The sequence below is a fragment of the Puma concolor genome, chromosome D3 (assembly GCF_028749965.1).
Source record: "Puma concolor isolate L17-30 chromosome D3, mPumCon1.1.hap2, whole genome shotgun sequence".
Taxonomy (NCBI): domain Eukaryota; kingdom Metazoa; phylum Chordata; class Mammalia; order Carnivora; family Felidae; genus Puma; species Puma concolor.
This window is the reverse complement of record NC_141678.1, coordinates 9,676,005-9,882,430: the sequence shown is the minus strand read 5'-3', so window position 1 is coordinate 9,882,430 and position 206,426 is coordinate 9,676,005. Positions and strand designations below refer to the sequence as shown.

General features: G+C 40.2%; 6 protein-coding genes and 2 non-coding genes across 27 annotated transcripts; 3 read left to right on the top strand and 5 right to left on the bottom strand.

Moving 5' to 3' along the window:
• Window positions 1-3,525: 3,525 nt before the first annotated feature.
• Window positions 3,526-11,367, bottom strand: ERP29 (endoplasmic reticulum protein 29). Its single transcript, XM_025933248.2, has 3 exons — window positions 11,082-11,367; window positions 6,422-6,560; window positions 3,526-4,350 (listed from the first exon to the last, which is right to left on the bottom strand). Exons 1-3 carry the CDS (start codon window positions 11,223-11,225, stop codon window positions 3,848-3,850), a joined length of 786 nt encoding a protein of 261 aa, XP_025789033.1. The 5' UTR covers window positions 11,226-11,367; the 3' UTR covers window positions 3,526-3,847.
• Window positions 11,368-11,464: 97 nt separating this feature from the next.
• Window positions 11,465-184,962, top strand: TMEM116 (transmembrane protein 116). 16 transcript variants are annotated; one of them, XM_086681715.1, is made up of 12 exons: window positions 11,468-11,718; window positions 29,773-29,819; window positions 30,509-30,572; window positions 38,098-38,229; window positions 85,401-85,505; window positions 90,198-90,247; window positions 91,195-91,278; window positions 91,638-91,773; window positions 93,516-93,660; window positions 94,254-94,327; window positions 130,276-130,399; window positions 134,549-137,144. In XM_086681715.1, the coding sequence occupies exons 2-12, from the start codon at window positions 29,806-29,808 to the stop codon at window positions 134,695-134,697; spliced, it is 1,077 nt and encodes a 358-aa protein (XP_086537841.1). In that variant the 5' UTR covers window positions 11,468-11,718; window positions 29,773-29,805; the 3' UTR covers window positions 134,698-137,144. The 16 variants fall into 16 exon arrangements, 15 of the variants coding, with proteins under 15 accessions (XP_086537847.1, XP_086537845.1, XP_086537841.1 ...); XM_086681712.1 differs by lacking the exon at window positions 11,468-11,718 and adding an exon at window positions 29,110-29,226 and having other exon boundaries at window positions 134,549-137,143; XM_086681716.1 differs by lacking the exons at window positions 11,468-11,718; window positions 130,276-130,399; window positions 134,549-137,144 and adding exons at window positions 29,112-29,226; window positions 150,562-150,649; window positions 184,018-184,962.
• On the top strand, window positions 30,285-30,392 carry LOC112870534 (U6 spliceosomal RNA). Its single transcript, XR_003224489.1, has one exon. It is a non-coding gene; the product is annotated as a U6 spliceosomal RNA (small nuclear RNA).
• Window positions 120,336-123,793, bottom strand: LOC147575294 (disintegrin and metalloproteinase domain-containing protein 1a-like). The gene has a single exon (XM_086681705.1). The coding sequence runs from the start codon at window positions 123,490-123,492 to the stop codon at window positions 120,856-120,858; it is 2,637 nt and encodes an 878-aa protein (XP_086537831.1). The 5' UTR covers window positions 123,493-123,793; the 3' UTR covers window positions 120,336-120,855.
• On the bottom strand, window positions 137,163-140,292 carry LOC112870501 (disintegrin and metalloproteinase domain-containing protein 1a-like). Its single transcript, XM_086681706.1, has one exon. It carries the CDS (start codon window positions 139,975-139,977, stop codon window positions 137,407-137,409), a length of 2,571 nt encoding a protein of 856 aa, XP_086537832.1. The 5' UTR covers window positions 139,978-140,292; the 3' UTR covers window positions 137,163-137,406.
• Window positions 142,605-146,199, bottom strand: LOC112851460 (disintegrin and metalloproteinase domain-containing protein 1-like). The gene is given in 2 exon segments (XM_025914971.2): window positions 142,605-143,235; window positions 143,237-146,199. Coding segments are annotated over 2 exon segments (2,694 nt in total). The 5' UTR covers window positions 145,775-146,199; the 3' UTR covers window positions 142,605-143,079.
• Window positions 149,733-191,991, bottom strand: MAPKAPK5 (MAPK activated protein kinase 5). 5 transcript variants are annotated; one of them, XM_086681707.1, is made up of 14 exons: window positions 191,376-191,990; window positions 179,873-179,946; window positions 179,096-179,171; window positions 178,190-178,287; window positions 176,540-176,652; window positions 174,820-174,905; window positions 173,937-174,032; window positions 159,849-159,929; window positions 157,067-157,254; window positions 154,732-154,852; window positions 151,980-152,110; window positions 151,597-151,718; window positions 150,445-150,549; window positions 149,733-150,112 (listed from the first exon to the last, which is right to left on the bottom strand). In XM_086681707.1, the coding sequence occupies exons 1-14, from the start codon at window positions 191,409-191,411 to the stop codon at window positions 150,018-150,020; spliced, it is 1,422 nt and encodes a 473-aa protein (XP_086537833.1). In that variant the 5' UTR covers window positions 191,412-191,990; the 3' UTR covers window positions 149,733-150,017. The 5 variants fall into 5 exon arrangements, with proteins under 5 accessions (XP_086537833.1, XP_086537834.1, XP_086537835.1 ...); XM_086681708.1 differs by having other exon boundaries at window positions 151,603-151,718; window positions 191,376-191,989; XM_086681709.1 differs by lacking the exon at window positions 179,873-179,946 and having other exon boundaries at window positions 191,376-191,988.
• Window positions 175,692-175,845, top strand: LOC112870544 (small nucleolar RNA SNORA62/SNORA6 family). Its single transcript, XR_003224498.1, has one exon. It is a non-coding gene; the product is annotated as a small nucleolar RNA SNORA62/SNORA6 family (small nucleolar RNA).
• Window positions 191,992-206,426: the final 14,435 nt, after the last annotated feature.

Sequence of the window (206,426 nt, the reverse complement as noted above, 5' to 3'; positions counted from 1 at the left end):
GAGGTTCCTCAAACTAAAAATAGAACTACCCTACCACCCAGCAATTGCACTACTAGGTATTTATCCAAGGGATACAGGTATGCTGTTTCAGAGGGACATATGCACCCCCATGTTTATAGCACCACTACCAACAATAGCCAAGTATGGAAAGAGCCCAAATGTCCGTCAATGGATGAATGGATAAAGAAGATGTGGTATACATATGTACCATGGAGTATTACTCGGCAATCAAAAAGAATGCAATCTTGCCATTTGCAACTATGGGGATGGAACTAGAGGGTGTTATGCTAAGTGAAATTAGTCAGAGAAAGACAAATATCATATGACTTCATTCATATGAGGACTTTAAGAGAAAAAACATGAACATAAGGGAAGGGAAACAAAAATGTAAAAACAGGGAGGGGGACAAAACAGAAGAGACTCATAAATATGGAGAACAAACAGGGTTACTGGAGTGGTTGTGGGAGGGGGATGGACTAAATGGGTAAGGGGCACTAAGGAATCTACTGAAATAATTGTACTCTATGCTAACTGATTTGGATGTAAATTAAAAAATAAATTGAAAAAAATTATTTGTGGGATACTTATAGCAGTTTATGCTGTTGGAGCACAGAGCTTTCCTGCAACTTCCAGCTTCCATATATCCCAGTAAAAGTGGATTTCTCCACAATGTACTATTTCACATATGAGAAAAAAAGTTACCACAGAGAAGGCTACTACCTAAGACTACCTAGCAGGTTAGGGGGTGGGTAAAATTCAAACCCTTTCGTATATGTGCTGAAGTGAGCACAAGATTCAAATTCTTAAGCATTGATGAAATGAGGTGAAATCTAGACCACCCCCGTCCCCAAGTTTGCTCTTCTTAGTCTTGATGGCTAAGTTCAAATTCTCAGATTCTATCTTGGAACAATCAATCTTTCCAGACCAAGTCTGATGCCAACTTTTTTGGTGGCACAAATTACCAAGGACTATTTGAGATAACTTACAAGTTCCTCGGAACCAGGTTCTTATGTTGGATTCAAGGTCTCATTTGCTTAACCAACTTACCTGCAAATTCCCTTGATATTGTTATTTGTTTGATTCTGGGAAGCCATTCCATAGCCTCCATTACAACCTGATTAGCAGCATTTGAGCCACAATATTATTTAATTAAAGAAAAGAGAAGGAATCCATTTGACCCAAGTGTCAGGGAAAATTTAACTTATGTGGCATATGCAAATCACTTCAGACTCAAAACTAGAAAAGGGCCCATCTTTATGTTTTAAAGTTTATTTTGAGAGAGAGTGCAAAAGAGGGAGGGTCAGAGAGAATCCCAAGCAGCTGACAGCATGGAGCCCGATATGGGGCATGAACCCACAACTGCAAGATAATGACCCAAGCCAAAATCAAGAGCTGGACACTCAACCCGAGCCACCCATCTTTAATGAAAAATGTTTGATACAGGCGCCTGGGTGGCTCATTCAGTTGAGTATCTGACTCTTGATTGCAGCTCAGGTCATGATCTCAGGGTTTGTGGGATTGAACCCTGCATCGGGCTCTGTGCTGACAGTGTGGAGTCTGCTTGGGATTCTTTCTCCCTCTCTCTCAAATAAAAAACATTAAAAAAAATATTTGATACAAAAAACCTCTGATAGGATTATCTAGCCCTGCCCAATAGCTCATGTTTCTTCAACTCGAGACCCTAAGCTTGTAATACTCAGTCTGGACCCATCCAATGAAGTACCCATTGATGTGCTGCCACCTTTCCTTTCACAACTGACAAGATGAGATCATATTCAGGGACCATGGATGCATTTAGTTTTAGAGGTCTCTCTCTACCTGCCATTTGTTTTACTGTATTTCCCATAAGACCGTGAATACTTAGTTCTTTGGAAGTGAACCTGTTTTAGATGAGAAACAACTATAACAGCTAAAGCAAGTTTATCAGTGAGAAGCATCCAAAAAGATCTTCCGAAATTTTCAAGTAGAATGAAATAATAAGCAGGAGAAATATTGAAATTATTGGGCCAAATATATACAGTTATATTCATTTGTTGAATGTTGAGAGCACCTGTGCTATAGGCAGTTTAGGTCTGAACATCTTTTCCTTAGTTGGTTTTAGTTGTGAGCATAAGCTACCACAATTGTTTTTGTTAATCTGATTCAACACATGGATTTTCCTGTATTCTTTGTTTCTGATGACTTTCAATACCAACCTGGCTAAAAGGGAAGAACACAAGTTAAGGTTTTATTTGCTAACTCTGTTCAACTTAAATTTCTTTGTGTGGCTTCAATAATATTTTAGGGGCTGCACTTTAACATTTACAAATAGTTAAATATGAAAGTGGAGATGTTATCATGAAGCTTACCATTGCAGATAATTGCTTATCACTCCTGAGAACAGATCTGAGTCAGTTCCATGTGCTCCCACTCTGCTTTTTTAAAGCTGGTACTTACCAAGTAACTGACAGTGACAAAGTAGTTTAGATGGAAAACTGGAAAACACTCCCCTTTTTAAAAAAAAAAAAAAGGGGGCACCTGGGTGGCTCAGTTGGTTAAGCGTCCGACATCGGCTCAGGTCATGATCTCGCGGTTTGTGAGTTCGAGCTCCCATCGGGCTCTGTGCTGACAGCTTGGAGCCTGGAGCCTGCTTCAGATTCTATGTCTCCCTCTCTCTCTGCCCCTCCCCTGCTCACGCTCTGTCTCTCAAAAATAAATAAATGTAAAAAAAAAATTTTTTTTTAAACTTTCAAATTAGAAATTATATCATTTAGCTATCTAAACCAATTCTTAAAAAACCCATACTGGGGTGCCTGGGTGGCTCAGCTGGTTATGTGTCCAATTCTTTTTTTAATGTTTATCATTTTGAGAGCAAGAAAGAGGGAGAATCCCAAGCAGGCTCCACACTGTCAGTGCAGAGCCCAACATGGGGCTTAATCTCACGAACCTTGAGATTGTAACCTGAGCCAAAATCAAGAGTTGAACACTTAACCAGCTGAGGCATCCAGGTACCCCAAGTGTACCACTCTTGATTCCAGCTCAAGTCATCTTATGGTGCAGATTGAGCCCCGAATCAGAGTTGGCACTGAGTATGGAGCCTACTTAAGATTCTCTCCCTCTGTCCCTCCCCTGCTTACACGTGTTCTCTTGCTCTCGCTCCCCCCCAAAAAACACACACACAAAAAAACAAAAAAACCCTACAACATCCAATTATATCAGTAAACCTAAGAATTTACTCTATGTTTTTCATGGAGTATAGAAAATTACTACACTGAACTTCATTAATGTTGCTATTTCCACTTTAAGGACCAGAAAAAGGACAACGCATTTTGCCACCCACAATTGGTGCACCTGAGTTTGAACGCCAGTGGAAAGTAATAAAGGTAGGCCTTGAGCCAGTTTCCACCGGTTTCCAGTGTTACCAGGATAGTCTGTTATCCTGGTCGAGTGGAGTCCATACCAGCTTAGATTAAAAAATAAATTCAAAGGAGAAAGCAGGTCACAGGCCAAAGTATAATTTGTGAAAGAAAACTGAATGGCTTTAGGTCCACTTAACCAAAACACAGAAACTTTAATTGGGTCAGAATTACACCTGTCAAGGACCTGGACCGTACACTCTTCTTTACAGCACCCATTCCTTCTGAGGGGTAATTTAATAAGCCTATCTGCTAAGTGTTCCAGGTGTACACAGACTGGCTGTAGGGATATCCGAAGCATGGTCACATCAGCATCAATGTCCGAGTATGCTCAGATTTCTGGCTTGGTGCCACTTTCCCCACCACTCTCTTATATCCCAGGACAGTCTCATGGCCAGCAAATAACTCCCCTCCCCACCCCCACCAAACCCTGGAAAACCTGGAGTGCCTTTTTACAGCTCCTCCTTTTCGGCCCCCTTCTTCTGGAAAGCAGTCAAGATGTTTAAGCTCTTCTGGAGCTCTTCCTTCTTCCCATCACTCATCTTGTTCTTCTCAATCAGCTTGGTGATCCGGCTCATTTCTGACACTGGAAAGTCCTCACCTTGGTCTAAGACTTTCCCCATGATCTTCAGATACTGCTCGGCCCACTTCTTCTCAGTCTCTTTCACATTTGCGAGATTGTCCTGTCCCTGCTTCAAGAGGGCCTGGCGGGCCTCCACACCTGAGGCCCTGATGAACTCCCCGGCAAGGGCATCATATACAGGCAGGCAACCAGGCATACCTAGGTAGACTCCTTGACCCTTTAGCCAGCGCTGGATAGCTCCAACCTTAACCGCCCCACTATACAGGACTGGGTTCTCAAAGTCCCCATCACGGAAGAGGTAGAAGACTGGGTAGTTCTCTTTGTCCAGCTTGTATTTCTCACTCAGCTCCATATTTAGCTTATCACCATAATCTGTGAACAGAAACCAGATATGAGGAGCAAGACCATGAGGAATACAGGGCAGGAAACTGCTATGAGGCCCATCTGAGTTGACAGCAAGAAGGATCCTGGTTGTGTTTAAATTCCTCCTTGGCTACTTCTAGCCATATGGCATTAATCAAGTCATTTAGCCTCTCTGAATTTCACTTTCCTCACCTGAAATATGGGAATCCTTCTGAATACTTATTCTATGCCCACTACGTGCCATGTCCTGTTCTAAGTGCTACAGATCCGGTTGTGGCTAAGAGTAATAAGCTCTGTGATCGCAAAGAGCTTATGTTCTCTTAAGAGTGAGAAGAGAGATGATAAACATGATCAGGGCCATGATAAAATGGGATGATGTGAAAGTAGGTAAGAAGACCTACTTTGGGTGGTCTTGGAAGGCCTTTCTGTGGACATGATATGAGCTGAAGGACCAAAGTTTCAAGGAGGCAGACACATGATGACCCAGGAAAAACGTCTCAGGTAGGAAGTGCTGCAGCTGCAAAGCTCCGAGGCAGGAATGAGCTGGGTATACTGAAGGATTGCAAAGGCCATTCTGGCTGGACCTTAGTCCAAAAGGGGAACGCGTAGTAGATAACAGACAGAGTCCCCAACACATGAGAGGTTCTGGGAAGACCCAACGAAGGGAAACGTGCACTTAACCTGACAGAGTGTGCAATACGTGGTAGCTGTTAGTATTTGCTATGTCCTTCCTAACAGGCAGTGGCAGTCCCAAAGGCTGATGCCAAAAAGAAATGGTCAAGGCTGCTTATTACTGGGCAGTAGTATAGGAAGTGTAGGGTTCCAGTCCTTGTTCTATCACTTCAAACTCTACAGTCTTGAGCAAGGTACTCAAAGCATGAAGAATAGGAGTCACGGTACTTTTGTCATAGAGTTGTCACAAGATACACATAAAACACTTAGTGGCCTGGCACACAGTAAATGTTTGATAAATGTCAGCTGCTATTCGTCTCTTGGTAAAAGCCCCAAAGGAGTGGAATTGCAGCTGAGTCAGAATTGACACTTGCTGGGATGAGCACTGGGTGTTGTACAGAAACCAATCTGACAGAAAAAAAAAGAAAAAAAAAGAATTGACTGACTGCCCTGGAAAAGTGTGCTAACAATCTCTACCTAGGACCAGACTCTCAAGCTTATTAGGGAACAGAGGCATCCAACCTGGAAGGAAGTGGAGAGAGGGAAGAACCCTCCGCACTTGGGAATAGATACTTAGGTGGAGTTCCTTGAGCTTCAGTTTTCCTCAAGTATAAAAACAGGAAATGTGTCTCATTTTTTAGGCAGGGTTCAAGTGAAGATTAAAAATGCACTGTCTGGGGGTGCTTGGGTGGCTTAGTCGGTTGGGCATCCGACTTCAGCTCAGGTCATGATCTCAAGGTTTGTGGGTTCAAGCCCCGTGTCAGCCTCTGTGCCGACAGCTTAGAGCCTGGAGCCCGCTTCGGATTCTGTGTCTCCTTCTCTTTCTGCCTCTACCCCACTTGCACGCGCTCACTCTCTCAAAAATAAACATTAAAAAAAAATATTTTTTAATGCATTGTCTGTGCACACCTTTACAAACTGTAAACCACTACATGCTGGCAACTATTAGAGTAGTCACTGTGGTTGGAAGCTGTCCTTGATTTAGCGGTAGCTCTGATGGATTTCAGCTAAGGCCAAAACTCAACAGTTCCGATAAAAAAAGAACTGAAAAGAAGATGGAAGAAGTTACTATACAGACCCTAGGAAGACTGGCACCCCCCTGACCACAGTCCCCTGCAAGGAGAACTCCAAGTTCTCAGATGCAATTTAATGTCAGTGTGGGGTGGAGGGTGAAGGATGAGGGATTCTCTAACCTTGGGCACCTGCAAGGATGAACTGAGGTTCTGTGGTATCAGAATCTGTTCAAGCTAAGCCTGCCATGGGTACCAGATTCTTGAGGGCCATGACCCCAATTACACTCATGTGTGGCTCAGACAGAAAAGTGTTAGATATTACACCTACGTGGAGGGAAGTAATTCCCAGCTTCCTCCCCTTCTGCCCTCCACAGTCATGCTGAACTTGTCCATACCTGAGATCCCCACTTCCGCCACCAAGAGATCATCGCTGGAGGCCGAGTTTTCAGCCAGACGCTTGAACTCATCCTGCTTCTCACCATAGGGGTACTGGGTGTCGAACTTCACCAAGACGAACTTGCTTTTGGGAATGACCTGAGGGCATAGAGAGCTGAGCAAGTTCGGGATTCCAGGGACCTTTGGGGCTAATACCCTTTCTCAAGGGACCTCTGTTTAATAAACAAAGTGGAAACCAAGCCTGCAAGGGAGACCAGGACTTGCACACTTATATTCATTCATTCATTCACCCACCCAATTGATTGATTTATTCACCCACCCATTGATTCATTTAGCAATTTACTGGTTTTGGGTACACCACTAGGTACTGGTTCACAGTAATCAAAGACATATACAACCCAGCTCAGAATAAACAAAGCTGTACAGGTGCCTGGGTGGCTCAGTCGGTTAAGTGTCTGACTCTTGATTTCCGTTCAGGTCATGATCTCACAGTCTGTGAGACTGAGCCCCACTTTGGGCTCTGCACTGTGGGATTCTCTCCCTTCCACTCTCTCTGCCCCTCCCCCCTCAAAATAAATAAACATTAAAAAAAAGGAATAAACAAAGCTGTAGATGTATTAAGGCCTTCTCTTCCAGTGGCCTTTTTGGTAAGGTTAAGGAAACCCTTAGAAAACACTATGTGGTTCCCTGTCATGCCCATCATCCCAAACAGCCTTTTTCAGTAAACAATGAACCAGAAATCTGATAAAAACCAACAACCATCTGTAAAGGGCTTGGCACCACAGAGGTGCTTCAGCTAGGGAGCTCTGAGTCTGAACTCTGCAATGTCAGGGCTCACAGGAAGTTGCTGAGAGGCCAGGCTTAGGACAATGTCTCCTCCATAGATCACAGTTCCCTTTGGCTAGATCACCAGGTCCTAAACTGTCAGGGTCAAGATCTTGGCCTTAATAATTGTGGTAAAATTCCCATCACACAAAACTCATCATTTTAAAGTGTACAATTTAGTGGGATTCAGTCCACTAACAGCGTGCTAGTATCTATTCCAGAACATTTTCATCACCTGAAAAGAATCACATACCCACACATTTGAAGCAGTCATTTCCCTAAGACACAGCAACCACTTATCTGCCTTTTTTTCCTCTATGATGTCTACTCTGATGGAATCATACAACATGTAGCCTTGTGTGCCTGGCTTCTTTCACTCAGCATAATGTTTTCAAGGTTCATCCATGTTGTAGCATCGATTGGTATTTCATTCCTTTTGGTGGGCAAATAATATTCCATTGTATGGATGTGCCACATTTTATTTATTCATCAGGTGATGGACATTGGGTTGTTTCCACCTTTTGGCTATTTGTGAATAGTGGTGTTATAAACATTCATGTACAAATGTGTATTGAATGCCTGTTTTCATTTCTTTTGGGTATATACCTAGGAGTGGAAATGATGGTCATATATAGTAATTCTACATTTAAGTTTTAGAGGACTCCTCAAAATCTTTCTTTTGATGGTTTCTCCCAATGCACAGATTTTATCTAACAAACTGCCTTCTCCAACTTTTTTCTAATCAAAGTGATCAGTTCAGGTCTTTTTCATCACAGGCTATTGCTGTCATAATTAAGTCAAGCTGGCATCATTCCAAATTTTATTAGTCTTTATTCCTCTTTGTGTGTTGATATCCATTTGGTTTTAGCTTTTAAAAAATATTTAACACTGCCCAGGGACCCAAGGAAAGGAGGGAGAAGCTATTAGAACAGCTCACCTTTTAAGTGGTCACTGACCCCCAAAATGTGAGTTCTGAGGGCCTAAAAGCAGCGAAGCCTTAAAATATAAATCAGATCACATCCCTCTGGCCCAACTGGCCTTATTTCAGTTCAACACAAGAAACTAATTCCCACTTAGGGCCTTTTTAGGTGCTGTCTCCGCTAGCTGGAATACCCTTTCCCCAATTCCTTCCAGGATGTCTATCATTCAAAGCTCAGTTCAGACGTCCCCCCTAATGGAGAGGCCTCCTCTGCTCATACCATCTAGCACTGCTTCATTTTCCCCATACTACTATATTACCCTGCTCTTTCTTCACTGCATTAATCACCCTCTAAAATTCTTACCTGCATGTTTGTTGTCTGTTCTCTCCACTAGAATGTACATTTATGAGAATAAGGACCTTATCTGACTTGTTCTCTGTTATATCCCTAGTGCCCAAGAGTGCCTGGAATGTGGCAGATGCTCTGAAAATATCTGATAAATGAACACAACTAGAGAAGGCTACGGTAGCAGATGCTACATATGTCCGGGGGAAAAATATTTAAAAAGCATGGCACAGGATCCCTACCTTCAAGGGGCCTACATTTGTATTATGGAATAATATTAATAAGTGTACAGTGGTCTAACACTGAAACATAAGTGAATGGTCTTCATCTTTTACCATTTTTAGCCATAGGCACAATGGTTTTGAATGGCATACATTTGCACAGTGTATTTTTTTCCTTTTCATTAGTCATGCTGTATCTCTTAATTGCTTTAGAAATCTGTGTCCTTTCTTCATCCTTGAAGAACTGACTCCACCATACCCTATATTTAGGCAACTTGGTTCTTTAAGGTACAGAAGAATTCATCATTCATTCATTCATTGAATAAAAACGTACCAAGGGCCTATCGTGTGATAGTGAACACAGCAGTAAAAAAAGCATGGAGGGTTTCTTATCTCTAATGATGGTGAAGGGCAAGAAACAAAAGAAGACACTGGAAACTGCTGAAAGACAAAGCACAGAACAAGGCCCTTGGATGTATTACCAGGAAGCACCTCTTCTGTTCAGTGATGGAAGAGAGATCTAGAAAGGGACTGGAGAACACATTTGTTCATTCATTCAACAATTATCTTCCATGTGACAGGTAACCTGCTAGGTTGTACAGATGATCCATGAAAAAACAGACAATGCAGTTCTTCATAAACATATAACATTCTGGTGCAGGAGATGACAAAATAGCCGGCGGGGGGGGGGGGGGGGGCGGGAAGTCAATGATGAGAGCTCTACAGAGAAATCAAACTAACGTGACTGGCACTTTGGATGGGGGGAGGGGAACTCAAGGCAGGACTCTGAGAAGGTAATATTTAACCTAAGCCTGAATGATGAGAAGCAACCAACCTTTCAAAGATTGGGCAAAGAATGTTCTAGTCAGAAGAAACTGCCAGGGCAAAGGGCCTACATCAGTAATGGGCTAGGAATATTCAAAGGACAGAAGGCATGTATGGCTGGAAGCAGAGGGGACAAAAAGGAGAATGGTTAGGAGATGAGAGTAGAGGCTAAAGACGGAGACCAGCCAGAAGACTTCTGTAATGACAGCTGAGACCAGGGTGGTAGCAATAAAGACAGGCACCGACTGATTAGGAAATACTGTTAACTTCACAGCGCAAAATTTCCCTCTGAGTCACACTTGGTCTGTGATATTATCCCATTCCCGCATTTGGGGAGTGGGGTATAACTTTGCCAATAAAGAACCCCAAAGCATGAGGTGCTGTGGGGTGTGCCTTACAATCAACCAGCCATACCTACACTTTTAAGTTCTTGAATAAGCCACAGGTGCCAAATCCAGGACAAGGAACGCTTTTGAGAATAGAAAGAGTTCAACCACTTGCGACAGATTTAGAACTCTACAAAAGTAGAAACCAAAAATGGTTTCCCTTCCCAGCAACGGGTACAAATTAAGAAAATAAAATGAATGGCTTCTCTCTCAATGCTTAGCATGCCCGTCTCGTAGGTGAAGTTGAAAGGTGCCAGTGTGTGAAGATGGGTGCAAGAGGGAGTTGGGAATACATTCAGCCTCCAACATCCATTTACCCAGGCTAATCCTTCCACATCTTGACCCTATTTTACTCACTATGTCCCCAGGCCCAAGATATTCCCTAGAGTTCCCTTATTCTTCTTTTTTCTTTAATTTTTAAAAATGTTTTGTTTATCTTGGAGAGACAGATAGAGTACGGGTGGGGAGGCGCAGAGAGGGAGAGAGGGAGACACAGACCCTGAGGCAGGCTCCAGGCTCTGAGCTGGAAGCACGAGTGGGGCTGCAACTGGTGAACCATGGGATCATGACCTGAGCTTAACTGACTGAGCCACCCAGGCGGCCCCAGAGTTCCCTTATTCTTAACGCTTGCGCTCTTCAAGACACAGGACATCCGGACACTGTTTGCATACTACAAAACAGGCTGCACGCCACACCAAGAGAGGAGGGGCACAGAAATGCCAGGTAACACGCGGAGTTTTCAACCACTGCCCCCCCACTCCCTCCTCCGTCAGCCCAGAGCCGGGTGGCGTCCGCCTCGCACCGCCCTCCCGGCCTCCCACTTGGGTCTCGAGGATTGGATCTCGCCCGGCACCGCCCTCTCCCCCTAGGTGAGGGGAAGGGACAGCTTGTTCCCGTGACTGCATCTCCTTAGCTCTTTTGCAAAAGAGGAAGTACAAATACTGCAAAGGCAAGGGTGTGCGGGGACCCTGGACCCCATGGTCGTGATACGGCCCCGGCCCAAAGTCCACCATCCCTTTACGTTGGTGGATCGTCCCTACAGACCACCCTCCGCCAGCCCTGTCTCCTTCCCCACGGAGGTGCGCTCCATTACTAGCTTGAGGCTGCACCTGCGCGCGATTCCTCCGCCCCCGTTACCTTGTAGAAAGTGATTGTATCCAGGGGAAGGGCGCCCTTGGTGTGCAGGCCGCTACCGCCATGCGGGGCGGAGAGGAGCAGGAGGAACAGGAGAAGAGGAAACAGTGGGGAGAGAGAAGCGGCGCGGGGCAGGCCTGCAGCCATAACGCCGAATTCTGGCAGTAGGAGCTGGGAAGGCTGTAGTGGAGAAAACGCAGAGTCGGGAGTCACGTGACTTGCAGGGCCGGCTCGGAAGCGCGCACGTGGACAGCCCGAGAGGCTCCAGCCGGACTAGGGTGAGAGGGAGGGGCCACGTGAGGGGCGGGGAGATGGGGCTGCCGCGCGCGCGCGCACTCGGCGAAGCTCGAGCAGGCCGAGGGCGAGGGGGCGGGGCCGCGTGTGACTGGCCGAGGGGGCCGTGGAGAGCGTGGGTGGTGGAAAAAGAGTCTCCGCGCACGCGTACTCGGCGAGGCTCGCAGCCAGCCAGCCTTTCTCCCGTCGTTCTTGGCGTGAGGAGAGGCACGAAGCGCGTGCTTAGCGTCTTGCTGCTGCTCGTAGTTCTCTCTCTTTACTCTTCTTCGAAGATGAGGAGGCCGGCCATCGTTTCTTCCTGATTGTGGCGCGTTGGGCAGTCAGTTGGGACCCGCCAGTACTTTAGGTTGGTATGTCAGTTTGTGCTACCACCCTCAGGCGGTTGGTCATGCTCTGCCACCCCCCGTCAACCAGGACCCGAGTAGGCCAAGCAGACGAGGCTGTGCGTCAGCATGGCCGTCGGAGCCAGTCCTGAGCCCTGCCCAGGTGCCTACTCTCGTGACCGCCTGCCTCAGCGGCGAGGCCCAGGCTCCTATAAAAAAAGACTTTACTGAAAGTTGAGTACTGCCCAGCTATGCATATCCCAGCCTCCTGAGAATTAAAAACAAACAAAAACAAGTCCTAATGATTCTTTCAATAGATACTTGTTCAGGGCATGGTTTACACCAGCTTCTGGTTTGGGTTGTGGGAATACAAAATAGAGATGAACGAGACAGCTCTGGTCTGAACGAATTCACAGTGTTGGGGAGGAGGAGACCGAGCAATAGTTACATAACCGTTACCTTGTTCACTTAGTCCTGCTCAGGAATGTCGGGGTAAGTTGCAGACAGGAAATGACTTTTGAACTGGATCGTGAAAGAAGAGTAGGCATTTACAAGGCAGACACCAAAGGATATTTCTAGAAAGAGGAAAAACAGGAATCTGTAAAGGTAAACTGGCCAGTGTTGCAAAGGGTCTCATCAAACTAAAGGGTTTGGTGCCACCGCAGGTGTTAACCAGGAGAGTGAAGTCAGATTTGCTGTCATTTAGGAGTGAAGGGAATGGGTGGGAAGGGAGAAGGTTGAAGGCAGAGAGACTAGTAAGGGTCATTTGCAATAGTGGAGGTGGGATAGGTTAAGGTTCAGAAATAGGACAAAATTAGAAGAAAGGTTGGAATTCACAAGACTTGGTGAACAAATGGATGTGAAATGAGACTAAATTACATAACGCGTTGTGAGGGACTTAGCACCATGTTAACCATTGTATATGTTCAATAAATGTATATGTATAAAATGGTCATCAAAAATCATAGGATCCAATCATGGGCAACCAGTTTGCATAGAAATTTTGAAAGAAAGTCGAATGTGTGGGGGGGCGTGTTTGGGGGAGGTTTGGAAAAATTTATTTTGAATTTGCCCTAGTAAGTTAAAATGAGCTACATAGGGGCACCTGGTGTCTCAGTTGGTTAAACGTTCGACTTTTTTTTCTTTAAGTTTATATTGAGAGAGGGAGAAAGTGTGAGTGGGGGAGGGGCAGAGAAAATCCCAAGCAGGCTCCACGCCATCAGGACAGAGCCCAGTGTGGGGCTAGAACTCAGGAACCATGATATTAACACCTAAGCCTAAAATGAGAGTCCATGCTCAACCGACTGAGCCATCCAGGCACCCCAAGTATCTGACTCTTGATTTTGACTCAGGTCATGATCTTATTTATGGTGGTGAGATCGACCCCCATGGAACCTGCTTACGATTCTCTCTCTCCTTCTAACCTCAGTCCCCACCCCGCCTTGCACAAGGACATGTGTGCTTGCTCTCTTTCAAAAAAAAAATGAGCTACATAGACAAATGATTGAAGAGGAGGGGAAAATTATGAGCTGGTTAAAGAAGGCTTCATGTAGGAAGTGGAAACAGTTAAGCCGTGGAAGAAAGAACACTTTTTTTAGAGTTTATTTATTTTGAGAGAAAGAACAAGCGGGGGAGGGGCAGAGAGAGGGAGAGAGAATCCTAGGCAGGCTCCATGCTGAGCATGGAGCTTGATTCTGGGCTCAGTCTCACAATTGTGAGATCGTGACCTGAGCTGAAATCAAGAGTTGGATGCTTAAACTGACTGAGCCACCCAGATACCCTGGGAGAAAGAACATTTTAGGTGGAGAACAAATGAAACAAGTGGGAACAATTCATGACAGTTTGGGGAGACTGAAAACCATCTTGGTTGGAGGGAGTTCTCAAAACACTACTTAGTAAGACAGTTTTAAGCCCCGGTAGGGGAGAGTCTTGCAAATCAAACTTAAGAATTTTCTGTTTTGTCCTGTACAAAATAAGGAGACTTTAAGAGTTTTTTATAACCCTTTATAAGACATTTAGACTTTTTAAATTATTCACTTCTGAATATGTAAAAGCTTTGGGTACACCTAGTTAGTATGATTAATCAGGAATGACTTTATAGTCACAGTTTTGAAGTAGGTTTTGGAAAAAGTGACGGAAGAGGATTGGTTGGAGAGGGAAGTATCAGTCCCTTGCTATGAATTGTAATAATTCCATGCAATGTAATAATTGTCTCAATGCTTCCTTTTAGTAGTGCCCTGGTCCCAATTATTTTAAAATTTGATTATATTCTTAGCTTCAGGACCCTGACAACAAATAACACAAATAAGCCAGGTATAATTGTCCGTATTTGGGAAGTTATAAAATCCCACAGTTGAAACTGATGTTGAAAATCAAGAGGCTCACCCTGGGTATTGTATAGAGGTAGGGAGGAAGAGACAAGTCATGTTAAGTGAGTGTGCCCTCATTAACTCATGTTAAATGAGTGTCATGTGACTCAGTGTAGCACCTGGAGTAAGGAAAAAAGTACCATCTGCTAAAGGCAACTAATAAATATCAATCTTTTTTCTATATCATCAAGCCAGAGTCCCCAGTCTCATTGATTTCTTTGCTATTCCTTATATACACAAGGCATATTCCTGCCTCAGGGCCTTTGTACTAGCTTTCTCCCTCTAAAACACTTTTCTTTAAGATATTCATATGGCTGAGTCCTTAACTTCCCGAAGTCTTGGCTCAAACTTCCTAAGATCTATCCTGACCATCCTTTAAGAAATTGCTCCTTCCTCCTTTCTTTCCTCCTTTCCTCCTTGCTCCATGCTCCTCCTTGCTTTCTATCTCCCTTCTGTCTTTTTTCTCCATAGCACTTTTTAGCTTACTAATATACAGTATAATTTGCTTATTTTTCTTATCTGCTTCCCATGAGGGCTGGATTTGTCTTTATGTTTTTGACTGTTTAGGTTAGCTACTACAGCCCCCTGTCTGGCATAGGTGGGCGCTCAGTAAATAATTGTTCGGTGAATAAATCAATCAATGAGAGAGAAACTATTCCATGGTTATCTCTCAAAATTCCATTGGCCTTTACTACGTTCTTTCCTTAGACCTCATACTGTTCTTCAGAGATATGCCATTCCTTAGAGCTAATTGTTCTGCTCTTGTGAATTTTTGTTGGTGTTAACACTAGTTCCTTTGACATAGATGAACACTATAATTGTCTAGTGAACACAAAGCAGATTTCATCTGTTAAAAATTGTTATTGAAGGAATGATTTTCTTCAATCCCTGTCCTCCTTTAAGAATTCTTTCAATATTGGGGCACCTGGATGGCTCAGTTGGTTAAGCATCCAACTTCAGCTCAGGTCATGATCTCGTGGTCCATGAGTTCGAGCCCTGCATCAGGCTCTATGTGGACAGCTCAGAGCCTGGAGCCTGTTTCAGATTCTGTGTCTCTCTCTCTCTCTCTCTCTCTCTCTCTCTCTGCCCCTCCCCTGCTCACACCCTGTCTCCCTGTCTCTGAGAAATGAATAAACCTTAAAAAAAATTTTTTTTTGATAGAAATGATGGAAGACTTCTTAAGAATGATCAGAAAAATTATGTATTCTGTCCTAGATTTTATCCAAGATATGGAGAAGAGATAATCCACAAAGCAGGTTTGCAGGGGCAATATTAATAATTTTAAAAGTTGGTTCATTAGCATGGATAAGTCCCCTCCCTTTTTACCCAACAGTTACACGTATAATACCCATTTACAGCTAAAGTCTGTAATAGTCTGTTTCTTTCAGGTTGCAAAGAGGAGGTGTGCCGAGATCTCCTTAGCCATTATGGACTTACTCTAACAATACACATGGAATTCAGGAAGATAGTTCATGGAACTATCTGAACAGGCATACAGTCCTTTAGATCACCAACATTAGAATGTAGAACAGCCTCAAGGAACTGAAACCTGGACACTTCCAATTGCTTGAGGCACAATGGTAACTCCTGTTGTCCTAGGCATCTTGTATTACTCTAGAATGGACCATCTTGCTACTCCTCTCTTCTCTGTGGGCATCTTACATTTGATAGGCTCAGCTTGTCACCATTCAATATGGAGCACCCCATTGGGCAGTTTCACACCATTTCCTAGGCACCTGACTGGACTTCCCCTTGCTCAAGGACTAATCATTTGGGGCTAGAGTAGGGAATTCTGTGGCTCAGACATGGCAGATATATGAAGACAGAACTGCTTGTACTCACATCATGAGATGAGGTCTGTGGGCATAGCAGGTATCAAGGTCTGTGGAGTTTTCCACCAAACACCATCTCTCCTTCACCACATTTCCATAAACAATCGTTGGGTGGCAAATCAGTTATTCTTTTTGGTACATTGCTTCTTGTGTTTTTTTTTTATTGTTTTTATTTTTTATTTCTTTTATTTTTTATTTTTTTTAAATATGAAATTTGTTGTCAGATTGGTTTCCATACAACACCCAGTGCTCATCCCAACAGGTGCCCTCCTCAATACCCATCACCCACCCTACCCTCCCTCCCACCCCGCATCAACCCTCAGTTTGTTCTCAGTTTTTAAGAGTCTCTTATGTTTTGGCTCCCTCCCTCTCTAACCTCTTTTTTTTTTTTTCTTCCCCTCCCCCATGGTCTTCTGTTAAGTTTCTCAGGATCCACATAAGAGTGCAAACATATGGTATCTGTCCTTCTCTGTATGACATATTTCACTTAGCATAACCCTTTCCAGTTCCATCCATGTTGCTACAAAAGGCCATATTTCATTCTTTCTCATTGCCACGTAGTATTCCATTGTGTATACAAACCACAATTTCTTTTTTTTTTTTATTTTTATTTTTTTTATTTTTAAAAAAAATTTTTTTTTTCAACGTTTATTTATTTTTGGGACAGAGAGAGACAGAGCATGAACGGGGGAGGGTCAGAGAGAGAGGGAGACACAGAATCGGAAACAGGCTCCAGGCTCTGAGCCATCAGCCCAGAGCCCGACGCGGGGCTCGAACTCACGGAGCGCGAGATCGTGACCTGGCTGAAGTCGGACGCTTAACCGACTGCGCCACCCAGGCGCCCCCAAACCACAATTTCTTTATCCATTCATCAGTAAAAAAAATTTTTTTTAAGAATTCTTTCAATATTTAGGAGCATCCAACTTTGGCTCAGGTCATGATCTCGTGGTTCATGAGTTTGAGCCCCACGTTGGGCTCTGCGCTGGCAGTCGGAGCCTGCTTGGGATTCTCTCTGTCCCTCCCTCTCTGTACTTCCCCCTACTTGCACTGTCTCTCTCAAAATAATACATTTTTTAAAAAATATGTTTAAAAATACTTTTAAAAAGAATTATTTAAATATTAAAAAAAAATTCTTTCAGTATTAAACAACTGTTTACAGCTTTCATGTGCCATACACTCTTTTGAGGATCAGGGTTACACTGGTGAACAAGATAGATGTGCTCCCTGCAGACCTAGTTGGGGAGACCAACATTAAATAATCACACAAATAAATATATAATTACAAATTGTGATAACTCTAGAAAGAAAAGTTGAGGGCCTAAGAGAAAATATGATGGGGGATCAATTGGGATTGGAGTTCGTGGAAAACCTCTACAATCAAGTACATGTGAGCTAAGACCTAAAGGATGGAAAAAAAAAAAGACCTAAAGGATGGATAGGATTCAGCTGTCAAGGAACTTAAACTTGTGTGATAAGAAAGACCTTAAATAATTATGAATAAATATGAAACTGCAGATTGTGTGTTAGGAAACATTTTAGGACAAGAAAACAGCATGTGCAAAGGTTCTAGGGTGAGAAAGAACTTAAAATATTTGAGAACTAAAAGAATTCTACTCTGGAACCTATCCCATAGTAACAAAATCAGCAGAGAAGGAGGTGATACATAAGAGGTTAGGAATGTTTATTGCAGCATTGTTTGCAGAAGCAAAGAAGAAGAAGAAGAGGAGGAGGAGGGGGAGGAGGAGGGGGAGGAGGAGGAGGAGGAAGAGGAGGAAGAAGAAAACAACTCGCATGTCTATGACAGGAAGTGTTGAATAAATGATCTTTTTTAAGTAGGCTCCCTGCCCAACGTGGGGCCTGAACCCAAGACCCCAAGATCCAGAGTCGCATGCTCTGCTGACTGAGTCAGCTAGGAGCCCCTGGGTAAATGATCTTATGTAGAATATTACACAGCCATCAGAATGAGAACTATTTCTTTGAGATACTAGATGAGAAAAGAAATGTATACAGAAATATATCATCCCATTTTTAAAACCCTACAACCATAACAACAGCCCCTATACACACACACACATATATATATGTATATATATGTATATACATATATATACATATATATATATATATATATACACACGTATGTATGTATTTGGGTATGGTTTTGTTTCTTTTGTTTTTGCACAAAGTAATCTTATTTGCAGCAAATAAGGAGATCATGGAAATAGCTTTCAAAGCTGTGACTTCCTAAGGGTAAATGGGTACCTTTTTTCTTTTCCTGATTTAGAAAGTATTTGCAATTTATTTATTTTAATTTTATTTTTTATTTTTTAAAATTTACATCCAAATTAGCATATAGTGAAACAGTCATTTCAGGAGTAGATTCTTTAATGCCCCTTACCCATTTAGCCCATCCCCCCTCCCACAACCCCTCCAATAACCCTCAGTTTGTTCTCCATATTTGAGTCTCTTCTGTTTTGTCCCCCTCCCTGTTTTTATTTTTGTTTCCCCTCCCTCATGTTCATCTGTTTTGTCTCTTTTTTTTTTTTTTTTTTTTAATTTTTTTTTTTCAACGTTTATTTATTTTTGGGACAGAGAGAGACAGAGCATGAACGGGCGAGGGGCAGAGAGAGAGGGAGACACAGAATCGGAAACAGGCTCCAGGCTCTGAGCCATCAGCCCAGAGCCCGATGCGGGGCTCGAACTCACGGACCGCGAGATCGTGACCTGGCTGAAGTCGGACGCTTAACCGACTGCGCCACCCAGGCGCCCCTGTTTTGTCTCTTAAAGTCCTCCTATGAATGAAGTCATATGATTTTTGTCTTTCTCTGACTAATTTCACTTAGCATAATACCCTCCAGTTCCGGTTACATAGTTGCAAATGGCAAGATTTCATTCTTTTGAGAGCCGAGTAACACTCCATTTTGTGTGTGTGTGTCTGTCCCATCTTTATCCATTCATCCATCGATGGACATTTGGGCTCTTTCCATGCTTTGGCTATTGTTGATAGTGCTGCTGTAAACATGGGGGTGCATGCACACCTGTATCTCATGGATAAATGCCTAGTAGTGCAATTGCTGGGTGGTAGGGTAGTTCTAGTTTTAGTTTTTTGAGGAACCTCCATACTGTTTTCCAGAGTGGCTGCACCAGTTTGCATTCCCATAAATGGGTACCTTTTGTTTAGGGTTAGGATGTATGTATGTATATTTTGTTTGTTTGGTTTTTTTGTTTATTTATTTATTTGGTTTTTATTTTTTTTAGTAATCTGTACACTCAACACGGGGCTTGAACTCATGAACCCAAGATCAAGAGTCACATACTCTTCCAACTGAGCCAGCCAGGCACCCCAGGATGAATAAATAGGGAAACCTTATAATTTGTAGAGGTGGGCATAAAATGGTGCATACACCTTAATGAAAAATGCCTGTACATATATTGTATGTTATGTAAATAAGGCTGAGGCACCTTTTTGGGCAGAGATTTTAGTATTATAATGAGGTAAAGGCAAATGTGGGTCACTCCATAGTCCATCAGGTTTAGCTCAAATGATGTGGGTGTTTTGGACTGGTGAGAGGTCTTATCAGGGCAGTTGCTGTCACCTGAGGGGTGGTTTTGGATTTCATTTGCCTTTCCTTGGTGCATGCTTCCAGTGACCCAAAGAGCTGCTGCCTCCCTTTTCCCTGTTTGGATATATTTTAACAAGTATAGAGAAAAATGTAGAGAAATATTTTAGGCTTTTAGCATTTGTTATAATCCCAATGGAATGGAAAGAAAATAAGACAAAAGGAAAAAAATTACTATGGAATAATGTTCAGAAAAACATAGAATATAAAATACTAGCTGTAGAATTACTACTAATATGTAGAAATTGAATATAGGGACAAGAACTTAAAGTAACATCAATAAATAAAACATTGTTATGAGTATATGATGAGATTGTAGGAAACTTTATTTGGGATTTCTATTATTTTAATACTGTTTTTTCAATGAAGTAACATTAAAAAAAATCATAGAGATTTTAACATCCATGGATCACATCATTTCAAAAAAGATGTTTTTGTTCTTTTGTCCCACTTTGAATTCATGTTATTTTGTTTTATGTACTCCTGTAAGCCACCTGAAATGTTCTCTGTGTCAATGTGGGATATAAATAAGTAAATAAAGGTATCCTAGCTCTTGCCAGTTTCTTCCCCTTTTTAATCTTTCCCGCACACTGCCAACATGTTATTACTTAACAATATTAGCATGTAAAATAGGAATGATAATAATACTTCATAGGATTAGGAGTGGATAAAATTAGTACATGTAAAGCATTTACAATGGTACCTGCTATAAGGTATATTTTTACTTAAAGAGTAGCTATTAATCGTTATTATGTCATATTTTTTTTCTTGGAAATTTGCTTGATCATGGAAGTTTATAGTGGCATTTCTGTAGGATTAAATCCAAATCCAAGAGCCTGCAAAATCTAGTTCTAAATCAAAGAGTCTAAATAAAAATGCCATTTATAATATCACATGTAGCTACTAAGCTCTTGAAATGTGGCTACTCTGAATTGAGATGTTGTTTTGAGAGTAAAATACACACTGAATTTCAAAGTACAAAGTTATGAATGTAAACTATCTCAGTGATTTTTTTATATTGCATGTCGAAATGATGAAATTTGGATATTTAAGTAAAATTTATTAAAATTAATTTCATCTTTTGTTTTTTTAATGTGGTCTCTAGAAACTTTTACATCACATATATGACTTAATATTTTTACTAGATAGAACCACTCAAGATTTTTAAAGTAAAATGCTTTGCTACCTTTTCATCCTGATCTTTGTCCAGTTGGTGTTTTAGATGCAAGGACAGTATACTTAAATTTATTTCTATTAACTTTTATTAAATAAAACTCATTATTTTAAAGTATTCAGATCTTATTAGATCTTAAATCTGTCCTCTAGCTCTCACAACTTGAGTACATTCATTTAATAAATACTGAGTGCCTGTTGTAGGCACTCTTTTAGGTATGTGAGATATTGGGGTGAATGAGACAACATCAGTTGCCTGTGCCCAAAGACATAGTCTGCTAGGGCGAAACAGCACAAGTAAACAAGATATTGTGGAGTTTGATAAATACTACATCTCTGAGGTAATGACATTTAAGCCGATACTTGAAGGATGAGAAGGAGCCAGTCATGTGATTATCTAGGGGAAGAACATTTCAGACAGGGGGAATAGCTATTACAAATGATCTGAATTGGAAAAGTACTAGACATATTGGATGGATACATGTGGCAAACGCTAAGATAGACTCCAATAGTCCCTGCCTTTTGGTATTCACACTCTCATCTAATCCTTTCTCTTGACTGTTGGCAAGATATGTGGTCAGTAGACTATAGGAAAGGTGATGGAATGTCACTTCAGTGACTTCATTACAGAAAGTTCTGACTTCCATCTTGCTGGGAGGGCATCTTGCAGAAATCCACATGGCAAAGAACTGAGTGAAGCATTTTGCCAACAACAATTAGTTTGGAATTTAGGCCATTAGACCAACAACTCTCAAGAAACTGAATTAGACCAACTTTGTAAACTTGAAAACAGATCCTTCCCCGTTTGAGCCTTCAGATGAGACCCAGCCCTGGTTGATATCTTGATTACAGCCTTGTGACAGATACTGAAACAGAGGACCCGACTAAGCTATACTTGGACTCCTGACCTACAGAAGGTCCTGACCTACTGTTGTTATGCAACAGTGAATAACACACCCACACAACTTGATAAATATGCCCGCTATATTTCCTTTGAAGTTATTGATGAAAGTGTTTTACAGAACTGTGCCAAGTCAGAATGCTGATTCACTCCACTAGAAGTCTTTTTTTTTTTTTTTTTTTTTTTTTTAGAGAGAGAGAGCATGAATGGGGAAGGAGCAGAGAGGGGGAGGGGAGAGAGAGAATCCCAAGCAGACTCCGTGCTGTCAGCACACAGCCTGATGCAGGGCTCAATCTCTGGAACCTGAGCCAAAATCAAGAGTTGGACACTTAAACCAACTGACCACCCAAGAGCCCCAGAAGTCATTTCTAAGTTGATATTGATCAATTAGTTAACACTCCCTGAGGCTTATTTGTGCAACAAATGCCATTAATTATGCTTCCATTTTATCTATATTTCCTTATTTTTGTATCATGAAATTTTTTCGTCAAAAGCTTTGTCAAAATCCCATATATACTATGGTAATTGTATCCAAAGGGGATAGGGTGAGTCTGGCATGATTTTTTTTATGAATCCATTCTGTTTTAGTGGTTACTTTTTAAAAAAATTGTTTAAAAAGCACACCTTTTGAATAGTTCATTCTAGAATCTTCCTTGGGTTCAGTACTGAGATCTTTTTTTTTTTATTTTTTAAGTTTATTTATTTTGAGAGAGAGAGCAAGCGAGCAGGGGAGGGGCAGAGACAGGGGGAGAGAGAGAATCCCAAACAGGCTCTGTGCTGTTAGAGCCTGATGTGGGGCTCGAGCTCATGAACTGTGAGATCATGACCTGAGCTGAAACCAAGAGTCAGACACTTAACTAACGGAGTCACTCAGGCGCCCCAATGCTGAGGTCTTTGACTTAGGGTTTGCAGATTCCACCATCCTTTCTCCTTGTAAAAATTAAAAATTGAGTTATCACCAGTTTTCTACAATTCCAAGCAATTTCCCCATTTTTACGCAAACTCAGATTTCATTCAGTGGTTTATTGGGTTAACCTGAAAGTTTCTTTGTTCAAGGTTTATTTATTTTTGAGAGAGAGGGAGCACAAGTGGGGAAGGGGCAGAGGTGGAGGGGATAGAGGATCCAAAATAGGTTCTGCACTGACAGCAGCAAGCCTGATGTGGGTCTGGAACTCACAGACTGAAAGATTATGACCTGAGCCGAAGTTGGATGCTCAACCGACTGAGTCACCCAGGCACCCCAGGGTTTTTGTTGTTGTTGTTAATTTAAATTCAAGTTAGCTAGCATATAGTGTAGTATTGGTTTCAAGGGTAGAATTTAGTGATTCATCTTTTACATATAATACCCAGTGCTCATCCCAACAAGTGCCCTCCTTAATGTCCAACACCCATTTAGCCCATCCCCCCCCCCACCTCATCTCTAGCAATCCTGTTTGTTCTCTATATTTAAGAATCTCTTATGGCTTGCCTCTTTCTCTGTTTTTTTATCGTACTTTATTTTTCTTTTCCTTTCTGTATGTGCATCTGTTTTGTTTCTTAAATTCCACATATGAGTGAAATCATATGATGCTTGTGTTTCTCTGACTTATCTCGTTTAGCATAATACACTCTAGTTCCCATCCATGTTGTTGCAAATGGCAAGATTTCATTCTTTTTGATTGCTGAATAATATTCCTTTGTGTTTATATAGCACATCTTCTTTATCCATTGATCAGTGGATGTTTGGGCTCTTTTCCATAATTTGGCTATTGTTGATTGTGCTGCTGTAAACATTAGGATGCATGTACCCCTTCGAATCAGCATTTTTGTATCCTTTGGGTAAATACTTAGTAGTGCAATTGCTGAGTTGTGGGGTAGTTCTATTTTTATTTATTTTTTTGAGGAATCTTCATACTGTTTTCCAGAGTGGCTGTACCAGTTTGCATTCCCATCAACAGTGCAACAGGGCTCCCCTTTCTCCACATCCTCACCAATATCTGTTGTTGCATGAGTTAATTTTAGCTATTCTGACAGGTGTGAGGTGGTATCTCATTGTAGTTTTGATTTGTATTTCCGTGAAGATGAATGACGTTGAGCATCTTTTCATGTGTGTGTTAGCCATCTGGATGTCTTCTTTGGAAACATGTCTATTCATGTCTTCTGCTCATTTCTTCACAGGATTATTTGTTTTTTGGGTGTTGAGTTCGACAAATTCTTTATACATGTTGGATACTAACACTTTATCCAATATGTCATTTGCAAATATCTTCTTTCATTCCATCTGTTGCCTTTTAGTTTTGTTGATTGTTTCCTTCATTGGGCAGAAGCTTTTTATCTTGATGAGGTCCCAGTAGTTCATTTTTGCTTTTGTTTCCCTTGTCTCAAGAGACACATCTAGTAAGAAGTTTCTGTGGCCAGTTCAAAGCAGTTGCTGCCTGTTTTCTCCTCCAGGATTTTGATGGTTTCCTGTCTTATGTTTAGGTCTTTCATCCATTTTGAATTTATTTTTGTGTATGGTGTAAGAAAGTGGTCCAGTTCCATTCTTCTGCATGTCATTGGCCAGTTTTCCCAGCACCATTTGCTGAAGAGACTGCTTTTTTTTTCCATTTAACCAGCAAGTTTTATCAGAGTCCTGGAGTATAATTTGTTCAAACCAGGAGTGGTGGATTCATTTAGAGTAGTCAGGTGCTCTCTTACAATCTTTATCGTCAGTTCCCTCTTACAGTGTTTGTTTTACACTTTTTGTTCTAAATATTTTTCTTTTCAGTAGGAAAGACAGAAACATGTTATCCGTTAATCATTACACAATGAATTTCAGCAATGGGATATTTACTGTGTCCCTCTAAAATTCGCCTATTTACAATTCATCCTTTTAAAGTATACAATTCAGGGGTGTCTGGGTGGCTCAGTCAGTTGAGCGTCCAACTCTTGATTTTGACTCAGGTCTTGATCTCACGGTTTGTGGGTTTGAACCCCATGTCAGGCTCTGCACTGGCAGTGCAGAGCCTGCTTGGGATTCTCTCTCTTCCTCTCTCTCTGCCCCACCCCCACTCATGTGCGCGCCCGCTCTCTCTCTCTCTCTCTCTCTCTCTCTCTCTCAAAATAAATAAACTTTAAAGTGTACAATTCACTGGGTTTTAGCATATTCATAAAGTGTGCAACCATCACCGCTATCTTAATTTTAGAATATTTTTGTCACCCTAAAAAGTCTCTTGCCCATCAGCAGTCGCTTCCCATTTTCTCTCAAATTACCTTCTTAGCCCTAGGCAACTACTGATGTACTTTGTGTCTGTAAATTTGCTTATTTTGGATATTTCATATGAATGGAATCATACAATTTGTGGTCTTTTGTGATGGGCTTCTTTCATTTAGCATAATGTTTTCAAGGTTCATCATGTTGTAGAATGCATCAGTACTTCTTTTAATTGCTGACTAACATTTCATTATATGGATATACTATATTTTATCCATTTACCAGTTGATGGAACATTTGTGTTGTTTCTACCTTTGTCTTTTATGAATAACACTGTTATGAATATTTGTTTCCAAGTTTTTGTGTGGACATATGTTTAATTTCTCTTGGGTGTATACCTAGACGTAGAACTGAGTTTATACCTAGGAGCTGAGTAATATAGTATATGTTTAACCTTTTGAGGAACAGCCAAAGTGGCTGCAGTACTTTACATTCTCTCCAGCAGTGTATAAGGCTTTCTCTTTCTCCACATTTTCATCAACATTTGCTGTTCTCTATCTTTTTTATTATAGCTATTCTGGTAGGTGTGAAATAGCATCTCATTGTGATTTTTTTTTTTTCAAGTAGGCTTCACTCCCTGCGTGGAGCCCAACAAAGACTTGAACTCATGACCCTGAGATCAAGACCTGAGCTGAGATCAGGAGTCAGACGTTTAACCGGCTGAGCCACCCAGGCACCCCAGCATCTTATTGTGATTTTAATTTTTACTTCTTTTTTTTTTAAAGTTCTTTTTAATGTTTATTTATTTTTGAGAGAGAGAGAGACAGAATCTGAAGCAGGTTCCAGGCTCTGAGCTGTCTGATGTGGGGCTCAAACCCATGAACCATGAGATTGTGACCTGAGTCGAAGTCAGATGCTTACTGACTGAGCCACCCAGGTGCCTCTTAATTTGTATTTCCCTGATGGTTTATGGTGTTAATCATCTTTTCATGTGATTTTAGTCATTTTTTTATTTTGGGGGAGAAATGTCTATTTAAAACCTTTGCCCTTTTTTAAATTGGGTTGTATTTTTATTATTGAATTGTAGGAGTTGTTTTTTATATTCTCAGTGTAAGTCCCTTATCAGATACGTGCTTTATAAATATATTTTTTTCCTGTGGATTGTCTTTTCACTTTCTTGATGGTATCCTTTGAAGCACAAACATTTTTTTTTTTTTTTTTTTTAAATTTGATCTGTTAATTTTTTTTTTTTCAACGTTTATTTATTTTGGGGACAGAGAGAGACAGAGCATGAACGGGGGAGGGGCAGAGAGAGAGGGAGACACAGAATCGGAAACAGGCTCCAGGCTCTGAGCCATCAGCCCAGAGCCCAACGCGGGGCTCGAACTCCCAGACCGCGAGATCGTGACCTGGCTGAAGTCAGACGCTTAACCGACTGCGCCACCCAGGCGCCCCGAAGCACAAACATTTTTAAACAATTTTAATAAAGACCAAAAGACCAATGTATTATTTCTTTTGTTCCTTATGCATTTGTAGTCATATCTAAGAAGCAATTGCCTAATAAAAGAGCTTCCTCAATGTCACAATAATTTTTTGAAATTATCTTTTCCTGCCTTCTTATTAACCAGGTCTCCGTTAGAATATTGTATGGGTTATGTGAGAACTATGAAGTCAGAATAACTGAATTTGAATATTGGTATTACCACATGATAACTTTGTAACCATTGGGAAGTGGCTTTTTTTTTTTTTTTTTTTTTTTTAGGAGATAAAAGTTCATTGAATACACTGCAAGGAAGTGGCAGGCAGGATAGCAAAGCACAGACTATTGTCAACCTTTTTTTTTTTTAAGTTTATTTTGTTGGGGGGAGGGGTATAGAAAGAAGGAGAGACTGAATCACAAGCAGGGTCTGCACTGTCAGGGCAGAGCCAAATGTGGGGCTTGATCCCATGAAACTTGAGATGATGACCTAAGCCAAAATCAAGAGTCAGACACACAACTGACTGAGCCACCCAGGCACCCCCAAAGGGAAGTGACTTCTTTAAGCCTCAGTTTCTTCATCTGAAAAATGGGAATATTACTCGGGTGCCTGGCTAGCTCATTTGGTAGAGCTTGTGAGTCTTGATCTTGCTGTTGTAAGTTCAAGCCCCACATTGGGAGTAGAGCCTACTAAAAAAAATTTTTTTCATGGGACTATTACTTACCTCAAAGGTTGTGTTGAGGATTAAAATGCTTAGCATAGAGGGGCGCCTGGGTGGCTCAGTTGGTTGAATGTTCAATTTCAGCTCAAGTCATGATCTTATGGTTCGTGGGTTCAAGGCCCGCATCAGGCTCTCTGCTCTCAGTGCAAAGCCCGCTTTGAATCATCTGTCCTCCTCTCTTTCTGCCCCTCCCTCTCTCTCTCTCTCTAAAAAATAAACATTTGAAAAAAAAATAAAATGCTTAGCATAGAGCCTTACCCATAGAAAGTACTTGATAATTGGTAGCTATTAATACTAGAAATCTTTAAATACAGTTTTTTAAACTATATTTAAAATAAAAAATATTTTACTAGGTAAGTGTTTTTCTTGACTTTGTATCCACAGTAGTAACTTGCTCATGGTAGAGGTTTAATGAATATCTGTTAATTTGATTTATAAAATGTAGCAGCCCATTACATGAAGTGAGCTGTGATGTATTTTTTTTAAAAATGCTTATTTATTTTGAGAGAGAGAGTGCATGAAGGTGTGCACACGTGCAATCAGGGTAGGGGTAGAGAGAGAATCCGAAGCGGGCTCCGACACTGGGCTCAGTCCCATGAACTGTGAGATCATGACCTGAGCCAAAATCAAGAGTTGGAAGCTTAACTGACTGAGCCACCCAGGCTCCCTGAGCTGTGATATATTTGAACTTACTAAGAAACTAAGTAAAAAGAGAAAACTAAAAATAAGTACCACCCACTTCATTTGTGCGTGGATTAGCCCTTGCAGAAAAGGAAGATGGGAAGATTATATTTCCAAAGACATTTCAAGGGGGAACACTGCTTAATATACAAAAAGCAGGGGGCTAATTTAGAGAGAAAAATGGAAAAGTAAATCCCTGAATGGGAATTTGGTCAGTGGCATAAGACATTTTAGAAGAAATGCCAAAAGAGAAAAATTGTTATGTCAAGAGCAGCAGACTGATTTGGCATGGCTGTTTCCCAAACAATTTGAGATTTGTTCTTGATTGAGACAAGAGTCCTTTGTCTAAAAGCATTCTCTTATCAGTTGGTGAGACTGTCATTAGTTCCCTCACCCTTATTAGATAGATGTATGATTAGAGGCCTCAGAACACTCTCTGAGACCTTATGGTAGGGATTTTTGATCCAGAAATTTACTTGTATTTTTTTTATTTGTTTATCTAATAATTTAAGCAAAGTGGTTAGAGCGTACCTCCACTTAACAGTTTCCCATCAGAACCTATTTAATGATATCCCTTCTTCTACTCCACACTAGATTCTTAACCTCACTTGAATAAAAGAATCACGTTTAAATTACTGAACCCATGCAAATGATCCAATTTATGTTATCAGTTAATATTTGTAGAATGTATGAAAGTATGCTTAGATGAAATGTAAATGGTTACATAAATGAAATGGTCTTCCTTCTCTGCTTTCTCTGTACTCTAGTCTTTGTCCAAATTTCACCAGTTCTTCCAAATTGGTTCAAACGACAGTGTATTTTTTTATCAGATAATTTGAGATTTTGGTATAAAGGCCATTTTTCCTACTGTATTATAAGCTCCTGGAAGTCTTGGTCTGTCTCTTGTCTTTATAGCTTCTGTAGCATAATGTTTTGCACAGAGTTGATATGTAAATATAAGTATATTAAATGAATCATGTAACTTAATGTATTTCTGGTGGGAATTTTTGGTATAGAATATTTAAGATGTTACTATTAACTATGAGATATTAACAACAACTGCTCTTCACAGCTTTTCTTGGTATTACTAAAAATTTATTGGTCGCTTCAATATACAGTCTCCCTTTTCTGCCACAGGCTTTTGTCCCTAAACATGGCAAGCTTTAAGCAGATCTCTCTTCTTCCTTATTTTTCTGTCTCTTTGTTCTGTTCCATTTCTCTCTTGCAGCTCTATTTATCTTTTCATTATGACTCATTCTATTTTTTATCATTCCTGCCTCTTGCCCCTTCTTACAATTCCTAATGCTTTTTAGAACTTTGTTTCCTTGTCACCTGCTCTTTCTATTTTTGTTCTTTCTGCTTGGCTTTCTCCTCCACTTGTCGCCACCTTCTCTCCTTGTCCTCAAGATACAGGGCTGGATTGGGTAGGGAGGAGGAGCCCAGCTGGGCTAGGGGTGGAGCCACCAGTTCAGTGTTTAGGGACTCAGAACCTGAGAAGGATCACGCTCGTTAAGCATAGCTGGGGCTGAAGTCCCTATGGCCTTCCGGCTGGAGGCTAGCATTCTGGAGGACAGTTGGGACTTGGTAAGCCTAGAAGTTGTCCCTTTCCTTTTTTTGCTTCCCGTTTCTTCCTCCTTGTTTTGTATTTCTCACTCACAGTATCTCTTGACTATTAACTTTTTTCTTCCCATTTTTTATTGCTTACTATTCTATTTTCTCTCTGTGTAGCTGTCCATCAACTCTATTTAGTATTTGTTTGCTTTTCCTATTACCCATTCTTTTCGCACATCTATCTCTTCTCTCTCAAAATTTAACCTTATCTACCTCTTCTCCATTTTGTTCTTTCCTTTGTAGATTTTCTCATCCAGTTCTCTTTACATTTAGTCATTTTGTATCCACCTCTCTATTCTTTTTATCTTACTGGTTCCCAGAGATGGAGCAATAAGAGAGTAAATAAGGAGCCACCCTGCCTTTCCAGGGGCCTTTCTACTCATTCTCAGACCCGTGGGGTATTTTGATAGGCACTGAAGAGTTTGCTCTGCACAGATATTTAATAAACAGTGAAAATGGAGTGAGGTTGAATCTTAAATGTAAAAGACTTAATTTTATTCTCACTTTGTTTTTATTTAGATTTTTTCTGCAATACAGTGGATACAATTTGTTATGGCTGCTCTGAGGTAGGTTTATTTAATCTCATGTACTATAACTTTATTGTAAGCAAAACTGTAGAATTCTGAAGTTTTCTACTTTTTTCCCCTAGGTATTTGTTTATACTCTTAAGAGAGAAATGCTGTTCTTTACCATGTTGACATTTTTTTAATGTTTTTTGTATTTACTTTTTATGAGAGAGAGCGTGCATATGTGTGCATGCAGGGGAGGGGCAGAGAGAGAGTGGGACAGAGGATCCAAAGCGGGCCTACGCTAACAGCAGAGAGACTGACACTGGGCTTGAACTCACGAACTGTGAGATCACAATCTGAGCCAAAGTTGGATGCTCAACCAACTGAGCCCCACAGGTGCCCCACCATGTTGACATTTTCTGATTCATAACATGTAGCGTCAACAACAACAAAAAAAGCAGATTGAGAGATAACATCTGAAAGTCAAAGGACTTAGGATTGATTTGCAAAGTCAGTCGCAAAGTGCTTGCTTTGGCAGCACATGTACTAAGAATTGGAATGAAACAGAAGAGAGTAGCATGGCCCCTACACAAGGATGACACACAAATTCATGAAGCGTTTCATATTTTAGAAAAATGTGCAGCTTATTTTGCACCTATTATATATCAATAAAGCTGTAAAAAATTATTAGCAAAGATGAAGGTGCCCCAGTAGTCCTGTTTTAATGATCACCTTCTATCTGTCAGTGTTATAGGTTCAAGTTCACTTATTGCCTCTGCTGTATTCCAGAATATACAGAAATCTCCTGAGGTGAGCAGTTTCTTTTTGTGGTGGATTTGAACTTTTAGTGACTTAGCCTTTGATGTTCGTTTGTTTTTTTGAGAGAGAAAGAGAGACAGAGCGTGAGTTGGGGAGGGGCAGAGAAAGAGGCAGACACAGAACCTGAGGCAGGCTCCAGGCTCTGAGCTGTCAGCACAGAGCCTGATGCGGAGCTGGAACTCACAGACCACAAGATCATGACCTGAGCTGAAGTCTGACGCTTAACCGACTGAGCCATCGAGGCACTCTGGGAGTTAAGACTTTGAAATAAATAAGAGAAATGTCACCTGTAAATAATGGAATAATTCTATGAATTACTTGTAAATTTGTCATTATGATACATTGAGATATTTTACTTTTTAAAAAAGTTTTATTTATTTATTTTCAGAGAGAGAGAGAGAGAGCCCCCTGCACGTGCAAGTTGGGGAAGGGCAGACACAGAGGGAGAGAAAGAGAGAATTCCAAGCAGGTTCTGCACTGTCAGCATGAACACAGCCCCCAAATTCACAAACTGTGAGATCATGAACTGAGCCAAAATCAGGAGTTAGACGCTCAACCGCCTGAGCCACCCATTGATATTTTAGGCACAGTCAATAGTTTTCCCTTTTCTTCTAAGTAATTGTTTTTAACTGTAACTGACTGTGGAGAGATTGCCTACTAAATGTGCATTTTTTTTCTTTGCTATGCATTGATTATTAAAGTTAAGGAAACAGAGTGCTGTGTGAAGCCTATATTAACTCTAAGCACAGTAGGGTCCTGTCAAGAGGTGAGTTTTCTGATATTGATATCTTGGTAAAATTGTTAATGGAGCTAGGAAATAGTTCAGAGACTTTGTTGTACAAAAGATACTAGTTTTGCTGTTCAGGCCTTCTAGGAAATTACAATACATCTTATGTAAAATTATTTATACCAAAAAGATCAAGTAAAAAATCTTCCTGTTATTGAGGTACAACTGACAAACAAAAAACCTTCCTGATTGAGAGAGGACTAGGAAGAGTGATGTATTTCCTAGCTACAAAAAGATTTTAACAGGGGCACCTGGGTGGCTCAGTCGGTTGAGCGTCCGACTTCAGCTCAGGTCATGATCTCACGGTTCGTGAATTCGAGCCCCGCGTCGGACTCTGTGCTGACAGCTCAGAGCCTGGAGCCTATTTCAGTTTCTGTCTCCCTCTCTCTCTGACCCTCCCCCATTCATGCTCTGTCTTTCTCTGTCTCAAAAATAAAAATAAACGTTAAAAAAAAAAGATTTTAAGAGAAATGTGAATACTGTTTCTCTACCCAGGCCAAATGGCAGAAAATTAGACAAAATGTAGTTCAGGACATATATGGGAGAGCTTTTGCATGTGGAAAATGTCAGGTTTTATTGGTTCACTTTAATAATCAAAATAGCTTTGTATGTTGAACACTTTCTGAGTTCTAAGCTGGGTGCTTCACAAACTTTATCTTATTGGCCCTCACCACTCTCCCATGAGAATAATGGTAATAGCTCCATTTTACCGATGAAGGAATTGAGGCTCAAAGTTATGAAATAATTTGTTCATGTTTCACAGTAAGTAGCAGAACAGAGATTTCCAAAAGTCCCAACTTTTTTTTTAAATGTTTGTTTATTTTTGAGAGAGCATGAGTGGGGGACGGGCACAGAGAGAGGGGGACAGAGAATCCAAAGCGGGCTGCAAGCCCAATGCAGGGTTTGAACTCGTGAACCATGATATCATGACCTGAGCCAAAGTTGGATGCTCAACTAACTGAGCCACCCAGGTGCCCCTCAGAAGCCCAACTCTTAACTACAGTCCCCTTTCCAAGTAAACATTATGTTTATTATTTATTATATTCTAGACAGATACGCAATTTTAAATACATTTTCCATTCAATCCTTAAAACAACTTTGTGAGGTACATATTACTAATCTGATTTTATAGTGAGGAAATGGAATCCTAGTAAGGTTGAGGGACTTTACTAAGGTCTTATAGCCAGGAAGTTGTTAAAGCCAGAATTTGAGTACAGGATTGCCTTCTTCCAAAGCCTTTCACCATATATACTTTTTAAACCACTGAAGTATGATACCTAATGAAGATAGAGTTTTAAATTTCAGATGTAGAATGTGACTCTGTAAGTAAAACTAGAAAATGGAAGTTTTGATACTATATTGTCATTGTCTGCCAAAGTAATTTTAGGCCACACATCTTCCCATGATTCAGATTTCCCTAATGTTTCTCTCCTTTGCTGAAATTTGAATTGATATGTGTTTAAATCAGTAACGCATTAGTTACATAGTAGAGAGAGCTAAACAGAGATTCTCAGTCTCTGCATTATTGATCTGTTTGGCTGGATGAATATTTTTTATGGGAGGTTGTTCTGCAAATTAGGATGTTTACCAAACTTTACCCACTAGCTAGAAGCTAATCTCCTCCCCCCACCCCTGGGATTGTAAAAACCAAAATATCTTCAAATATTGCCAGATGTCTCCTGGAGGAGGCACAATAGCTCCTGGCTGAGAACCACTGCTCTAAAGGTGACCTCTCACATGATAGTGGGTTGGAGCTTTATAAAGATATGACCTGTAGTTTGGCCTAGGATGTGACCTTTAGTTTCTCTGGCTTTAGTTCTTATACCTTTCACACAACCTGAGCCTAAAGGACTTTAGCAATCACTAGTTCACTGGTTCCCACACATTCTGTTTTCTTGGTGTAGGAAACATTCCAATTTTTCCAGGTTAAGAATGTTAGTCATTTTCCACTGTATTTCTTTATTCTTCACCAAAGAACATTTTTAACAGCATAAAATGAAAGGCTAATATGAAAAAGACAAAAATAGTCTATTAAGTTAAAAACAAATACAGTAAACTGGAAAAATCCATGGGGAATCTTTGAGGGAACTAGCTGATAAAACAGTGACTCAAGAGAGGCAACCTGAAGAGAGAAGAAAGTGGCCCAGGCCAGCCAATGTTAAAAAACACTCAAGGGGCTCCAGGGTGGCTGAGTTGGTTAGGCGTCCACACAGGCCCAGTGAGGAGCCCAATGCAGGCCTCGAATTCGCTAACCATGAGATCATGACCCAAGCCAAAATCTAGAGTCAGACGCTTAACTGACTGAGCCACCCAGGCACCCCTAAGGATCACTTTTGATATTCTGTTGATTTCACTTGAATAGAAATATTGGGAAGCAGTTTTAGAAGAGCGTTAATAAGAACTGTTTTAAGTCTTTGATCTCACCAGGGAAAGCCTTTCATTCAGAGCATTTCCTCCCCTCCTCACCTCTTATCCTGCTCTTGATTTAATTAGGTTCAAATTAGGCATGTTTTCTTAAAAGAGTTTTTGCTTTCATATTTAGGACTGTGTCTTATGCTTTTTTGTGTCTTCTGTATTACCACACATTGTGCTGATTGTACTTTTCCTTAAACCATGGGTTACACCGTACTTTTCTTTATATTACCTTTGACATGAAACACAGGCAGGGTGAAATTTTTCTTGATTTCAACAATGGGTACTCAGTTAATTTTTGTTGTTTGTGACTGATTTTATCTCCTGTTACTAGAACTCATGGTTTTGTAATCATGAGTGAAAATATATAAACCTCTTTTTATCCATTTCCCTGCCAAAGACTTGAGGTATGCTTTAATGGCAAACAGTTCTCTCTATATAAGGCTATTTATTGCATCAATAACCATAAATAAAATTACATTCTTGCTCACAAAAGCCTGTTGGCTGCTTTTCTCTTCCAGAGTTTCTGTTCAGTTTTAATTTTTTACCCATTAACAGTTATAAACTTGTGGGAGGTCATGGGCCAGTAGAATCTATGAATGTGCCATCTGGATACAATTTTAGCAGGCTTACCCAGAGCAAAGGCTATATATGGTTAAAATAATAATCACATCTGATATTTATTAAATATAATTTAAAATGTTATTTCACTTGTTTTTGTTTCTGTTTGCCAAAGCAACTTGACCATTTACCTCTCTTTCCAGCGTATTAGTATCTTAGCTTTCCTCTCGTTTGGAAGAGGGTTATGAGAAAAATTCCCTTTTGTACAGCTGAGATTGGTTTTTATATTGAGTAGTATATGATGATAACTTTAAAAAATTTTTAATTTACTTTTTATTTTGATATATATCAGATGTAAATTAGAATTCATAAAACATGTATGTATTGTTTAAAGAATGATTATAACCACTAAGGAGAAGAAATAGAAATTGCCTATACCCCAAAACAAACCTGTGCACCTTACTGGTTATAATTTTCTTCCTCACCTCTGGAGGTAACCACTATCCAGACTTTTGGGATCTTAATTTCTTTGTTTTTATTTACAGTTTTGTCAGTAATGTATGTATTTCTAAACAATTTAGTTCAGCTTGTTTTTGAACTTCTTATAAATGGATTAATACTGTATATGTTTTTTAATATATATATTGTTTTGTGGTTTGCTGTTTTTTGTCAGTATTATTTGTGAGATTTACCCATGTTATGTATAGTTCTGGTTCATTTCATTTTCATTGGTGTTTAGCATTTTGTATTATGAATTTACCACAATTTATGTATCTAGGTTGCTATAAACAATCTTGTGTATGTCTTCTGGTGCATACATGCACACATTTCTCTAGTGTATTTACCTAATAATGGAATTGTTATAGGAGATGCATGTCTCCTAGATAAACCAAACTTTTTCCAAATGGTTCTGCTAGAAGGGTCTTTACCCGGTTGCTTCATGTTTCCATTAATACTTAATATTGTCAGACCTAAAAGATTTTTGCCATGAATATATAATTTTTTCTTACCATGAATTTAATTTTCATTTCCTTGATTACTAATGAGGTTAGGCATATTTTCATATATTTATGGCCATTTGGACTTCCTGTTAAGCACCTGTCCAAATCTTTTGCCCATTTTTTTCTATGTATATATTTTTTATTGCTTTCTAAGAGGTTTTGTCTTGTTTTGTTTTTGTTTTTCATATTGTTTTGATGCTGGTCCTTTGTCAGTTTTATGTGTTGCAAATATTTTCTCCCATTTTGTGTCATGTCTTTTCACTTTCTTTTTCTTAAGTAGGCTCCACACTAGGCGCCCCTCTTTTTACTTTCTTTATAGTGTCCTTTGATACATTTTTCTTTTTTTTAAATTTTTTTATAACTTTTTTTAACATTTATTTATTTTTGAGACAGAGAGAGAGCATGAACAGCGGAGGGTCAGAGAAAGAGGGAGACACAGAATCTGAAACAGGCTCCAGGCTCTGAGCTGTCAGCACAGAGTCCGATGCGGGGCTTGAACTCACGAACCGTGAGATCATGACCTGAGCCGAAGTTGGACACTCAACCGACTGAGCCACCCAGGCGCCCCGATACATTTTTCTTTTTAGCAGGTTGGATTTTTATCCTTTAGAGCCTTTTTGTTTTGTGTAGGAAAACTTTCTGGCCAGAAATTAAAGACATTCTCCTCTGTTATCTAAAAAAAAATTTTTTATGGTTTTTGCCTTTCATATTTAGGTGTTTAATCCAGTTGGAACTTACTTTTTGAGTATGTGAGATAGAAAGTAGGGGTTTGGGGCACCTGGGTGGCTCAGTCATTTAAGTGTCCAACTCTTGATTTCAGCTTAGGTCATGATCTCATGGTTCATGAGTTCAAGCCCTATGTCGGGCTCTATGCTGTCAGTGTGGAGCCTGCTTGGGATTCTCTCTTTCCTTTTCTCTCTCTGCCCCTCCCCTGCTCACGTGCTCACCTTTCTCTTTCTCAAGAATAAATACATTAAAAAAAAAAAGAAAGTAGGGGTCCAGTTTTATTTTTATCTATATAGATTCCCAGTTGTTCCAACATCATATTTTGAAAACACTATCCTTTCACCATCTCATGGGGTGTATGGCTGGCTCAGTTGGTAGACTTTGTGACTCTTGATCTCAGGGTTATGAGTTCAAGTCTCTACACCACTGGGTGTAGAGATTACTATAATAATAATAATAATAATAATAATAATAATAATAATAATAATATAAAAGTGTTTTAAAAAAGCTATCTCCATCATGTATCAAAAATCTGCATATATGCTTAGATTTGTTTGAGCTCTGTATTCTGTTCCATTTGTCTATTTGTCTATCCTTGTGCTAGTGCCACAGTACCTGCACTCTAGATTTATATTAAATTTTGACGTGTAGGACAAGTCATCTTTCTCCTTTTTCGTCAAGAATGTCATAGTTATCTTGATAGTTTGTATTTCTGTATCAGATGTAGAGCCAACTTGTCAAGTTCCATGAGAAGATATTTTGAGGTACAGCTGAGATTGCATTTAATCTGTATATCAATTTAGGGAGAACCAACATTTTTGTAATTTTCCATCTTAAAATCCATGAGCATGGTATATTTCTTCACTGTTGTAGATCTTCTTTGATGTCTCTCAATGAACATTTTACAATTTTATCTGTAGGAGAACCAAATGTTTTTTTAGAAAAGTGGGAGTAGGGAGGCGAAAAGGGAAAGGATACTAGAAAGTGACAAAGAGGGGCACCTGGGTGGCTTTGTTGGTTAAGCATCCGACTTCAGCTAAGGTCATGATCTCTGGTTTGTGGGTTTGAGCCCCACATCAGGCTCTGCATTGACAGCTCAGAGCCTGTAGCCTGCTTCAGATTCTGTGTCTTCCTCTTTCTCTCTGCCCCTCTCCATGTATGTTCTCTCTCTCTTTCTCAAAAATAAATAGATAAAACATTAAAAAAAAGTGACAAAGACAGACTTCACTGAGGGGGACAGAAATTGAGAGACAGCATACACAATTCATACTGGTATTTTTTTCCACTCTGAGTTTTCATTGATGAAATAAGGTGAATAAGGCCTGAGGATCTAATGTGTAGTGTGGTGACTATCGTTGTTATATAACTGAAATTTGCTAAGAGAATAGAACTTAAATGTTCTCACCAAAAAAAAAAAAAAAAAAAAAAAGGAAATATGTGTGGTGATGGAGATGTTAACTTGGGGAAATGCTTTCACAATGTACACATATATGAACAAAAATCACACTGCATGCTTTAAATATCTTATAATTTTTCAGTAAAGAATAAAACAAATGTAAATTAAACTTAAGATTTAAAAAACCCTGTTTTTATTTTCTTTAAGTCCTCAACAATATCCCTAGACACTCAGCTGATGATCTCATTTCCTACTGTTAGAAGATGTTGGCTATGCAACTAGAACACTTTTAATTTTCTATTTGTGGTGTGTCTCCATTGCAGAATTTTTCATCTGTCCATTCTTTCCTTTCACCCTAAATCTGAGGAAGGAATATGTATTCCTTGTGAGGAAGAAGTTCCCATGCTAATCTATCCATGAGTACTCTGATTCCAGGGCATTTGGGATAGTTGCAATTACAGATTCCTTCCTGCCTGGAGTATTCCTTTACACTCTCCACAGTCAGCCAATGGGCAGAGGCCCCAGATAAATGATGCCCACGTTTCTACTAGAAAGGTGTAACACAAAAATAATTGATTGTTACATGCTCTTGGCTACATCATTTATGAAATGAAGCTCTTGTTGCTTTGACAGATAAGGCCACTCTTTTATATGAGCTTTTCTGACCTCCTCCTGGGGATATGCCGGCTCATTGAGGCACTTCTCTATGGAACTTCAGCAGCCAATAAGGACATTGTTTGCTATAACCTGCAAGCAGTTGGACAGGTGAGTGGTCCTACACTGTGATTGTATCTTGTAAGACAAGAATACTCATACCTAAATAAAAAGCAAAGATAGTCCATCTTGGGAAGTAGGACCCCTCTGTTTATTGTTAGACTTTGAAACAATAGCTCTTATTGTTTTCTGTATTAAAAAAAAAAACACTACTTATCATAGAAAATGCGGAAAATTCAGAGAAGCAAAAAGATAATTAAAATCACCCAGACATAATCACTCTTTAATATTTTAGTATAGATCTTTCCAATCTTTTTCTCTGTAGGTATATGCATTTTAAAACAAAAGAAGACATTAATACTTTCTGTAATTTGCTTTTGTTATCCAACATATCCAACATATTATGAATGTATTTCCATGTAATGAAACATTCTTTAACAGTATCTTTTGAGATTAATGCATGTTTTTTTATTAAAGGAATAGAGTAAACATTGGCTTTGGGAAATATTACAGATCATGATGTTTGGGTTATAGATCTTTAACAGATTTTATCAGTGGATTAACCCACGCAGTACCATCTGTATATATAATGTTTCTTCTGTATTTCTCAGACTTGCTATATGAAAAAGTAGAGGTTAAAAAGTCTGTACTCATTGCTAGGTATTCCCTTTAGGATTTGTAACTAGAGGGAAAATTTCTTTCAATTTAGTAGGAAATAACATGTAATTGGTGGTATGAAATCCAGGTACTAATATATGTTAACTATCTCATATGAATTTCAGTGTCATAGAAACATACTTTATTCAATCCTCCTAATACATCATAAATAGAGTAACATTGTATTGTTTCCTCAGATAAGGAAATGATATAGTTTTGGAAGTAAAAAAAATCTGCATAGAATTCATGACCTGAGCCGAAATCAAGAGTCAGCCATTCAACCAACTGAGCCACCCAGCTGCTTCTGAACAACATATATTTAAAGTGTACAATTTGATCTTTTTTATGTATACCCCTGTCAATTCATTACTGTAATCAAGATAACAAACATTTCTATTTTCCATCATCCCCCAAAATCATTTCAAGTGTATTTTCCTTTACCTCATGGAGCATATGAATAATAATAATAGTTGCTTTTTAAATTACTTGTTGGGTATTTCCAGTATCTGGCTCATTTCTGAGTTGGTGTTTATTGATTGTCTTCTCCCATGATAATGGGTGACAAATTTCTCATATGTCAAGTAATTTAGGATTTCATCTTGGACATTGTGAATGCTATTTAGCATAGGCTCTTGTGGTTCAAATCTTAGTCTAGTTCTGTAAACTTTAACTATGCTGGTTTTGGGCTGTCATGTGCATGCACATTGTAGGGGTTAGGTTGAGACTTATATGGCATCATACACAGAATTAGGACATCTGCTTTTCTGGCTCTGTCACTTTTGGGATTCCCCCCACACTTTCCTGCCTGAAGGGGGACCTTCTCTGGTGGCCTAAAAGATAGGTTTCTATTAGAGTTTTAGGTTCTTCATTGAGAAGCATCATGATTGGGGTGCACACTTGAGGAAAAGCTATAAGAAAGCGAGAGAAAAAAAATTTGGAAAGCTCACTTTTGTGAAGTTTACTTCTGCATGTATGACTCCCATGTTTGATTTTGTTTACTTTTCAGAGTCTTCCAGAAGTTGATTTTTATAATTTTCCCAGAGTTTTTGTTTGTAATCAATGGGAGGGATGGGCTGTAGAGGGCTAAAACACACTAGCTATTGTGATAAAATATGCATAACATAAAACTTACCATTTTGATCATTAATTTTTTAAAAAATTGTGGTAAAAAACACAGCATAAAATTTACCATCCTGAACATTTAAAAATGTACAGTTCAGTGGTACATTCACATTGTTGTGTAATATCACCTCCATCCATCTCCTGAAATTTTCGTCATTCCAAACAGAAACTCTCTTTCTAGTGATTCCACTTCTCTCACCAAGCCCCAACCATTTTACTTTCTCTAGTAATTTGACCATTCTAGTTACCTCATATCAGTGAAATCATACAATATTTGTCCTTTTGTGTCTAGCTTATGTCACTTAGCCTAATGTCTTCAGTGCTCATCCATGTTGTAGCATGTGTCAGAATTCCATTACTTTGTAAGGCTGAATAATATGCTGTTGCATGAATGTACCACATTTTATTTATTTATTCATCCATCAGTGGAACCTTGAGTTGCTTCCATCTTTTGGCTATTCTACGTAATGTTCCTGTGAACATGGGTATACAAATACATGTTTCAGTCTTTGCTCTTCTTTTGAGTATGTGAAGTAGAATTGCTGGATCCAATGGTAATTCTATGTTTAATTTTTTGAAGAACCACTGTATTATGGTGTCATCATTTTATATTTCCACTACATAACTGTCCTAATTTCTCCACATCCACATTAACACTTGTTTTCTGGTCTTTCTTTCTTTCTTTCTTTCTTTCATAGCCATCCTAATGAGAGTAAAGTGGCATATCATTTTGGTTTTGGTGTGTATTTAAAGTGATATTAGTGATATTAATGATGTTAAATATCTTGTCATGTGCTTATTGGCCATTTATATATCTTCTTTGGAGAAATGTCTGTTTAAGTTCTGTGTCCGTTTTTAAAATGGGTTTTTTTTTTTGTTAAATTATAGGAGTTCTTTATATATAATGAGTATTAACTCTTTATCAAATGTATGATTTGCAAATATTTTCTCCCATTCTCTCATAGGTTGCCTTTTCACTCTGTAGATTGTATCTTTTCATGCGCAGAAAAGTTTAATTTTGATGTAATCCAATTTATTATTTCTTTGGTTCCTGTGCTTTTGATGTTTTATTCAAGAAATCATTACCAAGTCCAGCATCAGGAAGCTTTTGCCCTATGTCTTCTTCTGGGAGTTTTATAGTTTTACCTCTTAGGTTTAGGTCTTTGATCTATTTTGAATACATCTTCGTATATGGTAAGATGAGGGTACGTCTTCATTCGTGTGCATGTGGAAATGACTGTCCTTTCCACATTAAATCATCTTGCCACTCTGCTTTAAAATCTTTTGATTTACACGTGACAGTTTATTCCAGGCTCTCTATTCAGATTCATTAATTCTGTATGTCTTTTTTTTTTTTTAAGTTTATTTATTTTGAGAGAGACAGAGCATGAGTTGGGGAGGGATAGAGAGAGGGAGAGAAAGAATCCCAAGCAGGATTCAGTGCTGACACTGTTGGCACAGAGCCCAGTGTGGGGCTTGAACTCACAAAGCCATGAGATCATGAGCTGAGCCAAAACCAAGAGTTGGATGCTTAACTGACTGAGCCACCCAGGCACCCCTATATGTTTGTCTTTAAGCCAGTACCACATTGTTCTGATTACTGTCACTTTATACTAAGTTTTGAAATTAGGAAGTGTCAGTCTACCAACTTTGTTCTTGGGGTTCTTGGGTGACTTAGTTAAGTGTCCGATTCTTTATTTCAGCTCAGGTCATGATCTCATAGTCATGAGGCTGGTCATGGAGGCTGCTCAAAATTCTCTCTCTCCCACTTCCTCTCCCCCACTCACACGCACACATATTCTCTCTCTCTCTCAAAGAAAAAAAAGGGGCGCCTGGGTGGCTCAGTCGGTTGAGCGTCTAACTTCGGCTCAGGTCATGATCTCATGGTCCGTGAGTTCGAGCCCCGCGTCGGGCTCTGTGCTGACAGCTCAGAGCCTGGAGTCTGCTTTAGATTCTGTGTCTCCCTCTCTCTCTCACCCTCCCCCGTTCATGCTCTCTCTCTGTCTTAAAAATAAATAAACATTAAAAAAAATTTTTTTTCAAAGAAAAAAAATGTTAACGATTGTTTTAGCTAAAACAATCTCAGGGCCCCTGGAGTTTACATACGGATTTTAGGATGTATTCTACTGTTCAGTACAATGTTCTATACATGTTGATTATGTCAGGTTGGTTGATAATGTTGTTGAGTCCACTAAATTCTTAGTGATTTTCTTTCTACTTATTGTATTCATTACTGAGTGATAGTGATATTTCTGATAATAATTGTGGGTTTGTCTATTTCTCATTCCAGTTCTGTTAATTTTTGCTTCATGTATTTTGAAGTTCTCTTATAGAGGCATAAAAATTTAAGATTTTTATGGTCTCTTAATTAAATGAACCAGATGTCATGATGAAATGACCTTTATCCTTGGTAATAGTCTTTGCTATGAAATCTACTTTTTTTCTGATATGTATGTAGTCATTTCACTTTTCTTTTCAATTATCATTAGTATGGTGTATCTTCTTCCTTGTAAATTATAATTATTTATGTATTTTTATTTAACATACACTTTTTATAGACAGCATATATTTAGTTCTTACTATTTTATCCAGTTCAACAGTGTCTGCCTTTTATTTGTGTTTTTTAGGCCACTTACATTTAATTTGATTTATACTGTTGTGTTTGAATCTATCATTTTGCTGTTTGTTTTCTGTTCTTTGTTCCCTTTTCTTTCTTTTTCTGCCTTTTTTGGATTAATATACTATATTTTATTATTACCTTTTATCTCCTTTATTGGCCTATTAGCTAAAACTTTTTGTTGTGTTACTTTAGTGGTTATGTTACAGGGTTCATAGTACACATTTTAACTTACCATAGTTTAACTTCAAGTGCTATATCTTCTCACATATTGGGTGAGAATCTTACACTAGAATACTTTCATTTCTCCTCTCCTGGCCTTTATGCTATTGTCTCGTATTTTTTTATATGTATATTATAAAGCCCACAATTATAATTATAATATAAATTATTATATTTGCTCAGTTAATTATCATTAGAGATTTAAGTAGTAAGAAAAAAATCTTTTCTGCTTTTTATTTCCAGTATTCTTCATTCTTTTGTCTAGATTCAGATTTTTGTGTGATACCATTTTTCTTCTGCCTGAAGCAAACTCTTTAACATTTCTTGTGTTGTGAGTCTGCTTTTGTATGTTTGAATGTGTCTGTTTTGCCTTTGTTTCCTTTAAGAAATATGATAATATTATTATCTTTGTTTCTCTGTGCATCTTTTTTTCTCTGGTTGCTTTTAAGATTTTCTATTAAAAATGAACAATTTGATCATTATGGGTCTTGGCATCATTTTCCTCATATTTCTTTTTCCTGAGATTAATTAAGTTTTGAATCTATGAGTTTATGGTCTTTGTCAAATTTGGAAAGCTTTTGTCCATTACCTTCAAGTATGTTTTCTGTTTCCCTTTTGCCCACCACTTCCATTACTTTTCAGGCATCCTATTACCTATGTATTAAGCTGCTTAAAGGTTTCCCACAGTTCATTGATGCTTTTTTTAATTTTTGGATTCTTTTTTTGCTTTTTTTTAATTTTGGGTATTTTCTACTGTTACGCCTTAAAATTCATTAGTCATTTCTTCTGCAGTGTTTAATCTGTATATTTTTAAGTTTCATCCATTATAGTTTTTATCTTTGGCATCTCAAATTAGGTCTTTTAAAAAATATCTTTCATGTTTCTACTTATTAAAAATATGGAATACAGGCACCTGGGTGGCTCAGTTGGTTAAGCGTCTGACTCTTGATTTTGGTTCAGGTCATGATCTCACAGTCATGAGATCGAACCCGTGTGGGGCTCTGCATTGGCGGTGTGAAGCCGGCTTGGGATTCTCTCTCCTGTTCCTCTCTCTGTGTCCCTCCACCATGCGCGCGCATGTGTGCGCACGCGCTCTCTCTCTCTCAAAATAAAAAAAAGACTCTAATAAAAGGGGGAGGCACCTGGGTGGCTCAGTCAGTTAAGAGTTAGATGACTCTTTTTTTGTTGTTGTTTTAATGTTTATTTTTGAGAGAGAGCAGAGAAGAGAGCACAAGCAGGGGTAGGACAGAGAGAGAGGGAGACACAGAATCTGAAGCAGACTCCAGGCTCTAAGCTGTCAGCACATCATCATGACCTGAACCAAACTCAAAGGCTCAACTGACTGAGCCAGCCAGGCACCCCATGAATCAGATGATTCTTAATTTTGGCTGGGGTCGTGACCTCACAGTTCATGAGTTCAAGCCCCATGTTTATTTTATTTTGAGAGAGAGGGAGAGAGAGAGAGAGAGAGAAGGGGAAGGGCAGAGAGAGAGGGAGAGAGAAAATCCAAAATCTCTGCACTGTCAGTCAGTGTGGAGTCCAAGGTGGGGGTAGAATTCATGAACCATGAGATTATGACCTGAGCTGAAATCAAGAGTTGGACACTTAACTCACTGAGCCACTCAGGTGCCCCTAACTTGGGTCTTTTCTTTAAATTGAGGGCCACAATTCAGATGAAATATTTCAATTGGTCCTTTTATTCAGCTTTAGGAGAGAATGAAATACAAGTATCCCCCACTTCTCAAAAATTTGTGTTAAACCATTTTGCTTTTACAAAAGATCTACATGAATACCTGTTTTTGATAACCAAAAGAAAATAAAGGAAATCCAAAGGAGGAATTTTGCTTTTGTGAAAAAAGGCAAAAAGTGAAAATAGCATTTAGTGTTGTTTTGCAGCAAGCCATTATAGAGGCTGTGTGTACTCCAACCAGAGAGAGTGACACCACCAAGTTCTTTCCCTGGGAATACATTCAGCAGGTCAGCATCAAGCTGCCCTAACTTTGAACTGTGTATGTGAGCATTTGTGCTTTAATCTCAGTTTATTTTGTACATCCATTAGCAAGATATGTTCATTAGCAGGGGTATTGGAAGATCTTAAGTGTGCCTGGGAACACTAAAAATTTTTTCCATATAAATTAATGGTAATTATTTCTTCACTTTACACTATTTCAGCTTACAAAAGTTTTCATAGGAACACTGTACTTTGGGTACCAGGTTAAACCTGTAGACCCAAAGTTAGGAGACCTGATTTTTCATTTTGCCGTTGAGAATCCATACGACTTTGAGGAAGTCTTTTGGTTAGTATCCTTTGTTTCGTTTTGTTTCTGTAAAATGACCATCATTTTTGCTAATTGAATCTATTTCATAGAAGTTTTTGAAGTATTAAATAAGTGTACATATTTAAGTAAAATTTTGAAGTATTAAATAAGTGTACATATTTAAGTAAAATTAAAAGTTCTGTATGAATGTATGCTGGTTTTATGAATTTTTCTGTTTGAGCAAGGGAATTAAGATCATTAAACTAAGTACTGTATCAAGAGTGGTTGCTTCTTCCCAGTCCTGAAAGTAGATTCAATTTATTACTCAGTTTTGAAAGGTTTCAAAAATCTTGTTTTTTGGATAGTTTCTTAGGGAGAGAAATTTTTGAAACTTCTGTCTGACAAGATTGGTTGACTGTGCTGATCTGTTAATACATTAGAGCCTCCTTCTCCCAAAATCGGTTTGGAAATAGCCAAGATACTCTAGATGTTTTGGCTAGATACAGGATACTCAGAGCTGGTTAGGAAGGAGAATTGGCTCAATACAGCTGCAGCACCTTTATGTCATTTCACTGAACTGGAACAGAAGGAATCAGTCATTTATTTTTTTTTTTTTAATTTTTTTTTCAACGTTTATTTATTTTTGGGACAGAGAGAGACAGAGCATGAACGGGGGAGGGGCAGAGAGAGAGGGAGACACAGAATCAGAAACAGGCTCCAGGCTCTGAGCCATCAGCCCAGAGCCCGACGCGGGGCTCGAACTCACGGACCGCGAGATCGTGACCTGGCTGAAGTTGGACGCTTAACCGACTGCGCCACCCAGGCGCCCCAGGAATCAGTCATTTATTAAAAGCTCCTAGGCCCTGGGGCGCCTGGGTGGCGCAGTCAATTAAACCTCTGACTGTTGATCTCAGCTTATGTCAAGATCTTACAGTTTGTGAGTTTGAGCCCCACACTGGGCTCTGCGCTGATGGTGCTTGGGATTCTGTCTTTCCTTTTCTGCCCCTTCCCTGCTTGTGCTTTTGTTCCCTCTCTCTCTCTCTCAAAATAAATAAACTTAAAAAAAAAATCTCATAGGCCCAAGATAAGTTATGAGAAGAGAAAATATGCTCTAACTGTAGAAGCAGTCAAAATAAAGAAAAGAACCAGGTTAAGGGCACCTAGGTGGCTCAGTCAGTTAAGCGTCCAGTTTTTCATTTCAGCTCAGGTCATAATCTCATGGTTTGTGAGTTCGAGCCCCACATCTGGCTCCATGCTGACAGCATGAAGCCTGCTTAGGATTCATTCATATTCTCTCTCCCTCCCTCCCTCTCTCTCTCTCTCTCTGTCTCTCTCTGTCTCTCTCTCTCTCTCTTTCTCTTCCTTCCCCTCCCTGGCTCATTGTCTGTCTGTCTGTCTGTCTGTCTCTCTCTCTCCCTCTCAAAATAAACAAACTTTAAAAATAAAAATAAAAATTGTAGAAATTACCCTGAACTAGAGATTAGGTGATCTTAGCCAATGCCAAACTAGAACTGCATTTTATGTAGTTCAACACCTCTTCTAAGAGTTAAGGTGCTAAGCATACAGCAAGACTCTTGTCTCTGAATTCTCCGTTTTAAAACTAATACCAAAGCCTGAAACGTTTTAAGTCTTGCTTAAATACAGTTTTTCACTAGCCCTAGATAAATATGCAGAGCCATGTTAAAATATAGCCTGTATTGATCTTCTGATAATCCATTTCTGTTGATCTCTTTAACTTGACAGCACATCCAGGCATCAGTTTTATAGAATCAAAGGTTCCTAGAGTTAGTTTCTAAGTCCCTGAAGAGATCACTTTCAGTCTGGTACCATAAGCTAAATTTCTTTTTTTTTTTTTTTTTTTTTAAATTTTAATGTTTATTTATTTTTGAGAGAAAGAGAGAGAGGGAGAGAGAGAGAGACAGAGCATGAGCAGAGGAGGGGTGGAGAGAGAGGGAGACATATTCTGAAGCAGGCTCCAGGCCCTGAGCTGTCAACACGGAGCCTGACGTGGGGCTTGAACTCACAAACCATGAGATCATGACCTGAGCTGAAGTCAGATGCTTAACTGACTGAGCCATCCAGGTGCCCCCTAAATTTCTTTTTAGACAAATTAAGATGAGAACATTTTTAAATAGATCTTCAGGGCCGACCTTTACCTTTTCCCTTATTGAGTTAGTAGGAATTATTTTCTATTTTCTCTTGCTTTAGAGCTGGGAATGAGATGTCACAATTGATTATTCTATTATTTTACTGAAAAGATTAAGGAAAATTGTTTCTTTACTCATAATACTCTGACACCGAATGTATTGTTCTGACACCAGCGAATTCCCCAACTTCCTAGACACCAACTAGGTGTCCTATGATTTAATTCTGACACCACCTGAAGTTAGCACAGATCCCATAGGTTAAGTGCTCAGTTCCACAAGACTACCCAACACTTCAGAAACAAACTGTAAGTATTGGGTCCCCACATTACCCACACTTCTGTTTGACTTGGCCATCAGTGGGAGTTCCCATGACCTCCTCCTCAGGTTTGATAATTTGCTATAACAGCTCAGAACTCAGTGAAATGCTTACATTTACCAGTTTATTATAAAGGATATAATTAAGGATACAGATGAATAGCCAGATCAGCCAGGTAAAGAAATACATAAGTCCAAAAGGGTCCTGAGTGCAAGAGCTTCTGTCCCTGTGGAGTTGGGGTGTGCCACCATCCTAGTACATGAATATATTCATCAGCCCAGAAGCTGAGTCCTATAGTTTTTATGGAGGCTTCATCATGTAGGCATGACCATTTTTTTAAATGTTTGTTTGTTTATTTATTTATTTTTGAGAGAGAGAGAGAGAGAGAGAGAGAGAGAGAGAGAGCACAAGTGGGGGAGGGACAGAGAGAGAGGGAGACACAGAATTTGAAGTAGGCTCCAGGCTCTGAGCTGTCAGTGCAGAGCCTTATGCAGGGTTCGATCCTACCAACCATGAGATCATGACCTGACCTGAAGTTGGATGCTTAACCGAGTGAACCACCCAGGCAACCCTCGCATGATCAATTATTAATTGGACCTTTAGCCCCTCTCCTCACCCTAGGGGATGGAGGTGGGTAGGGCTAAACTTGTAAGCCTCAAGTCATGGTTTGATCTCCCTGGCAACCAGTCTCTATCCTTAAAGTTATCCAGGAGCTCACTAAGAATCACCTTATTAGAACAAAAGATGCTCCTATGACCCAGGAAATTTCAAGGGATTTAGGAGCTCTGTTTAAGATGCTTCTTCTATCACTGCCATCACTCAGGAAATTCCAAGGGTTTTGGGAGCTCTGTGTCAGGAACTGGGGGGCAGATACCAAACATGTATTTATTATGTCACAAGAACTAACCCAAACTTGACTCTTTTTTTTCTTTCTCTCTCCATGTTACTAGCGCATCTTGGTACCTAGTTTAATACTTTTTAGGGACCTGGAGACTAAGACAGAAATACATACTTTCCTTAAAAATGGAACATTTTCATTTTTTAGTTTTTCTACATTCAAATTTTTTATAATTTATAAAATGAATACATGTTCTTAATAAAAATTAAAATACATGTTTTTTGTATACATAGGGTATACAAGTGAAAAGTAAAAGTTTACCTCTCTTTTCTACCCCTGATTTTCACAGTTCTTCCACTGCAGGTTAAATATCTCTACTTTTCCAAATTCTCCCCTAGCTGGTTCTTGAGAAAAAAAATTGGGAGTGGGAGAAGGTGGGGCACTCCTTATTTGCACGAACAGATGAAGAGGTCCTAGATTTTCCAAGAGTCATAGTAAGGAAAGGATTAGTCACCTGATCTAAATAAATAAGATATACAACTTCCTGAATCTAGATTTCCAGTTTCATTCTTTGAGCAGGGAGACGCTTTTAGAAAAAATCCTTATGAAAACTGATGCCAAGATTTCTAGAACATAGTAGTTATTTCCACGGAAGCAGAATGAAAGAAAATGGACTTGGGCAGTAGTAGGAAAAAAATTTAGTTTGGGTGGAAACCTTAAGGATAATTATGCAGGAATAAATCATTAGGATCAGTTTGGTGTTTCCCCATCAAATGTGGTAAAATTTTCATCTGTGTGAAAAGGATTTGCTACTTTTTACGAAGGCCAGGTGATAGACGAGATAAGTGGTTCAGTGGCTTTAGACTTAAGGATTTTACAGATGAGTAAAACTAAAGAGAGATGTGTGAGTTGTCATACTGTTGCTAACCTTCTATTTTTGCTAAATTAAGAATACTTTAAAAACAACTACTACTTAATTTTATAAAAGAAATAATTCATACTAAAAAAACTAGGCAAAATATTATCTCCAACTAGAGGACGGACTCTTTAAATTAGTAGATTTAGCCATATGAAAAGATTATATCACCTATGTTTTTCTCAATATTTCTTAGGCCAATGACTATTTTGTCAGGGAACAGCATTAATTTCTAAACTAGCATTTGGAAATTATTGTACTATATAGGATTTCAAAGTCCTTTCCAGGTTTAGGATGTTAAAGCTTTAAGGACACGAGGATTTTTTGTTTTGTTTTGAGCTTTTCCTTCTCTACTGGGGTGGGTGTGGAATGCATGCTAGAGTCAATATTCATCTCTTATAATATTACTTGATTATGTTCCTGCAGTTACTGAGTTCCTGCCTGATTTAGATAACGAAAAGAGTAGGAGACCCAGAGCTGGTCAGGGGTGAGAACTGGCTCAGTAAAGCTCTGGCACATTTATGTGTCTTTAGTGAACTGGAACAGAAGAAATCAATCATTTACCAAGAGTTAGTCATTTGTTCTGGAACTTACCTGAGAAGCAAAGTGAGTTTGAGAATTAGGCCATCAGAAATGTATTTCATTCTTTGATTAATAAATTGAGATATGGGACTTTCCAAATGCTGTGTGTGTGTGTGTGTGTGTGTGTGTGTGTGTGTGTGTGAACTCTGCCAGCCAATAGATAGATATCAGAGTGCCAGAACAACATTGGAATCAGAAGGCTTTGTCTAGCCTACAGCATCTGGCTCTGAAAGATGGAATCTGATCTGTAGCCCAAGATGCTGAGAATTTTTAATTCTGTTAGATGATTAGATATTTACCAAAAGGATTAATTTGGTTGTGTATGATTGTCCTCCAGATCAATCCTGGGATCAGGAACAAATTCCATGCTTTTTCCAGAAGGGTCTAGGAGTATTGCTGTACAGAGTATCTCTGTACAGTTTATCAGAGATAACTGCTTTGGAGAAATAAGGGAAAAATGACAATGCCAGACACTGCCCCAGTCTGCTTCCCTATTTACTCTTGGCTATCCTAGTGTTTATTTTGACACAGGTTGAAGGGTCAGCAGTCATAATTTCTCAGTGAATGAACCAAGTTTCATTTCCTAGAAGAATATGCTAGCCAGGAACTTTATACCAGTTTGGATTGCAAATGACATGAAGTTTGTGGCTTGGAGTTAAAACATAGAGCTTGGAGTCAGAAATATCTGGGTTTAAATCCCAGCTCTGGTACCTATTAACTGTGTGATTTTTAAGCAAGTTAACTTTTCTTTTCTTTTTAAAATTTTTTTTAATGTTTGTTTATTTTTGAGAGAGAGAGACAGAGCACGAGCAGGGGAGGGGCAGAGAGAGAGGGAGACACAGAATGCAAAACAGGCTCCAGGCTCTGAGCTGTCAAGCCCGATATGGGGCTTGAACTCACAAATCTCAAGATCTGACCTGAGCTTAACCGACAGAGCCACCCAGGCACCCCAGCAAGTTAACTTTTCTAAGTCTTCGTTTTCCCATGTAAGATAAGAATAAGGATAGGATTATCAGGGTTGTCATGAAGATTAAATTAAGTAACAAATGCAAAGTTCTTGCCCATAGAATATTACTGTTCTTATTGTCATTATCTTTGGAGGTAAAACAGGATATCTCCTTATCTCCTTAAGAACAGAATCTACCTGCAGTCCTTGTGTTTCCACCCCATACTTACTGATCTATTACTTTCTGAATTTGTCTGGTAGGAAGCGGTCTATGAAACAAATTTTTTTATCTAAGATTAGACTTCATGGTATTTGCTTGTTAATATATTCTCACTGCCTTTCTGACCTTTTGGACTTAGCTTGCCTAACTCCAAGACCTAAATTGTACAGTGGTTGGGCTTTTATATAACATTATTATTGTGATTTTTAGGGTCTTTTATTGGTTTAAATATAAAAGGAGCTCAAATAAACTTTTGCTAATTGATAGCTGACCTCCCTGGATTTAATTCTATGCTTAGAGGCACTAAGGCCTTCTCCATGGGTAGATTTCTGATGCTAGCCCACTTTGGCTAGCATTTACCTCTTTTAGCCGTGGTGTACTAACCAACATCTGATTAATGCCATGGCACCATGTCTGATCTGTGACAGGGCAGATTTGTGTCATGACACATCCCCTTTGTTAGGGGTAAGTATTCTTTTTTTTTTTTTTTAAATTTTTTAAATGTTTATTTATATTAGAGAGAGAGTGACAGAGCCTGAGCAGGGGGAAGGGTAGAGAGAGCCAGAGACAGAACCTGAAGCAGGCTGCAGGCTCTGAGCTGTAAGCACAGAGCCTGAAGCAGGGCTTGAATTCACGAGCTGTGAGATCATGACCTGAGCCAAAGTCAGACAGATGGTTAGCCGACTGAGCTACCCAGGCACCCCAAGGTAAGTATTCGTAACAACAATAGCAAAAATCCCTTGTACCCCAGCTGCATGGAATAGAAATAGCTTTATCAGTCGTTTTAAGTGTTTTAGGACGTCTTGGCTCTACTTTAGAGTGGAGTTCTCTCATCTTATTTTCTGCTGCTCAGAAAATGGATTCTGTCTACATAGAGGCAAGAATGAGTTTGTTCAAAAAATGTCATCTGAGAGTATTAAAAAAATTTTTTTAATGTATATTTATTTTTGAGAGGGAGAGACAGAGTGCAAGCAGGGGAGGGACCAAGAGAGAGGGATACCCAGAATCCAAAGCAGGCTCCAGGCTCTGAGCTGTCAGCACAGAGCCTGACATGGGACTCGAACTCACGAACCACGAGATCATGACCTGAGCCGAAGTCAGATGCTCAACCAACTGAGCCACCCATGTGCCCCATCTGAGAGTATTTTTATACTAGATTGTACTCTGTTTCTGTTTCTAAGGTAAGCTTGAGCTGCCATCTTTTCAAGACAATTTTACAAGAAGTAGAAAACCACATTTGAGATTTAGGCATCCTCATTTTGTATAAGAATGAACTAATAAGTTATTGAGATCATGTAGTCTCAGGACTCAACAAAAATAAATAAGGGGCGCCTGGGTATCTCAGTCAGTTGAGCGTCCGACTTCGGCTCAGGTCATCATCTTGCAGTTTGTGAGTTTGAGCCCCATGTCGGTCTCTGTGCTGACAGCTGAGAGCCTGGAGCCTGCTTCAGATTCTATGTGTGTGTCTCTCTCTCTCTGCCCCTCCTCCGCTCATGCTCTGTCTCTCTCTCCTTCGGAAATAAATAAAACTTTAATAAAGAAATAAAGGAAGGAAAGAAGGAAGGAAGGAAGGAAGTCGGTCTGGTTGAAAACCAAGACTTTGGAGTTACCTTTTGGATCTGTTTCGGCTGGTGTACAGGATTTTTCGGGCAAATAATTTCTTATGTTAATTTTTTACTAATTTAATAATAGAAACAAATTGTTTCTGACACTTAACAGACTATAAATAAGTCACGTTAAAATACTAGTTTTGGGGGCGCCTGGGTGGCTCAGTTGGTTAAGCATCTGACTTTGGCTCAGGTCATGATCTTGTGGTTCGGAGGTTCGAGCCCCGTGTCAAGCTCTGTGCTGACAGCTCAGGGCTTGGCCCCTGTTTCAGATTCTGTGTCTCCCTCTCTCTCTTTGCTCCTCCCCTGCTCGCACTCTGTCTCTCTCTGTCTCAAAAATAAATAAACATTAAAAGAAATTAAAATACTAGTTTTGGTTTTTTCATCACAAATATAGGATGAAATCTCAGTATATATGTAAAAGTTCTTTTAGTTATAAAGTATTCTACAAATATAAGATTGAGTAGAAGGTTATTAGTCGTCTTTCCTGTTACAGATATGGTAACATGGTACCATGGTAGTCATTCAATAACTGTTTGCCTGACTGAGATTTTAGGAGAATAAAGATGATGGATTTGATGAGTTGCAAGTTTCTCGAAAGAATACAAAGTAGTTAAAATGATAAATTTATAGTCACTTCTGTTTGATATTGAATAATGTTAACATTAGTCATAATTGTCAAGGTTATTAACAGCAATACTCTCAGGCTTTAGCAAATTTTTAAATCTGAAAGCTCCAAGAAAGGTCTGATTTAGAATGTTTACATATCTAGTGTGAGGGTGGAGGAGTCTGTCAGATATAATGACATCCTGGTTCCCCCTACTGGGCTTAAATGAAATGACCTGTTCCTTCTTTTTTTTGTTTTTGAGTTTGTATTTAAGTTAATTAACATACAGTGTTATATTAGTTTCAGGTATACAACGTAGTGATTCAATGCTTCCATACATCACTCTGTGCTCATCCATCACAAGTGCACTCCTTAATCCTCATCACTTACTTCATCCCTTCCTTTACCCCCTCCCCTCTGGTAACCAACCATCAGTTTATTCTCTATAGTTTAAAGAGTCTATTTCTGGCCAACTAATCTTTGACAAAGCAGGAAAGAACATCCAATGGAAAAAAGACAGTCTCTTTAACAAATGGTGCTGGGAGAACTGGACAGCAACATGCAGAAGGCTGAAACTAGACCACTTTCTCACACCATTCACAAAAATAAACTCAAAATGGATAAAGGACCTGAATGTGAGACAGGAAACCATCAAAACCCTAGAGGAGAAAGCAGGAAAAGACCTCTCTGACCTCAGCCGTAGCAATCTCTTACTCGACACATCCCCAAAGGCAAGGGAATTAAAAGCAAAAATGAATTACTGGGACCTTATGATGATAAAAAGCTTCTGCACAGCAAAGGAAACTAAACTAAAAGGCAACAAACAAAATGGGAAAAGATATTTGCAAATGACATATCGGACAAAGGGCTAGTATCTAAAATCTATAAAGAGCTCACCAAACTCCACACCCGAAAAACAAATAACCCAGTGAAGAAATGGGCAGAAAACATGAATAGACACTTCTCTAAAGAAGACATCCGGATGGCCAACAGGCACATGAAAAGATGCTCAATGTCGCTCCTTATCAGGGAAATACAAATCAAAACCACAGTCAGATATCACTTCACGCCAGTCAGAGTGGCCGAAATGAACAAATCAGGAGACTATAGATGCTGGAGAGGATGTGGAGAAACGGGAACCCTCTTGCACTGTTGGTGGGAATGCAAATTGGTGCAGCCACTCTGGAAAACAGTGTGGAGGTTCCTCAGAAAATTAAAAATAGACCTAAACCTATGACCCCGCAATAGCACTGCTAGGAATTTACCCAAGGGATACAGGAGTACTGATGCATAGGGGCACTTGTACCCCAATGTTTATAGCAGCACTCTCAACAATAGCCAAATTATGGAAAGAGCCTAAATGTCCATCAACGGATGAATGGATAAAGAAATTGTGGTTTATATACACAATGGAGTACTACAAGGCAATGAGAAAGAACGAAATATGGCCCTTTGTAGCAACGTGGATGGAACTGGAGAGTGTGATGCTAAGTGAAATAAGCCATACAGAGAAAGACAGATACCATATGTTTTCACTCTTATGTGGATCCCGAGAAACTTAACAGAAACCCATGGGGGAGGGGAAGGAAAAAAAAAAGAGGTTAGAGTGGGAGAGAGCCAAAGCATAAGAGACTCTTAAAAACTGAGAACAAACTGAGGGTTGATGGGGGGTGGGAGGGAGGGGAGGGTGGGTGATGGGTATTGAGGAGGGCACCTTTTGGGATGAGCACTGGGTGTTGTATGGAAACCATTTTGACAATAAATTTCATATATTGAAAAAAAAATAGTCTATTTCTTAGTTTCTCTCTCTCTCTCTCCCCCCCTCTCCCTCTCCCTCCTTCCACCCCTCTCCCTTTCCCTTTCTCTTTCCTTTCCCTTTCCCTCTCCCCCTCTTTGCCTTTTTGTTTTGATCTCATATGGTATTTGTCTTTCTCTGACTGACTTATTTCACTTAGCATAGTAGTCTCTAGATCCATCCATGTCATTACAAATGACAAGGTTTCGTTTTTTTTTATGGTTCCATTGTATATAATGGATACCTATTGCTTCTTAAAACTTGTTTCCTTGGCATGGAATTGTCAGTCTCTTTAAGTGGCAACAAGAGGAGAGAGAAGACAAAGGAATCAGATCGCGTTTCAAATTTTACTGCCAATGTTGGAGAGCCATGTAATTAGAGGATACTACTCCCTACTGTAGACCACCACTTCTCTCACATGTTCACCTTAGTAATGGTGGGAAAGTTCTGGGGATTTTTCTCTACAGATTAAAAAAAATTTTTTTTTACTGTTTATTTATTTTTGGGAGAGAGAGAGAGAGCAAGCAGGGGAGGGGCAGAGAGAGAGAGACACACACAGAATCCGAAGCAGACCCCAGGCTCTGAGCCTGTCAGACAGAGCCTGATGTGGGGCTCGAACTCCTGAACCACGAGATCATGACCTGAGGAGCCAAAGTTGGACGTTTAGCTGCCTGAGCCATACAGGTGCCTCTCTACAGATTTTTTCTAAAAAATAAACTTGCATGTATCTATGGCCTTGGAAGGAACTCAGTTATTAGATGAAAAATTTTTGAGTGTTTATGATGTGCCAGTCATTATACTATAATCTGGAGCACACATCCTTTAAAGTTTGATCATGAGAATCCAGAAATTCAGTCACATCTTCAGGCTCTGCTTCTGGTTCTTTTGCAGTACACATCTGCAGTACTTCCTCCACTGCAGTCTTAAACACCTCAAAGCTGTACATGAGGGTTGGAATCAGCTTCTTCCAAACTCCTGTTAACTTGATATTTTGACCTCTTCCCATGCATCACAGATGTTTTTAATGTTATCTAGAATGGCGGATCCTTTCCAAAGGGTTTCATTGTACTTTGCCTAGATCTGACAGAGAAGTCACCAACTGTGGCAGCTATAACTTTATGAAATATATTTCTTAAATAATAAAACTTAAAAGTCTAAGTTACTCCTTGATTCATAGGCTGCAGAATGGATATTGTGTTACCAGGCATGAAAACAGTGTTAGTTTCATCGTACATTCCTATCAGAACTCTTGAGTGACCCAGTACATTGTCAATGAGCAGTAATATTTTGAAAGGAGTCTTATTTTTCTGAGCAGGAGGTCTCAGCCTCAGCAGTGGGCCCAAAATATGCAGTAAACCATGTTGTAAACAGATGTGCTGTCATCCAGGCTCTGTTTTTCCATTTCTAGAGCACAAGCAGAGTAGATTTAGCATGATTCTTCAGGGTCGTAGGATTTTTTCTTAGTGATAAATAAGCGTTGGCTTCAACTTAAAGTCACCAGCTGCTTTAGCCCTTAACAAGAAAGTTAACCTGTCCTTCGAAGCTTTAAAGCCAGGGATTGACTTCTTCTCTCTGTGAAAGTCCTAGATGGCATCTTCTTCCAATATAAGGCTATTTCATCTATATTGAAAATTTGTAATTTAGTATAGCCATCTTTATTAATTATCCTAGCTGGATCTTATGGATAACATGCTACAGCTTAAAATCAGCACTTTCTGTTTCACCTTGCACTTTTATGTTCTGGAGGTGGCTTCTTTTGCTGGCTTTAAAGTTTTCTGCTATAGCTTCTTCACCTCTCTCAGCCTTCATAGAATTGAAGAGAGTTAGGGCCTTGCTGCAGATTAGGTTTTATCATATGGCATTGTTGTGGTTGGTTTAATCTTCTGTCTAGATCACTGAAACTCTTTCTGTATTAGCAATAAGATTGTTTCACTTTCTTATCATTTGTGTGTTCACTGGTATAGCACTTCTAATTTCCTTCAAGATTTTTTCCTTTTCATTCACAACTTGGCTAATTGGTATGAAAGGCCTAGCTTTTGGCCTGTCTTGGCTTTCGCCATGCCTTCCTCACTAAGCTTAATCATTTCTAGCTTTTGGTTTAAAGTGAGAGACATACTACTCTTTCTTTCAGTTGAACACTTAGAGGCCATTGTAGGGTTATTGATACGCCTAATTTCAAAATTGTTGTGTTTCAGAGAATAGGGAGGACTAAGGAAAGGGAGAGAGACCAGGGAATTGCCAGTTGCTACAGCAGTCAGTATACAGAGTTTATCGATTAAGTTCACTATCTTATATGGGTATGTTTTTTAGGGCCCCAAGACAATTGCAGTAGTAACATCAAAAATCATAGATCACCATAACAAATATGGTAATAATGAGCAAGTTTGAAATCTTGAGAGGATTACCAGAATGTAATGGAGACACATGAAGTACACAAATGATATTGGAAAAATGGCGTCAATAGACTTGCTTGACACAGGGTTTCCACAAACCTTCAATTTTTAAAAGATGCAATATTTGTAAAGAGCTGTAAACTAAAGCACAATAAAATGAGGTATACCTATATTTTTAATTATATTTAATATTTATTACTTTATATCTAAATAGCCACATGCATACAGTAACTCTTCTGTTGGACAGTGCAAATCTAGATAATGACTTTATGGTTAGCCACTGAAAGATGGGGACCTGGCACTTTACTGTGATCCTTTGCAGGCTGTTTTAATGTGAACTCTTACATCAGTCACCCAAATTCTTGCCACTGATCTGTTTTATAACACTGAGACTACATCCCAAATTTTTGTGACTCACTGATGTCTGTTGCCTTCTCTGTTATTTTTAAAAATAGCTTCTCTGTTAGTATTATTTAAATGTTACTGTAGGGCTTTGCAAACTCCTGTAAATAATGACTATTTTTTGAATGCTTAAACTATGTGCTGTGGACTACAAAAAGTACTTTATATGTATTATTTAATGTAATTTTTATAGTAATTCTGTAAAGGTAGAAATTTTCATTTTTGTTTTATATATGAGGAAACTGAGGCTTAGAGAGGTGTGGGTAAAGTGTTAAGAAAAATTCCTTTCTCTGTCTCTGGGGTCAAATTTGACTTTGGATTAACTTTCTACTCTATTCTTATGGAAAACCCAGTAAGATGGAACATCAGTTGTGTTACCAGGCAACACTGCTTATAGTAAAAAATGACCTTTGATAGATGAAATATACTTAAACTAGGAAGAGTGTAAATAAAGTGTAAATACTTGTTTGGAAGTTATACTTTTATGCCTCTCTGGATATGGTGAATCTCGGAATTAGGCATGTTCCTGATAGAGATAATGGAAGCTAAATTAATGGACTGTATTTGTTCCTGCTTGGGACATAAGCCAAGGTGGCTGTCACATTTTGATAATGACAATGTAATCATGTCCCCGCATACTTAAGCTGTTACTTTTGAGAAGTCTGTGACTAGTTCTTGAAGTGCAGGAACTTTTAATGGAGAGAAATGCCTGATGCTGCCCTGTTGGTACACTGTCTCCTGGTCTGTACCCTTTCAGTGCAAAACATGGCTTACAGTAATCATGTGAGTTTGATTGGTTGAGCTTGGTGGGCTTTGCAAGAGATCAAGTAATTTGATCCACAAAATAAGTAAATGGGAAATTTCCAGAAGAAATACAAAGGCCAATAAATGAACATATGCTCAATTCCCCTAATAATTAAAGTATAAATTAAAATAATAAGATGGCAAAAATTTAAAAGATAATGCGAGTTGTTGACAATGTGAAAAAAACAGGCATAGTTGTTGGTAATATCAACTGGCAAAAAATTTTGGTAGGCAATTTGGCAGTATCTCTCAAAATGATAAATTTTGGGGGCACCTGGCTGCCTCAGTCAGTTGAGCATCCGACTTTGGCTCAGGTCATGATCTTGAAGTTCATGAGCTCAAGCCCCACCTCCGGCTCACTGCTATCAGCAAAGAGCCAACTTCGAATCCTCTGTTTCCCTGTCTCTGCCCCTCCTGTACTTGCACGCTCTCAAAAATAAATAAGCATTTAAAAAAAAAATAATAAGTTTTCATATCTTGTAGCGGTTTTACTTCCAGGAATCTGTTCTACAGAAATATGTGCACATCTGGGCAAAGAATTGCAAGGATGTTCATATATAATTTTTTTAATAGCAGAAAGTTGGAACTCAAATATCTGCCAGTTAAGGAATAATTAAATAAATAATGGTGCATGCAAATAGTGGGAAAGTATCCATTCTTTCAAAGTAATGATCCCCAAGGGTATAAGTATTGAACATTGAGAGCTGTTTATATTATATGCAGGAAAGCTATTTGATACTATGTGTTCCTTGAAGGAAGAACAGACCAAAAACTATGAAGTATTACTGGCCAGAACAAAACAAAAAAGACAAAACCTGAGTTTGATCTAATGAGGTGGTGATATATATCTAACCATCAATATACAGGAAATACAGAGACAGAAAAATATGATAAACTGTACCATACAGATGGAATCAGAAAAATCCAGAATGTGGAAGATTATGGGATTTAAGAAGTATGACTTCCGTAAATAAATAATTAAAAAAATCCAAAAAGATGGAAGGGGAAACTGACAGTTAAAAGAGATTTAAGGGGCGCCTGGATGGCTCAGTTGTTTAAGTGTCCAGCTCTTGATTTTGGTTCAGATAACAATCTCCCGGTTCGTGAGTTTGAGTCTTGCATCCGGCTCTGTGCTGACAGTGCGGAGCCTGCTTGTGATTCTCTCCCTCTCTCTCTGACCCTCCCCTGCTTGTGCTCTGCTCTGTCTCTCTCTCAAAATAAATAAATGAATTTTAAAAAGAGAGAGATTTAAAAATACGTATATTGCAAAGGCAGGACTTCTGGAAAGGTGAAGTTGAAACACCCTCTGCCCAGTGAAACAGCTATTTAAGTCTGAAAGTTATTAAAAAACAACCATGTAAAGTCCCTGGAAATTGTCCTATGGACATATAACAAATAGACAAATATTCAAGAAAATTTACTAAGTCTTTTTTTTTTTTTCAACGTTTATTTGTTTTTGGGACAGAGAGAGACAGAGCATGAATGGGGGAGGGGCAGAGAGAGAGAGGGAGACACAGAATCGGAAACAGGCTCCAGGCTCTGAGCTGTCAGCCCAGAGCCCGACACGGGGCTTGAACCCACGGACCGCGAGATCATGACCTGACTGAAGTCGGACGCTCAACCGACTGCACCACCCAGGCGCCCCTACTAAGTCTTTATAAGAACAGTGAGTCATTGGCATTTGACACATGACTTGTTTCCATCCTCCTCTCAGATTTGTGTGATGAAAGCTCTACTCTAGGTGTTTTATTGTGAGTGGGTGTGGCCAAGAAGGTGGAAACTTGCTTCCCACCCAGCTCCTGGTGTGGGGCTACAGTTTCTCTCCAGGAGGGGCATGGGAAGACTGCCAACATCTTTCATCCTTTCCAGCCCAGTGCTCTGTTTCAGACAAGTGCAGCTAAGAGAACAGAGGTTTCTTTTTCCTACTCAGCCACTAATAATAGAGCAAAGGTTCTGCCTCAGATGCAACATTTATACTAACTTAATTCCAGTGAGATTAGTCCTATATAGTTCCACCCACTCTCCTTTTCCTTTTTGTGCTATTTTTTACACATACTACATCTCTATATATTAGAACCTAACAATGCATTGTTACAACTAATGTTTCTGTAATGTCTTAATGAAAGCTAAGAGAAGAAACGGGGAAACAAACATTTCTAGAGTTATATTAACCTTCTACCATTTTGGTTCCGTTTATTAACCTTCTTACCATTTGCGGTTCTGTTTATTCATATGATTTAAGTTACCACCTATTAAAATGTTCTTACTGCAGTATAGCCTTATTCCCACCCTATCCTTTGTACTATTGCCAAATATAATAAAGTTAAAAAATAGTAAAAAAAAAAAAAAAAAAGATTCTCTCTCCCTTGCCCCTTTACCCCACTCGCACACACACTCTAAAATTAAAATAATTATTTAAAAAAACTAGTTTCTCTTGCCTGTGTTGGGCTCTGTGCTGACAGCATGGGGCATGCTTGGGATTCTCTGTCTCCCTTGCTCTATTCCTCTCTCTCTCTCTCTCATAAATAAACATTAAAAAAACTACAAAGTTTCATTAAGACAGTGTAGTACTGGTATAAAGATTGACATGTATGTCAGTGGAATGGAGCTGAGAGTCCAGAAATAAACCTTAACACTTTGGAACAATTGATTTTTGACAAAGTGGCTAAAACAATTCAATGGGGAACCATAGCCCTTTTATTAAGTTGTGTTTAGTCAACTGGATATCTACATGCAAAAGATTGAATTTACCTTAGAGTATACACAAGAATTAACTCAAAGTGGATTACAGGCCTAAAATGTAGGAGCTAAAACAATAAAACTCTTATTAGAGAAAACATAGAAGTAAATTTTTGTGGTCTTGGATTAGGCCATGATTTCTTAGATATTATACTAAAAACACAATAAAAGAAGGCTGATAAGTTGGACTTTATAAAAATCAAAGCCTTTGTGCTTCAAATAACATGTTTAAGAAATGAATGAAAAGTCAGCTCACAAACCAAGAGAAGATATTTGCAAATTGTATGTGTGATAAGGGACTTGTATATACAATGTATAAAGAATTCTTGTAATTCAATTAAAAAAAACCTAATTTTTAAAATGGGCAAATGATTTGATAGAGACATTTCTCTGAAGAAGATAAGATGGCTGATAAGCACATAAAAAGATGTTCAATGTGATACAACAGAGAAGATGTAACAGTTTTACAGTAATTAACTTCAATATTTGAAGGCTCATCTTACATTCATGCATATAATTAAGTCCAGTGGTTAGAAATTACTTGTGTCTTAGTTCAATAAAAGGAGGATATTCTGACAGTTATTTTTCCTTTTGAGGAAATAGGAAACTATTTGTCCAAAGGGTTTTAGGACCAATTCCCTCTCAGTTGGAAGCATAGGATTATGTATTAGGGTTACTCGTTGTAACACAGAGAAAGAGACTCTGGCTATCTTAAAGAGAGAATTTACTGGAAAGATGCAAATTGGAATACAGAATCTAAGGAACACTATAGAACCTTGCACAGGAGAGGCAGAAACAGGATAGTTTCAGGGATGTAGGTAGCCTAAATTAATTCACAGTTTCTTCAGGTTACCCTAGCTGAAATAAATGGGCGTTGCCTGTACCCATGCTCCTCAAGATTGGGGAGTCCTAGGAGAAAGATTCCAGTTTGTTTGGTTGTTTATTTAAATGTTTATTTATTTTTGAGAGAGAGACAGAGTGTGAGCGAGGGAGGGGCAGAGAGAGAGGGAGACACAGAATCTGAAGCAGGCTCCAGGCACCGAGCTATCAGCACAGAGCCCGATGTGGGGCTTGAACTCATGAACCATAAGACCATGACCTGAGCCCAAGTCAGATGCTTAACCACTGAGCCACCCAGGTGCCCCTCTAATTGGTCTGTTTAGGTTTTGAGTCCATCCTTGACTTAGGGAACTAAGGGACAGGCTTGGTGACAGGCTCACCAAGACTACACATAATCTAGGTGACATAATTCCACATAATGAAATTGACATGCTGTTATTGGAAGAAAGGGGAAATGGTATTTGGCAGACAAAAAACCCACACAAAAAACCCAAAGTCCATTTTAGAATGGATAACTTCCTATTTTTTAAATATTAGATATGAAAAAGGAGACTATTAACTGTCATATGCAGAGTGATGGCATTTCCCCCCGTATTTTTTATTGTAGAAAACTATGTAAAATTTACCACCACAACCATTTTTAAGTGTACAGTTCAGTGGTGTCAAATACATTAATAATGTTGTACAACCACCATCACCACCCATCTCCATAACTCTCTTCATCTTTTTTCATCTTGTAAAACTGAAACTGTGTACCCATTAAGCATTAATTCTGCATTTTCCTTTCTTCAGCCTCTGGCAGCCACTACTATTCTACTTTCTGTCTCTGTGATTGTGAATACTCTGCATACCTCATATAAGTGGAATCATGTAGTATTTGTCTTTTTGTGACTGGCTTATTTCACTTAGTCTAATGTCTCTGAGGCTCATCCATGATGTAGCATATTGCAGAATTTCCTTCCTTTTTAAGGCTGAATAATATTGCATTGTGTGTGTGTGTGTGTGTGTGTGTGTGTGTGTGTGTGTACCACATTTTGCTTATCTATTCATGCACTGATGGACACTTGGGTTGCTTCCATGTTTTAGTTCTTGTGAATAATGCTGCTCTGAATGTGAGTGTACAGATACCTCTTTGAGTCACTGCTTTCAATACTTTTCTGTATATATCCAGAAATGGAATTGTGTATGTATCCAGGAACACTTTCACACCTGCCTGCCCACAAGGCTGAGGTTGGTGGATGGATTGCTGTTATTGTGGTAGGAGCTGAAAATGATGGAAACAAATCACATGCTGGATAATATGGTAATTCTGGTTTTAGTTATTGTTTTTGTTTTTATTAGGCTGTTTCTGTATCAGGAATCAGCCTGAGGTGTAAACTTAAGGTTTTTTTCAGGTCTTTTTTGAGCCTCCACATTTCCTCAGGTATGTGTGGTCACTTTATTTATGTTTTAATGTTTATTTATTTTTGAGAGAGAGAGAGTGTGTGGTCACTTTCTAATTTTCTCTATATATGCTAGGTGCTTTTGGATGTCCTGGTCTTTATTCTCTATCCCTTCAATGGGGAAAAAACAGAAAAATGAAGGGAGAATTAGAAGGTTCAGACTGTTTAGTTCCCTGCAAATCACTTCAGCTGGAGGTGGGGGGCTTGCAACAATGGGAGAGGTGTGGAAACAATGGCCACCCACCTCTTTATCTGCACCTCTGTGATTATAATAGTGCTATCAGTGCTCAGAGCACAGATCTCTGGGATTTGAAGTACATACAAGGTCTTTTTTGCCCACCTGGTTCCTGCAAGCTATATGCAGCCTGCTCCAGGAACACTTTCACACCTGCCTGCCCACAGGGCTGAGGTTGGTGGATGGATTGCTGTTATTGTGGTAGGAGCTGAAAATGATGGAAACAAACCACAATTTGCCATCCATGCCTTCCCTGGAAAGCGGCAAGCCTTCAGTAGGTTCCAGTGTTTCAAAATAGTTGTATCGGACAGATTCTGCCAGTGCAATTATTGTTTAGGTAGGATGACAGATTCCTGGTGCTTCCTATTCCACCATCTTCTCTGAATCCTCCCTAGGATGGCAATTATTTAAAAATGTGTATGCATGTGAGCACTCGCTTCAGTAGCACATACACTAAAAATGTGTATGCATGTGGACAAGGATTGGAAAATAAGATGAAAAAGAACATAGTTTACTTAGGAGTTTAAGATTTGGATACAGGGAGTTGTGCAGGGGGAAGCTTTATTTAATAATGTTTCTTTGCCTTACAACTTTGAAACTTTGAAACTTTGAAATATACATAAGAAAGTGCATAACACTTAGAGTACGAGTTAACTGATAATTGTGAAATAGTATTTATGTAGCTGCCATACAGGTCAAGAAATATAACATTGACTACACCTCAAAAGCTTTCTTTGTGCTCCTTTGCACAAAGGAGCCAAGTAACAAACCAGGGACAGATGGTTCCCTCTTTCCAGAAGTAACCCAAACCCACTACCCTGATGTGATGATATCCTTACTTTCTTTGTGGTTTTACCTTCTGTGTTTGCATCTCTAAAATATATAGTTTAATTTTGTCTATTTTTAAGCTTAATATAAATGGAATTATACTATTTATATTCTTTTGTCTTGATTCTGTTATATGCAGCATCATATTTGTGTAATTCATGTTGTTTGTAGCTCTAGTTTTATTACTAATTTCCATTGTTATATTCCTTAGTCTGACTCTATCATAAGTTATTTGTGCATTCTACTTAGGATGGACATTTGTGTTGTTTTTTTAATTAGTTTTTCTCTTTCACTTCGTTAATATGATTAATTAGACTGATTGATTTTCAAATGTTAAAGCAACCTTGTATTCCTGGGATAAACCCTACTTGATCTTGACATTTAGTTCTTTTTTTATGTTGTTGGATGTGAGTTGCTAAAATTTTATAAAGAATTTTTTTACATCAGTATTCATGATAAATATTAGTCTAGTTTTCCTTGTTTGACAAGTCTTTGGTTTTCTTATCAGTGTATTTGTGGCCTTTTAGAATGAGTTTGGAAGCATTTCTTTCTCTTCAATTTTCTGGAAGTGTTTGAATAGGATTGTTATTATTTCTTTCTTCCTTAAATATTTGGTAGAATTCACTAGTGAAGCCATCTGGAACTTGAGTTTATTTTGTGGGAATTTTATACCAAGAATTTAATTTATATATTAAATATAGAGCTATTCTTGGTTATCTGTTTCTTCTTGATTAAAATTTGGTAGTTTGCGTCTTTCAAGGAATTGCAAGTTCTTTCAATGAACTTCTATTTCATCTGAGTTATAGGATTTATTAGCATAAAGTTGTTAATTACATTCCCATATCATTTTTAAAAATTTTATTTCTTTATTCTGAGATAGAGAGGGAGAGAGAAGGGCAGAAAGAGAGAATCCCAAGCAGGCTCCGTGCTGTCAGGACAGAGTCCAGTGTGGGGCTGGATCTCACGAACTGTGAGATCATGACCTGAGCCACAATCAAGAGTTGGTTGATTAACTGACTGAGCCCTCCAGGCACCCCTCCCTATAATTGTTAAAAATAGCTGTAAGATATGTACTGATACCACCTCTCTCACTTTTGATATTGGTAATCTGTTTTCCTTCTGCCTTTTCTTGAGCAATCTGGATAAAGTTTATCAATCTTATTGATAAAACAACTTATTGATATGTAACTTACACATTTAACGTGTGCAATTCAGTGGCTTTTAGTATATTCACAGAGTTGTGAAACTATCATCACAATTAATTTTTGAATATTTTTATTACCTCAAAACCCCACACTTCTTATTCATCACCATCCAGTCCCCTTGTTCTTCCAGCAGTAGGTAACCACTACTATACTTCCTGTCTTTAAAATTTTGCCTATCCTGGACATTTCATGTAAATGGAATCATACATACCATATAAATGAAGTCCTACAATATGTGGTCCTTTGTGACTGACTTCTTTGACTGACAATAATGTCCTCAAGGTTCATAATATTTCAATATTCAAAGTTCGTAATGTGTGTTGTGGCACGTATTAACACTTAATTCCTTTTTATTGCTGGATAATCCCTTGAATGGTGATGGACTTTTGAGTTGTTTGCACTTTTTGGCTGTTATAAACAGTGCTGCTCTGAATGTTTGTGTATATGTTTTTGTGTGGACATGTTTTCATTTCTCTTGGATATATACCTAAGAGTGCATTTGCAAGGTCATATGGTAACTCTGTGTTGAACCTTTTTGAGGAACTGCCAATTTTCCAAAGTGACCAATTGTCTTATATCCTGATCAGTAGTGTATGAGAGTTCCAATGACTCCATCCTTGCCAACTCTTGTTATTACATCTGTCTTTCTGATTATACCCATTCTAGTAGGTGTGAAGTAGTAACTTACTGTTATTTCATTGATTGACTTTGAATTTCAATTTATCCTTCATTACTCAGACTAACTAACTTGTTCCTTATGTATTCCTTTTTATTTATTGATGTGTTCAGTTGGTAGTGCTTTGTATCTATGTTCATATTGCTCTGTAGTTTTCTTTCTTTGTCTTTGATACTATCTCTGTTAGGTTTTGTAATCAGGATAATTCTCTGTTCATGAAGATAAGCTGTGTAGTGTTGCCTCCTCTTTTTTTCTTCTGAAAGCATTTATGCAATACTTTGTAATTTCTTCCTTAAATGTTTGCTATAGTTTACCAGTGAAGCTATCTGCACCTGGGCCTTTCTTTGTGGAAAGATGTTTACTTATGAAAAGTGTATTATTTCCTCTTGTGTAATTTTTTGTAATTTGTTTTATTTAAGATATTTTCCAGTTTCATTTACAATGTAGAATTTACTGGCATAAACTTATTAATAACATTAAAAAATTTTAATGTCTTTAGGATCTGTGGTGGTAGCTTCCTTATCATTCTTAATATTGGTAATCCAATTCTACTGTATTTCTTTCTTGATCTTAGTTTAAATGATTACCAGTTTTACTGATATTTCTAAAGAACCATGTTTTGGTTTCACTGATTATTTCAGTTGTTTGTTTATTTTCTATTTTATTGATTCCTACTCTGTTATTTTCTTTCTACTTAATTTGGGTTCTTTTATTTTAGCTTCTTAAGGTGGAAACTTAGAATATTGATTTTAAACCCTTTAAAATTTTTATTTTTTATTTATTTATTTTTTTAAACATTTTTTTTTCAACGTTTATTTATTTTGGGGACAGAGAGAGACAGAGCATGAACGGGGGAGGGGCAGAGAGAGAGGGAGACACAGAATCGGAAACAGGCTCCAGGCTCTGAGCCATCAGCCCAGAGCCCGACGCGGGGCTCGAACTCACGGAGCGCGAGATCGTGACCTGGCTGAAGTCGGACGCTTAACCGACTGCGCCACCCAGGCGCCCCAACCCTTTAAAATTTTTTATGTAAACATTTAAAGTTACAATTTTCCCTGTAAACATTATGATAGCTGAATCTCACAAATTTTGGTGTCCAGCACTTTCATTTTTATTCAACTCAACATATTTTCTGATTTATCTTATAATTTCCTCTTTCATCCATGGGGTATTTAGAAGAGTGTTTGTAGCCTCCAAATATTTGTTGATTTTCCAGATTTATTTTTGTTACTAATTTGTAATATAATTTTATTGTTCTCAGAGAACATAAATTACAAAATTTTAATCCTAAATTCATTGAGAATTGTTTTGTGGCCTGATATGTGATCCATCTTGTAAAGTGTTCCATGTATACTTGAAAAGAATATGTAATCTGATTATGTAATGTTATTTAACCTACAGATTTTATTCATTGTCTCCTGATTACCACCCCCCCACCCCCCATTAATGTCTTTTTTGGTCCAGGATCCCATCCAGAACCTCACATTACGTTTAGTTTTCATATTTCCTTAATCTCATTTAATCTGGGACAGTTCCTCAGTTTTTCTTCTTAACATTGATGTTTTTTAAAAAAATATTTTTGATGTTTATTTTATTTTTGAGAGAGATACACACAGAGTGTGAGTGGGGTAGGGGCAGAGAATGAGTGTGACACAGAATCTGAGGCAGGCTCCAGACTCTGAGCTGTCATCACAGAGCCCAACGTGGGGCTTGAACTCATGAACCATGAGATCATGACCTGAGCTGAAGTCAGATGCTCAGCTGACTGAACCACCCAGCGCCCCTAATATTGATGTTTTTTGAAGAGTACTAGCAGGTTACTCTATAGTGTCATTCAGTTTGGTTTGTCTAACTTGCTCATGTTTAAATTCAGTTTATACATTTTAGCAAGAATATCATAGAATATCACAGAAGTAGCATCACATGCTTCTCAGGACATCATCTCAGGAGGCATGTTTTATGAATACATCTCATTGCTGGTATTGTTAATTTTGATCACTTGGTTCAGTTGATTTCTGTCAGGTCTCTATTTTTCTCTCTCTTTTTTTGTCACCTTTAATCAAAAGTCGTGTGTGTGTAATCACATTTTCTTTTTTTATCCACTGACACATATTTAAGTTGTTTCCATATCTTGGCTGTTGGGAATAGTGCTACAGTGCCAGTATCTCTTTGGGATCGTTGTTTTCTTTCCTTTGCATATATTCCCAGAAGTGAGATTGCTGATCATATGGTAACTCTCCATGTCGTTATTCATAGTGGCTGTACGTTTCCTCCAATAGTATATATAAGGATTCCCTTTTCTCCACATCCTTGCCAATACTTGTTATCTTTGACTTTTTTTTTTTTTTTTTTTTTTTTTTTGAAGGAGAGAGAAAGACAGAGCATGAGCGGGGGAGGAGCAGAGAGAGAGGGAGACACAGAATCCGAAGCAGGCTCCAGGCTCTGAGCTGTCAGCACAGAGCCCAATGAGCCCAATGCGGGGCTTGAACTCACGAACCGTGAGATCATGACCTGAGCCAAAGTCGGACGCTTAACCGACAGAGCCACCCAGGTGCCCTTCTTTGACTTTTTTATAGTAGCCATTCTAACAGGTATGAGGTGATGTCTGTGGTTTTATTTGCATTTCCATGATGATTAGTGAGGTTGAGTAGTTTTTCATGCACCTGGTAGCCATTTGTATGCCTGCTTTGGAAAAATGTCTGTTCAGGTCCTTTGCCCATTTTTAAATCAGGTTATGTTATGTTATGTTATGTTATGTTATGTTATGTTATGTTATGTTATGTTATGTTATTGCTGTTGTGTTGTATGAGTTCTTACATATTTTGGATGTTAACCCCTTATTAGATACAGGTTTTGCAAATATTTAATTCCATTATGTAGGTTGCTTTTTTATTTTGTTGGTTTCCTTTGTTGTGCAGAAGCTTTTTAGTTTGATGTAGTCTCACTTGTTTATCTTTGTTTTATTGCCTGTGCTTCCAGTGTCATATGCAAAATTCATTGCCAAAACTAATCTCAAACATTTTCCCTTGTGTTTTCTTCTGGGAGCCTAGAATTTTAGGTCATACATTTAAGTCTTTAATCCATTTTGAGTTGACTTTTGTGTATAGTATAAGGATCCAATTTCTTTTTATTTAAAACAAATTTTTTTTTAACGTTTATTTATTTTTGAGACAGAGAGAGACAGAGCATGAACGGGGGAGGGTCAGAGAGAGGGAGACACAGAATCTGAAACAGGCTCCAGGCTCCAAGCTGTCAGCACAGAGCCCGACGCGGAGCCCGAACTCACAGACCACGAGATCATGACCTGAGCCGCAGTCGGCCGTCCAACCAACTGAGCCACCCAGGCGCCCCTCTTTTTTTTTTTAATGTGGATATTTCGTTTTGCCATCACCCTATATTGAAGAGATTATCTTTTCTCCATTGTTTCCTTTGTCAAAGATTAGTTGACTGTGTATGGTTAAGTTTATTTCTGGATTCTCAATTCTGGTTTTTTTGTCTTATATGTCTGTTTTTTTTTTTTTTTTGTAACATTTATTTGTTATTGAGAGACAGAGAGACACAGAGCATAAGCAGGGGAGGGGCAGAGAGAGGGGGAGACATAGAATCTGAAGTAGGCTCCAGGCTCTGAGCTGTCAGCACAGAGCTCGACGCGGGGCTCGAACGCACAAACTGCGAGATCATGACCTGAGCTGAAGTCGGTTGCTTAACCAACTGAGCCACCTAGGCCTCCCTTATATGTCTGTTTTTATTCCATATTATTTTGCTTACTATACCATACTATAGCAATTGCAATAAGCATTATTTTGCTTACCATACCGTATTATTTTGCCTAGTATAGCTTTGTGACATAATATGAAATCAAGAAATGTGATGCATCCATTTTTGTTCTTGCTTGAGATTGCTGTTGCTATTCAAGGACTTTTGTGTTTCCATTTTTCTCAAAAAAAAAAAAAAATGCCATTGGAAGGGTGCCTGGGTGGCTTAATCGGTTTAGTATCCAAAACTCTGGATTTCGACTCAGGTCATGATCCCAAGGTCATGGGATCGAGCTCTGCATTAGACTCTGCACTGAGCACAGAGTCTGCTTAAGATTCTCTCTCCCTCTGTCTCTCTCTCTCTCTCTCTGTCTCTCTCTCTCTCTCTCTCTCCTTCTGCCCCTCTTCCCAGCTTGTGCTCTCTCTCTAAAAAAAAGAAAAAATGCCATTGGAATTTTGATAGGGATTGGACCTGTAGTTTGTTTTGGGTAGTATGGACATTTGAACAACCTTAATTCTTCCAATCCATGAACACAGGATATCTTTCCATTTATGTGTGTCTTCAGTTTATTTAATCAATGTTTTGAAGTTTTTGGTGCACAGATCTTTCATCTCCTTGGGTAAATTTATTCCTTTATTATTATTATTATTATTATTATTATTATTATTATTATTATTTTAATAGCAATTTCTTTCTTTTTTTTAATGTTTCTTTTAATTTTGAGAGAGAGAGTGGGAGACAAAGGATCTGAAGCAGGCTTTAGGCTGATAGCAGAGTCCAGCATGGAGCTCGAACTCACAAATAGATCATGACTGGAACCAAAGTCGGATGCTTAACCAAATGAGCCACCCAGGTGCCCCTAACTATTTTATTATTTTTGATGCTATTGTAAATTAGTTTGTTTTTTAAACTTCTTTTCATATAGTTTGTTGTTTGTATTTAGAAACACAGCTGATTTTTGTAGGTTGGTTTTGTATCCTGTAGCTTTACTGAATTTGTTTATTCTAAAAGTTTTTTTATGGAGTTCTTGACATTTTCTTTTTTTTTTTTTTTTTATATATATGAACTTTATTGTCAAATTGGTTTCCATACAACACCCAGTGCTCATCCCAAAAGGTGCCCTCCTCAGTACCCATCACCCACCCTCTCCTCCCTCCCACCCCCCATCAACCCTTAGTTTGTTCTCAGTTCTCAACAGTCTCTTATGCTTTGGCTCTCTCCCACTCTAACCTCTTTTTTTTTTTTTTTTTTGTTCCCCTCCCCCATGGGTTTCTCTTAAGTTTCTCAGGATCCACATAAGAGTGCAACCATATGGTATCTGGCTTTCTCTGTATGGCTTATTTCACTTAGCATCACACTCTCCAGTTCCATCCACGTTGCTACAAAAGGCCATATTTCATTTTTTCTCATTGCCACGTAGTACTCCATTGTGTATATAAACCACAATTTCTTTATCCATTCATCAGTTGATGGACATTTAGGCTCTTTCCATAATTTGGCTATTGTTGAGAGTGCTGCTATGAACATTGGGGTACAAGTGCCCCTATGCATCAGTACTCCTGTGTCCCTTGGATAAATTCCTAGCAGTGCTATCGCTGGGTCATAGGGTAGGTCTATTTTTAATTTTCTGAGGAACCTCCACACTGCTTTCCAGAGCGGCTGCACCAATTTGCATTCCCACCAACAGTGCAAGAGGGTTCCCGTTTCTCCACATCCTCGCCAGCATCTATAGTCTCCTGATTTGTTCATTTTGGCCACTCTGACTGGCGTGAGGTGATACCTGAGTGTGGTTTTGATTTGTATTTCCCTGATAAGGAGCGACGCTGAACATCTTTTCATGTGCCTGTTGGCCATCCGGATGTCTTCTTTAGAGAAGTGTCTATTCATGTTTTCTGCCCATTTCTTCACTGGGTTATTTGTTTTTCGGGTGTGGAGTTTGGTGAGCTCTTTATAGATTTTAGATACTAGCCCTTTGTCCGATATGTCATTTGCAAATATCTTTTCCCATTCCGTTGGTTGCCTTTTAGTTTTGTTGGTTGTTTCCTTTGCTGTGCAGAAGCTTTTTATCTTCATAAGGTCCCAGTAATTCACTTTTGCTTTTAATTCCCTTGCCTTTGGGGATGTGTCGAGTAAGAGATTGCTACGGCTGAGGTCAGAGAGGTCTTTTCCTGCTTTCTCCTCTAAGGTTTTGATGGTTTCCTTTCTCACATTCAGGTCCTTTATCCATTTTGAGTTTATTTTTGTGAATGGTGTGAGAAAGTGAGTTCTTGACATTTTCTATGTAAGAGATCATGTCATCTGCAAACAGAAACAATTTTACTTCTTCCTTTCCAATTTGGATGTCTTTTATTTCTTTTTCTTGCCTAACTGCTCTGGCTAGGACTTCCAGTGCAGTGTTGAATAGGAGTGGCAAGAGGCAACATCCTTGTCTTATTCCGATTTTAGAAGAAAAGCTTTCAGATTTTCCCTGCTAAGTAATGATGTTAGCTGTGGGCTTGTCATATATGGTTTTTATTGTTTTGAAGTACATTTCTTTTATATCTAATTTGTTGAGAGTTTTTATTATGAAAGGAAGCTGAATTCTGTTAAATGTTTTTAATGTAGTTGAGGCGATCATGTGATTACTTTGTTCTGTTTATGTACTTGTTATAACTTTGTTAAATTTGTTAAGTGGAGCACAGTGGAAGTGTACATCCCTCTTTAAGGGGCCATATGGCAAGGTCAAGGACTGACTGTAGACAGAGAGGCAGGATCTGGGTCTGTGGGTGGAATGCTTTGGGGTGCCTAGGCTAGGTCCAGATCAACCAATTCAAACCAAAGGAACAGAATTTTCATAAGCCCATGGAGGTATTATCCAAGGAGCACATAAAGCACACTGGTGCTGGGAGGCAGGGGATACTGTTGGTCACAAGGGCTACTGGGGAGATCATATCAGGAACTTACATTTACTGTTACTCTGTGGACTACTGTCAAGGACATGCACTCACCTGAGGGGGCTAGTGTCAGTTTAAGGATATTGCAGACGCATTGGTTCAACAAAATGGAGGCCAAGGCAGCAGTGCCATGGAGTAGCTTAGGTAAGCTCTCAGCAGTGGTGTATCACATTTATTGATTTGCATATGTTGAAACATCCTTGCATTCCAGGAATAAATCCCACATGGTAATGGCATATGATCTGCTTTATGATATGATATGATTTAATGTTCTGTTGAATTTTGTTTGCTGGTATTTTGTTGAAGATTTTTGCGTCTCTGTTCATCAGGGATATTGGCCTGGGATTTTCTTGTCTAGTAGTGTTTTTGTCTGGCTTTCAACAGGATAATATTGGCCTCCTAAAAGTATTCCATCCTCTTGAAATTTTTTGGAAGAGTTTGAGAAGATTTCACATTATTTTCTTTTCAAATGTTTGGTAGAATTCAACAGTGAAACTGAATGGTCTTGAACTTTTCTTTGTTTGGAGGTTGATAGTTACGGATTCTGTGTCTTACTCATTATAATTCTGTTCAGGTTCAGTCCTGATAATTTGTATATTTCTAGGAATTTATCCATTTCTTCTATGCTATTCAATTTGTAGGTGTATAATTGTTTATAATAGCCTTTTAGGATCTTTTGTATTTCTGTGGTATTGGTTGTAATGTCTTTCCTTTCTTTTTCTTTTTTTGACAGTAAAAAAATGGTAATTAAATGTTATTGGATCAATGATCCTTTTGTCCTATTACCCAGTTCATTATCTGTTAGTAACATTAAAAAATTGAAAGAAAATTTTTTTAATGTTTATTTTTGAGAGAGAGAAATAGACAGAATCTGAAACAGGCTCCAGGCTCTGAGCTGTCAGCACAGAGCACATGTGGGGCTTGAACTTACGAACTGTGATATCATGACCTGAGCCAAAGGTGGATGCTTAACCAACTGAGCCATCCAGGCACCCCTAATTTTTTTTTAATTTTAAAGAGAGAGGGCGAGAAAGCTAGCATGAGTTGGGGAAAGGGGCAGAGGCAGGGAGAAAGAGAGAATCTCAAGCAGTCTCCACACTCAGTGCAGACCCTGATATGGGGCTTGATCCCCCGACCTTAGGACCCTAGCTGAAGTCAAGAGTTGGACACCCAACCAACTGAGCCACCGAGGCACTCCATGTTAACAATATTTTTATCAAATAATGTACAATTGCCAAAACTTCCATAATATTTTCCAATAAAGCTGATCAAAATCACTGAAGAAAATGTTTTTGACTGTAGTTGACACACAGTGTTACATTGGATTCAGGTATACATCATAGTGACTCAACATCTCTATACATTATGCTGTGCTTACTGTGAGTATAGCTACTATCTGTCACCATACAATGCTGTTACAGTATCATTGACTGTATTTCTTGTACCATGCCTTTTATTCTTGTGTAATGTCTCCTCTTAAGTTTCAGATTTTATTTACTTGAATCTTTTCTCCTTTTGTCTTAGTCTAGGTAAAAGTTTGTCCATTTTGTTTAGATTCATAAAAAGCTCAGTTTTGTTGATATTTTTATTGTTTTTCATCCTCTATTTGACAGAGAGAGACAGAGCATGAACGGGGGAGGGGCAGAGAGAGAGGGAGACTCAGAATCGGAAGCAGGCTCCAGGCTCTGGGCCATCAGCCCAGAGCCCGACGCGGGGCTCGAACTCACGGACCGCAAGATCGTGACCTGAGCTGAAGTCGGACGCTCAACTGACTGAGCCACCCAGGCGCCCCTCATCCTCTATTTAATTTATTTCTGCTCAAATCTTGTTATTTCCTTCCTTCTACTCTTGGGCTTGGTTTGTTCTTTTTCTAGTTTCTTGAGGTGTAAACTTAGGTTGAGATATTCATTTTTCTTTATGTAGGCATTTATTGCTCTAAACTTCTTAGAACTGTTTTTACTGTATCCCATAAGTTTTGATATGTTGTGTTTCTTTTTGCATTGGTCTCAAGATATTTTTAAATTTGTCTTTTGACGTTTTCTTTGCTGCATTGGTTGTTCAGTAGTGTGTTGTTTAGTTTCCACATATTTGGGAATTTTACGGTTTCCCTCTTGTACTGATTTCTAGTTTCATATCATTGTGATTGGAAAAGATACTTGATATGATTTCAGTCTTCTTAAATTTGTTAAGACTTGTTTTGTGACCTAATATTTGATCCATTCTGGAGAATATTCCAAGTGCACTTGAAAAGGATGTATATTCTGCTACTGTTGGATGGAATGTTCTGTATATGTCTGTTAGGTCCATTTGGACTAAAGTGTAATTCAAGTCCAGTGTTTCCTCATTGATCCTCTGTTTTTATTATCTCTCCATTGTTGAAAGTGGGGTATTGGAGTCCCCTTTATTATTGTATTGGTCCTTATTTCTCCTTTAAGATCTTTTAATAATTGCTTTATATATTTAGGCATTCCTCAATATATTTTGGTAGTTCTTCATTCCTTTCTTCATCTCTTACTTTCTTCCTTTGTGATTTGATGTTTTTCTTTAGTGTTAGGTTTGGATTCCTTTCTGTGTGTCTATTCTAGGGTTTGGTTTGTGGTTACCTTAAGATTCATATATAATATCCTATGTATATAGCAGTTTATTTTAAGTTAATGATCACTTAAGTTCAAACACATTCTAAAAGCACTACGTTTTTGCTTGCCTCCCTGTTTTATGTATTTGATGTCACATTTTATATATTTTTATTTTGTGTATCCCTTAACTATTTTAGATATAGTTGATTTTACTGCTTTAGTGTTTTAACCTTCATATTAGGTTTATAAGTGATTGATCCACTACCTTTACTATGTTTGCTTTTAGCAATAAGATTTTTTTCTTTCATAATTTCCTTCCAGTTATGGCCTTTTCTTTTCCCCTTAAAGAAGGTCCTATAACATTTCTTTGAAAGGTTGGTTTAATGGTGATGAACTACTTTTTTTGTGAAATTCTTTATTTTTCAATTCTGAATGATAATCTTGCTAGATGGAGTATTCTTGGTTGTAGTTTTTTTTCCTTTTAGCACTTTGAATATACATATCATGTCACTCTCTTCTGGCCTACAAAGTTATTGCTTGAAAAGTCAGCTAATAGTCTTATGAGTGGTCCCTTTTATGTAACTAACTAGTTGGTTTTTTCTTACTGCTTTTAAGATTCTGCTTAATTCTCTGTTTAAATTATTATGTGTCTTGATGTGGACTTCTTTGGATTCATTTCGCTTGGGGTGCTCTTTGCTTCCTGGACTTGGATGTTTGTTTCCTTCCTCAGGTGAGGGAAGTCTTTAAGTTTTCTGCTTCTTTCTCTGTTTTTCTGAGACCACTATAATGTGAATGTTAGTATACTCAATGTTACCCAGAGGTCCCTTCAACTATCCTCATTTTTCTTTTTCTGGGTAATGTTTTTTAAAACTATCCTCATTTTTCTTTTTTCTTTTTTCTTTTTGTTCAGCTAGGATGATTTCTGCTACCCTCTAACAGATTGTTGATACATTCTGCATGTTCTTATCTGCTGTTGATTCCCTCTAGTTTGCATTTCAGTTACTGTATTCTTCATCTTTGATTGTTTTTTTAATATTTTCTATAAATTATCACTGTGTTTATTCTCCCAAGTTCAGTGAGCATCTTAATGACCATTACTTTGAACTTTTTATCATGTGGAGTGCTTATTTCCATTTCATTTAGTTGTTTTGCTGAGGTTTTGTCTTGTTCTTTCATTTAGAACATATTCTTCTGTCTCCTCATTTTACCTGGTTCTCAGTGTTTGTTTCTCTGTATTATGTAGACCTGCTGTGCCTCTTGGTCTTAATGCAGTGGCCTTATGTAGAGGGCATCCTTTGGGCCCAGAAACACATTCCTCTCTGGTCACCAGAACCAGGTGCTCCAGGGATGTCTTTTGTATAGGCTGTATGTGCCCTTCTGTTGTAGCTGGCCCATTACTGCTATGGGTGCATGGTATGCAGGATTGGTCCCTGGCACAACTGGCTTAAAGGCCTGGCTGTGGCTGCTGTGGGTATGCTGGTGGTTGAGGCTAGCCCCAGGTGTAGCTGCATGCAGGGCCCAGCCACAAGTGTTGTGAGTAACTGGTAGGTGGAGCCAGTCCCATCCCTGGCAGGAGCTGCTTTGGAGGGGGCACCTGCTATGGCAGGTGGGTTGGGTGGGGCATGTCCACAGGGGAATGTTGAGGTTGGTTGAGCAGTGCTTGCAAGGTAGGTGGAGAGTGTCAGAACAGGTGCCCACCGGAGTTGGGCTAGCTAGATCAAAGGAGGGCAAGAATAATGACATTTACCAGCATTTCCATTCCTAGAGAAAGTTCCTATAGATTCCATCCTTCCATCACCTGCCCTAAAATTAGTCAATAAATCTTCATATATGGCCCAGGTTCTTTTAAAACTGCAGCCCTGGGGTGCTTGGGTGGCTCAGTCAGTTAAGTGTCTGACTCTCTCTCTCTCTCTCTCTCTCTCTCTCTCTTTATTTGAGAGAGCATGAGTGCAAGGTTGGGGGGAGGAGCAGAGAGAGGGAATCCTAAGCAGGCTCCTTGCTCAGAACAGAGCCTGACACAGGGCTCCATCCCACAATACTGGGATCATGACCTAAGCCAAAATCAAGAGTCAGATGCTCAACTGACTGAGCCACCCAGGTGCTCCTAAGTATCTGATTCTTGATCTCAGCTCAGGTCTTGATCTCAGGGCCGTTGAGTTCATGCCTAGCTTTGGGCTCTGCGCTGGGGGCTTGTCTTCCTGGTGCTGGTCCCCAGGGCAGGTAGTGTCCAATGTGGTGTTTAAACCCCTTGCTCCTCAGGGAGGACCTCCATACCTGTGACATCCTTCCTACTGTGGGTCACTATGCTGAGGGTATGAGTCCTGACCAGTCCATGTCTCTTCCCCTCCAATTTTTATTGATATGGCTTTTTCTTTATATCTTCAGGTATGGAAGAACTGTTCTACTAATCTTCAGATTGTTCTCAGACAGTTGCTTTGTTTGTAGAGTAGCTTTGGTGTGTCAGTGAGAGGGGAGCTCAGGATCCTCCTATTCTACCATCTTCATCAGGATCCTCTCATGCCCAAAAAAATTTTTAAGCAATTTATTGAGATGCAGTTCATGTAAGATAAAATTGACCATTTTTAAAAATTAATTAATTAATTAATTAATTTTAATGTCTATTTTTGAGAGGGAGGCAGAGCATCAGTGGGGGAGAGACAGAGAGAGAGAGGGAGACACAGATTCCAAAGCAGGCTCCAGATTCTGAGCTGTCAGCACAGAGCCCAATGCAGGGCTTGAACCCGTGGAGGTAAAAGATCATGACCTGAGCCGAAGTCAAATGCTTAACCGACTGAGCCACCCAGGTGCCCCTAAAATTGACTATTTTAAAGTGAACAGTTCAGTGGTAATAGTACATTCAACAATGTGGTGAAACCCCCATCTTTATATAGTTCCAAAACATTTCTGTCATTCCAGTGTAAAACCCCTTTCTCGTTAAGCAATTTCTCCCCATTTTGCCTATCTGGAAACCACCAATCTGAGTTTAGTCTCTATGGGCATATCTATTCTGGATGCTTTGTATTAATAGAATCATTCAAAATGTGACCTTTTGGGGCGCCTGGGTGGCTCAGTCGGTTAAGTGGCCGACTTCGGCTCAGGTCATGATCTCGCGGTCCGTGAGTTCGAGCCCCGCGTCGGGCTCTGTGCTGACAGCTCAGAGCCTGGAGCCTGTTTCGGATTCTGTGTCTCCCTCTCTCTGACCCTCCCCTGTTCATGCTCTGTCTCTCTCTGTCTCAAAAATAAATAAATGTTAAAAAAAAAATTTAAAAAAACAAACAAAATGTGACCTTTTGTCCGGTTTTATTCACTTAACATAATGTTTTGAAGGGTCATCCATGCAGCATGTATCAGTCTTTCACTCCTTTTTATGGCTGAATAGTATTTCATTGTATGGATATATCACAGTTTATTTATCCACTCATATGTTTATGGACATTTGGGCTATTTCCACTTTTTGGCTATTATTCTCAGTGCTTTTATGATCACAGGTATACATGTAATTGTTTATTTGTTTTCAGTTCTTTGAGTTGTGTACCTACGAATGAAATTGCTGAATTGTATGGTAATTCTGTTTAATTATTTAAGGAAGCACCAAACTATTCCCATTTTTGGTACTCTTAATTTCTTTGTATAGATTCAAATTTCTGTTATCACGTTTTTTCCGGAATGACTTCCTTTAACACTTCTTATAGTAATGGTCTGCTTCAGTGTATTCTCTCAGCTTTTGTCTGTCTGCAGAAGCCCTTAACTTTTGTCCGTGTTTTTTTTTTTAATTTATTTAAATTTATTTTTTATTTTTTTATTTTTTTAAATTTACATCCAAATTAGTTAGCATATAGTGCTACAATGATTTCAGGAGTAGATTCCTTAGTGCCTCTTACCCATTTAGCCCATCCCCCCTCCCACAACTACTCCAGTAACCCTCCGTTTGTTCTCCATATTCATGAGTCTCTTCTGTTTTGTCCCCCTCCCTGTTTTTATATGATTTTTGTTTCCCCTCCCTTATGTTCATCTGTTTTGTCTCTTAAAGTCCTCATATGAGTGAAGTCATATGATTTTTGTCTTTCTCTGACTAATTTCATTTAGCATAATACCCTCTAGTTCCATCCGCGTAGTTGCAAATGGCAAGATTTCATTCTTTTTGATTGGTTATACTCCACTGTATATATATACCACATTTTCTTTATCCACTCATCCATCGATGGACATTTGGGCTCTTTCCATACGTTGGCTATTGATGATAGTGCTGCTATAAACATGGGGGTGCATGTGTCCCTTCAAAACAGCACACCTGTATCCTGTGGATAAATGCCTAGTGGTGCAATTGCTGGGTGGTAGGGTAGTTCTATTTTTAGTTTTTTGAGGAACCTCCATGCTGTTTTCCAGAGTGGCTGCACCGGCTTGCATTCCCATGTCCTTGGTTTTTAAAGGTGTTTTTGACATGTATAGAATTTGAGGTTGACATTTTTTTTTCTTATTAAAGTTACCTTAAAGATATGCCTATGTTTTCTGGATTGTATTATTTCTTTTTTTTTTTTTTTTTTTTAATTTTTTTTTTTTCAACGTTTATTTATTTTTGGGACAGAGAGAGACAGAGCATGAACAGGGGAGGGCAGAGAGAGAGGGAGACACAGAATCGGAAACAGGCTCCAGGCTCTGAGCCATCAGCCCAGAGCCCGACGCGGGGCTCGAACTCACGGACCGCGAGATCATGACCTGGCTGAAGTCGGACGCTTAACCGACTGCGCCACCCAGGCGCCCCGGGATTGTATTATTTCTTATAAGAAGTGTGATGTCATTATTATCTTTGGTCCTGTGTACATAATATGGCTTTTTACCCTGAATGCTTTTGTTGTTTTCTGTTTATCACAGATTTTCATTAATTTGATGATAATGTATCTTGGTATTTTTTTCCATGTTTCTTATGCTTTATATTTTCATTAAATTTGAAAAAAAATGGTTATTTATTCAAACATATTTTGTTTCTCCTTGCCTCTCTACTCCTGGAATTCCAGTTCTATGTGTATTAATTAGCCTTCTTGATATTGTCTCACAGCAAACTGAGGGTTTGTTCATTTTTTTAAGTGTGTTTTTCTCTCAGTGTTTCATTTTAGATATTTTCTATTTCTGTATCTTTAAGTTTGCTAATCTTTTCTTTTGCAGTTTCTACTTTGTCATAATTAAACTTCATATATTTTTCATCTCTGGAATTTCAAATTGGGTCTTTTTTATCTCTTCTATTTCTCTACTTGTCATGCTCACACTTTCTTTTTGGACATATAAAGTATATCATTAACATTTTTTATCTACTTATTTTCATAATCTGTCATTTCTGTGTCCGTTTCCATTGATTAATTTTTCTCTTGGTTGTGGGCCATATTTTCCTGCTTCATTGCATCATTTATAATATTTTTTTTTAAGAAGGCAAGGTAAACAAATAGCTTAAGTATTTTATTTGTTTGAAAGTAAGCTCATTAACATTATATAATGAAAATGTACAAAGAATAATGGTGCAGTTTTTGGTTAGATTTAAGTTAGACATTCATTAATAAGGAATCTTAGAATATGAATAGTCCAAAAATTTCTCTAAACCATATGGTCAGAACAGCTGTCTCTGAGTATTACCTTACTTTGAAAGGTACTGGCATACATCTGAATTGAACTCAGAATTTTTCAAAATAAGCCCTAATTAATAAAACTATTCTATATTCAGACAAACAATTTTAATAAAACTTATTTTCCAGAAACAATAATAAAGGACAAAGCGACCACATTTTACAAAATGTGGTCCTGAACAAATAAAAAACGTATACTTCCACCTCCTCAAAACAGAGACTGCTTTCTTTTCCTCAACCTTGGAAACAAGGTGAAGAATAGTCTGCAAGCAAGTTTGGGCAGGGGTTTGCTAAAACAAAGCTCAAACAGTTGAACATGGCACCTCTTAAAAAGAATTTGGGGAAACTTGACCAGAAAATCCAAATTCTGTTTTTAATGACAGATACAGAGGTGAACTGGATTCTCCCAAGCAGCAGTGCAGGACGAGGGGAGGGTGGTGGGTAGGAGTGGTTGGCCCAGACCTAAGGGAGACTTTTTCTTCCTTTTTTTTATTTTGAAAAATTTTTAATGTTTATTATTTGTTTTTGAGAGGGAAAGAGAGAGAGTGCAAGCGAGGGAGGGGCAGAGAGAGGGGAGGACACAGAATCTGAAACAGGCTCCAGGCTCTGAGCTGTCAGCACACGTGGGTCTCGAACTCACCAGCCATGAGATCATGACCTGAGCCGAAGTCAGATGCTTAACCGACTGAGCCACCCAAGCGCCCTGAGACCTTTTGTTTTTAGAGGTTCAGTGTTCAGGGAGCTCTTTGTGTGAATGAGAGGAGCACAGATTCCACATGGGTATTTTAAGGTATGGAGGCAAAGTATTTTTCAACACAACTAGGCAGAGTCCATGTGTTAAATGGTCCGTCTCCATCCAGTTTGTCCTAATTCCTGACCATGCATTTGTAGAATTAGGACCACAGACCTTTGCTATGTGATTATAATCGTATCCAATATCCATCCTAACTTATGATTCATATTCTGTGCCTGGAAACAGTCCCTCTATTTAACAATAATACCTACACATAGAACAACCCACCGTTACAACTTAAATGGTCACAAAACATTAGTGATTTTCTGTAGACCAGCAAATATTTTTGACCACAATTATTGTGCATCAAGTTCACAGCCAGAATCCCTGATATCAAAAATTTTTTCACAATATTAAATAATAATTTAACATACACACTTACACAAACACACACATACTTCTTACAGAATTGTGCTCGGGGAAACTCCATTTGTTGAGTGCCACGGAGGGCCTACTTTGCTAAACTGCTAAACGTTTTGTTTGGAAAATCTATCACAGTAGGTCACAGATGTTTACTGATGAGTAGAAAAGAAAGATACACTTATGGCAACCAGAAAGTTTTAAGGTCTTTCAAGTTCTATAAAATAGACCTGCAGAAATGTTTAAGTGTTCTTAGGATGCAAAGTTGGAGCTGAAATGTGATATAAAACCAGCTGCAAAATATACAGCAGCCATCTCTTCAGGTCAAACCTGGTACCTAGATATGCAAGAAAGCTTCATGACACCTAGCTTGTTGGCTTTGTCCCATATTCTTGCATAATCTGATCTTATGTGGAGCCAGGCAGAGGGCCAGGCATGCTACCACCTCAGGGAACCAGGGCTCAGCAGTGCTGGTGCGATCTCCATGGGCCGACTAAACGTTGCCTACCACTGAGGAGCCAGGACCAGGAGCTGACGGCAGGCAGCAGTGGCCCAACCTCAGGCTCTTCAGTGGAGCTCACAAGCCAACCATGATGTATAATATTTTATTAGTTGTTAGACATTACAGATTTTACATTGTTGATTATTATATATATATATATATATATATATATATATTCCTTTAAATTTGGTTTTGTTCTTGGATGTAGCTAACTCTGAATCTGTGGGATCCTTTCAAGGATTATTTTTGTAAGGCTTCCTTTAAACTTTCATTAGAGCAGTCTCTCATATACAACTAATTTGGTGCCATTAGTGAGGCAATCCTTCTCCTCCTCCTCCTCCCCCTCCTCCTCCTCCTCCTCCTCCTCCTCCTCTTCTTCTTCTTCTTCTTCTTCTTCTTCTTCTTTTTGAAGTTTATTCAGAGAGAAAGAGCAGGGGAAGGGCAGAGAAAAAGGGAGAGAGACAGTCCCAAACAGGCTCTCCACAGCCCAGTGCAGGGTTTGAACTCACGAATCGTGAGATCATGACTTGAGCCAAAATCAAGAGTCAGACACTTACTGACTGAGCCACCCAAGTGCCCCAGGAAATACTCATCTTATGATTCTACCTTATTCTATAGTACTTTCATTTTCTGCTTATGTCTTAGGAAGTCTTTCTACTCTGTCTGATAAAAACACAAACTTATTCCTTTGAAGACTGTTCCACCTATTTCTCTATGGTGGGTTTTTGTTTTTGTTTTTTTTTTTTTTTTTTTTTTTTTTTTTTTTTTTTAAATTTTTTTTTTTTCAACGTTTATTTATTTTTGGGACAGAGAGAGACAGAGCATGAACGGGGGAGGGGCAGAGAGAGAGGGAGACACAGAATCGGAAGCAGGCTCCAGGCTCTGAGCCATCAGCCCAGAGCCCGACGCGGGGCTCGAACCCACGGACCGCGAGATCGTGACCTGGCTGAAGTCGGACGCTCAACCGACTGCGCCACCCAGGCGCCCCTGTTTTTGTTTTTAGTAGGCTCCACACCCAGCGCACAGCCCAACGCAGGGCTTGAACTTACAACCCTGAGATCATGACCTGAGCTGAGATCAAAAGTCAGATACCTAACAGGCTGAGCCACCCAGGCACCCTGCTCTTTGGTGGTTTTGTTCCTGATCTTCATGGTTTTCGATCTCACATGCGTATATAAATACTTAATCAAGGACTTGAGGGTACCTCTGCAAATTTCCAGAGCACTGTATCTCTGTGTGGGTACCTCTTCTCTGATAATCTGCTTCATGTACTATAGCTGCCTAGACCTGTCCAACTCTGAACTGTCTCTTCACTCACCAAGACAGCCCATCCATTTGGATTCTCCCTCATTGCATGTGTTCCCCTCACCACCACCCCCTACCTTGCCAGTGAGCTGGGGCACTTGTTTGTTTTTCTTCTTTCAGGGATTACACTTCTGTACTGATTATTACCTAATGTTTGAAAACCAAGTGTTTCATATATTTTTCCCAACTTTTAGTTTTTAGGATGCAAGGAAAATTCTGTTACTTCATCAGAGATGGGAGCAGAAATTTTTACTCTTGGATTTTGTCCTGTTGATTCCTTGCTATATCTTCCCAGTTCTTTGATGCTTTTAAGGATTTAAAAACTCTTTTATACAGCATGTTTAAAGTTTTTAATGGGAAATTTGGTTCAAATAGCCTAGGCTATCATTATTAGAAATGGAAATCAGTATGGTCTTTCCAATTAAAGAATAAAATAGAAAAAGTATTCTAAGATATCTTCATAAAAGTGGAACAGTTGGGTGAGAGGGTGTGGATAATGCTGTGGTTCCTCTAAACAGTCAAAAGGATAAAATAAGGAATCTGGGGGGCGCCTGGGTGGCGCAGTCGGTTAAGCGTCCGACTTCAGCCAGGTCACGATCTCGCGGTCCGTGAGTTCGAGCCCCGCGTCAGGCTCTGGGCTGATGGCTCAGAGCCTGGAGCCTGTTTCTGATTCTGTGTCTCCCTCTCTCTCTGCCCCTCCCCCGTTCATGCTCTGTCTCTCTCTGTCCCAAAAAAATAAATAAACGTTAAAAAAAAAAATTAAAAAAAAAAAATAAGGAATCTGGGACATATATTAGGCAGGCCTGGGTAGAATTCCCAGACATGGCCCAGTTTTGCATGTAATGGATATTAGATGGTAAGTTACTAATAGACCATTAAGGTAGGATTTTTATAGTAGAAAATAATGTAATAAACTGAAAGAAATCATAGTGGGACAGTTATGATGAGTTGTTTTGATTTCCACCTAGATATTCTACATTTCCTCATCTTTTTACACCGTCAATTACATCTGGTATCTGTACAAAGAGCTGAGGATGAGACACAACCAGAGTGGACAGAACACATTTGCACTGGTGAGTTTTATTCAGAGCTAACAGTTAACAATATGCTAAAATAAACCTATATATCCTTGATAAACAGTGTAAGCAATCTGCACTGGCTAGGTGAATTCATGGAGGTTAATAAAAGAAAAATCATGTTCTCACAGAGTTTCCATTTTGTTGACAAGATTTTTTCTTCTCTCTTGCTACCAAAAAAATAAAAAGGTTTTGATTATAGGAAACATTATTTACAGTACTGTCATTATTGCCTGGTTCCATCAAGTAAGGGAAATCCTTATTGGCTCTATGCTAATTCATCATTGTTGTTAGAGTAGAGAATAAGATCTTAGGTAGAGTCAGGGAAAGTGCTTAGTTTGCTAACATGGGATTTGGGCTACAGGTACTGGAAAGGGAGAGTGTTCTGCTTGGCTGTATTGCTTCAGTATGTGTGGATAACAGATACAGTTTGCAGAAGGGCAGAGGAGTTAATGTGTGGCCATCAGAAAACAAGGTAGATCCGGGGAATAGTTTTCCTCCTTTGGTTCAGAGGGAGTTTGGGGCATTGTGTAGTATTACACTTACAAAAGAGAGGAGAACTCTAAGTCAGTGCATCTGGATTTTGTGTGTGTGTGTGCATGTATGCATGCATATTTTTACCTATCAGATAATTTATTATTTCAAGTGTACAATCCAATGACTTTTAAATTTTTTTTTTCAACGTTTATTAATTTTTGGGACAGAGAGAGACAAAGCATGAACGGGGGAGGGGCAGAAAGAGAGGGAGACACAGAATCGGAAACAGGCTCCAGGCTCTGAGCCATCAGCCCAGAGCCTGACGCGGGGCTCGAACTCACGGACCGCGAGATCGTGACCTGGCTGAAGTCGGACGCTTAACCGACTGCGCCACCCAGGCGCCCCTCCAATGACTTTTAAAGCAGACTTACCAGCTTGTATAATAGTGATCATAAATAAGTTGTAGAATATTTTCTTCACCCCAAATTCTTCATGACCATTTATTGTTAATTTCCTGCCCGCCCCCTGCACTAGACAACAGTTAATGTACTTTCTGACTCTATACATTTTCCTTTTCTGGACATTTCATATAGGTAGAATCATCCAATATATAGTCTGTTGTATCTGGTTTATTTCACTTGGCATACTTTTGAAGTTTACCCATCATAGCATACATAAGTAATTCATTCTTTTTTCAGTGTTGAATAGTATTCCATTGTATAGTACACTCAGTTTCTTATTTTTGATTCTATCAGTATATCACTAAGTGATCTTAGAAGACATTTTTATGATGTTAGCCATTTTCATTTCATTTTTTTTCTTTTGAGAAAGAGCAGGGGAAGGGAAGAGGGAGAGGGAGAGAGAGAATCTTAAGCAGGCTCCACGCTCAGCATGGAGTCCATCACAAGACTCAGTCTCACAACTGTGAGATGATAACTTGAGCCAAAATCAAGAGTTGGACCCTTAACTGACTGAACCACCCAGGCGCCCTAGCCATTTTCATTTCTTTGACTGTCATTATACATTTTAATCTTCCTATACAAATCTTACTAAGTATTCCAGTTTTCTTATTTCTTACAGTATCCATTATGCTGTGTGTTTTTTTTTAAGATTTTATTTTTTGGTAATGTCTACACCCAGCATGGGGCTTGAACCTACAATCCCAAGGTTAAGAGTCTCACACTCCACCAATGAGACAGATGGGTGCCCCTGTTGTGGGTTTTTTTTTGTTTTTGAAGAGGAATTTTTGTTTAAGAGCATCATGGAGTAATTGAATCTGGAAAACCTCCCTACATACATTTCTCTAGCTCCTACAGATCAGTTGTAGACTAAATGAAAGTTGGTATACTGTCATGCACATGATGAAACTCAATAAAAACTTGTTGAATGAGTAAATGGTACTATTCCATTGTCAAAAGAGATTTGAGGGTGAATCAGGAAATCTGTCTTCTAGATGCAGTTCTATCATTTATCTCCTTTCTGATCTTGAGCACATCATCTCCTTTTCTTGGGTCTCAGTTTTCCATAAAATGAAGCGTTGGTCTCTGTGATCTTTAATGTCACTTATAGCTCCAAAATGCTGTGATACTCTAAATCCTCATCTGACTGGTTTCTAAAGAAGATATGTTTCTTGCATTTTTCTAGCCTTGTCCTAGATATATGTTGTTGGAGAAGATTGAGAGCATAGAATGCTTTGAAAACTTTTCTCTTTTTTCTTTTTTGCTGGAAGAATGGGCAGTGAGGAAATCATTGAAAACTTAATGTGAAGAGACCTTAGTTAGCATCCTGAACAAGATATTATAGTCTATCCAAGCCCTGTTCAATAGAACTTTCTGCAGTGATCAAAATATTTCATGCACTGTCCAGTTCAGTAGCGATTAACGAGTGGCTGTTGAGCACTTGAAATGTGGCTGGTGTGATTGAGGAACTGAATTATTTAATTTAATTTTAATTTTAACCACATGTGGTTAGTGTTTACCATATTGTGTAACACAGTACTCTGTTCTGGTGTTTTTTTCTCTTGTTTACATCTGGTAAGTCAATGCTTATAATTGATCTTCTGTATTTTAAACTTGTATAGTTTCTCAGCTCCCTACAATTTAGTAATGGCTATGGATATTATGTCCTTTTACGTGTTTGTCTACATAATCCTAGAATCCTAGAGCTGGAAGATACTGCAAAAAAATAATTCATTTCTCTCCCTCAAGCACATGAATGTCTAAAAAGTTCTACAGCCTTATATGGGTAGTATTTCAACTTTGGTATGTGAGGTTCATTCACTCACAAGCTAAGAGACTGCAATTTGGGAAAAGTTATTTGGCTAAAGAGGAATTCTCTAAAAAACTTACCATAATGAGACCAGAAGCCGAGAATGGGAACAAGGAGAGATATTTTTCTGAGGCTTGGGTTCCTGTCAGGAGAACAAATTAATCTTTGAAAGAAAGGGAGAGACATAAAATTAGCTCTTATATATATAGCATTCTACCGTTTTTTGTCCATGGAAATGCACATACTGTACTTTATAACTCATGCCATGGCATGAGAAGACAAACCCTAGCCCCAAATTTTAACCCCACTGCCTTTTATTCTGTCATAGCTTTATATCAGGAGCCTTGAAAATGTTTTTTTCATTTTGAATTCTCTTTTAAATATCCTAGCAAGACTTGTGCCCTAAACTGTTATCAGTAAGGCTTTTTTTTTTAATGTATATTTATTTTGAGTGAGAGAGAGAGAGAGTGTGTGTGTGTGTGTGTGTGTGTGTGTGTGTGTGTGTGTGTGTGTGTTTGTGTGCGCACATGAGCAGGGGAGGGGCAGAGAGGAAGGGAGAGAATCCAAAGCAAGTTCAGCGCTGTCAGCACAGAGCCCTGCGGGGTTTGATCTTACACACCGTGAGATCATGACCTGAGCCAGAATCAAGAATCAGATACTTAACCTTCATGAGATGGAGCCCCAAGCTGAGATCAAGAGTTGGATACTCAACTGACTGAGCCACCCACGTACCCCATATCAGTAAGTTTTTTTATCAGAGATTCATTAACAGAAATATAAGAACAAGAATTAAACACAGGTTAGTCTGATTCATAGGGGATAGAATAAAAAGAGAAGGGACATGGGTGGAAAAGGTCACCAAAGACTAATTTTACTTATTTCTCCTTTTACTTAAAGTCAGCATTGGCTGTCTTACTTGAAATCATTTGCTGTTCCTGATCTATAGTTTTTAGAGCACATCAATTACCCATCTCTGATTACTGATTAATTGCTCACTTAATGTTTATTGATCCCTAACAATGCCATTCTAGAAGATAATATGATCTCTTACCTCAGAACAGAAAAAAGCTTGTTTTCTATTCTGGTCTCACTTTAAGGTGATCTGTTCAAAGTCTTCTACCATAAACTTCTAGTGGGTAGATACCATTCTTCTGTTAAGTTATTTTTCAGTGTCTAACACAACTGGGGGTTTTTGAAATGCTCTTTCTTTTAGAGTGTGACAGGTGTTATATCTAAAGGGCTTATTTGACCCCCCTCTATTATGCTAATCATGGCTTATTAAGTTTTCTGCTGGTGATCTTATACACGGATTTCTGCTCCACCCATAAGGTCTGAAAAGTCCACACCTCCCTGGATCTAAAGAGAAGAGGATTGAACTATTATTAGAAGATGGAGGAGTACTGTGTGATTTCTTATTTACCTTTCTTCTTAAGAGAATTTGTTGTATCCAAGTCTTATATCAAGCTACTTCCCTCAGGCTCTCTTTGTGGCTATTGTTGTTATACTTTTTAGAATATAGTAATACAAACACAATTCTCTTATTGCCAATGCTAAGGAACTATCTATTTAATTGAATTTTGTAGCAAATATTGCTTGACACAACCAAGGTAGCTCTTGGGAATTTTTGCTCTATCAAGTGGTAAGTGATGACCTGATATTAGTATATTATGATCAACAATATTCTTTTTTTTTTAATGTTTATTTATTTTTGAGAGAGACAGAGACAGAATGCAAGTGGGTTAGTGGCAGAGAGAGAGAGAGAGACAGAAGCAGAAGCAGGCTCCAGGCTCTGAGCTGTCAGCACAGAGCCCGATGCGGGGCTTGAACTCACGAGCTGTGAGAACATGACCTGAGCTGAAGTCAGATGCTCAACCGACTGAGCCACCCAGGCGCCCCATGATTGGCAGTATTCTAAAACTTTACTCACATTTATTCTTTTCACAGGTTGTAGATTATACTTGTCATGTTGGTCAAATAGCCATCATTTTGTCAAGGTAAGGTTTTTGCTTTACTTTCTGGCTAGGTATAGACTCTCATTATTCTGTGGTCCAGGTTGGAGCAAATAGGAGGACAGTGCCCTTTATTTCCATTGACTGTATAACTCCTAGGTCCTCATAGAACTTTACTGACTTGGAAGCAACAAATATATTATCATTGGTACCATATTCCCAGATAGAATAGGCAAGCAGTTTGAAGTTACAGTTTTGAATTTTAGCCTCAGTTTTGCCATCAACTCTATGTGACTATCAACAAATATTTGCCTTTAAGTCTTTAGACTTCTAATTCCTTTTTATATCATAAAGAGTTGTAATAGAAGGCTGTCAAAATCTTACCCACCTTTATAACATTGGGTGAGAGTCTTACAACTATTAACCCCAGCAAAGGTCTGGATTTTACCTAAAACAGTGGTCATATCAGAGTTGATGTTAGAATTTTTAACTTTTATTTTTGGGTCTTTTCCTCTTACAGAGAGCTGGCTATAATTAGCTGGATAGGTAATTGGTTATTTAAATGTATGCTTTCAAAAAGCTCCCAGGAAGAGGCTGATGAGAATGAAGTTATTCCTGGTTGTCATAGAAAGTGAGCACAGAACTCCTTGTTAGATTTTTCCTTTCACTTTGACCCATTCCCAGAGACTCTCTGACAATGTTAGATTTCATTAATTTAGGTATGAAATGCATTCTCCACTCCACTTAGCAATTGGTTAAGGAGTATTTGTAAGGCTTTTGAGGTATTTTTCTTGAAGAATTTATATATATATATATACACACACACACACACACACACACACACACACACACACACACATATACACACACACACATATTTGTGGAGAGTGGTGGAGTGATAGAGTTAGGAGAAGAACAGAGTATTTTGCAAAGGGGAAAGGGAATAAAAATGTCTGAATATTAGGGTGATAAGTTTTTTTTTTTCCTCCCAGCCTGATACCTCTGCTGTTGATGATACCTGTATTTTGTCTGGGCAATGTCAGTGAATGTTTCCGCAACTTCAGTCAGAGCCACAGGTAAGCAAGGACCAGATCTATCACTTTCATGGTAGACTACACCTTTTCTTTTCCATATATAGAGATGGAAAAGACTTTCTACGTATACTTTGGCCAAGTTGTTTGTATTTGGAACAAGGTTCTATGGTACCTTGGTGTAGTCTATAGAGCAAGGTATAGTCAAGGCAAAAAATACATAAGTAGAAATATAACACAAAGATACTAGAAGATAATGTGTCTATCAGAAAGAATAAGGGGTTATGGGAAAGGGTTAGCAAAAATGATAAGTAAAATTGCATACTTAGTAAATTTTGTTGCACCAAATGTGGGTATCTCTCTGCATCTTTAGCAGTGTTCCTGTCCATTGATTCTCTTCCTAGGTGTATTCTGATGTATTCACCACCGTCAGCCATGGCTGAACTGCCTTCTGTCAACACATCAGTCTGTACCACACTTTATTTTTATGGGATCACCATTTTCCTGACCAGCTTTCTCCTCAGCCTCCTTGCTATTGTGGTACGGTGCTACCTGCCTTTATGGACAGATAGGGAAGATTGGGAGGGATGCAGCAGTATTCCTAGGGACTGGGAAAAATGGGATGGAGAGGCATTTCCTAAAGTTCTAGATCTAAGAAAGTAGCTAAGAGATATTGATACTTTAATTACTACCTCAGTTTTTGGATTTCTCAAGATTAAATGATTAATGGGGAAAGAGCCTGTATTAATTATGTGATAATTATGCTCACCCTAGAACTAATATATGTTCCTGTGGATCCTCATGGAAAACCAAACCAGAAGATTAGTATGTGTCAGGTATATCCTTTATACAGGATAACACTCCAGAAATAGGAAATATGCTTTGATTTAATTTGATAATTTTCCAAATAACAAAGGAGTTTTCTTTTCTCAATTATTTATTGGGTGTAAATGCATATATGCTGTGTCTGACTGGGGTTAAAGTGCTAAGTGGCTTAAGCAGTTACTAAATACTCATTTGACATCACCAGAATGATGTACAATTAAAATAATTAGCTATGGGACAATATGTTATTTACATGTAACTGCCTAGTATAAAATCAGTACACAAGTGAATATGCCTTTGTATTTGCCATATCTACTTTTCAGTATCATTTTTTCCTTTCTTCATATGCTAATTCAAGGATTACAAACTATCTGCCTGCAGACCAAATTTATCCTACAGAGATGTTTTATTTTGCTAGCACAGCTGGAACATGTGAACCAAATATAATTGCAGAGAATTTCCTTTGACAATTTAAAAATAAGTTAGGGGGATAGCTTAGTTCAAATCAGCAACTATGTAAAGAGGGTGAAATGGTTACTTTATATTAAGATGGTTTTGATAATCTACATTTAGAACTAATTGACAAGAGAGTCAGGTATCCCAGAGCCTGGCATCCTGGAGAATCTTGCTTCTTTAGAATAGCCTAAGCTTCAGTGGGCATTCAGAATCAGAACTGATTCTAGTAGATGAAAATATTCCTAAATAAGTAAAAGCCGCCTTTTGATTCCAGTGTCTGTGGGGAAAGGAAACTACATGGCTAAACTTAATTAAATAATTGACTTGTTCACTTGGAGAGTGGGTCTGGATTATTTGGGAAAATTTTAGATTTGGTCAGATTTGTTACCAAGATTATTACTTAATTTACTCCCCACAAAAAGCACTTTGGAAATCTAAACTGATTTGTATTCCATGAGCTTAACCTTATTCAGATAACCCCCCAAAAGAAGGGGGAAATGGTATTTTCCATCTAAGGACAATAAGACTTCCTAAAATTTTTTTTTTCTTAGAGTTGAGAATTTAAGCCCAGCCACAGTGCTCAAGTATTTATTTTAAGGGTATTAAGTACAGAATGCTTTCTAACATAATCTCTAGTAAAGTGTTTTAAGAGGGTCTGGGTAGATCTTAACTTTAACTTCCCGTGCATATATGGTGATTAGCCTCAGTCAGGGAAAAAAAAAAAAAAAGCCTGAGTGTTGATGTAATGTTTATATATGGAATATGATAAACACAGGTTTATTTGTCCATTTCCTGGCCAAGCAGAAGTTCACTCTGAAGATAATTTTCTCTCAGAAGAAGCCAGGTCTCTAAGACACGTCTCTAATGGTAAAGACAGGAGAATGAGTTTTCTTGCTGTCAGATCCCAAGAGAAGTGATCCCTCTACAATGATAGGAGGCCACACCTGGGAAGTTTTACCAAGCCTCAGGCAAAGCTACTCAACTGCTGTACCCATGTTTAGGTCTTACTCATCCAAACCCAGACCCTATATAAGAAGTTTGTGAAATCGACTGGCTTTCTGGGGACCGAACAGTGGGCAGTGATTCACATCGTGGAACAGCGAGTGCGCTTCTATCCAGTGGCCTTCTTTTGCTGCTGGGGCCCAGGTGGGTATCTTAATGGAAAAAGCTGGGTAATGATGAGGGCAGCTATTGGGTTCTGATCAAGCAAAGTGGTCTTACCAGTAAGGGTGACTGCAACTTGTAAAATTCTTGTCCAACTGTAGAACTTATGTTTGTCCCACTCATATATCAAGTTTCCCCAACTTTCTTGTTTTTCTTCTTATGTTTTAGAAATTATGGTAATTAGACATGAGATGCAATCCAGTAAGAGAGAAAATGTCCTGACAGAGCTCAGAGATCTTAACACCTGCCCTTCCTACTACACAAAGTGTAGTGAGGATCAGATTGGATAATGTTTATAAAAAAGCTTGGTAAATTCTGAAATGCTAAGAAGTGTAACTTATCTTCCTGTAGTGTGCCTTACCATCATTGCTACACTAATAACCTGCAAAGGTTAGTCAATGAGGAATAGAAGTTGGAGATTGGAGGCCCAGTGGTTTATGGAACTGGTTAATCTCAGTCCTAGTCTTCATTATGCCTATGGCTTTATTTCTCACAGTGCTTAGGCATGTATACTGGACAATTTTATGCTTAGAGGACAGGGTTGTCAACAAGATTCATACTTTGTGTTTTCACAGCCGTCATTCTGATAATCATGAAGTTGACTAAGCCACAGAACACGAAGCTTCACATGGCCCTCTGTGTTCTCCAGGTAACACCTTCCACATCTGTTTTTATACCCTCTTACTCTGTTCTCTTACACTACCATTACTCAGTAAGCACAATTTTTTTTTGCCTTAGCATATTTATTTCAACATTGCAAAAGAAAAAATGTATTCTTTATATTTATGAAGAATGTGAAATTTTCCTCACAGCTGAGGTAGATACTTTGGTGAAAGTGCTGCCATGCATTTCAGAGCATATGTATCTCTGGTCAGCTTCATTTTATTGATAGTTTTTAAGGGATACGTAACAAAAAAACAAGATCTACTAGATAATGTTTTTGTGAAACACTGATGGTGACATGATTCTGTCCCATCCAGAGTGAACTGAATGGGGTAAATTAGCTATTCTAGGTAAATGGGGAAAGACGAATGCAGAAATAGAATGATTCTCTCTTTTCCTCTTTTATCAGATTTAAGAAGGCTTTTTGGGCTATCTGACTATACTGATAGGGCAGTTTTCTCAAGCCTAACCTGGGAAATGGAAGTAACAAGGAAGGGCATTGAAACCAGTTCATTTTCCTTATGTTTATGCCAAGAAATCTGACCAACTCTGTCATCCATGACGAGATACAGTATGAAGAGTGAGTTTATTAGGAAGAGCTAGAAAAATATAAAAAACTGACACTAGATCTTGATGTTTGAGATAGAGGAAATGTAACAATGCTTTATAAATAAGGGGAATGGGGACTACTCCCTGGATCTCTGAAAACCTGAAGGATGGGCTCCATCACCCCTTCATCTCCTCCAGGCTCTAACAGCATCATCCCAGGGTCTGCTCAACTGTGGAGTATATGGCTGGACACAGTACAAGTTCTACCAACTAAAGCAAGAGGCTCGGCGTGATGCAGACACCCAAACACCATTATTATGCTCACAGAAGAGATTCTATAGCAGGGGCCTAGATACAGTGGAGTCTACCCTTGCTTTTGCTACCAGCCCTCCACCATTCTTTGAAACTGTAATACTGGAACATCCAGGAACTGGAGTTATTCCACACTAATGGATTGGGAAGCGTGTGGGGGAACATCTCCAGTCTTTTCCAACCATGCCTTGAACTATGGAAGGGAAAGAGGATGTAGTGCGTGGTTAGTGGCTTTTCTCATTGAATTGGGCAGGATCTCTCCAGTATTCTCAGATTCACTTGTGATTCTTAAAGTCTTATTCAGAGAGGTGAAGCCACTGTCCTATGAAATAGACTCCTATTACCTCAGTGAATATTAGATTTGTTTAAATCTCTTGTAGATAAATTCTAGGTTATTATTTATATGTGCCCTTTCCAGGCTCTCTACTCTGTGATTGTGGGGGAAGTAGGGTGACATACAACAACTTGCTCAGATTTTGCCAGTATTGTTACTCTAAGACCAGACAAAGAAAATCCTGGGTTTCTGTTCTTTGAAGGTTTCTGAGACTCAGAAGAAACAAAGACAATAACTACCAAAAAAATGACCGTGGGATCCTCAGGCACATCCTACTCTGTTATTTGCTCAGTGCTGTTTCAAGTCTCAACAGTGGGGACCATCTGCTCTAGAAAATTAAGGCCAATCTTACGAAGTTACAGAGGATAATAAGATTTAAGAGAAATCAGGATTAAAAGAAACTTTAGATATCAAAAACTCTCAACTCCATTTACAAGCAGTAGTCCAAAGATAGGTTTCATAGTGCCTGAACATAGAATTAGGTTGAACCATGTGAACTTGCCATTTTTATAGGTGAAGAAGGCCTAATATCAATTTTACATGGTTCGACCTACTGCTAAGTGCTAAATGTATGTTTATAGAAAAAAAAATGAATGAACAAGTGAATGAATGGCTAGTAAGGAGAATTTGAACCTTTTGGGAAAGAAAAGATTTCCAGCCTGCAGAGTCACATTCATAGTAGGAATGTCTAATCCGTTTCTTTAACTATACAAGTGATGTTTGGTCTCTCCAGTTGAGTCATGAACAAGTCTGAGGCCAGGGCATCATATACTATGATGCCCAAAGAAAGAGGAAAGCCAAGTGGACAAAGTGGCTGGAATGAGAATCAACTACAACACCTAGAGTTAATAATCAGATGCTTCTCACCTGATATACTCCTTTGGTTTGTCCAAGGAAAAATCCTTAAGATTAGAGAAAATTTACAGAGTAGATTACAGTGGGGGATTAGACAGGATGCTCTGAAACGTAAGTTCTAGAGATCGTTCCAAAGGAACTCTCTACAGAAATGTTAGGGAGCTCACAGTAACAGCTTAAACATTAAAAAAAAAAAAAAATCACATCTTGAGGCCTCTCATTGCCCCAGAGCTCTGGAGACCTGATTTCTGGATAGCACAGAACAGGAAAGATTGCTTCACCAAGGGAGCTGCTTTAACCTCTTTTAATTTAAAAATGAATAAGTATTTGACATTTGAAGAGACAGATGGAAAAAAGAAAGAATTCCTATTTCCATAGACCTTGAGGGACACCAGAACTACAGAGTCCAATTGTTAAAAAGTCCTTTTAGTGTCACTTCATATTTGGCTTTATTACCAGAAAGAGGGTAATTATCAAATGTTTGTCAAGTTTGTTCATCTTGCTTCTCTGATGAATTTTTAAATTGACACTGGTCTTACATCTTCTATAGATGTAAGCAAATAAATAGATAGTAGGAATGAGGAATTGTAAAAGGCTAGGCAAGATCCAGATTAGTATTATCAGCTTTTTATCATACTGAGAATCAGAGGGGACACGTAGAACTGGGCCACTATTCAAACTGTCCCCATAACCTTCAGATTCACATGTAGGAAGGGTATAGACAGATATAGTGGCAGTTCTTAAAATTGTTGCAAATACCCCTCCATGACACTTGTCCAGGCTGTAGTCATAATGGAGTATAGTGGTTTTATCTAAGCAGGTTTGATTAATATAGATTTTCTGTGGACCACTTTGGGTACCATCCTTCATCTCCCTGTCATCAATTCTGTCTGTGGCTTCAAAACTGTGCATTCCAATACCACATGTCCCATATGGGGAACTGGGTGTTTGATGTTTTTCAGTTTAGTCAACAGCTTTTCACATTTTGCATCTTTGGCCTTGCAGTTAATGAAGATCTTAACCATCCCTTTAGATTCACTGCCACAGTTTCTAAACCTGCCACTCTTGGTATTCGGGTAATGATATCAACTTTCTAGGCAACCTTTGTGCCCTTTCCAAAGATTTTAACACACTGATTTGCTGTGCTTTAACACCAGGCCTGCTAACGGTAACCTTGTTCTTTTTAAGGTGTGCTGTCTTGCTGGTAGATATCTGTCTGGCACCACCTTGAGGTGCCATTACTGTGTTCTGGGAGGTCACACTCATCTACACTGAGGCAGCACTTTCTACCTTTAGAAATATGCAGGTTTTGGAGAAGGATCCAAGTGTGCAGTCTGAACCTTTCTTCAGCTGGCATGAGGGCAGACAACAATGATCCTTTTAACAGTCACTGCCACAATCACATTCTTTTCCTTTATCTATTGTCTTTTTTTTTTTTTTTTTTACAATATGGCTTTCCAAAGGAGCTTTGGAGCTCAGGTTTATTAAACAGACAGTTCCCTCAGTGCTTGTACAACAGCTGGTGGAAGTTGTCAAAGCTGCAGTTGCTGAAGCCCATATCTACAGTAAGAAATTCATGCATAGGGCAAAGGTTCTGGCTATGACACTTGCAGGCCACATGGTCATGCTTCATTCCCAAGTTTTGGCCAAGCTCATGAGCCATAAAAGCTGTGAAATGTGGTATATTTTCATGAGATAAGGATTCAGTACTGGTTGCATTCTCAGCACTGCAGATAACATTAAGAAATGCATGGTCCTCGTAGTTCCCAAGACTTTGGCTTAATGATCATATGAGTAACATTATGCTTCACCCTTCTCAAAAGATGCCAGTCTGTCTAGCAGTTAAAAATTTGAAGTGTTTCTTACAAATTCAGGGAGATTTTCTGGTTTCTCTGTGTCCATATCTTTAACCCAGTAAGTAATACTGTCACGTTTACTTCCTTCATGTACCAGTTAACCATAGCATGAACATCCATTACCATCTGTGTTGTCTTGGTAACATTATTCCACATTTGGAACTGCTTGTTGTCAACCACAGTAAACATTTCTGCATACTTGGGAAGTGACTACATTTAGGACATTGGAAACGAGGAGGGTTCTATTTTGCTGTGAAATTGTGAAGTGGTTAAGAGCTCCTCCTGTTCATCTCCACTGACTACATAAGACTAACCTGATTTTAAAGATATGCTGAAAACCATATGCTCAAAATTCTTTGAAGTGTATATAGGTTTGATGCCAAAGACAATGTCATGTAAGGTCAGGATTCCCTTTATAGCCCAGCAAGTGTTGATAATAACAAGAGAATGCAGGTCACCCTCTGAATACCCAGTCGTCCTGAATAAAAGGCATGATCCAAGCTTAGTTTTTCATTTTGATGTTTATAAACAGAGAAGTTCTTGACAAATATCCCTAAACCTTATCAATGACCATTTGATTTCATAGAGGAAAGGGCAAAAGGGAGGCAAAATAACTAGGGTTGTCATTGTCATGGCCCAGTTGAAGCAACTAATGATCCTGCACTTCTGTCTCAGTTGCGTTCCCCAAGATCCAGATCTTTGTCCACGACACAGTTGTTTGGCCAAAGCTCAAAGCTTTGCTGCCTGTCAGAAGGATAGCTGCCCCAAGCCTGAACATCACATGGTGACATCTGCTGTTTGTGCCTCCTCCTACTCTTGTTTTGCTCTGTCTTCTCAGTAGTGTCCTTACTTTGTAACCCTCATCAAAGCACAACAATTGTGCTGCTTAGCTGAACTCCTGCTGTCTTTATAGAGGAGTATACCAAGGAGAGGAAACTTTCAGAGATCCTGCCAATACTGTTACTCAGCATCAAGCCCCAAGGAAAGAAAAAGATACAACCTTCTTCCTTTAGTCCTAGTCGTAGTCCTCATGGGACAGTCTTCCCCTCCTGTCATTCATTGTTCTTTTGAGTCATTGAAACCAAAGGTTTCAGGAGCAGGGGTTTGTGGATCTCTGGGTAGGTCACAGGCCTCTGCTGTTGAATGCATTTTGCATCATTCCCTACTCTGTACTCTACAGCCCTTTCCAAACCCTCAGTCCTTTTCTCTTTCTTTCTTTCTTTCTTTCTTTCTTTCTTTCTTTCTTTCTTTCTTTCTCTTTCTTTCTTTCTTTCTTTCTTTCTTTCTTTCTCTTTCTTTCTGTCTTTCTGTCTTTCTTTCTCATGATATGTTTATTGGTTTCTTCCTAGAATACATGAAAAGTGTTTTTAGAATAACTAATCCATGCCTCTCTGAAAAGCAGGTATATGGGGGTGCCTGGGTGGCTCAGTTGAGCATCCGACTTCAACTCAGGTCATGATCTCGCGGTTTGTGGGTTCAAGCCCCATGTCAGGTTCTGTGCTGACAGCTCAGAGCCTGGAGCCTGCTTCGTATTCTGTGTCTCCTCTTCCCCTCCCATGTTCATGCTCTGTCTCTCTCTCTCTCTCAATAATAAATAAATGTTGGGGCGCCTGGGTGGCGCAGTCGGGTAAGCGTCCGACTTCAGCCAGGTCACGATCTCGCGGTCTGTGGGTTCGAGCCCTGCGTCAGGCTCTGGGCTGATGGCTCAGAGCCTGGAGCCTGTTTCCGATTCTGTGTCTCCCTCTCTCTCTGCCCCTCCCCCGTTCATGCTGTGTCTCTCTCTGTCCCAAAAATAAATAAACGTTGAAAAAAAAATTTTTAAATAATAAATAAATGTTAAAAAAAATTTTTTTTAAAAAGAAAAGAAAAACAGATATATGAACTGGAGAATGGTATGAGGTCAAAATAATGTTTTCCAAAATTATTTCAGTTAGTACTTCTGTATCTAGACCTATCCTGTCTGATGATATTATTCCTTTTGGATACAGTTAAGTTCATATGTTACTATTTGTATTTCACTTTGGGTTTGCCCTCACATTTTGGATGATGATGAGTATTTGGGGGACATGTGAAATATTACCATGATTCTAAAACTCAGTACTATCCCAAAAATGTACCCAAAAGTACACTTCCTTAAGCCTTTAATCTGTTCCTGTATCCTACTTCTTTCCATCCAGTTACCAACCACCAATCTTAATAGTACTCAAGTTTATTTTTCCTGTATTTCTTCCTGCACAAATTAACAGATACATGTGTATTTTCTTATAGCCTCTTCTTTATTATGTAAAGGTAGCATAACATTTTCCACTTTCCTTTTTAAAGTTACATCCTATAAATTATTTCCATAGCAGGTCAATGAAATCTTCCTCATTCTCTCTCTCTCTTTTACTGGTGCATAGTATCCATATCGTGGATATAATTTATTTAATCACTCTCCTATGTGTGGGCTTTTCAGTTGTTTACATCATTTTGAAATTACACCAATACATCAACAAATAATCTTACACATATGTATTTTTGTGGAGGCAAGTTCCTCCAAAATGGGAAGGCAGTGCCCAAAGCTAACTGCATATGTAGCTTTGTTTGGTATTGCCAAAGTTCCCTTCAGAAGGGTTTTGCCAGTTGCATTCCCACTAGCAATGTATTAGAGTGCCTATTTTCCCACATTGTAAGTAAGAGAGTTGTGTTACCATTTCATAAATTTTAATTTTCACCAAATAGGTAAGAAGTGGCATCTTGCTGTTGTTTAAGTTGTATTTTTCTAATTTTGAATGAATTTGAACATGTTTGAATATGTTTATGGCTGTTTTTATATCTTTTAATAGTTATCTCTTCATGTCCTTCCCCCTTTTTCTATCAAGGTTTTGGTCTTTTTTCTCCCTAACCTTTTTCCCCAGCTTTATTAAGGTATAATTCATGAATAAAATCACATATATATTAAACTGTACAACATGCTGACTTATGTATATACGTATAAAATATATATTAAATATATTTATGTAAATATACATTTTCTAAAAGGCAAAGGAGCTAGAAGAGTTAAAATAATTTCCAAGAAGTGGCGCCTGGGTGGTTCATTCGGTTAAGCATTCAACTCTCGATTTCAGCTTAGGTCATGATCTCACGGTTCGTGAGTTTGAGCCCCTCATCAGGCTCTGAGTTGATGGCACAGAGCCTGCTTGGGATTTTCTGTCCCTTTTCTCTGCCCCTCTCCCACTCATGTTCTCTATCTAAAAATAAATAAATTTAAAAAAATTAAAAAATATAATTTTGGAGAATAACATGAAAGGAACCAGTATATTCAATTTGAAGACTGTGTGGTATTGGTGATGAGACAGATACACAGATCAATCAAACAGAAAAGAGAACTCACACATGTATGGCCAACTAATTTTTGACAGAGAGGCAAAAGCAATTGCATAGATGAAAGACAGTCTTTTCAACATATGATGCTGGAAAATTAGACATACATAGACAAAAAAATGACCTCAAGCTAAACCTCACATTTTATACAAAAATCACTCCTAAATGGGTCATAGACTTAAATATAAAATATAAAACCATGAAACTTTTTTGGAGAAAATATAGAACATCTTTAGGACTTGGGGAGGAATTCCTAAACGTGATACCAAAAGTGTGATCCATAAAAGAAATCCATAAATTGGACCTCATCAAAGCTAAAAAAAAAAAAAAATTCTTAATTTAGAAAAGATCTTGTTAAGAGTATGAAAAGACATGCTATAAACTGGGAGAAAATATTTATAGACCGTATATCTGATAAAAGACTCATCTAGAATATATAAAGAACTCTAATTACTCAACAATCCAGTTAGAGAATGGGCAAAAGATGAAGAGACATTTCACTGAAAAGGATATATGAATAGTAGATAAGCCCATGAAAAGATGTTTAACATTAGTAGGCATTAGAGGAATGCAAATTAAGACCCCCAAGAGATCATTACAGACCTATGAGAACAGCTAAAATTTGAAAAATAGGGACCATGCCAAATGTTGATGAGGACGCAGAGAAACTAGATCTTTCATACATTTCTGATAGGAGTGTAAAATTGTATAGCAACTCTGGAAAACAAGTAGTTTCTTTAAAAAACTAAGCAAATGGCATGACTTAGCAATTATGGTTCTGGATATTTATCCCAGAGAAATGAAAATGTATGTCTGCATAAAAATCTGTACATAAATAATTACAGAAGCTTTATTTCTAATAGCCAAAAACTGGAAGCAACCAAAGTGTTCCTCAATAGGTGAAAGGTTAAACTGTGTTAAGTCCATATTATGTATTAGCATCAAAAAGGGACGAAACATTGAGCCACAAAACAACTTAGCAGGATCTCAAGGACATTAAGGTGAGTGAAAAAAGCAATATCAAAAGGTTAGAGACCATATGATTCTGTTTGTGTAACATTTTTGAAATGACAGTATTAGAGATGGAAAAGATGTTAGTGGTTGCCCGGGGTTAGGAATGGTGGAGTGACTATATAGAGGGGTGGTATGAATGAGATCTTTGTGGTGATAGCATAGTCCTCTTATCTTGATTGTGGTGGTGGTTACAGAAATCTACACATGATAAAATGGCATAGAACTCTTCACATTGTTTCACTGTCGATGTCCTGGTTGTGACACTCTTCTGTACCAAAGGGGAGAAACTCAGTGAAAAGTATATATGACCTTTTTATGTTATATTTGCAATTTCCTATGAATTATTTCAATACTTTTTTTTCTAATACCAACATGACTGCCAAACACATTTAAACTATTAGAAATATAAGGAGGGACGCCTGAGTGGCTCAGTAGGTTAAGCGTCTGACTCTTGATTTTGGCTCAGGTCATGATCTGAGGGTTATGGAATTGAGTCCCACAACAAGCTCCATGCTGAGTGAGGAGTCTGCTTGGGATTCTCTCTCTTCTTCTTCCTCTCTCTCTCTCACTCCCTTTCTCTCTCTTTCCCCACCCCCCTGTCTTCCCCACCCCTGCTCACATGCATATTCTGTGTCTCTAAAATAAAAACAAAAATTAAAAAAGAACTGTAACAAACAGCTGATAAAAACATAATTTAAGAGGAAGTTTTATTTATTAAAACAATTTTTTTTAGAAAGAGGGCTCAAGTGAGCAAGAGGCAGAGAAAGAGAGAGAAAGAGGAGGTGGGGCTCACCCGGGGCTTGTGTCTTACCTTAAGTGGGGCTTGTGCTCACCAGAAGTGAGGTTCGTGGGGTTCGTGCTCACCAGAAGCGGGGCTTGTGCTCACCCAAAGCAGGGCACAAGCTCACCTGAAGTGGGGCTCGAGCTCACCTGATGTGCAACTCAAACTCATGAACTGTGAGATCATGACCTGAGATCAAGCAGACAAGTGAACTCAAAAAGAAATCATTGGAAATAATTCAGTTAGAGGAGCAAAAAGAAAAAAAGAAAAGAAAATGAAAGTTCAGGGACTTAAAGGATATCATAAAGCAGAGCAATATACACATTATAGGAGTCCCAGAAGGACAGAAAAAAAAAAGTAAATAAAAGGACTAGAAAGCTTACTCAAAGAAATAGAGGCTGGAAAACTCACAGATCTGGGGAAGGAAATGGATGTGTACAGATCCGTGAAGACTCTAGAGAACACCAAACAGGAGGACTCCAAAAACAGCCACATTGAGACATGTTATAATCAAATTGTCAAAAGCCAAAGACAGAAAATTTTGAAATCAGAGAAAAGCAACTTGTCATATAAGAGGGAACATTTATGACTCTCATTGGCTTTTTTCAGCAGAAAGTTTGTAGGCTAGAACAGAATTGCATGATATATTCAAACTGAAAGAAAAAAACCCCTGCCAACCAAGGCTACTTTACCTGGCAAAATTATCCCCCCAAAATGAAGAGAGAAAGAATTTTCTAAACAAAGGTTGAAGGAGTTAATCACTACTATAACTGCCTTGAAAGAAATGATAAAGGGAGTTCTTCAAGTTGAAATGATGCTAAAAATCAACACAATGGCTTAAGAAAATATGAAACTCATTGGTAAAGGCAAATATATAGACAAATACAGAATACTGTATTACTTTAATGGTGGTAAATAAATTGCTTTTAATTCTAACATAAAAATTGAAAGACAAAAGTATTGAAAGTAACAAAATATATTACAAAAGACAATATGAATAGATGCTAATTATGACAATAATAACAAAGTAGCAAGTGGGGTAGAAGTTAAAATGTTGATTTTTTTTAATGTGATTAAGCTTAAGTTGTTACCAGCTTAAAATAGACCCTTATAACTATATTTTGTGTGAGCCCCAAGGTAACCACAAAAATTACCAATAGAAGTTACAAAAGAAAAAAGAAAGTAGTTAAAGCATATCAATACCAAAAAAATCAATAAAATGGAAAGGAAGACAAGAAAGGAAAAAGGCAGACGAAATAACCATAAAACTACCAGAAAACAGCAAAATGGCAATACTAAATCCTTCCCTATCAATAATTACATTAAATGTAAATAGATTAAATTTCCCAACCAGAAGATGTAAAGTGGCTGGATGGATTAAAAAAACAAGACTCTGTGAGAAACTCACTTCAGATTTATGGACACACATAGGCTGAAAGTGAAGGGATGGGAAAAGATTCTATGCAAATGATAATTCAAAGAGAACAAAGGTGACTATACTTAGGTCAGACAAAATAGACTTTAAGTCAGGATAGCCACAAGAGACAAGGACATTATATAATGATAAAAGGAGTAATCCACCAGGAAGAGAGAACAATTATATATGCACCTGACATTTCACGGGAATACAAAGATACTACAAAAACATAGTAAAGACTGTTTACCAAAATCTAATAGCCCCTAAATATATAAAGCAAATATGGGCAGAACTGAATGGAGCAGATAACAATATACAGTAAAACCTTGGATTGCAATTAACTTGTTCAGTGAGTGTCCCACAAGATGAGCAAACATTTCTAATAAATTTCAACTTGATAACCGAATGATGTCTTGCAATACAAGTAGTACGTAACACCACATGTGACATGATCACCACTGAGCCAAAGGTTGTTCTCTCTGTCTCTCTGTCTCTCTCATTTGCTGAGGGATTGTGGGAGATTGTCTCCCATGCTCAGATGCTTGGTCTCAAGCCATGGTGTTTGGCAGAAATCAATGATTTTTCAGAACATTGGAAGGTGCCCACAACCAGCATTAGTGTATTTTTTTTTTGTCCCTTCAAAGCACCTATAGACATTCCTTTGCTTTTCCATACAAGAGTAAGCTTAGGAATGCTTGGCTTCATTGTAGGTCAGGCTGCCTGCAGTTATTGACCCTTTCCTATGCTGCCTTATTGCCACTTACATTAAATACAGTATATGACAAGTTTATTAATACTGTACTGTAGTCAATATCCATTAGTGGTAGTGAAAGTCATACTACACAATAACCCTACTCTCTCTTGTCTCCCTCACACCAGCCAAGAAGGTTTTCAAAGGTAAGTGCAGGTTAATCTGTTTATTTTTCCTTACATTTTATATTTTCTTTATCATTTTGTATTATATTACAGAATTGTAATCATTTTTATATGAATATTTTGGGGTTGTGGAATGAATCATCTCAGTTTCCATTATTTCTTATGGGGAAATTTGCTTTGATATACAAGTGCTTTGGATTACAAGCATGCTTCCAGAATGAATTTTGCTTGCAAACCAAGGTTTTACTGTACTAATAATAGGGGACTTCAATATCTCACTTTCTTTTTTTTTTTAATGTTTATTTATTTTTGAGAGAGACAGAGAGAGTGTGTGTGTGTGTGTGTGTGTGTGTGTGTGTGTGTGTGTGTGTGAACAAGGGAGGGCCAGGGAGAGAGGGAGACACAGAATCTGAAGCAGGCTCCAGGCTCTGAGCTGTCAGCACAGAGCCCAATGTGGGGCTCGAACTCACGAATTGTGAGGTCACGACCTGAGCCCAAGTCGGACGTTTAACCAACTGAGCCACCCAGGCGCCCCATTATATTCTACTTTCAATAATGGGTAGGACATCCAGGTAAAGTATCAATAAAGAAACAGAGGACTTAATATAGACCAAATGGACCTAATAGACATATCAGAGCATTGAACCTAACGGGGGGCAGAATATACATTCTTCTCAAGTGCACCATACACAAAAATCAACTCAAAATGAATTAAAGACTTAAATCTAATACCTGAAACTGTACACCTCCTAGAAAAAGCTTCATGACATTGAAATGATTTCATGGATATGCTATCAAAAGCACAAACAACAAAAATAAAAATTAGTGGGACTACATCAAGCTAAAAAGCTTCTGTACATCAAACAATCAACAGAATGAAAAGTCAGGTTTCAGAGTGGGAGAGATTATTTGCAAACCTGATACCTGTTAAGGAGTTCATCTCCAAAATATATAAGGAACTCCTACAACTCAGTAGCAAAGTTAATATCCCAATTATAAAATGGGCTAAGGACTTGGATAGACATACTTCAAAGAAGACATACAGATGGCCAACAAATGTATGAAAAAATGCTCAACATTATAATTATCAGGGAAATGTAAATCAGAACTACAGTGAGATATCCCCTCACAGCTGTTGGGATGGCTATTATCAAAAAAACAGTGTTAGGATTTGTCGAAATTAGCCGCCTTGCACACTGTTGGTGGGAATGCAAAACAGTGTGACCACTATAAAAAACAATCTCGAGATTCCTCAAAACAACTAAAAAGGAATTATCCTACAATCCAGCAATCCCATTTATAGCACTTATTTAAACAATTGAAATAAGGATCACAAAGAGACACTAGCATTCCCATGTTCATTGTAGCCAAGTTTACCATAGCCAAGATGTAGAAACAATGTTGAACAGATAAAATCTGCATGTATGTACCACAGAATACTATTCAATCTTAAAAAATAAGGAAGTTCTGCAATATGTGAAAACATAGATGAACCTTGAGGACATTATACTAAATAAAATAGGGAAATCACAGAAAGATACTGCATAATTCCACTTATATGAGGTATCTAAGCCAAATGCATAGAATCAAAAAAGTAGAATGGTGATTGTCACAGGCTGGGGAATGGGGATTTATTAATAAAGTTTCAGTTAAGCAGGGTGAATAAGTTCTGGAAATCTGTACAACATTATATCTATAGTCAACAATAATGTAAAGTACTTAAAATTTTATTAAAAAGGTAGATTTCATGTGTTGTTACCACAATAAAAAAATGAATAATTTAGGAATGTATGATATGGGTACAGAAGAGATTTGAAACTACAAATATATTTGTGCAAATTTGTTTTCACTAAATTTGAAAATCTAAAGGAAAATATGGAAGGTTCTGTATGGAATTAACGTAATCATAATACCCCAACTTGATAAAGATGGCATTTTTTAAAGGCAGAGATAATCTCACTTATTCTGAGTGTAGACACAAGCAAAAAGATATATCAAAAATAGAATCTTGTATATTGGAGGAAAATACCATGCTCAAAAAGAATTTATGCCACGAAAGCAGACACATAGATCAACGGAACAGAATAGAAAATACAGAAGTAGACCCACAAATGTCTGGCCAACTAATCTTCGACAAAACAGGAAGGAATATCCAGTGGAAAAAAGACCGTCTCTACAGCAAATGGTGTGGGAAAACTGGCCAGCGACATGCAGAAGAATGAACCTGGACAGCACTTCCTTAACACCATACACAAAAATAAATTCAAAATAGATGAAAGATCTAAATGTAAAACAGGAAACCATCAAAGTCTTAGAGGAGAAAATAGGCAGCAACCTCTTTGACCTTGGCCACAGCAACTTCTTACTCAACACATCTGGAGGCGAGGGAAACAAAAGCAAAAATGCACTATTGGGACCTCATCAAGATAAAAAGCTTCTGCACAGTGAAAGAAACAGTCATCAAAATAAAAAGGCAACCAATGGAGTGGGAGAAGACATTTGCAAATGACATATCAGATAAAGGGTTAGTATCTAAAATCTATAAAGAACTTACCAAACTCAACACCCAAAAAACAAATAATCCAGTGAAGAAATGGACAGAAGACATGAATAGACACTTTTCCAAAGAAGACATCCAGTTGGCTAACAGACACATGAAAAGATGCTCAACATCATTCATCATCAGGGAAATACAAATCAAAACTACAATGAGATACCACCTCACAGCTGTCAGAATGGCTAAAATTAACAGCTCAGGAAACAACAGACATTGGCAAGGATGCAGAGAAAGGGGAACCCTTTTGCATACTTGCTGGGAATGCAAACTGGTGCAGCCACTCCAGAAAATAGTATAGAGGTCTCTCAAAAAGTTAAAAATAGAACTACCCTGCGACCCAGCAATTACACTACTAGGAAGTTATAGAAAGGATACAAAAATGCTGAGAGGCACATGTGCTGCCGTGCCTATAGCAGTGCTATCAACTAGCCAAATTATGGAAAGAGCCCAAATGTGCATTGACTGATGAATGGATAAAGAAGATGTGGGGTGTGTGTGTGTGTGTGTGTGTGTGTATGTATAATGGAATATTATGTATTATTATATAATTTGATGATCAAAAAACATGAAATCTTGCCATTTACAACAATGTGGATGGAGCTAGAATGTATTATGCTAGGCAAAATAAGTAAGAGAAGCACAAATATGATTTAATTCATATGTGGAATTCAAGAAACAAAACATGAGTATAGGGAAAGGGAAGGAAAAATAAGATAAAAACAGAAAAGGGGACAAACCATAAAAGACTCTTAAATACAGAGAACTCAGGGTGGCTGGAGGGGATGAGGGGAGGGATGGGCTAAATGGGTGATGGGCATTAAGGGAGGTCACTTGTTGGGATGAGCACTCGGTATTATACGTAAGTGATGAATCACTGAATTCTACTCTTGAAACAAATACTGCACTATATGTTAACTGACTTGAATTTAAATTTAAAAATAATTTATGCTAGAAACATAAGCATGAGTTTCACTTTTTAATAAATGCATCATCATAATCCATGACACAAAAGCTTAAAGGAGAAAAAAGTGAACCTAAGAATACCTACCAAAAATTTTGTTAAAATTCACCAACTATTCCTATTTTTAAAATTTTCATGGGAGGGGTGCCTGGGTGGCTCAGTCAGTTGGGTGTCTGGCTCTTGATCTCAGTTCAGGTCATGATCTCACAGACCGTGAGCCCCGCATTGGGCTCCAGCGCTAAGCTTGGAGCCTGCTTAGGATTCTCTCTATGCTCCTCCCTCTCTGCCTTTCACTCTCTCTCTTTCCCTCTCTCTCCAAATAAATAAATAAAATTAGTTTAAAAAAACTTCATGGAATACAAAGATATTACATAAACATAGTAAAGACTGTTTACCAAAATCTAATAGCAAATAGCTTTTTTAATATCAAATCTATTGTCAAATTGGTTTCCATAAAACACCCAGTGCTTATCCCAAAAGGTGCCCTCCTCAATACCCATCACCCACCTTCCCCTCCCTCCCACCCCCCCATCTACCCTCAGTTTGTTCTCAGTTTTTAAGAGTCTCTTATGCTTTGGCTCTCTCCCTCTCTAACCTCTTTTTTTTTTTTCCCCTCCGCTCCCCCATGGTCTTCTGCTAAGTTTCTCAGGATCCACATAAGAGTGAAAACATATGGTATCTGTCGTTCTCTGTATGACTTATTTCACTTAGCGTAACACTCTCCAGTTCCATCCACGTTGCTACAAAAGGCCATATTTCATTCTTTCTCATTGCCACGTAGTATTCCATTGTGTATATAAACCACAATTTCTTTATTCATTCGTCAGTTGATGGACATTTAGGCTCTTTCCATAATCTGGCTACTCTTGAAAGTGCTGCTATAAACATTGGGGTACAAGTGCCCCTATGCATCAGCACTCCTGTATCCCTTGGGTAAATTCCTAGCAGTGCTATTGCTGGGTCATAGGGTAGGTCTATTTTTAATTGCAAATAGCATTTTAATCATTGAAATAGGGAAGGTATTTCCACTTAAAATCTATTTTCTTTGCCTTTTTGTCCTAGTCCGTTTGAATTACTTCCAGTATATTCTCCCCAGTGTGAGACTTTGTCCTGGAAGTTTAATTTTAAAAACTCGTAGTCCTTAGACTTCTCTGGTATGTCCCCACTTTACAGTTGACTTCTTGCATTCTCCCCAAAATTGAGGTGTCAGAAACCCTTTCCAGTTTCAGGTGCTTTTTCTGCAAATTGGCTCACTCTGCTTCCCAGAATATCTGTTTGGTAGTTAGGGTATTTCCTTTTGTGGGGCCCAGTAGACATCTCATTACTCTTCTCTGCTTTCTCTCTGACAGATCCTAATACCACTTGGGTCTTAACAGCTGTCAATAGTTTGTCCTCATCTACCCATACTTGGGGGTTTGTCGATGCCTTATCACCTTTTGTTGCTGTTGTTTGTAGGTTTTGATTTTACCATCCTAGTGCTTTGGCATTTTTTATGTGGTGATTTGAGGAGACTGTGAAAAACTGAAGTGCTGCTGCCACTTTGTGCAAATCTCCCTTCTTTTGTCATATGTAAATTTGTTTCCTAATCATTAAAAAATAGAATGTTACATCCTATGGTAAATAATTTTTTCCATGGACTGTGATATGGAGCCTTGCTCAAAAAGTTGTCTTTTTTTTTAAACCTAGAAAACTTGAATTCAAGTCCCGGTTTGGTTATTTGCAAATTGTTGTTTTTGTCATTTAATCTGAGCATCAGCTTCTTTTTTGTAGTGTGGAAATAACAGTATCTGAGTTTTGTTGATTATTCAACAGCATTTCTAGAAATGCTTTGCAAAGTAAAAAGCGCAATCAATGCAAATACAAAATATCATTACTTCTTCAGTTTGCCTTAACTGAGAACTTTCCTAGGGTTTCCCCTTTCCCATGCATGTTTTTTCCAAAAAGTTTTTTTTTTTAATTGCAGGAGAGTATAGCAAAATTCTTACTATGTAATCAAGAATATTTGACCCATTATAGAGGCCCAGTGAATTAGCCAGGTGTGAAATCCTTTGCAGAAATGATAGTGTCTTTCTTCAAATACCTTGATGCTGCTTTATTTGAATCACATCAAATATAGTAAGCATTAAAATGCCCAAGATCCCACCAAAGCATTTCCTTTGAAGAGCTCGTGGACCCATCTCCAAAACAAAACGAGTTATTTGTTTGTTTGTTTGTTTGTTTGTTTGTTTGTTTCTTATAGAGTGCAAGCAGGGAAGAGGACGGAGGGAGGGAGGGAGAGAGACAGAGACAAAGAGAGAGAGAACCTCGAGCAGGCTGCACGCTCAGTGGAGAGCCCAATGAGAGGCTGGATCCCACAACCCTGGGATCAAGACCAAAGCCGAAATCAAGAGTCAGACACTCAACTGACTGAGCTACCCAGGCACCCCCAAAATGAATTTTTAAAGCATAATACTATTACACATACATTTATGTATATAAAACCTTATGTTTTCTACCTAAAAATAGACCATACTGATAATAATAGGGAGGACTGGGAAGATCAGAAGTAGTGATGAACAGGGATTTAGCCCTATATTTAATGTTTTAAACTTTAAAAAATAGCTTTAGGGGCACATGGGTGGCTCAGTAATTTAAGCGTCCAACTTCGGCTCAGGTCATGATCTCATGGTTCATGGGTTCAAGCTCCACTTCGAGCTCTGTGCTGACAGCTCAGAGCTTAGAGCTTGCTTGCTTCAGATTCTTTGTCTCCCTCTCTCTCTGCCCCTCCCCTGCTCATGCTCTGTCTGTCTCTCTCACTCTCAAATAAACATTTAAAAAAAAATTTAAATAGCTTTACTGATGTATAATTAATATACTATAAAATTCACCCATTTAAAGCTTATTTACAGATTGTGCAGCCATCATCATAATCTCATTTTAGAACATTTTTATCACTCTAGAAAGAAACCTGTGCTCAGTAGCAGTCACTCCTCATTCTCTTCCATCAGCTTCTTCCTTTCTTTATGGATTTGCCTATTCTAGATGTAAATATAGATGAAATCATGTAATATGTGACCTTCTGTGACTGGCTTTTTTCATTTAGCACAATGTTTTTCAAGGTTCTCCTGTACTATATAGTATGTATCACTATTACTTTCCATTTTATTACTAAGTAATGGTCCATTGTATGGTGATAGCACATTTTATTTACCACCAAGCTCTAGGCAGAACCACATTGCCTGATGCTAACACAGTTCCTCACTTTCCTCTTTGAAGATTCTTATCCTGCCCACTCTACCAGTTCCCTCTTCTTCATGACAAGTTTTTTTTTTCATGAAATATTTATTTAAGAAAATAAGTATTACACAGAAGAAGACTCTTTAAACTAGTTAAATTTAGGTGAATCTTTGTAAAGCATAAGCGGGGTCCTCATTTCAGAGGTATATCCTGAATAGGAATTTCTGGGGTTTATAACTTATAGACATTGAGGGGATGTGGGATGAGAAGGATTTACCCTACAATGGCCTAATTTGCTAATATGAGATGTAACAAAGGAAAACAATGGTAACCTGAACAAATATTTATTGCATATTTTGTTCTGAACAGTAGTCTAAAAGTTTTACATACTAGCAATCCTCATGGTAACCCTGCAAGGTATGTATGATGTATTCAATTTATGGTTGAAAAAAAACCTGACGTTCATAGGGTAAAAATGTTATCCAAACTCAAAGCTAAGAAAGATGAGTAGAGATTCAAACCCACATTTCTATGACTTCAAAGTCCCAAGTGCTTTGGTCAACCTCTCTAATTAGACCTAGAGTTGGACAGTGGTATGGGAAGTGCTATCTCTGTATATGAAGTTTAGATTCATTTTAGTGAATTCAAGGGGCAGTAGGCTTGGGGCAGAAGATCCAAAGCCCCAACAGACTATTCCTAAACCTGTAATGTCATATCTGGGAAAAAACATTGATTTTTTTTTTTCATTGAGAGATGTCTTCTGAGGCTACCTCGGCAAGGCCATATAGGAGAGGGGCAGGTTCCCATAAATCTCCTCTGCCTCATCCACTGCTAACAATGAATTCTGGCTGTGGAGTTACTGTTTCTCTGAACCAAGTGGGATCCAGGCAGCCAAAGTTTGAATTAACTCAAGCAAGCAACAGGCTTGCCTGAAGCAGGATACTGGGAGGTGCTTCTCACTTGGTCTAAGTTTCCAGAACTAGCCTGTCAGTTGTTACTGAGAGAAGAATTCTGCCAATAAGAGTGGTGGAAAAGAGAAAGGAATAATGGGAAGACAGCACAGGTAAAGAATAGGACCCAGAAGAAAATCCTGGATGGATTTTGTTGGCAGTATTACTTATAGTGGCTAAAAACAACAACCCTGGGTACAAAATTCATGTTTGTCTATTAAAAATGGTTGAGGGGTACCTGGGTGGCTCAGTCAGTTAAGTGTCCAACTTTGGCTCAGGTCATGATTTCACAGTTCGTGGGCTCGAGCCCCGTGTTGGGCTCTGTACTGACAGCTCGGAGCCTGGAGCCTGCTTCTGATTCTATGTCTCCCTCTCTCCCTGCCCCTCCCCTGCTCACACTCTGTCTCTCTCTGTCTCAAAAATAAATAAATGTAAAAAAAATGTTTTAAACAATTGTGTTAACTATAGAATATCGTTAGTAATATACCATGGAATACTGTGCAGTCATGACAAAGAGTGGTTTAGAAATGCACAGAATGACTTGGTGAGCCTGCCACTATGCAGATAAAAGCAAGATTCAAAGGAATGTAGATAACATGAGGTCATTTTAAAAAGATTACCCCTAAAACATTTATATCTAATTATATGACTATGGAAAAGAATGTGGAAAGTTGTACACCAGGTTAGCAGTGATTTCTAAGAATAAAGTGGGGAGAACTGCAGTCAGTCAAGGGGGTGAAAAGAGAATATGGTAAGTGAAATAAATTAAGAGAGCATCTTATTAAAGGGAGGGAGTCCAAAATAAAAGGAGCATATAGGATATGATTTCATTTTGTAAAAGTATTTGGTCTAAGCTTTCTGAAAATAGCAGGGATTACCGTTCAGAAATCAGGGGATAATGGATGCTTGACATCAATGCTTCAAGACTTCACAGAGGCTACCCCTCCGGGGTGGGGGTTGGGGGTACCTTCAGACATTCTCATGCCTCAGTCTTTTACCTGCACACTTTTATACAAAGCCCAAGTCCCCAACTTCCAACTTTCTCTCACAAAATCCTTCCTTCTCAATGATCAACATTACAATGAATTCTATAAGAATGTAACTTTGCCTGCATTGAAGACCACTCATTTATAAGTTTAGTCAAGCTGTATAATCAGTCTTGTCTCAACCACTCTAATGAAGAACAGGCCTTGAGTTTGACCTTTAAAATAAAACCTCACTAAAAGGTTCTCCTACAAAGGCAAATTTTGCATCCCCCTCTGATTAAACAAAAACTGATAATTTGAAATGTCTATAATTACAGTTATGTCATAGGTTTCAAAGATACAGGATCTATTTCAGAGGTAAGATCAAGGTCAAACTGTTTAGCTTCTCTCCCCGGCAGTCTCTGGAATAGAATGATTTTTTCATAACAGGACATAAGGTGGTAGATTGTGCATATTTATGGGGAAAGGTAATGGAAGATTCATTTTCCCATTACAGAGTAATCACCTAGAGCCATAAGACATATATAATGAAGGGATTGATAAAGAAGCTCAGGGGTGCCTGGATGGCTCAGTCGGTTAAGCATCCAACTTTGGCCTAGGTCATGATCTTGCCGTTCCTGAGTTCGAGCCCTGTGTCAGGCTCTGTGCGGGCAGCTCAGAGCCTGGAGCCTGTTTCAGATTCTGTGCCTCCCTCTCTCTCTCTTCCCCTCCCCCACTCACACTCTGTCTCTCTCTCAAAAATAAGTAAACATTAAAATTTGTTTTTAAGTTTAAAAATTTTGATAGCTGTATGTCTAGAAGCAGGGTGAAAACTTATTTTAAAGTTGTTTTCATTGGTGGAGGAAGATTGCTTTTTTTAAATTTCACTTTATGAAAACATTTTAGTGAGACTTTTGATCAATACCCCACCCTAAATGACAAAATTCTACTCAGGAATGTAGTTTCAGCCCACAGCTAATAACATCATACACAGTGATAAAAATCTGAACGCTTTTCCTCTAAGATCAGGAACAAGACAAGGATACCGACTCTAACCACTTTTATTCAACATAGTATTGGAAATCCTAGCCAGAGAAATTGGGCAAGAAAAATAAAAGGCATCCAGAGAGGAAGAAGTAAAGCCTCACTACTTGCAGATGACATATAAAGACTCCACTAGGGTGCCTGGCTGGCTCAGTCAGTAGAGCATGAGACTCTTGATCTCAGGGTTGTAAGTTCAAGCCCCATGTTGGCTGTAAAGTTTAAACATTATTAATAGTAAGTAATAAAGACTCCAACAGAAAATTTAGAACTAGTAAGTGAATTCAGTCAAGTTGCAGGATGCAAAATCAATATACAAAATCAGTTGTGTTTCTATACACTAATAATGAATATCAGAAAAATTAAGAGCCCCATTTACAATTGCCTCAAAAAGAATAAAATACCTAGGAATAAATTTAACCAAGGAGGTGAAAGACCTGTAATTGAAAACTGTAAGACGCTGATGGAAGACATTGAGGAAGACACAAAGAAATGGAAAGATACTTCATGCTTATGGGTTGGAAGAATTCATATTGTTTATTTTTTTAATGTTTATTTTTGAGAGAAGCAGAACAGGCAGAGAGAGAGGGAGACACAGAATCTGAAGCAGGCTCCAGGCTCCGAGCTGTCAGCACAGAGCCTGACGCAGGGCTCAAACCCATGAGCCGCGAGATCATGACCTGAGCAGAAGTTGGATGCTTAACTCACTGAGCCACCCAGGTGCCCCAAGAATTAATATTGTTAAAATGCCCATACTATCCAAAGAAATCTACAGATTGAGTTCAGTTCCTACAAAAATTTCACAGTATTTTTATGTAGAAATAGAATAAATACCCTAAAATTTGTGTGGAACCACAAAAGTAACCAAAACAATCTTAAGAAAGAAGAACAAAGTTGGAAGCATCACACTTTCTGATTTCAAACTATATTACAAAAGCTTAGTAATCAAAACCGTATGGCATTGGCATAAAAACAGACACATAGGTCAATGGAACAGAATAGAAAGCCCAGAAGTAAACTCACACATATAGGCAATTAATTTAGGACAGTAAAGCCACAAATAGGCAATGGGGAAAGGACAGTCTCTTAAATGATGTTGGGACAACTGTACAGCCACATGCAAAAGAATGAAGCTGGACCACTATCATACCCATACACAAAAATTAACTTAAAATTGATTAAAGATTTGAACATAAGACCTGAAACCATACAACTCCTAGAAGAAAACATAGGCGATAAGCTTCTTGACATTGGTCTTGGTAGTGCTTTTTTGGATCTGACACCAAAAGCAAAGGCAACAAAAGCAAAAATAAACAACTGAAACTACATCAAACTAAAAGTTTCCATAGCAAAGGAAATCATCAACAGAATGAAATCATCAACTACTGAATGGGAGAAAATACTTGCAAATCATGTATTTAATAAGGAGTTAATATCCAAAACATGTAAAGAACTCATACGACTAAAAAGCAGTAAAACAACCCAATCAAAAAATGGGAAGAGGATCTGAATAGACATTTTTCCAAAGAAGACCTACCAGGGGACATCTGGGTGACTTAGTTGGTTAAGCGTCTGACTCTTGATTTTGCTCGGGTCATGATCTCCATGTTTGTGGAATTGGGGCTCTGTGCTGAATGTGTGGTGCCTGCTTTGAATTCTCTCTCCCATTCTCTCTGCCCCTCTCCTGCTCGTGTGCATGCAGGTGCATATGCACACACGCTCTCTCTATATATGTATGTATATTTGTATATGTATTTATATATATTTATTTATATATATATGTTTATATATATAAAAACATAGGAGCACCTGGGTGGGTCAGTCGGTTAAGCGTCAGGCTTTGGCTCAGGTCATGGTCTCCTGGCTCTTGATTTAGAGCCCTGCTTCCAGCTCTGTGCTGACAGCTTGGAGCCTGGGGCCTGCTTTGGATTCTGTGTCTGTCTCCTTTTCTCTGCCACTCTCCCGCTCATGTTCTTTCTCCCTCTTTCAAAAATGAATAAACATTAAAAATTTTTTAAAGGCCATACAGATGGCCAACAGGTTCATGAAAAGGAGCTCAGTATCACTCATCATCAGGGAAATGCAAATCAAAGCTACACTGAGATATCACCCTACACCTGTTAGAATGGTTATTATCAAAAATGCATGAACTAACAAGTGTTGGTGAGGATGTGGACAAAAGGGACCCCTTGTGCGCTATTGGTGGGAATGTAAATTGGTGCATCCACTATGGAAAACACTATGGCATTTTCTCAAAAAAGTTAAAAATAGAACTACTATATGATTTAGTAATTCCACTATTGGCTATCCAAAGGAAACAAAACACTAACTTGAAAAGATACCTGTACCTTCATGTTCACTGCAGCATTATTGACAATAGCCAAGACATGGAAGCTACCTAAGTGTTATCAGTGGATGAATGGATAAAGAAAATGTGAAAATATATATGTATGTTTATCTACTATATATAAAGGAGTATTTTATATATATATATATATATATATATATATATATATATATATATATATATATATATACATTCATTCAACAAGAAAAAGAAATTTGCCATATGTAACAACATGGATGGACCTTGACAGAATTTGAAATACATCCGTAGAGAAAGACCAATATCATATATTCTCAAATACATGTGGAATCTAAAAACAAACAAAAACCAGAAATACCTCATAGATACAAAGAACAAATGAAAAGTTTCCAGAGGCAGGGGATGAAGGGATTGGTGAAATGGGTGAAGGCAGTCAAGAGATACAGACTTTTCAATCATAGAATAAATAAGTCCTGGGGATATAATATACAGTATGATGACTAATACTGTGTTATATATTTGAAAGTTGCTAAGAAAGTAGAACTTACAGGTTCTAATAAGAAAAAAAATTATGTGTGGTGATGTATGTTAGCTTATTGTGATAATCATTTCGAAATATATCCAAATACAAATTACTGTGTTGTACACCTGAAACTAATGTTATGTCAATTGTATATCAATAAAAATAAAAAATAAGCTTAAGAAATGAAGTTTGAACATATAAAAAAGCTAAATTTTTGTCAAACTAATTTCATGCTTTGTCTCTGTTCTGTGTTCATGTGAGGTTATGATGACGTGATCTAGGTTTTCAGTTGTCATTAAAAAAAAAATTTTTCCCCTTCTCACTGGGCGCCAGAGAATGTGGTGGAATCTGATTCCAAGTAATGAGGATATTATCACAAGCACTCCTACAGGAACCATAAAGGATGTTAGGTCAGGTCAAAAAGGAGAGAGATGGCCTATCCAGGTCACCAGTTGGGCATGACCCCTGGACTCTTAGAAACATTAATACATATCTGCAGCATCCAAATGTTTTTCTTTTCCATATTATAATTTCTCTTTGTTCCCCTCAACCACAAATGTAGATAAAAATGTAGAGCCTGGATGGAGCTGTGCTTTGAGGAACTAAGGGAAGGGCCTGGGTCTCCGCTCGCCTAAGGCAGCACAGAAAGGACAATAGTTGACCAGGAAAGATGGGCAAAATATAGAAGCGGGTCACCATCAGAAGTTTTAGGAAAGCAGCTGTCTGTTGACTGCTGACACAGATTATTGGATAGTGCTACAAGTATTCGTCAGAATCCCTCAGATGGGGAGGGGAGTCAGGTGAAAAGGTGTGCTTTCTAGAGTACACACAATGCGGAATTGTCACCTGAGCTTTACAAGAAACTCGGACCCTTGGAACACGGAGATTTCATAGCCCAAGTTACATCTGCTTTCTCCTGCCCACATTAAAACTGGCCACCTGCCCTACCATAGACTATCATAATCTGGTTTAAACTTCATTTGCTGGAATTTGAGATTTTATAAACTTTTGATTACTTGACAATTTATAAATGTTTAGCAATCGATATTGTGTCTAGATTTCACTTGTGTTAAGGAGTAGCAAGAGACCTTCTGCCCAGGGAATGAATCTGGCCCTATATTTTATGGTTAGCACCATTTAATTATTCACTGGATAAACATTTATTAAGCATCTACAACCAACACTAAATAAGATGACCATTCCATGATGTCAGGATGTAATAGGAGAAAAGACATTTTCATCAATAATGATTACACAATTTTGGAATTCATAATAGAGGTCAGTTAGGGGCATATACCTATTGAGTGTCTTCCCCATCACTTTTTACCACAGGAAAAAGCTCATGAAGAAATGGAAAATGGAGACTGAGTCATACCTGAGGAAAGATACAGGTTCTACTACTTAACCAGATCTAGAGCAAATTTTCTTTGCTTCCTCATGAACAAGATGGAGGTTTCATAGGGAAGTTGGGAGGATTAAGTTGAGACAATGAATGCAAAGTATTTAATACAGTTCCTAGCACAGAATGAATAGCATTAATATTACACTTGCTTTGTGCTGTCTTCACTAAGTAATATCTACCACCTCTAAGCTCCATTACCTGTAATTGGAGAGATTGCTTCAGATGTCAGTCAACAAGTTATTAGTTTCAATAAATTTTAAAAATAGACAAAATTTTAGTTTTGTACATATACTTAGCACTGTGGTAGGGGCCTCTATACTATTATAAAATTAGTATAAATAGAGTTTGCTAAGTCTACATGATGTTCATCAGACATGAGATATTTGGAGATCTGAAATTCATCCCATGAAGATTAGTACAGAGGAAATGCTATGAAAGCTTCTCTAAAAGAAAAAGAAATGAAACCTTTTCGATAAAGAGTGAGGATGGCTATAGGAAGGTCTTGGAAATACCAGGAAGTAATAAATTGTATATACATATGTCATATTAAACATCTGCCAGATTTGATAAGGTACATGACTTCAACACTTGCCCCTTGACAATCAGGGTCTTCTGGTTTACCAGGTATAGCACATCCCACAGAGTCCCAGAACAAAGTAGACTCAATAACTATGCCAAGTGGAATCTGAAGAGATGTATAATCTGAATAAAGTTTTATTTATTTTTGGATTTAAACACTCCTCGTTTTCTGAATGCACATTTATAGGACAAATTGCTCACATTAAAAACTGTCCTCATAATATGTAGTGGTATTGCAATGAAAAAACAAGTGAAAATAATAAATGTAGGTACATGTGGTAATGTATGTCAAACAGCCTACATGAAAGATGACGTGTCCTAAAAAAGTTCCTGGTGAATGGAAAAAAATGGCCCAAGGCAGACAATGATGTCTATAGATGTATATGAAGAGTTCAAATGAAACGTGGAAAAGTAAGTAGTAAAACATTTACTATATTAAATAAATAAAACCTCAGTTACTAAAATGAATAATAAAAGCAGATGAATCCCTGCTCCTACATGAGTATATTTTTACGGACTGAATAATTCTAGTTAGAGCCACTGGAGCTATCAATTCCCACTTCACCTATACATCCCTGAGCCTTTCATTCCCACTCAGTGCTTGAGATGTTTGATATATTTGACTTCTTCCTCCCTCTTATGGCTCTGATTCCTCCTCTTCCTCCTCTTCCTCTTCCTCCTCTTCCTCTTTCTCTTTCTCTTTCTCTTTCTCTTTCTCTTTCTCTTTCTCTTTCTCTTCCTCTTCCTCTTCCTCTTCCTCTTCCTCTCCCTCTTCTGATGGAGGCTCTTCAGCTGCCTCTTCTGCAGCAGGTATTTCAGGCTCTGGGGGCTTTACCACAGCCTTTTCTGGACCCTTTTCTGTGGGTTCTGGATGAGCTTCTTTTGTACATTTACAAAGGATGATGACACAAACAATTATCAATACTGTGCCCAAAAGTATCAGGAGTAATATGAGCAAATAGTCTGAGAAATTTTCTTTATCTTTGTGAACAGTGGTAGTGTTTTGAGTTTCACCTGGGTGTGGTGCACTAGGAGAGCCACTGTCCACACTACCCCCATTTCCTGCAGTTTTGCAGTTGGGGGGTGCATAGCCAGCCTCACAATGGCAGTGCTTTAAATTGTTGCAAACTCCTCTCCCATTACACATTTGCTTCGGTTCACAGTCGTAGTTGAGCACAGCATGATCAGTGCAGGAGCGATTCATACAGATTTTCTCTGGGGCACAAAGAGTGCCAATGTGCACATATCCATTATCAGGGATATCAGTAATGTCATAGACATCCATGCTCCAGCAGAAATCATCTTTATGAGGGACCTGAATCATTGTTTGATTAGGTTTAATTTCTGGTACATGTTTAATATTTGTACATATGATTTTCCCACAATATATGTTTTCATCCTCACATTTAATGTATTCTGACCTAGGTGATGTGGGAAAGCCACAGTTTCCAAATCGGTCTCCTTTGGTGTTCATGGAAATGTAACAGTCTTCTGGGGCAGACCTTGCAGGGTACCCAAAGACATGTAGACATTGAATATCCGGGGTCCTGCACACACCCTGAACACAATAGTGAACTCTTTCACAAGTTGTACCATCTTGCTTGTATGTGTCGTGGGGGCATATTGCAGTTGTACCATCACAATATTCAGGAAGGTCACACTCTCCAAGAGCAGGACGACATATGAATCCCTTTTCTGCAAATCCACATGTTTCATTACAGCAGGGTCCAGGACTACACTTTGCATTTTCCTTCAGCCTACATGTTTGGTCACAGCACCGGTTATTACCACAGTCAGGTCCACAGTCACACTCCTCATTGTCCTCCAACACACCATTTCCACACTCTGCATTCCTACGCAGGCGATGTTGGGGCCGAGGCTTGTTAAATAGGCAGCCCCCTTTGTGTTCCCGGAGGAACTGGTAGAAGTAATCAGAGCTGCAGTTGCTGAAGCCACCTTCTTTGGTGATATTTTCACGCATGAGGCACAAGCGTTTATCTCTACAAGCGCAGGCCGAGTGGTCGTGCCGAATACCCAAGTTGTGCCCAAGCTCGTGGGCCATGAGCGCTGCAAACAGGAGGACGTCTTCATGATGGAAGGACTCAACGGCTGCCGCAAAGCCACTTGAACAGGCACCACTGAGAAATGCCTGTCCCACGTCTCCTTCAGGACGATGTCCGACGATCATGTGGGCAACATCGTGCTTCACACGACGGGAGAGCTTCTCCTGTCTCCAGCTGTTGAAATTCCCGAGTGTAACTTGCAAGTCCGCCGGGACTTCTATGAGGTCCCTCTCGGTCCAAATCTCCATTCCAGCCAGCACCACCTCTGTGTTTATCCCCCTGGTGAAGCTGTTGGCCAGAGCGGTGATGTCCATGACCCTCTGGACTGTCTCACTGACGTCACTGCCCCACATTTGGAACCGCTGGTTGTTGACCACGACAAACATCTCCACGTACTTGGTGTGTGACCAAAAGGAGGACGGTGCCTGTGGACTGTGAGGCTTCCTGCTCCCCTGCTGCCGGCTGGCAGGCGCCACTTGGCTGCCTTTGGAAGTGACCCCACAGGAGACTCGAGCTTGGTGTGCCATCGCGTACAACACATGTTCAGAGCGTTTCGAAGTGTCCTTGGGCTTAATGCCATAGGGTTTCCCCTCCTTAATCAGGATGCCCCTGAGGCCTGAACAGGTGTTGAGAGAAACAAAAGAACCCGGGACTCCTTCTATGTAGCCTTCATAGTGACAGTCATGTGAGATGAAAGGCATTTCTTGCCCCAGGACGCCACCGTGGTAGCTGAAGACTGGAAAGTCCTTCACAAAACAGTCTCTCTTCGCCTTCAGGTGAATCATCCATTTCTGGCCCTGCATTAAGAGCATATAGGATGCCTTTTCCACTGGGTCTTCCCTTCCCTTGACTGTCAGGCTCTTGGGGATGACTGTTTCATAAGAAGAGTAATATACAGATCCCAGGTCACAGTACAAGGTTGGCAGGAAAATCAACGCCAACACTAGCATGATCCCCAACCTGACACACGGAGGTCCCGGCACCACTAGTGCCCACCTCGAGCCCTTCATTTGGGGAGCCCGAGTCGGAAGTGCTCTGCCAGCCTCATGTGTAACCACTTGGTATTTCTGTAGACAAGACAAGGAGGAGGCAGAGTGTCTCACAGAGGCTGCCACTGGCATGGCCATTGTGAATCGGTTGATGGTGTGCGGCCTGTGTCCATTAGCAGCAGCCCTCCCTGACACGCCGACCCTCACATGGGAGTCTGGCATTATGGAGTCAAGGCATTAGCTCCAGATCTATGCTGGCTGTAGGAAGGGTGGCTGGCTGCTGCCTACTTCTGAGAGACACAGCCTCTGGCTGTGTCCTTTCCAGTCTCTCTGATCTCTCTGTAATCCTTCAGATAGTGTCCTTTCTCTGTGACTTCCTTCCACAGCATCAGCTTCGGTGCTCCGTGGCTACGGTCCTTTTGACACCGTGGAGTGATGTAATCACGAAGGGCTGTGAACTCTAAAACGCAAGACCATCCCTTGAGAGTGGAAACAAAACCTGCATGCCTCCTTCAACTGTGCCACACGGAACGCCCCGCCCCGCCCCCACCCCTCCTGTTGTCCGTTGCTTGACTAACTCCAAGTGTTCCAGACCAGGGGGCTTAGACATCTTTGGTGGGCACCCTCTGTTGCTCACTTCCCCTCTTCTAAACCTCTTGCTCTGTAACACATGGACATGATAACTCAGAGTGTCCTTTATCCCTCAGTGAGGCATTATAGTGACGTGCACATCTCCCAGGCCAGTCTGTTCGCTAAGGCAAATGGGGTGGTGGGCCTGTGCCGCAAGATAGACCCAAGTGGGCTGGCGACCCATGGGGCACGGGTCAATACGCCTATGTTTTAACATCTTCAAAGCTCGGTTCCTCAAGTTCTGTTTATGACACTGTCCAAAAGTGTGTATGGGAGAGGCCAACAGAGCAGCCTCCTCTTACGTGCGAGTGTGAGTATCATGGGCATGTCAGTGGGTGAGTCCAGGCCCACACCCTTCTCGGGATGGCCCTGACATATGGCATGATGCTAAGGTTATGCCCGCTGTGAACTAGGTATCCTAAAAGTCTCCCCTGTGTTAGAATGTGGCCTCTACATGTCCAGTGACCACTTCAGTTTGTTCACCTTTATACCCTCAGGTCTAGAAGAGTGCTTGTCCAAGAGTAGATGAACAAGAATTATTTACTGAGTGAATAAATGACTCCCAGGTATGGGTGCTCTGATTGATGTCTCATCTGTTGCATGTTATTCGTTTGTACTTGCTGAACACCTGCCCTGAATGGCTGAAAGTGTCTTCAGGAAAACTCACAACCATGCTGACTAATGGCACATTTGTGATCTCAATGTGTACCTCTTCCTACATTTCACCGGTCAGGTCACCCTAATTTCTTCTTGCCTCACATTTCACTGAGAATATGGAAGCAATCGAAAGGGAACTTCCACATGTAGAAGCCAGGCGAGCCCACCTGTACCTAGATTTTCCTCCTACTGTAGTGGATAAATTGTCCATGCTCCACTCTGAGGCCTATCCCTCTGTTTGTATCTAGAGTCACCTTCGCATTCTGTTTCTCATGGGCTTCACTTTTCCAGTGGTCCCGTCTCTCTTTTACACCTTAAACATCTGTTTGTCCATTGTATCCTATCTCATTATGTGCTGTAATATCTCACTTTTATGAAACCATCCTTCTCAGTTCATATCACTGCCCAGTCACATCCAGGTTCTCTTCTCTGTTTCACAAGGAAACTTTTTTGAAAGGGTGTGTAAACATTCTGTTCCAAGTTGCATCACTAACTTTCTTTTCCAAAATGTTTTCCCTTGAAATACAGCACAAACACTACACGTGCATGAAACATGAATGTATTTTACTACGAGTTACTAAAAAGAGAACAGCTGAGCCAGATACAAAAGGACAACTATGTTATGATTACATTTATTTGAGGTTCCTCAAAGAGTCAAGTTCAAGAGACAGAAAGTAGAATAGAGGTGACCGGGAGCTGGGGAAAAGAGTAATGGGGGAGTTCTTGTTTAATGGGTGCAGACCTGCAGCTTGGGATGATGAAAAGTTCTGTAAATGGGTGGTGGTGACAGTTGTCCAACAGTGTGAATGTATTTAATGCCACCAAACTGTACACTGAAAAACAGTTAAGATGGTTGATGTTACATATATTTCACTCAGGGAGAGAAATAGCTGTGTGTGTACAACTCCACTGAAGTAATCAACAGTTTCAGCTCCACAGAAGTCACCCATTTACCATTCATTGCCAATCACAAACCCTCCTGCTCCAGAGAGAACCATGATCCTCTCTCTTTTGGTAACTCCTTTCTCACTTCTTAAAAAATTGTTTTGCTTCCTAAATAAGGCATCCCAGAATTGTGGAATTTAGTTTACTTGTCTTTTAGTGACACCTTTATTGAGCTACAACTCACATAGTTTAAAGAGTACAATTCAGTGGTTTGTAGTATGTTCAGAAAATTATGCAGGCATCACCACAGTCGAGTTTGGAACATTTTCCTCAGCCTCCAAGGAAAGCTCTCGTATTCATTATCAGTCCCTCCCCACTCTCCCCTCCCCTGAGCCCCTGGCCACCACTAGTGTACTTTCCGGCTCTATGAATGTCTGTTCCAGGCATTTCATAGCAATGGACTTTCTACCCGTGTGGTTTTCTGTGACTCCCTTGTTTCACCTCGCATCTTGTCAAGGATGAGCCATGTTGTAATATGTGTCCGTACCTCCTTGCGTTTTGGCCAAATAACGCATGCTTTTTGAATGAGTATTTACCGCATTTTATTTTTTGACCCATCAGTCGATGACCATTTTGATTGTGTCCACTTTTTGGCTATTGTGAATAATCCTGCTGCTATGGTCATTTGAGTACAAGTTTTTGCATGGACAAATGTTTTCATTTGCCTTGGGTAGGTTCTTGGGAGTGGAAGTGCTCGGTCCTATGTTAAGTCTGTTTAGCCTTTTGAGGAATGGCCCAACTGTTTTCTAAAGCAGCTACACAATTTTACATTCCTGGCAGCAGTAAGTGAGGATTCCAGTTTCTCCACATCCTCTGACATTCATTCCTGCCTGTCCTTTTGATTTTAGCCATCCTAGTGGATGTAAACTGGTATCTCGTTGTAGTTTTGATTTGCACTTTTCTGATAATTAGTAATATTGCACAGCCCCCTTCGTATTCTTATTGGTCATTTATTTCTTCTTTGGAGAAATGTCTCTTCACATCCCATGCCCTTTTAAAATTGGGTGTCTTTCTCCTTGACTTGTGAGAGTTCTTAATATTGTCTGGGCATTAGTCCCTATCACGTAGATGATCTGCAAGTATTCTCTCCCATCCCGTGGGCTGTCTTTTCACTTCCTCAGTGCTGTGTTTCTCTCCGAGCGGACAGCTATTTCATTTTTCTTCTTCTTTTTTTCCTAATGCGTTAAAACACACAGAACATGAATTTTACCGGTTTTAAGGACACACTTCACTGGTTTTAAATGCATCCATAATGTTGTGCTGCCGCCACCACTATCGATCTCCGGGACTCTTTTCGTCTTTTGACTGAAACTCCATAGTCAATAAACTATACATCCCCAGGGTCTCCTTGCCTCCATCCCCTCGCAACCACCATTCTACTTTCTGTGTCTGTGATTGTGACTACTCTGAGTAATTCCTGTGAGTGGAATCACAACAGTATTTGTCTTTGGGGGACTGGCTTATTTCACTTAGCGTAACGTCCCCAAGGTCCATCTGTGTTGTAGCATGCGTCAGAATATTTTTTCTTTCTAATGGTGAGTAGAAATATTTTTTCTTTCTAAGGGTGTTACATTGTATATGTGTATACCACATTTTGCTTATCCGTTCGTCGCCCGTTGGTGGATACTTAAGTTGCTTCCGTGTTTTAGCCACTGTGAATAGTGCTGCTAAGCACATGACATACAAATATCTCTTCCAGACCCTGCTTTCAGCTCTTTTGGGTATATGCCCAGAAGTGGAATTGCCGGATCGTACAGCAATTCTATTTCCGATCTTTTGAGGAACCGCGACACTGTGTTCTGCAGTGGCTGTATCATTTTACGTTGTCACTGATAGCACACGTGGGTTCCAATTTGCTTCACATCCTCTCCAGCACTTGCTCTTTTCTGGGTTTTTTGACAGTAGCCATCCTCATGGGTATGAGGTGGTACCTCAGTGGACTTTTGATTTGCATTTCCCTAATGATTGGCGATGTAGGCCATTGGTGTATCTTCTTTGCAGACATGTCTTTTTGAGTCTTTGGCCCATTCTTTGAATCAGGTTGTTGATTTTATAGTTGTTGAGTTTTAGGAGCTTCTCTGTATATTCTGGATGTTAATCCCTTCTCAGATACTTGACTTGCAAATATTTCCTTCCATTCTGTGAGTAGCCTTTTTACTGTGTTAATAGTGTTTTTTGGGGGCGCCTGGGTGGCGCAGTTGGTTAAGCGTCCGACTTCAGCCAGGTCACGATCTCGCGGTCCGTGAGTTCAAGCCCCGCGTCGGGCTCTGGGCTGATGGCTCAGAGCCTGGAGCCTGTTTCCGATTCTGTGTCTCCCTCTCTCTCTGCCCCTCCCCTGTTCATGCTCTGTCTCTCTCTGTCCCAAAAATAAATAAACGTTGAAAAAAAAATTAAAAAAAAAATTAGTGTTTTTTGATGCACAAGATCTAAAAATTTTCTTGAAGTCCATTTTGTCTTTTTTTGTTGTTGTTTTCTGTGCCTTCGGTGTCATTAGTTGGGGAAATCTTTGCCAAATCCAGTGCCGTGAAACTTTTGCCTTCTGTTTTCTTCTAAGAGTTGATAGCAAGACAGGTCCTGTGAATGGGGATTTTCTGGGGAAGTGCCAGATGTGTAAGTTAGTAACAGTTCTATGGCCATGGGGCCTTTGAAGAAGCTCCAAACTGTTCTGCCCCTTACACTGGGTGCTAGGCCGCCTGTTTTCACAGCTACTGCTGTTGATAGGATGTGGTTTTTCAAGGCTAGTGGGGACCTGAGGGAGAAGGGGGATATGGGACTAGGGCAATTAAAACTTCACAGAGTTCACTGCTCTAACCAAGATTCGGCTGCTTTACTGTTTCTGTTTTTGAACAAACCGGCTTCACATGGTTCTGTCTTGGATTAATTTTCATACTGGCGAAAAATTGATTTTGACTGTTTTTGCCTGTGTTGTGACTACCTTTATGGAGGAGGGGACTTGGGGGGGACCCTGCTTTAACCATTTGGAAATCTTCCTGTTTTACCTCTTAACTTCATGTGAATTCATAGGAATGCAGTGTGGCCGGCCTCTTTTGCTCCACATGGTATTTGAGTTTACACTTACTCTTTTTGGGTGCCGCCATAGCTCATTCCTTTCCACGTTGTTCTACACTTGCATTTCTCTTTGTGGATCAGTCACAACATTCACTGTATTATCTGTGAACACAGGGTTCTTTTCTTTGGGAATACTATGAAGAGTGCTTCTATGACCATTTTTGTCCAGTAACATGATGCAAATAAGCAGCAAGTTCTAGGGTGTTTGCCTAGGAGTAAAATAGCTAAGTTACAGGGTACTTGAGACAATGAATGTAACTAGACAATAAAAAGTGCTATTTAAAAGCAGCACGGCTGTGTACATTTCTGAAGCAGTTTATGAGCGTTTCCACCGTTCCGCGGCAATACTTGGAGTTTTCAGTTTTATATAGTCAATCTTGGGTGTGTGGTGATATCTCTTTGTGGCTATCTAATCTGTATTTCTCTGAATACTGATGACATTGAACACTTCCACGGATGTTTGTTTGACTCATCCTTTACATCTTGACTCCAGTAGAATGAGCTTTCATTCCCACCCATCCATCCAAACTGCTCTGCTCCCGGATACCAATGGGTAACTCTCCGTTGTCATATCAAACGATCACCACTCCGTCCTCACCTTACGGGCCTATTGACAGCATTTAAAAGATGATGGGTATGTTCTGCCTTGCCTTTTAAAACAATCACCCTGCCCGCTGGGTGGAGAGTAGGCTATTGAGGGGAACCAGGGTGGAAGCAGAGAGACCAGCTAGAGACTCTACAGTTGGCCAAGAGGGAGTAGACGATGGCTTGCAGTGCACTGGAGAGTGGGGTGGGGGCGGTGGTGATAAGAGGTCACATTCTGGATATATGTTGATGATAGAGCCAAGAGAATTTGCGGGTGGACTGGGTTTGAAGTGTAAAACTCTCCCAGAAACACGTTCTTGCTTGGTTTTCAGGACAGTGCTCTCTCCTGGTGGTAGCCCTACCATACCAGCCACTTCTCCCACTTCTTTCCTGAATCCTCACCTTATCAACACCTACACATGGAATGTCCTGGAGCTAAGTCCTCACCCAGTCCTCAGATCTGTTCCTTTCTCTAGCTGCTGTCTCCCTAGAGCACTCCCAGGACAGTGTCAGCCTGTCCCTAGCTTGGATATCATCTCCATACTGACAACTCTCAAATATACATCTGTAGCTGACTTCCCTCCTGACTTCTAGACCCAGTCCTCTCGCTGCCTGCCTGGCATGCCCGCTTAGGTGTGTAATAGGCATCTCAAACTAAACATGTGCAACGGCTGCTCTTTCTACAGTCCTCTGCCCCTCAGTAAATGGCAACTCTGTTCTTGCAGTTGCTCAGGGCGGAGCCACTGGGGTTGTCCTTCCCGCCTTTGTCTCACACTCTACATCTGCTCCCACGGCAAATCCTTTGAGCTCTACCTCATAATCCTCCCAGACTCTAGCCTCTTCTCACCACTGACACTTCAACCACCATCCTCAAAGCCTCTGATATCTCCCACTTGGCAAATCCCAAGGTCTGTAAGGATTCTCTGCTCACGCAGGGGCTCATCGCCCTACCCCTGCCTGTTCCTTGATCATGTAGCATATGGAGTGATCCTTCAGTACTTCTCCGCTCTGGTCACTCCTTTGCTGAAGCCCCTCCATGCTTCCCATCTCCACTGAATAGAAAACATAACTCCTTACCAATGCTTACCAAGTCTTCATGTGATCTGTCTCCACCCACAGCCCTCAACTGCTACTCTCCACCATGCTCATTGTGTCCAGATAATGCTGACCTCCCTGCTGTTCTTCAAACATGCCAAGCATGCTGCCATCTCAGGACCTTTCCACCTAGACTTCCCTCTGCCAGGTTTGTTCTTCCCCTGATACCTGCTGAGCTTCTGCTGTCACCTTCTTTTTTGAAAAAATTGTGTTCATTTTTTTTTATTTTTTTTTTTTTATTATTTAAAAAAAATTTTTTTTTCAACGTTTATTTATTTTTGGGACAGAGAGAGACAGAGCATGAACGGGGAAGGGGCAGAGAGAGAGGGAGACACAGAATCGGAAACAGGCTCCAGGCTCTGAGCCATCCGCCCAGAGCCTGACGCGGGGCTTGAACTCATGGACCGCGAGATCGTGACCTGGCTGAAATCGGACGCTTAACCGACTGCGCCACCCAGGCGCCCCATTGTGTTCATTTTTGAGAGAGAGAGAGACTGAGAGCGAGCAGGGGAGGGGCAGAGAGAGGGAGACACAGAATCCGAAGCAGGCTCCAGGCTCCGAGCTGTCAGCACAGAGCCCGGCAGGGGGCTTGAACGCACAGACTATAAGATGATGACTTGAGCTGAAGTCGGATGCTTAACCGACTGAGCCACCCAGGCGCCCTTGCCCTTACTTTCTACCTGTCTCTCCTCAAATGTCACCTTCTCACACAGGTCTTCTCTGACCACTGCCTTCATATAACAGTCCACCCTGACACCACTCTACTTCCCCTTGCCCTGCTTCATTTTGTTCCATCACACAGATTATAACCTGGCACATCATGTCGTTATCCTTTTGTTTGTGCTGGGTTCACAGTTTTTTAAAATTTCCATGGGATCTGGGGCTTTGTCTTATTTACTACCATGTCTATTGTACTGGTAGTACAGTTCATAGGTAAAGACTCACTAGTGGTGGAACGAATGAACGAGTGAGACAATGAATGAATGAATGGATGGATGGGGAGAAGTGACACGTGTCAGTTTAATAGTAAAATTAGAGTTCTATAAAAAGCCTTGGGCTTGGATGGGGGGTGGGAGGGAGAGAGGGTGGGTGATGGGTATTGAGGAGGGCACCTTTTGGGATGAGCACTGGGTGTTGTATGGAAACCAATTTGACAATAAATTTCATATATAAATAAAAAAAAAAAAAGCCTTGGGCTTGGACAGCAAGGCTCAAATGTGCCAATTTGGTCCATCCCGAGCCATTTGCACTTTAAGGATTGAGGATACAGTCAGAAGAAGGAGAAGGCTAGAATCCGTGACTTAGGATCCAAGAAGCAAGACTGTTTTAATGCCACTATGGTCTTGAGAGGGGTCTAAGGAAAAGAATAAAGTCCTTACCAGTCTTACGTGGGTAAGGACTGGGCCCAAGGCAGTGATTGCCACATTAGCCAAATCTTATTCCTCCTCATCCTGAGATTTTCAGTTTAGTAGAGGAAGTAGAATATGTTTGCAAATGACCATATATAGGGTAGGTCAGAATGCCATAGGTATAAAGGAAATTCAGTATTATGACTCAGGAGTGGACAGACCTTACCGTTGCGGAACAACGTACAATTAATAGAGTCTTACAGCCATTGTCACAGTTGATGTTAGATCTTCTCGGTGTTTATTCGAGCACCCGCTGTATGCCAAGCACTGCACTGGATACCAGCACACACACACATTACCGAACTTAATCTCTCAACCGTTCTGTGAGAGGTAGCCTTTGTGGGTCATCATACTGAGGCAGAAACCCAGGCCCAAGGAAGTGAGGTTTCCTGTTCAAGACCAGTGAGCTAGAATGTAACGCTTAGGATTTAGGGACACGGAATGTGAAAGCCCCCTCGATAAGAAGAAAGGTGACTTTCTTCTTTTATTTATTTATTTAAAAAAATTTTAATGTTTATTTATTTTTGAGAGAGACAGAGACAGAGAGTAAGCGGGGAAGGGGCAGAGAGAGACAGAGATGCAGAAACTGAAGCATGCTCCAGACTCTGAGCGGTCAGCACAGAGCCCAACAAGGGGCTCAAACTCACGGACCGTGAGATTATGACCTGAGCTGAAGTCAGATGCTTAGTTAAGCCACTGAGCCAACCAGGTGCCCCGACTTTCTTCTTTTTTTAAAAAAAGTTACTGTTTACCCTCAGAAAGTTCTTCCTGGTTGGATTTATTAGGCTAGGAGAACACAGGACTCAATGCTTACACGGCACTCATGCTCTTAGCATCCAAGGAGGAGAAGACAACTCTCACAGTGCTTAGGAAAGGTAGCCTATTGTTTTCTCTTATGCTTAAATTGTTTTGTAAAACACTACTAGACATTTACGTTGGTCATCAAAATGGCAAACATGACAAGAAAGATGATTAAAAATTGTATCTGTTTTGGGGGCGCCCAAGTGGCTCATTCGGTTAAGTGTCCGACGTTGGCTCAGGTCACAACCTCACAGTTTGTGAGATGGAGCCCCACATCAGGCTCTGTGCTGACAGCGCGGAGCCTGGAGCCCGCTTCAGATTCTGTGTCTCCCTCTCTCTGTGCCCCTCCCCTGCTCTCACTCTGTCTCTTTCTCTCTCTCAAAAATAAACAAACATTTTTTAAAAATTGTATCTGTTTTGGAAAAAATCATGAATAAAACTAATGGTTTCTTCTTCTAGGTTCATATTGTGATAGAAAATGTAAATACTTCAGGAGAGACTCTGAATAGTTGGGGGATCTGATGTACTGGTATCATTTTGTTGCAAAAGTTTTATAGATTCCTGTCTGTGGGCTTTTCTTAAATCCTGACACATCAGTTACCTCCAAGTTGGGGTCTGTTCTTATTTTTACAAAGCACTGAATTGGTAGCCTTTGCTTTATTTCACATACTTAATTGCGTAGCTGTATTTTTCTACTGGCCTAGCTTACCTATGGACCATAAAGGAAGGCTTTGGGTGGAAAAGGGGTCAGTGGACGCATGAGGGAGGGCCTTCTCTCCTGCACCTTTTTCATGCGAAATTGTCCGCACTGACACCCTGCTTGTGATTCTTCAGCCACTGGAAACGCGTTACTAGAAGAAATGTCGCGGCTTCGAAGCTCACTCCCTTTGTGTCTCACACGGCTTTTTTTCCATTTCTCTAATAATGCATGAATACCTCCAGAATTTGAGATTCTGAGAACATGTCACCTGAGTAAACACATTTCTTGTGCTGAAAGTACTAATCGGAGATTTCACTCAAGGAAGGACGAGGATGGGTAACTGCTGTTCTGTAGAAAACCGTCACTTGATGGTCTGTTTCATACCGACTCCCCTCTTAGTTCTTTCCGTGAGTATCCTCAGAGAGAACCCATGTTTTCTTCAGAAAAGTAGAGAAAGGTTTGCTGGAGCCTGTCCGGAGCTGTGATGGTTGAACCAAGCAGGGGTGGGGAAGAGTAAGGTCATTTGGTGGAATCAAAAGCCCAGAGTGGGAAGTGGCCATGGCATGTAGTGAGGACACGGGTCCTTCCTGTCAGACATACTGAGGTGAGGAAGGAGGGCATGCATGTTTTCAAAGGTCATAGGAGACAAAGGACAGGAGGACCCAATTGTCACGGCCCTTTAATGCCACACCAGGTTTACATCTTCTGCTCTAGAAAACGAGAGAGCAGTGGAAGTTCCTGAACTCCAGACTGTGGTGACAAGATCAGTGTCTGTAGAAGCTTAGGAAGGCCTTAAGAAACCTGGTTAAGTAGTTTACAGCAGTAAAACGGGCAGGTGCTTGTAAACACTTGGTCAGCCATGATTCCATCTCTGCTGTTTCTTTTGTAGATATGTTAACTATAGTTTTCTAACTGTGAGAAGAGTCCCCATGGCTTTGTCATTCACATACTAACCCAACACCTTGCTTACCCTCATGCATTTCCTTGCAGCATAACCTCCTCACGTAAAACTTGCATAATTTTATTAAATAGCAGAAGTGGTATGGACCTTTTTTCCTTTCCTTTCCTAGTCCAAAACTTTTTAAAGATAAATGCCCAGAATCAGGGGGAGTATTAATTTTAAAAAGTCAGCATTTTGCAAACATTCTTGGAAGAAGTCTACCTTGGTCTTGAGAAAACATTTCAATGAGCATATTTGCCCAAAGGAAACAGCAACATTCTGTTCTGAAATTAAGTTTGTAAACACTGGAAGATTTTATTTCAATTTTTAATACGGTGTCAAGAAACATTGCAAACCAGGGCAAAACGTTACTTAGTGCAGAACTGCATCCCTGTGAGGTTGATAATGTCACCTGTGTTGAAGGTAAATCTTTTATTTTTCCTTCAGCTGAGCCCCAGAGGAGAGGTTGGTGTTTGAGTCCAAGTTATGAGGATATTCCCCAGAGTACTCCTGCATGGATGAAGAAAGATGTCAGGTTGGGGGCATCCAAAGAAAGAGAGCACCTATCCAAGTCACCCAGGGAGGAAGAGACATGACCTCTGGACTCCACGAACATTAATGCCACATCCGAGTGCGTTCTTTTCCATATTACGTTTCCTTTTGCTCCCTCTAAGTCTGGATAAAAATCTAGAGCCTGGACTTAGCTGTGCTTTGGGAAACTAAGGGAAGGGTCTTGGTCTCCACCAGTCTTAGGGAGCACAGAGAGGACAATAGCCACCCAGGGAAGGCAGGTGAAGGACGGCAAGGAGTCACTGTCAGAATCTCTTGGGGCTGCAGCTGGCTGGGTCATGAGTGACTACCAACAGAGATCACTGGAATACGTAATCAAGCCTTCCTCAGAATCCCCCAAACATGCTGGGGGAGGGAATCCGGTGAAAGAGTGGGCTTTGTAGAAACAATCACACAAAATGCAGAACGCTGAACCTCAAACCAGAGTGCCCCTACCTCCTCTCTTAAACTTGGTCACCTCCCTTCTACAGCAGATCCTAAAGAACCCCAACCTTTAATCCCTGGAATTTGGGGGTTCCACACTTCTTAAGATCTACCTGGCAGTTAGAAACATGTCCCATTTTCTATCAGTTTTTCAGAGGAAGTTCATTCGAATAGCCTGTCCTAACCTTTGTTCCCTGCCTTCAACCTCGTCTTGCAATCATAAGGACAGCAACTAAAAATAGCCTATTCTACCTGCCACTTCCATACTGCTAATTTTTTGTACATTTTGTTGTCAAACATTGTGAAGTTTTAAATAGGTTTTATTGATTGATTCTCGATTTTCCATCTGACTTTTGGTCTTTTAAGAACACCATTTAATTAGCTAAGCGTAATCACCCCATACGTAAATCATGATTCCCTTAAACTTGAGAAGCTAGCAAAAATATGTGATGCTTTTTACCTTTTATCATAGTCCCCATCACATGTGCAGTTAGGAATGTCATCCCTCCTGTTCTCCACTGAAGTGCTTTTCAGCAGAAATCCTCCACATCTTTTTCAAAAGTCTCTAACCACAAGTTTACATGTGGGGGCCTTCATTTACCCAGTCTGCCCTTGTTCCCAAAGCTCTCAGCTGACTACTAATTAATGGTACGTTTTCACCGCAAATCCTGATCTGTCATAAAACACTCTGAGATTCGGTTACCAGCAAATCTCATGACCTAGAATCTTACATACCTGAAGTCGTGATTTTGAATTTCCCCCTGACGTTTAGTTTTGTTCCACCAAAAGTAATTAATGTAAGCTTCTAAAAAGCAGAAATCAGGTCCTATCCTTCCCTTGTCTGCTCTTTCCCGCTCACGTAGGTCAAGCAGTTAGAAGAGGGACTCAGCAAAAGTGTCGGCAGGGACTGATGCTCAGGAACTTCCCTGAGGCTCAGAACGCTAGACCTGTAGCAGCAACACTGCACCTGAGCAAGGTTTTGGCCAGTGCCATCCATAGAAGTTACCCTCCTATTTTAAGGTTGGTTCTGGCTAAGTCCTTCACTTGGTCAACATTTACCGAGCACCTACAATGAGCTGAGACCTCACAGCTGAGTAGGATATGAACCTGCCACTCCAGGAGGTCAGGATGTAATGGGGTAAAGGCACTTTTCATCAGTAATGACTACACAACGTGGTAGGTTCGTGACAGCAATTAGCATCCATCCCGTAAAGGTTTTGTTTTGTTAGAGTCACTGAGGAAGAAGCCACGTTCTGGGCAATTGAGGACATACCGATGGTTGTTCTGGTCACTTTTTTTACTGAAGGCCAGGCTCATGAAGCAGGGGGGAATGTAGATTCCGTCGTACCTGAGGCAGGACACAGGTTCCACCCGAACTCTGTGATGTCTGTTTCCTCATGTAGCAGATGGAGGTCTCAGAGTGTAGATGGGAAGATAAAATTAAGGCAAGGAATGCAAAGTGTTTTACACAGTGTCTTGTGCTATTGGATTATGTAGTTATTAAATGTGTTTGTGCTGTCTTTACAATTAAGTACCACTTAAAGCTCTGTTCCTTTCTACACTCACTCAACAGGTATTAACTTAATAAAGGAATTGAGAAACAAATATTTTTAATAAAGCAGAAAATAGAAAAAGGTAAAACGGGTATTTTAACTGAGCACTGGTCAAGATTGCTTCTTGGCTAGGTTGCCCACCTCTGGCCCATTTACCCCAACCAGAGTAATCATACCATCCTGAATTAAATGGAGCTCTTTCAAGAAACTGCAAAACTAAAGGACATCCAGTTTATAGGCCATATAAAGCCTAAAGTGATGTGTTGTTTGAACACATATATTTACTTACTTACTAATTTAAAATCGTTTCATTTCATGAATAAACTTCACAGGGAAAATTAGAACAATGAACATATAAACAACTTTCTAACATAATGTGTAGTTTTAAGTGGGGTGAAAAAGCCTGGGACTGCAATATATAGAAGCATAAATAATGCTGTACACCCAGTAAAATAGGTGGAAGATTATATCCATAAAAGACAGATTACTCAGAAACTGAGCCTACTAAGGCAATATATTTATCTGAATATTTCATGAGAAAAGTTTAATTTAAATGCTTCATAAAATGTGAAAATGAAAATTTGAAATATTTTTGTAAGTGATTTTACATATGCATAGATAACCAGTGACTAAGTTGAAGAAGAAAAATCCTCCTCGCACAGTTTACCTTTCCACAGGCTGTAGACTTCCTGTCAGGGCCTGCAGCCGTCAGTGTAAACTTCATGTTTGCTCCACTGAGCCTCTATTCCACCTAATGATTCAGGTATTTGCTATACTCGCCTTCTTCCTGTCACTACTCATTTTTCCCCCTGGTTCTTCCTCTAATCTGCCTACTTCTGTTTCTGGTACAGTTTCTTGAGTATCTTCTAGAACCTTTTGTTGGCACTGTGATCTCTCCTTTCCAGCCCCAATAATGGCACCAACAATCAGACTTAAAAATACTATTAAAAGAAATAAGGCGAATAAGTACACCATCCTGGAAAGGCCTTTGCTTTCATCTTCATTCTCACAACCTCTGCCAGAATTACTACGAGAAACACTATGACTTCTGCTTTCATCTTCACTTGGATTTCCATCATGTGGCTTTCCAGGAGGGCCACTGTCCACACTACCCCCATTTCCTGCAGCTTTGCAGTCAGGGGGTGCATAGCCAGCCTCACAATGACAGTGCCTTAAATTGTTGCAGACTCCTCGCCCATTACACATTTCATTAGGTTCACAGTCGTAGTGGAGCACGGCATGATCAGTGCAGGAGTAATTCATGCAGACTTTGTGTGGGGCACAAAGAGTGCCGTTGTGCACCTCTCCATCATCGGGGATGTCAGTCATGTTATAGGCATCCGTGCTCCAGCACCAGTCATCTTTGTGAGGTACCTGGATCAGAGTATGGTGGGGTTTGATTGCTGGTATCCGTCTAATATTTGTACATATAAGTTTCCCACAAAATATATGATCATCAGAGCAATTAACATACTTTGTCCTAGACGAGGCCCACAAGCCACAGTTCCCGAACCGGTCTCCTTTGGTGTTCATGGAAATATAACAGTGTTCTGGGGCAGACCTTGCAGGGGACCCATATATATCCACACATTGATTATCAGGGTTCTTACACCGGCCGCCAAAACAATAGTGAATTCTGTCACACAATGTGCCATCTTGCTTATAGCGGTCTATGGGGCATTCTCCGGAGGTACCATCACAATATTCAGGGAGGTCACACTCTCCAAGAGCAGGACGACACATGAATCCCTTATGTCTCAACTGGCAATCAGAACAGCATAGTCCATCACTACACTGTGCGTGCTCCTTCAGCCTACATGTTTGGTCACAGCACCGGTGATCACTACAGTCAGGTCCGCAGTCACACTCCTCATTGTCCTCCAACACACCATTTCCACACTCTGCATTCCTACGCAGGCGATGTTGAGGCCGAGGCTTGTTAAATAGGCAGCCCCCTTTGTGTTCCCGGAGGAACTGGTAGAAGTAATCAGAGCTGCAGTTGCTGAAGCCACCTTCTCTGGTGATATTTTCACGCATGAGGCACAAGCGTTTATCTCTACAAGCGCAGGCCGAGTGGTCGTGCCGAATACCCAAGTTGTGCCCAAGCTCGTGGGCCATGAGCGCTGCAAACAGGAGGACGTCTTCATGATGGAAGGACTCAACGGCTGCCGCAAAGCCACTTGAACAGGCACCACTGAGAAATGCCTGTCCCACGTCTCCTTCAGGACGATGTCCGACGATCATGTGGGCAACATCGTGCTTCACACGACGGGAGAGCTTCTCCTGTCTCCAGCTGTTGAAATTCCCGAGTGTAACTTGCAAGTCCGCCGGGACTTCTATGAGGTCCCCCTCGGTCCAAATCTCCATTCCAGCCAGCACCACCTCTGTGTTTATCCCCCTGGTGAAGCTGTTGGCCAGAGCGGTGATGTCCATGACCCTCTGGACTGTCTCACTGACGTCACTGCCCCACATTTGGAACCGCTGGTTGTTGACCACGACAAACATCTCCACGTACTTGGTGTGTGACCAAAAGGAGGACGGTGCCTGTGGACTGTGAGGCTTCCTGCTCCCCTGCTGCCGGCTGGCAGGCGCCACTTGGCTGCCTTTGGAAGTGACCCCACAGGAGACTCGAGCTTGGTGTGCCATCGCGTACAACACATGTTCAGAGCGTTTCGAAGTGTCCTTGGGCTTAATGCCATAAGGTTTCCCCTCCTTAATCAGGATGCCCCTGAGGCCTGAACAGGTGTTGAGAGAAACAAAAGAACCCGGGACTCCTTCTATGTAGCCTTCATAGTGACAGTCATGTGAGATGAAAGGCATTTCTTGCCCCAGGACGCCACCGTGGTAGCTGAAGACTGGAAAGTCCTTCACAAAACAGTCTCTCTTCGCCTTCAGGTGAATCATCCATTTCTGGCCCTGCATTAAGAGCATATAGGATGCCTTTTCCACTGGGTCTTCCCTTCCCTTGACTGTCAGGCTCTTGGGGATGACTGTTTCATAAGAAGAGTAATATACAGATCCCAGGTCACAGTACAAGGTTGGCAGGAAAATCAACGCCAACACTAGCATGATCCCCAACCTGACACACGGAGGTCCCGGCACCACTAGTGCCCACCTCGAGCCCTTCATTTGGGGAGCCCGAGTCGGAAGTGCTCTGCCAGCCTCATGTGTAACCACTTGGTATTTCTGTAGACAAGACAAGGAGGAGGCAGAGTGTCTCACAGAGGCTGCCACTGGCATGGCCATTGTGAATCGGTTGATGGTGTGCGGCCTGTGTCCATTAGCAGCAGCCCTCCCTGACACGCCGACCCTCACATGGGAGTCTGGCATTATGGAGTCAAGGCATTAGCTCCAGATCTATGCTGGCTGTAGGAAGGGTGGCTGGCTGCTGCCTACTTCTGAGAGACACAGCCTCTGGCTGTGTCCTTTCCAGTCTCTCTGATCTCTCTGTAATCCTTCAGATAGTGTCCTTTCTCTGTGACTTCCTTCCACAGCATCAGCTTCGGTGCTCCGTGGCTACGGTCCTTTTGACACCGTGGAGTGATGTAATCACGAAGGGCTGTGAACTCTAAAACGCAAGACCATCCCTTGAGAGTGGAAACAAAACCTGCATGCCTCCTTCAACTGTGCCACACGGAACGCCCCGCCCCCACCCCTCCTGTTGTCCGTTGCTTGACTAACTCCAAGTGTTCCAGACCAGGGGGCTTAGACATCTTTGGTGGGCACCCTCTGTTGCTCACTTCCCCTCTTCTAAACCTCTTGCTCTGTAACACATGGACATGATAACTCAGAGTGTCCTTTATCCCTCAGTGAGGCATTATAGTGACGTGCACATCTCCCAGGCCAGTCTGTTCGCTAAGGCAAATGGGGTGGTGGGCCTGTGCCGCAGGATAGACCCAAGTGGGCTGGCGACCCGTGGGGCACGGGTCAATACGCCTATGTTTTAACATCTTCAAAGCTCGGTTCCTCAAGTTCTGTTTATGACACTGTCCAAAAGTGTGTATGGGAGAGGCCAATAGAGCAGCCTCCTCTTACGTGCGAGTGTGAGTATCATGGGCATGTCAGTGGGTGAGTCCAGGCCCACACCCTTCTCGGGATGGCCCTGACATATGGCATGATGCTAAGGTTATGCCCGCTGTGAACCAGGTATCCTAAAAGTCTCCCCTGTGTTAGAATGTGGCCTCTACATGTCCAGTGACCACTTCAGTTTGTTCACCTTTATACCCTCAGGTCTAGAAGAGTGCTTGTCCAAGAGTAGATGAACAAGAATTATTTACTGAGTGAATAAATGACTCCCAGGTATGGGTGCTGTGATTGATGTCTCATCTGTTGCATGTTATTCGTTTGTACTTGCTGAACACCTGCCCTGAATGGCTGAAAGTGTCTTCAGGAAAACTCACAACCATGCTGACTAATGGCCCATTTGTGATCTCAATGTGTACCTCTTCCTACATTTCACCGGTCAGGTCACCCTAATTTCTTCTTGCCTCACATTTCACTGAGAAAATGGAAGCAATCGAAAGGGAACTTCCACATGTAGAAGCCGGGCGAGCCCACCTGTACCTAGATTTTCCTCCTACTGTAGTGGATAAATTGTCCATGCTCTGAGGCCAATCCCTCTGTTTGTATACTTGAGAAGCTAGCAAAAATATGTGATGCTTTTTACCTTTTATCATAGTCCCCATCACATGTGCAGTTAGGAATGTCATCCCTCCTGTTCTCCACTGAAGTGCTTTTCAGCAGAAATCCTCCACATCTTTTTCAAAAGTCTCTAACCACAAGTTTACATGTGGGGGCCTTCATTTACCCAGTCTGCCCTTGTTCCCAAAGCTCTCAGCTGACTACTAATTAATGGTACGTTTTCACCGCAAATCCTGATCTGTCATAAAACACTCTGAGATTCGGTTACCAGCAAATCTCATGACCTAGAATCTTACATACCTGAAGTCGTGATTTTGAATTTTCCCCTGACGTTTAGTTTTGTTCCACCAAAAGTAATTAATGTAAGCTTCTAAAAAGCAGAAATCAGGTCTTATCCTTCTTTTGTCTGCTCTTTCCCGCTCACGTAGGTCAAGCAGTTAGAAGAGGGACTCAGCAAAAGTGTCGGCAGGGACTGATGCTCAGGAACTTCCCTGAGGCTCAGAACGCTAGACCTGTAGCAGCAACACTGCACCTGAGCAAGGTTTTGGCCAGTGTCATCCATAGAAGTTACCCTCCTATTTTAAGGTTGGTTCTGGCTAAGTCCTTCACTTGGTCAACATTTACCGAGCACCTACAATGAGCTGAGACCTCAAGCTGAGTAGGATATGAACCTGCCACTCCAGGAGGTCAGGATGTAATGGGGTAAAGGCACTTTTCATCAGTAATGACTACACAACGTGGTAGATTCGTGACAGCAATCAGCATCCATCCCGTAAAGGTTTTGTTTCGTTAGAGTCACTGAGGAAGAAGCCATGTTCTGGGCAATTGAGGACATATCGATCGTTGTTCTGGTCACTTTTTTTACTGAAGGCCAGGCTCATGAAGCAGGGGGGAATGTAGATTCCGTCGTACCTGAGGCAGGACACAGGTTCCACCTGAACTCTTTGATGTTTGTGTCCTCATGTAGCAGATGGAGGTCTCAGAGTGTAGATGGGAAGATAAAATTAAGGCAACGAATGTTAAGTGTTTCACACAGTGTCTCGCACAGTAGTATTATTGTTATGTGTTTGTGCTCTCTCTACAAATATCTACCAAATTAATGTGTTACAGGTATTTTGAAGATCTGTAGATAAAATATCAGCCTTATAGAAATTAATAAATCCAGAATATTAACAAATATTCAAATGTGAATTCCACACCACTGTGCACATGTCTCCTGGCCTCAGTTGCCCATTCCTGCCGCATTCACCCAGACCCTTGAATCAGATGCAGCCCCACCAGAGAGCCTTAATATAAAAAAGCCCATTACTAGGGTGCATGGAGTCTGAAGCGATGCTTCATCCAAAAATTGCCATTTATTTATTTTAAATTACCTCTATATCATGAATAGAAACTTCATGGCAATAAGAGTACTCAATAGATAATGTTCCTAAATAATGCACTGATGTGACTTGGGTGAATAATCCAGGGACAGTCATGACATAGGTTCTGATAATACACTGTGTCAAACAATGTAGATGGAAGATGGTATTGCCCTGAAAAATAACTTTAGTTCATATATTGACCCAAACACAATACATGACATTGATAGCAATGATCCACGAGAAGAGCTTAAGTAAAATTGTTTCGTGAAATGAGAAAAAGCAGAACTGCAGGATATTTGTATATGAGTTCTTATATCAACGTGTAACCAAAGTATTACAAGCAGTATTGAAATCTGGGTTCCCTCCTCCCAGGTTACTGTTTCTCTAGACCCTGTAGTCCAGTTAGAGCCACTGGAGCTCTCAATTCTCACTTCATCTTTGTCTCTATGAGCCTCTCATTCCCACTCAGTGCTTGAGGTATTTGATGTATTTGACTTCTTCCTCCACTATTCTGCCTTTGGTTATTCCTGTCCTTCACCTGCTACCTCTTATGGTGCAGGCTCTCCTGGGGCTTCTAGTGGTGGAAGCTCCGGATGTGGGGCCTCTGGCGGTGGGACTTCCTGTGGTTGGGGGGCCTCCTCTGGTAGGGAAGCCTTCTCTAGTGGGGGGTCTTCCCGTGGAGCCTCCTCTGGACCCTTCTCTTCAGTATTTGTGGGTTGCTTTTGTAAGGGCTGTGTGATCTCTTTGTCCACAGTAGTCTCTGTGATCTCTGAGATCTCCTCTGAGGAGCCTCCTGTCGTCTCTAGTGACTCAATTCTAGCCCTAAGGGTAATGGAAAGTATTAAAATGAACAGTAATACTAGAAGAAATCCGGGCAGTATGAAAATTATGCTGCCAAGAGCCCTCATTTGAGTCTTACGTTTAGTAGGACTGCCACTTCCTCCTGCACTTAGATTTTCATCAGTGGATTGTCCCGGGGGACCACTGTCCACGCTACCCCCATTTCCTGCAGCTTTGCAGTCAGGGGGTGCATAGCCAGCCTCACAATGACAGTGCCTTAAATTGTTGCAGACTCCTCTCCCATTACACATTTCATTAGGTTCACAGTCGTAGTGGAGCACGGCATGATCAGTGCAGGAGTAATTCATGCAGACTTTGTGTGGGGCACAAAGAGTGCCGTTGTGCACCTCTCCATCATCGGGGATGTCAGTCATGTTATAGGCATCCGTGCTCCAGCACCAGTCATCTTTGTGAGGTACCTGGATCAGAGTATGGTGGGGTTTGATTGCTGGTATCCGTCTAATATTTGTACATATAAGTTTCCCACAAAATATATGATCATCAGAGCAATTAACATACTTTGTCCTAGACGAGGCCCACAAGCCACAGTTCCCGAACCGGTCTCCTTTGGTGTTCATGGAAATATAACAGTGTTCTGGGGCAGACCTTGCAGGGGACCCATATATATCCACACATTGATTATCAGGGTTCTTACACCGGCCGCCAAAACAATAGTGAATTCTGTCACACAATGTGCCATCTTGCTTATAGCGGTCTATGGGGCATTCTCCGGAGGTACCATCACAATATTCAGGGAGGTCACACTCTCCAAGAGCAGGACGACACATGAATCCCTTATGTCTCAACTGGCAATCAGAACAGCATAGTCCATCACTACACTGTGCGTGCTCCTTCAGCCTACATGTTTGGTCACAGCACCGGTGATCACTACAGTCAGGTCCGCAGTCACACTCCTCATTGTCCTCCAACACACCATTTCCACACTCTGCATTCCTACGCAGGCGATGTTGGGGCCGAGGCTTGTTAAATAGGCAGCCCCCTTTGTGTTCCCGGAGGAACTGGTAGAAGTAATCAGAGCTGCAGTTGCTGAAGCCACCTTCTCTGGTGATATTTTCACGCATGAGGCACAAGCGTTTATCTCTACAAGCGCAGGCCGAGTGGTCGTGCCGAATACCCAAGTTGTGCCCAAGCTCGTGGGCCATGAGCGCTGCAAACAGGAGGACGTCTTCATGATGGAAGGACTCAACGGCTGCCGCAAAGCCACTTGAACAGGCACCACTGAGAAATGCCTGTCCCACGTCTCCTTCAGGACGATGTCCGACGATCATGTGGGCAACATCGTGCTTCACACGACGGGAGAGCTTCTCCTGTCTCCAGCTGTTGAAATTCCCGAGTGTAACTTGCAAGTCCGCCGGGACTTCTATGAGGTCCCCCTCGGTCCAAATCTCCATTCCAGCCAGCACCACCTCTGTGTTTATCCCCCTGGTGAAGCTGTTGGCCAGAGCGGTGATGTCCATGACCCTCTGGACTGTCTCACTGACGTCACTGCCCCACATTTGGAACCGCTGGTTGTTGACCACGACAAACATCTCCACGTACTTGGTGTGTGACCAAAAGGAGGACGGTGCCTGTGGACTGTGAGGCTTCCTGCTCCCCTGCTGCCGGCTGGCAGGCGCCACTTGGCTGCCTTTGGAAGTGACCCCACAGGAGACTCGAGCTTGGTGTGCCATCGCGTACAACACATGTTCAGAGCGTTTCGAAGTGTCCTTGGGCTTAATGCCATAAGGTTTCCCCTCCTTAATCAGGATGCCCCTGAGGCCTGAACAGGTGTTGAGAGAAACAAAAGAACCCGGGACTCCTTCTATGTAGCCTTCATAGTGACAGTCATGTGAGATGAAAGGCATTTCTTGCCCCAGGACGCCACCGTGGTAGCTGAAGACTGGAAAGTCCTTCACAAAACAGTCTCTCTTCGCCTTCAGGTGAATCATCCATTTCTGGCCCTGCATTAAGAGCATATAGGATGCCTTTTCCACTGGGTCTTCCCTTCCCTTGACTGTCAGGCTCTTGGGGATGACTGTTTCATAAGAAGAGTAATATACAGATCCCAGGTCACAGTACATGCTTGGCAGGAAAATCACCAACAGCAGCACAATCCCCAATCTGACACACGAGGGTTCTGGCACTTGCCCCAGCCTCAAGTTCCTCTTCTGCTGAGCCCAAATCTGAAACTTTACCTTACCCTCTTTCGAGGCCCCTTGGTTTTTCCATGATGACAGTATAGAGGCAGGGTGTCTCAAAGAGGCTGCCACTGAAACAGCCATTGTGAATCAGTTGGCACTGCAGGGCTTCCGTCCTACAGCAGCAGCTCTGCCTAGCATGTTGAGCCTCAGAGACTCAAGTATCAGCCCCAGATCTGGGCTGGCTCCCTTAGGGATGGCTGCTGTCCGGCTCTTGGGTTACAGACTTAGGGACTGTATTTCTACTTGCTCTTGGCCTTTTCTAGTTCCCTTACCATATGACTTCCTTCCAACAGCAGTAGCTTTAACGTTCCTTGGGTAAGTTCCCTTTGTCCTCACAGAGAGATGCCATGTGGGCAGACTGTAATGATCCAGCCAGTACTATAACTCAGGCAAATTATCCTTATTCTCAAACCCAGGCCACACTACTCCTGATATCCGTTAATCTGTTCATTCTTTGAAATCCAACATTCTGGCAGGAGGTTGGGGGGAGGGGACAGGGATCCTTTGGGGATCTCTGAACAGGACAAATTTCTCTGTTACCCAAGCCTCCCGTCCCCATTTCTGTAGCATTCAGGATACTGTTTCGCAGCCCAAGCCTTCTTTGTCAGCCTTTGTTCATTACACATTCAGTTTAGACATTTTATATCTGCATATAAACATACTTTTTTCTGCTATGAAGTTTTCCTAATGCACATATTAAGTGACAAATGAAATGAGCTCAGTTTTACCATGGAAATATGTGAGGAGGATCAACATTCAGTTCCTCCCAACAGACCCAACACAAAAACAAACTAAGTAGGTATCTAGTTACCATTTCACCAAGAAAATAAAAACTGGAGTCTGTAAGAATTTTTTTGAAGATTTCTTCACTCTTTTCACTAAAATTGAACTGTACTGTCTGTGTAAGTCTTTGGATTTGGTTTTGTGTCAATTTCCTGGCAGTACAAAATCGAAAGGGAGAAAAAGCACTATCTATCCACATTCTTTGCATAGTTATTCTCCTGTGCATTCTAAGATGAACTAAAATAAGACCGTGCATATTTTATCTTGCATAAATAATTTTATATCAAGTCAAACGTTTACAATATAAAACCTTTGAAGTAAGGGTTATGACTACAACTAACACTCAACAATGGAGATATGCCCTATCTAGTTCAAAAGGAATGGTTCGGTACCACAGGATCTCAGATGTGAGCAGGAGAGCAGGTCACCTCAATTATATTTAATTCCTAATACAGATGATAAAATTTATCATTAGCATCTGGCATCATTAGCATCTAGCAAATATTAAGAAATTTATAGCAAATAAGGTAAGGTGATTTCTAGCTAGATTTCTTCTTTTATTTTATATAAGAGAAGAAAGCCTCTTCCAATTATATAATTTGGAAATTAATACAAATTTAAGGTATTTCCCTGTATTTTAACCAAACATGTAGGACAAATTGAGTCATTTTGTGGGATAAAAGAACCAAATCAATAATAAAAGAACACTACTACTTTTTAAATAAATAGAAATATAATTAAAGCTAAGTGTATCCAAGTTTTCAGTTTTTAAATTGAAACACATTTTCTTTAATACATACACATATACGTGTTCACAGACAAGGTCTGATTTAGATCATTTGAGTTCTTTAACCAATAATCCCTTCAATTTGTTCTTTCTCACATGAATACAACAAACTCTTCTTAAAAAGTTATTTAGAGAAAAAAATTTTTTCACTTCTTAAGTAGGCTCTATGCCCAATGTGGGGCTTGAACTCATCACACAGGATCAAGAGTGGCACACTCCACTGATGAGCCAGCTAGGTGCCCCTAAAAAGCGTACCTATTTCTAGCTTTAAAAAGCTAAAAAGCTATCCTCCTATGTTTCAGACAGGTATCTGACAGGTATTTTCCTATGCTTATACACTTAACCGGAAAGATACACAAATTGTTTTACATCAAGCAGATTTATAACTATGTTAAAGTCTATAGGCATTTGAGTGGTAAGTAATGGTTTTGGTTAAACAGAGGGTTAGCAAATCATGTGGGAAAACTGGAGACTCTAACCTCCTGCCTACAAGAACTGTTCTTACAATGTGAACTGCCTGCAGGTAGAGGCATTTAGAGGTAGGAAGAGACGAAGCTGATTTTGTTTCACATCCAGTTACATGTGAAATTTGCTTTATTAGGAAACCTGACTGGCACACCAAAACAGAATTTGCTACTGGCCTACAAACCCCACAAACGAAATTCCACTTTGAAGACCACAAACAGTGCTGCGTCCTTTGGGAACTACTGTTCTGTCAGGGGTCCAAAGTAAGACCCACTTTTGCATTACAACAGCTAGACTGTCCTCCAGGGTATTCACCAGCTTCCAGCATGGAGCTCTCCCATGTGGGCATATGTGGACGCAGCACTTCTTTTGGGGGCCAGATTAATTCGGCCTGGTGTGACTAAAATGTGGGCAACTGTTGCTTAGAGTAAAAGGAAGCACTATTGTAGATGTCCTTTTAGATCATGCCTAAAATCCACCACATGCTAAAGGAAAAAAAAAATCATCCAGAGCCTTTGGAAGGTACCTTAATAACAAATCAAGAAGTTAATGGTAGACTGGGCATACCAGTATTTACTCTGAAAAAAAAAGAGTAACAAAGTTAACTATGGCCTTCCTTCCTCCAGCCAATACCTCTGCCCTGAGAAAAACAACAGGTGAACATTCATTCTGTTCTTCTAGAAATAAGTGCAGCATTTTTCCTGATTGCAGTAAGCGATTTGTAAGACTGCATTTCACTAAAAAAACAATAACTTAATTCAACCCTTAATTCAACTCTCAGCTAAGTCTTCTGGTCAATAAATAAGAAAACATTTTATTTTTCTCTGCTGCCTAACTCTTCGATTTTGCCGTATTTAAAAGCACTGAATTCTCCTTACAGGGTATCCATTTACAACAGTTATTAGTCACCTAAGATTAGGGAGCCTTACCGTTAAAAGTATCTATTACCCAATATGACAAGGTAATCCTTATAAGATGCTTTGTGTTTTTATCATGTATTTCCAGTCAGTCACATACATGTGATGCATACTAACCAAATGTCATCCTGAGGACATGCTCAGCAAAGTGGACAAATCATAAGAAAAGAAGTGAGCTCTGTGAGGTCAATTTTGATCGAAGAGAATGTGACAGGACAAAAGTGAAGAACTGCACCTGCGACCATCTTCTTCTGCTCTGTGAATTGGAGTTTGCCTGTTAGCCCTTCTATTCACCAACACAGGCACCCGCCAAAAACTGCCAAACACACAAACAAATAACAGTTTGTTATGGAAGCTCGTGTGCACAACAGAAAACTAAAAAAGCATCCAGCCTTGTTTTCCATTCAAACAGTTGATCTCTGGCCGAAAACCACCCTTCCTGAAAATGAAGGGCACTGAACGAAATAGACGTAGCCTGGGGATGCCAACACGAAGCGCAGGCTGAAATATCAGAGAGTAAAAGGGCAGCTTTAGAAGAAAAAACTGGACCATTTTAGATGCTAATCCAGTAGTCTAGTTTACATGATATGTAACTTTCTCAGAAAAATTATCTGATAAAAAGGGCCAGGAAAACAGAAAAACGGAAGCAGCAGCAACAGAGCTTGGTGAGGCCTGTGGGGAAGGGAAGAGGACTGAGCAGGACCTTAGAGGAGCAGAATGAAGCTCTGGTTCTACATGAAAAGAATAAACTCGAAATCTTGTTAGATGTAAGAAACCCCCCATACCTTTGAAAAGATCTGACCCCAAAAAAAGAGAAATGTTACCACTTTTCTCTAAGGAATTAGGGACAAGAGAAATGAGGCCTCAGCTCCTTGCCTCTTCTATCATGGGAGTTGGCATCCTGTGGGTTCCAGCAGGCAGTCTGCAATATGGATCCACAAAAATCTGTTTGGCACCAGAGCTAATCTACCGATGGTGCAGAAAGCAAATACACAGGGTGAGTGAGCCCAGATTCCACAGTACTTGATTCAAATGTTTACTGAACAGACAGGTCAGTATCGTCGGCCCTTTGTCTATCACTGACAAATGGTTTTTGTATACTTTATTACAAATAAAACAATCTTGTTGACAATACCATCTATCATCTTACAAACATATGAGAAAACAGTCCTAGAGTAATAGTATATCTCTAGGAACTGAGCTTTTCTTACAAACAAATGAACTATACTATGAGTAAGTTCTGTATTTAAATCTATACAGCGTCTTTAAGTAATGTGGAAATGAAATTATGATTTATTAATTTACATAAAAATTACTTTATACATTAAAGAATAATTTTTCAAATTGTTAAAAAAAAAGTCTGAAGCCATCATTATTGGGATTCATGGGACATGGTTTGTTCTTCTATCACTTGCTTCACAATTTCTGCCAGTTTTAGTCGATCCACTTTATCTGTGAATCCACGACCTGAAATGCACAAAAAAAAAGGTCAGTCTCCAAATGTTTGGAGTGAAATTGTTAACAGGGATCCAGTAAGGTACCCAAGGGGTGTGAGACTGGGGCTCTGCAGTGTGGAATCTGCAGCACAAAGTTCATCTGAACTCTGGAAAGCAAGTGAGAGGGCTGGACGTCCATGCCTGTGCAGTTAAGCAGGACTAACCCCATCCCAGAGTACTCCACTCACTTTCTAGCCTCACTTCCCCTCAAAACAGCCCCAGCTCAGCCCCCAGACATCCTCCATGTTCCACATGTACTGACTTCTCCGCGTTCATGGAGAAAGGGAGAAGTAAGTTTCCTACCATTCCAACTGAAGCTTTGCAGAGTATCTCTTAGGAGTTTGCATTCCCGGTTATACTTCCAAGCCTCCTGCATTACTTCATTCAGCTTTTCATCTTCATTCTCTCCTATTAATAAAGATGAAGAAGAAGTTGCGTTTTCCTGTGGCATCATGGGATGTGAAGTGTCAGAGACGGAAGGACATGATGTCCAGCTTGTTGAGAAGTGGTGAGTTAAGGGGCAAACTTTCACAGACGCTGTTGTTACTACTAGTCCCTACCTTATATGGAGGCCACTTCTGGGCTCTGAACTCTTATTCTGACAGCCTCACACAACTCCTCTCGTGGCCCCAGGGTGTTAGCACTGGGGTATGGGAAACAGGCAGAGTCAGACTCTGCTGCTGAGCAAGAATACCTGGTTAACCTAAGAGACCAAACGACGAAGGGAGAGCAAGGCTGAGGGGACCACCTCTTTGTCCTAGGCTCATTTCTTACTTTGGAAGCCACGGTACACCCTGGGAGTTCTCTTAAAACCCAAGAAATCTGGATGGTTTTCTGGTCTACTACTTGAAGCCTCTCATTCATCTGCTGAGGAGAGTCCATGACACCCCAGTGAGTGTATTAAAAGAAAGCTGCCACTCAAAAGGAGACATGCATGAGTCACACTCTGCCCATGATACAAGTAGCAGCAGGGGTCACTTCTGAACTTGGGAGGTATTCTCTTTATATCCACAAGTTAATGACGGCCTTGTACTCTAAAGGCTCCAGAAACGTTCCTGACCTTCACAAGCTGATCCTGACCCTATCCCCATTTTCCGTTCATCTTCTATCCTGTGCCCTCGTTAACAAACTAAGAAAACACAAAACTGCATGCTGCACTAGACGCGGGCAATTAGACGTCAACTAGCAGTTTCACAGAAAACCAAAAGAGGGACGAAACTTACCACCTTTCTGAGTTCCCACTGCCTTCTCTTTTTAGTGGGCACAGATTTATACATATATAAAATTACATAATAATTTATATAAATTTAAATAATTTATATAATTATTTTCTTACAACACAAAGATGAAACAGACAGCCTCAAATTAAACCACTCCTTCTGTCATGTGCATGTGAGCACGTGCACACACACACACTCACACTCACACACACGGAACATTGGTAAATGGCGTGACCTTTACCAGCCTGGGGGAGAATACACTGAGCAATCACATCTCGGAGCTTTTCCAAGGCAACATTTGAATCCTCGGCTCCATTTTCACGGTCGTGGATATAAACACCGTCCTTTGGCTTGGTGCTTTAAAAGTTTGGGAGAGAGGTAATGACAAGGTGAAACCTCAAAAACCAACTCTCCACAGCTGTTTACTCTAAAGATAAGGCAGCACATTTTTCAGATAAATGATTAACTATAGAGTGTCTCCACCTCCTCATGCTATTTAACAAGCCATCCTTTCCACCCTCTTAAGAGGTAGAAAAAGGGCAGACCCCTGGCTGACCTCTCCCAATCCTGCACTCAGGCACACCAACCATGGAGAATCCACAAAATAAGCTTAGTTACCCGAGTAATTTCCTTTTTCTCAGAATGGGGTTGTTCACAGAGTGCAGGGGTTTGAGGCTGACTTTCAGATCCTGGATTCTCATGTTGGCCAACTGTTCTGCATGAGCCTGCTGGATTCCTGCAACCACCGCCTGAATGTAAACACTGTCATCAGTTTTCACACTCACTTCAGGGCACCTAAAGAGCCAATCTAAGAGAGTAGGAAGGAGAAGCTCAAAGAACTAAGAAGGTAGTTTCACTGTTATGCTGGCAGTATACAAATTTTGATAAGCCAGAGCATTCTTCCCCACGGATTGGCAAGCCCAGGGAATACCAGGCAAACCAAGGGCCATACAACAGCTAGCTCTTCTTCCCTGCGTGTGGACAGAAATGCAAGTAAGAAGTGCTAACAAGACTTATGTTCACAGTCACTGGCAAGAGCAAGTGTAAAGAGAGGCACTCGTGGCCATCAGGGGAAAGGCTGGTAAGCTGCTGCCTGAGAAGTCTCCTGTAGTGGCATTTATTCACTGCCCCCACAGTGTAGACAATCATTTCAGCCCTGATGGCTCAGAACCCCAACTACTTCATACGATAAGCATGGTAGATCATCAGAAACTGATCTATAAGCCAGTCAATTAATTTACAATGAGAAATAACTGTCAATGGAGTCTAGAACTTTTGAAGTCTGTGTCTTTGTGACCAGTGCCGGCTCCTACTATGGGCAGACCAATTAAGGAAGATAAATAATCAGCAGAAAGCTTTCTAAGAACAAGATGATCCCATGTTTATATTTTTAAACAGGCCAAACTGTGAGAGTGTGTGTGTCTCCACAAAATTAAGATCAGTAAGGATACATTAAGCCATAGATTACCTCATCTCTGAAGGGTGAGACTGAGGCCAGGGGAATGAAAAGGAATTTATGCTTTTTATTTTATATACCTCTGTACTATTTGAATTTCAACAATAAAATTTGATAGTTTTAAAAAGTAGTTCCCTGTTAAGCATGCAATTATATCAGGTAGAGTTTGAACTCATTTAAGGGAACTATAATAGCTGGCCTTGGCTAAACTCCACTGGATCCTCACATCACCCTTATCAGTGATGGCCCAATCAAAAAGACGAGAATAGCTCAAGGTTGTCAGCTCAGACTCCATCTCCTAGGCAGGGCTTAGATGGACACTATCCAACATCTATATATGTGGCCATTTTTCTGCACTTCAGAGTTAGCCAACCTACATCACGACCCCATTATTTCTTCAAAAATGGGAATATATGGTGTGTCACCTTGCAGTTCCACCTTAGAGGCCTAGGGGCCACTCTTTCTCATTGGGAAGATTCTGCATATCCTTATTTGGCTTCATTATACACTAAGTCTAAAGTAACTCCAGAAAGCAATCTTATTTCTTCAATCCCAAGATCTTGAGGAAAGCCACACTATAACCCCCATGTGCCGATTTAAATTATCTCAGGATTTTGGACTGATCAAACCAATTCTGGACTACTGGGCATATTTAAACCAGGAGGACAACGACACAAAATCAGATATGGCAAAGAACTCTGTTCTTTCCAGCCCTTTCTTTCCCATACTCCACCACAACTAAGGGAAGACTGAAAATTTTTTTCCTATTATTCCCTTACCCTTTCTCACACTTCAACCCCGTGCCTTCTAAGTGGGTAAAACTCACGTCTGCATCACTGCCTTTACCTCTCAACTACACTATAGTCCCACACAACACATCTCATTCATTTACATGTCCATCTAAACAGTATCTAAAATCTAACAGACTTGCCTTGACCTAAACCAGCTTTGTTCCTGATTTCCCTCTATTTGTCAATGGTATCACTAGATATGACACCCGTTGTCCCCTTAATATCTACTAAGTCATCAAAAACTGTAGAAATTTGTCTCAGAAAATAGAGTCTATTCATGTCTCTACTTCTCTGCTCCTAGAGTTGCCCCTCAGCTTGCAGATGACTGCAGAAGTCTTAGGTTGGCAAGTCTGCAAGTCTGGCTGACCATCCCTAAATACCTTCCCTGTGGCAAATATCTCCCCCCAAATTTACAAAGGCCCCTCAGTTATGCGCTACTAAGACTTAAGCTCCTCTGTGTACTTTCAAAGCCTGGCCCATGTCTCCCGGACTTCCCATTAATAAGCTAGGTGATTTTTCCCACTCAGGCACTTCGGTCTGTAATTGTTTGCTCCTGGTGTTCCCCACACTTGGGTACTTATGCTGTCTGCTCATATTCTTTGAGGCAGCTCATGGCTAAACCCATGAACCGGTTAAAAACTGCCATGCAGTAATTAAAATATGGGAGGGTTGCCTTCTCTTTGGGAACTCTTCCCTAGTTACACCCCTTCAAAGATGTTCTCTTTTTCTGAATTCCCACAGCATTCATAGAAAATGTAGCATGCAAAGCTCTGATGTCTGAAATGTTCCCTCCTTGTTTCAGGTAAATTGGTCTTTCCAACCAGTCTTGTTTAAACCCCTCAGGGGAAGGGAGGGTGTCTCACAGTACTATGTGCCCTTCAACCCCACAGCACAAATATGAAGGATTTGGGTTTTCCTTTAGTGTGTATTCACTGGGCCCTGATCTGGTCTTTTATGCAAAGAAGTTTTTATTTCAGATCCTGACTTTCAGGAAAGCAGGGACACCTCTCTGGTAAAGACTGAGTTCTCTGTATTGCTCCGCTTTGAGCCTTCGCTGAACTTTGTCCCAGCATTCCTTCTCAACAAAGCCTTTTTGGTAAACAAAGTAAGCATCATTCAAAACCTTATCCATCATCAGCTGAGCAGAGGGTAGCACATTATCCAAGGCCTCTGTCGAGTTGAGCCATGGGTGGTCCAACACGCCCTCGATGGTAAGTCTTTCCTCTGGTTTGACCTTTAAGAGCCTGTGGAGAAAAGGCCAACAGGGTGCTGTGCATAGTTGCTTCCAGAAGGCCAGGAAGTTCCTGGGTCTGGTTCTTACCAGCTCCAGCTTCTGACTTTCTACAAACTCCTACAAGCTTAGGCTTTCCATCTGCAGGAAGGGGTGGGGTTCTAGTCCCTAGCCACTAGTTGTGAGGGCACTGTTGTCCTTTGCTAGTCCTTTCTATACTAGACAGAGTGAGATAAAAAACACAGGAAAAGGCTTAATCCAGTGATACTTCAGACTGAGTTCTAGGTTCAATAAGCCCACATACAGCTTATAGTTCCTGAGACTTGAATCTCCACATTCATGTTTTTTAGGACAGCAGGCTCCAATTTCCAAATGGGACTCAAAGTGCTCTTTTGGCTGATAGTGGCTACAAAGAGGGTCATTTAGTAATGAAAATCCAGGTTGCTACTTGTGATAAAACTGACAGATGTAACCGTATGAACCCTTTATTCCAAAAACATTCAAAAGCTAAAAATTTAGAGTTTCTGAGAGGGGAAGGCATTTCCTTCTAAGCTGAATGTATTGCTATGTACCATCTGCATTTTGATCGTACTTCTTTACATCTTGTCTGTTCATGCTGATGCAATTCTTAGCTCACTTCAGCATGTTTCCTAGGCTTTTTACAGCCCCTCCTTCCAACTACGTATCCTCCCACTATAAATGTCAGAGTCAGGACAACACGTGCACTTGCTCTTTCAGGTTCTCTGCAACCTCTGGGTCATTCTGAACAAACAGCTTCAGATTCTAAAGAAAGGATTATTTAGAAAAGAATCCAAGGAGCGCCTGGGTGGCTTAGTCAGTTAAGCATCCGACTCTTGATTTCAGCTCAGGTCATGTATGATCTCACGGTTTGTGGGCGTGAGCCCCGCATCGGGCTCTGCATTGATAGTGCGGAGCCTGCTAGGGATTTTTTCTCTCCCCCTCACTTTGCCCCTTCCCCCGCCTCAAAAACAAACAAACATAGGGAAAAGAAAAAAAGGGAAAGGGAAAGGGAAAGGGAAAGGGAAAGGGAAAGGGAAAGGGAAAGGGAAAGGGAAAGGGAAAGGGAAAGGGAAAGGGAAAGGAAAGGAAAGGAAAGGAAAGGAAAAGAAAAGAAAAGAAAAGAAAAGAAAAGAAAAGAAAAGAAAAGAAAAGAAAAGAAAAAAGAAAAAGGAAGAAAAGAATCCCGAAGCTGAAAGAAGATAATCAGTGTCACTCTAGGGACAGGAAATATATTCTACAGAACTGACAAAGAACCACTTAGAGGATACTGATGTTTTGGTTAAGCAGCTGAGAATACAGTGTGGAAACAGCATGGGAAGACAAATGATGCTGTAAACATTGCCTCTGCCCTCCGCCCTCCTAAGAAGTTTTACTTACAGATTTTAGAAACTAGTCCCCCTTTATATACATAGATCCTTAACCAGTGGGATAAGCTCACTTTTGAAAGGGAGTAATCTCCACAGAGAAATGGCTGTGGTGTCAGGAGACAGCTCCCGGGCACTGCCCCGTTAATGCCTATCTTCATCGCATTACAGATGAAGAAACTGAAACCAAAAGAGGGAAAATTGCTCAGTGAACACAAAGCAGTAGGAATGCTGGAAGAGTGCCCAAATCCCAGGCAACTGGGCCTCCCACACAGGCGGGCAGGAAAGGCAAATACACCTCAAATTTAGGTCTGACTTCTTACCTAGTCCTTCAGCTACCAAAGGACTCTGTCAACTCTCCCTCACCCACTCACTAGGACTAAATCTTCTAAATCTATCTCAGCAGTGGGGAGTCTAGAGGCCTACACAATCAGCCGCATACCCCCAGCAGCCAAAGAATGAAAAGCCAAAGTGTCATTGTCATCTTAGCCCCTGAGTTCAGTTCCTGATGCCACGTCTTTTCCACGTGACTGGCTAACATGCAGGAAGGGCACACCACAGGGCTTACCACTTAAGGTCCTAAATTAATGTTCACAAAGACAGTAGCTACCGAGGGACCTGGGTTCACATCCCTGAGGACAAATTCTAAGAATGCAGCAGGTGGGAGCAAAGCTCCATTTTCATCAAGGTGGAAATGCAGAGCTCTCATCTCAGACCGCAGGGATGAGAATTCTATGATGTGCAAACAGGAAGGAACATGCCTGGGAAACCAATGACTTTTCCCTTGTGCTCCACCACCTTAGGCCTCCTTGGCCTCCCCACTCTGTAGCATGGGGACTCACTTCCTCACAACATCTTTGGCCATCTCCGAGATCTGGCTCCACTCTTCTTCTGGGAACTCAAAACTGCCTGTCATGATCTTTCTCCGCATATCCTTTGGGATAGTCCGGCTGTGGTGTTTGGAGTAAAAAGGAGGGTATCCACATAACATCACGTAGATAATCACCCCTAGGGACCACAGGTCACAGCTCTGAAAGGAAAAAGAAAATAGTCACTTATGAGCAGAGGTACAGCCCCAAAATAAAGTCCCCAGGACCAGCCCAGAGACAGCCCCTAAAATACACAGGCTGGTATCTCCAAAAATCACTTAATAGAGACTGGAAAAGTTTCAGGAAGTCTTAAGGGAACTAACCTTTCTCTCCAGATGTTTTATATGCCACCACTGCTACATATATACACACCAGCACACAAGGCCAGTCTAGGGTGAAATAAACAGTCAATTTTATTTTCATTGCTCAGGCCCAAGCTACTAGCTGAGCCTTGGGTACAGGTGTACGACACTTCATCTCCAGCTACAGACGTAACAGATATAAACCAGCTGGTTGGGAAACATGTGCTAGGTCAACCTGGGCAAGGTTGAGGGTACAGGAACCAAGTAGCTAGGACACAGGCAGGTTGACCCTATAATATAGCACAAGTCATTTCATCAAAACCCAAAGCAGTTTGACACAGATCAGAAAGAGACAGTAGAGGAAGAACAGGAGGTCTAAAAGCATTCCTTTGATGACTCACTGCACCCATGCGCCAGACCATACACCATTCTTGGGGAAGATCTTTGGAAAGAAAGAAAATTGCCACGAACTACTTTGTCTGTAGGTGTTAAGGTGCCTTCATGGGCAATAGTCACAACATGATCATTAATAAAACACTCCTAATTTAGTTAAATGCAGCTCTACCTGCCTCAGAACCTGGGTCCTCAGAGGCTCCAATTCAAGCCTGTCTTGAATTGCAGGACAAAAGCAGTGTCTGCCTGAGAGAGGCAGCCCAGGGAGCCTGCCACTGAGGCCACATGCTCTCGCCATACCACAGCTGCGTCCTGCTGAGAAAAGCTTGGAAACTGGGGTGTCTCAGGTACTCCCACCCATGTTTTGGCATCATACTAATGGGTATTCATAGATGGCATGACCCATGCTATAGAACATAATTAAAAAATTATAGAAGTGAAAGAAATCTTAAAAATAATTCAAATCCCTCCCTTTCCACATGAGGAAACTGATACTACTTTTTAAAATTGAGGTTGATAGGGCGCCTGGGTGGCTCAGTCGGTTAAGTGTCCAACTTCAGCTCAGGTCACAATCTCGTGGTCCGTGAGTTCGAGCCCCACGTCGGGCTCTGGGCTGATGGCTCAGAGTCTGGAGCCTGCTTCCCATTCTGTGTCTCCCTCTCTCTCTGCCCCACCCCCGTTCATGCTCTGTCTCTCTCTGTCTCAAAAATAAATAAACGTTAAAAAAAATAAAATAAAATAAAATTGAGGTTATGTTTAACTTCTAAAAATTTAATTGTATCTTATTATATATTTTTGTGAAAATATTATTTGCAAATGTAGCATTCAGTGTTCATTTAGTTGCCAATATAAAGATTATCTCTAGACGAACTTCTATACACGTTCAAAAGTAATGTTTATTATTCAAAAGCTGTTTATTATTTCAACATGCTACTCATGTACAGTGCATAGTTTTTATGAATCCCATGCTAGTTCATGAGCACCACAGGGTTTACAAAATGGAACAGGAAAAGAAGAAAAAAACAGCACCACAAAATAATATATCACACAAGAATTCACTGCATTCATGCCGAGATTTTAGCAAGTGGATCAATGTCATCTGAGTGCTTCTACCCCTCACTTCCTGCCTGCATCAAGAAGCAGGAAGCAGTTTCTGAGTCTGATGCCGTAATCAGCACAGCCCTCAAACTGTCACCCCATAAGAGCAGAGCTGCCTGTGGTTTTGAGTCTGTAAGACCAAGATGTGGAGCAGTAATTACTTGGGGACTGACGAGTGTTAATCATGAAAGCAGATGTTCAAGGTTCTGGTTACACTGTGCCAGTGACAGTGCGAAGCACAGGGTCATGAGTGGCAGAGGTCCCTGTGTGTTCTTTCATACGTATGTCTGTGTGTACATGTGTGCAGACACTATAGGAATACGTGGCACCCTCTAAGGTGTGGGACCCAAGAAGAGCTGGCCTACTGCCTTTTTACCACACCCAAGTTCTTCTCTGTCATCTACATTCAGCCATGAGTCCCCAAGCAGCATCATTTTTTTTTCTGATCTACTCAGTGACTCCAGGACCTGTTTTAAAAGGCCCTAATATTCTTGTGCTTTAGAGCAGAGATCCTGATGCCTAGACTACAGACTGAGAACTGTGATAGTACCAGGAACACATGCTGTGTGTCACAGACACTGTTCTAAGTTCAGTATTTTTGGGTAAGAAAGAATGGCCATGGAACATTCTCAGAAACGGCCTCCACCTCAAAAAAGCAAGACAACCATGTCTTTTAAATGTGGTCAGTGGACTACACAGTTACCCAAATAAATAACCTACAGGCAACCATCGCCCTTGGTTCCTGCTACAAAACCTCAATTGCTAAGAACCTTATTTCATATTTCAGCAGACAAAAACTTGAATTCCAAGTACTCTTCTGCATGTGTGGCTGCTGCCAGCTTTTTGGGCAGGAATATTATTAAGGGATAAGAATGGAATTAGCCACATTCCCAAAGAGCCACAAACACCTCACAGAAGAGGGGCTACACCTGAGGGGTGAAGGCAAGTATCTCTTCCCCTACCTTGTTGTAAGTGTAGGGTGTTGGTGAGGTAGGTATGATGCCAGATTTCTCCTTCTGATGCCTTCTCTGCGCCTCCAGTACCTGTCAGAGTCAGACCAAAGGGGACAATTTATTGAAAACCACAGCAACGACCTACAACTTGAGAAAGAATGCTGGAAGGCTGAAGAGGGTAGACACTGGCGGTCAATAATTAAAAACAACAACAACAACAACTTCTGTAAAACACAAACTGTCAAAAACCTTTTGCCCCTCTTACAACCGACAATTTATCAGTATTTGCCCAGGTCAAGGACATGAAGATCAAGTCCTTAAAAGAGACTGAACTCTTCTTCCTGCCCATCAAGGCATCTGAGATCATGTATTTTTCCTGGAGACACAGACATTCCCTTATGCCTGTATAAAAGCAGACCAGCGCTGGCCAGTGGATCAGGTTTGAGGTACTTGTTGCCATCAAGGACTATAGCAGTCATGTAGGTCTGGGTGTTAAGTGTTCCAAAGAGGTAACCATGGGGCCATCATCCTGGCCAAGCTCTCCATTGTCCCGGGCAGGGAGACCCCTGGGGGAACAATACTGGCACACCCCACAGATTACTTGAAAGTGACAGGATGATGCAACTCTGTGCTGGTCTGCTTCCCTTGCACACCCAGACCCCCATGCCCATGAAGCTGCTGATGGCAGGTGTTGATGACAGCTGCCACACCTCGGCCAGGGGCTGCAATGTCACCTGGGGCAACTTGGCCAAAGCAATCTTCGATGTCATCTCCAAGATCTATAGCTGCCTTCCCCCTGACACTCTGGAAAGAGACTGTGTTCACCAAGTCTCCCTGTCAGGAATTCACTGACCATCTTGACCACATCAGAGAGTCTCCATGCAGAGAACTCAGGCTCCAGCTATGGTCACCACACAGTGTTCTTACACAAGAGAAATAAAGCGAATTAATTAAACCTGAAAAAGAAAATACTGTTTATAATAGCACAAAAAACAGTAAGGATAAATCTAACAAAGATGGGAAAGACCTATACACTGAAAACTACACAAATGTTAAGAAAAACTAAAGGCAAAAAAAAAAAAAAAATGGAGCAATACAGCCTGCTTATGGATCAGAAGGCTCGGTATTGTTTGGGTGTCAGTGCCCCTACATTGAACCATACTTCTAAAAGAACCGTAGTCAAAATTCCAACAAACTTTTTTGTAGAATTTAATAGCTGACTCTAAGTTCATATGGAAATGTAAAGAAATTAAAATAGCTAATACAACTATGAAAAAGAACAAAGTTGGCTAACACTACCTTATTTTATATTATTATAAAATAATTATTATATTATATAATTATTATAAAGTCACAGTAATCAAGACAGTACAGTACTTGTTAAAGACAAGCAGATCACTGGAACAGAACAGATAATCCAAAATTAAACCCACACATGTACATTCAACTGATCATTGACAAAGGCTCAAAAGCAATGCAACGAAGAAAAGATAGCCTTTTCAACAAAGGGCACCAGAACTGGATACACAAATGCTAAAAAATTAATGTGGATCCATACTCATGCATTACACAAAAATTATATCAAAATGGATCACACACCTAAATGTAAAGCCTGAAACTATAAAACTTGTATGAGGAGATCTTGGGTGATCTTGGGTTAGACAAAGATTTCTTACATAGGAGACCAAAAGCTGAGTCCATGAAACATTTTTAAAAATTGATAAATTGGCTTTCACCAAAATTAAAATCTTTTGCTCTTCAAAAGACACTGTTAAGAGAATGAAAAGATAAGCCACAAACTGGAAGAAAATCTTTCCAAAGCATATATCTGATAAAGGACTTATATCCAGAATACATAAAGAATTCTCAAATTCGGCAATAAGAAAACAACACAATTTTAAAAATGGGGTGGGGCACCTCGGTGGCTCAGTTAGTTGAGCGACCAACTCTTGATTTCAGTTTAGGTCATAATCTCATGGTCTGTGGGTTTGAGCCCCACCATGTTGGGTTCTGTGCTGACAGTGTGGAGTCTGTTTGGGATTCTCACTCTTCCGCCTCTCTCTGCCCCTCCCCACTCACGCTCTCTCTCTCTCTCTCTCTCTCTCTCTCTCAAAATTAAATAAATAAATAAAAATAATTAAATTAAATTAAAATTCAAATGGGAAAAAGATTTGAACAGATGCTTCACCAAAGAAAATATACAAAAGGCAAAGAAGCACCATGAAAAGATGCTCAACATCATTTAGTCATTAGGCATATGCAAATTAAAAGCACAATGAAATACCACTGCATGCCCACTAAAAAAGACTGCCCAGGGCGCCTGATTGGCTCAGTTGATTAAGCATCTGACTCTTGATTTTGGCTCAGATCACAATTTCACAGGTTAATGGGTTCGAGGGTGGAGCCTGATTGGGATTCTCTCTCTCCCTCTCTCGTTGCCCTCTCCCCCACCTCCCTCAATAAATAAGTTAACTTAAAAATAATAATAAAAGACTGCCCATACCAAATGCTGGTAAGAGTGTGGACACCTTACACTCTCAGACACTGCTGATGTGGATGTAAAATCGTACAACCACTCCGGAACAGTCAGGTTGTAAATAATGATCTAGCTATTCCACTTCTAGGTATTTATCCAAGAGAAAAGGAAATAATTTTGTACAAAAACTTGTACACAAATGTTTATAAGAGCTTTATTTGTAATAGCCCAAAACTGAAACAACCACATATCCACCAATAGATGAATGGACAAACAAATCAAGATACACCAACATAATGGAATACTTATTAGCAGTAAAAACAACTAAACTATTTACTGATACATGTAACAACATGTAATTACACTGAGTGAAAGAAAACACCCAAAACTGAAAATACTGGATGATGTGCTACTTTACACATAAATCTGCAGAAAATGCAAATAATCTATAATGACAGAAAGCAGATCACTGGTTGCCTGGGAATGAGAGGACAAGAAGAGAGACAGGGAAAGATTACCAAGGAGTACGCTAAAACTTTTGAGGGTGATGGATATGTTCACTACCTAGATTGTGGTGATGGTTTAATGAGATTATATAAATATATATATTAAAACTTACAAATTATGTAATTTAAATATGTATAGTTTATCATATATCAATTATATTTCAATAATTTTTTTTCCCCTTAAAGAGGGCTTCTTTGGTAAAATAAACCTTGAAAAGAAGAAGTATCAGCTATGTAAAAAAAAATACAACACTCTGGCCATGATGGATTAACCAGTACAACTTTCTTTCCCACCACACACAACTTGAACATTGGACAAGATATAAGAGAAAGTGGGGCATCTGGGTGGTTCAGTCAGCTAAGCATCCAACTGTAGATTTTGGCTCAGCTCATGATCCCTGGGTCATAGGATGGAGCCCTGTGTCAAGGCATGAAGCCTGCTTGAGATTCTCTCTCTCCCTTTGTCCCTCTCCCCACTGCTCATGCTCTCTCTCTCTCTCTAAGAAAAGATAAAAAAATTAAAGGATTCCTTCTTATCTTAACAAAAAAGATATGAGAGAAAACTGTTTTCTGACACTGAATAATATACAACACAGGTCAGCAAACCCTGAGAGATAGCAAGCAAATGTGGTAATCCATATGATCTGTCAAGAAGCATTTTCTGGAATGCAGTGCAGGGAGAGATGCTAAGCAGGGTACAGAGGGCTCACAGGAGTTCAGTAGTGTGGCCAAAATTTGTGGAGCAGACTACCAACTGTGGGGAAGGTACGCAAAAACCTGCATGAGGATCCCTTTGATCTTTGGGATGGTATAGCAAGACTCTGTGAGACCAGAGAAGCAACCAGCTACTAGAACAACTACTCGGGATCTATAAGCTGAATAATTCCCAGATGTTGCAGAAGTCTAGGAGATACCTGAGGTCCAACTAGCCAAGGTAAAGAGACTTATTGATCATCAGGGGCATCAATAGAGGACCAGAAGTTTTCCTCTAGGTAGCAGGGCTGAGGTAACCCGAGAATAAGGCCTCATCTAGACTCACCCTGGAAGAATTGCAAAGCAAGTTTCAAGACAACCAAGTGGACCTGCATGTAACTTACCACTCACCAAAACAATCTTTTTATATACTTTTCTTAAAAAAAATTCTTTTTAACGTTTATTTTTGAAAGAGGCACAGAATGCGAGTGGGAGAGGAGTAGAGGGAGAGGGAGACACAGAATCTGAAGCAGGCCCCAGGCTCTGAGCTGTCAGCACAGAGCCTGACACAGGGCTCAAACTCATGAACCATGAGATCATGACCTGAGCCAAAGTCAGACGCTTAACCATCTAAGCCATCCAGGCATCCCTGTTTGTAAACATTTTTAAATGACAACAAAACCCAGACATTCACCAACATAATATAACATCCAGCACCCAATAAAAATTTCTTCAACATGCAAAGAAGCAAGAAAATGTAATCCATAACCAGGAAATGTGATCTGTAACCAAGGAAAAAAGTCAGTCATAAAAGCAGACTCAGAAATGACAAGGGTGGTGCAATCAGCAAAGATTTTATTACGTATGTTGAGGTACTTAAAGGTAAACATAAACATGAAATGAGAAAAGAAACAGATGATGTAAGTCAGAAATGTGGGGCACCTGGGTGGCTCAGTTGGTTGTACATCCAACTTTTGGTTTCGGCTCAGCTCATGATCTCACCATTCGTGGGTTTGAGCCCTGCATTGAGCTCTGCACTGGCAGTGTAGAGCCTGCTTGAGATTCTCTCGTTCTTGCTCTCTCTGCCCCTTCCCTGCTCACTCACTCTCTCTCAAAATAAATAAATAAACATTAAGTAAATCAGAAATGAAGAAATTCACAGATTAGACAATGCAGAAGAAAAGAGTAGTGAAATCCAAATCACAGTAACAGAATTTGGCCAAAGTGAAAGAGAGAGAAAAAAAGATGAAAAAAAAACAAAAAGATCACGGAGTGTCTGGCTGGCTCAGTCGATGGATGGACCATGAAACTCTTGATCTCGGGGTTGGGAATTCAAGCCCTACCTTGGGTGTAGAGATTACTTAAAAATAAAATCTTAAACAAAAAAAACAGAACCTTTAATGCTCTGTGTGTGATCTAACCTACATGTAACTGGAGTCTTTGGAAAAAGGCAGAGAGGACAAGCAGAAAAATATTTGAAGAAATGTCTGAAAATTGTCCTAAACTGATAAACACCATAAACTGACGGATCCAAGGAACTCAATAAACCCCTAGTAGGAAACAAACAAACAAACACCTACACCACAGTCAAATTTCTGAGACCTGATTAGGATCTAGGATGTAGAAAGCTGGAGTGTTACTCCCATCCTAACAGCAAGGAAAAGCTAAACTACAAAATCATCACTTTTCTTGAACCTATTAGAGATCAGAGGTCTCAAGACAATGAAATATTGTGCATTCTAAAGAAAGGCCCATGGGGCGCCTGGGTGGCTCAGTCGGTTAAGCGTCCGACTTCAGCCAGGTCACGATCGTGAGTTCGAGCCCCGCGTCAGGCTCTGGGCTGATGGCTCGGAGCCTGGAGCCTGTTTCCGATTCTGTGTCTCCCTCTCTCTCTCTGCCCCTCCCCCGTTCATGCTCTGTCTCTCTCTGTCCCAAAAATAAATAAACGTTGAAAAAAAAAAAAAAAAAGAAAAAAAAGAAAGGCCCTTCCAGTAAGAAGCAAGATGTGAAAACTGGCTCACCTATGACAAGCCAGGAGGGAGCATTATAGCATGCCATATGAGTAAAAAGAATTCAGCTAAATTTTTAGCAAATTGCTAAAGGCAAAGTGTGGGCTAGCATGAGGGCTAGAAGACCCTGTAGGAACCATAGAAACAAGGGGAGTTTGCACCACTCACAGACGCTTCTGCACAGACTTCCACCAGATACTCAACAGGACCTGCACAAGACTGAGGCTGGTTCAGAAAAAGATACCTGTTTCTGCCAACACCCTCCACCAGGCTGGCAAGCACAATCTAGTGCTAGAGGAGAAGACTGTGAATTGAGAGCCCCTCTGAGGCACACAGTGCATAGGCAAGGCCAAAGCTAATGGTGGAGAAGTAACATTAAAAATAAATAAACATGAGGCGCCTGGGTGGCGGTGGTTAAGTGTTTGACTCTGGCTCAGGTTCATGGGTTCAAGCCCCGCATCAGGCTTTGTGCTGACAGCTCGAAGCCTGGAGGCTGCTTCAGATTCTGTGTCTCCCTTACTCTCTGCCCCTCCCCGCTTGCATTCTGTCTCTCTCTCAAAAGTAAATAAACATTTTAAAAGATTAAAAAATATATACAAAACTTCAATAAATAGATCTGTATTTTTAAACTGACTGAATCATTAAACATTTTCTACAATGAAAACTCTAAAATACGTATCTACCTATCTATCTATTTATTTTTTAATTTACATCCAAGTTAGTTAGCATATTTAGTTGCATTGTTAGTGCAACAATGATTTCAGGAGTAGATTCCTTAATGCCCCTTACCCATTTAGCCCATCCCCCCTCCCATAACCCCCCCAGCAACCCTGTTTTTTTCTCTATATTTAAGAGTCTCTACGTTTTGTCCCCCTCCCTGTTTTTATATTATTTTTGCTTCCCTTTCCCTATGTTCATCTGTTTGATGATACTTGAAGTCATATGATACTTGTCTTCCTCTGACTGACCAATTTTGCTTAGCATAATACCCTCTAGTTCCATTCACATAGCTGCAAATGGCAAGATTTCATTCTTTTTGATTGCCTAGTAATACTCCATTATATATATATGTATGTGTTGTGTATATATCTTTATCCATTCATCCATCAATGGACATTTGGGCTCTTTCCACACTTTGGCTATTGTCAATATAAACATTGGGGTGCATGTGCCCCTTCAAAACAGCATACCTGCATCCCTTGGATAAATACCTAGTAGTGCAATTGCTGGGTCGTAGGGTAGTTCTGTTTTTAATTTTTTGAGGAACCTCCATACTGTTTTCCAGAGTGGCTGCACCAGCTTGCATTGCCACCAACGATGCAGAAGAGATCCTCTTTCTCTGCATCCTCGCCAACATCTGTCGTTGCCTGAATTGTTAATGTTAGCCATTCTGACAGGTGTGAGGTGGTATCTCATTGTGGTTTTGATTTGTACTTCCCTGATGATGACAGATGTTGAGCATTTTTTCACGTGTTGGTTGGCCATCTGGATGTCTTCTTTGAAGAAGTGTCTATTCATGTCTTTTGCCCATTTCTTCACTGGATTATTTATTTTTTTGGGTGTTGAGTTTGATAAGTTCTTTATATGTTTGGGATATTAATCCTTTATCTGATATGTCATTTGCAAATATCTTCTCCCATTCCGTTGGTTGTCTTTTAGTTTTACTGACTGTTTCCTTTGCCGTGCAGAAGCTTTTTATCTTGATGAGGTCCCAATAGTTCATTTTTGCTTTTGTTTCCCTTGCCTCTGGAGATGTGTTGAGTAAGAAGTTGCTGCAGCCGAGGTCAAAGAGCTTTTTGCCTGCTTTCTCTTCTAGGATTTTGATGGCTTCCTGTCTTACATTTAGGTCTTTCATCCATTTTAGGTTTATTTTTGTGTATGGTGTAAGAAAGTGGTCCAGGTTCGTTCTTCTGCATGTCGCTGTCCAGTTTTCCCAAAACCATTTGCCAAAGAGACTGTCTTTTTTTCCATTGGATATTCTTTCTTGCTTTGTCAAAGATTAGTTGGCCATACATTTGTGGGTCTATTTCTGGGTTCTCTATTCTGTTCCATTGATCTGAGTGTTTTGGGGCCAGTGCCATACTGTCCTGATGATTACAGCTTTGTAATACAACTTGACGTCCGGAATTGTGATGCCTCCAGCTTTGGTTTTCTTTCTCAGGATTGCTTTGGCTATTCAGGGTCTTTTCTGTTCCATACAAATTTTAGGATTGTTTGTTCTAGCTCTGTGAAGAATGCTGGTGTTATTTTGATAGGGATTGCATTGAATATGTAGATTGCTTTCATAGTATCAACATTTTAACAGTATTTGTTCTTCCAATTCATTGAGCGTGGAATATTTTTCCATTTTCTTGTGTGTCGTCTTCAATTTCTTTCATAAGCTTTCTATAGTTTTCAGTGTATAGATTTTTCACCTCTTTGGTTAGGTTTATTCCAAGGTATTTTATGGTTTTTGGTAAAACTGTGAATAGGATCAATTCCTTGATTTCTCCTTCTGCTGCTTCATTATTGGTGTATAGAAATGCAACCAACCTGTACATTGATTTTATATCCTGCGACTTTGATGAACTCATGAATCAGTTCTAGCAGTTTTTTTGGTGGAGTCCTTTGGGTTTTCTACTTGGAGTATCGTGTTGTCTGCAAAGAGTGAAAGTTTGACTTCCTCTTTGCCGATTTATGCCTTTTATTTCTTTCTGTTGTCTGATTGCTGAGGCTAGGACTTCCAACACTACGTTGATTTACAGTGGTGAGAGTGGACATCCCTGTCGTGCTCCTGTCCTTAGAGGAACGCTCTCAGTTTTATCCCATTGAGGATGATATTAGCAGTGGGTCTTTCATACGTGGCCTTTATGACCTTGAGGTATGATCTGTCTATCCCTACTTTTTTGAGGGTTTTTATCAAGAAACAGTGCTGTATTTTGTCAAATGCTTTTCAGCATCTATGGAGAGGATCATGTGGTGCTTGTCCTTTCTTTTATTAATATGATGTATCACATTGATTGATATGTGGATATTGCACAAATTTATTCCTGCATCCCAGGAATAAATCCCACTTGATCATGGTGAGTATAATTCTTTTAATGTATTGTTGGATCCAGTTGGCTAGTATCTTGTTGAGAATTTTTACATCCATGTTCATCAGGGAAATTGGTCTATAGTTCTCCTTTAATTGGGGTCTTTGTCTGGTTTTGGAATCAAGGTAATGCTGGCTTCACAGAATGAGTTTGGAAGTTTTCCTTCCATTTCTATTTTTTGGAACAGCTTCAAAAGAATAGGTGTTAACTCTTCTTTAAATGTTTGGTAGAATTCCCCTGGAAAGCCATCTGGCCCTGGACTCTTGTTTGTTGAGAGATTTTTGATTACTGATTCCATTTCTTTACTGGTTATGGGTCTGTTCAAATTTTCTATTTCTTCCTATTTCAGTTTTGGCATTTATATGTTTCTAGAAATTTGTCCATTTCTTTCAAATTGCCCAATTTGTTGGCATATGATCGCTCATAATATTCTTATTATCATTTGTATTTCTGCAGTGTTGGTTGTGATCTCTCCTCTTTCATTCATGATTTTGTTTATTTGGGTCCTTTCCTTTTTCTTTTTGATCAGTCTGGCTAGGGGATTATCAATTTTGTTAATTGTTTAAAACAGCTCCTGGTTTCATCGATCTGTTCTACCATTTTTCTGATTTTGATATAATTTCTTTCTACCCTAATTTTTATTATTTCCCTTCTTCTGCTGATTTTGGGCTTTATTTGCTGTTCTTTTTCCAGCTCTTTTAGGTGTAAGGTTAGGTTGTATAATTGAGACCTTTCTTCCTCCTTTAGGAAGGCCTGGATTCCTATATACCTCCCTCTTATGACTGCCTTTGCTACATCCCAGAGGTTGTGGGCTGTCGTGTTTTCATTTTCATTGGCTTCTATGTATTTTTAATTTCTTGGTTAATACATTCATTATTGAGTAGGATGTTCTTTAATCTCTAAGTATTCGTGTTCTTTCCAAATTTTTTCTTGTGGTTGATTTCGAGTTTCATAGTGCTGTGATCTGAAAATATGCAAGGTATGATCTCTATCTTTTTGTACTTATTGAGGGCTGGTTTGTGACCCAGTGTGTGATCTATTTGGAGAATGTTCCATGTGCACTCAAGAAGAATGCCTGTATTCTGCTGCTTTAGGATGAAATGTTCTGAATATATCTGTTAAGTCCATCTGGTCCAGTGTGTCATTCAGTGCCATTGTTTCCTTGTTGATTTTCTGCTTAGATGATCTGCCCATTGCTGTAAGTGGAGTGTTGAAGTCTCCTACTATTACGGTATTATTATCAATGAGTTTATGTTTGTGATTAATTGATTTATATATTTGGGTGTATAAGTATTGTATATTTGGGTGTATATATATTGGGGGTATAAGTATTTACCATTGTTAGATCTTCTTGGTGGATGTCTATCTCTTAATTATGATATAATGCCCTTCTTCATCTCTTGCTACAGTCTTTATTTTAAAATCTAGTTTGTCTGATATAAGTATGGCTACACCAGCTTTCTTTTGAGAACCATTAGAATGACAGATCATTCTCCATCCCCTTACTTTCAATCTACAGGTGTCTTTAGGTCCAAAATGAGTCTCTTATAAGCAGCATACAGATGGGTCTTGTTTTCTTATCCATTCTGATACCCTATATCTTTTGATTGGAGCATTTAGTGTACTGAAAGATACGAATTTAGCACCGTTCAGTTGCCTATTGAGTTGGTATTTCTGATGGTGCTCTCTAGTCCTTTCTAGTCTTTGTTGCTTTTGGTCTTTTCTGTTTTGTCTTTTCTCCACACAAAAGTCCCCCTTACAATTTCTTGCAGGGCTGGTTTAGTGGTCACAAACTCCTTTAGTTTTTGTCTGGGAAACACTTTATCTCTCCTTCTATTCTAAATGACAGCTTTGCTGGATAAAGAATTCTTGGCTACATATTTTTCCAAATCAGCATATTGAATATACCTGCCACTCTTTTTTGGCCTGCCAAATTTCTGTGGATAGGTCTGCTGCAAACCTGATTTGTCTTCCCTTATAGTTAAGGACTTTTTTTTTCTTTGCTGCTTTCATAATTCTTTCTTGTCTGTGTATTTTGTGAATTTGATTATGATACACCTTGGTGATGGTCAGGTTTTGTTGAATCTAATGGGAGTTCCTGTGCTTCTTGGATTTTGATGTCTGTGTCCTTCCCAGATTAGGAAAGTCTTCCACCATAATTTGCTCACATAAAACTCCTGCCCCTTTTTCTCTCTTCATCTTCTGGGACTCCTATAATTCAGATGTTATTCCTTTTTAATAAGTCACTGAGTTCTCTAAGCCTTGTATCATGCTCCTTTGCCTTTGTTTCCCTCTTTTTTTTTCTGCTTCATTAGTCTATAATCTGGTCATCTAAATCGCTGATTCGTTGCTCTACTTCATCCATCCTTGCCGTTATGGCATCCATTCAAGATTGCGTCTCAGTTATCACATTTTAATTTCTTCCTGACTAGATTTTATTTTTTTTATATCCACAGAAAAGGATTCTATGACGTTTTCAACCCCAGTTGGTATTCTTATTATCGTGGTTCTAAATTCTAGTTCAGACATCTTGCTTATATCTGTGTTGATTAAGCCCCTGGCTGTCATTTCTTCCTCTTCTTTCTTTTGGGGTGAATTCCTTCGTTTTGTCATTTTGGAGGAAGAAAAAAATTAATAAAGTAAAAGATGAAAAGTAAAAATTTTAAAACAAAACAAAAATCAAATAAAGGAAGCTAGATCCTAAGTGTGTTTTGGTCTGCTTGTTGACAGAAGCTTGATAGAACAGAGAAAAAAAAGGAAAGGATAAAAGAAAAAAAAGATAAGAAAAAATTTAAAAATTAAAAAAACTTAATGTAATAAAATAGAATAAAACGAAATAAAATGAAAGAGAAATAAAAAAACTTTTTAAATAAAAAATAAAGGAATAAAAATAAAAAATAAAATTTTCTTTCTGTATTCAAGAATGAGGAAGAAAAGGAAAAAGAAAAAAGGAAACATTTAAGCAAAAACAGAAGCAAATAAAACGAACAAATAAATGAACCAGCGAACAGAATGAAACCCGAATGAAGTTACATCCAGTTTACCCCAGAACTGAAACTATGAAGCCTTCCATAGTCCATACACTAAGCAGGTGGAATGCCTTATGCTGTTTTTCTAGGGGATATGCTTGGAGAGCGCACTTAGGCAGGACTTAGTGTAATGGCTCCATTCTCCACTAGGTGGCTGCTTAGCTTACTGGGGTGGAACAGTGTGATGCGCATGTGTGCATATGCACGCATGCACGTGGGAGAGGTGGAAATGGTTTCACCCAACAAATTTAAAAAAAAATTTTTAAATAAGAACAAAAAACTGCTGCTCTTCAAAAGACCATTAAGAAAACTGAAATGCAAGCCACAGTCTGAGAGAAATATTCATAATATATATGTGGTAGGCAGAATAATAGCTCCCCAAAGATTTCCATGTCCTAATCCCTGAAGCCTGTGAATATGTTACCCTACAGAGCAAAGGGACTTTGCAGATTTTATTAAATGAAGGATGTTGTGGGGCGCCTGGGAGGCTCAGTCAGTTAAGCATCTGACTTCAGCTCTGGTCACGATCTCATGGTCTGTGAGTTTGAGCCCCGCGTCGGCCTCTGTGCGGACAGCTCAGAGCCTGGAGCCTGCTTCAGATTCTGTGTCTCCCTCTCTCTACCCTCCCCCGTTCATGCTCTGTCTTTCTCTGTCTCAAAAATAAATAAACGTTAAAAAATATATATATTTAAATGAAGGATGTTGAGATGGGAGACTATCCTGGATTATCTGGGTGTGTCTAATGTAATCACAATTATAAATGGGAAGCAAGAGTGTCAAAATCAGAGAAACTGGAAGATGCCATACTACTGGCTTTGAAAACGGAAGAAGAGGCTACCAGCCAAAGAATGCAAGGCACCTCACAAAGCTGGAAAAGGCAAGGGAATGAATTCTCCCCTAGAGATTCCAGAAGGAACACAGTCCTGCCAATATCATGAACCATTTCAGACTTCTAACCTCCAAAACTTTGAGATAATAAATGTGTTGTTTCAAGCCACTAAGTTTGTGGCAATTTGTCATGGTAGCAATAAAAAGTAATATACATATACAACAAAGAACTTGTATCCAGAAAATAGTAAGAACTTTTTATACCTCAATTATAAAACCAACCAAAAAATGGCAAGAGATTTGTACACATACTTTACAAGAGAATGGTGTACACATATTTCACAATAGAATGTCCAACAAACACATGAAAAAGCACTCAACAGTAGCCATTAAGAAAATGCTATAATCAAATCCATAATGAAATAATACTGTGGACCTACCAGAAGACTGAGATTATAAAGCGTAACATAAGTTGGTAAGAACATGAAGCAACCGAAACTCTTTAACTGGTGAATATGTAAAATGGTACAACCATTTTGGAAAAGATGTCCCCCCAAATTTGTAAATGAATGTTCCCAGCAGCTTTCTTCATTATAGTCCAAAAAGGAAACAATCCAAAATAGCCATCAGTCAGTGAATGGATAAACAAAACATGGCTTAGTCCTATTATAGAATACTACTTAACAAGAAAAAGGAACTGATGCTATGTGCAGCAACATGGATGAATTTCAAACACACGCTAAGCAAAAGAAGTGAAATACAACAGGTACACGAGTTCCATTCATATGAATTTCTATTACCGGCAAAACTAACCCATGATGACAGAAAGCAGATCAGTGCTTTCCTGGAGCCAGGGGTTAAGCTGGGAGCAGACTGACTACAAAAGTTCACAAGAGCTTCTGAAGTGATGGAAATATTTTATATCTTGATTGTGGTAGTAATTATGCAGGAGTATCTGTGTCAAAGCTCATCAAACTACACTTAAAGTAGGAGTTTTTTTAATTGTACATCAAACCATGATTTTAAAAGAAGTTGAATTTATTTTTTAATTTAAAATTTTATTGATTTTATTTCTTAATTTAAAAAATTTTTAAATTGTTTTTAATGTTTATTTATTTTTGAGAGAGAGACAGAGCACGAGTCGGGGAAGGGCAGAGAGAGAGGGAAACACAGAATCCAAAGCAGGCTCCAGGCTCCGAGCTGTCAGCACAGAGCCCGATGTGGGGTTTGAACTCACAAACCATGAGATCATGACCTGAGCCAAAGTCAGACACTTAGCCAACTGAGCCACCCAGGCGCCCCAAGAAGTTGATTTTAAGAGAATAAAATGCCTGCACCTAATTAAGCAGACTGTAGGTTTCTGAAGCTGAGCTCTCCCTTTCCCATTTGTAATACACACCTACTTGTGCTGCAGAAGAGAAGAAATGTGAGTCTATAGACAGCATGGTGATACATCCTGTGGCAGAAACAGCAAACACTTACCTGAGGTGCTACATAATAAGGGGTGAATTGGGGTGTCATCAAGTCACCTTGGTCAATTTTGGCAAACCCAAAGTCACACAACTTCACTGGGGCATCCTAAAATAAAGCAAATGGAAGTCATTGCTCCAGAGTTCTCAGTAAACACTAAAGGAAAATCCAAGTGGAAGACATATTACCTTGAGCTCTCACTCATGGGTTTCTGACTAACACCTGAGCCTATGAATAGCATGTCCTCACATCTGAAGACAATGATTCATACTGAAGAATCTTTCTTAGTAATACAGAGGTAAAGAATTTCTGCCCACTCACAGTTGGCCTTGTTTCACGACTGGTAATTTGCAGTACTAAAATCAAGATTTTAGCCAAAAGAAAAAAAAAAATCTTAGCCAAGTGCCCCCTGACTCTATCTACTGGCCCATCATCTCTTTTCGATCCAGGGTGCGATTTCACTTTTACCATCAGCTTCAAGATAGCCAGAGCAACTTATTTGGTGGGACATGGTACACAGGGCAAGGGGTGAGACAGGAGAGGAAAAAACACCTGATCAAAATTAACAGCAAATATAACCATTACGCCTGAAGGTAATTTTTAACAGCATATAGATTACTGTCCCTTCCCAAAGTACCTCCAAATAATATCCAAAATCTTAAGTCTTACAAATGCATTATCAGTACCATCCAAAATTATCAATGCCGGGGTACAGAATTTCTCTGAGCCTCTAGCAAGGAAACAAGTGGGGAAAGTAGGCTGCCTGAAGCACTTCAGCTTAAAGCCTCCTCACCATGGATTCAGAGCACTCCAAACACATAACACACCTACACACCCATTCCTGAACTATGCTGAGCGTGGCAGCACTAAAATGCAGCAAAACAAGTCATCTCACCAAAGAGTTATCCTTGAAGAGCAGATTTTCAGGCTTGAGGTCTCTGTGAGCAATGTTTAACAGGTGACAGTGCTGTAGAGCCAAAGCTATCTGGAAAAGGACAGTGGAGCAACCACATCTTAGAAAAGACAGCTCTTTAATGCTCCTGGTTTAGAGAACTCAGGATGTTAAAAAAAAAAAAAAAAAAAAAAAAAAAGATCCTTAATTAAGTCAATTACAACTGCGGTCAGTTTTCAGTTTTAAAGCAGAAATTAAGTAAGACTTTGGGTACCAAGGAATAGAAATGAATTAAACTTAGTTTAAGTGCAACCTGTATTTTATTAAACAAAGAGGAAAATACAACAGTAACACACTTCTTTTGTCAAAGTAAACTGATGGTTAAATCCTGTATGAAATGGGAAGAATGAAATGCTTCCAATTCCACTCATCTGAGATGCAACGGGGCTGCAGAGTAAGCGCTGTGCCAGGCAGCCTTCGTAGGGTTGGGTGTTGCCCAGCAGGGCAGTGGCCACTAACACCTGGCTCAGAAGGGAACTGCACTCTCCAGGGGGCTCAACTCCAAGCTCTGCCTTCGAGAAAAATAGAAAGCAGCTAACTGGATTTTTCCACCAGATGTTCCAATTTGCTCATCCCATTTGTTGAAATGAAATGTCACCTATTTAAGTGGGTTTGAAGGGTTTTTGTTTTACAGAAGATTATCAGAGCACATCCTAAGATTTAAAATATTTGAAAAATACGAGGTGTATTTTTTAAAATTAAATAGAGAGAACAAATTCTACCTGTTTTTTAGTTCTCAGTATGGAATTGTCCTTGGCATTCCAAATATCAGTTCCTCCCTACCAGAAAGGAGGCTTCTAATAATGCGTGAGGCTCCTTCACATTGGTAGAGCTTGGATTTGAGGCTGCTGGCTGTGGTTTGCACTCACAAGCATAGGTAGTGTGCTATAAGAGGGTCAAGTCTTCCGCTAACACCGCAAGGGTCTCTGGCCCAGTAAGTAGAGTTTGATAGTAATTCTTGCTACAAGTGAAAAAAAAAAATGCTTGAGGCTCATGGAAAATTTGGAATAATTTTTTTATTAAGAACCAATTAGGCTGTGCTTCCTGCTTTTTGCCTTGCTTGCTTGGCCTGAAGATAAGCCTTGAGAGTCTAGCTTTTCACCTCTTCAAGAGGTAATTTCAGTTAGATTCCTAGTATTGTTTGTGACATAAATCATTTCTGTAGCAATAAAACATGATGTCAAAATAGACTATAATCAGGAATAACCCAGAATTAGAAAGACCTTAGAATTCTATGAAAATCTGATAAGGTGACTCAAAAGCAAAGTGTCTTGTATACAATCATCTTAGAACATATTTTTATACCATACAATCTTTCAGGTGTTATCAGTAGCAATTTATCTTCAAGTCCAACAATAGTGCTTAGACACTACATGTTTAATAGCTACAGTCTAAAAAGGAATTAAAAAATTACCTTCCTTCCAGAGCGTATTTAAATCTTATAATAGACAAGCAATTGACAACCACTTAAAAATACAGTGCTCCCCACCAAAGCATAAAAGGGGTCACATTTCTCCTGTCAAAGCATCTTTTCTGATTACATAACAAAGCAGGCAATGAGAGATCAAATAGAGCTTTTCTTCAAGCTTTCTTTTATTCCCCCCAATGAAATTGTGCTTGTTAACCAACATTGTTGGCAGTTTGATTGGTACCCGGGGTTAACTTGCCTGCTTTGTTACTTGGCTGGCTTGCTTCTCTGTAAAGTGCCGGTGCTGGCTGATTCTGTGAAATAGCTCTCCCCCTTCCATCATCTCCATTACAATTAAGAGTCGAGCCCTGTTTGAAAGCATTTGATTTTGTTAAGTTAAAAAAAAAAAAAAAAACCTGAAACATCAAGTAGCTAACCTAAAGATGCCTCATGTACCAAATGTGTAATAACTGCTTCCTAAGTCTGACCCGCCCACACCCCTCTAAGTGGACCTTGTCACTACCAACTAGACACTATGAATAAGAAATAGCTCACACCTAAAATTTTCTAAGCTAAAATGGGAGTAAAATAATTAAGTTTTGAAGACAATGATCCTTTTGAAGATACTGTACTTGTTATTACTAGATGTTAAAGGGGGGGGTGATATATTAAGTGACATGTTTTGTATCATATTTAGGGCAGCTAGATGGAAAATGTATCGAAAACAGAGTATGACTTTGTGTAGAACATGAATTTCAAGTCACTTGGCTGCTGTTGGGCCACCCTGGTAATTCACTCTCATTCTGTGTCTGTCTGTGACTGTATCTATATCCGTGTCTCTCTCTATGTCTCTCTCTCTCCACTCCTGTCCCCACTACACTAGTTTTCCATGTGACCCACAGCATACCCAGCAGGACAGCTGGACAAGGCTACACAGCTACTAAAAAAAAAAAAGCAAAAATTCTTATGGTGTCAAAAAGAAAAAAAATCAGAATTCTGGTTACCATTCTTTGATGTACATGCTTCCAGTTTCCATCCAAATGCTTTCACCAACAGAGCACAGTTGTAAGAAACAATCATTTGATTTCCCATTTGTTTTTACAAATCCATCTTCTTTGTCCACCCAGAAGACTCCTACCCATCCTCTTCAAGTCCTAGCCCCGACATAACCACTGTGTGAGACACCTTGTCTCCCTAGCCTACAGTTAGCAGCTCTCCTCTCCTTTATAAGCTCAAAGTATTTTATGGATGCCTCTCCTTGGTGCCTATCACATTGCTATGATGACAGGTTTACATCTCAGTACCCCCAGTAGAAACCATACCTTATTTAACTTTGAATTCCCTGGAAGACACCTGGAATGCCACTCAATGGGTTTGCCAAATATTTGGCAGCTAAAAGAATAATGTTGATTTCTTCCTTTAAAAGCAATGTCAGACTAAGCAATAAGGGCTTTTTGCCATATCAACTTCAAAGACAGTGCCTAGTAATATTTGGTCCTCTTTCACTAATTTGAAATAGAATGTTTTAATTCCACATTACATACTTTTTTTTTTTTTTAAAGAGAAAGTAATCACAATAATCAGGGGGCCCCAGAGAGTAGGTGGGGCATAGATAAAACAAGACTGGCAATGAGTTGGTAACTGTTGAGTTTGCATGATGGGTACCTGGGGATTCACTGAATAATTCTGTCTGCTTTTACAAATGTTTGAAATTTTCCAAACTAAAAGGAGGAAAGAGGGAGGGAAGGAGGGAGGGAGGGAGGGAGGGAGAGAGGGAGGGAAGGAAGGAAGGAAGGAGAGAAAGGGGGAGGGGGAGAGAGAGCACAAAAGAGAGGAAAACCCCACTACACCTTGGCCTACATGTGGAGAGGTGGATATGAGGAGATGACCCCTATGTAGTCTTACCTGGGGCTGGACTCATGAGGAAACTGTACACTGTTAGCAAACACTTCAATAATTTGAACTATATTTGGGTGTGTGGCACACATCATGTGCAGACGTACCTTAAAGAGAACAAAGATTCACCTCACCAACAAATTTACTTTCTGCTGCCCCATCTATTAGCAAATGAAAAATCTGGCAAATAACTCATTTTGTTTCAGAAATTATTCATACATCTCTAAGCAAAAGAGTATGTCCTCCATTGTACATATTCCTAACATGTCATCACAACATCTGGGTGATTTAAAACAAAGGTGTTTTTTGTTTTTTTTTTTTTAATTTTTTTTTTTCAAAGTTTATTTATTTTTGGGACAGAGAGAGACAGAGCATGAACGGGGGAGGGGCAGAGAGAGAGGGAGACACAGAATCGGAAACAGGCTCCAGGCTCTGAGCCATCAGCCCAGAGCCCGACGCGGGGCTCGAACTCACGGACCGCGAGATCGTGACCTGGTTGAAGTCGGACGCTTAACCGACTGCGCCACCCAGGCGCCCCTCAAAGGTGTTTTTTTTAAAACTAGAAACACATCGTCACAGCCCTCCTACAGCACTTACAAGACACTATTCACCATTCTCCACTCTTCAGGGACCTTGTCCAATAAGTATAAGCTGAGGTAAACCTGAACAGTTCAGGGCACAAGAACTACATTAACTGAAAAAGAACAAGAGGGAGTTGAAAGGAAATAAGACTCTATCAGCCTTTGGCACTGATAGATATGGGACCACTTTAAAATGATAACATGAATAGGGAAAAGGGGTAAATATGGATATAAAATTCTTTGTGCATCTCTGTATTCTCTGCCTTACTTGTAAAAAGAATAATTCTTAGGCACTTCCAATACTTAGGCAAATCAAGGCAACAAAGGGCCATACCTCATTTCTAGCTTTTGGACGATCAAAAAGAATTTTCAGTGCAAACCGTTCTTGAGTAGATTTCTTCACACAGACTCTAGATTTGGAGGAAAAAAATTCAATCAGAAATCATCTATTAACAGTGAAAACTAATTTAACAAGTTCTTTTAGAACTGTACTTTTTTTTAATGTTTACTTATTTATTTTGAGAGAAAGAGAGCACGAGCAGGGGATAGGCAGAGAGAGAGGGAGAAAGAGAATCCCAAGCAGGCTCCACGCTGCCAGCACAGAGCCCAACACAGGGCTCAATCTCACAAAACATAAGATCATGACCTGAGCCGAAATCAAGAGTCAGACACCTAACTGACTGAGCCACTTGGGTGCCCCCTTAGAATTGTACTTCTAATCAAGAATATATCCAGATGCATCCAAATAAACTTGCCCCTAGGGCTAGCAGGTGCAGAGGCAGAAAAGCCATCTCACCCACCCTGCACAAGCCTCAGCTCCCGCGCCATGTGAAAGCAACCTGAGGATGGCCAAGGAAGGAATAATGGCCTCTGCTGGCTATAGGCGACTCTCAAGAGTAGCTCCGCAACCTCAGTATCTTAAATGATTCTACATTACACACCATGTGGCTCAATTAGATTTCTAAATGGATGAGAAAAAGCCTAACATAAATACCTCCACTTGTTAAAGTTATTTCACAAATGTGGCACACTTGCTGTTTCTAATGGCCAATGTAGGTCAAATGGCCTTCCTCAGAGCAACTTTGCCATAGTTTGCATGTGGGTCTCTTACCTAACTGGACCACTAATTCCAGCTCCCAGCTTCTGAGTCCAATTGATATTGTATTCCTCTAAAATGGAGGTTTCCTATTAAAATAGAAAAGGGTGGGGGCAGAAAGTGATTCTCCAATTAAAAAGCTGAAAATTAAGCAGGGTGGACAACAGAAAACCTTATCACTCAACACCTCATCTTCTAAGAGAAACCGATAAGCAGAGCTTTGCATTCTTTTGGTTTTATAATTAGGTATTTTGTCTAAATGACTAAGTTAGGCACTGTTTTCCAGCAAAAGAGAAAGCAAACACATTAGGAGGAGAAGAAATTCTTCAGCTCATCTACAAGGTCCATTTGAGTAGATACTCAATGTTTTTTGGGGGGAGTGTGAAAGGAAGACATTCTTTCAAAATACTTCACTACTAAATATCACTTGCTAAAATGGTCAGGTACCTTTTCTGAGGTTCCAGAAAGACTGGTCTGATATATGCTTCCATGACCAGTGGCCTATGCTCTTGAACAAGTTGGTCAAATTGTTGGAATAACAGTAAATTGTTATCTATTGAATAAATTGAGACTTAAAAGTTCAAATAAGGTAGTAGTGAGTAGTAAATTGATCTAATTTTCAATGGCATCATTTTGAATATAAAGATATTGTCATATTCATTGGGTAACTATATTTTTTTATAGTTTTCACTTGTTTTATTATACTTTTAATAGTTTTCAGTGGTTCCAGACATAGCCTCTATAGTTTTTATGGAATTCCTGTCTAATCACTCTATGTTAAGCTTCTATTGCCATATGCTCAGGCAAGAAAGCCACATATTAAAGTTGTGGTAGGCTAAAATTCATTTTTTAGGGTTCCAAAGGAAGAAAGGGAAACCAAATTCAGACCTTGAGAAATTGGGCTAAAACTCATGAGACATTCAAATTGTTTTGTTGCAATGAAAATCTAACAGACTCCCAATTCCCAGTATATGGGAACAGAATATCTGTCCATGTAACACACATTCATTGAGCAGTTGATATGTGCCAGACATTAGGCTAAGTTCAGAGATGAAAATAGAGCTTCTGCCCAATTAATATGCAAGCATATAAAATAAGATTAGAATAGCCATCACCTCCACACGTCTTTGCGGCCCAGTTTTTTTTTTTTCTGCTCAGACTTTTTTTTTTTTTTTGATTACTAGTGAAGTAAAACTTTTATTTTTTTTTATTTTTTATAATATAATTTATTGTCAAACTGGTTTCCATACAACACCCAGTACTCATCCCAACAAGTGCCCTCCTCAATGCCCATCACCCACTTTCCCTTCTCCCCAGAGCCCCCACCAACCCTCTGTTCTCAGTATCCAAGAGTCTCTTATGGTTTGCCTCCCTCCCTCTCTGTAAATTTTTTTCCCCCTTCCCCTCCCTCATGGTCTTCTGTTAAGTTTCTGAAGATCTATATATGAGTGAAAACATATGGTATCTATCTTTCTCTGACTGACTTATTTCACTTAGCCTAATACCCTCCAGTTCCATTCACGTTGCTGCAAATGGCCAGATTTCATTCTTTCTCATTGCCAAGTAGTATTCCATTGTGTATATAAACCACATCTTCTTTATCCATTCGTCAGTTAATGGGACATTTAGGCTCTTCAACAAATTGTGCTGGGAAAACTGGGTATCCACATGCAAAAGAACAAAGTTGGACCCTTAACCCCATATACCAAAACTCAAAATAGATCAAAGAGCTTAATGTAAGACCTAAGAAAATAAAACTCTTAGGACACGAGTTTCATAACATCGTCTTTGGCAATGATTCCTTGGATAGGACATCAAAGGAACAGGCAACAAAAGAAAAACTAGACAAGATGACTATGAAAATTGAAAAATTTTGTGTATCAAAAAACACTATTAATAGAGTAAAAAGGCAACCCACATAATAGGAGAAAATATTTGCAGATCAAGTGTGTGATAAGGGATTACTATCCAGAATATAGAGAACACCTAAAACTCAACAAAAAAAACCAAACAACCTGATTCAAAAAATGGGCAAAGAATTTGAATAGACATTTTCCCAAAGACATAAAAACAGCCAATAAACACATGAAAAGATGCTCAGCATCACTAATCATGAAGAAAACGCAAATCAAAATTCAATCAGATACAACCTCACACCCATTAGGATAGCTACTATCAAAAAGAAAAAAAGGCAAAAAACAAAACACAAAAACAGAAAATAACAAGTATTGGCAAAGATATGGAGAAACTGGAACCCTTATGCACTACTGATGGGAATGTACAATGGTACAACTACTGTGGAAAACAGTATGGTAGCTCCTCAAAAAAATTAAAACTAGAATTCCCATATGATCCAGCAAGTCAACTTCTGGGTATATACTCAAAAGAAATGAAAACAAGATCTTCAAGAGGTATTTGTACATCTATGTTTATAACAGTACTATTCACAATAGCTAAAATATGGAAGGGACCTAAATGTCCATATACATACAATGGAATATCATTCAGCCTTAAAAAGTAAAAGAAAAGAAAGTCAGTAATATGCTACAATATGATAAACCTTGAAAATATTATGCTAAGAGAAATAAGTCAGTCACAAAAAGACAAATACTTTATGATTCCATTTTTCTGAGGTGCTCAGAGTAGTCAATATTATAGACAGAAAGTAGATGGATAGTTGGTAGAGTCTGGGGGGGAAGGAGACAGTTTCAGTTTTACAAGAGCAAAAGAATTATGGGGATGGATGGTGATGATAGCTGCACATTAGAATTGTATTTAATGCCAGTGAAGTGCACCTTAAAAATGGTTAAGATGGTAAATTTTATGTCTAATTTTATCACGATTTTTTAAATGGGGAAAAAAGTAAAAGGATGGAAAAAGATATACCATGAGTAACTACAAGAGAGCTGAAGTAGCTATACAGACAATAGACAAAATAGACTTTAAAACAAAAGATGTTGTGACAGTATGGTTTGCTAAGTGAAATAAGTTAGGCAGAGAGAGACAAATTCTCATGATTTCACTCATATGTGGAATTTAGGAAACACAACAGATAAAACACAGGGGAAGGGGAGGAAAAATAAGATAAAAACAGAGAAGGAGGCAAACCATAAGAGACTCTTAAGTACAGAGATCAAACTGAGGGTTGTTAGAGGGATGGTGGGTGGGGGATGAGATAAATGGGTAATGGGCATTAAGGAGGGCACTTGTTGGGTGTTATATGTAAGTGATGAATCACTGGGTTCTACTCCTAAAACCAATAGTACTCTGTATGTTAACCAACTTCAATTTAAATAGATAGATAGATAGATAGATAGATCAAAAGATGTTAATAAAGAAAGAGAAGCACTTTTTATAATGATGAAAAGGTCAATTCAGATAGGATGATTATAAACATATATGCAGGCACCTAACAGTAGAATCCAAAAATACATGAAGCACAAGTTGACAGAATATAAGAGGAAAATAGACAATTCAAAATAATAGTTGGAGATTCTAATACTGCCACTCTCAATAACAGAAAAGCTAGACAGAAAATCAGCAAGAAAAACTTGTAGTAGAAGATAACACTGTCAACCAATTTGACCTGACATCTACAGAACACAGCATTCTATTCTTCAGGATAAACCATATGCTAGATCATAAGTCTCCATAATTTTTTTTAAACTGAATAGATAAAGTTCTTCAACCACAATGGAATTAAGCTATAAATCAACAAGGAAATTTGGGAAATTTGAAAAATTCAAAAAAAATTTCAAAATTCAAAAAAGTTCAAAATTCACATAACACTTCTAAATAATCAATGGGTCAAAGAAGAAACAAGAAAAATTAGAAAAATTTTTTAAAAAATATTTTGATCTGAATGAAAATAAAAACAATACAGTAGTCTTCCCTTGTCTGTGGAGGATACATTCCAAGACTCCCAGGGGATACCTGAAACCACAGGACAGTACCAAATCCTAATGTTTTTCCTCTACATACCTATGATAAAATTTAATAATTTAGTTATAATGTATATAGCTTAACATTATACATTATAATTTATAAATTAGGCACAGTAAGAGACTAACAATAATTAATAATCAAATAAAACAATTATAACAATACACTGTAATAAAAGTCATGTTAACGTGCTCTCTCTCTCTCTCTCTCTTTTTCAGAAAATATCGTATTCTACCATACTCACCCTTCCTCTTGTTGTGATGATGTGAGATGATAAAGTGCCTGTATGATGAGATGAAGTAAGATGAATGACGGGAAGCGTTGTGACAAAGCATTAGGCTACTACTGACCTTCTGATGATTCAAAAGGGTTGTCTGCTTCCCGACCATGGTTGGCCACAGATAACTGAAACCATGGAAAGCAAAACCGTGGCTGTGAGGGGGCTGTATGTATGCTAAAATTTATTATGTGCAGCTAAAGTGGTGTTTAGATGGAAATTTACAGCTATAAATCTCTACATAAGAAAGATCACAAATCAATAACCTAAGCTTCTATTTTGAAAAACTAGCAGGAAAAAAATATATACTTGGGGTACCCGGATGGCTCAGTCTGTTGAACATCTGACTCGATATAGGCTCAGGTTGTGATCTCACAGTCATGGAATCAAGCCCCGTTGGGCTCTGCACTGAGTGGAGCCTGCTTGGGATTCTATTTCTTCCTTTCTCTCTCTGCCCCTCCCCCCACACACACTTTTTCACCCTCTCTCAAAATAAATAAACTTATATATATAGTCAAAACAAGCAAGCAGAAAGAAATAATAAAAATTAGAGCAGAAATCAATAAAACAGAAGACAGAAAATAGAGAAAAATCAATGAAAACCAATAGTTAATTCCTCAAGATATCAAAATTAACAAAACTTTATTTAGACTGAGAAGGAAAAAAACCCCACAAATGATTAATATTAGAAATGAAAGAGGAGGGGGTGCCTGGGTGGCTCAGTTGGTTGAGCGTTCGATCCCCACATCGGGCTCTGTGCTGACAGCTCAGAGCCTGCTTCGGATTCTGTGTCTCCCTCTCTCTCTGCCCCTCCCCTGCTCATGCTCTGTATCTCTCTCAAAAATAAACAAAAAAAATAATAAAAAAAAAAAAAGAAAAGAAATAGGAGACATCACAATCAACCTTACAGGAATCAAAGCATTATAAAGGATCACCATAAACAACTTTATGCCAGCAAATCAGACCACTAGATGAAATGGCCAAATTCCTAGAAAGACATAAATTACCAAAACTCACTCAAGAGGAGATAGAAAATCTGAATAAAACTATAACAAGAAACTGAATTAATAACAAAACAAAACAAAAAAGTCTTCCCACAAAGTAAAGGCTAGGCCCACATAGCTTCAGTGGTAAATTCTACCAAATCATTTAAAGCATGGTTTCTCAACCTCAGCATCACTGACATTATGAACCAATAGTTCTTTGTTGTGAGGTTGTCCTGTGCATTGCTAAGATGTTCAGGAGCATTCCTGGCCTCTACCTGCTAGATACTACAAGCATCCCCTACCCACACTAAACAACTAATGTCTCCAGACACTGCCAAATGCCTCACAAGAGGCAAAAACTGCCCCCTACTTAATGAAATGATATCAAGCCTCTGCACAAACTCTTCCAGAAAACAGAGGAGGATATAACTTCCCAAACTCATTCGGAAGCAAGTATTTCCCTCATACCAAAGCTAGACAAAGGCATCACAAGAAAACTATAGGCCTTTATCTCTCATGAATAAAAATGCAAAAATCCTCAGCAAAATTAGCAAAGTGAATACAGAAACATGTAAGAATAACTTTACATCAGACTAGGTGAGGTTTATACCAAGAATGCAAAATTGGTTTAATATCTGAAACTCAATTAATGTTACTCATTAACACACCATAGTAAGAATAAAGAACAAAAACTATATAATCAACTCAATAGGTGAAGAAAAAGAACTTAACAAAAATTCAACACCTAATCCTGATAAAAATTCTCAGCAAACAAGGAATAGAAGAAAACTCAATTGGACAAAGGATGTCTACAAAACCACTTACTTATCAGTAAGTCTTTAATGCTTTCCCCCTGAGATCAGGAACAAGGCAAGATGTCCACTTTTGCCACTTTCATTCAACACTGTACTTGAGGTTCTACCCACAGAATAAGGCAAGAAAACAAAATTAAGAGCATGCATCCTGTAAAGGAAGAAGTAAAACGGTATTTATTTGCTGAAGACATGATTTTTATATGTGGAAAATCCTAAAGAACCTACACACACACAAAAAAATCTAGAACTTAGCAAATGTGGTAAAGATGCAAAACACAATATCAAAATACAGAAATAAACTGCCTTTCTCTACACTAATGACAAACAATCCAAAAAATAAAATTTAACAATTCTTAACAGCATCATAAAGAATAAAATATTTAGGAATAAATTTGCTAAAAAGTATAAGATTTATACACTGAAAACTACAAATACATCACCAAGATAAATGGGAGAAGCCCTAATGAAATGGAGAGCTATACCATGTTCATGGATTAGAAGACAATATTGTTAAGATAGCAACTGTCCCCAAATTGACCTATAGATTCAGTGGAACCTCTATCAAAATCCCAGCACACGTTTTTGTAGAAATAAACAAGCTGATTCTAAAATTTATTTGGAAATACAAAGAACTTGAATAGCCAACTTAATTTTGAAAAAGAAAAATCAAATTGGCTCTCACACTACCCAATTTTGGAAATTTACTATAAAGCTTCAGTAATAAAGATGATACTGGTATGAGGACAGTCATATTGATCAATAGAACAAAACAGAGAATCCAGAAAAAAACTCACACACCATGATCAACTGATTCTCAAAAAAAGTACCAAAGTAATTCAATAGGCAAAAGACAGTGTTTTGAACAAACTGTCCTGGAACAACTGGATATCCATGTTAAAGACAAACAAACAAAACCTTAGACCCTTATGTAACACCAAAGACAAAAGTTAACTCCAAGTGGATATCAGATCTAAATAAATAACTAAAAACTATAAAACTTCTAGAAGGAAATATAGTTGAAAAAATCTTATAACCTGAACTAGACAAAGATTTCTTAGCTATGACACCATAAGCACAATCCATCAAAGAAAAGAAAAACAAAAAAGATACACTGGACTTCATCAAAGTTAAAACCATTAAAAAGTGAAAAGCCAAGACATATACTGGGAAAAAATATTTGCAGATCTATGTCTGATAAATCACTTTTATTCAGAGTTTATAAAGAACTCTTACAACTCAGTAATAAGACAAACAATTTAAAAATGGGCAAGGGGCTCTTGGGTGGTTCAGTCAGTTAAGCATCTGAATTCAGCTCAGGCCATGATCTCACAGCCCATGAGTTCAAGCCCCACATCAGGCTCTCTGCTGTCAGCACAGAGCCCACTTCAGATCCTCTGTCTCCCTCCCTCTATTCCTCCCCTGCTTGTGTGCTCTCACTCTCTCTCTCCCTCAAAAATAAACATTTAAAAAAATTAAAAATAAAATAAAAATGGGCAAAAGATTTTAATAGTTAAATAGGAAAAAAAAATACACGAATGGCAAACACGTGAAAAGATACTCAACAGCATTAGAATTAGGTTTTATTCAGAGTATATGAAGAACCCTTGCAACTCAATAATAAGACAAATAACCCAATTTAAAAATGGGCAAATGATTTGAATAGACATTTCACCAGAAAAGATACACAAATGGCAAATAAACACATGAAAAGTTGTTCAACAATATGAGTCATTAGGGAAATGCACATTAAAACCACAATCAGATACTACTACACAACCATTAGAATAGCTAAGACAGAAAGACTGACAATACCAAATATTTGTGAGGAGGGTAAAAACAAACAAACAAAAATGGCCCAAACCACTCAAATACTACCGGTGGGAATGAATATTGGTAAAGCTACTTTGGAAAAGTTTTGCAATTTCTTAAAAAGTTAAACATAAACCTACCATACGTAAAATTACCTAGTAATTCCATACCAAGGTATTTACCCAGAAGGAATTAAAACAAATGTTTACACAAAAACTTGCATGGGCAAGTTGTATTTATCATTTTGTTCATAATAGCTAAAATTCAAAAATAACCTAAATGCCCATCAACTGGGGATGAATAAACAATAAAGACTACTCAACAAGTAAAAAGAAATAAACTCAACGCATGCACTAACATGGATGAACCTTATTAAGTATTTTAAGAAGCCAAACACATAACACTACATATTATATACAATTTCATTAATTTGGAATTTCTCAAGACAAAACAAGTGACAGAAAACAGATCAATGATCATCTGGAGTGGCAAGTGGGAGTAGAGTAGGACTACAGAGAGGCAAAAAGAACTTTCTAGGGGGGGATAGAAATACTCTAAAACTGGATTGTGATGACAGTTGCACAACTCTGTAAGTTTATTAACAATTCTTCAAGTATATACTTACACTGAGTTAATTTTATGGTATGTAAATTATACTGAAATTTTAAAAAACATTTTTAAAACTAAGGAAATGAATTTTCACTAGTTCATCAAATATTAAGAACTCTTCCATATACAATAAAAGACATATATGCAAGACAGTATCTAACCCCCAAATGCTCATTCTCCAGGTTTAGTTAAGTGCCTTAGGAATAGTGAAGCCATAGGGCTATGCGAGAAGAGACAGAAATGAGAAGACAGAGGCTATGGTTGTTGCCTTGGCCATATCCTAATTATTCTGAAGAGTAAGAAGATGAGATGTTAAAGTCTAATTGGACCGCTCTTAGGTAGTCAGGCAGAAGTTTAAGAGTCCAGGACAACAGCTTTTCCAGCTGAACTCTAGAGGTCTCAGTCCTCACCAATGAGGGACATCCTCAAGAAAGCAAAATAATGAATACAGCACAATGTTACAGACCAGAAGTTTTATTTATTGTGATGCTGGCTTGCTTCCAAGGGAGTATACCCTACTCAGTACTTGAAGTCAGATCAGATATTTTCAACTCCACTTATTTGTACTGGTTGGACACAAATTAGTAGGAAGACTCATCAATGACCTATCAAGTACATGAAGAAAAGCTAAAATATTTTAAGAAAATTAACTTGGGCAATAGTGACCAAGAAATGGTAACTTTCTAAAACGACTGTTTAGTTGCTATGAGCCAACATTCATCAAGTTCTTACTAAATGTTAGTTATTATTTTAAGCACATTTAGAAATATTTGCTCATCAAATCCTCACAAACCCTATGGAGTGTTTTTATCTCATTTCTAGGAATGAGCAAACTGAGGGACAGAGAAATAAAAGGATTTACTCAAGGACAGAGCTAATGAATGGCAAGGCTGAGGTTTTATGAGACTGACGTGCTACCTACTGCGCTAAGGAGGCACCTAAGGCTGATGTTTTAATCCATTAGTCTACATAAACTATTGTAACCACTATGTAACGTTGCCTCCCATTTATATATTTACCCACTAGAAGTCCCTCTTCTGTTAGAAACTCCACAGAGGTCCTCTTCTATTCAAGGTCAAAGCCAAAGTGCTTACAATGGTCTACAAGTCCCTCTGAGCTCTAGCTTCCCATCACCTCTCTAAAACGTAATCCATGCTGGGGTGCCTGGGTGGCTCAGTCAGTTAAGCATTCAACTTCGCCTCAGGTCATGATCTCACGGTTCGGTTCGTAGGTTCAAGCCCTGCATCTGGCTCTGCGCTGACAGCTCAGAGCCTGGAGCCTGTTTCAGATTCTGTGTCTCCCTCTCTTTCTGCCCCTCCCCTCTGTCTCCATCTCAAAAATAAGTAAACATTTAAAAAAATAATAAATAAAACATAATGTATGTTGACCCAATGCATTCACCTTGCTTTTCCTGGATCACACAAGACTTGAACGTACCTCAGAGCCTTTTTATCTGCTGTTCCCACTGCCTGGAATATTCTTCCCCAAGACAGTGGAGGTTTGCTCCCTCATTGCCTTCAGAGCTCCACACAAATGTCACTTCCTCAGAGAGGCCTCTCCTGACTACTTTTCCTAATATAGTACTCCCCACCCTTTTTATACTTAATTATAACCACTTGCAGTGTGTTGTGTTTTTCTTTTTGTTTTTTTTTTTTTTTTTTACCTAACTCCACCATCTAGACTATAAACTGCATGAGAGGCAGGGACATTTAGAAGTTTGGCTTTGTACCACTTGTGCCTAAGACAGCACCTGGCACAAACCAGACAAGACTTGAATTTAAAAATCTGCCGCATATGCTCTGATTCACAACCCAGTCATAAAACTTTAGGTAACCATTCCTGACCCTGTACTAATAAAATCCAACCCCCTCCCACAAAAATGCAGTGTTTTAGAACATTTTTTGTGGTAAAATTTGATCTTCCTTAATGTGTATATTTTCATGCCTCCTTTAAAAGGTTAAGTTTCTTTGGAATGACTGATTTCTATAAACTTTACTACACCAAACAAAACAAAACAAAAACTGTTAGAAGTGTAACTTTATAAGTGTGTTCTGAAGGGGAAAATAACTCCAAGTTGCCAATGGATGCCTGTCCTTCAAGGGAAAATGAAATTCTTTTTTTTTTTTTTAAGGTTTATTTTTTAGTAATCTCTACACCCAAGGTGGGGTGTGAACTCACAACCCCAAGATCAAGAGTTGCACGCTCTTCCAACTGAGGCAGCCAGGCACCACAGAAAATGAAAATTCGTAAATGCTCTGACTTAATACTGCAATATAAGTAAATAATGCATATCAAACTTTACGCTTCAGTGTTCAACTTACACAAGACTAATTTCCAAGCTACAGCTAGATAATAACTTTCTAACTATTAGTACCTCAAAGTTTGCCTGTTTGTTTCGTGGTTTTTACAAAAACAAAGAGTAAAAAACAGATTTTTAAAAAACTTTTCATTTTATTTGGGTCATTTTAGAACACACATATTTGTTTTGTTGTTAACAGAGCAGTAAGTCACGGGACACCATTAGCTCTTCTTCCATAAATTAAATGCTGCCTAGGAGGGGAGGGAAGAGGAAAAAGAGAGGCAACAAACGCAAAAGAACAAGTATTTGCCAAAAGACGGATTTTGTAAGAAGGCGGACCACCTCCTTCTGAACCTGCAGGTTTCCAGGAGGCTGGTTTCAAACAATTCGAGAGCGATGGGTAAAGTCCAACTCTCCAAGTACTGTAGCAGATCATCCGGAAACAAATACTGGCGGCACTTGGGGGGTGATCGAAAGTGTAGTAGGGCCCCCTCCGTCCCACTCATATCAAGTATCTCCACGCCACTCACCTTCCGTTTTAGCTGAGCACAAATCACATCCCTGCTTTAACCAGAAAAGTCAGAGGGAGTCGGACATCCCTCCCTAAACATACACAAACCATTCGCCCCAGGGCTGTAAAACGCAGTCCACGGAATCCGGGAAAATCAAAACCCGACAGTCGCTGGAATCTCTCGCTTCAAGTTCTCTCCGCTTTCTGAGGCTGAGCCCAGATGAATGCCACAGGGACAGAGCGGGGAGGAAGGGGGCATCTCCCCCTTACCTTGATGGCTTTCTCCATGTCGTTCTCCTCGGACATGCTCCGTGGGGTCTCTACGGCCGGGAGCGGCGGAGGCTGCGCAAGTGCCGGGTCCCACCGCAGCCGAGGGTGCGAGGAGCTCGGCGCTAGGGCCCCTGGGCCTCGGGGAGACCGGCAGCCGCCGCCCCCAGGGACCGGAGGGGATGAGGGCCCTGGCGCCGGCTCGGCTTCGGCGGGCGGCTCTAGGCTGGCGGCGGCGGCCCCCGGGGACAAGCCTTTGTGCTGGGCCCCGCGCGGACGCCTCCCGGCTTCATCCCCAGCCGGGGAGGCAGGCTCCCGGGGCAGGGCGAGGCGGGGAGGGTCCCCGTCCGGGGCGCTGTGCAGAGGCCTCGCGGGGCCGCCGATTAGGCCCGGGCTCGCCAGGTCCTAATGAGGAACCTGCGCCTCCGTCTCCGCCGCCGGCACCTCCGCGAAGCCAAGGCCGAGCCCGCCGCCGCCGCCGCTGCCGCTCCCGCTGCCGCTGCCGCTTCAGCGCCACACATCGCCGGGACACCCGCGCCGGGCAGCCCCGCCGGCCGCCCGCCCGCCGGCGCTGTGCCCCGCCTGAGCTCCGGGCCGCCCCTCCGGCCGCCCGACTCCGTGCCCCCACGGCTCCACGCACCCCTCGCCGACGTCCGCTGGGGTTTCCGAGCGCCCCCAAACCACGCAGCTGATTCGCAGGCGTCCGCCAGGGCCTCCCCAAGCAGCGCCACACTCGGGACAGGCCCCCGGGCCCTCCGCAACGCTGGCGCCGTGCTGATGACGTAATGGGTCGGGGGCCCCGACGGGGCGGGGCCATTGGTGTACACCACCTGATTCGAGCGGCGTTCGGGTTCTCTCTCTCCGCTCCCGGTGCGGGCCAGAAGGTTCGTCCCGCCGGTAACTGCCCGCGCGGAGGAGCCGGGAGTTTGGGCTCGAGATGAGCAAGAGGAAACAGAGGTCCCCGGCAGGTCCAGAGGTAAGAGAACAGAGTTGTGTGTAATAACAGCAATAATAGTTGTATATTCGGAGGGTTAACTTTACGTAAAGCTCTTTTTCTCCATCAGTTTCTTTCTTCTTTACGAAGTAAGCATTTGACGCTGCGAGGTAAGTATGTTCTTATCCCCCGTTTGCAGATTAGGTAACTAAGTCTCAGAGAATCGAACTCACTTGCCATAGCTGAGACGTGGTCAGGTCAGAATTGGACGCCAAGTTTGTGCTCCTTCCGCTACACCAGCAACCTACCGGAGGGCCTTGTAGAAGCTTTTGGCTGATCACCGCTTGGTGGTTCTTCATTCGTTCACTTAGATAGTGAGCGGCATCTGTACCAGGCCTACTCAACACTTGGGAAGCAATAGGATCAAGAGCCCGTCCTTGCTCAGTGGCTCTCACTTTCAGGAGAGCTAAGCAGCAAATGAACAGGAGACAGCACTGAGTTTGTAGATGCTAAGAAGAAAGTGAACAGGATGCTGAGGTAAGAGAATAACTGGTTGTGGGGACTTTTCCTAGTAGATGATCAGGGAAGGTCTCCCATGAGGTAACATTGAAGCTGAGACCTCTGAGGAATGAGAAGGAGCTGTCTGTTGGAAATCTGAGGAGGAGATTTCTGGGCATATGGAACAGCAAGTGCAAAAATCTTAAGGCGGAAATAAGCTAAATAATGTTCGAGGAGTAGCAAAAAGTTCGTTGTAGCTGGAGCAGATGGAGTAAAAGGACAGAACGATAAAGGATGAGACTGGAGAGGTGGACAGGGCTGTATCATACACCTTGAGGTTCATAGTAATGACTTTGAATTTTATTTTATGTCACTGAAAGATTTTAAACTGAAGAGTGATGTGATCAAAGTTATGTTTCGAAAGATCACTCTGCTAGATAGAGAACTATGGGCAAGCAAGAGTGGAGACATGGAGAGCTATTAAGAGGTGATTGGAACAATCCAGATGAGAGATTATTTGATACTCGAACTAAGGAGGTAGCAGCAAAGATCGGGTAGATGGATTTACGGTATGTTTTGGGAGTACAGTTGCCGGTATTTCCTGAAGGATTCAACGTAGAAAGTAAGAATAAGAAATGAATCAAGAATAACTTCCAGGAGTCTGTCTTCAGCAACCGGATGGATGATGGTGCCATTCAGTGAATGAAAGGTTTGATGAGGCTGAGGGTGGGGAATCCACAGGTTTTTTTCTGTCGAGGTTAATTTGAGGGTTTTGTGCGCTATCCCAGAGGATAAGTCAAGTTGTGGTGCAGACCTGGTTGTCATCTTTATTGGCCATATGCCTACAGTACATTCCTCAGCCCCCTAAAGTAGGTGTGGCCATGTGCCTGTGCTCTCCCCAACGGAAAGTGTACAGAAGAGATGTGCCCAGTTTCCAGGCTTGGCCCAGAAAATTCGTCAACAGGTGCTCCTACTTACCCTGCCAGCTGGGCGATTCTGGTTCTGGAGAAGGCACAGCCTCAAGATGGAAGATTCCTAAGTGGAGAACATTTGCCCCCATTGACCTATATGTCCACCCAGGACTGTTGTATGAGAAACAGAAATAAACCTTTATTGTTTTGAGCTTTCATGTATTCGAGTCTTTTTGTAATAGCAACTTTGCCTGTGCTGCCTGTAATCCAATTAAGAACACTGATCCATCAGTGAACATTGGGAGGAAATTTCTAAATGAATTGATATTATGCATAACAGGAAATCAAAGATGCCTTGGTTTTATTCATTCATTGATTGAGTAGTAATTTATCGGGTGCCTCTCTGTGCCAGGCACTGTGCTACATAATAAAGATGCAGAGATGAAGAAGAGAGGTCCGTAGCCTCAAACACTGAGTCTGGCAGCTTAACTTCTCGACCATTACCTACCTATGCTTTCCCTCTCCCCTCCCAACACACACACACACACACACACACACACACACACACAGCCTAATTTGTACAAGTTCTTTTTTTTTCTTACATATTCTTCAGCCACATTCTTCTTTTTTTTTAATGTTTATTTATTTTAGAGAGACAGAGAGAGAGAGAGAGAGAGAGAGAGAGAGACAGGATCTGAAGCAAACTAGGCTCTGAGCTGTCAGCACAAAGCCCAACATGTGGCTCAAACTCACGAACCATGAGATCATGACCTGGGCCAAAGTCAGCCGGTTTAACCAACTGACCCACCTAGGTGCCCCTCTTCAACCACATGCTAAATACCACTTTATCAGGAAGACAGGATTAAGTCTTGTCCCCAGTCTAAATCAGATATTCCTATTGTCTCATAACTTACTTCCTTATACTTATCTCGTAGTTTTTATTTATATATTTATTGTTTCTTATTCTTTAGTGGTCTCTCTCCAACTAGACTGTAAATAATCTCAAGGGACAGAATCTTATTTGTATTATTGACCACATCCTCAATACTCAGCCCACTGCAGATATTTAATAAATATTTGCTGAAGGAATCAATGAATGGAGAAGGCAGAGCCCAAAGGAGAGGTTTCCTCCATTTTTTTGCTGGGGAAATGGCTGTGGTAGTAAGCCTCTAAGGTAGTCATCAGTGATGCCTACCCCTTGGTATTCATGGTCTTGTGTAATCCCCTCACCCTGCTTGAAGGATCTAATGACTTGCTTCTAATAATGGGATGTCATGTCCGAGATTACGTTACAGAAGGACTTTGGCTTCTCTCTTGGGCACTCTCTTACTCTCTTCTTCATTTGCTCTGAAGGATGCCAGCTCAAATGTGAGTTACTTTATTTGTTTCCTGGGGCTTTCATAATAAGTTCCCACAAACTGGGTGGCTTAAAACAAACACATTTATTTTCTCACAATTCTAGATGCCAAATGTCTGAAATCCGTATGTTGGGAGGACCATGCCCCCTCTAAAGGCTCTAAGGTTCAATCCTTTACCTCTTCTACCTTCTGGTGGCTCCCGGCAGTCCTTGACATTCCTTGGCCAATAGGGAATGTATTACTCCAGTATCTGCCTCTGTCTTCACATATTCTTCTCTGTGTCCTCTCCTCTTAGGAGGACACTAGTCATTGGATTTAGGGCCCACCTTAATCCAGTATAGTTTTTATCTTAATTACATCTACAAAGAGGTCAAGATTCTGAGGTTCCATGTAAACATGAATTTGGAGGGGAGGATACTAATCAGCCCACGATAGTTGCCCCGTTATAGGAGTCTACATATCAAGGAACTAATGTCTTTTGCCAACTGCCAGTGAGAACGCAAGGCCTGCCAAAGACCACATAAATGACCTTAGAATGGATCCTTCCTTATTTGAGCCTTGAGATGATTGCAGCCTTCTTGCCAGGAAGAGGCACCCAGCTAAGCTGTGTCCAAATTCCTGACCCACAGAAACTAAGATAAAAAAGGTTTTTAGGGCACTAAGTTTGGGGGTGATTTGTCATGCAGCATAGATAACTAATACGGATTTTGGTGCCTGGAAGTGGGAGGCTGCCATGACAACTACCTATAATGTGGGAGTCGCTGAGAACCAGACAGTGCACAGAGGCTGGAAAGATTTTGAGGAGTGAGTTAGAGAAAGCTTAAATTATCTTGAACAAACTGAACTTTGAGATGAACTATCTGAAATCTGAACTTTGAAGATGCTATGAATTAAGGCTGAAAAGGAAGTAAGGAACGTTTTTGGAAACTGGAGGAAAGAGGATCCTGGTTTTGAAGTAGCACAAGGTTTGGCAACACTGACATCGGCAATTGTGTGGAAGGAACTAATGTTCCCAATGAAGTTGGTGATCTCGTAAGGCAGTTTCCAAGCAGGAGGTGCTGCCTGGTTTCTTCTTGCTCCTTGTAGTACAACATGAGAAGAGAAGCAGATTATTAAACAGGAAGGAGCCAGGACTTGCTTGTTTTGAAATTTTTAGTCTCTCTAGATGGCAGCCAGTGCTAAAATTTAGCAGTGGCTGTGAAGCAAGGATCAAATCCAGAGCACTGTAAGGAAAATGTGGTCTGTCTTAGTTCAGGTTGCTGTAACAAAATACCTGCCCCCACCAAATTCAATTCCTTGCAGGCAAAATACATTCATTCCATTTCAACAGCCTCAAAAATTAAGCCTCCTACATCAGCTCCAATGTCCAAAGGATGTAAATATCTAAATCAGATGTGGATGAGACTATAGGTGTGATGCATCTTGAAACAAAATTCCTCTTTAGCTGTGGACCTGTGAAATCAAATAAGTTAGTTACGTGCTTCCAAAATACAGTGGTAGCACATGTGTAGGATAGCCGTTCCCATTCCAAAAGGGAGAAATCAGAAGGAGGAAAGGGGTGCTGGGTCGCAAGCAGGTCCAAAACCTAACAACGCAAATACCAGTAGATTTTAAGGCTGGAAAATAATCTTCTTTGGTTTGATACACTCTCCTCTGGACCCACTGGGGTTGTAGCCCTGCCACCAAACCCCAGATGAAGCCTCTCTAGCCTGCTGGAACCAAGCCATCGGCCCTGATGATTTCTGAATTACCTCTGGAATCGTCCTCTCGAAGAATAGTGCACATTCACAGCAAGTTAGCTCTTTTGCCCTCTTTGGTAGAATCTAAGAAGTCCAGAAGCCTTCCTTCGTTTCTTCCTGTCTCGGTTCCCTTCAGTTCAAGCAGGCAGTGTTTCTGCTCCTATAATCCAATAATGTCTGTCACATGATAGTCCAGCCACATCCTTCAGTGTTCTCTTCCAAACACACTTTCTAAATTTTTGCAATATGGACAGGCTGAGAATTTTCCAAATTTTTAAAAAGTTCTGGTCCGTTTGGTTTAACAATTCCTTCTTAGGTTCATCTTTTTCCTCTCACATTTTATCATATGCAGTCAGAAGGAACCAAGCTGCTCTTCAAATGCTGCTTAGAAATTTCTGCTAAATATCCAGTTTCATTGCTCACAAGTTCTGTCTTCCAAAAGCACTAGGACATAGTTTGGCCACGTTCTTTGCCACTTTGCAACAAAGACCACTTTTTTTTTTCTCCATTGTCCAACAATATGTTCCCCATTTCCTTTAATGCCCCACCAAAATGGACCTTTCCACCCACATCTCCAGCACGTACCCCCAAACTCTTCTGGCTTCTACCCATTACCCACCCACCCAGTTTCAAAGCCACTTCCATGTTTTTAGGGATTTGTTACAGCAGCAGCCTTATTTCTCAGTACCAAAATCTGCTATAACAAAATACTGTAGACTGGGCATCTTAAAAACAGACAGACATTCCTCACAGTTCTGGAGGCTAGGAAGTCCAAGATCAAGGTGCTGGCAGATTTGGTTCCTGGTGAGGCCCTCTTCCTGGCTTGCAGGTGACCACCCTCTTGATGTGTGGTAGAGAGGAACCTCTAGTCTCTTCCTTTTCTTATAAGGATACTAATCCCATCATGGCACCCCCTTTTCATGACCTCATCTAATTTGTAAAAAATTTTTAAATGTTTATTTTTAAGAGAGAGAGAGAGAGAACGAGTGGGTGAGGGGCAGAGAGACAGGGAGACACAGAATCCAAAGCAGGCACCAGGCTCTGAGCTGTCAGCACAGAGCCAGATGTGGGCTTAAACTCATGAACCATGAAATCTTGACCTGAGCCAAAGTCAGACACTTAACCAACTGAGCCACCCAGGTGCCCCCTCTTGACCTCATCTAAACCTAATAACTACCCAAAGGCCCCACCTCCAAATATCGCAGTGGGAGTTGGAGCTTCAACATATAAATTTGGTAGGGACCGTAACATGGCCTAAAGGTAAAGTAGGAGATGTGACTATATAATTTGTTAAGACCTCAGACCATTAAAGATGGTATCTCAGAAGCCTATTCAATCTTCTGGAAAAGATCCTTTATAGATATTCAGGATGCATCTCTCAGATCCTCTCAGTCAAACCTAAGGCCTCTAGGAAGCTTAAGGTCATTGTTCCGCAGCACTCACAGCAGGAGTTGAAGGTAGAGGACTTTTTTCAGGGAGATATGCGGGTGTGGCTGTGGTCTAATGGTGTGAACTACCTATAAGGTTCCCAGGAATCCCACAAAGTTCTTGAATGAGTTGTATTTGGACCCTTGGACTGAAGGAGAAACCGTACAGGATGAAAAGAGGCCTTCAGACCTCCAGAATTCTGGCAGGAAGCAGACTGAGAGAGCTGCTCAGCTACACATATGTGCTACTTCTTATGAAATAGGATGACTCAGAGTGGAGCCAAGAGCCATGGATAATTATTCTCAGGCTCTGAGAACTCATCAGGGAGTTTCCAACATTTGCCCAGCTAGATTCAGACGTACTATGTACCAGTGACTCCTTTGTGCCTCTCACTTCCCCACCCTTGAACAAGAATGTCCATTGCTGTCGTCCTAGCCTGGTCCCACCATATTATGTTGAGTGTTGGGGGGGCGGGGGAGGCAAATAATTTGTCTCCTTAATTTTCATAAGTTGACAGATCGAAAGGATCTGTGCTTGAAGAAATGTACTTCAGAAACTATACTTACGGGATTTCACCTAGACTTGATTTAGTTTTGAGATTGTGGACTTCCTGCTGATGCTGTAGTGGGATGAGGGTTTTGAAACCCTTCAAAGGGAGAGAGTACATTTTGCATGTGGGAAGGACATGAATCACTGGCTTCCAGATGACAGCTTGTAGTGGGTAGCCTCTAACACGGCGCCTCGTGATACCTTTGTGCAATAGCCCCCGCCTCTTAAAGGTGGCCTAGAACCAGTGATTGCTTTTCATTAACAGAATATAGCAAAGTGATGCAATATCCCTTCTAGGATTAGGTTACAAAGACACTGTGCCTTCTGTCTGGGACTCCCTCTCACTCTTTTGCTCATTTGCTCTGAAGGAAGTCAGCTGCCATGTTGTGTGCTACCTTATAGAGTAGTCCACATAGCAAAGAACCATGTTGGCTGATGTCTCTGGCCAACAGCCCACAGCCCACAGGCCCTGAGCCCTGCCAAGAGCCATGTGAATAAGTAACTGGGAAGTGGAACCTCCCCCAGTTGAGCCATGAGATAACTACAACCCCAGCCAGCACCTTGATTGTTGTGAGGTTGAGTCTGAGCTCCCCATTAAGGTGTAAAGATTACTTTAAAAAAATGTGGGTTGTTTTAAGCTTCTACATTTGTAGTAATCTGTTATGTAGCAATAAGTAACCGATAACAGGTGGTTAAAAAGAAGAGACATGCAGGTCAGAGGTCATGGTAGCCTGGACTGGGATGATGACAGCAGACAGCAGGGAGAAGCGAACAGATCTGAGATGTATTTTCCATGTGGAATCAGCAGGAGTCAGTGACGGATTGGATGTGGGGGATGCAGGGGCAGGCAGTGGAAAGGGTAATACCCAGGTTATCCAAGGGCACAAGCAACCCAGGGGGCAGGGGTGATTTACTAGGACTGAGCACACTGGGAGGAAAGGGGTTAAAGAGTACTTACTGGTAGGGGCTCAATGACTGAAATGTAGGGGTGGATGGATGAGAACCTGCAGTCAACCTGTCACCACATGTCATTTTCTCTGATGCACAAGTGCCCTTAATCAGCAGTTTCAGAAGAGTAACCCTGCTTGGCAAGGGTTGGTGGGGATGTGGCAAAACTGGAACGCTTGTACGTTCTCAAACATTTTATACTGGCGAGAGCATAAGATGATTTACAGCTACTGTGGAGAACAGTTCGGCGGCTCCTCCGAAAGCTAAACATAGAATTACCATCTGCTCCAGCAATTCTTTCCTAGATGTATACCCCAAAGAATCAAAAATAGGTATGCAAACAAATCTTTGTAAACGAATGTTCATAGCAACGGTATTCACAGTGGCCAAAGATGGAAACATCCGGGTGTCCGTTAACAGATGAGTGGATGAACGAAATGTGATATATATCTATATAATGAATATTATTCAGTCAGAAAAAGGAATGAAGCACTGATTCATGCTACGGTGTGGGTAAACCTTGAAGACGTGATGCCGAATGAAAGAAGCCAGAACAAAAAGTCACATTCTTTGTGATTTCATTCATATGAAATTTCCAGAACAGGCAAATCCATAGAGACAAAAAGTGGACAGTGGTTGCCAGGGGCCGGGTGGAGAAGGGAATTGAGAGTAACTGCTTCCTTGATACAGAATTCCCTTTTGGGGTAGTGAAAATGTTTTAAAATTAGATAGAGGTGGTGGTTGCACAGCATTGAGAATGTGCTAAATGCCACCAAATTGCAGTTTAAAATGATCAGTGGTCAATTTTATGTTATGTAAATTTGACCCTATTAAAAAAAAAGACAAAAACAAAAAACAATACAACCACCCCGTTACTCTCAAAAGGATCTTTCCTTTTTAAACTGAATTATTTCTTTTTTTAATTTCTTTTTTAATTTTTTTAATGTTTATTTATTTTTGAGACAGAGAGAGACAGAGCATGAATGGGGGAGGGCCAGAGGGAGAGGGAGACATAGAATCCAAAGCAGGCTCCAGGCTCTGAGCTGTCAGCACAGAGCCCGACGCGGGGCTCGAACTCACCGACTGGGAGATCAGGACCTGAGCCAAAGTCAGAAGCTCAACCGACTGAGCCACCCAGGCGCCCCTAAACTGAATTATTTCTTAACACAGAAGTCCACTTAAAGGGGCGCCTAGCTGGCTCAGTCAGAAGAGCATGCAACTCTTGATCTCAGAGTCATGAGTTCAAGCCCTACATCGGGTATAGAGATCACTTAAATTTTAAAAACTTTTTTTTAAAGGTCCTCTTATGGGGCACCTGGGTGGCTCAGTCAGCTAAATGTCCATCTTCGGCTCAGGTCATGCTCTCGTGGTCTGTGAGTTTGAGCCCTGTATCAGGCTCTGAGCTGACACCTCAGAGCTCAGATTCTCTCTCTCTCTCTCTCTCTCTCTCTCATTCTGTGCCCCTCCACCACTCATGCTCTGTCTCTATCTCAAAAATAAACATTAAAAAATTTTTTTAGTCCACTTAAAGTAGTAACAGACCCAGGCCGCTACATGAATTTCCTAAGTGCTTAGAACAAGGGTGGTGGACTTCTGAGTCTGAAAGGTTTATAGTCATCTGACTTACTGGATAGTCTGCTTGAGCAATTGCCAGGGAAGTGTGTTTGCTTTCTTTTCCCCTGGTGGCTTGGTATAGCTCTCATTCCAAGTGGAGCCTGTGAAGATTTGAGACCAAAAAGTAGTTGGAAACCATACAGCCTTTATCCCTCTCCCCTATCTTTTCCCTCTAGTGGAGTTTATTTTCCCATTTCAGAAGCACTGTGTATGTCATTAGTTTTTAAGAGTTGAACAGTTCGGGGGTTAATGCAGAAAGTGGAAATTCCCTACAAACTCACTAACAGAGGAAGCCTTTGTTAATTCTTTCCTGCTGCCCTTCTCTGAAACCAAGTTTGCATTTACCTGCCCCCAGCATGGCACCTGTAATGGCACCTGGCATTGGGTGAAACACAGCTTACCTCCTTTCCAAACTCTTCAGATACCCACACTTTATTCTGTGATAGGAACTAACACCTCTATGGTAACCTTCACCTACCTTATCTCATTTAACCTCCTAACAGCCCTTAGAGGTGGGCATGGTGATTATTATCGTTCCCATTTTACTGATGAGGAAACAGACTAAGAGAGGTTAACTAGGCTTAATCCATCTTCAGTAATTCATACATAAAATATTTCTTGAGGACCTACTGTGTGCCCAGCAGTGGGCTGGATCATCCATCCAGTGAAGTGGCAGCTCATCCTGGAACTGAGGACCAACCCGATTCTGGCCATAGCCCCACTTCCCGCCCAAGCTCCTATTGACATGGCTGAGGCAAGGGTTGCTACAGTGTGCTGCTTACTGTGCCTTCCTCAAGAGCCTCGTCACCTACTCAGGACGAGAATAAGTCAGTTGGTCTGAAGGCCTGGCAGCACCTCTTCTGGTTCCGTACTTCTAAAACCTTAAGGTGCAGATAAATCCCCTGGGGATCTTATTCAAATGCACATTCGAGTTCACTCTGGCTGAGCTGGGGCTTGAGATTCTGTATTTCTAACAAGTACCCGAGTGAGGTCGATGCTGCTGGTTTAAGACCCAACCGTTGACTAGCAGGGTTCGAATGTCCCTTTTCAATCTTGAGAGGCCATTTTCCATGTCTCCATGTCCCAGGCCCATGTTCCTGACTTTAGAATAATGCAGTCCTTCAGTGGCACCCCCGTACAATGTGTTATATGTCATTTCAGGCCATGTAACACACATTCATTGAGCACCTATTCTAGATACATTGGTCTCTACTATTGGAGGGTTCACAGTCTTAACAGAGGGAAACAGATCAAGTACAGCGTCATGTAGGCAATATATAGAGGTCTGGGCTAAGTACAAGGTCGTTAAAAGGAGGAAGCCGTGCACATGGGGCTAGGAGGAGAATAACAAGGTCCTGATGCAAATGAGCTCTGAGTACCATTCCAGAGGAGCCATGAGCTAGGGACTAGCATTGATGATACAAGACATTGTGGTGAGTAACGGGTCCGACAACATGTTTGCTGGAGCAAAGTAAAGTGAACAAGAAGCTGCAGGATTCAGCGCTCAAGAGAGTTGTGGGGTTATCCGATCCACAGGATAGCCGGCCCTCCGCTGTGATCAAGCTCTGCTCTAGTTTGGACAAGTCATGAAATCCCTCTGGGCGGTTAGAGACTGGTGGACGACTCATCATCAGAACACAAATGCTTTGCTCCCTTTTATGGAAATGACTAATGCCCAGAGGCCTACTAATCCTCGCACTCCAGGGGGGCTCTTCCTCCAGGTTACATGAAAGTTGTAGTAAACTGATGATGGGCAGGAGAAACCCACGGGGACACTGGTTTTCTGTTGCGGTGGTGTCTTTTACATGTGTAATTTTATATATATATATATATATATATATATATATATATATATATATATATATATATAAGTTTTATATATAATTATATATATATATATAAGTTTTATATATAATTATATATATATGTGTATAATTTTTTAATGTTTATTTTTGAGAGAGAGCGCACGCGCACACATGGAAGGTGCAGAGCGCCTGACATGGGGCTCGAACCCACAAACCGTGAGATCACGACCTAAGCTGACGCCTAACTCACTGAGCCACCCAGGAGCCCTGGTGTCTTCTTTTTTTAACTATGATTCTCAAAATTAAATTCTCCCTATTTTGTGTAGTGGTTATAAAAGCAATATTACCTGAATATCCATTAATAGAGGCTTATTCAATTGCATATACATATATATAAATATATATATATCTTAAGTAATAGTGTAGCTGTTGAAAAGAACAAAACGCCTGTTATATGCACTGAAATGAAAGATGCTTGTAGTAGAACAAGTAAAAAATAGTAAGATACCACACATTCCGGATAAAGGAAATTCTTCTCTTAATTAATAATTAATGAAGGATTGCATAACAGAAAGTAAAGGTTTATCATTGACACACAATTTTGTGTTCTTCACATATTTTTATATGCACTTGTAAATGTGTGTTTGTTATGAGATGATCAGGCACGGGCAGACCAGCAGGAGCTACAATTTTTTGGCAGGAAGATGACTTATCATTTACAACCACCGCTGCTCTCCAAGGAAGGTCCTTGATTTGCTGACCAAGGTGGAGGGTGGGTGAGAGGGTGCAGATTGTACCCAGATGCTTTGCTGTGTGTTAGAAAAGGATGAGGCAGCGGAGTGCAGGGAGGGAGGGAGAGAGGGGTCATGAAGAGTTAAGAACAAGAGAAAAAAAGGAAAGTCCTGGGCTAGGGAAAGGGGATGATCTCCAGGAGAGGATGCATGTTGAGGGTGGGAAAGGACTGGACTGATAGTTCGAACCCTGTGTGATGTGTCACTCCCCCTTGTGCCTCCAAAAAGCTTCAGTAAAGTTTGCTTGCAGGCATGTATTTGCTTTGGAGAAGATCTACGCAATTCTGAGTCCTGTTTCAAGACTAGCGCTGGGCAATATCAGAAGTTGCCCAGCATGGCCCAGCCACATCTGAGTTTGTTATGCAATTTTTTTTCCTACAAAAATGGAAATCTAACCCAAGAGAATGAAAACACGTCCACTCAAAAGCTTGTGCATGAATGTTCTTAGCAGCATGATTTATAATAGCCAAAAAGTAGACACAGCAGGTTAATGGATAAACAAAATGTGATCTGTCCCTATGCTGGAATAGTATTCAGCAATACAAAGGCCTGAGGTACTGAGACATGCTACACTGTGCATAAATCTTGAAAACATTACACTAAAGTGAAAGAAGTCAGACAGAAGAGGCCCCATACCATATGACTCCATTTATATGAAATGCCCAGAACAGGCAAATCTCTAGAGACAAAGTAGATTGGTGATTGCTGGGGAGGAAGAGGGTGGTGGGAAGGGATTGGGAGATGAAAGCCAAGGGGTATGGGTTTCTTTTTAGGACAATGAAAATGTCCTACAATCAGCTGTGGTGATAGATACACAATTCTCTGAACATACTAACAAATGTGAGGTATGCACTTTAAATAGGTGAATTGTATGGTATGTGTGATACACAGTGATAAAACTGTTTCAATAAGGAAGGGAGGAAAGGTGGGAGGGATGGAGGGAAGGAAGGAAGGAAGGAAGGAAGGAAGGAAGGAAGGAAGGAAGGAAGGAAGGAAGGAAGGAAGGAAGGAAGGAAATGGGAGCCAACCTTCCTTTCTTGTGATAAACCAGTGTCTGTCAAATTGAATGGACATACTGACCACTGAGGACCTTGTTAAAATACAGATTCTGATTTATTAGGTGTGGGGTGGAACCTGGGATTCTGCATTGCTTAGAAGCTGCCTGCTGAGGCAGTTGCTTCCAGCCGGTTGTAGATCTCACTGATGAGTGGGTATAGACACTTCCAGGGCACCCATCACTCAACAGCCCCTGCCTAAGTGATGGACCTAACTACAAGCGAGTGCCATGTGACCCCATCCCCCGGCCACGGCCAACTGGCTCAGGAATGGACATCTGACCCAAATTGGGCCCAGCGGAGGCTCCTGGGAATTGAGACTGGAACGTTAAGCCAGTCATGGGTTATGTTGTCCAGTCTGAGGCAGTCATTGTCTGTCTCAGACATTGTCTGTCTGAATATTAAAGTGGGGAAAGCCAGCCTGCAGAGAGAGGAGACGACTGTGGAGAGAAGCAGAAAGGAGCAGTATTCCTGTCTCACCACACTTCCTGTCCCATATCCTTCCCCAAACATCGCCCTTTTGCTTAGACTGGTGTCTCAGAATGCCACCAAGTGGTCACTGGTGTTTTTGTTTTTGTTTGTTTGTTAGTTTGTTCTTTTAGAGAGAGCATGAGTGGGGGAGAAGGGCAAAGGGGGAAAGAGGGAGAGAGAGAGAGAGAGAGAGAGAGAGAGAGAGAGAGAGAGAGAGACTGACTGACTGACTTGTAAGCAGGCTCCACACTCAGGAGGAAGTCCAAATGCGGGCTCAATCCCACGATCCAGGGATCATGACTTGAGCCGAAATCAAGAGTTGGAGATTCAACTGACTGAGCCACCCAGGCTCAGTCACTGTTTTGTTTTGTTTATTAATTTTTTTAAATTTACATCCAAGTTAGTTAGCATATACTGCAATAATGATTTCAGGAGTAGATTCCAGTGATTCATCCCCTGTGTATAACACCCAGTGCTTATCCCAGCAAGTGTCTTCCTTTAGTGCCCCTTAGCAACCCATTCCCCAACCCACAACCCCTCCAGCAATGCTCAGTTGTTTTTTTATATTTAAGAGTCTCTTATGTTTTGTCCCCCTCCCTGATTTTATATTATTTTTGCTTCCCTTCCCTTACGTTCATCTGTTTTGTATCTTAAATTCCACATGTGAGTGAAGTCATATATTTGTCTCTCTCTGACCAATTTCGCTTAGCATAATACCATCTAGTTCTATCCATGTTGTTGCAAATGGCAAGATTTCATTCCTTTTGATTGCCGAGTAATATTCCAGTGTGTGTGTGGGGGGGGGGTGTATGCCACATCTTCTTTGTCGATCCATCCATCGATGGACATTGGGGCTCTTTCCACACTTTGGCTCTTGTCGACAGTGCTGCTATAAACATTGGGAAGCATGTGTGTCTTCAAAACAACACACCTGTATCCCTTGGATAAATACC

Excerpts from the sequence above, each read along its gene's own strand:
- TMEM116 (XM_086681712.1), top strand. The coding sequence starts at position 29,179 with ATGGCCTTCCGGCTGGAGGCTAGCATTCTGGAGGACAGTTGGGACTTG. Across the intron at positions 38,230-85,400 it reads ACCTGCAAGCAGTTGGACAG|ATATTCTACATTTCCTCATC; the intron begins GTGAGTGGTCCT and ends ATTTCCACCTAG. Across the intron at positions 94,328-130,275 it reads TGGCCCTCTGTGTTCTCCAG|CCCTCAACTGCTACTCTCCA; the intron begins GTAACACCTTCC and ends CTCCACCCACAG.
- ERP29 (XM_025933248.2), bottom strand. The coding sequence starts at position 11,225 with ATGGCTGCAGGCCTGCCCCGCGCCGCTTCTCTCTCCCCACTGTTTCCT. Across the intron at positions 6,561-11,081 it reads ATACAATCACTTTCTACAAG|GTCATTCCCAAAAGCAAGTT; the intron begins GTAACGGGGGCG and ends CTATGCCCTCAG. Across the intron at positions 4,351-6,421 it reads GGCGGAAGTGGGGATCTCAG|ATTATGGTGATAAGCTAAAT; the intron begins GTATGGACAAGT and ends TTCTGTTCACAG.
- LOC112870501 (XM_086681706.1), bottom strand. The coding sequence starts at position 139,977 with ATGCCAGACTCCCATGTGAGGGTCGGCGTGTCAGGGAGGGCTGCTGCT.
- LOC147575294 (XM_086681705.1), bottom strand. The coding sequence starts at position 123,492 with ATGCCAGACTCCCATGTGAGGGTCGGCGTGTCAGGGAGGGCTGCTGCT.
- MAPKAPK5 (XM_086681707.1), bottom strand. The coding sequence starts at position 191,411 with ATGTCCGAGGAGAACGACATGGAGAAAGCCATCAAG. Across the intron at positions 179,172-179,872 it reads GGAATTAGTGGTCCAGTTAG|AGTCTGTGTGAAGAAATCTA; the intron begins GTAAGAGACCCA and ends CTCCAAATCTAG. Across the intron at positions 174,033-174,819 it reads TCTTCAAGGATAACTCTTTG|GATGCCCCAGTGAAGTTGTG; the intron begins GTGAGATGACTT and ends GCTTTATTTTAG.